This window comes from Schistocerca cancellata, chromosome 2 (genome assembly GCF_023864275.1).
Source record: "Schistocerca cancellata isolate TAMUIC-IGC-003103 chromosome 2, iqSchCanc2.1, whole genome shotgun sequence".
Classification (NCBI taxonomy): domain Eukaryota; kingdom Metazoa; phylum Arthropoda; class Insecta; order Orthoptera; family Acrididae; genus Schistocerca; species Schistocerca cancellata.
Genome location: NC_064627.1, coordinates 430,226,128 through 430,514,485, shown reverse-complemented (window position 1 = coordinate 430,514,485; position 288,358 = coordinate 430,226,128). Strand labels below are relative to the sequence as shown.

Sequence of the window (288,358 nt, the reverse complement as noted above, 5' to 3'; positions counted from 1 at the left end):
GGGAGGGTGATGAAACGGCAAACAAAAGAAGAGCTCCGTCGTCGCGTTTTTCAATAACTAAAGACGATTAAAGGTGAAAATATCTTGTGAACTAATTTGCAACTTTTATTATCATCATACCCATATATACATACAAAATAGTATTGATTTCAAACGTTCCAAATGTATATTTTTGTTTGACTTAATTGTGTCAATTTTCGCTATTACCATTTTTTATTCCGCTGTGTATCTACGAAATGTGACGTCATAGAGAAAAGTGATTTTACCAGTGTACTCGACACCCCAAAATGGGGTAAACCCACCCATTTACAAACCAGGTGCAGAAAGAAAGTTTAAATTTGTTAACTAGTGTAATAAAATGGCACTAGGAAAGGGCGCGGCTCATCGAACCTGAAAACCTACTCTTCACGCTTTGTTGGCTGCTTTGTTGGGCGATTTATTTCACTAAATGCAGTCTTGTCCTGTTATCAAGCAGAATACAACCTCACTGGATTGGTTTTGCATCTGCTGTAAGGCATATTGGACAGTCTGAATAATTTTTTCTGCTGGATAGATTTCTTGTACACGTTACAGGACAGTGAGAGAGTCACAACAGTTGAGAAACTTTCTACTGCGATGGTGTCTCACCTGATTTAGTGCCTTCAGGACTCAGCTTATCCCAGCATTACAGTTAATTGTCCGGAGGTGTACTCTCAAGACCCTAAGAATGTCTTGTGGATCTGGACGCGTAAGACCACAGAATAACGAGCTGGGGATCGAACAAACTGCCACTTTGGTGTCTTAAGAGACCCGGAGTGATTTTAAGCTTCACAGACTGCAAGAAATCTCGTACTGCGGGTTAAATGTTTAGATGTGTTTTTCCCAATGGCAACATCGGTTACCGTCAGATCACCTAATTAAGCACCGTCGGAATTGGCTAGCACTTGGACGGGTGACCGTCCGAGTGTGCCGAGCGCTGTTCGCAAGCGGGGTGCGCTTAGCCCTTGGGACGCCAATTGAAGAGCTATTGGATCGAGAAGTAACCGCTTCGGTTACGAAAATTGACAACGGCCTGGAGAGCGGTGTGCAGACCACATGACTTTCAGAATCCGCATCCAGTGATGCCTACAGGATGAGTCGGTGGCTGGTCGATACTGTTGGACCTTCAAGCTCTTTTGGGATAGAGTTTGAGTTTATTTCTTCGGTTTTAAGAGTGTACCAAGAATTTGATGTTACATATACAGATGGATGAAGTAGGGGAATACACTCTGCTGTCCAGCTGTCTTCCCTGGCTTGTAGAGTACATTGTTGATATAGGTGTTCATTCTTTCCGCACTCTATACGAGATTGGAATAATAGAGAATTGTGAAGGTGGTTCGATGAACCCTCTATCAGGCACTTAAATGTGATTTTCAGAATATGGATGTAGATGTAGACGTAGATAACAAAACACAAATGATAATAGTCATAGAACTGTGTACGATATCCGTCACTATGAGTGGAGCAGATTGTGAACCCTTAGGTGGTGCATTTATGTCCCATGTCGACCCATACGTTATTAGATTTCATCATACATTGTAGAAAGCTTAATGCTGCTGTACGTTAGCGAGCAGTTCAGATATGGGTGTTACAAACCGCGGCCCGATAAGAGGGCATCAATGCGGCCGAGAAGTGAGCATAAATCGCACGACCGGTTAAAAAAAAAAAAAAAAAAAAAAAAAATATTGTTTATCTAAAGTTAACCTAAATTGAATATTTTCAATTTGAAACTCTCGCCGTACTGTACTATTCTCTCTCTTTCTCGTTTTTTGGGCAGTGGTTGTTGCTTGTAGAGTGAAGTTTATTATGTGCGCCCCACAAATACTCGTCTGCTTCCACTGTGGCCCATGTAGGCTAAAAGGAAGGGCAGCTGTGAGTTAAAGAGATCGGTAGCAGTCCCCATCTCATAAAACGGCAGATGGTCTCGGAATGTGAGAACGGACATACAAACAGGAGTTGCGTCGTGCCGAAGTGTACAGGGAATGTAGTGATTCACTGTGTGAGGCTTGGCAGCAAACCTATAATTTCGTTTATTAATATCAACTACTTGAATGTTTACATACACCTCCAACTATCATTTATTGTAATAAATGTGAGCTTACAAGCCTTAAGGACAGTCTTATCTGTGATAAGGTGATCCCTGATATTTTTAGTATCGTGGTATTTCTTTACATCTTGAGTTATTACGATACAGAGCAGTGTTTTCTAGTGGTGACTTGTTGGAACCATTTTCAACAGTCAAACGACTGTACCAAGGAGCGATTAGAGGACCTGCTAGATAGCTGCGTTATGTGGGTTGCATGAGAATCAGGCGAAATGCAATTCAGGTCGTTCGGATACTTTTGAGTACGACTGTACATATAATACATACACAGGTAGAATACATATGCTTCAACATTCAAGTCAAGCATGCATTTGAGTCACAGTTGGCATCGAGCAGACTAAAGCTGCACTGTGCTCTGTCTGTAGAGTGATAATAGAAGGACACTATCAGAAATTAATTGGAAAAGTGCGTCCGAACCACAGTCGAGTACCGCTTCCCTCCGGGAAGTCAAGCATCTAGAGTGTTTCCAAAAGCCTTTATCTTTAGATTTGAGGTAGTTAAACCTTATTATTTACTTTCGTGACAATCATATGAACGTTATTTTATTCAGTCTTGTTTTTTTATAATTTCAAATGCACGTTTCTTCAGTGGCATAGGCAATAAATTTGTTACTCGAGGAGAATACAGATATGGGCGTCCTTCACAGAGATGTCAGTGACACAGACGTAGCCTGAAACAGTCTTCGTGTAACGTTCCGCAAAAACAGTTACTGTTTATCCTAGAGGAAAAAATAAATTGTAATATGTTTTGGAATGAACTGATGTTATTTATCACAAACGAAAATGTAGTTTAGCAATCCTTTATTAGGAACCGAATAACTGACACACATACACACGTTTTCTTCACTCTCTTTGTACATCTTGGATAAAAAACGTTGCATTGTCCATATTTAAACAACTTCATGTAAACATGCATAATGTCATCAAAATGATATACAGAATTTCATTCGAACAAGCAGTAAAATATTAAAACTACGTACTGACGTAAGGCATTAGTCTTTTTATAAGCACGCTTGTACTTCATCAATGAGAAGTCATATTTAATAACAAATATCACAAAAACACTATGAAAATTATGACATGGAGAAACAGGTTTTGCAACAATGTAACGAAACTTACAACTTAAGGGGCTTAACATTACGCTTCTTCGCCTCTCGGTACTATAATGCTAGATTTCCCAGATGTGTCTTGGTATTATAGTTTTTACCTTTAACGCACATTTTTGGGTAATTCCACTATTTTTTTTTTACATTTATTCAGTCTTATACATTCATTTGAGCAAATATATCTTCGTGAAATCATTACTGCATTACACTGGTCATTACCGATGAGAAAACAGAACAGCGATATCATCTGAATTACGTTCCACTAAATTAGTGTACTCGATTCATTTTATCGCTACCACAAAAAAAGATTTCATATCAGCAGTAGCACCAATAATCAATACACACGCTTTGAAGTGAGCACAGTGACTCTTCCTTTTTTTTAATTTCTTACAACATCTTCAGAATTAATGCTTGCCAAAACCTGGGGGAACTGTGTTGGGCTTATTTTTCGCAGCCTGTATGTAAGTGCCACGAATCAGTTCACCGATACCAAGGCCGTCGTACTTAACTCCAAACTCGGCGCAGGTCTTCTGGAACGCTGGGTAGAGCTTGTGCAGGAACCTGTGGTCAATTGTAGGGAACAGGTGGTGTAGGCCGTGATGGCCGAAGAACGTAAGAGCGAGGAGGTCCGAGCTGGATATGACTGGCCTGTCCCTCACTGCGTCCAGCTGTTGAACACCCCAGTCCATGTCAGGCCTGGAACAGCGTCATTACTTCGATACAAAAACCTGTAGGCTAAAGTCTACAAAACTCGTTGTTTAAGTTAATCAGGTTTCTGTGAACTATTCATGTATTATATAATATCCGTCTTTCTACACTACTGGCCATTAAAATTGCTACACCAAGAAGAAAACAGACGATAAACAGGTATTCATTGGACAAATATATTATACTAGAACTGATATGTGATTACATTTTCACGCAATTTGGGTGCATAGATCCTGAGAAATCAGTACCCAGAACAACCACCTCTGGCCGTAATAACGGCCTTCATACGCCTGGACATTGAGTCAAACAGAGTTTAGATGGCGTGTACAGGTACAGCTGCCCATGCAGCTTCAATACGATACCCCAGTTCATCAAAAGTAGTGACTGGCGTATTGTGACGAGCCAGTTGCTCGGCTACCATTGACCAGACGTTTTCAATTGGTGAGAGATATGGAGAATGTGCTGGCCAGGGCAGCAGTCGAACATTTTCTGTATCCAGAAAGACCCGTCAGGACCTGCAACATGCGGTCGTGCATTATCCTGCTGAAATGTAAGGTTTCGCAGGGATCGAATGAAGGGTAGAGCCACGGGTCATAACACATCTGAACTGTAACGTCCACTGTTCAAAGTGTCGTCAGTGCGAACAACAGGTGATCGAGATGTGTAACCAATGGCACCCATACCATCACGCCGGGTGATACGCCAGTATGGCGATGACGAACACACGCATCCAATGTGCGTTCACCGCGATGTCGCCAAACACGGATGCGACCATCATGATGCTGTAAACGGGACCTTGATTCATCCGAAAAAATGACGTTTTGCCATTCGTGCACCCAGGTTCGTCGTTGAGTACACTATCGCAGGCGCTCCTGTCTGTGATGCAGCGTCAAGGGTAACCGCAGCCATGGTCTCCGAGCTGATAGTCCATGCTGCTGCAAACGTCGTCGAACTGTTCGTGCAGATGGTAGTTGTCTTGCAAACGTACCCATCTGTTGACTCAGAGATCGAGACGTGGCTGCACGATCCTTTACAGTCATGCGGATAAGATGTCTATCATCTCGACTGCTAGTGATACGTGGCCGTTGGGATCCAGCACGGCGTTCCATATTAACCTCCTGAACCCACCGATTCCATATTCTGCTAACAGTCATTGAATCTCGATCAACGCGAGCAGCAATGTCGTGATAGGCTACAATCTGACCTTTATCAAAGTCGGAAATGTGATGGTACGCATTTCTCCTCCTTACACGAGGCGTCACAACACGTTTCACCACGCAATGCCGGTCAACTGCTGTTTGTGTATGAGAAATCGGTTGGAAACTTTCCCCATGTCAGCACGTTGTAGGTGTCGCCACCGGCGCCAACCTTGTGTGAATGCTCTGAAAAGCTAATCATTTGCATATCACAGCATCTTCTTCCTGTCGGTTAAATTTCGCGTCTGTAGCACGGCATCTTCGTGGTGTAGCAATTTCAATGGCCAGTAGTGTATTAAGCTTTCATCTTACTAATAACCTCGAGTCCTAAAACATATAAAAATTTGTATTTTACTCAGATAAAATACAAGTTGCAATAAAATCCGACATGATATTTAGTTTAATACAGGTTACAGGGCTATTCAAGAAGATGGGCCGAATATAATTGAATTGTATTTCATCGTCATCATATCCAGTTTTGGTTTAGGCTTCCGTGCTTAATTTCAGGTACACAGTAGTTTATCTTTCGGTCGTTTCTAAGGACTCCCAACATTTCTTTTCCCTTGATGTGTATTTTTGTACATAAAATTTTGATATTCGTTCACCTGACATCCTTCGTATACGTTCATGCAATTTCTTTCTGTACTCTTTTTATTTTGTGAAATATGCTATGATGCTTAGTTTATTTTTAATTTCACTGTTCTTTTTCTGACCTAAGCGTTTGTAAGTAGCTAGTGGCTGGAGTCTCATATTTGCTGCTTCAGTTTCCTCCGTCGTTTGATGTTTAAAGTGTAGGTCTCTGATCTATACATTAGAAATGATACTGCCATTACATTCTGAAATCTTAGTACTGCCTCCATCGTAACTTTTTTTGAGGACAGTGCGATTTATTGTATCTGCCAACTGTTGAAACTTTTACAGTTTGTATTCTTAATCATTGGAAGAAATAAATTGTATCCCACATCCCAGGTATTTAAAATTATTTATTTCTTCTAGCGCTTTATCATCAATTACTATTTTTCCTCGTAAATTCTCTTTGACAAGAAACATATTTATCTTAGTTTTATTTTTAGATACTGTCATATTGTAATAGTTTGCTATATTGTGCAAGGACCTAATTGCTCTCTGTAATTTATCTTCCGAGTCTGCTAAGATTATCTGATCATCTGCAAACAGGAGTATATTTATAACCGTATTGTTAAACGTATACTGGTGCGCTACTTTATTCTGCTATGTCTTTATGACGATGTCTACGTAGGCCTGTGTATTAAATAATATGGGTAATGTACTAAAATAATGTGGATGATAAAAAACACCCATGTATCATTCCTTGAGAGGTGGTTCTCACAAACGAACTTCCTTTTTGTACTTTGATAATGTTGTGTATGTACATACTTTGAATCACACTTATTAGAGGCAGAGGTACCTCATTCTTTTCTATCATCATAATGTAACTCTGTTAGCTTTATCAAAGGCTTTCTCAAATCCGATGAAGGCTGTGTATGTGGAATCTGTATTCTCTTTGTCTTTTAGTAATTTATCAGACTGGAAAAACAATTTCTAGGAGAGATCTTCGCATACGAAACGCATTTTATTCTTCTGCGAGAATCTTCAGTGTATCCACCTCCTGCAGCATAGCAAACATCTAAGCAGGTGTGGAACACGTGGTCAGTCTGTGGTTTATCTTTTGCGACGACATCTTGTTTGAAAAATTGATGAAATCACTGACTTATGTGTTCCCTACTTTGTCGCTCAATGCCGAATCAGAGATGAAATGCCCTCTGCTCCGGAATTGCCATATCACTTCTTGTAAGTGAGATCAAGAAAGCAGAGCACCCTATGCTGCACAGTAACCATCCTACTCACCTCACAACTTAAACTGGCTGTTTGTTGGCGCAAGCACTCTGTCGGTCGCTTACTCAACTTTCAGCGCTCTAGCGGTGGTAATCGAACCTTTAATTTCTCATCTTTCCAATGATGTGTATATTATTCACATCGAATTTGTATTTCGTGAAATAAATCTTTATTAAATTGTGTCTGTGTTTTAGAATGACCCTGTGAATTACAAACAGTTTTAGTATTTTTTAACTTTAGCGCTAGTGTCAAATATTAAAGAAACCCTTAACAAAGAAAAACGCAGGCAATATCCATATTGTAACGGAGATGGAGTAGAAAAAAAAGGCAACTATTATGGGTGATTTAAAAGGGAAGAAGTAGAAAATGAAAAACAAGAAGATGATAAACACTATATGGAAAAAAATAAGGACCTTATGCCAGAAACGGTAAAATACACATGGTACTGATTGATGATACATAAAACATAACAAAACTACAGAAGACAGTTTTTAATATTCACAGCTGGCGCTGCAGTGCTCTAAGGGTAATTTCTTACACAATAAGACAGGCCAACGAAATGCTGGAAAATGATACCGCAAACGACGAAATCATTCGAGAGAGAAAACAAACTCGAACGATGGGGAAGGAAATTGATCGCAGGGATCATTCCAGCACTCGCCTCCAACCCAAGACTTACCTTGGAGTATCTCCGTCGTGGAAAATAACTGGATGGTGGTGAGCAGCAGTGATTCCAATGAAGTTGAAAAACAGACTTGCAGAAAGTGTGATGTACAGCCACATGTAAACAGCATCTTTCACTGACGCTCCAGCAATAAAGATCATAGATGCTGGTATTATCAGAGGTATGAGTTCTGCTTTCCGTATTTCGAGCCCACTGCCAATAAATCTGTCAAGAATCCTAAAAGAAAGGAAGGACGCGTTCCATTAATACCCGACTAGTAGTAAGAAAGAGTTAGTAATCTGCAGTGTGCACGGCTGATCTTAGCACTCACCTGCGTACGAAGCTAGCGTGGAAACTAAACGTCCACACCAAAGGAGCGTAGAACCAGCTTCCGTAACGGACAATGAAATTTTTCTCTTCAAATGGGAAGAAGTTGAACAGAGGTTCGAACACAGACAGTTCCAGATCAAGGAGCGTGTTGGGGTAGAGGTGATGACTCAGAACATGACTAATACGCCAGTCTCTGGAATAAAAAACGTGCAGTAAGAAGTGAGACAAGGGATTGTCCCAAGTGTTTGAAGTATTTTATATGCAATGACCCCCCTACCTGGATGACATCATGGAGAAATCGAGGTAGTACATGCGAATGTTGTCCTTCATATGAGTGAAGTTATGCGCACAGATGACAGTGAAGCAGAGCATCAGGCCAGCCAAGGTGCCCACCAGGTAGCTCTGCGTCCACGCAGCCAACACGCTCAGCGTCAGCATCGACGTCACCAGGAAGTCTGCCAACAGCTGGACAAACAGCAGACGCATGAGATACAGTAATGTGTTCTCTGAGTTAAAGAGCTACCAGCGCAAAAACACTCCTAACGAAGCACAAAAAAGGTGAATATGTTCTTGTTTGAAAAAGACTCTGACTGAAAAGTGGGGTACCAGTTGCTCTTTTAACACGCACCTCACCTCTCACTACCATAAATTCCCCTAACTGTAACTCGCTCACATCACTGTCCCATCGTTGTAAGTCACTCACATACCAATCCACTCCCACTTACCCATTCTCACTCACTTATTCAGCCAAACTCATTGTCATCATCTCTTTGTGTCTCTCTAATCTCTAATGTCTCCTGTTCCACAGCCACAAAAAAATTGTTCAAATGTCTCGGAGCACTATGCGACTTAACTTCTGAGGTCATCAGTCGCCTAGAACTTAGAACTAATTAAACCTAACCAACCTAAGGACACCACACACATCCATGCCCGAGGCAGGATTCGAACCTGCGACCGTAGCGGTTGCTCGGCTCCAGAATGTAGCGCCTAGAACCTTCACAGCCACAGTTCCTTTCGTTCTGTCCTACTACTACTGTCTCCTTTCAATGTCATTGTTTTCCTCTTGCTTTCTCTTACTGCTACTATCACATTCATGCTTTCCCACTGCTGCGGTCTCCGCTCACTGACACTATCTCTCCCTTCCCTGTTGTCACTGTCATAGACTCTGTCTCTTATTATCACTGGCTCTCACCCACTTCCACTTCTTCCTTCTCCTTTTTCCTCCATATGTGGCACTGTGTCCTTCGCTCTTTTTCTAGCACTCTTCTGACACTGTCTACTATGTTCCACTACCACTGTGTCCCTCTCTTTCTTTCATAGTGCCATTGTATCCTCTGATCTTTCTATAGCACACCCACTGTCCAGTATCGTCCAGTATTTATTACTTTGCCGTCTCTTTCCCACTGGCATTGTCCTCTTCCCACTCAGCTTAAAAATGAGTGAAGATGTTCACATGCCAAAACTTCCAGGAAATTTTTAAACGTGCTGAGGAAGGTAGACTGAAGCAGCTGGAAACTCACTTTTCAGTCAGAATCTTTTAAACAGGAGCATATTCCCTTTCTACTGTTCCGATAGGAGAATTTTCCGCTGGTTTCCATCTTTCCTTGACTAGCAGAGCATATCACTCGTATGAAAAGAGCTTCATGGGTCAGTAAAATTGTTATAGTTTAATTACGTGATATTTAAATAACGTAAAACTAGTTTTACTACTCAGACCGGATTTTACGTGCACGAAAATTTTGTATGTGCTGCGGTACTATAACATGAGGTTTCCTACAACCCTTCTAAGGATAATGGAGCCTCTTTACACCATATTTCGCCGTGATACGTCTCTTCATAAACTACGTTTTCGTCTCATTTCAGATTTTATGTTTGTGCTTTACGTGTAGAATTAGGGTAGCTTTGAATATCTGTATCTCGCTAACGAATAAAGATACCAAGAAAATTTTCAAGGTTGTTCGACATCTGGGTCTCAGGATTACTGCGTAAAAATTACAAGCATTACCTGTGCAAAGGCATCTTGGAATCTGCAGCTTGGTTTTGGTATAAAAAGTCATGTTTTTCGCATATTTCTCGATCACGGATAAAGATTTCGAAAATGGAATGTGACACTTGTAGATAAATGCCTAGAGAATACACCGTTAAAATTTGAGAAACTCTCTGCTATTGTTCATTATTTAGATTTTGCCTCCTATCGGATTTTATGTGAGTAGTTTACGTATAGAAGTAGGGTAATTTTGAACCTCTATATTTCCGAAACTCAAAAAGATATCAATGAAATCTGAAAGGTTATCCTAAATCGGGATCTTAGGAACAATGAAAAATTTCAGCCATTTGCTGTACATAGTAGGCTATCCGCAGTTCGGTTTTCGTCCGAAAAATCGTAAAAATCCTTTTTTGAGTTTTCTGACGAAGTAAGCATTAATTACTAATGGCTCCATAAGCCCCTTAACGCCCACCACGGACCACATCAAATGCAAAAATAATCAACCGCTTTGCTACATTTGCCCAATCAGGAGGAAGTGCGTAATTATCAAACTTTGACCCTCTAGTATAGGATAGTGACGATCCTTCTATTGTGTATACAAATGGTGCCTGGCCCAAGGGCTAACCAGAACACTTGACCCTACTTTTGTCACCAATAGGACCCGAAGTATGACCCCCGGAAGAATCGCGTTTTAATGTGCGGTGTTTTTGAACATATTAGGTAGCGCATGCCGTCGCATGCGTACCGATAAGACAGTGAAATAAACGTGCAACTGTAAAATTAAGATCAGTGTATCTACATCTACGTCTATGATCTGCAAACCACCGTGAAGAGCATGGCACAGGGTACGCCCCACCGTGAGGGCCCAATCCCAGACTCTTTAACTTATACTTTGATGTGTCATTTTAAGCTTGTCAAATCCTGTCATCTGGGTGTGTAAAGTTCCTGCTGTATTGCAGTGTTCCACAAATGCTTCCTTCAAGTGGTTCGACAGAATTCAGTCGTGAAGGCACTGAATTCGCATTTGGGAGAAGTGGAGTTCAAATCTGCTTCTGTGGATCTTGACTGAGGTTTCTCATCATTTTCATAAGTCACTCAGTACGAATGTTGGCATGGTTCCTTTGAAAAGGACACCCCTGACTTTTCCCCCCGTCCTTCGCCGATTCATCGGACCGGTATGGCAAAAGTTTCTTGCTTCTTCAAATCACAACCCTGCAGCAAGCTACGAAGTTACTGTACAGTCCATTGTTTCATTTCTGACCTATGGAGCGGATGTCAGGTTAATAAACTGTTATTTTCGAAAAAATAGTGCACTTTACGTAGTTCCATGGGATGCTTTCAAATATGAAATGGACAAGTGCAATGCAAAACGAAGAATTTTTAGGCAGAATGGGAGTAAATTAAGTTTTTGAAGATACACTACTGGCCATTAAAATTGCTACATCACGAAGATGACGTGCTACAGACGCGAAATTTAACCGTCAGAAAGAAGATGCTATGATATGTAAATGATTAGCTCTTCAGAGCATTCACACACCTACATCGTGCTGACATGAGGAAAGTTTCCAACCGATTTCTCATACACAAACTGCAGTTGACCGGCGTTACCTGGTGAAACGTCGTTGTGATACCTCGTATAAGGAGGAGAAATGCGTACCATCACGTTTCCGACTTTGATAAAGGTCGGATTGTAGCCTAGCGCGATTGCGGTTTATCGTATCGCGACATTGCTGCTCGGTTTGGTCGAGATGCAATGACTGTTGGCAGGATATGGAATCGGTGGGTTCAGGAGGGTAATACGGAACGCCGTACTGGATCCCAATGCCCTCGTATCACTAGCAGTCGAGATGACAGGCATCTTATCCGCATGGCTGTATCGGATCGTGCAGCCACGTCTAGATCCCTGAGTCAACAGATGGGGACGTTTGCAAGACAACAACCACCTGTACGAACAGTTCGACGACGTTTGCAGCAACATGGACTATCAGCTCGGAGACCATGGCTGCGGTTACACTTGACGCTGCATCACAGACAGGAGCGCCTGCGATGGTGTACTCAACGACGAACCTGGGTGCACGAATGGCAAAACGTCATTTTTTCGGATGAATCAAGGTTCCGTTTACAGCATCATGATGGTCGCATCCGTGTTTGGCGACATCGCGGTGAACGCACATTGGAAGCGTGTATTCGTTATCGTCATACTGGCGTTTCAGCCGGCGTGATGGTATGGGGTGCCATTGGTTACACGTCTCTGTCAGATCTTATTCGCACTGACGCCACTTTGAACAGTGGACGTTACATTTCAGATGTGTTACGACCCGTGGCTCTACCCTTCATTCGATCCCTGCGAAACCCTACATTTCAGCAGGATAATGCTCGACCGCATGTTACAGGTCCTGTACGGGTCTTTCTGGATACAGAAAATGTTCGACTGCTGCCCTGGCCAGCACAGTCTCCACATCTCTCACCAATTGAAAACGACTGGTCAATGGTGGCCGAGCAACTGGCTCGTCACTATACGCCAGTCACTACTCTTGATGAATTGTGGTATCGTGTTGAAGCTGCATGGGCAGCTGTACCTGTAAACGCCATCCAAGCTCTGTTTGACTCAATGCCCAGGCGTATCAGGGCCATTATCACGGCCAGAGGTGGTTGTTCTGGGTACTGATTTCTCAGGATCTATGCACCCAAATTGCGTGGAAATATAATCACATGTCAGTTCTAGTATAATATATTTGTCCAATTAATACCCGTTTATCATCTGCATTTCTTCTTTGTGTAGCAATTTTAATGGCCAGTAGTCTACATTAACCGAAGAAATATCGTAGTGATCAGGTATACATTAGAACTGCAAAGCCATTTTCCGAAGCCTCAGAGGAACATTGCCGCTACGTTCAGCGGAGGTCGTCGGTTTGAGTTCCGCGTAGGGGCATATGTGAATGTGCAATTCACAGGGGATACATCTATTTCGCAAAGGGAAGGAATGGACAATATCTACAAGTAAACAAACATCACTTTCAACACAACGTTACTTTCTTTAATTGCCACATGTATGCTTTCTTTCTACAAAAAGGGAATCTAGAGATAGAATTAGTGATGGCAGACTTGGTTTCATTACTCTAAACCTTATACATTGTCGAATACTTAGACTTTAAGCAATGGCAACGGTGTTATTGTTTCTACCGTAATGCTGTAATGCCGTAATGCGGGTTGCCTGCCCGGTCTGAAGTCTGTTACAGGCAACCATTCCTCTGCATATTACGGCAGAAACCGTGGCGCCGTTGCCATCGTTTAAAGTCTACGTATTTCAGAAGCTCTGAGGTTGAGAACACCGAAAACAAATCTACCGTCACTACTTCTATCTCTAGTTTTCATTTCCGTAGGAAAAACATGTATGTGCTATTTGAAAGAACGTAACATTGTGTTGAAAGTGGTGTTTGTTTACATTTATGGATTGTGGATACCTATCGATTGTGTGAGCCCCTGACACAGATGTGTCTCTGTCATTGTATTTTTCACGTTTTGTTTCGTTTCAAAAATACATGAGATGTAGAGTTAGGTGGACACCCTGCATATTACATTATAATTCTTAACCTATTGAGACTCAAACTTCATGGGTGATGCAGAATAATAAAAATAATAGTAAAATACAATTTATGATGAATATATCTAAAGATGATAAACATTTCAACACTGGTATTTTGCCTACATTAACAAAAGCCAAGTAATTAGAAAAAGAGCAATAACAATCGTCGTATCTTATTTGAACTATACATGTTCTTCTTCAGGATGTCACAACTGGAGGTCTAACATAATCCAGCGAATAAGAAAGTTAGTAATAAATAGCCCCTGACCTACGAAGTGCTCTCTTGCAGGACGCGATTTGCTGACGTGAGAAAAAGTAGCTCTAAAAATTCTTAGTATCTGTTTCTGTATAATTGCTTCAAGACGGGTTCTTTCTGTGGCTCCTGTTTTCTCGTAAGTATCGTGAAATGGAAGTAGCAGAAATGATAACTGTAGAGAAGCAAACTGAATACGTCCAAGATAGATTTTTTTGATGTAGGTATCTCTTGAATCTTGTGAAAGAAAAATTAGGGTTTGACATACAGACAACTATAATGTGCTTATAGAGCATGATCATATTGGAAAGGGATGGAAAAGGATAACACTGTTAAGGGAAACCATGGTAAATCTAAATGCGGATGATCTGACAGAGGTTTGAAACCTGCTCCTTCAAAAAACGAGCTCAGAGCCTGAAGTCCTGGACGCTCCTTACAACACAGCACGTCCAGCCCCTTGCATCTTCAATACACCTGTCTGTGCCCAGACTGCTCACCTTGGAGTAGACGGTGCCTGTGGAGCCGACGTACTTCTCGTTCGCCAGCGCCTGGCGTGCGCGTTCCTTCAGCGTGCAGTAGAAGCCTTTCGGATCAAAGACGTACGGCGAGTTGCGCCGCGTTTTTGCGTCTCGCACGTAGAAGTCCTTCAGCTTGGTTTCCGCAAAATTGCGCACATGATGTGCTTCGAATGCTTCTGTGATGTCCGTTCCCTGCAGTCAAACGAAAGGCAGCATGAATGTACATACACCACAAACACACACACACACACACACACACACACACACACACAGTCACGAGCCCCACTAGATTAATGTACGAGGGCCGTTCAATAAGTAATGTCCCACGTTCTTTTCTCTGAACATCTTTATTGTTAAGAGTCTGAATTTGGAGAACAATAGGCAAAACATGTCTTGTCCATGTCCTATTTTTCTAAGTAGTCTGCATCACGTTCTATGGCCGCACGCCAACGTTTTGGAAGAGCATGTATTCCCTGCTGGTAAAAGCTCTTGTCCTGTAGGTGTAGCCATGCTTTCACTGTACGGCTGACTCTCTCGCCATCTTTGAAGTGTGTTCCCTGTAGAGAATGTCGAGTTGTGATCCTCCGGTCGGCACGAATAATGGCATCCGCAAGATTCAGCATGTCTGGAGCAGTGGCTGTGACGGGACGTCCCGAGCATGGTTGATCACGGAGCCCTGTTTCTGCGGTTCCTGAGGCGGTAATTTTCTTTACCCGTCGCCCAACTGTAATCCTATCCACTGCAGCATCGCCAAACACTGCACACAAACGTTTATGGATGTTTACCACGGTTTCTTATTCTGCACACAAGAATTCAGTAACAGCGTGTTGCTTGTAATGTGAGTCGTTTGTAGACGCCATTTTGACGCTGAACTACGGCACTGCCATCTGCCACAATTATTCGAAACTTCACCGGCGCACAGAACAAACATCATATGTCAAGCACCAACAACGACGTTTGCCTATGTATATTAATGGCTTTTAAAAAGAATGTGGGGCATTACTTATTGAACGTCCCTCGTGTATTTCTAGCATATATATCGTCCCAGTCAGTAAAGCAGAAAAGGCTTCTTCTCTACAAATTTCATTCAACGTTTCGGGGAGAGTCCCTGGCTTATAAAGCAAATAAACTCAGGAGCAGCAAATCATCTCCTGCATTATTCACAGTTGAGATTCCTACCACTACAGTCTCCTATTTTTAGGGAAATAATGTTAAAACGAAATTTTCCACCGTTACTAATTCTTACTAAAATAAAATTTTCCAACGTTACTAATTCTGACTGATATTTTCAGGAGGCTTATCATGGGTTCCGTACAAGCACTGGGACCGAAAATATTTACGAACTATGAACTCTTGGAACACTCACTTCTACTTCATTAACAGTTTTCCGTATGTTGTAAAGATCGAACAGTAACGTTAGCTACTAGTGCCGCTGACATTGATGAAGTAATGAACACTATTTTTATAAAATTTTGTTGTTTGTGATGATTTAAATCAGTGTTAACACTGGATGCTTTACGGTTGGTCAAAACGGGAAAATTAATGATTGCTAGGCAAAAGTTTAACAAAATGAGAGCCTTACAAAAAATCTGTTAAGTGCTTAGGCCCCTCATTTTTGTGTTTCTTTGCTTGACTTTAAGACTATAACATTAGATAAAATCATCCTCAATCTGTTAGCGTCCGCAGACGAAAACGTAAGTGTGCCAGAGGACGATGAGTTGAAGAGAACAGTATAATGGTTCGAATTCAATCAGATTGTAATGAAACAGGAGAATTGAGATAATCACTTATTATTCATAGTTAAGTTAACAATCAAAATATGCATCTTTGCCGTTTACATGGCGCGCGCAGCCACGAGTGCCCATTCACCACTGTCAAATCTCTCCTTCGCCGCGGCCATCCCTCTACAGACTCTGAGGCCCTGAGAGAATACGGTTGTTTTCAGGTGAAAATAAATCACAATAATAGAACGAAAAAGCCAAAATTGCACGTCCGCTATATAGAGCAGGGACTGAACCAATTTTAAACAAGATTTATAGAGTTATCAAGCTGCAGACGTCATTATGGATCGGATTAGGGTTTCCTAGTGTACATTTTGAAGGGGAGATATTTATCTACTGTAATATTTCTGTTGGATGTAGGTTGAAAGTTTCAGGTCAATTTAGGGTTCAGAGATCGTCTGAGGTGCCCTAGTACAAGAATTTTTGCTGAAATACGTGCTTTGAAATTCTGAAAGTAGCAGGAGTAAAATATAGATAGCAGAAGGTTATCCACAACCTGTACAGAAACTAGACTGCAGTCATAGAAACCGAAGAACTAGAAAGCACTCCGTCTTCAGGCCACAAGTGGGCCAGGGGACCATCCAACCGCCGTGTCATCCTCAGTTGAGGATGCGGATAGGAGGGGCATGTGGTCAGCACACCACTCTCCCGGTCGTTAAGATGGTTTTCTTTGACCGGAGCCGCTACTATTCGCTCGAGTAGCTCCTCAAATGGCATCACGAGGCTGAGTGCACCCCGAAAAATGGCAACAGCGCATGGCGGCCTGGATGGTCACCCATCCAAGTGCCGGCCACGCCCGACTGCGCTTAACTTCGATGATCTCACTGGAAACAGCGTATCCACTGCGGCAAGGCCGTTGCCCGAAGAAGTAGAAAGGGAAGCAGTTTTTGAGACGTTAAAGGTCTGTAGCCGATGCTCAGGGCTATTCTGTCTGTACAGTGACCAATCTGTGAAGGAAATCAAGGAGAAATTTGCAAGGAGAATTAAAGATCAGGAGAATATATTAAAAAATTCAAGGTTACAATGAATATGAACAAAAGTACAATGTAAGTAATGTATGTAGCTGCATTAAATAGGCGATTCTTAGGGATTTAGATTAGGATATGAGACACTAAAAGTAGTAGATGAGTTTTCTATCGCCGCAGCAAAATAACTGACAATGGCTGAATCATGGAGATCATAAAATGCAAACTGACAACAACATGAGAAGTGTTTATGCGAAAAATCAATTTAGTATTGTCAAATATACTATTTAAATTTATTTTTATTTTTGTGGGTGTCTATAACCTCAACGCATTTGGAAAACGAAAACATGTCCCAGGAACGCTGTATTCTTCTTATTATCTATGTGATTCGCGGATTTCAGCCTTTGGTCATTTTCAAGCACGTATCAAATATAAATGTATGTCTTAAAATCCTTTCTGAAGGTATCTGTCTGGATTATCTTCCGCTGCAGTCAGCTTTTTAAACGTGGAATTTCTCAAGGAATTTCAGTCACCAACTGCACAAACCACTGATCCAATCTGTAAGATTGTATGGTTGCAACACTAGGAGCAAACACAAAAAAGATTTAAATAGCCTTACCGTTTCCGAGCAGAAAGTCTTAAGGAAGGTTTACCGTTAGTACGGTACTAGATCATGGAGGAGGGAGGTTTCGTCGTAAGAGTGAGTCAGATGAGGTTCAGAACAGCCGACACATTGTAGGCCTGATGAGAACCAAGGCTTGTACAGGTCGGTCACCTAACTCAGATAAACAAACACCGATGGCTTTTGAAAAACATGGATTTCACTCTCCCTGGAAGAAGACCACTAGGTAGGTCAAATAAAAGATGAAGAGATGGTATCCATGAAGACTTGCTAAAAATCGCCATACACAGTATTTGGCAGCAAAAAGGAGGAAACAGAATCCAGTAAAAGAGAAGCTTTGTAGCTGCACGCTGTCCTCTAGGCCTGGTCGCACTAAGTAAGTAAGTATTTGGCCATATTGTCGTCATGTATGGGAGTCAAATGTGAACGATAAACAGTTCAGACAAGAAGACGATAGAAGCTTTTGAAATGGGTTTATAGAGGAGAATGCTGAAAAGTAGGTGTCTGTATCTGATAACCAGAGGAGGAGCACTGACCCGAACTGGGGAAAAAAGAAATTTATGTCACAGGTTGTCTAAAAGAAGAGACTGGTTTGTACGACACGGGGTTGCGACACTTGCGCGGACTGACACTTCTGTAGAGAGGCTTTTCTGTGGACCCTAGGACTCTTGTTGGGATAAGCGGCTTTTCGCAGGTAGTCTGTTCGTGAACTGACGAATCCAACGAATGTGAAGACAAAGAATCTGTTTGTGGTGACAGACTGATATGCTGCTAGCCTGAGGTCTAGGTTACCTTGGAATGTGACAGCTCGGTTGTGAGATGGTGAAGATAATGCACGTGAAAGAAAAAAACTACTTGATGTGACTTGGGCTCCGGAGAAATGTTAACACTTCCCATCTCCACACAAGTGTCACTCCAGACAGTGGTTCCTACATCGAAGGACGCACCCTGAGGCACTAAATAATCGTCGAGTTCTTAATGAAGGGGAGGTGTGTTTGGGTGGGAGAGGGGAGGAGGCATGGCTGAGGAGAGGGGAAGAGGGAGTAAAATATGTAAAGGAGGACCGAATATTGAATACAGAAGCAGGTTCAGATGAATGTTCGTAGCAGTAGATATGTGAACTGGAGAGCTGCACCAACGAGTCTTCAGACTCAAGAGCACAATAACAATCTAACTGCTGGGTGATAAATGGAAAGGTGAAAGTGATACTTCACTGTGCATTTGCGCTGTTTGAGGTAGGGAATCAAGCCATTCCAAGCTAAGGCTAGATATCGGCACCGGCTGAAGCCCAGGCGTGGGTGCCGCCGTGCATCGTACCTTGGTGAGTGTGATCCAGTCAGAGCCGCCGGGGTGCGACTTCTCCCAGCCGGCCAGGTCGTAGAGGCGGTCGTGGACGCGCCACAACCCTTCGGCGCCGTCGTCCTCGCGCCTGCCCTGCAGCCACAGTCCTCCGGAGTGCAGCGGCACATCGCGGAGCGACGGGTACTTCCACAGGCCTGGCAGCGACGACTTGGGCTTCTCTCTACGCACACAGAAAACTTTCATTGATGGCAACCGGAATAAAATGACAATTGGATCCTTTTACCGACCTCCCAATTCAGATGACACAGTTGCTGAAAGGTTCAAAGAAAACTTGAGTTTGATTTCAAACACGTACCGGTCTTTTACGATAATAGTTGGTGGTGACTTTAATTTACTCTCGATATGTTGGCGAAAATACATGTTTAATTCCAGAGGTACGCATAAAATACCATCCGAAATCGTGCTAATCGCATTCTCTGAGAATTATTTCGAGCAATTAGTTCATGAGCCCAAGCGGTTGTGAAAACACACTTGACCTCTTAGCAACAAATAACCCTGAGTTAATAACGAGCACCAAAATCGATTCAGGGATTAGTGAACACAGAGTTGTCGTATCGAGATTGAATACTGTAATCCCCAAATCCTCAAAAAATAAGAGAAAAATATACCTATTCAAAAAAGCAGATAAAAATTCACTTGACGCCTTCCTAAGAGACAATCTCCACTCATTCCAAATTAATAATATAAGTGTAGACCAGATGTGGCTTAAATTCAAAGAAATAGTATTGACAGCAATTGAGAGATTTGTACCAAATAAATTAACAAACGACGGAGCTGATCCTCCTTGAGACACAAAACGGTTTCGAACATTCGTACAAAAACAACGAAACAAACATGCCAAATTTAAACAGACGGAAAATCCTCAAGATTGGCGATCTTTTACAGAAGCTCGAAATTTGGCGCGGACTCCAATGCGAGATGCCTATAACAGTTTCCACAACGAAACTTTGTCTCGAAACCTGGCAGAAAATCCAAAGAGATTCTGGTCGTATGTGAAGTATGTTAGCGGCAAGAAACATCAATGCCTTCTCTGCGCCATAGCAATAGAGATACTCTCGAAGACAGTGCTGCCAAAGCAGAGTTCCTAAACATAGCCTTCCGAAATGCCTTCACAAAAGAAGAGAAAGTAAATATTCCAGAATTCGAATCGAGAACAGCTGCCAACATGAGTAACGTAGAAGTAAATATCCTCGGAGCAGTGAAGCAACTTAAATCACTTAATGAAAGCAAGTCTTCTGGTCCAGACTATATACCAATTAGGTTCCTTTCGGAGTATACTGATGCATTAGCTCCGTACTTAACAATCATATACAACCGTTCGCTCGACGAAAGATCCGTACCCAAAGACTGGAAAGTTGCACAGGTCACACCAATATTCAAGGAAGGTAGTAGGAGTAATCCACTAAATTACAGGTCCATATCGTTAACGTCGATATGCAGCAGGATTTTAGAATATATATTGTGTTCGAACATTATGAATTACCTCGAAGAAAACGGTCTATTGACACACAGTCGATATGGGTTTAGAAAACATCGTTCCTGTGAAACAGAACTAGCTCTTTATTCACATGAAGTGTTGAGTGCTATTGACAAGGGATTTCAGATCTATTCCGTATTTCTGGATTTCCGGAAGGCTTTTGACACTGTAGCACACAAGCGGTTCGTAGTGAAATTGCGTGCTTATGGGATATTGTCTCAGTTATGCAACTAGATTTATGATTTCCTGTCACAGACGTCATACTTCGTAGTAATTGACGGAAAGTCATCGAGTAAAACAGAAGTGATTTCTGGGGTTCCCCAAGGTAGTGTTATAGGCCCTTTGCTGTTCCTTATCTATCTAAACGATTTGGGAGCTAATCTGAGCAGCCGTCTTCGGTTGCTTGCAGATGACGCTGTCGTTTATCGACTAATAAAGTCGTCAGAATATCAAAACAAACTGTAAAACGATTTAGAAAAGATATATGAATGGAGTGAAAAGTGGCAGTTGACCCTAAATAACGAAAAGTGTGAGGTCATCCACATGAGTGCTTAATGGAACTTGTTAAACTTCGGTTACACGATAAATCAGTCTAATCTAAAAGCCGTAAATTCAACTAAATACCAGGATATTACAATTACCAACAACTTAAATTGGAAGGAACACGTAGAAAATGTTGTGGGGAAGGCTAACCAAAGACTGCGTTTCATTGGCTGGACGCTTAGAAAATGTAACAGACCTACTATGTGGACTGCCTACACTACGCTTATCCGTCCTCTTTTAGAATACTGCTGCGCGGTATGGGATCCTTACCAGATAGGACTGACGGAGTACATTGAAAATGTTCAAAGAAAGGCAGCACGTTTTGTATTATTGCGAAATAGGGGAGAGAGTGTCATTGAAATGGTACAGGATTTGGGATGGGCCTAATTAAAACCAAGACGTTTTTCGTTGCGGAGGAATCACTAAATTTCTCCTCCGAATGCGAAAATATTTTGTTGACACCGACCTACATAGGGAGGAACAATAACCACGATAAAATAAGGGAAATCAGAGCTCGTACGGAAAGATATAGGTGTTCATTCTTTCTGTACGCTATACGAGATTCGAATAATAGAGAACTGTGAAGGTGGTTCGATGAACCCTCTGCCAGGCACTTGAATGTGATTTTCAGAGTATCCATGTAGATGTAGCCTGAACCATTCGTTACAGAGTACACTGATCGACAGGACACAATTCGAAGGCCGATGTCAGTAAAGAAACGAAGGATTTCGAACCTCTAAATATTGCACACTAGAAACTTCTATGAGAAAATTTTTTGAGTAGCTCAACACCTCTGTGCGGAAGATCTCATATTGGCTGGGGCTAAGTGTTACTGCTGTGATCCGTACGGCACAGGATTGGACAACTCAATTTGCATCCAGCATGGCGCAGTGGTACATTCAGTGTGAATTGGTCATTGAACTCAGGTAATTCAGGTTCTCTGTGCTTAATGAGTCTATTGCTCCGGGGTCACAGTGTTACAGCTTGATGACCGACTTGTACTCACAGTTTGGTGACAAGAAGACTTTCAGGGTGAAGGGTATTTTCCCATTATGATAGAAGCACAATGACCTAGGGAACACTGTTTTTCCCTGGCCCCTAGCGAGCCGTTGATCCTAATCCTACGTACCCTGTATGTCTTCTTCTTGGTATGGAATCACTACTACCTAGCACTCGCCGCAGATTTAAATAGCGCTGTCGTCTAGCGGAGATTGAACCTATGACAGATAGTCTCTGTTTGTCCATCTTTTTAGATAAGGGTGAGGTACTTGTCTATTCGATACAGGATGTCAAAGACCTCCTAGCCGTCTAGTTTCCAACCTTATTTTATTTGGCAACCAGTTTCAACTTTTTCCTACACAATCTTCAGATCGCTGACCGACGTGTTGGAAGAGTCTACCTCGCTTGTGATCAAATCAGGGGCCAGCAATACGGATATCAGTAGATTTTTGCTATAGCGATCTGCCGACTCGGCATCGCTATAGCAGAAATCTACTGATATCCGTATTGCTGGCCCCTGCTTTGATTACAAGCGAGGTAGAATCTTCCAACATGTCGGTCAGGGGCCTGAAGATGGCGTAGTAAAACACTGAAACTGGTTGCCAAATAAAATAAGGTTGGAAACTAGACGGCTGGAAAGTGTTTAATTTGACATTCTGTATCACAGATAGAATGTTATGTTACAGCCCAGGATTGGTTTCAGTAACATCAGTCAGTGTATTGGCGGACTTAGATGGCAGGTAGCAAACCGACGAAACCCATATATTGTAGGGATCATCCCCTGCATTCCTCTAAAGTTATTGAGACAAAAGAAATAGGGAGTGTAAAAGGGGATGTTTAGACAAGACTATGAGACCTGATATTCTATCAATACTCGCCCAGAATCTTAACTGCTGCATCACTTCGTTCGGCGGCATAGCGTTAAGTCGTGTTTATAGTCCACATAGCAATAATTCGGCTTCCTGTCATTGAAACACCAGGTTTCACTATTCCCGTTTCTTCTCACTGGCTAAAATAGACATTATTATCACATGAAGGGGAACACCGATCAATTTATGTCTGTCACGAATCCAAATAAGCGCTTGCATCATCATTGACGAAAGACATAGTTACATTTTCTGTTGTGTAGTGGTAAGTGGTTTAAGGGTACTTAGCAAAATAAAAGTGGATGACAGAGGCGTGTACGACGCATTACACCCTGACTAACGTACTGTTCTTTCATTTGAGAGTGAGGCAGTCACTGGGTCCACTCATAATCTAAGACGAGTGTGATTTTTGGGTACATAGCATCTACAAGACAGTGCAAAAGAGCAGGAAGCCTCAAGTCGATCCACAATTGATGAGTTATTAGTAGAATGCCAACAGAAAGCTTGTATCTCACACTTATGATAATAGAAGATCGTCAACAAAAGAATAGATTGGAAGCCCGCAATACTCTGCTTCATTCTGAATACGTCTCTAAAAGAGAAATACGAGTTTCTGTTGGACTAAAAGCTTTTCTTAAATTCATGCCACCGCTGTAGTAGCATTCACTAGTGCTACAGAATCCCTAATAAATCACCTTGATAGTGTAGCTCGAAGGCCTCGCAAAACTGTACCAGCTTCCTGGAAGCTAACACCTCAGGCGTACGGCATACTCTGGTGACCCTAATACTTCCGCAGAGATATGTCACATACTGGTAGTTGCCAATAGCGCTTCAAATCCCACCAGCAAAATTGTTGTATTAACGCCTGTTTTCGTACTTTGTCACTGAATGCCCACGAGAGAAACAGAACTGTCTTTCATCTTCAAAAATTGAAAGAGAGCCACTAGCACAATCATTCGACCGTTAAATTTGTAATTGATGCTGCCCTTCGTATGTGCAATAATTATGAAGAAAGTGTCAAATACAAACTGGATTTACACCGGATATAATTATAGACATAAAAGCGGTAATTTATTCCACTTGTACACTGACCAGTCACATTAATGCGACCACCTGTCAAACGCCTGAATAACCGCCTTTTGCAGCCGAGACAAATGCGAGATTTGCAGGAAGAGTGAGTGGAAAGGTACCGTCAGGGATGCGCAACTATGCTGACTCCAGTGCCGTGGTCAGCTCCAGTAGGTTTCCCAGTTGATGATCCACGGCGCGAACAGCCAGATCTGGGTGGAGAGAACGGTAAACTCATACTGGTGCTCTTCGAACCATGCGCGCACGCTGTGACTGTGTGACACGTTGTATTGTCCTGATAATAGATGCGATTGCGCCGAGGAAAACCCAACTACAAGTGCGGGTGCACGTGGTCCCCAAGGATAGACGTGTACCTCTGTTGATCCATTGTGTCTTCCAGAATGATGAGATCACCCAGGGAAAGCCACGAAAACATTCCTCAGGCTATAACGCTCCCTCCTGCGGCCTGGACCCTTGTTGTTTCAGGGTGACAGCCTTCACACGCCAACGGCCATCTGTCAGATGGAGCATAAAAGGTGAGTCGTCACAGAAGGCCACCTGTCGCCAGTCAGTGGACGTCCAGTTGTGGAACTGGTGTGCAAATTGCAGCCTTTATCGCCGATGAACAGCAGTCAGTATGGGTGCATGAACCAGACGCCTGCTGCAGAGGCCAATACGCAGCAACTTTATCTGAGGAGACACTGTTGGTAGCCTGTTTCATTCGTTCTGGGCGGTCACTTGCACAACACTTACACGTCCATTCACCCTTACACAACTCCGCATCTGTCTTTCACCCCTGTCATCTATGGCCAGTGTTGCACCACGGATCACACGAGTACATGTATCCATGGGAAGAGGTGCTGAAGGCTTCCTTCGCATGAACGGAGGCCGTGTGGTGTGTAATGTGTTTGTCCTCAAGCATATATTTGCAATTTGGACCTCTCAAACTGTGTTATAAGGTATTCTCGTACTCAGTTGTAATACTTTGTAATGGGGAAACCATCGATTTCCGGACCTATGTTTATTGGAACCATTTTTTTGTTCCATTGTCTTCTACTCGCTCCTTCCTTTTGTACCTATGCATATTCTCACTCCCTTATCTCGCAGCCGCCACCATGTCGGTTGCGGTTTAATGTCTTAGGTTAGCAGGGGGAGATTCTATATCGCATGCTGGAAGACCCTCGTTTCTTCAGTAATCAGTTACCAGAGGACGTCACACAGTGTGATAAGACATGTGGCAGAGGTCGTGTCCTGTCTCCCTCGCTGATAACCCTCGCCGACATCCTAGCAGCTTATCGCTGGCAAAATAGTTTATGTAAACGTTCCAGAAAAGGCATGACACGTGACTGCAGCTCACGTTAGTCCCTTGTATTTGCAGTTTCATTGATTTTCAACATTTCATTCCGTGTATTCTGCGATGCACAGGAAGAAGAATCTCGAAAGCAATAATGGATTTGTGTCGCGGTAGAGAAACATTCCTGAAATGGTCCCATCAAAAATACCAGAGACGATTTGTTTCTTAGGAGAGTGACGCAGTTACACCACACATACTGAACAAGTCATCCACTTTACAATACATGCACAAACACATACATTAGTCTTTCACTTTTGTGTGGCGCGAGTTATCTCGGAAATAAATTAAAAATATTTCTCATCGCTGCTTTAGTCCAACATTTTTCAGAGGTTTCCATCGATTGCAAACAGATGCCAGTATTGGATGACTCTGCTAAAAGAGGTCCTACACTGTCACTGATGACTAGCATTTTACCGTTGTTTGATGAGAGCCTTGCAAATGAAAATCAAATTCTTGTCTAAAACTGTAAATGAAAGTGCAATACGATCCGACACTTGAGGATTTTTTAACGAATGTCGTGTTGTCTCTTTTTAATACAAGTAATCTGGATTTCAATGGTATGTGGTGCCAGTGCATGCATGTAGAATTGCCATGTACTGTAGAAGCTGGTAAACTAACTAATAAGCGACGTAACGTATTGTATTTAAGGTATTTATAAATAATTACTTGCTTTATATATCTGAATAAAATCGTAAAGCGAAGTATGAATTCCTCGTTTAGAAAAAAGTTATGGTGTCCATTTGTCTACGATTAATTGATTCTTTATGCTTTTCGTTGATAAATTTTATTGACCATAACTAAATTAAGGGGGAATTATTTTGGCATTGATGAGCATTATGGGGTGACATTAAGAGCCACATACTTACGAAAGCATTGTGTACGTGTAATGAAATATAGCTGTGACAGAGGTGATATGAGATTCCAAACCTAATTTTCATCAGTATGTTCATCACTTTGAGACAACGGGATGTCAAGTGAATAGAAAAAAGTGCGTTTAGACAAGAGGGCTTTCTGCTTAGAAATTAATATTGTCAGTGCTGTTGGAATACACGGCGCAGGAGAGCAACGACGGCATTTCTGAAGGATCCATCCTGGCAATCGCTTTAATTGATTTCGATAAACCGTGGAAGACCGAAGTTAGAATGGACAAACACAAACACCGTTCCTCCCGAGAATCGTCTAATGGCTACTGTCCTCTGACTTTTTAATCAACCAACAAGTGAAACGCCCCCTTAGAAAAATTAATGAATTACTGTGCTGATAAACCTCTTACATTATTTGACTTTCAAACAGCTGAGCAGAACTGAACGTACTCAGACATTTCGCTCTTTACCTATTCTGATCAACACTAAACTGACAGCCAATATTTTTAGCGCAACTCAATCTGACTTTCAAAAATCCCTACAAGAGAATGGCCCTGACTAACATTAACCTATACGTTTCACAAATCACTTACCTCACAAAAATCTTCGTTACTCGAACTACTGCAATATAGCGAGCGCCACTACTGCCAGCTAAATAAAAGATTCAAACTACTGAAGGCACTAACTACTGATAGGCATAGTTAGCAAATGAAAGATTTTGACAGAGAACAAGCAATATCCGTCCATGATACCCAATATTAGAAATTTATTCTTTCTGATGGGCACACGTCCAATTCGTCCGCTCTCAAAATTCCGCCATCTCTCTCCCCACATCCACCACTGCTGGCGGTTCACCTCCCATTGCGCAACTCTACGCGCTGTTTACATCCAACTGCCCAACACTATAATAGCAAATATTGCAACAATGCCGAACAGCCTCAGACCGCACACAGCACACTCAGTGATTTTCATACAGAGCGCTACGTGGCGTTACCAACATAAAAACGTAAACAGCCTACTTACACAAGAAAGTTGCGACAATCCAGCTTGATTTCTGTTGGCTATCTTTTGTGCCAGAATTAAAGGTTCTGCATTGAGTAAAGACAATATCATTTTTCCATTTCACGTAACTTAAGTCGAAGACGACGGGAAAATGGAATGTAAGAATCTGCTTAGCACTTGAGAGAGCCGTCTTGGAATTGAACACAATTGTCTATACCCAATATTAAGATTACTGATGCTATAAAACGATAAATTCGTATATATGTTGTACCACTGCTACAATAAAATTATTGAAGTGGTACGAAAAAAGACAGTTATGACTGACAGACAAGCGCCGGCACGCACCGAGAGCGCCAGTACAGTCAGTATGCGCGTTCACAATATAATCCTGTTAATCATTTGTTACAAAAGAACTGCGAGATAAAAAGTGGTTAGAAGAGAATTCGACAAAAAGCAATCAACCGCACAAGTAAAAATTTTCAGAATTAGAGGCCTAAATTAATACCGTGTAATTACGGTAACATTTTCTGATGCTACAACGAAGTGAAGTAAATATTTCTACACGCCATAACTTCAAATTAAAGAAACGTTTGATGCTTTGTGATCTGTTGGTAGCGACTGATACGATCCAGGTCCACCGTTCATTGCTACTGAGTGCGAGGGTACACAGCCATTCAGTTGCCGACTGAACACAGACAATATGTTACAAGAATTCGACGGTGGGATGCAGTATGAGGAATTCACTCATGGCATGGTATGAATTTAGATTTTGGAATTTTATGATAAAATGGCTGCAACTCAAGGTTCCTAAGATTCCTGACATTACTGAATTTCACCGGTGTGTCATGGGCTCATTCCAGTGTTACTCCAATAGGCATGCTCGAACGTGGCACTGACCCGTCGATGCCTAAAAGTGAAATAGTTGCACAAAAACTGTCATGGCGTACAGGGTTGCAAAATACCGTGACGTCCAAAAACCTATCACAAACGAAGTTATTTAAGGAAAGCAATGAAAAATCTAACCGTACGTGGTCCGACAGGATTTGAATTCTCTCCTCCTGACTGCCTTAACCGCTGCGCCACGACAGTTGTTTCTAGTAACACTGGCGGCCACGTAGGCACAGTGTTTCAACTTGGTTTCTGTGTACATTACGTAAATCCCTCGTGTCCGCCGGCGTAACGTGTTCACTGAATTCGGTCATCTGGACACTGTCTTGGAGTGTCCGCAAAACTGAACTGTAGACTCGTAGCTGGAGAGCGCGAAAGATGATGTCTCACCGATTTACTGGCTGGATACTTTATTGTGGATCAGAGTACTGTCATAAGATAAGAGAAAAAATATTTGGTTTTTACCGTAATATCGTATTTTCAGCTATGTCTGATCAGTTCATTGTTTGTGGCTTGAGACCAGTAGATTAAATATATGTTAAGCTAGCTTCAGTTTGCTGTCAACACTGTTTTCGTCTTTTTGCAAAATGTCTAATTTCTTAATATTCGATTATATACAGGGTGATTATAATTACATTTTCAAAACGCTGTATAAATAACACCACTGGTCAGAATGACGTCAAATTGCAACAGAGTATTATCGGAGAAGGGGGGGAAACGTATGGCAGAAGATAAAAAATAGTGTGAAAATTGATCAATACATAGCACTGTGTGCATCAGATTACGCAAATGAAAACACCTGTCATGCGCCGGCCGCGGTGGCCGTGCGGTTCTAGGCGCTACAGTCCGGAACCGCGTGACTGCTACAGTCGCAGGTTCTAATCCTGCCTCGGGCATGGATGTGTGTGATGTCCTTAGGTTAGTTAGGTTTAAGTAGTTCTAAGTTCTAGGGGACTGATGACCTAAGATGTTAAGTCCCATAGTGCTCAGAGCCATTTGAACCTGTCATGCGCACGCCCCATTGAAGTTAGTTTAAACACTCCAGGTACACGGCTTTTCCTCCTTTAGTGTCTGCGACGTTCGCCATGACGGTCTCAATGCAGGATCGCGCTCTGCTTGTAAAGCTGTATTACAAGAATAATAACTGTGCACACGTCGCTCTGCAGAAGTTTAGGACACTGAAGGGTTTGAAAAAAGACGTTGGTCCGATGACTGCCGTGGGTCTACAGAAAATGATTCGGAAATTAGAAAAGACTGGTTCTTTTGTTGTGCAACCTGGTAGAGGGAGGAAACGAACTGATTCGACGTCAGTGGAAGCAGTGGCCACAGCAGTGCAGGAGGAAACGAGTGGTGGTGTGCAAACGTGTAGTGCACAGAGAATTGCCCGAACATTGGACATACCCTTGAGAACGGTGCGTAAAATCCTACCAAATATCCTTCTTTGCTATCCATTCAAAATTACCCGTGTGCACGAGTTGCTTCCTGTTGACCTGCCAGCAAGAGAGACCTTTGCTTTAGAATTTCTTACTCACAGGGATGTGGATAATGATTGGCGGTAGAAGATTTTGTGAACAGACGAAGCCCACTTCCATCTGACAGGATATGTCAATACACAGAATTTTCGAATATTGGCAACGGAAAATCCACACGCAAATCAGCCAGTAGCACTTCATCCTGAAAAGGTCACTATGTGGTGCAGGTTTACGGCATCATTTATCATAGGGCCACATTTTTTCGAAGAGACAGGTTCTTCCGGTCCTGTTACATGTACCGTCACTGGCAAGTGCTATGAGTGTCTTTTGCGCAACCACGTCATTCCAGCTTTCCAAGAGCGTGGATGCGTGGATGGGATCATTTTTATGCAAGATGGCGCATCTCCGCACATTGCAAGTCCAGTAAAGTACCTGCTGAAGAGTCATTTCGGAAATGCTAGAATTACCAGAGCCATTTCCCCACATCCTGGCCGTCCCGATTACCTTATCTTAATCCGTGTGACTTCTGGCTGTGGGGCTATCTGAAAGATGTTGTGTTCACTGTTCCGATTGCAGACTTAGCTGCACTGAAGGCACGCATTGTTCAACACATTCTGAAAGTGACCCCCAAAGCACTTCGATCAGTTGTGGAACATGCTGCTTCACGATTTCAACTAATTGCAGAAAACGGTGGACAGCATATTGAACATGATTTGTGCCAGGCCCACGGAAGTTAATTGTCCGATCTGATTTTGACTGATGCTTTTTATGCGGTTTTTGGCCTCAGGACAATTAAAAACCGATTCCATATGATCTTGCCGTGGTGGATGGGCTTACGTAACTAACAGTATCACACCTGTACACCCTGTTTAACTGTACACTGTAACCAGTGTACAGTTTCTTTAACGTCAAACATACACCTTAGGCTAGGCATTGCTGTATATTTCATTTGTCATTTGTGGTCGACCACTATTAAATTATAATGTTCACAGCGCCATCTATTGCTACATTTTATAACTATTTATTTTTATCTGCCACGCGTTTTTCCGCTTCTCCGATAAGTTTCCGTTGCAGTTTGACGTCATTTTTACCAGTGGCGTTATTTCTACAGCGGTTTGAAAGTTTAATTATATTACTCGGTTTATTTTTTTATCTTGGCATCAAACCGAATGCATTCATAAGACCGCGTATGGTTTACCTACACATAAATCAAATGACAGTATATTCTATTTAGGAAACACACCGTGGAAAATTACCTCTGCACTGGCTATCGTTAATGAGACACCTGCTGACTGTGACAGAGAGGAAATTTTAAATTAACGAATTCGTTACTCTTCTGAAGCATCATAGTCCCTAACGTAACAGCTATTCACATACTACAGCTGTTTTCTACCTTAATTTTCAACCTTTCATGTTTGACAAATATCAGGTATTTTGAAAGCAAAGTAGTTCAGACTGCTGTACACACCAGTACCTCTAATACCCAGTAGCACGTCCTCTTGCATTGATGTATGCCTGTATTCGACGTGGCACACTATCCACAAGTTCATCAAGGCATTGTTGGTCAAGATTGTCCGACTCCTCAACGGCGATTCGGTGTAGATCCCTCAGAGTGGTTGGTGGGCCACGTCGTCCATAAACAGTCCTTTTCAATCTAACCCAGGCATGTTCGATAGGGTTCATGTCTGGAGAACATGCTGGCCACTCTTAGTCGAGCGATGTCGTTATCCTGAAGGAAGTCATTCACAAGATGTGCACGATGGGGGCGCGAGTTGTCGTCCATGAAGACGAATGCCTCGCCAATATGCTGCCGATATGGTTGCACTATCGGTCAGAGGATGGCATTCACGTATCGTACAGCCGTTACAGCGCCTTCCGTAACCACCAGCGGCATATGTCGGCCCCACATAAAGACACCCCAAAACAGCAGGGAACCTCCACCTAGCTGCACTCGCTGGACAGTGTGTCTAAGGCGTTCAGACTGACCGAGTTGCCTCCAAACATGTCTCCGACGATTGTCTGGTTGATCGCATATGCGACACTCATCGGTGAAGAGAACGTGATTCCAATCCTGAGCTGTCCATTCAGCATGTTGTCTGACCCATCGGTACCGCGCTGCATGGTGTCGTGGTTGCAAAGATGGACCTCGCCGTAGACGTCGGGAGTGAAGTTGCGCATCATGCAAACTATTGCGCACAGTTTGAGTCGTAACACGACGTCCTGTGGCTGCACGAAAAGCATTATTCAACATGGTGGCGTTGCTGTCAGGGTTCCTCCGAGCCATAATCCGTAGCTAGCAATCATCCACTGCAGTAGTAGCCCTTGGGCGGCCTGAGCGAGGCTTGTCAACTACAGTTCCTGTCTCTCTGTACCTCCTCAATGTCCAAACAACATCGCTTTGGTTCACTCCGAGACGCCTGGACACTTCGCTTGTTGAGAGCCCTTCCTGGCACAAAGTAACAATGCCGACGCAATCCAACCGCGGTATTGATAGTCTAGGTATGGCTGAACTACAGGCAATACGAGCAGTGTACCTCCTTCCTGGTTTGTTTCTGTTTTGTTTTGTTTTGCTTTAGGGCGCAATAAACAACTGGGGTCAAACGCGCCCAAATCAAAACTATAGAACACGAAGACAGAGAGGAGCTAAAAGACGACTATATGTCAGTCCCAATTAACATAATAGAAGACAGCTAAAAACAGGCACGTAGAAAAAGGGCTAAAAAAAGACAGCAGACAGAAGTGGAGGCCCAAAACTAAAAATTAAATGGCCTTCGCCATAATGCTTTGGCGCATAAAAGCAATATGGCGAAGGCCATTTAATGTTTATGACTGGAACTGATCGGCTGTCGGGACCCCTCCGTCTAATAGACGCTGCTCGTGCACGGTTATTCACATCTTTGAGCGAGTTTAGTAACATCTAGTTTAGTGGGCTGTTTCTGTGATACAATATCCACAGTCAACGTCTATCTCCAGGAGTTCTGGGGATCGGGGTGATTCAAAACTTTGTTTTGATGTGTGTAGAATTCTCACAGGTACCCTGCTTTAACTGCCTAAGGATGCACTTATTCTACAATTCGAGGTGCATTCAAGTTCTAAGGCCTCCGGACTAGAAAGAGATAGAAACATGCGCATTGTTTTAAAATGAGGCCGCGTTCATTGTCAATACGTCCCAGAGATGGCAGCACCGAACGGCAGATGGAATTTTACCGCCAGTGGCGAGAATGAGAACTGTTTTAAATACTTAAAATGGCGACGTTTTCCTTACTTGAACAGCATGCAATCATTCGTTTTCTGAATTTGCGTGGTGTGAAACCAATTGAAATTCATCGACAGTTGAAGGAGACATGTGGTGATGGAGTTATGGATGTGTGGAAAGTGCGTTCGTGGGTGCGACAGTTTAATGAAGGCAGAACATCGTGTGACAACAAATTGAAACAACCTCTGGCTCGCACAAGCCGGTCTGACGACATGATCGAGAAAGTGGAGAGAATTGTTTTGGGGGATCGCCGAATGACTGTTGAACAGATCACCTCCACAGTTGGCATTTCTGTGGGTTCTGTGCACACAGTCCTGCATGACGACCTGAAAATGCGAAAAGTGTCATCCAGGTGGGTGCCACGAATGCTGACGGATGACCACATGGCTGCCCGTGTGGCATGTTGCCAAGCAATGTTGACGCGCAACGATAACATGAATGGGACTTTCTTTTCGTCGGTTGTGACAATGGATGAGACGTGGATGCCATTTTTCAATCCAGAAACAAAGCACCACTCAGCTCAATGGAAGCACACAGATTCACCGGCACCACAAAATTTCGGGTAACCGCCAGTGCTGAAAAAATGATGGTGTCCATGTTCTGGGACAGCGAGGGCGTAATCCTTACCCATTGCGTTCCAAAGGCCACTATGGTAACAGTTGCATCCTACGAAAATGTTTTGAAGAACAATTTCCTTCCTGCACTGCAACAAAAACGCCCGGGAAGGGCTGCGCGTGTGCTGTTTCACCAAGACAACGCACCCACACATCGAGCTAATGTTACGCAACAGTTTCTTCGTGATAACAACTTTGAAGTGATTCCTCATGCTCCCTACTCACCTGACCTGGCTCCTAGTGACTTTTGGCTTTTTCCAACAATGAAAAACACTCTCCGTGGCCGCACATTCACCAGCCGTGCTGCTATTGCCTCAGCGATTTTCCAGTGGTCAAAACAGACTCCTAAAGAAGCCTTCGCCGCTGCCATGGAATCATGGCGTCAGCGTTGTGAAAAATGTGTACGTCTGCAGGGCGATTACGTCGAGAAGTAACGCCAGTTTCATCGATTTCGGGTTTGTAGTTAATTAGAAAAAAAATCGGAGGCCTTAGAACTTGAATGTACCTCTTTTAAGACTTGGATTACCTTTACTCCGTATTTAAAGTTTCGATCTAAGACACTAAATGACAGCAGATACTTTTTATTCGGTTCCAAAATCCAGTTTCATAGATGAAGATACGTCTTACTGTGAACGATATGACCCAATTCCATCACATCCTACGTTCAGACGAAAAGAGCTCTGGAGAAGTGACCCACCTGGACATGAATCCGACAATAACAAGGCGAAATCTGTTGCTGGCCTCGACAAGCGTTATACGACATGGAGCACTTGAGGGTCAATTCTCCTCAGTCAGCCTATAATACAAACTATTTTTACAATATTTTTGGAAAAATTAATGAAGCAATCAACGTATACCTTTATGAATGTTACTTGTTGATTCTTGGCAACATTGTGTTCAAAATAAGATGAGTCGTTGACAGAAGTCCTGCAGTCAGAAAATCTTATGTGAAATTAAAAAAAAAGAAAATGAAAAAAAAAGTTTTCTTGATCTTTAGGCTATTGCACACGTCGTAATAGCACAGTATTTTTTAAATTTGATAAAATTATAAAATGTTTGAAACGATGATGTTCTTCTGTTGGGTGCTTTTGGTGACTTTTCGTAATAACCAATGAGTACATTAAAATTTGAAAAAATGCCTATTACTCCTTGTGAACATGCCTGAGAAGTAATTCAGCCAAGTTTCAGAATGATATCTTTATAAGTCCGCCCGTAATCCATTCCTTCAGTTTGAGATGCAGGGTACACCAATAAAGATATCTTTCTGAAATGTGGCTGAATTACTCCTCGGGCATGTCCGCAACGAGTAATAGACTGATTTATTCATTAGTTACCGAGAGAAACGTGTCCAAAGCACACGACGAAACTACATCTTTGTTTCAAGCATTCGTCATTTTATTATTTTGTCAAATTCCAAAAACTGTATTATTACTCCGAGCGCATTGTCCTATAGATTTTTTTAATATCAGATACGATTTGCAGATGGCATGGCTTCCGTCATGGATTCACCTCATTTTGGATAGAGCCACTTAAATCCTTGGACAGAAGGTTTAATGATGACTGAATTACTTTTGAAAAATCAGGAAATATTGTCCAAGAGTAAACAAATAATGTGCAAAAAGATTTACGTTGATTGCTTCATTTTTTTCCAAGTTATCGTAAAAATCGCTTCTTTTAGAGACTAACTGATGAGAAAGGACCCCTAACAGCCAAGGACTGGAGTGACGTGAAGCAAGGGGAAGCAGGAGCGATGGAGTCATATATTATGAGAGATATACTCTGTGGCTGTGAGGAACTACAGGATGCCCAACTTCTTCTCATCTGCAGGAAGCTGAACAAAGTTCGAACTGTGGACGATCTGTTCAAAACTATTCAAAAAGCTAGATTTTTGGACTGCGTGGACTATCTTTTGTTAGTGATCCTGCAGTCTAATCTTTTTATTTATTCTGATTGTGTATTTGAGCTCCTTTGGTTATGTAATGCGTATGTTTTTCCTTGTGTTAGTGTTTTATTTTGTAATCTGATCTTCAAAGCACGAAAATAGCAACAATTACTATTAATGTTCTGTGACACATGTGGAATATGCGTCTGTGTTTTTCGAACTAGCAATTTTCACTGATGCGCCAAAGGAACTGGTATAGGTACGCGTATTCAAATACAGATATATGTAAATAGGAAGAATACGGCGCTGAAGTCGGAAACGCCTATATAAGACATCAAGTGTCTCGTGCATCGTGCATTTGTTAGAAAATGGTTCAAATGGCTATCAGCACTATGGGACTTAACATCTGAGGTCATCAGTCCCCTAGACTTAGAACTACTTAAACCTAACTAACCTAAGGACATCACACACATCCATGCCCGAGGGTGGATTCGAACCTGCGACCATAGCGGTCGCGCGGTTCCAGACTGAAGCGCCTAGAACCGCTCGGCCACAGCGGCCGGCAATTGTTAGATGGGTTACTTCTACTACAATTGCAGGTTATCAAGATTTAAGTGGGTTTGAACGTGGTGTTATAGTCGGCGCACGAGCGATAGGGCACAGCATCCCCGAGGCAGCGATGAAGTGGGGATTTTCCCGTACCACCATTTCAGGGAGTTACCGTGAATACCAGGAATCCAGTAAAATATCAAATCTCCGACACCATTGCGGCCGGAAGAAGATCCTGCCAGAACGGGACCAACGACGACGGAAGAGAATAATTCAACGTGACAGAAGTGCAACCATTTCACAAACTGCTGCAGATCTCAATGCTGGCCCATCAGCAAGTGTCAGCGTGCGAACCATTCAACGAAACTCGTGTGCCCTTGATGACTGCACAACTCAAAGCTTTACGTCTCGCCTGGGCTCGACAACACCGACTTTGGACTAATGATGACTGGAAACATGTTGCCTGGTCGGACGAGTCTCGTTTCAAATTGTATCGAGCGGATGGACGAGTACGGGTATGAAGACAAACTCATGAATTCATGGACTCTGCATGTCAGCAGGGGACTGTTCAAGCTGGTGGAGGATCTGTAACGGTGTGGGGCTTGTGCAGTTGGAATGATTTGGGGCTCCTGATACGTCTAGGTACGACTCTAACAGGTGACACATACCTAAGCACCCTGTCTGATCACCTGCATCCATTCATGTCCATTGTCCATTCTAACGGGGACTTATGCAATTCCAGCAGGACAATGCTATGGAGTGGCTTCAGGAACACTCTCCAGACATTAACATTGTTGAGCATATCTGGGATGCCTTGCAATGTGCTGTTCAAAAGATATCTCCACCCCTCGTAGTCTTACGGGTTTATGTACAGCCCTGCAGGATTCATGATGTCAGTTCCCTCCAGCACTACTTCAGACATTAGTCGAGTCCATGCTACGTCGTTTTGCGGCACTTCTGCACGTTCGCGGGGGCCCTATGCGATATTAGGCAGGTGTACCAGTTTCTTCAGCTCGTCAATGTATAACGGTACAATTTCTTTAGCTAGCAACATGTACACTACTTTTCGACAACCTGCTTTATTTCTGAAAGTCGCCAACTACTGTTTCATACACGAGTATATTCTGTAATAGAGAAGATTTTAGAGATACTCATCAACGCAACACAATACAATAACAATACAATGAAGCATTTGGAAGTGTGACTGACAGGTACGAGAGGAGACATGTACACATTTTCAGTTTCATTGCTGCGACCTATTCGCACAGTATAATACAGGTAAGTTTTTTCCAGCTTCCAAAGAAACATAATGCACAAATAATTACAACACAGAAACACACCGAACAGGTTATAACAATTCTCAGACGGCTGGAGTACACGATTTTATTATCCATTATATGACGAAGTGGTGACAGGAATGACATCCGACAGCAGAATACCTTGACGTAAACTGAAGGTTAAATGGTACCTTTACATCATAGTAAGGCTAATTATAGGAAAAATAATACTTGTGTTGATGAATAGGGTCCCATACAGCAGTGACAAATCACAGTCATAACCTGAAGACAATCCATGTCTCGCATTCCTTTTCACAGGTGAGTTACCAGAAATGTGAATGATAATTGCGCGTCAACACTCTTGGAGTACACGCCACTATTAACACACAAAGAGGCAAGACTAATTCTCAACTTAGTAACAGCTTCTGGGAACACATATCTCTGTTAAACAATTTACTAGTAGCTCAGTTTTTGCTTATAAAATGGAAGTACAGTTCATGTGAGCTGAGGTCGATAGCATAATTTGTGGTGCAGGACACGGGCACTTACCCTTTCTCCATGACGATTAGGGCTGGACTGACACGGGAGACGATCTGCCTCACTTTTAATAACTACTTTGACGGCCAGTCGAGGTCACCGTATCAGCTGTCCTCTAATTGGAATGTTAAGCTAGTTCGAAATTAGCCGACGCTTATCAGTCAGTGGCACCGAGTAAACACGGGCTCCCCTCCTAGGCGTATCGCACGCTCTTGCTTACAGAAACACGACCTGCTGACACTTGTCAAAAATGACGCCAGCGCTGGGTGACGCGCTAAGAGGCGGGCAAGCCAGCCACCAGAGGCTACGGACACTCTAACGATCCGTGAACTTTACGCATACAAAAAGAAATAGCTGCCTCTAATTTTTCCCTAAATACGTAACCTCCACAAGATGGCACTAGATGTCGAGGAGCTACGTAACGATAAACCGGTTCTCTCTCGCCCTGTGACGGTTTAGCTATAATTGGACAAATTTAACTTTCCACAATCTTTTTGTACGTTTTTGAGATAAGCCTCTTAGCTCTAATGTTTTAGGGCACAAAGTACCCCAGAAAGAAAGGGCATCAAGAGTCAGTTTTATGTAAATAATAAACGTGTTTTGATTCAGGAGGAGACAATTTTGAATAAAAACAGTGATTTTGTGAACATAATCAGTGACTTTTCTTTTTCATGGTCTTAATGGAACTGGGACGCACTATGTATTACTCTAACACGAAAAAGCTAAAAGTATTTATATAGCTTCTTTATACTTACATAACGCTTTGAGATGGCAATCAAGTCTACATCACTTTTAGGATTATCATCGGCTGTCTCAAGCTCAATCCACTTGAATAACTATTTCTCAGCTAGAATTGCTTCTTCAGACGGCAAAAGGAAAGTACTGATGTGGAATTTACTGAGTGCATGTAAGACAGTAAACATCCTTTGCATTGGTAGATAATTGCAACTCATGACTTGTTTCGAGAAGGAACTTTATCAAGAATGTGCAAGAGCATTCAGACTCACCATAGGCAGATTTTAAGGACTAATGGAAATTAACTTCGGGCAACATGAACGAGTAAACGAAATCTGTTTAAGAAGTTGCTCTAGGACCTCAGTATAGATGGGTTACCTCTAGAACATTTAACAGACTGAGAATTAGAGTGTACAGATCCAAAGACAACAGAGTTAAATAGTGAACGCTAGAAGACCTACATCTCTTGTGTGAATGCGAAAAAATTAACCTTCCCTCAAAGTCCGATACAAGTTAACAATGGGTTAAGTTGACAATGGGTGAAGCAGTAACATAGGCAAAATATGACTGTGAAGAAATAAATTTCTGTTAAAAATTTCTTAATGTTTGTGACTTTTAAAAGTTCATTTTCTAGTAACTTAAACACAATTGTTTCTTGGAATTTATAAAGTGTTTCGCTTCTGACACGCAATAAATAAATACAAACTTGGGAGTGATCTTGTAATAACGTTACATAGGTAACTACCATAGTCTAGCAGCTAACATCTCTACCTAAAAACTATACGTTCTGACATTTATGTGAGTCATCTGTAAGACTGAGACAATCCTTTGCTCTAGCAACAGAAGAATTCATAGCAGTAATCTTCACTCTTTCAAAACCGTTGTAACTGGGGACTGGTTTAATGGAAAAGGTATAGAGCAGCTTCTTATCACTACAGGCAGAATTCGTTCCTGGAAGAAGAAAACAAATCTTGTGTGAGCAACAGCTTGGAAAATATCAGAGGCTTGATAACCCAGTATAACTTACACAAAATACACTGACTGTGACAAACGTTTCTTAATCTTATAATCAGTAAAATCTTTTTTTAAAAAAGAAGAAAGAAAGAGATGCAAATTGATATAAAGAACGCCTGGAAAAGTTGTCCTTCCAGTGGGCAGGTCTGCTTGAGATGTGGTAGAGGTATGTCTTCTCACTGTGCACACTCATTTCAGAGTTAATAAATGTGAGGATTAAAACAATGATTAAGAGAAGGGAGTAGATGGAAATCTAAGTAGATGGAAGTGAATTTTTATTAAAGTGACGTTGGTGAAAACCACATCGTGACCTGAGCTTGGGATCACGAGATATTTGAATTTTGATTGAGCATAACTGTCAAAATTGATGGTAGATGGCAGGAGCCACGCAAAGACCTTATAGCGCAGGAAGGAGAAGGCGAGCACAAAAAGCGCAAGTCCTTATGGCAGGAGTTCGGAGTGTGGCGCCAGAAGTTGGAAGACTGTCCTAAGAATACTACTAAAGATATGGCATAATTTGTAGGGGCTGACACCCTCTTAGATGCGATATGGTGAAACAGTCCAAGGAGGAGCAGAATGGAAAGGAAAAACAGTCCGTCATATAATTATGCATGGTTACAGTAAGGAGGATGAAGTAATTGTTTCACATATCATTCTGAGAGTGTCTCCCCCAGAATCATTGAGTCAGGCCATTATATTATGAGAAGGATGAATACTACAAAAGTAGATTGCCTGACGTCACTGAAGTCCCGAAAGGTTAGTAGTGTGGGCGATGAGTCATTGTTCGTAGAGAATGTTCATGCTGTTGGAATAGATCAGATGTGTGACAAAAAGCTTACGCCGTTCGTAGAGAATGTTCATGCTGTTGGAATGGATCAGATGTGTGACAAAAAGCTTATGCCATGTGATACGTTTTCATCCCGACGCAGGTTGGTAAGTTGAAGGATGTGGTGTGTATGATTGTTTATTGTATCAGTGCTGTGACTCTATCAGCACTGGTGACCTCTTGGTCATTTTATGCTTAGATTATTTTCTGAGAATATGGTATCTTACTTACTGCATCAGATTCTAAACTATCCACGTGTTTTAGTCTTAAGTTCTGCATAGCAGAGAGCATAAATCAAATATTGCACAGAATAGCAGTGTTGTGGCAGCTTGAATTGTAAATACATACGTTAGTAACTGTTTCGTTCATGGTAGTAGTGTCGTGTTGACCGGAAGTATGTATAAGGGACAGTCACATGAAAACGAGACAGATGGGAAAAATAAGTGAACTATATAGTATTTCAAAAGTAATCACCATAACTTCACTACTGGCCATTAAAATTGCTACACCACGAAGATAACGTGCTACAGACGCGAAATTTAACCGACAGGAAGAAGATGCTGTGATATGCAAATGATTAGCTTTTCAGAGCATTCACACAAGGTTGGCGCCGGTGGCGACACCTACAACGTGCTGACATGACGAAAGTTTCCAACCGATTTCTCATACACAAACAGCAGTTGACCGGCGTTGCCTGGTGAAACGTTGTTGTGATGCCTCTTGTAAGGAGGAGAAATGCGTACCATCAAGTTTCCGACTTTGATAAAGGTCGGATTGTAGTCTATCGAGATTGCGGTTTATCGTATCGCGACATTGTTGCTCGCGTTGGTCGAGATCCAATGACTGTTAGCAGAATACTGAATCGGTGGACTCAGGAGGGTAATACGGAACGCCGTGCTGGATCCCAAAGGCCTCGTATCACTAGTCGAGATGACAGGCATCTTATCCTCATGGCTGTAACGGATCGTGCAGCCACGTCTCGATCCCTGAGTCAACAGATGGGGACGTTTGCAAGACAACAACCATCTGCACGAATAGTTCGACGACGTTTGCAGCAGCATGGACTATCAGCTTGGAGACCGTGGCTGCGGTTACCCTTGACGCTGCATCACAGACAGGATCACCTGCGATGGTGTACTCAACGACGAACCTGGGTGCACGAATGGCAAAACGTCATTTTCTCGGATGATTCCAGGTTCTGTTTACAGCATCATGATGGTCGCATCCGTGTTTGGCGACATCGTGGTGAAATCACTCTGGAAGCGTGCATTCGTCATCGCCATACTGGCGTACCACCCGGCGTGATGGCATGAGGTGCCATTGGTTACACATCTCGGTCACCTCTTGTTCGCATTGACGGCACTTTGAACAGTGGACTTTCTGTTTAGATGTGTTACGACGCGTGGCTCTACCCTTCATTCGATCCCTGCGAAACCCTACATTTCAGCAGGATAATGCACGCCCGCATGTTGCAGGTCCTGTACAGGCCTTTCTGGATACAGAAAATGTTCGACTGCTGCCCTGGCCAGCACATTCTCCAGATCTCTCACAAATTGAAAACGTCTGGTCAATGGTGGCCGAGCAACTTGCTCGTCACAATATGCCAGTCACTACTCTTGATGAACTGTGGTATCGAGTTGAAGCTGCATGGGCAGCTGTACTTGTACACGCTATCCAAGCTCTGTTTGACTCAATGCCTAGGCGTATCAGGGCCATTATTACGGCCAGAGGTGGTTGTTCTGGGTACTGATTTCTCAGGATCTATGCACCCAAATTGCGTGAAAATGTAATCACATGTCAGTTCTAGTATAATATATTTGTCCAATGAATACCCGTTTATCATCTGCATTTCTTCTTGGTGTAGCAATTTTAATGGCCAGTAGTGTATTATTAGTTTATCACACTGTGAGAGAAAACAATCACTGCCTTCATGGAAAATGACTATGATTGCCTAAGTAAGTTCATATGTTGGAGCGCAGCGTACTAGCAACTACTCAGTAGTTAGAGTGAGTAAGTTTAACTGGTAGAGAATGTGCGCCTTGACTTCGAAGGTGCAGTACCAAAGGGTAAGCCTGCGTTGCAACTAAGCCATGCATCTCAGTTAGGCTTCGGCTTCCCGGTACAGGCAATTTATCCCATAGTACGTTATACTTCAGGGGCTGCGCAGTTATTTTCTCTTGATGTAAACCGATTTTCTTTTTGTGAGAAGCGCTAATAATGCTAAATACAATTAATTTCTAATGTAAAAGTAATCAACAATGTTTCATGCTGTAGAAAGATTTATTAGGTAAACTATGGGTCAGGCAACTCTTAGTATGCAATTTTAAATTATGAGGTCTATGTAGAAAAATCAACACCGGAAGACACAGATGGGTACTCTGAAATTAGATGTGTTATACTGAGGACAAAGGCATGTTTTCATTAACACCCAGCGATAATAACCTCTTTGGGTAAAGATGTAATAGTAGATGAGTCATTGCCAGTGCAAGTGGCGTACTGAGTTACAGTCAACAATACAGTAATGTGTTACAAAACAGTAAGTCAAATATTTTGGCTTCGTTTTTCAAAAAATGAGGGGTCACAAATTTGTGTTTTGGTTAATAATTCCCGATTATATTTACAAGAATTATCACATTGTCTTACTTCATAAATAGCTACTTTAATTTCGTGATATTTTGACGTTTCGTGTGAAATTCGCAGCAAATGTCTTCTTTCAAGAGGTACCTTCTATTCATCATTTCTGTCTGTATTTCTCCTCTAAGGCTAAGAATATAATATAAAATCTGTAAACGTTTTTTATACTACTCGTAAAAGTTTTTAAACTAGCAACACTCGTTTACAGTGTCTTTATGTTAATATCATACAAATAGTGACATTTTTTATCTTTCTTTTTTCAAGCACTAATAGTTGATTCCACTTGCGAAATCTAAAGCTTCGCAGTCATGGCTAGCACAAGGAAAACAAGACTGGCAACTACCACTTAAATGATTGGTACTCATCGAGTAATGCTGCCGCCAGAGCTCCCAACACTGCATGATGTTCTAAGATGTGCTGATGAGAGAGCAGAGTGGAGAAAATGTCAAAAATTACCCAGCAGCGACTCTTACAACGGATATTTATCCAAAAGTGCTTGAAAAGTACGGGCTACAAAACAGTTGTTTTGTGGTGCCAATTTTAAATTCGAGAGCCATACTCCTGAAGTAGGTAGAAGAAAACTGGAAAAAGGCCAAAAATGTGTCACTTGCTATAGGAAAACTGGAAGTGAAAGACGCTTTCATAGCAACGTTAAACAAGCTCTTTGACATACTTGGCTGCAAGTATGAGATTAAGTTATTTCCCGGCTTTGATGGCCCATCTCCAGGTGGTGCTGACTGCAAACTTGAAGTCCACATCTCCTGTTCTTATTCCAAGGATATGAAGATTCCTGTCACAGAACTAGTGTTTATTGAAGGTCGAAGAGAGAAGGCTGGATCTTTTGGACAGCATCAGATTGGCTTACCAGACCCACATGAGCACAGAAGTAAAATTAAAAAGCAGAAGAGGCAAGATGTTGAAATAAGAATTTCTGAATACAAGTAGAAAAGGAAGGAGGAGTTAACATTACAACCAAATGAAATTATTTTCTTCAAAGAAGATAAAGGGACAACTGATTTAAAGATGAAGATTCTGAAGATCCTCTGGAGATACCATAAGTCATTATAATAGATTACGATTGCGCAGTGTTGCATTGCAAAATATTAGGTTGGTGTCGGTCTACGTGCTACAGCAGCCATTACAACAGCTGCATATTTGATGCTCGCCAAGATCCCACTAAAGATCTGTTACAAGCATGTGAAAAAAATGGAAATGAGCGTATGGCATTGTGGGCCGGGAGTCCCCCATTCAGGGAAGCTCGGCCGCCGACGGCTAGTACGTATTGCATTCAACGCCACGTTGGGCGACTTGCTCGTCGGGGATTGGGATGAAATGATGATGAGGATAACACCACAACACGCAGCCCCTGAGCGGAGAAAATCTCCTGCCCCAGCCGTGAATCGAACCCGGGCCCCTTGGCGTGGCATTCCGCCCCGCTGAGCACTCAGCTAACGGGGGCGTACACAAGTAGCATACAAGTCATCAGTTTCCAAGCTTTCTGAAAGTATACCATTACACCGTTTGCAGTGAGCCAGGCAGAAGGTACCTTTGCCATTTTAGTCCAGAGAAAGACTAAATTAATCTGCTTAAGTTATTGCTAACTATCTTATGTATTTTTTAAAGAAAAACATCACCGATAATAGTTTTCCTGCTATTGGTGGTGACTCGACGAATTTTAACGCTGGTTGAAAAGGACGAGTCATACACTGGGTGGGACAAAGCTGAGTCGTAGACTAATGTAGTTGGTGTGTGCTCTTCACACTAATGAGCTGCCTTTGAGCCACTTGGACAAACAACTAGATGGAAAAACTTTGTCTAACAAAAAGTGGAGAGGTAAGATTGGTAACATTCTGGATGGTGCAACAGAACTTGAAATCAGTCCCTCATTTGTCGGAATATCCTTTCCCGATTCTCTAGTTCCATTGGGTGACGCTGTGTTCTTATGGTTACAGGATAACTCAGGCTATAAGGATAGGTGCACTTCCAACTGATCTGGCATTATTATAAATTAGTCCTGCACGCCACTCACGGCGATGAACAACTGCAAATAGTATTTGTCGCAAATGGTTTGAAAACATGGCCTTAAGGGCAACAACTTGGAAACGTTTCGACAGCTTGTGGAACACATTATAGGCGTTTCAAAATGTTCAGATGTGTGTGAAACTTATGGGACTTAACTGCTATGGTCATCAGTGCCTAAGCTTACACACTACTTAACCTAAATTATCCTAAGGACAAACACATACACCCATGCCCGAGGGAGGACTCGAACCTCCGCCGGGACCAGCCGTACAGTCCATGACTGCAGCGCCTTAGACCGCTCGGCTAATCCCACGCGCCTATAGGCGTTTACTATCCCTACTGGTTTACAACCAAATCGAAATTCTCTTGGGTGGAAGCACCACGTCATAATTCTTTATCAACTGAAGCTCCTAAAGTCGCAGAAGAAGGCAATGCCAGACATTGTTTTGCCAACAATCCAACGTTCGTCATGCTTGGCACTTAATGAAATGGGCTTCTGGCAATTTTATGCTCGGAAGACCAAGAAGGAAGCAAAGCAATGGTTCAGAAGATAACTAGACTGAGCAACGAAGATCATGATACACTAGGAGACCTATATGGTCGGCCTAGGAAAATACTTGCAGTAAATACAAGTGTAACTTTACTTTTGAAACTGATAGACTGGTCACAAAAAAGTATATGAACCTCCCCTTAATTATGAACTCAAAATATCAGAAATACGAAAGACTGTTCAAGCGTCAATGCTAGTTCCAAAGTGACCATCTTAAGGAACTGTCCTTCGAGAGATGTATGAAACAAATAACAGGGGCTTCTGGCAAAGTGTACACAGATGAGAAACGGGAAGGATATATTAGAGACAATTAAGCAAGCAGAAGAATGGTGTCTATGAGTGAATTAAGAGAAATTTGATGAATTTTGTCGGTTGAAGCTTTTGACATTTTTTACAACTTGTTTTAATGTCTCATGATATGGACAGAATTAAATGAAAACTGTTTTACTTTATATCAATTTATGCCCTTTTGTTGGAAATATCGATAAGCATTATAATCAAGCGCAAATTTATCAACCTAAATGTTTATCAATGAAGAAAACCTTTTAAATTAGGATATTACACATCAAAAGGCAGTTTTTGGACCTCCTCATTCACAGAAATCACGAAATTTTATTGTTTCCCTCTAAAATGCCACGCGTTATTACAATAACAGCATTCTTATCATTGAAAAGAAGCTAAGCCAGCAGTAATAGCAATTACATAGGCCTACGTACTCACGTTCTGTGTTGGCAGTAACGAAACTGGGAAAATGAATGTGAAAATGGCATACGACAGGGAAATTTTAAGAAGGAATAGCTATCCCTTGCTTCTCTTTTCTAGAGATTTATATCATTGTACACATCCCGAGTTCCACATACCAACGAAATATGTGAATTCAGACTGGACTGCACGTACCCATGAGATTGTTTGGTGTTTCTAAGATTAGCTAAAGTTATTCAGCATTGGTCCCAAAATTCTAACAATGGTGGACTAATAAATTCATCATTAATGTGGAGCGGATCAAGATAACCTAAATTCTGAGCCAAACTGAGATGATTTCCAGACAAAAGTGGTTAACTGAGAATGCTTTTAAAATGGGATTAAGATAGGTTAAAATTCAATGAAGACAATGTGTTATACATGATATAAGACTGCACAATAATTTATCACCTTGTCAGCTGCTTCCTGTTCCCTCCAATATTCCAATTGTATGTCTAAGATAATGAAGAGCTAGCTCTCCTGAAGGTCTGACACAACATTCAGAAGAACTTCTCATGGTTGGGATTCACAGTCATATAATATTTCTTAAAAGACATCATAGTCGCCGTTGACTTTATGAAATATTTATTATTACGATAGCATTAGGCCCATTTTCATGTAGCACTGCAAAAGTTACATTCTGTCAGAATATAAGACTATCTGACATGAGTACATGTTGTCATCAAAATGTAACCTTTTGACTGCGAGAGTCCCACAAGATCCGATGAGTACGACACTTATTACATCGTAAAATGTTGTTAAATATGTGTTATATTGTCAGTGTTACCATCGTTCTTATAATCTATCACAAATAAAAGCACAGGTGCACTGACAACATTTGGAGCTAAATCTGTTGGCGTGGGACTCTCCCAGTCAAAAGGCTACATTTTGACGACGACATGTACTCGTGTCAGATATTCGTATATTCTGACAGAATGTAACTTTTGCAGTGTTACTTGAAAATGGCTCTAAGGCCGAAATTGCAGTCGTAGTAGTAAATATTTCATACAGTCAACGGCGACTATGATGTCTTTTAAGAAATTCAGAAGAACCTTCAGCTAGCTAATCATCGAGATATTGCACAAGTAGAACACCAACGCTTTAAATCAAGAAAACATTGATAGCGCAGAGCAAATAATCTTGTTGGACCCTCTTTCAGTAAGAACCATTCACGTAAAATTCAGTTGCATCAGCCATCAGTAGTCAACAAACATCATGGCAATACAAGGATTTGATCTGTCTAGAAGTGAATGAAGGATCATGAACCGGATTCGAATTGGACAAGACAGATGTAGTTACCTAATACCCAAGTGGGTATGAGCTAGTTCTTCAAATCTTGACTACGATGGCTCCTTTCAGTCGGTCTACCATTTCGTTATCGGCTGCCCTCTTTGAGCGTACAAGGGAACGATAATGGACATACACCGCGCATCATATAAAGTGACAGAATAGATCAGAGAACTGCATCTGGAGGTGGAAGATTGAAAGAGCTTGTGATAGTTTATATTTGTCAATTGATGTTGTATATATGTATTTCCTTTCATTACGCTATAAATAAATAAACTTTGGCCATTGAACTCTTTGATTGCTCTGTCTAAGCTCAGAACATAGGGAAGCAACGTTTTTGGCACACAATGAAGCTCACACCTCCTTACTAGGCGAGCGTACCAGAGGAAGGCGTGGACAGTGGTTCCCAATGGTGGATATAGGAAACGGAGTACAATACTGCCAAGCTTGTCGACCAGTAGACTAAAAGCCCAGCTGCAGTCTTCACGACAACATCTGAGAGCATTCTGAAGTGTGCTAAACCTGGGAGAAGATTTTTGATGAAATGGGTTTTCGCCCTGAAACACTTTTCTTAGAGGACAGAATTTTATAAATGAGTTGCGAATAGGAAGATAGCTATCGCCTAATATGCTGAGATGGTTTTTTTAAATAAAGTAATTAGTTACTTGAAACTGAAAAAAAAACGTCGAAGAAAATACAAGACAAGCCTTGCGTATGATTTGCTAAAGACACTGAACAAGGCAGACAGATATTTTTCTGCATTAAGCTTTTTGTTGAAGGTTTGTGCGTAAGACTCAGTGAAGACTTTGCCTGCGACATCTGATTTGATGGCACTGCAGATAGATTTGGCTCGAATGAGGGCTACTTGTAGCTAGCATTTGCTACGCATCACCTGCCACATGGAGCTGTCTGTATAACATGATTCAATAGTCGCCATCCGCTATGTGATAATGAAAAGCATTAGCGCAAGCGATGAGAAGTCTGCCTGCCAAAGTTCTGATTTTCTCTCAGGGCAGTAAGGATTATAACACAAGGAAAGCAACCTTGGCCTAATACCTAGAACATATTCTAACATTTATATATTATGTAAACCATGAACTCCAAAAACAAGCTAAATTTTACTATGGTTATCTGTTACAGAACAGCACAATCCTTGATACTGCACGTTCACTGTTCTTTTCCGCACATGTGTTGATATGAAATTTCTTGTTCCTTTTGCTGTCAGGAAACACTTCTGAAGTTTGTTCTCCTGCTTAAGTTCGAATTACTAAACCATCGTAAAATTTACGATTGTGATAGGGAATAAATAGGACATTTTGTACTTCATTTGGTATGTAACATACCATTGGAGGTCTAAAAATTGTACCAGTAATTAACCAGTGCATACTTATACATTAGGACAACCTATGGGATATAGGTTCCGCCTTTTTGCAAACACACTGTTTTTTCTGTTTACCCAAACATGTTTCAGCACCTTGTGCCATCATCAGTGAGTTTATCTTTATTGGAAACTGTAAAAAGTTAACATATCCCACGTTGTAACTGTTCGAACAAAGTGAAGCCTAAAGAAACTTTTTGTTCGTTTTGCTCCGAGCGGGATGGTTTTTGTTTACTTCACTTGCCGCAGCGTCGCTTGTGTGTTTTCCTCTTTAGTATTGTTCTGTCTACCGAGTGCCACCACTCCGCCTTTACTGTCTGTTTGTGTTCGTCTACTTGCTGCGGCATCGGCCGCTCCGCTATGACTACCATGGTTTCCACGAGTATTCCACGAAAAGGGACTGTGAGCTTATGGTAACGCGAAAAACGTTCGTCGTGAACACTGATCTACTCAACACAGATTACAGTGTTATAGTGGAATTCGTTCCGTGGAAATGCATGTCAAACGCAATATTCCATCACATTTTCAAGTGTGTGGTTACTGCGTCCGTGTCATGTTTGTTGGTCAAGAGGGAACCTGATCCCTATGTAATGAAAATGGACAAATGGTTCAAATGACTCTGAGCACTATGGGACTTAACATCTGAGGTCATCAGTCCCCTAGAACCTAGAACTACTTAAACATAACTATCCTAAGGACATCACACACATCCATGCCCGAGGCAGGATTCGAACCTGCGACCGTTGTGGTCGCGCAGTTTCAGACTGAATCGCCTAGAACCGCTCGGCCACAACGGCCGGCGAAAGTGTACACATTCGGTCTAATTGTCCGCGGAGGGGTTTTGTATTAAAGGCGTCATTAGAGCAGCGTCGCAAATTGACGGTTGCTGATCTTGTTCCTTCCACTCCCGCCGTCAGCCCTACTTCTGCTTCGGATTATAATGAACAAACAGTCAGTTCTGATAATCGTGTCAATGAATTTCCGCCTCTACCTCCGCGACAGGTTCAGAACCCTACTGGCCCCAGGAGAAAACTTAGAAAGGCGACAAACAAACGACGTCGCACTCAGGATGGTGGTGGTGAAGATTTGGCTGTGCCTTCTGCGCCAACGTCCTCCGCATCCATTGCGTCCCCTGCTCCTCTCGATGCTACGATACCTCCCATCCGTAGTACGGTGAGTGCAGCACCCCTCCTGCTCGCGAAGTGGCTCCTTCTGAGCTGCCTGTGTGTGAAGAGGCAGCGGAGTCTCCACCCCCTGTCTTTGTGTCCTCCGTTACAGTCTGAGACGATGCAGTGCCCTGTTCGTCTTCAGCCGCCGACGGTTACCAGCATTTCCCGACTACAGCAATTCCCGAGGAGAATAAAATTAGCGACCAAGTATCACCTGTTGTATTGGTAGTTTCACGGCATGCTTCCGCCTTAGTGACTGGAAATGCGTTACATGACCCACATGACCCTAGTTCTGTAGGAGAGGACGCTGTGCCTATGACCCCTGCCAAGCCTCCGTCTGCAGAGGCCGCAACCCCACGTAGCCGACAGAAACAGCCTATACAACCTGACCGTGTGGTGGCACGTAAGAAATCTAAGAAAAAACGTTGCGATGACGGGTGTTCTGATTGCTCTGTGGATTCCTCAATGGACCTTGACCCTTAACTGTCTACCCAGTTCCACTCGAGAGTTCCGTTACATCCCAGTCCAGCTGTGATCAATGACTCAAGCCTACACGTTCCTTTCCTTAAACGTTAATCGTCTGGAATCAGAAATGCGATTGGCTTCGCTGCGTCAATTCATTTATGATTTATGTGTGGACATCGTTTTCTTACAGGAGGTGTTATTTCGTAATTTCTCCTTACCTGGTTTTCGTATGATCTTTAATGTAGCACCCGAATATTCTACGGGGACCGCCTTATTCTTTCACAAAGGCACCCCTATTGCTGAGGTGGAAATGTTGGATTCTGGCAGGGGCATAGGTTATCAACTTTTTAATCTTACCTTGGTTATTTTATAGGCCCCTTCTCGCACTGGTCGCGCAGTGGATCGTTCGCGCTTTTATCAAGAGAATATTGTTCATCTGTTGCGTAAGAGTCCTCTGGGTATTCGTTTTGGTGGTGATTTTAACTGTGTATTGCGTCCTGCAGATCAGTCTTCAAATTTTAATTTCTGTCGTGAATTACATGAATTGGTCCGCTCCTTACGCTCAAAGACGTCTGGATATGTAAATACCCGACGTTAGTTAAATTCCCCCCCCCCCTCCCCCATGAACCATGGACCTTGCCGTTGGTGGGGAGGCTTGCGTGCCTCAACGATACAGATAGCCATACCGTAGGCGCAACCACAACAGAGGGGTATCTGTTTGTAACGCCGGAAATGCATATCCTCCTATTTCCATCTATTGTACTATAATTTTTTTCCTTATTTTGTTACCTGAAGATATGACATTTCTGTGTCTTTATATATTGTAATTGTTTTACTATTTGTATATATATATATATATATCGATGTATAATTGCTTTGTTTTGTAAATACTATTTGTATTTTTACGCTGGGTCTTGCCTCGGGAAAACTATGCTATCGAACGAATACATCGATAGGTCGTGTGGAGAACCAAAGTGTTTAGGATCTTTGGTAGTGTGAACTCGGCCGCGTGGAGGGCGGGCGGAGAGAGTCTGGCTGGAGTAGGGCGGTGGAGCAGGTGTGTTGTGTGACGCTCCCGCGAGTTGCCGCGCTTCTACATCTACATCTACATTTATACTCCGCAAGCCACCCAACGGTGTGTGGCGGAGGGCACTTTACGTGCCACTGTCATTACCTCCCTTTCCTGTTCCAGTCGCGTATGGTTCGCGGGAAGAACGACTGTCTGAAAGCCTCCGTGCACGCTCTAATCTCTCTAATTTTACATTCGTGATCTCCTCGGGAGGTATAAGCAATATATTCGATACCTCATCCAGAAACGCACCCTCTCGAAACCTGGCGAGCAAGCTACACCGCGATGCAGAGCGCCTCTCATGCAGAGTCTGCCACTTGAGTTTGTTAAACATCTCCGTAACGCTATCACGGTTACCAAATAACCCTGTGTCGAAACGCGCCGCTCTTCTTTGGATCTTCTCTATCTCCTCCGTCAACCCGATCTGGTACGGATCCCACACTGACGCGCAATACTCAAGTATAGGTCGAACGAGTGTTTTGTAAGCCACCTCCTTTGTTGATGGACTACATTTTCTAAGGACTCTCCCAATGAATCTCAACCTGGTACCCGCCTTACCAACAATTAATTTTATATGATCATTCCACTTCAAATCGTTCCGCACGCATACTCCCAGATATTTTACAGAAGTAACTGCTACCAGTGTTTGTTCTGCTATCATATAATCATACAATAAAGGATCTTTCTTTCGGGGTTTGGCAGCATGTAATTGCGCTCGACTTGCTGTGATAGTTTCTGATACGGTGTCACGGGCGGGAAGCATTAGCTGGCGCACATCAAGAGCCCATTTCGCCTGTTGACTGTGTCGAGAAGAAGGCGTGCCAACATCCAGCTTCTGCAACAGCGACGGCCGACAATGAGTGACTGTCGCCACCTCCCCGATCGACGACTGCAAACCTTCAATCACCCATCAAGGAAGACTAAAAGCACGTAAAGTTTTAGAACTGTATGGCAGCCTCAGCTTTTCAAACTGTTGCATCACAAAAATGCAGCAACTTAGCATGAACCTTTGTTGCTCTTTGTCCCAATTGCATTACCAAACAGGATCCCTTCCTTTTCCGGAATGAACCCAAGTGTCGTTGAAATTCAAACGCCAGCATTAAAGTAATATCATACGATTTCACTGCTTTAATTTCAAAGTTCAGTTAAGGTATTCATAGCTGGCTACAATATTTACATTACACAAGCAGAAATTAAGAGTGTGAGTTTTGTTAGCATAATTTAGCTTACCTGTGACTGCAGCTCAGCTTGGTACGTACTAAATTTTACTATTGTTAATTGTTCAGAATCATTTAATTCAAGTTCAAAGTTAAATCTCTTATTTCTAAATTGCGTAGATTCAAGTAGCTTTTGAAATAATTGTTGAGGTAGCCCAAGACTAACCTTATTTTATTGAATTTCGTAGTGCTTCAGAAAGAAAGCTCACTATTAACTTCAGTCACTAAATTAACTTTCGATTTTCCGGTTTTATTAATTCTTTTGCTAAATTAAGTCAGAGTGTGGCGAAATTTATTACTTATGACCAACATTCAGTTTTCACACAACACGTGTCAACCTTCAGTTGCCACGCTTTTAGTGCTAATTATATGAGCAATAACCTTTCTTTTTCAGTTATTATAGTAGTTGTCCATAGGACTGACGACTGTAATTTTCTCCAAATCACAAACATCTAATTAACGCCAGTTAATTGTTAACATAACGACCGCACATTTACTTTCTTTATTAACTTTACCACTTTTCAAAATTAATTTCCACCAGTTTCGTTTGCATTTTTCCTTTCATTTAGATGTAACCCTTTCCTCCCTCTTTACCGACAGATTAACTTCGATGACGATTGCTTTTCCCAAATTTCCATTAGGTACATGCGGTTTAATTTTCACAGTCATTAAGGTCGATAAGTGAGGGGGAGGTTACATGTTGAGAGGCCAGACAAATGTGTGGTTCTTGAAGAGGGGCAGCCGACTTTTCAGTAGTTGCGGGGGCAACACTCTGCATGATTGACTGATCTGGCCTTGTAACACTAACCAAAATGACCTTGCTGTTCTGGTACTGCAAACGGCTGAAAGCAAGGGGGAACTACAGCCGTAATTTTTCCCGAGGGTATGCAGCTATACTGTATGATTAAATGATGATGGCGTCCTCTTGGGTAAAATATTCCGGAGGTAAAATAGTCCCCAATTCGGGTCTCCGGTCGGGGACTACTCAAGAGGACATTGTTATCAGGAGAAAGAAAACTGGCGTTATACGGATCGGAGCGTGGAATGTCAGATACCTTAATTGGGCAGGTCAGTTAGAAAATGTAAAAAGGGAAATAGATAAGTTAAAGTTAGATATAGTGGGAATTAGTGAAGTTCGGTGGCAGGAGGAACAAGACTTTTGGTCAGGTGAATACAGGGTTATAAATACAAAATCAAAAAGGGATAATGCAGGAGTAGGTTTAATAACGAATAAAAAAATAGGAGTACGGGTAAGCTACTACAAACAGCATAGTGAACGCATTATTGTGGCCAAGATAGACACGAAGCCCACGCCTACTACAGTAGTACAAGTTTATATGCCAACTAGCTCTGCAGATGACGAAGAAATTGATGAAATGTATGATGAGATAAAAGATATTATTCAGGTAGTGAAAGGAGACGAAAATTTAATATCCATGGGTGACTGGAATTTAAGAGTAGGAAAAGGGAGAGAAGGAAACATAGTAGGTGAATATGGATTGGGGCTAAGAAATGAAAGAGGAAGCCGCCTGGTAGAATTTTGCGCAGAGCATAACTTAATCATAGCTAACACTTGGTTTAAGAATCATGAAAGAAGGTTGTATACATGGATGAACCCGGGAGATCCAAATAGGTATCAGGTAGATTATATAATGGCAAAACAGAGATTTAGGAACCAGGTTTTCAATTGTAAGACATTTCCAGGGTCAGATGTGGACTCTGACAACAATCTATTGGTTATGAACTGTAAATTAAAACTGAAAAAACTTCAAAAAGGTGGGAATTTAAGGAGATGGGACCTGGATAAACTGAAAGAACCAGAGGTTGTAGAGACTTTCAGGGAGAGCATAAGGGAACAATTGACAGGAATAGGGAAAAGAATTACAGTAGAAGAAGAATGGGTAGCTTTGAGCGATGAAATAGTGAAGGCAGCAGAGGATCAAATAGGTAAAAAGACGAGGGCTAGTAGAAACCCTTGGGTAACAGAAGAAATATTGAATTTAATTGATGAAAGGAGAAAATATAAAAATGCAGTAAATGAAGCAGGCAAAAAGGAATACAAACGTCTCAAAAATTATAGCGACAGGCAGTGCAAAATGGCTAAGCATGGATTACTAGAGGACAAATGTAAGGATGTAGAGACTTACCTCACTAGGGGTAAGATAAATACAGCCTACAGGAAAATTAAAGAGACCTTTGGAGAAAGGAGAACCACTTGCATTAATATCACGAGCTTTGATGGAAACCCAGTCCTAAGCAAATAAGGGAAAGCAGAAAGGTGGAAGGAGTATATAGAGGGTCTATACAAGGGCGATGTACTTGAGGACAATATTATGGAAATGGAAGAGGATGTAGATGAAGATGAAATGGGAGATATGATACTGCGTGGCAGTTTGACAGAGCACTGAAAGACCTGAGTCGAAACAAGGCCCCCGGAGTAGACAACATTCCATTAGAACTGCTGACAGCCTTGGGAGAGCCAGTCCTGACAAAACTCTACCATCTGGTGAGCAAGATTTATGAGACAGGTGAAATACCCTCAAGACTTCAAGAAGAATGTAATAATTCCAATCCCAAAGAAGGCAGGTGTTGACAGATGTGAGAATTACCGAACTATCAGTTTTATTAGTCACAGCTGCAAAATACTAACGAGAATTCTTTACAGACGAATGGAAAAAATGATAGAAGTCGACCTCGGCGAAGATCAGTTTGGATTCCGTAGAAATGTTGGAACACGTGAGGCAATACTGACCCTACGACTTATTTTAATCGAAAGATTAAGGAAAGGCAAACCTACGTTTCTAGCATTTGCAGACTTAGAGAAAGCTTTTGACAATGTTGACTGGAATACTCTCTTTCAAATTCTGAAGGTGGCAGGGGTAAAATACAGGGAGCGAAAGGCTATTTACAATTTGTACAGAAACCACATGGCAGTTATGGGAGTCGAGGGGCATGAAAGGGAAGCAGTGATTGGAAAGGGAGTGAGACAGGGTTGTAACCTAACCCAGATGTTATTCAATCTGTATATTGAGCAAGCAATAAAGGAAACAAAAGAAAAATTCGGAGTAGGTATTAAAATCCATGGAGAAGAAATAAAAACTTTGAGGTTCGCCGATGACATTGTAATTCTGTCAGAGACAGCAAAGGACTTGGGAGAGCAGTTGTACCGAATTGACAGTGAAAGAAGGGTATAAGATGAATATCAACAAAAGCAAAACGAGGATAATGGAATGTAGTCGAATTAAGTCGGGTGATGCTGAGGGACTTAAAAGACACTTAAAGTAGTAAAGGAGTTTTGCTATTAGGGTTAGCAAAAATAACTGATGATGGTCGAAGTAGAGAGGATGTAAAATGTAGACTGGCAATGGCAAGGAAAGCGTTTCTGAAGAAGACAAATTTGTTAACATCGAGTATAGATTTAAGTGTCAGGAAGTCGTTTCTGAAAGTATTTGTATGGAGTGTAGCCATGTATGGAAGTGAAACGTGGAGGAGAAATAGTTTAGACAAGAAGAGAATAGAAGGTTTCGAAATGCGGTGCTACAGAAGAATGCTGAAGATTAGATGGGTAGATCACATAACTAATGAGGAGGTATTGAATAGAATTGGGGAGAAGAGGAGCTTGTGGCACAACTTGACTAGAAGAAGGGATCGGTTGGTAGGACATCGAGGGATCACCAATTTAGTATTGGAGGGCAGCGTGGAGGGTAAAAATCGTAGATGGAGATCAAGAGATGAATACACTAAGCAGATTCAGAAGGATGTAGGCTGCAGTAGGTACTGGGAGATAAAGAAGCTTGCACAGGGTAGAGTAGCATGGAGAGCTGCATCAAACCAGTCACAGGACTGAAGACCACAACAACAACAGGTAAATTTACCCATTTTACTGCGACTTTTAGTAGCAGGTTAGATTGATTTTACTTATCGGACTGCCTAAGCGAAAGTATTCTAAATGTTGAAGTTATCCCAGCTTCCTGTACAGATCACTGTGCTGGCACCACAACTCTCAATCTTGAACGGCCACCAGTCAAATTGTTTCCCTCTCCATGGATGCTAAACGTCGCTTACGTAACTGACCCCTCTCTCGATGACGTGATGCGAATCGTGTGGACGCGTGCTTTACGGTCCACTGGGAAATACTCTTCCACCCTTGACTGGTGGACACAGCTAGCAAAATCGAGGCTCAGACAAACTTTGATACGTTTCTGTGCTGCCAAAGCACGAGACTTTCGGGGAACTTACAAATATTATTATTCCATCCTGCGTGAACTTTATGCTGCTTCGTATCACGCCCCTCTGCGAATTGCGGATGTTAGGCTTGGAAAGGCAAAACCGTTAACCTTGAAGAGAATACAAATGGAAGGTTTGAAAATCCGATCGAAGCCGCGTTCATTGGTGACAGAAGATCTGACTTCCTCACATCATTTGCTTCCGCATCAGAACCGTCGCCAACACGCTTGTATTCATTCTCTCAAGACACATGATGGACGTATCGTAATGGCGCAACCTGATACATTGCGTATCTTACACCAGTACTATGTAGAAATCTATGATTTCGATGAGTCCATTGAAACCTTTTACGACCTAATTGTCAGCATCTTCGATACGACAATTACACCCGAACATAATGATACGCTCTTAGCTGCCTTTCAGCCTGAGGAAGTTTACAAAATTATTGTGGGATCGTCTACTCAAAAGTCCCCGGGTCTAGATTGACTTCCAAAGGAATTTTACGTGCGCTTTTTGCCGTTGTTGGATGCTACCTTTAGCTCCCTTTTGAATGAAGTGTTACAGTGTAGAGTAGTCCCGCCCTCGTTCAAAGTGGGAAAAATTGTTTTGGTCCCGAAACGCACTGGACTGGCTGCCCCTGATCACTTTCGCCCACTTACTTTGTTAATCTTTGATTATAAGACTGTAGCGAGGGCAGTTAATAGTAGGATGTCGGCTCTGATGGATACGATTCTTGCAAAACCTCAAAGCTGTGTACCTGGTCGTACCGTTCTTACCCTATAGTCGAGTGCCGGTACGTGATTTCGGTTGCTGCTGTAACATCCGTCCGTTGTGCCCTTTCTTTTCTAGACTTCAATAAGGCATTTGACCGTGTTAATCATGACTTTCTGCTCCAGATTCTGGAGGCAGTTGGTTTCACTGTTGACACACTGCGAGTGCTCTCAAATCTGTTTACGGATATTTCGGCTTCGGTGGTTATTAATGGCCAACTGACGCCCCCAATTAATATCCGTAGGGGAGTGCCGCAAGGAAATCCGTTGTCAATGACTTTGTGTTGTCTCTGGAGCCCCTATTTCGGATGCCAGCATCCCAGGTGACAGGTTGGACGCTTTCCGGCGGGACTATAGCTGTTCGAGCATATGCGGATGACGTGGTGGTTCTACTTCGCAATCCTGCTGAGACACCTCGGCTGAAGGCTATCATCGACGATTTTTTTCGGAGTGCAACTTAATGAAGGTAAATGCAAGCTTCTTCCCTTGTGAGTTTTTGATGACGCGGTTGTTCCATGGGCTACTGCAGTGCATAGGCATACGTCTCTCGGTATCATCATTGATCGCTAACCACTCAAAATGGCGAAGCTCAGTTGGAAGTCTGTTACGGAAGAAATTCTGGGAGCCATATTAGAGCTTGAAAGGCGTTCTCTTACTCTGCTACAGAAAGTCCGAATACTGGATACATATGTCTTACGCAACGCTTACTACGTGGCCCAAGTTTGTCCGCTTCCCTCGATGATGGCGAAGAAACTGCAACAATTATCTGGTCGTTTCTTATGGAAAAGTCATGTCTTTCTCTTACGGTATGAGGTGATCAGGAAGCCTCGCTCCTTTGGGGGGCTGGACCTGACTGATTTACGAAGGAAGTCGCAGATGCTGTATGTACGTCGTACTATTTTGACGATGACGCAAGAAACTCACACATTCACGTCTCATTTATTTCTCTGTGTCCGTCCAGCTAGTCCAGTATTGATGTCTGTAGCATAAATTATAAGTTGAAACACATTCGTGACTTCTATCTTGCGGTGAGCTGTTTCGGGGCTGACTTCTTACGGACACCTGTCCTCACCTTGAAGTTCCCTGCGCAAACCGCGTTGAAAAAGACTCGCCGCAAACAACCTGGTCAACAGTTTGGTTCAACATCAGTCTTCCGATTTTGCCGATGTGCGTAGCGTCCTCGTGGTATAAGGTAATAAATAACTTGATTTCAACGAACGAGCGAGTTTTCCGTATTGCGCTTATTTACACGGATTTATGACGTCGTTGTACGTGTCGCGATGCGATACGACATCGCTTTACTTGTGGAGGTCATAAGGCAAACTGGTATTGGATCAGGACACAATTGACCTTCCTTACTCGATCTTCTGAGATTGCCTACACAACGGACATTATATTGCGTCCAGATTCTTCTTTCTTTCCACAGTCGAAAACCCTCACCGTTATGTGGTTGCTGGGACACTTCGTTCATTATGTTGTAGACGGCGAGGGGGACGATCACATGAACTTCGTGCAGTACATGATCACGGCCTATTGGACATGCTTGCGAATGCCTCGATATTGAGATCTCTTCGCCAACATGTTGAATCTTGTTTTCCGTCGGCAAGGTGTTGGTTAATTTAATTTAATTTATTCTGATGATGTGTGTTTTTCTTTGTTACATATGTTCCCATCTCATCTTCTTCGGCTTGTCTTGTCCTGGTTTCCCTGTTCGTTTTATTTTGTGTTTTGACTCAGCATCGCTCCATTTCTATTGTCAAATGTGTATCGATGAAGTATAGATCCACGTGAGCGTATACACTCCCTGCACTCAACTTGGAATTTTTCTCAGTTTGCATATTTGGAATGTAATCTTGTTTCGTTTTCCTTTAACTTTTAGATTCACTTACGAACTATAAAAATATATCAAAAACACAAAATTACAAAATTAATGAAAAACCATAGAAAAATAATTTTGATACATATCCTGTGAGCTTGGTCGTGGTTTGTCGGCTACGTTCTCGGTTTTTTTCTTTTATTTATTATTCTGTGATCACAATTAATTTTTTCTCCCTTTTTCAACCTAAAAAAAAAGTGACTCAACTGATAGTGTCTGCCATGTAAGCACGAGATCCTGGGTTCGGGTACCGGTCAGGGTACAAATTTTCAACTGTCCCCATTGATATTTATCAAAGCCTGTCAGCAGCTAAAGGTATGGTTTTCATTGTAATTTCGCAGTAGAATTTTGTTCAGTGATGACTTCCGTTTCGAACAGAGCCCCGTTCACCAGCGAAAACGGGTCTGGATACGACCCAGACAGCAGTGAGATGCCAGACTGACTGTAGCAACTTCTACCATGACGAGACGTATCCATCTTTTTCAATGATTCGAGCCTGTTCCTGCATCTATTCTAAGCCTTTATCCTGTGACGCCCGACGAACAGGAGTCGCATCCGGGGCGGTGACTTCATCTCATAGCAACAAGGTGGTTGCGGATGGTATGGCTGCTTACCAGTCGTTGAAGGCCATCATTCCATTCTGTCCATTCGCGAGTGATTTCCTCCTCTATGGTCCGTCTATCAGCTGCTGAAATCCACAATAATCGTCGCCAACAAGCAGCTAACTTTGGCGTCTGCATTTTCCATTTCCTCCATGATACGCGGAAAGTCCAGATACGAAACGACATCTGGAATGTAGTGTCCCGTACGTTGGGTACCCACCATCTGTCTACAAACCAATGCAAATGATGTCGCAAGTGTTCCCCTTAATGCACTTACAGCCGGCCGCGGTGGTCTAGTGGTTCTAGGCGCGCAGTCCGGAACCGCGGGACTGCTACGGTCGCAGGTTCGAATCCTGCCTCGAGCATGGATGTGTGTGATGTCCTTAGGTTAGTTAGGTTTAAGTAGTTCTAAGTTCTAGGGGACTGATGACCACAGAAGTTAAGTCCCATAGTGCTCAGAGCCATTTGAACCATTTGAATGCACTTACATGTTATGCTGTGGGCCAGAATAATGTCTGACGGCATCCCAGTTTCGTGACAGGTAGGTCCAAATATTTCGTTCGCTTGTATTTACAGGAAAACAGCTGACATGTAATTTCTCAGACACACGAAGGAGGGCATTCCATTTTCTTGCTGGTCGAAACGAAAGGCTTTCGATAGCTTTTTTTGCGAAAAGTAGGGGGCTGATCCACTACCCTTCCTGACACGGGCCGTATGCTCTACGCTTGAGAAGAATTGGTAAGAGGGCAACGACTAGCTGTGACTCTAGAGAAATTAGCACTCTAGATCGTGTCCCATGGGACGTTCCTAGTTGGAGGTACAGCAAGAACTGCTAGGCAAGCTTTAAGAGGTAAACTGTTTACAACATAACTGGGGTAAAAGAGGATTTTGATATCCTAATTCTTCTAGCTGATGCTGTCTCAGAAAAATCAAGGCGTAACTGTAGCCAACAGGCACCAGCAGACAAACAGATTTACACGACCCTAAGGAACGACAACAGAACCCGATAGCGCTACGATCATTTGGTTCAGTAACGGAAGAGCGAAGAGAGGTAGCCACAATCGTACCTGACAAGAACGAGAAGAATCAGTGAGAACCATGTGATACAGTGTGATTCGTCTCCATGCCATCTGGAGGCAGTAAGATATTACTGGATCTAACAGCGTGTCAGATCTGTAGAGAGAAACAAGACACACACCGACAATAAACTGTGTGGGCGTGCGTCCCTCATGGACCATAGTAAGGAGAAACAGTAAAGCTACATAATACCTACTAGACGAATACCAATCAGGTTTCCGTAAACATCGAAGCACAACATCCGCTCTGATAAAGGTGACAGATGACCTGAAACTTGCCATGGACAGACAAGAAGTGACTATCATTTGCTTCTTAGATTTCAGCAAAGCATTTGATACTGTCGACTTCGACATCTTACTAGCCAAACTTAGCGGTCTAAATTTTTCACCAAGCGCAGTGCAATGGTTTCGCTCATACATGACGTCTCGTCAGCAACGCGTCCTGTCTGGGAACATAAAATCACAATGGTGGCAGGTAGTGTCAGGCGTTCCCCAAGTCTCAGTATTAGGTCCTATACTCTTCTCTCTTTATGTCAATGATGTGTCATCGGTCCTGACCTATTGCAAATACCATATGTATGCTGATGACCTTCAGTTGTATCTAAGTGCGAAACCAAGCAATCTCAAGAAAGCTATTGAAAATTTCAATACTGACCTCGATGCACTGTCAAAATGGGCACAGGACTTAGGTCTAAAACTAAACCCATCTAAAACCCAAGCGGTACTTGTTGCTCACTCTAAGCTCATTAACCCAAAACATCGGGAATCTGTACCACCTCATATCCTAAATGGAACAAATATTAACTTCTCTCCCTCAGCAAAGAGTTTGGGAGTAATAATAGATGAAAATCTAAATTGGACAGAGCACGTAACTGCAGTGTGCAAAAAAGCATCAGCAACTCTTCATGTCCTACAAAAATATAAAAAACTCTTCCCTTTCGATCTGAAAAAGAAATTAGTACAAACGCTTATACTCCCAATCATTGACTACAGCGATATTATCCTACAAGGCCTCTCACAGGAAAATTCCCGACGTCTAGAACTGGTCACGAATGCCTGCCTCCGATATATCTGTGACGTTCGACTTTTTGATCACATTTCACCAGCATATGCAAAATTGTCCTGGCTGCGTGCAGACAAACGCAGAGATTTCCATACACTCTTTCTCATCTACTGCCTTATAAATGTACACTGTCCCTCATATCTCTCCTCGTCCCTAACGCTCATGTCGGAACAACATGACAGAAACACACGTTCCCATTATAATAAAATCATCTCCGTTCCACTCCATCGCTCAGTCACCTTCTCCAAGTCCTTTACAGTAGCGGGAACCCGATTCTGGAATAACCTCCCTCGTTATGTTAGAGAACTTAAAAACATGACCGGCTTCAAAAAACAGTTAATGACGTATCTACTTAAGCAACAGTAATGCCTTCCTCTGTACATGAGTGCACTTCACCTCATTACTTCCCTTTTTCCCCCTCCTTAGATCTCCCTTCCCCAAAACTCGCTATACTAGTAAACATCTACTTTACACACCAAGATATTAATGTACATCTGCACAAACCTTCATTACTATTGCCAATCTTTCTCATGTTTGTCATTATTATTTGATTTTTTTTACTGTTATTATTATTGCTTTTATTATAATCTGTATGTATAGCACCAGTTGTAAAAATACTTCCGCATTTAGTTTATTAGGTCTTAGTCACTACTCTTTATTCATAATGTCACTAGAGTAAGCTAATTTTCTCATTTGAACTATGTTCATGATGTAACTCTGATGTGTGAAATGCTGCATGTGTGGAACACTGGTCCGATGTAAGAGAGGGCCTGATGGCCCTAATCTGATCAGGTTAAATAAATAAATAAATAAAAAATAAAAATACTACACTCCTGGAAATGGAAAAAATAACACATTGACACCGGTGTGTCAGACCCACCATACTTGCTCCGGACACTGCGAGAGGGCTGTACAAGCAATGATCACACGCACGGCACAGCGGACACACCAGGAACCGCGCTGTTGGCCGTCGAATGGCGCTAGCTGCGCAGCATTTGTGCACCGCCGCCGTCAGTGTCAGCCAGTTTGCCGTGGCATACGGAGCTCCATCGCAGTCTTTAACACTGGTAGCATGCCGCGACAGCGTGGACGTGAACCGTATGTGCAGTTGACGGACTTTGAGCGAGGGCGTATAGTGGGCATGCGGGAGGCCGGGTGGACGTACCGCCGAATTGCTCAACACGTGGGGCGTGAGGTCTCCACAGTACATCGATGTTGTCGCCAGTGGTCGGCGGAAGGTGCACGTGCCCGTCGACCTGGGACCGGACCGCAGCGACGCACGGATGCACGCCAAGACCGTAGGATCCTACGCAGTGCCGTAGGGGACCGCACCGCCACTTCCCAGCAAATTAGGGACACTGTTGCTCCTGGGGTATCGGCGAGGACCATTCGCAACCGTCTCCATGAAGCTGGGCTACTGTCCCGCACACCGTTAGGCCGTCTTCCGCTCACGCCCCAACATCGTGCAGCCCGCCTCCAGTGGTGTCGCGACAGGCGTGAATGGAGGGACGAATGGAGACTTGTCGTCTTCAGCGATGAGAGTCGCTTCTGCCTTGGTGCCAATGATGGTCGTATGCGTGTTTGGCGCCGTGCAGGTGAGCGCCACAATCAGGACTGCATACGACCGAGGCACACAGGGCCAACACCCGGCATCATGGTGTGGGGAGCGATCTCCTACACTGGCCGTACACCACTGGTGATCGTCGAGGGGACACTGAATAGTGCACGGTACATCCAAACCGTCATCGAACCCATCGTTATACCATTCCTAGACCGGCAAGAAAACTTGCTGTTCCAACAGGACAATGCACGTCCGCATGTATCCCGTGCCACCCAACGTGCTCTAGAAGGTGTAAGTCAACTACCCTGGCCAGCAAGAACTCCGGATCTGTCCCCCATTGAGCATGTTTGGGACTGGATGAAGCGTCGTCTCACGCGGTCTGCACGTCCAGCACGAACGCTGGTCCAACTGAGGCGCCAGGTGGAAATGGCATGGCAAGCCGTTCCACAGGACTACATCCAGCATCTCTACGATCGTCTCCATGGGAGAATAGCAGCCTGCATTGCTGCGAAAGGTGGATATACACTGTACTAGTACCGACATTGTGCATGCTCTGTTGCCTGTGTCTATGTGCCTGTGGTTCTGTCAGTGTGATCATGTGATGTATCTGACCCCAGGAATGTGTCAATAAAGTTTCCCCTTCCTGGGACAATGAATTCACGGTGTTCTTATTTCAATTTCCAGGAGTGTACACGCTGCTTTAACTGTCACCGACCCTAACATTGGTATATGTAGTCTTAGCAGTAGTACTAGTATTTGTGTTAGTGTCAGTAACATTAAGTTACAACAATAGGATTGTGGCAGTAGTAACAAGAACTTTTTATGTTGTAATACACTAGCGTGCAAAACTTAAAGACGAAAGTAACTTTAGCATGATGTGTCACTACCAAGTAACACAGCTCGATGAAACTAGGACCATACGTAGATAGAACTGATACAGTACAGTGAAACAGGTAACTGAAAGAAATACGTAAAGGGACGAACGGAAATGACACTTTTATTGAAAGACAATAATTACACTGATATCACCGCGATTCATGGCGGGCATCTGGACATTACGAAAGGCAAGACTAAGTTCTTAACAGCACGTGCCATCACCATGAATGGTAATGCACACATTATAAAGTGCTCCGATGCTGTCCACAAGGTTGAAAAAGGTAACTCACAGAGATATCTGCTAGTCTGGAATTTGGAACTCTGGTTCTCCGAATTTCTTATGCGAGAAGGCACCTCATTGGGGAACTCGAAAAATTAATTGCTAAGTGGGGTGTTGGACCAAATTCTCTAAAAAAATTCAATTGTTAATAACTGGCTACTCATCATTCCACAAGTGAAGGATTGTTGCCGCTCACAGAACGCAGCAGACGCAGGTTCTGTCATTCTGATACGTCGATTCTGGTAGGCTGTCACGAGAGGAGAATGATTCTGTTTCTGACTGTTTCCTTTAAATCTGATTAGACAAAGCTAACTGCCATTTCGTCTTGTAGTAGAGCGGTCATCCATGGCCGAGTGGGCATAGGTAATTGCATGTCAAATCGTTTTCTCTAATGTCAACGCAGGTCCAATATATCAAAATATCGTCACGCGCTGTTGTTATAACTTGCACACTCAATCTGCAATGCAGTCCATTGGGCGGCATGGTAAACTTGAACACGACTTATCGGCACTCCGTATTTTTATAACCACTTTTAATAAAATCAGGCAGTTTGTCACTAGTCAGTACAATTTTTACATTTTGCTTGGGGTCAGTCCATGGCGATGGGGACACCATCAGCCAGTACAGTATGCCTCCTCCCGCTATGCCACTACAACGGCAACTCTACTACTCAACCGACTGACTGCAATATCACTCACTGGGCACAATCGGTACTTGACAATTGATTCTTTAACTACCCTCTACCCGTGCGAGTTAAACATGTTTATCTCTAAGGGACATTGGATCCATTACTATCCCACCGTAAATGTCTTCTTTGGAACTACAGCCGAAAAATAAAATAGAAGATGCAGAGGATTACAAAACAGCAAATAAAGAACTAGAAATTCAAGAACAAACAATAAAAATTACAGTGTATCATGGATAAATTCCCTCTGATTCTGACAGTGAATTGACTCTCCAAATATACAAAAATTCAATACTATTTATGAAAACTGGTCATTAGTTCCACAATTTTTTCCACATTTAATTACAATGAAGATTTCCTTTCAACACTTTGTGTGAGGCGTGAAATGCATAACCGTTACTGGTTACTTTTTTTATAGTACAGCAACAAAAACACTCAATTTTTCAGCTACCGTCAATAATTTTACAATACTTCCCTTGCATTCAAACAATTTTTCAGTCCTTCAAAATCAATAAGCAAACATGCTGGCAAATTTTCTGTTGCTGGCAGCTCAATCTCTACCGCTGATCTGAAAGTAAATGGAAGGTCGAGAACAGAAACGAGAGCTGTTTTCGATTAAAGATGTGTCGCACTGTGCTATTTTCGATGAGTGATGCGTGGCACTGTGCAGTAGTTGACCGTCTCATACCTCGTTGAGGAGTTTAATTTTAAAAAAGTCTGTTTCATAATCCGACAGTTATAAACATCAAAAATTAAGTGTGTACGTCCGAAAATCCGCTAAATTTTCCCCTATAGCTTAGTGAAACCTCACCTCAATAAATTTTCACGTCCTATATAAATGTGAGATAGCCATGAGTCTCTTTTTTTTTTGTAGATATTCAAAAAACAATGACCACGGATCAGATGACACCTTAAGGAGTGAATTTATCTTATAACTATGCAGATGCTCATGCTTCAGCCGTCAGGTTAAACGAAGATAAGAGACATGGAGTTTCCTTACGACCAGGCGTAGTGAAGCAACGGGGTCTTCAAACCAATCATTAAGTTGAGGACAACATTCCTTTTCATCATGTAATACCAGACGATTATTTACTCTGGCTCTTTACGTACAAAACAGTTACAGCAAAGTTTAGCTTCATGCATCCAATGCATGCTGACTGCGAATAACAGTGCACGTGGAGCTTCATCCAGCAAAATATTCGGTAGCGAAACAAATACTCCTGCGACTTTCTCTGATTAGCTGCGATAAGGCAACCTTCTCAGGCAGTGACATCTATACAACATCAGACCATTCAGTTATCATTTCTTGCAGGAATCAGTCTGCCTATGAGAAAAACACCTAAGTGATGTGCTTTATAATAACTTTAATTTGCGATAGTTTTTACGCGTTGAGTCTGTTTCCTTGTCTATTGTTTAAAAAGGAGTCCTGATACTGCTGTAAAGTTACTTAAGAAATTACCTGCAAAGGTAAGGAAAAAATCGAGAATCCTTAAAAAGGCCAAAGAAAATTAAAATCGTATCTTATTTGCTACTTGTGTAAGTTGTTTGCTTATGTATATAAGCTGTTTGCTTATGTAGATACAAAATTGTAGAGTCCCCTTAGGATCTGAGAAGTTTTGCTGTTCGTTGTTAATAATTTCTCTTCCAATTAACGAAGTACACAACCAGTCGCCGGCCGAACTGGCCGAGCGGTTCTAGGCGGTTCAGTCTGGAACCACGCGACCGCTACGGTCGCAGGTTCGACTCCTGCCTCGAGCATGGATGTGTCTGATGTCCTTAGGTTCGTTAGGCTTAAGTAGTTCTGAGTTCTAGGGGACTGATGATCTCAGATGTTAAGTCCCATAGTGCTCAGAGCCAGCCACAACCAGTCAGGTGCCGATTTTTATTTATTTTTAGACTCGTTCAGGTTTCGATACCATTAAGGATATCTTCTTCGTAAGAACAAGGAGTTACTCGGATCGCATTACGTAAAACATGTTATTTCCATCACGAGCAGAGGCGCTTAGGTGACACACAGACAATATGATTAAAATCCATTAAAAGTGTAAGATTAAAAACAAATATGGCTATTTAGCAGACAAACTAGTTAGTTTGACGTTTGTCTGCTCAATAACCCCACCTGTTCTTAACTTTACAGTTTTAATGGGTTTTAATCATATTGCCTGTATGTGACTTGAGCGCCTCAGCTCGTCATGGATGTACACGCTTTACGTAATGTAATCGAGGTAACTACTTCTGAAGAACATACCCTTAACTGTATCAAAACCTGGATCAAGCCCAAAAATAAATAAAATCGGCAACTAACTGGCTGTCTACTTTAATAATTGGAGACTTACAGTTGCTGCTAACGGCCACGTACAAGACTGACATTTCTCTTCTTACAAGATGAAGATAACTGCTTAACATGAGCGTTAATCATTGTACTGCTATGTTTCTGGTACGTATTTCCTCTAAGAGTTCTACAGATCCGAAGCATTAATACGGATGTTCTTCTTGGGTATAGCTGATTTCCCTATGATTGTTGACTGTACATAATAACTCGGTGGTAGTAGTTGGTAATTCAGATGAACTTCTGGACGCATTGGCAGCTGCTGTAAATCATGTCTCTCCCCTTGCCACTTCTGGCAGCCTCCATTTAAATTATCTTTTGTCACGAGATATGAACAACTTTGCTTACCGATAGTGTAAAAACATCACATCCACTACAAATAACATTTCTTTGTATCAAGTGTACTAATTTCCAAAAAATAAAACACTTCCCTTGAACAAATAAGTAGGTTCACCAAAGTAATGTAAACGACTTAACTGAATATTAATTTGGTTCTCTGTTTTGTACACAGATCAATTCTGGCCGTCATATTTAATGCATACTTGGAAAACCTCAACTTATCTGGCATCTCGTATTCAAAACTTTATATGATGTGACAATGTAAACAGTAAATACGTATTTCTAAGCTAACACTCTGAGACTCCGTCACAGAAACCAGCATCGTTCGTCTCGCACTCCGTCGGATTCTCGTGATAGTAACCGTAAATAACCGTAAATCTGATCATCGTGTGACGTCCCCAATTTGTAAGCTCTTGTAGGGCTACAGCCATAAACACTAAAGCACGCAGAGGAAGGACAAACAGATATGAGACTAAACAACATTAAATTAGCTGTCTCTTTCTGTCCTTTATCGTTAGGCTTTGTGAGAGCAACCAAACACATCTTGATTATCTTCACTACCCATCGTCTACCTTTCTACTCAGTTCTATCCAGCATTTATGCCAAAAAAACGTGTTTAATGACATTACTCGTGTAAATATTAATCACGTAGTGATAAATAGACATCATCCAGTACGTTTAATATAGCTGAGGAAGATATTTTCTTCCTTTTTTTAAATTTTAATCTGGCAATATTACCCTGCAGTTACGGTCCTTTTAAGAGCAAATAAATTATCGTAGTTTAATTACACCTAATTGTTAATACAGTCTACAGAATTAGTTTCACTGCCGGTATGTCTTAATGTATGTTGACTTGCCGTATATCTCCGAAGGTCTTCATTCACGATGAAATCTGCAAAAATGAATGAATTAATTAATTAAAACACAAATAAAAATCAACAAAGCTTTATTGAAATCCCAGTGACTCATTCACAGCCGCTTCCTAAGTATACGATGAAAACGTACCAGTCACTGCTCTTACTAGACACGTGAGTGGTATGATAAGAATAAATGAATAGTAAAGCTGACAAAGTAAGCATCCATTGATATTGATGAACTGCAACTAAAAGTAGGATGGCCAACTACCTATAAGGTTAGGTGTACCAATATGGATTTCCATTTTTTAAGACATGCTCGAGAACGTTACTTTACCAACACTCGAGTTGATATAGCTAGTGCTCTAGTTGACAGCACTTAACATTTTTATGTTGGTTGTAAAACATATTTACAGTTTTAACAAACGACTTGATATTTGAATCACATTATCATTACATATTTCAGTCTCACGCAATGCTTTTAGCAAATATACATTTTTTTCATTTCTCTTTCAAACCAGGATACATTTTACAGTAATAAGGAGAAGAGAAAATGCTGTATCGTGTCGTCGACTACTAACACCATCCATTTTTTCTTCGACAGTTACAGCTACGAAAACAACACAGTGTTACCCCAGGTAATAAAGGCGCTCTAGGGCTTTACTTAGACAACATCTTAGGATTTCGGTGATATTGGTGCTTCCCTGAACCAGGAGGAACTGTGTTGGGCTTTGTTCTCGCGACTTGTAAATATGCGCCTCGGACCAGTTCACTGAAGCCGATATCATTGTATTCGATGCCAAACTCGGCACACGTCTTCTGGAACGCAGGGTACAGCTTGTGCAGGATCCTGTGGTCAACTGTAGGAAACAGGTGATGTAAGCCGTGATGTCCGAAGAACGTAAGCGCTAGAATATCCGAGCTGGATATTACAGGCCGGTCTCTTACAGCATCCAGCTGCTGAATACCCCAATCCAGATCAGCCCTGAAAAAGAATAATTTGGTGATGAGTGATGCCAGAAACAAGACATATATCTGTCGTTAAGTAATATCAAAATTTTTCTTGTTTAGTTACATTTAATGTTACAAATTGCGCAAAAATATCATTACGCCTGTAAAGGCTGAAGTCGGAATTTTAATTACCACCATAAATTTCTATAGGACTACAAACTACACTTACAAAATTTCGTTGATTGCCACTACTAAAATTAATTTCGAAAAGAGATAATTCGTATTTTTTTTTCGCAACTGCCACAGCACTCCATAGATATAGATATTATTTATTCGTCTTTGTATTCGTGAATCGGATGCGTAGGTAATATTGACTCGTTTACTATATAGTGATTCATTTGAAATGCCTTCCCAGTTGTAGGAATGAATTTTCTGAGGCGTTGTCGACATAAATACCGACAGCGTGTAATTTCATGAAATAATGAAGGTGTTAAAACAAAATCATCCTCTGACAGTATTTTCCTTGTGTGTACCGTGGCTACAAGATTGTTTCATAATGCAAATGCGTTGATTATTCCGTACGTTACACCTGTTGCTTGACGTCCTTCCTCGTATTCCGTTTTCCCAATGACGGTCTTTCCTGTTCAATGACTCCAGATTATCACGACGAGAAATTGCAGAAAATCATACCAAATTACTTCATTAATGAATTTCATTTCCATCTCAAAATGGTTCAAATGGCTCCCAGCACTATGGGACTTAACTTCTGAGGTCATCAGTCCCCTAGAACTTAGAACTACTTAAACCTAACTAACCTAAGGACATCACACACATCCGTGCCCGAGGCAGGATTCGAACCTGCGACCGTAGCGGTCGCGCGGTTCCAGACTGTAGCGCTTAGAACCGCTCCGCCACTCCCGCCGGCTCACTTCCATCTCATAAGTATTCTTTAGAAAATGTTAACATCCCAAAGCGGAATGTTGTTACGCTTATTCACGGTAAGTTACTCCTAGATGACACTTCTCCACTTCTTTCGATATGTATACGAATGTTGAAGCGAATAGTGTCAAACAGCTTCAAAATGAAATTCTGCGTTCACGAACTATAATGAGGGCTACTGAACTGTAAAATGTAAAAATACTAGCGGAGAAACACGTCGTTGCCCAGGTATGTATTTATAGCTGTACGTTCACACCGGTACCCGGCTGCGTCTGGCCTTGTGCATAATGTTTATGACGTCGTATCTTCTGAACCATGTGTCTTACAGTGATATAATATTGAAGGTTCATTCATCGGCATAGTTGGTTACTGTGTGCGAAATTTATTGCGAATACAGTTAATAGCAAAGAAGTAATAAACTTAATAGTTATGCATGATGCCGCAGTTTTTCACGCATATCACTGCTTATGACGTTATGTCTCCTGGACTATATGCCGTACAATGATATAATATTGTACAATATCCGGATATTGTCTGCTTAATTTATTGCGAACAGAGTTAGTATCAAAGGAGTAATAAATTTAAACGTCATACACAATGTGATAGTTCTTCATGCATTTCACTGTTTACGACGTCATATCTCTTGAACTATGTGCGGTACAGTAACATAATTTTGCATTTATATTCAGTGCTGTATTCGCATAATGTCTGTAAATGTGTCTTGCGTACAGTTAGTAGTAAAGAAGTAACAAATTATAACGTCATGCCTCATGCGGTACTTTTACTGCATGAACAACGGAAAAATGGAAAGGGATAAATAGTTTTCCTTTCATCATTTTTCTAGAGGTTGTCATCGAGAAAAAAATTTAGTAAATATTTGAAATAATGTGTTAAGTTGCAAGGATCTAAATGCTATCATTCTCAAATACTGGATGAATCAAGTCTGGTAATTCACGCGTCGCAGGCCACGCTTCTTCTTCACCCCCTACCCCTTTGACAAGTAGTGGACCTTAACCCCTCACGGCGATTGTCGCCTGACAGTATTCGAAACACTTGTGCCATATATATATATATATATATATATATATATATATATATATATATATATATATATATATATATATATATATATATATATATATATATATGCACCAAATTTAGGCCGGCCGCGGTGGTCTAGCGGTTATGGCGCTGCAGTCCGGAACCGCGGGAATGCTACGGTCGCAGGTTCGAATCCTGCCTCGGGCATGGGTGTGTGTGATGTCCTTAGGTTAGTTAGGTTTAAGTAGTTCTAAGTTCTAGGGGACTTATGACCTAAGATGTTGAGTCCCATAGTGCTCAGAGCCATTTGAACCATTTGAACCAAGTTTAGTTGGAATCGATCCAGTGGTTTAGGAGAGAGATGGAACAATCATACAAACACACACATAAATACCATACCCATTTTTATAATATGTACGAATTCATTCGACAGTGCTTTAAGAGTACGCTCTCTTAGGTATATGAAGCTGTCCATTTGTAGGCTACACGGAGTGGTGACAACCAGTTTCAAGTCACACACAGGACACGAACTAAACTACTCGGACAGCACAGATGCAGAAATGATTAACTTTTTGTAGTTATCACTTTCTGGAGACAGTGTACTTTATTTATACACTGAAGAGAAAAAAATACGATCACCTGCTTAATAGCGCGTTGGTTCATCTTTGCACCGCAATAGCTTAGCGATTCTGCGTGGTATGGATTCGAGAACTGTTTGGTAGGTGTCCAAAGGCACCGAATGTCTACGCACAGTTCATGCAATTCCCGTAAATTACGGGCCGGTGGTTTCTGAGTACAGAGATAGCGCCTGATACGGTCCCAGCTGTGTCCCATCGGGTTCAGATCAGGTGAATTTGGTGGTCAAATCATCAATGTAAGTTCTTCAAATCAATGAAGCGCATTGCCGTTGCTGTTGGCGAGGACATCAGGAAGAAGGATGGTCCGCAGTAATGTTCACCTAGTCCACATCTGTCATGCTGCTTTCGAATACTACCACAAGTCCCACGGAATCCAAAGTGATGGTCCTCCATAGCACAATACTGTCGCCACCGACTTGTGGCCGTGGCGCGGTGCATGTTTCGCGCAGCCTTTCACCTAGATAATGGCATGTTCGGACACGGCCATTGACCCGTTGTAGCAAAAAACCCTTCCACTGATCCACGGTCCATCCTCTACGATCAAGCGCCCACTGCAGTAGTAACTGACTGTGTCGTTGGGTTAATATGGGAACACGTAGCATTCGTCTGCTGCCGAGTCCCATACTGAACAATGTGCTCCGAAACACTTGTGCTTGCACTAGAATTATACTTTCTCATCTGACCTGCAAAAGGTCGCCGCCCATTATGCTTTATACAGCGGACAAACCTCTGACCTCAATGCTCTGTGATGAGGCGTGGACGCCTAACACCTTGGCACCTGGTCGTGGTTTTAGCGTCCTTCTACCACTTTCCATAGACGCTCACGACAGTAGCAAGAAAACAGCCTACCAGCTTCGCCTTTTCCGAGACGTTCGTTCCAGGCGTCGGGCCGTAACAACTGCCCTTAAATAGATTTTTTCATTTGCGGCCAGCATCGTCGTTGGAATGGTTCCTCATTCGACTGTGCTCCGCTTGTATATAGTCCGTTAATATTGAAAAACGTACAGATTCACGGAATAATGTACGTACATACCTGAGATGACACAAGACTGCATTGAAATAAAACCGGCCAGCAGATGGCGCTGGACAGCAACACATCAGTAACTCCGCATGAGAATCGAGTATAAAATGAGCTACAGTGAGAGAGGGAGACAGATATGCCAGCAATCGCGGTATGTCGACTTTACCAGAAGAGGCACTGTTAGTGAAGCTTTACTATCAGAATGGAGAATCTGCCACTGCAGCTTTAAGATACTGTCATCGCCGTAAGAAGAGTATTCGAACAGGTAAAAGTCCTGTGACAAATGACATTGTGAGGAAAATGATAACGAAGTTCGAAGTTTGTTTAGACATACGGCCTCGCAGTCTACTGCTGCTCGAACACTTACGGAATAAATCGAGACTTTAGCGGTTTCATGTTCGTATGGTCAAATCAGCGCTCGTGAATTTGCACGTCACTCCAGTAGCCCACGCGCTAATGTTTGGAGAGCACTAACGCGTACCCTCCAATATTATAAGTAAGAAAATCCAGCGTCATTACGAACTCTTAGCCAACGATTCTGCAAGGCGGAGAGCATTTGGGTGGGGAAGATGACAACTGGTTGTCTAAAGTGTTGTGGATCGACCGAAGCCCATTTCCAAGGGTCTGTCAACATCCACAACACAGAATTTGGGCTACCAAAGTCCTGTAACTGTCGTGGAAACCCCATTGCATGACGAGAAGTTCAGTGTTTGGTGTGAATTTATCACATCAGTCGTGGTTGGACCGTTTCTCTTCGAGGAACTGTGGGTGTCTGATTCTCAAATTGTCAGTGTGACGGGTGCAAGGTACGCCGGTATGTTATAGAATCGCATCGTCCCTAGCCTGGCTGATAAACACCTGCTGGAAGATACGACTTTTATGTAGGATGGCGCTCCACGCCGTACTGATACACGTGTGAAAAATTTCTCCCGCGTATCTTTTGGTGAGGATCGCATGCTGAGCCCCCACTTCCGTCGTGCTTGGTCTCCCAGATCAGCAGACCTCAATCCGGGTGATTATTATTGGTTGCTAAAGGCCAAGTTCCGACAAAATTTCTCAACCATACTTAGTGACGTGATGTGACGTACACTGCTGTTCACAACATCATCACTCGACTACAGATGTTGTTGATGAATGGCGGCCGGTATGTTGAGTATTTGTTATAAAGAACATTGCTTTGTTAAAAATCCATCGTTGTGCTAATTACCGCTTTTGCATCATAAGAAGCGCCATCTGTCGGTCATTTTGTGCAATTTTTTGTTTCAATAAAGCCCTATGTCATTACAAGCATGTGTGTCAATTTTTACCTCTCTACCTACATATTCCGTGAAGTCACTACAGTCGACATAATCGTCCTGAGAGATTCAGCAAATGTTTGGATGATTAAGGTAATTCACATTTATTGTTCCGTCTCAGTTGTTCACTTTTTTGTTTGATTACATGTTTCGATCAATCTGGATAATCTTCAGATCTGAAACAAAGTAAAACTAAATATGTATTAACTAATATTTTACAATAAATAGACAAGACAAGATAACCCCCCCTTCCGTAATTTTACGATCTTCATTCTCCTGACTGTTTACACATCCATTGTTCTGGGCCTATACTTCTAATACTTAAGCTGAAAAAATTGTTATACAATTTTATTTTTAGATTTTCAGACCAAGAACTTGTGACTTTATAATTTTAAAGCTGCACTCTTTGGATATCTTTAAATATACATTCAGTTTTCGCTGCTTTATTTCCACTTTTATAATCTATTGTTTTATCCCTTTTTACAGTTTAATGCATCCATTCTGGCATCTTAACAGAAGGTTTTTTACGTTACTGACGTTTTGCAACTTTAGTTAAGACCCTGTCTTGTAAAACTCATAGCATCCCTGCCACTATCCCTCCCTCCCCAATTCCCCCGTCCCTCGCCATCTCAATCCCCCTTCCCTCCATTTCATAATTTCACTGGTTTATGCCATTTACATTTTACATATCCATTGTTCTGCACTATTAGTCTTTCGACGAGAATTTTCAAATAATTATAAGTTCTATAATTATAGCACGATCTTTTTTGTTAAATTCATGTCATCCCCACCACCCACCTACCCTGCTTCCTTTCCCTGCCTCAGTCAGTTTCACTCCATTTCCCCTTATCCCTAACTCCAACATATACCTGTTCAAAACACTGGCCGTAGTTGCAAAACACAGCACTTTAATGTGTGGTTCTGAGTAGACAAGACGGGTTGCTCACGCAACTACTTAGGAAAATTCTACGTTTGTGTACCATTCTTTTCTTTTCTACTTATTGCACGATATTAGACGCTACACATTTGGTTTTAAATCTGAAGATGATCCACACTGATCGAAACATGCAATCTAACTAAAAAAATGTTCAGCTGAGACGGAACAATAAATGAGAATTATCTTAATTCCGTGAAGTATTAGATTTTCAAATGTTAACGGCATTTTACGTTACCCTGCACTTTCATTAACGTGTCACTTGGTTGCAACGCCACTAGGCGTTACTGAATCTCAGGCCGAGCAATGGTTGTTAGCGTCCAAGCAACTATTCTCCGACCTATGATCAAACAATGAGCTGTTGCAAAGAATTCCAGAAATACGCTACTTACTAGTACGTATTGTTTCTCAGTCAATGCCGTTTCTCTGTCTGATACAACGAAGGTGTACAAATCTGTCTATCGAACTTAGTACATACCGCCAAAGAGATAGGTAAATGACAAAATAGAAAGGTAGCTCTAGTATTACTGTGTCTAGTTTGTCAGAAAAACGCACGCGTGTATTACAGAATTTACAGCCCGTAAACTTTCTTTTGGGCGGTCGGTTCCCTAGCTCTGATTCGCTACAGATCAGAATACTTCCGTCACTGACGTTCTGTCTCCACTTACTGCCAGTTTCAATGGTCGAACAACTCTGTATGCAGCGGCGCTGTAGTAGCCATTGTTGAAAGTCAAGCTTTTACGGGCTCATACATAATATTTAGAAACAAGTGTCATTATCTCAGCAGCTCCGTAAGCCACATTAAGATAATGTTACACGAAGAATTTAAATATTTGCTGCGTCCGTATGGCATTTCAGCTATCTTAGATCCTCGAGACGAAACACAAAGTAGAGACACAGTGGCTGCCTTGTGCGGGAGGAGAGTTTTTCCTGCGGATATTTGCGTACTATAAACTACGTATGTTGGGTCTTACTGTAGTTTATATCCTGTCTATGCTTCTCACATTTGTTCCTTTGTACTATTTTTATATATTGTATCGCTTCATTTTAATGACGTATGTGGTGTATTATATACACCCCTCTTTTTTCTCATTGTTTTTATCTTGTCTCTCTCAAATTTATATCTAGGCGTTTTTTTTTTTATTTTTACACACTATCTATTCTGAATCTTGTATACGTACATGAGTCTCCCCTTAGTTCTTTTATTTTTTTTTAGTCCTCACTCTTCTGGCTGGTCTGATGCGGCTCGCCACGAATTTCTCTCCTGTCCCAACCTCTTCGTCTCGGAGTAGCGCTTGCAACTTACTTGCTTTTTAATGTATTTATTTTATTACCTCCACACTGTAGACTAACGGACCAGTCAGCTCTTTCTTGAGTCATTTCTTGGTGGCGTCTGCGATTCCTATTGGTTCATACGTTTGGCGCATGCGCCGTCACGCCCTCCCAGATCCTCGGCAGGTCGAACTACATAGGCCACTATTGGCCTCAGTGACGCTCCGTTGGCTGCTCGTAGCGTAAGTGGTGTTTGTATTTGTTCTTTATACGGCACTTTGCCTCCCGGCATCTGGTTAGTGGACGTGTGTGGCTTTTAGTCCATATCACATGGAAGGTTACGAGCTTGATTTTCCATACTAATTGGTTCGGCCGCCATGCATGTATGATTGCTTTTAATTAAGTTACCATGACAGCTTTCAGCTGACTAACTCACTTTTCGTAACTCCTTATATAGAATTTATAACTAGCATCCCCCTCTCGTCTTTACATTTGTTAGCATCTGAGCATGGAGCTCTACTGCTCTGAAGCCCGCCATGTAGTTAGACAAATAAATTCTCATTACAACTGAAGCGGATTCTTACTTTACGAATATTCCTGTGGACCGCTTCTCTACTTGTGGCTCGTTGTATCCTACAACAAGCTCTACTGTAACCCATTAAAAAAAATTTCCGTCAGTATAAAGCGATGCACCCTGCCAGAAGACTTACCGTGGAGTATCTCCATCGTGGAAGATCAATGGATGGTGATGAGCTGCAGTAAGTCCGATAAAAACGAAAAACAGACTTCCACAAACTGTAATATACGTCCACATGTAAAGCGCTTCCAGCAATGATGCCCCAGCAATGAAAACCATTGACGCAGGTATTATCAGTGGGATAAGGTCTGATTTCCTCATTTCCAGTTTGCTGCCTCTAAATCTGTCAACCACCCTGAAAAACGATAGCATGTACCGGTGCCTATAGTACTAGAGTACACTTCATATACAGTAAATATGTAGTTTGCTGTCATGTTCATTCTCATGGCTCACCTGGATATACAGCAAACATGGAAACTAATCGCCCCCACGATAGGAGAATAAATCCAACTGACATAACGAGTAAAAAAGTTCTTCTCTTCAAATGGTAAGAATTTGAACCATGGTTCAAACATGGATACCTCGAGATCGAGAAGAGTGTTGGTGTACAAATGGTGGCTCAGTACGTGACTGATACGCCAATCTCTGAAAAACACAGAAGCAGAAGTTGAGATGTATTGATTAAGATACTGGGTTTATTCGATGCACAGGTGGCCCTAGTACCTGGATGACATCATCGAGAAGTCGAAGTAGTACATTCGCAGGTTGTCCTTGAGATGCGTGAAGTTGTGGGCGCAGATGGCGGTGAAGGCGAGCAGCAGGCCCGCCAACATGGCCACCGCGAAACTGTGTGTCCAGGCGGCCACGACGCTCAGCGCCAGCATTGACGTCACCAGCGAGTCGGCCAATATCTGAGAAACAAGCAGCCGTGTTAGCCTATGAAACAACTCGTATTTGCTGGCTAGCAAACAGACGAACACGGAGACCTCATCCACAGTTGCAAATCCACCCTAATGTCAAAAAGTTGTAACTGCAAAAGTTATCTAACAAAATACACTACTGGCCATTAAAATTGCTACACCAAGAAGAAATGCACATGATAAACGGGTATTCATTGGACATATATATTATACTAGAACTGACATGTGATTACATTTTCACACAATTTGGGTGCATAGATCCTGAGAAATCATAGATCCTTACACGAGGCATCACAACAACGTTTCACCAGGCAACGCCGGTCAACTGCCGTTTGTGTATGAGAAATCGGTTGGAAACTTTCCTCATGTCAGCACGTTGTAGGTGTCGCCACCGGCACCAACCTTGTGTGAATGCTCTGAAAAGCTAATCGTTTGCATATTACAGCATCTTCTTCCTGTCGGTTAAATTTCGTGTCTGTAGCACGTCATCTTCGTGGTGTAGCAATTTTAATGGCCAGTAGTGTATCACAGCCTTCTAGATGCATCCAGACATGTTTTCTTGAAAGTAATCGACGGAAAGTAATTCAACGAGCTAGTATTGAAGTGTTGCTTAAAAAAGTGGGCGTGGCAGGAATATCGCGTCACACATTTAATTATTTTTCAACCACTTTGGATGTGATTCATAATTGAAACTTTGGGAACTTATTGTCCATAAGTTCCACTAATGAATAAAAAAATGAAAACTAACGTTTTCGGTTAATTTCATGAACGTTCCCCCTTAAAATTAGTCGAGTATGTATCGATATTTTTACATGCTACCGGGTTCTGCCACGAAAATTAGTCTCTCTATAAGTGTCACAACAAAATATAAAATACAGTCTTATTCTCACTTTTGTTTTCATTAAATCAATGTAACATCACTTATGAGAGAAGCCCCTTATATTTATTTAATTTACTAACCTGTATTATGTTGAATTTATGACTTGGAATAATATCCGTACGCCCATAATATTTTCAAAGTATTTTTTCGTGAAAAACATGGTCTAATTTTGATTGTTAAATATTAAAAGCGGAAGTTTAGCCATTCAACAGAAGTTCTGGATGCTTCTAGAACAATATGTAATTGATATACACTGTAATTCTGGAAACAAAATCCAGGACCAATTTTTACTTTCGTTAAGCTTATCAACTCAAGCTGCCGCCCAGATGTTGATGCCAACCGCAAGATAAGTAACCTATTCTTCGTTATACAGTTTTCCTCATAGATTTTCTCTATATATATTGCCAAATAGTGTTGGTCACTAACATGCAATAAATTTAGACTTCTAATATACACCAATAAACACTAACTGGGAACCTCATAAAGGAAGACCCAGAAAAGTCTCATCTGTGTACCTCTGGGCGTTAACATCATTATTGCGATCAAGGACGTAGATGTGGCTATCTTTTGCTAAACATGAAACATTAAAGCAGCATATGAAAATATACAGACTATGCTGATGTTACTTAAAGAAAACAGAAAACCCTCACCATAGATGGATACAACAAAAACTGAAACAAATCTACTCTCAGAGTTGTTGCTGTTATGGTCTTCAGTCCAGAGACTGGTTTGATGCAGCTCTCCATGCCACTCTAACTTGTGCAAGTCTCTTCATTTCTGAGTAAATACTGCAACCTACATCCTTCTGAATCTGCTTAGTGTATTCATTTCTTGGTCTCCCCCTATGATTTTTACCCTCCACGCTTCCCTCCAATACTAAATTAGTGATTCCTTGATGCCTCAGAACGTGTCCTACCAACCGATCCCTCCTTCTTGTCAACTTGTGCCACCAATACCTCTTCTCCCCAATTCTATTCAGTACCTCCTCATTAGTTACGTGATCTACCCATCTAATCATCAGCATTCTTCTGTAGCACCACATTCCGAAAGCTTCTATTCTCTTCTTGTCTAAATTATTTATCGTCCATGTTTCACTACCATACATGGCTACACTCCATATAAATACTTTCAGGAAAGACTTCCCCACACTTAAATCTATACTCGATGTTAACAAATTTATCTTCTTCAGAAACGCTTTCCTTGCCATTGCCGGTCTACATTTTATATCCTCTCTACTTCGACCATCATCAGTTACTTTGCTCCCCAAATAGCAAAACTCATCTACTACTTTAAGTGTCTCATTTCCTAATATAATTCCGTCAGAATCACCTGATTTAATGCGATTACATTCCATTATCCTCGTTTTGTTTTTGTTGATGTTCATCTTATAGCCTCCTTTCAAGACAATGTCCATTCCGTTCAACTGCTCTTCCAGGTCATCGGCAAACATCGAAGTTTTTGTTTCTTCTCCATATATATTAATTCGTACTCCAAATTTTTCTTTTGTTTCCTTTACTGCTTGCTCAGTATGCATATTGAATAACATCGGAGATAGGTTACAACTTGCCCAGTATGCAGATTGAATAACATCGGGGATAGGCTACAACTCTGTCTCACTCCCTTCTCAACCACTGCTTCCCTTTCGTGCCTCTCGGCTCTTATAACTGCCATCTGGTTTCTGTACAACCTTCTTTCATGATTCTTAAACCAAGTGTTAGCTATGATTAACTTATGCTCTGTACAAAATCCTATCAGGCGGCAACCTCTTTCATTCCTTATCCCATTCCATATTCACCTACTACTTTTCCTTCTCTTCCTTTTCCTACTATCGAATTCCAGTCCCCCATTACTATTAAATTTTCGTTTCCCTTCACTATCTGAATAATTTCTTTAACCGCATTATAGATTTCTTCAATCTCTTCATCATCTGCGGAGGTAGCTCGCATAAAAACTTGTACTACTGTGGTAGGCGTGGGCTTCGTATCTATCTTGACTACAAAAATGCGTTCACTTTATTGTTTCTAGTATCTTACCCGCGCTCCTATTTTTTATTCATTATTAAACCTACTCCTGCATTTACCCCTATTCGATTTTGTATTTATAACCCAGTACTCACCTGACCAGAAGTCTTGTTCCTCCTGCCACCGACCTTCACTAATTCCCACTATTTCCAACTTCAACCCATCCATTTCCCTTTTTAAATTTTCTAAACTACCTGCCCGATTAAGGGGTCTGACATTTCACACTCCGATCCATACAATCCCAGTTTTCTTTCTCCTGATAACAACGTCCTCCTGTGTAGCCTTCGCCCGGAAATCCGAATGGAGGACTATTTTACCTCCGGAATATTTTACCCAAGAGGATGCCATCATCATTTTAACCATACAGTAAAGTTGCATGCCCTCGGGAAAAATTATGGCTGTAGTTTCCCCTTGCTTTCAGCCATCCGCAGTACCAGCACAGTAAGGCCATTTTGGTTAATGTTAGAAGGCCAAATCAGTCAGTCATCCATACTGTTGCCCCTTCAACTACTGAAAAGGTTGCTGCCCCCCGTTTGTCTGGCCTCTCAACAGATACCCCTCCGTTGTGGTTGCACCTACGTTACGGCTTTCTGTATCGCCGAGGCACGCAAGCCTCCCCAGCAAACGACAAGGTCCATGGTTCATGGGGGGGGGGGGGAGGCCCTCAACGACATATGGTGAAACTACATGATCTGTTATTACCCCACCCATCCCTCAAAACAGTGGGGCGTCTGCAGGACATCCAGTTTCTCCGTCAATGCGGTTTGCAGGTCCGAAAGTGTCCGAGGTAGAAGTATCCCCTGTCCAACAGGACTTGCAGGTGCTCCAATCGCGTAATGCCCCCCTTCTTCAGTCTCTCAGCACTTGGCTAAGAACGCTGTCGCACACATAAATGAAAGCTGCCACTCCACCGTGGAAGAGTCCAACGTATCCCTCCTCAGTTTCGGGAGAATGTCATTCTTCTGTGATCGACCCCGCTTACAAGAAACGCGGTGATGTACTTACAGTGATCATTATACCCTCTTACAGCATGAATCTACAACCATAGTAATTGACACATAATGTTACATTTAGGCAAGACCCTCTGGTAACTCCAAGCACGGATCAATCGGAGGACAGTATCCCTGCCCTTTCCCATTGATCCTAATCGCAATCAATGCTGCATTATGGCACATCGGTGGGTGAGAAGCATTGGATTGGCGCACACTGCATGCGCTTTCTAGCTTGTAGAACGGCATCGTGCAGTTTTCACTAGGTACTTCTGAAAAAATGGGAGCGCCTGAAGTCTGGAGCAGTCTGTACAAAAGAAGCGGATTTGTTCCTTTACGCCAAATATGTAATTAATTATCCCCTGTTTCTTTCAAACCCTTCGCGACCTCCAATATACTGGGTGAGTCACCTAACGTTACCGCTGGATATATTTCGTAAACCACATCAAATAATGACGAACCGAGTCCACAGACCGAACGTGAGGAGAGGGGCTAGTGTAATTGTTTAATACAAACCATACAAAAATGCACGGAAGTATGTTTCTTAACGCAAACCTACGTTTTTTTAAATGGAACCCCGTTAGTTTTGTTAGCACATCTGAACATATAAGCAAATACGTAATCAGTGCCGTTTGTTGCATTGTAAAATGTTAATTACATCCGGAGATATTGTAACCTAAAGTTGACGCTTGAGTACCACTCCTCCGCTGTTCGATCGTGTGTATCGGAGAGCACCGAATTACGTAGGGATCCAAAGGGAACGGTGATGGACCTTAGGTACAGAAGAGACTGGAACAGCACATTACGTCCACATGCTAACATCTTTTTATTGGTCTTTTTCACTGATCCACATGTACATTACCATGAGGGGTGAGGTACACGTACACACGTGGTTTCCGTTTTCAATTACGCAGTGGAATAGAGTGTGTCCCGACATGTCAGGCCAATAGATGTTCAATGTGGTGGCCATCAGTTGCTGCACACAATTGCAATCTCTGGCGTAATGAATGTCGTACACGCCGCAGTACATCTGGTGTAATGTCGCCGCAGGCTGCCACAATACGTTGTTTCATACCCTCTGGGGTTGTAGGCACATCACGGTACACATTCTCCTTTAACATACCCCACAGAAAGAAGTCCAGAGGTGTAAGATCAGGAGAACGGGCTGGTCAATTTATGCGTCCTCCACGTCCTATGAAACGCCCGTCGAACATCCTGTCAAAGGTCAGCCTAGTGTTAATTGCGGAATGTGCAGGTGCACCATCATGCTGATACCACATACGTCGACGCGTTTCCAGTGGGACATTTTCGAGCAACGTTGGCAGATCATTCTGTAGAAACGCGATGTATGTTGCAGTGCTCTCCGATACACACGATCGAACAGTGGAGGAGTGGTACTCAAGCGTCAACTTTAGGTTACAATATCTCCGGATGTAATTAACATTTTACAATGCAACAAACGGCACTGATTACGTATTTGTTTATATGTTCAGATGTGCTAACAAAACTAACGGGGTTCCATTTAAAAAAAACGTAGGTTTGTGTTAAAAAACATACTTCCGTGCATTTTTGTATGGTTTGTATTAAACAATTACACTAGCCCCTCTCCTCACGTTCGGTCTGTGGAATCGGTTCGTCAATATTTGATGTGGTTTACGAAATATATCCAGCGGTAACGTTAGGTGACTCACCCTGTATACATGCACAGTTGTTCCTCCAGTAGCAAAAACAGCAAGCAGAGAAATTTCTCCCCACACATGTTTCTTATTATCAACTATCGAAAAGAATAATGACTGGGAAACTCTACAGTGATTGATTAATCTACATAGAGAATTGATTGCCTTGTGGTCCTGCTAGGTCACTGTGTATGTTGATCAATGTAGTTCGCGACGACTACAATGAAAATTGTTCCTCAAATTTTAAATGTTATTTTATGGGTTCTTCCCGATCACTCGTTATCGTTAAAATTTAATCTGTCCAGTTATACTCAGTGTTTGTATTTTGCTGAGTATTTTAAAGTTCAAAAGACTGAGACTGCCTCTTGCAAAGTATAGTTAAATGGAAAATAAGATAGAGACTGTACGAAATAATATAAGAGATAGTAAAAGGCAGTACAGATGGGCTCTTATTTGAGAGCTTCACAACAAACAAAAAGTGATTTTGGTATCCGGATGCATCCAAGTTTTGCTAAACGATCCAGTAGAACAGGTCCTATCGTACTTTTTGTGTCGTAGTTTGTTCACCCCTTCAAATGTGATAAAGTTTCGAGAACTAATAACTTCTTCTTTCAAGCTCTTTCAAGCGTGTCTAAATAAATAACCCAGATGTTCCGATGAGTTGAACATGGAGGCCATAACATTGCACCATATGGATCGTTCCATTTTACTGGAAATATTGTTACTTAAATACTACTTTCTGCATTTTCCAGAATGTTCTGGAAACGCAATCAGCACCAAACATGGAGTGAAGAGACATATTGGCTGTTGTCTTCTGTCTCGGGTTCTTCGGCCGAAATTTGTTTGACGATTTTTCTGATGGCATCGTCAAAGCTTCACCCTTCATTGCTAGTGGTTTTTTCTGTGGTGGTTTCTTCGTTATCTAGTATCTACATTAGAAATGAGAGATCAATTAAAGAAGAAAACTTGACGCAACACCGGAAAGCAATGCTCCAGAAGTGGAAAAATGTTATTATGTGAATGGTGTGACCCAGCTCGTCGCAGTAAGCTTACTAGCAATTGCTGTCACACGATCATATACATAGCTTTGCAGTAATCAAGGAAAAATTTGAAAATCAATGTTTGTACTGTTCTTCAGAGGCAGAATTTGAAATACTGAACACAAGACGGAGACTTCTGGTGCAGCTCAGGGAAATATGTTTGGTTGTTTAGTTGGGGGGAGGGGATCAAACAGCGAGGTCATCGGTCCCATCGGGTTAGGGAAGGAAGTCGGCAGTGCCCTTTCAAAGGAACCATCCCAGTATTTGCTTGAACTGATTTGGTGAAATCACGGAAAACCTAAATCAGGATGGTCGAACGCGGGTTTGAACCGTCGTCCTCCCGAATACGAGTCCAGTGTAAGTAAGTTTGGACTGCTGCTGCCTACACTTACGTTTGTGATGAGTGAACCCACGTCTGATGTGCGCTGGGAACGACAGCGTGCACCACAGTACACGCCATATCTCCCATCTTCTTGACAACATTTAAGTTTGTCAACGCTCTATACTCACGCACTATTCTTAGATATCAGCATAACCATAAGAAAGAGCAGAATTTTAAAGAAATAGAGGACGCAGAATATTATCTTGGACGAAGAGAGTTAACGACAGCCGCAGAAGTAACTTTAGGAATGTCCCCCGGGAAATATATCGAGATTGTTTCTGTTCATCTTGCCAGATAATGTTAACAGTAACCTCAGTTTTTTTGCAGACGATGCAGTTATCTGTATTGGATTACCATCTGAAAAAGCTGCAGAAATATTCAGTCAGATTTTGACAACATTTCCAATTGCCCTTCTCCACCATCCCTGAAAGTTTGTAACATCATTACGCAATCGCCCTGTATATTTGTACTGTTAATCAAAAAATAAACAACAGTGTTTCCAAATATTAACCCTTCAATTAATTGGTTTCCACTGTGAGCTTGTTTGCGTAATCATATTAATATACAGGGTGATCAAAAAGTCAGTATAAATTTGAAAACTGAATAAATCATGGAATATTGTAGATAGAGAGGTACCAATTGACACACATGCTTGGAATGACATGGGGTTTTATTAGAACCAAAAAAATACAAATGTTCAAAAAATGTCCGACAGATGGCGCTTCATCTGATCAGAATAGCAATAATTAGTATAACAAAGTAAGACAAAGTAGAGATGATGTTCTTTACAGGAAATGCTCAATATGTCCACCATCATTCCTCAACAATAGCTGTAGTCGAGGAACAATGTTGTGAACAGCACTGTAAAGCATGTCCGGAGTTATGGTGAGGCATTGGCGTCGGATGTTGTCTTTCAGCACCCCTAGAGATGTCGGTCGATCACGATACACTTGCGACTTCAGGTAACCCCAAAGACAATAATCGCGCGGACTGAGGTCTGGGGACCTGGGAGGCCAAGCATGACGAAAGTGGCGGCTTAGCACACGATCATCACGAAACGACGCACGCAAGAGATCTTTCACGCGTCTAACAATATGGGGTGGAGCGCCATCCTGCATAAACGTCGTACGTTCCAGCAGGTGTTTCTCAGCCAGGCTGGGGATGATGCGATTCTGTAACATATCGGCGTACCTCTCACCCGTCATTGTAGCAGTTTTGCTGTCCAGCGCCATCTGTCGGACATTTTGTGAACTTTCTTTTTTTTTGTTCTAATAAAACCCCATGTCATTCCATGCATGTGTGTCAATTTTTACCTCTCTATCTACATTATTCCGTGGTTTATTAAGTTTTCAAATTTATACTGAATTTTTGATCACCCGGTATGTACAAAGATTAATTTATACATTTTGGCGCCTACCTTGGGGCAGTTAGCATTTCATTAACTCAAACCTTACTCTGGCAAAATCTTGGGGCGTTTTCCAAGTATGGTCTTGGATTAAATAAGACACTATGGTTTCGTTACAAATCAATATGGAAACCACAAAAAACATAACACTGGATATAACAAAATAACTAAAAAAATACCCTTTGGAGAACAGAGCTGAAAAAACATAACACTGGATATAACAAAATAACTAAAAACATACCCTGTGGAGAACAGAACCGATAATACTGTATGGATTACTCCAAAGTAACGCAGCGTAATTTTCTCATGAAACTTTTTGACAAATTAAAACTGTGCGCCAGGCCGGGACACAAACACACAAACTGGGGCCCTTCCGTTTCATGGGCAATGCTTTTACAAGCTGATGTGTCCAGAAAGAAACAGAAAATGATAGTCACAATTTCATTTACGCCAGTACCTCCCTCCTAACGTAGCTACAGGTTTAAATTATTATTGCTCATATACATTTAATTTTTAAATGTTTTATGTGATCCAATTAGACTTCCAACAATCTGAGTTTAAGTTCAGCTTTCCCGAGGTCAAATGGCAAACGAATACAGCTAATTAACTTTTCTGTTTACGGCAGACATGAAATTTGAGTCCGTAAATGTAGAATAAGCAAAAAAGAATTTGGCCACTGTGTTTTTTTAATTGGTTGGAGCATGTACCTTGTTACACTTAAATTTATCCACCTTATTTGGATTAGGTGACGTTGGTGGCTTTGTTGAGAATTTTATAAACAACACGATTTGCTACTTTAATTATGTTTAATACCAATATTTTCTTTAGAACGACTCGTTTCGGCAGCAATATCAGATACATCTCGGGTAATTATGCATTATTTTGTTTGACAACATGCACCGTAAGTGCAACATTTTTGTTAGTGTGTGTGCGAGTGGAATTAAATACCGAAGTTTTTCTATTTAACAGTTGTATTTGGATCGTATCCCCCTGTAAATTACTTGGCAGAATTTAGCAGCTAATCTCACCGGCACACTCACCAACAAAACTATCGTACCTCTGGCATATGCAGACATAAAAAACATATAAATGGTGTCCTATGAAGAACACAACCACTGAGTGCATAATAACATATAAATTTATTGACGAAATTAAGTAATTCACATAATATTGCAGTGTATGCCACCTGCGTGGTGTATGAAATATGTTGTAACTCCAAGGCTCTGCAGGTGCACTCTCGTTCTTTCGATGAAATTTTCCATAATTTTTCAACGTACTTACACCTATAGTTCTGAAATCAAACTCTGAATTTGACCTTGAGCTCTCGAAGAGGTCGTGGTTTCTTCGTGTGCATATAAGACTTCAAAAATAATCCACAGAAAGGAATCACATGGTGTCAAATCATAAGATTTTGGTGGCCAGTTCACGTCATCATTGCGAGAAATCACCCGGCCAGGGAATCTCTCGTCACAAGTCCATTGTTCCAATCGACACCCGGCTGTCTTGTTGAAGCCAAACTACTTCAGCATTCACTCGGTCCAGCTCAGACCATGAAATCTCTCTCTTGCGGTTGGTTCGCCGACTACTGTTAACCCTAGGATGCATGGTGCCGAAAACACACATGAATGCATATGCAGGGCCTCCAAGGCCCTGCCCTAATTTAAAATTTTCCTATTTACATATAATCATTCTTTGGAGTTAAATTTATTTCTGTCAAATTTGTCATATTGAATGATTCCTAAGATACAGTAACAGGATCTGGTGGGACTGATTAACATTTTATTAATTTTTTAAAGAAACTCTAAGAGTGAATTTTTATTAGTTACATCCATTTACATACAACATATACAAATAATTTTATTAATTCACTTATAAGTTGCAGTTTACATTTTATAACATTTATTACAACCAATTTCTTCAATTAAAACACTCATTATTCACAATATTATGTATATAGGCAATATTTCGACAAAAAGTAATTCATTTTTCACATAAAATTGCATTTTTCTTAGTTTTCGACAAGTGACAAACAAGAAGCACAAAGAACGCCACTATGTTCCTTACAAATGTTGGTTTTACACTTAATGCATGCCATAGCACCTTCACTCTGTTTATTATATGGAGAACAATTGCATCTTCTTCCTTTTCCTGAAACAGGTAGTTGGTTCAGCAGTATGACATCTTTTTGAACACCACATCTTCCCATAGCATCAACGATTTTCTTTGGAAGATTAGGGATTTGAATACGAATTTCCATTAGTGGTCTTACCATTTCCTCTGCTAAATCTCTTAAGAACAAACGCCTTTTATCACTTCTTCCACTATGGTGTGTCAGATGTTGGGCGGAAAATAAAATTTCACTGTTCATTGCTGCGACGTCCACCATATTCATCCATAATGCAAATGGCCATCTTCTTGTTTGTCTCTTGCAAGTGTAATAACGAATTTTCTGGTCCATTTGATCTACTCCCCCTTCTTAGAGTTAAAGAACTTTATTATATCTGGTTTCTTTTTTGCATGAGTGTCATCAATGTTTCTGTCGTGAAGCATTGTGCTAATGAGAACTACAGACTTTTTCTTTTTGGGAACATAACTCACCATTGTAATGTCACCTCTAAATGCAAACAAAGAGGAATGAATCGCTCTTGAGGCAGATGGTTTCATCTCATTAGGAATTTCTGGTTTATTTTGTTTGATTGTTCCCACCACTGTAATTTGCTTCTGAAGCATCTCTTCTGCCAGCTGCACACTAGTATAGAAGTTGTCAACAGTAATATTTTTCGGTGATCGTTCAATGCTTTTAGCAACATCTTTCACCACATTCAATCAAATATCTTTCTGAATAGGTTCATGGGGCTTCCTTCCAGTGCAAACAGTTCCGACTAAAGCATTTGCAGATGTAGCATCACATAACCAAAATATTTTTATGGCATACTTGGCTGGTTTAGAGGACATATACTGGGTGAAGCTGCATCTTCCACGGAATGGGACTAGCTGTTCGTCAACTGTGAGCGAATCATTGGGAATCATTCCATTTCTACACTTGTCAAGAAATAGTTCCCATACATAGCGAACAGCTGCAAGTTTGTCATCTGCAGATCGAGCTTCACGGGTACACCTGTCACCAAATCTAATCATTCTCCTTATGTCCTCGAATCTATTTACTGACCTGGTGGCCTTTTGTGTAGGATTTGCCTTTTCATCCAAGAATAATTATGTAATAGTGACATCCTAACTCTTCTCAACACCAGAAAGCAGTAAAAGACCAAGAAAACCCTCCATTTCAGCAAGCGAAACGTTTTTCCACGTTTTACCACGTAAAGCAGCCACTCTTCTGCCTTCAGTACTTGTGCAGTTGATGATTTCCTCTAGTATTTCCTTGGAGATGAAATAGTCCCAGGCATCCTTAGGTTTACAGGTTTTCAAACCACGGGCTGGACCAGGTGTCTTCTTTACGATATTATGGACAGGCGTACGAAAAGTTGCAGGATGATCTAATTTCCAAATCGTTCCATTGCGACTAACGTATGTGTGGTCTTCTATACCTTTTTGTGGTGTTTCTTCATTTTCATACTCTGATGAAGTAATATTATCGGAAGGACTCTCATCTGCCTCAGTATTCACATCTGCAGGTTCATTGGCTGATTCTTCACTACTTGCATCTTCAAAAATATTCACTTCCTCGCAAGAATCATCATCTTCAAACCACTGAGCCACAACACTTTCAAAATTAGTTGCATTCGCACGTACTGACTATCTTGCTCTGCGTGTCGAAGCCATAGCAAAAGGCGTGTCTCTCGAACAGCAGCTTGTGCACCACTAAACGAGTCATACTCGTAACAATATGGGCCTTGCAGCAACAAACAAACTACAGCAACAATGAGGCTGACAAGAGCAGCACAGGATAACAATTCTATGCAATAATAAAACATTTGATAGCAAAAAGATTAATAATACACCGACATCGCCAATATGTGAAAGTAGTGTGTGTTATTTTTTAGCTATACTATTACTACTACAGCTACTACTGCTGTTGGCACTCTTGTTACTGGAAATACTACTAAGTTATTGTTGAATTAACTGCTCCCAAACAAATGTTGAAGACAATATCGGCTAAAGAACATTTATAAATGTGTGAGGGCTTCTGAAGCCCTGCTTATGCATTCACGGCGTATGGGTAAACGTATTTAATTATACAAAAAAACTTAAAAAGGTATCTCGTTCAGACTTGATAGGAGGAATGTAGCGGTGTTAGTGAAAGAGGACTGGAAAGCAGTTTGAAATCAAACAAAAAATAACAGAATTTTTAAAAAAATGAAGACATAGAAAGACCTCGGAGGCCCTGTATATGCATCCCAGGGTTAATGCGCTTCCACCATCATCTTTGAAGAATTGCGGCCCAGCTATTTCCCCGGCCCAAATGCCACACCACATAGTCATTCGTTGTGGATGTGATGGCATCTCCACAATTACTCGAAAGTTTTCTGTGCCGTAAGTCCTAAAATTTTGCTTGTTCGCGAGGTCATTCAGCACAGAGTGCGTCTCATCAGTGAACATTATTTTCAATATGACGTTGTTGTCCCCTCTTTGTTTCGCAAGCACCCAATGGGCAAATGCTCGACGCTTGAGTTGAAACTAGCTATCTGCACAATATTAGTCACCTTCGTAATACGTATTCACTACAACAGCATGCTGTCCTATCGTGAAGCACTCTATTGCTAACTACAAAGGAAACAGATCTCCCAACTTGTGGAACAAGAATGGCAGGCATTTCAAAAGTTGCGTTCTTTATGGGACGCTCTTTATAATTAATAGATGGGCACTCGATGACAGCAGCATGTTTCCACAACGCTTCGTACAGAAGTAAATATTGATATTAAATGAGACTGAAATAGCAAATTGTGTTGATTATAAAATATACCTCTTACCTCGATATACTTTGCATGCTGTTCAGTGAGGACAGAGTTGTCCGCTAAGTCCAATAGCAGCTACGTGTCTTACCTTAGAGTACATGGTACCTGTTGATCCGACGTATTTTTCATTCGCTAATGCTTCACGTGCTCGAGCCTTGAGCGTGCGATAAAAACCGTTCTCCTTAAAAGTGTACGGTGAGTTTCGTCGTGTCCTCGCATCTCTGACGTAGAACTGCTTCAACATGGCGTCCGCGACGTTACGGATGTGGTGTACTTCGAAAGCCTCGGTGATGTCTGTTCCCTGCGAGTAGGCGATAGGGGCGTTATGATTGTGTGCTTTCATGTCCACATCATTTGTTACATAGAAGCTAGCAAAACAAGAAATCATCATAATGAGTATGTAAATACACTACACAAGAGAATATGTCTTTTAGTGGATGTGCCCAGTAATGTTACAAGTTTACTTCTTTATCAACGTTATCAATTCATTTTAAAGGATGTAAAAAAATAGTTATTGTGGTGAGGAAATTAATTTTATCGAATACAGTCTACTTGGAGTACAGATTTTTGAACACAGTTTTCGGAATATAACAGATCTAATAATCCGTAATTTTAAATGAACTGCCATCCACAACAAAATCCCTCGCATTTTTAAGCCATCGTAAATGATATTCGGCAGACGCATGGCCAGTACTTTCTAAACCTGACAATAATGTCCCCTCAACATTGATTCGATGGCAACTGGTAACATTGATATTTTCTTTATTTTGACAATACCAGCTTTATCCATTACGCCATGTTTTTTGAAGAGTTAAGAATTGTATTTAGGGTTCAGTTACTCGTGACTGACACAGACTTGAAATTCCATCATTCTTATTCAGCAATATTCCCAACAAAAGCAAACTATAATCTGTGAGCTACACTATGTGATCAGAAGTATGCGGACAACTGTTATTGGACATTAATATGGGTTGTGTCCACTCTTCACCTTTATGACTGCTTGAACTTCGCTGAGAACATTTTCAGTGTTGTGTCTGAATCTCCGTGAAGGAATGGCAGCCTATTATTCCTCAAGAGCCGAAACAAAAGAAGTTAGTGATGGGCGCTGGGGCCTGGAGCGAATTAGACGTTTTGATTCATTCCAAAGATGTTCAGGTAAGGACTTTCGCAGGCCAGTCCATTTCACAAATTCCAATGCACACAAACCATTGCCCCACAGATGCTGCTTTATGACAGGGTGCACTCTCATGGCGATACATACTGTGACGAAAGAGAAGGTGGAAGGGCTGCGTTGAGTGGTGAGTGATCATAATTTTAAAACTTTTACACTGACGGAAAAAAATCGCAACACCAAAAAAATAGCTAATGTAGAGTAATGAAATTTCGGGAATACATATGTCTAGGCAACACATTTAAGTGATTAATACACTAAGATCACAGATTAATGTAAGCGCGAGATAACCCATTGCAAGTGTGAAATGCTGGTAAATTAACAACAGGTGTGACCGCCAGAATGTTGAACACAAGCATGCAAACGTGCCTGAATTGTGTCGTACAAGTGCCGATGTTAAATATAAACGTAGGCTTCCGCGGCTGTTGTCACAGTCAATAAAATTCTTCTGGGTTTGAGGCCGCATTGTCATCTGTAAAATTCCGACGTTTCGGCGACTGTTGCAAGGCACCTTCCTCAGGGTGTATTGCTAACTGCTGAATGAGGACTAGTTTGGATACTCATATACTATGGAGGAGTGCTGTCATTGGATGTGACGGCGAGGAGGAAGGGCATTAGGAGTTCATTTTATTGGTCTTTGCATTGCTTGCTGTCACTGGCGGAAATAGGCGTTTTCCAGTGGAGTTTCCTTTACTGCTTGCCATTGGTGGAAATCGGCGAATAGGAGACTGAGTGGAGACTACAGATGACAATACGGCCTCAAACCCAGAAGATTTTATTGACTGTGCCAGATGTTAGTTTGTGAGATGGAGTTCCATGACTGTTGTGCTTGGCTGCTCACTACAGGGATGATTAATGCCATTTGTAGATGACGCTGGAATCGTCCTCCGGTTACGTCCCATATGTGCTCGATTGGAGACACATCTGGTGATCGAGTAGGCCAAGGTAACATGTCGACACTCTGTACGGCATGTTGGGTTACAATAGCGGTATGTGGGCGGGCGTTATCCTGTTGAAAAGCATCCCATCGAATGCTGTTACGAATAGTAGCATAACAGGTCGAATCACCAGACTGACGTACAAATGTGCAGTCAGGATGCTTGGGGTAACCACGAGAGTGCTCTTGCTGTCATACGAAATCGCGCCCCAGACCATAATCCCACTGTAGTTTCAGTGTACCTAGCACGCAGACAGGCTTGTTGCAGCCCCTCAGCTGGCCTGCTGCTAACAAACACACGGCCATCACCGACACCGAGATAGAAAAAGCTTTCATCAATAAACACAACAGACCTCCACATTTCCCTCCAATGAGTCTCACTTGACGCCAATGATGTCGCAAATGCTGGTGGTTTGGCGTCAGTGGAATACACGCTACAGAGCGTCTGGCTCAAAGCTGTCCTGGAAACAGTTCGTTGTGCCACTATGGTGCGAATTGCTGCTGCAGATGCAGTACGATGCGCCAGAGTCATACGCCGAACGCGATGGCCTTCCCTCTCGGTAGTGCCACGTGGCAACCCGGGGCCCTTTCTTCTTGTAACCGTGCATTTTTGTGACCGCCGCTGCCAGCAACTATGTACAGTGGCTACATTCCTGCCACGCCTTTCTGCAGTATCGCAGAAGGAACATCCAGCTTCTTATAGCTCTATTATACGATCTCGTTCAAATTCAATGAGGTTTTGATAATGGTGTCATTCTTGACTATCAACGCACCACGCTCAATCTCAAAGGTAACTAACGCTCACGACCGTTGCTGCGTGTATTTAAAGCAAACCTGATTTGCAGCCGCATAGTGGCACTACTAACGCCACTCTTATACTATTAGTGCAAAATTCTAATAGTCGTCATCTTTCAGTGTAGAATCACGCCTACCAACTTTAGTTTATGTCGCACAAACCCTTCTTAGTGTTACGACTTTTTTCCGTCAGTATATTTAACAACATGGCAGAAATTTTCTTTCATAATTACTATTAAAAACTTATAAGAACAATGCCTTAAAACCCAACAACAAATGTCTAACAAGAAATATTCAATAATAGAAAAATGACCTTTAAATTGAGGCAAAATGCAACAACTACTACAATTACTTAAATCCAAATCCATGTAATACGCCATAAGGATAGTAACCATAATATCGAAAGCTAATAACATGATAAAGCTATACTGGGGCCATTCACAGAATGAGAACAATTTGAAAACAGATATCGCGTTCAAAAATTAATTGACTGCACACAGGCCAGAGCACCAAATATAATTTTGTTATAACAGTGAGAACATATATGTGAAAGTTTGCTCTGAATAATCGTGCCCACAGTCTCTGCCAAATAACACAAAGACAAGAAATTTGAAATATAACAAGGTGCGAGGAATTTCGTTACAGTTCAAAATTAGAACAGGATGAGAGAGCGTTTTCAAATAACTTCCCAAAATAGCTTTAAGGCCTTGTACACGAAACTGGCAATATGAGCAACAACATTAACAAGAATACGCAAGGTTCATGACTCGCTCATTGCCTAAGGAACCAGAGCGTACTACAACAGCACTAGACCGAAGGCACCAAAATATGCCAATGGTTTACTTTACCTAACTGTGTTAAAAAGATATGGTAAAATAACCCAATGGTTTACTGAGTACTATTGCACAATTGGCTGGAATGGTTATGATACAAGTAGGGATACTCTATTATACTGTAAAACAAACACCCAATAATAAATAATCACCTCAGTACAGTCTAAGAACCTGTGTATTCACCAATAAGACAATCTGCTCATTCGTATAAGGACTGCACCGGTCGTATAAAGAACACAGTGCACAACAACTTGAGCCAAAAGTGAGGGAAGCGCTGTAAGACAACACACTCGCATAGCTCAAGACGCTACCCCAATTCGCGCTTTCCTGAAACCACCAGGAACAGACTGCTCTATAGGAAACAGCACCGGGCTTGCCATACTTCCGCTGTTCGGAAAGCACACTCAGCTTATCGGCCGCCGACTAGACCACGGCCACTCCGCTGTCCGATGAAATCCGCCCTGGTCGGCTGCTCGGTGGCACTCAGGGTTGCCTCTCATGTTGCTTGCTTAGTCGTGCCCCCCATTCTCCCAATGCGTCCAGCCGGTCTCACACGCTGACTCGCCAGCTCTGGTGCCGCCGTGGCGCTCTCGCTGGCAGCGCCCTCGTGGAGTCGCACTGCTGCAATCACAACTCTACATTTGCTGCTTTTCAATCTGCCGTGGCTGAGTGATGTCTTGTGATGGAACACATACAATCATCGTCTGCCAACTCTTTCTCAACTGTACAACTGTACTGAATGTTGTAAAATTTGTTCATGTCCTTCCACATTTAGCATTTTCTTAAACGCAATAAGGGGACCACACACAAACTACAAAAAGACGCCCACACCCAACACCACCTCCTGTTTACTTCTCCGTTCACACTACACACGATGGCAGGTAACGTCCTCCAGTTATTCGCCAACCCAAACCCTTCCACAAGGTATAGCGTGATTCATCGTTCCAAATCTCTCGTTTCCATCCACCAACTCACCAGTGACTTCGCTCTCTACGCCATCTCAAGTGTCATTTCTCATTGACTACAGAGCTCTGTAGCTTGCGAGGCACTGCTCGACCATTGTGCTCCAATCTTTGTAACGTTCTCCACAGAGTCATTGTGCAAGGTGGACTGCTGGTAGCACTTTCGAATTTACGAATGATTCCTTCCGCTGATTTCAGGCGATTTTCTACAATCACCCTCTGCAGTCCTTCGATGGAAAGGTTTGCTATTGAGATTCTGAGAGATTACGTTCCAGGAAGGGTCGGACAACATTTTACTTCATCCCACACATAGCAAAATGATCACAATGAGAAAATTCAATAAATTAAAGTTAACAGAGAGGTTTTCCGGTAATCATTCTTCCCACGCATCATTCGCGAATGGAACAAGACATAAAGCATCAGTTAATGCTACCAGAAAAAATAGCCTCTGATACACGCCGTCTGGTGGCTTGCCGAGTATTGTTGCAGAAGTAGATGTAGGCGGTCACTGTCCGTCAGTATATAATAACTGCGTGGTGTTGATTTAGGTGGGGTTGTTTGTTCCCGTTTCCACTTCACAGTCACATCGCCAACGGTCGATTTGGGCAGCTCTAGAAGGGTTGAAATTTCCCTAATGGATTTATTATTCAGCTAGCCTTTACCCCGCGGCTTCACGCGCGTACATGTTCGATACATACATATTGTACATATCCCTTCTTCTCCCCTCCCTACTACCAGCTTTTTCTCCTGCCACCTCTCTGTGTGCCTCTTCTTCCCGCCTCTGCCTGTCCACCTCCTCCTCCCCAGTCTCTCTGTCTCTCCATCTTCTCAAACCCCCTTCTCTTTGTCCATCTTCTCCATCCCATCACTCAGCACATATCTTCCTCTCCTTTTCTCTGTCCATACCCTCATCTACCTCTCTCTGTCCATCTCGTCACCACTCTTCTTTTTTCACCTGTTATCTATGTCTTCCACCTGCCTCCTGCATGTTCCTCTCTTTTTCTCTTTCTCTGTCTACTTCCTTCTCTCCCTCTCTGACCATTTGCCCCACTCCCCTCTTCTGTACATCTCCTCTCCCTCTCTCTCTGTAATCCCATGCTCCTTCACACACACTCTGTCCGTCTCATCCTCCTTTACACTCTGTGTATTTCCTTCTCCCCTCTCTCTACGTCTCATCCTCCTTTCCACTCCCACTGCCAGCTCATCCCCTCCTCTCTCACTATCTTCTCCCACCTATTTCTCTAATGAGCTTTGATCGTCTATATGTGGTGCTCCTGTAAAGTATGCCAATACTAGTTACACAAAATGCCTCCTCTCCAACTCTCTGACCATCTCCTCTTCCCACTCTCCCTGTACATCCCCTCTCCTTTCCCTTCTCGCCCCTCTCTATGTACATCTGTCACTTCTCTATCTCTCTCCATCCCATCCATGCACCTCTCTCTGTACATATCCTCCACCCCCTTTCATGTCCATATCGCCTCCTTCACACTCTATCCAACTCCTCCTCCCCTCTCTCTACATCCACCATCCACCTCCACCTTCCCCCTTTCTCTGTCCACCTGATCCCCACCCCCTCTCTCACTATCCTCTCCCCCCCCCCTGCACTCTTGTTCAGCAGTTCAAAACAGATCAATAAAACATGCTGATACTACTCTCACAACATGTGTGTTATGTCAGACAGCCAACATGTCAGAGGCATGATTACCATTTCTTGCCACTGATGTGAACACTGTCCTACAAATCAAGTCGATAAGGCAGGCAATACCATTGCAACACAAGCCTGTTGTGCAGGGCAGCCTATACATCAGGGTCTGTATATATACACACACATACATACACACACACACACACACACACACACACACACACACACACACACACACACATGCACGCACATACCTCATGGATCTGCTCACGTACACATTTGATACTTATATTGCACACTTCACCTCCTCTCCCTTTCGGTGTTCAGCTTTTCCTTCCCCAGTCTATCTGGCTGCCCCTCCTCGACTGCCTCAGTGTCCCTCTCCACTGCCCACCTTTCTCTGTCTATCCCATCTTTCTCCCCTGTCAATCTTCTCCTACCCTCTGTCCATGTCCCCTTCCCCACTCACTCTGTCCATCCCATCCTCCTCCACATATTCTCGGTCCACCTCATCCTCTCCTGTCCCACAATATTCATCTATTCCCGCCACTTCTCTTTGCTCAGCCAAGTCCATCTGTACATGTAGTCCCTACAAGTTATGCCAATACTACTTGCACAGCTCACCACCTCCCGTCACCTCCCTATCTCTCTGTCCGTCAACTCCTCCCCCTTCTCTATCTGTCCACCTCCTTCTCCACCCCTTTCTCTGAACACTTCATCCTCCTCGCTCTCTCACTATTCAACTCCTCTCTCCCTCTCTCTGCTCATATCTACATATCTGCATTTCTTGGCACTATAAAACGAATCGGTAGAGTAGGTCAATACTATTCCCAAAACATGCTGGACATGCAGAGCAACCTGTATGTCAACAGCTGGAAAATCGTTAGCTGCCCTGCAAAGCAGATTGATAAAGCAGGCTGATACTATTCCCACAGAACAAGTCTGTCATGCAGGGCAGCCTATATTGCAGGTGCTGAAAAAAGACATGTTTGCCTGTGTCTCTGCGTCTATTGGAGCTAGACTGTTAGAAACCCCACACTGCTCATATCTGTGAAGTTTGTTGTTTGTGTGCCAAATTTGGTTGAAATCTATAAAAGGGCTTGGGAGCAGATCTGGGAGATACATACTTAATGTCTGCTATATATATTTTACAATTTGCCCTGTAACAACTCAATTGAAGTCTATTCTTTCTTTATCAATATATATAGAGAATAGATTTCAATTGATCTGTTACAGGTAAATTATAAAAGTCAGAAACACTCGATGGAGGAAACTTCGATGTTCTTATCGAGATGTGGTGGTGTTTGCTTGTAGAAACATCACGACTACACCATAAGACCATCAGAAAGACTCTCATATGGACAATGTAGTAACAAGCATCACTAACATAGAGAAACAATTGAAAGATTAGAAAGCAAGTAAGTCACCAGATGGAATCACAATTCGGTTTTACCAAGAGTACTCCAAGGCACTGGCCCCTTACTGTGGTGTGCATACTGTAAAAGACCTTCAGTATGCACACGATCAGATTATTTGACTTGTCGCTCTAACGAAGTAGGCGAGTGTCAGCAATATGTCTCGTGGTCTTATCATGGCATGTTTATCTTCTGCCGTTAGGTCAGACGATAGAAATGCCACTTGCACACTTAGAGTAGCAGATTGACAGTGACCAAAATTGACAATCTGAAGTTCCTTTGCTATTGGTACGTTAATCTTATCTTCACATATATCTCTGATACTTGACAAAAGTGTCTATACATTTATCTTCACGGCTATGTACAGGAATATGGTAATCTTATTAGGCGCAGACTGAAACTTGACTATAGACTGGTACAGACAAATGTAGAACTCGTACAGACTGGTACAGACTAATGCAGACTGGTGCAGACAAATGCAGACTGACTAATCGGAGGTCTGTACACTCGTTATAATACCTCGCGCGTTCATGTATCACTGCGTGAGTGTGATCCGCGAGGAAAACAGGTTCTACGTTAGCAGCAATCTCATTGGCTGCGTTACATATTAATACGCGGATCGGCGGAAGCAGAATTTGGTCCGTCTCTATGGCAGCGCCATCTCGTAGTGCGGAGACAGACGAGCGCTGCGCCTGCACTGTTGTGCTTAGCAGGGCGCGCTCTAGTGGCAAAGTTGTGAACGCGCTGACTACGTGGAACTATGTACACAACAGTTACCTAGCTTGAATTTATCGTGAATCTCTCGCCCAGCACAAATCCCAGGCGACCGGAAAATAGTGCAGGTGACTCCTATATACAGGAAGGATAAAAGAACGGACCCGCATAAGTACACACCAGTACCCCTAACCTGGGTTTGCTGCAGAATCCTTGAACATATTCTCAATACGAATACAATAAATTTTCTTGTGATTGAGAAGCTTATGTCCACGAATTGCTCGTGTGAAACTCAGGTTGCCCTTTCTCACATGATATACTGCGAACTATGGATGAAGGACAACAGGCAGATTCCATATTTTTAGATTTCCAGGAAGCACTTGACACGGTGTCTCATTACAGTATACGGAATAAGTTCACAGTTACGTGTGTGCCTCTAAGACTTTGTAAGTAATAGGACCCAGCATGCTGTTCTCAACGGTGAGTATTCATCAGAGACCAGGGTATTGTCAGGAGCGCCCCAGGGAAGTGTGATAGGACCGCTGTTGTTCTGTATACACATAAATGATTTGGTGGACGGGGTGACAGCAATCTGCAGTTGTTTGCTGATGGTGCTGTGGTGTATGGCAATATGTCGAATCTGAGTGACCGTAGGAAGATACAAAACGACTTAGACAAAATTTCTAGAGGTGTGATGAATGACAGCTAGATCTGAATATGGGGAAATGTAAGTTAACGCGGGTTAGTAGGAAAAACTAACCTGTAATGTTCGGATACAGTACTAGCCACGTACTGCTTGACACAGTCAAATCGTGGAAATATCTGGGCGTAACGTTACAAAGCGCTATGAAATGGAACGAACATGTGAGAACTGTGGTGGAGAAGCGAATGGTCGACTACAGTCCATTGGGAGAATTTGGGAAACAATGTTTCATCTGTGAAGGAGATCGCATATGTAACGGTGGTGCGACCTATTCTTGAATACAGCTCGAGTGTTTGAGATCCGTACCAGGTCGGATTGAAGGAGGACATCGAAGCAATTCAGAGGCGGGCTGCTAGATTTATTACCGGTAGGTTCGAACAACACGTAAGTTTTAAGAAGATGCTTCGGGAACACAAATGGGAATCCCTGGAGCGAAGGCGACGTTCTTCTCGAAGAACACGGTTGAGAAAATTTAGAAAACCGGCATTTGAAGCTGACTGCCGAATGATTCTACTGCCGCCAACATACATTGCGCTTAAGGACCACGGAGATAAGATACGAGAGATTAGGGCTCATAAGCAGGTATATAGATAGTCGTTTTTCCCTCGTTCTGCTTGCGAGCTTACTAGCAGTGGTAGAGGGAATACTCCGCCACGCACCGTACGACGGCTTGCGGAGTATCGATGTAGTTCTAAGAGAAATAATTTTGTGGGCTGGAATTTGCGCGAAGTCAGTCCATTGCTCAAGTGTAACATGTACTCTGCCATCGATTTTGCAGCAGCCGCCAATGAACAAGTAGATTTATAGCTGGCATGGAAAATTCTTGGAAGTCGGTTGCATACACAAAGGGAAGTGGTCGGCTACACACGTCAGATGAAAATGTCGAGCGCATCCGAGATGCATTCACACGGAGCCCTCGGAAGTCTACAACATGGGCTGGCCAGGAACTTCAGTTTCCTAAAACAACAATTTGGCTTGTTCTTTAACGACGCCTGGATATGAATCCTTACAAGTTGGAGTTACTGCAGCACTTGTATCCCGGTGACCATAACAGATTTCAAAGGACAATTTTTCCGAAGGACTCATCTTTTCGGATGAATCGACGCTTTATCTATTGGGTAAAGTAAACAACCAAAATGTAAGAATTTTGGGATCACAAAATTCTGGCGTCGTCGTTGAACATAAAAGAGACTCACCGATACTGAATGTGTCATGTGCCGTTTCTGTTCACAAAGTTTATGGACCTTTCTGGAAATGCCGCAAAAATGTTTGTTTCCTCAACTTCACAAAGATTCTAATGATTTCATTTTTATGTGTGATAGCGCCTAACTTTCACCTTGACATGCGGCGTTATGTAAACAACAGCATCCCACAATGTTGGGTTGGAAGAGATGGACAAGATGATGTTCTTCATTGCTTTTGGCCTCCCAGGTCGCCAGACCTCTGACCTCTGACCTGAAGCGGTAGATAAAAGACAAAGTATTTGTCCCCCCCCCCCCCCCCATTTCCCCTGTGGCAGCTACTCAGCAAGAGCTGAGAAATCGAATTGTTGAAACTACCGATTCGACTACGTAGACAAGCAGCTGGAAGGTTTAGCTAAATTTTGAAAATAAAACGTTTTTAATTGTCACTGTGGTTTCCATTTCGCGACCAATAGGACCTTGAAAGAAAAACATCCCTCGTAAAATGACGTATCGTACGGTAATTCGTCTTCTCCATTTAAAAGGGAAAAACATTACCACTATCCAAGCTGAGTTTGTAGAACTATACAGCAACAATGCGTCATCATTTTATCCAGTGATTAGATGGCGCAGACCCTTCCAGCGCGATTGAACAAGTCAGAACGACGAGAAAGATGTGGCAGATCATCTCTGTGGAGAACCAGCGATCGCTAACGAAGTCGAGACTATATGCTCAAGACTGGTAGACTGGTGTATCACAATCCAGGAAATAGTGAAAAAACTTAAAATCAAATATTAATCAGTTTTCAGTGTACTGCACGATATTTTGGATATGACATAGGTCGTGGATTTCGTGACTGCTCTCGCCCATTCAAAAAGTTCGTCAAACCGAGGCAGCAGTAAATGTGTTACATATGTGTCAGGACATTTCAAAATGGTTCAAATGGCTCTGAGCACTATGGGACTTAACTGCTGTGGCCATCAGCCCCCTAGAACTTAGAACTACTTAAACCTAACTAATCTAAGGACATCACACACATCCATGCCCGAGGCAGGATTCGAACCTGTGACCGTTGCGGTCGTGCGGTTCCAGACTGTAGCGCCTAGAACCGCTCGGCCACTCAGACCGGCGTCAGCACAGTGACTGGACATTCTCTGTTAATTCTGTAGCTAGGTGATCGATGCTACTATTAGTGATTTTGCAAGGCTGCAGCCACTATGCATTTACGAGTGCTTTATTTCCTTTTAATGCGTTGCTTAAATTACGTATCTGAATAAATGGAGAGCGTTCTGATTGCCAGGTAGTCGGGCCCGCATGGGACATTAAACAGACAAGTTATGTTTTCTGCTCACGCCTGGCGCCTTGTAATAGTTGCAACTTAGTGACTGATTCTCATAGTTACTTGTGCTTGCAGCGCTCTGTAGTAGAACCGAAGAAAGAGATTCCCTGATAGTTGCAGTACTCTTGGCGCGGCTATCTCGCGCGGTCATTAATGTGATTTTGCGTGTTTCTCTACGTGCTGCCAACTGCGAAGGATCAATTCTCACCGACTGTACTATAGTCACGCGGGAAATAAAAACAGACTCATACGGCAAACGTATAATCCCGTGTCTATTGTGTCCACAAGCTACTGCTGACGACATTGCACTGCATGGTCGTATTTCATAGGAAAATGAAGCCCTTGTAAATGAGTTAGATCACGAGTCAAGGCGTGTGCGGTTGGTGGAGACTGTTGGGTATACCTTGGTGAGAGTGATCCAGTCCGCGCCACCAGGGTGGGACTTTTCCCAGCCGGACAGATCGTAGAGGCGGTCGTGGACGCGCCACAGGCCCTCGGCGCCGTCGTCCTCCCGCCGGCCCTGCAGCCACATGCCTGCCGTGTGGAGAGGCCCATCGCGGAGGGACGGGTACTTCCAAAGGCCCGGCAGCGACGACCTGCACTTTTCCCTGCGGACACAGAAACAGTTTTCCGTATTCGACATATCACGGCTGCGTCCTTTGTTTTGGAATATGTTAATCCTCAGACTACAGAACGCTATAAGAGTGAACCAGAAAAACCTCACGTTATCAGGAACGGCGATAAAGCAATATTATATGGATTCCGTAGAAATATTGGAACACGTGAGGCAATGCTGACCCTATGACTTATCTTAGAAGCTAAGTTAAGGAAAGGCAAACCTACGTTTCTAGCATTTGTAGCCTTAGAGAAAGCTTTTGACAATGTTGACTGGAATACTCTCTTTCAAATTCTGAAGGTGGCAAGGGTAAAATACAGGGAGCGAAAGGCTATTTACAATTTGTACAGAAACCAGATGGCAGTTATAAGAGTCGAGGGGCATGAAAGGGAAGCAGCGGTTGGGAAGGGAGTGAGACAGGGTTGTAGCCTGCCCCCGATGTCATTCGATCTGTATATTGAGCAAGCAGTGAAGGAAACAAAAGAAAAATTCGGAGTAGGTATTAAAATCCATGGAGAAGAAATAAAAATTTTGAGGTTCGCTGATGACATTGTAATTCTGTCAGAGACAGCAAAGGACTTGGAAGAGCAGTTGAACGGAATGGACAGTGTCTTGAAAGGAGGGTATAAGATGAGCATCAACAAAAGCAAAACGAGGATAATGGTATGTAGTCGAATTAAGTCGGGTGACGCTGAGGGAATTAGATTAGGTAATGAGACACTTATAGTAGTAAAGGAGTTTTGCTATTTGGGGAGCAAAATAACTGATGATGGTCGAAGTAGAGAGGATATAAAATGTAGACTGGCAATGGCAAGGAAAACGTTTCTGAAGAAGAGAAATTTGTTAACATCGAGTATAGATTTAAGTGTCAGGAAGTCGTTTCTGAAAGTATTTGTATGGAGTGTAGCCATTTATGTAAGTGAAACATGGACGATAGCTAGTTTGGACAAGAAGAGAATAGAAGCTTTCGAAATGTGGTGCTACAGAAGAATGCTAAAGATTAGCTGGGTAGATTATATAACTAATGAGGAGGTATTGAATAGGATTGGGGAGAAGAGAAGTTTGTGGCACAACTTGACTAGAAGAAGGGATCGGTTGGTCGGACATGTTCTGAGGCATCAAGGGATCACCAATTTAGCTTTGGAGGGCAGCATGGAGGGTAATAATCGTAGAGGGAGACCAAGAGACGAATACACTAAACAGAGTCAGAAGGATGTAGGTTGCAGTAGGTACTGGGAGATGAAGAAGCTTGCACAGGATAGAGTAGCATGGAGAGCTGCATCAAACCAGTCTTAGGACTGAATTCCACAACAACAACAACAACAACAACAACAACATGGCATTTAAAAAAATTAAATATATTAGATAATTTTGTTAAATTGTCTAGATCACAAATACGATGGGCGTCCAGTAAGGAATGCAACACTTTTTTCCTTGGTAAATTTCAGGTGGAAAAATGCGGAATTTGTTGTATGACATCGTGGAATATTCCCGCTTCAGCCACTATAGTTTCACGAAGTTCCCATGGGTGGCGGAGCTATGCCTAGCCTTTACAAGCAGACAGCTGTCATTGAGTTTCTTTTGGCGAAAAGCCAGAGCATCACAGGTATAATAGGGGCTTGCAAAACGTTTAGGGAGACCTGATGGTGAACAAAAGCACAGTGAGTCATGGGCGAGGCGTCTGTCATAATCGCAACAAGGTCGCGTAAACTGTCCGATCTCCCGTGTGCCAGCCGGTTGCACACACCTATGATCCCTGCATTGTTGGAACATGCCGACACCCTTATTCGAGGAGATCAACGGATCACAAACACCTCACTGCACAACTGGACGTCTCTGTTGGTAGTGTTGTCTGATGTCCCCCCTTGGGCTGCAACGATCAACTCCGAAGTGTATTTTGCTACTCGCAGGAAACTTCAACGTGTTCGTCACCACAAAAGTGCAAACGAAAAATCTTTCTCCATGACACCGTACGGCGTCACAGAAGTCTGTGCAGCCGAGTAGAGCTCACAAAACTTCATTTGACTGTTCTTCCTTAACCACTTTACAGCCCGGATCTCGCACCTTCCGACTTCCATCTGTTTGCCCGAATGAAGTATGCACTCCACGATAAGCAGTCCGTGGATGACAAGGTGGTTATTGATGCAACAAGACGTTGGCTCCGATGTCGACCAGTACAGTGGTACCTTGTGGGCGTACACAGCCTTCCAATAACGTAGATTAAGGCCGTCGCACTGATCTGAGATTGTGTTGATAAACAGTTCATTGCAGCCACAAGAGTGGGGAATAATATGAGGTACTGACATCGTGAATAAAACCGACCTGCTTTTAGAAAAAAGAGTGTTGCATTACTTATACAAGGGCCCTCTTAATATACGATGTTAAAATTTGATAACTGCAAGGTTGAAACAAAACGTGCAATAACTACCAACACATTACATGTGGCAGCACTAGCAATGGAGGGTATATAAAGCATGTGGGGAGGGGGGAGGAGGGGACGTGGAAAACAGTGCAGTCGTTGTCGTAATGCGGAAACAGAGCAATTTATCTGATGTCCAAAAGGGCTTGAGCATTGGCTCTCGAGCCGAGAGTGGAAGCAAGTGCGAAACGGCTAAGTCTGTAAACTGTTCGCGTGCCGCCGTGGTTAAACTACACTCCTGGAAATGGAAAAAAGAACACATTGACACCGGTGTGTCAGACCCACCATACTTGCTCCGGACACTGCGAGAGGGCTGTACAAGCAATGATCACACGCACGGCACAGCGGACACACCAGGAACCGCGGTGTTGGCCGTCGAATGGCGCTAGCTGCGCAGCATTTGTGCACCGCCGCCGTCAGTGTCAGCCAGTTTGCCGTGGCATACGGAGCTCCATCGCAGTCTTTAACACTGGTAGCATGCCGCGACAGCGTGGACGTGAACCGTATGTGCAGTTGACGGACTTTGAGCGAGGGCGTATAGTGGGCATGCGGGAGGCCGGGTGGACGTACCGCCGAATTGCTCAACACGTGGGGCGTGAGGTCTCCACAGTACATCGATGTTGTCGCCAGTGGTCGGCGGAAGGTGCACGTGCCCGTCGACCTGGGACCGGACCGCAGCGACGCACGAATGCACGCCAAGACCGTAGGATCCTACACAGTGCCGTAGGGGACCGCACCGCCACTTCCCAGCAAATTAGGGACACTGTTGCTCCTGGGGTATCGGCGAGGACCATTCGCAACCGTCTCCATGAAGCTGGGCTATGGTCCCGCACACCGTTAGGCCGTCTTCCGCTCACGCCCCAACACCGTGCAGCCCGCCTCCAGTGGTGTCGCGACAGGCGTGAATGGAGGGACGAATGGAGACGTGTCGTCTTCAGCGATGAGAGTCGCTTCTGCCTTGGTGCCAATGATGGTCGTATGCGTGTTTGGCGCCGTGCAGGTGAGCGCCACAATCAGGACTGCATACGACCGAGGCACACAGGGCCAACACCCGGCATCATGGTGTGGGGAGCGATCTCCTACACTGGCCGTACACCACTGGTGATCGTCGAGGGAACACTGAATAGTGCACGGTACATCCAAACCGTCATCGAACCCATCGTTCTACCATTCCTAGACCGGCAAGGGAACTTGCTGTTCCAACAGGACAATGCACGTCCGCATGTATCCCGTGCCACCCAACGTGCTCTAGAAGGTGTAAGTCAACTACCCTGGCCAGCAAGATCTCCGGATCTGTCCCCCATTGAGCATGTTTGGAACTGGATGAAGCGTCGTCTCACGCGGTTTGCACGTCCAGCACGAACGCTGGTCCAACTGAGGCGCCAGGTGGAAATGGCATGGCAAGCCGTTCCACAGGACTACATCCAGCATCTCTACGATCGTCTCCATGGGAGAATAGCAGCCTGCATTGCTGCGAAAGGTGGATATACACTGTACTAGTGCCGACATTGTGCATGCTCTGTTGCCTGTGTCTATGTGCCTGTGGTTCTGTCAGTGTGATCATGTGATGTATCTGACCCCAGGAATGTGTCAATAAAGTTTCCCCTTCCTGGGACAATGAATTCACGGTGTTCTTATTTCAATTTCCAGGAGTGTATATGGCTACAGAGATGTGGATGGGCGAACAGACGTGCAGCCGTTGAGCAACTGACCGCTCAAACGAACTAAGGAGCTACCCACAGTGTCTCCTCAAAGACCAGTCAGCGAACTTTGCTGGGTATGGCCCTCCACAGCAGGCGCCTGGTTCACGTACCCATGCTGGCTGTGTTGCTCATCAGTGACGAAGGTTGGGATTCGCACGCCAGTATCCAACTGGACGTCCACTGTGTGGCGAAAAGTGGCCTTTCAGATGAATCATGTTTTTTGTTCCATAGAACATATGGCCGTTGACGGGTACGGCGTATAACGCATGAAAGCAAAGAGTCCAGGCTGGAGGAGGGAGCGTTATAGTCTGAGGAATGTTTTCTGTGACATTCCCTGGGTGATCTCGTCATTCTGGAAGGCACAATGGATCGACACAAGCATGCATCTATCCTTGCGGAGCATGTCCAACCCCACCTGCAGTTTTTTTTTCCTCGGCATGATGCCATCTACCAGTAGGGCAATACAACGTGTCCCACAGCTCGGAGTGTGCGCCCGTGGCTCTAAGAGCACCAGGTTGAGTTTACCGTATTGCCCTGGCCAACAAAATCGCCGGATTTACACCCAATCGAGAGACTTTGGGACCATCATGATCGGGCTGTTTGCGCCATGGTTCCTCAACAGAGGAACCTAACGCAGCTGGCCACAACACTGCAATCGGAATAGCGCCACATTCCTATCGATATCTTCCAGAACCTCTTTAACTCTGTTCCTGCACGCCTCCCAGCCGTCCGCGCTGCAAAATATGGTTATTCAGCCTTTTGAAAGGTGGTCACGTTAATATGACTGGACAGTGTAGTTTCGGCTGTTCATACAACCATCTTCAGATCAGTCATGTTAAAGTATTACGTCAGCGTATAGAATAACTTGTGAAAACCAAAGAAATAAAATGTAAGTAGATCATGCTGCTCAAACTTGAATATCACCTACACAAAACCATAACAAGTCTTGTTTTTGTTTTGTGCTGATAAGTTATATTTTGTAACGACGAAGTATAAATATTTTATAGTTGACTGAAATTTTATTAAGCACGGTTTAGGATCAGCCTTTTATTACGTTGGTATAGCCAGCATCTTATTGACGCTGTCTCTTATATGAGCATCTAACACTTAGAGAGACCATTCGGTCAATCCATATTCTATACACAGATATAATACTTTACCGTGATTGATCTGAAGATGATTATCTGAACAACCGAAACTAGTTATCAAATTTTAATAAACATATTATTTGTCATCCAAATAAACTTAAAAATTTTATAGTTAGTTTTTATTTTTTTATTTTAATTTCATAGATTCTTAAGGAGTTTTTTCTGAGTACCTTGGTAAAAGGCAAACGTAGTCTTCTGTGGCTCGTTAAAGTCCAACTGCAGTTCGTTTGATTTCTTACCTGCATATACATTTTTATTGCTCTGAAAATATATGCACAACAGTGCAAACATCGACGGTCTTTTTGGAAACAAACTCGTTTCATGCAATAACGGTATTTGTCGCTGACAACAGTTATGCCCACATTATTCTTCTCCCTCAAGCTTGCACTCAGAACTAGTTAGTTCTCTCTCTCTCTCTCTCTCTTTCTCTCTCCTTCTCTCTCTTTCTCCGTTCTTTCTTTCTTTCTTTCTTCTAACAGGGGAAACTGTCCATCGCGAGCCCCTCAGGTTTAATGGTAAGAGGGCCCAGTGCACAGCTCTTCAAAAGTTGAACACAGATCAACACCAGGAAGAAGGTGTACGGAACAATGAAAAAAAAGTAAAATTGAAACAGGAGAAGAAGTGGAATTATAGGGTAGCTCGAAACAGTAACGGCGTCTTGGTGAAGTAGTCATGGTGTTGGACTGACAAGTAGGCGAGTCCTGTTCAAACCTCCCTGGTATCATTTTTTTTTTCAAATTTGTGTCTGTGTCTTGGTGTAAAGTACGTTTGCTACAGCGGGGAGTAAAGAAGAAACCTTTAATGTCAGTTGATTCTGCACAACTACTCTGTTAGCAGCCGAAAGGAATTGGCATTCGAATGGGAACCGCAAACGTTCGATGACAAGGCGACAGGTCAACCGAACCCTCCATCGGAAAACACGTCTGGTGTGTCATAGACGGCATTAATGTCAGTACGTGTGTCGTATGATAGGAATCTCTTATCAACGCACGTAATTTGTACCCCTGGTAAGTGACTGAGATATACCTCCTTGCCCAATTTAGGTGTTCGAATGAATGTGAATGTGATCACTCCCAAGGAAATGAGTAAAACACAGCAGTTTGTCACATAAGGTGCAAAAAATGAACGCAACGGTTTCAAAGTCACACAGTTTCTCTGTGCTCTGTCAAAACAAATGTTTTTAACCTTTTTAAGTTGCATTCCGTTTTAGGAGTTTTGACTGTTGAATTCCTTTGTTGTATTGTAGTTCACACCCGTTTATTTATTGTTTTCGTTTCTGTGAGACGTCTATGCAGCATCTCGGCTGCTCTCACTATTCATCACGTGATTCACATTCTGTAACCAATGTATAGTATGATAACTGCTAAGACTACAGAGAGAGAACAAACATTTCAATTACCATACGGACAATTCATAATGTTGTGAAAAAAAGAAAAGAAAATTTATGGCGCGAGGGAGTTCTGAGCAGGGCTCGTCTACTTCACAGTACAACACTTTGACCGCTTAACCACGACACCACGGCTGATCACTTTCGTTCAATATTGCACTTCTTAGCTTGGACCGTTCAGTGCTTTTATTTAGTTTTTTTTTCACAGTTCAGTATAATTTCTTCCTGTTTTTGTGCTTGATCTGCGGTCAGGTTTATACGAGCTATCCACTCGCCCATCTTACCAGTAAATCAGAGGGGTGTGCGGTGGAGAGTTTCCCTTCTAAGCAATGTTAGTTGTATGTCAAATGTGGTATACAGGCCAGCACGAGCCTTGTATTACATTGAGGAGTTAAGAGTTAGCTGGGGGAGGTGCTGATCGATCAAATGGAGTTATCTAGAGTCATGCAATGCAGTCACTTCGATTTTCCGAGGTTACTGGTAACATGGGTATCGAAATAAGCTGAAGTATTCATATCCTTGGTCACATTTTGATTTATTTAAACCGATAACTGGTTTCGGTTTTACATCCATCATCAAGTCTTAGAAAGTACTGAGGCGCATAGGATACGAAGTTGTAACAGCAAAGGGAGCCTGGTAGAGCTATACAGGTTTTAACGAAGCGGTATGGCCAAACTTACAGGAAACATTCCTCACACATAGACAAAGAAAATATGTTACATGGATATGATCCGAAAATGCTTTATTTCCATATTAGGTCTCATTTTCTACTTCTCTTCACAGTCACATTAATCGTGGGAAACACACAGAAACATAACGTACCAGCACTGCATGAAACATTTTATTACATGAAATGTTCAAAACAGGCCCTACCCTCTTGCTTATATTATAGAACACTTTCCTAAATGAAATGTTCAAAATGCACTCTGTTGTACACTAAGGTAACAAAGTCACCGGATACCTCCTAATATACCTCCTTTTTCCCGGCTTAGTGCAGCAATTCGACATGGCTTGGACTCAACAAGTCGTTGGAAGTCCCCGGAAGAAATATTGAACCATGCTACCTGTACAACCGTCAATAGTTGTGGAAATGTTGCCGATGCAGGATTTTTTTCACGAATTGAACTCTCGATTATGTCCCCTAAATGTTCAATGGGATTCATGTCTGGCGTTCCGGGTGGCCAAATCATTCGTCCCAATCACCAGAATGTTCTTCAAACCAGTCGCGAATAACTGTGGCCAGTGACGTGGCGTATTGTCATCCATAAAAATTCCTTCATTGTTTGGGAACATAAAGTCCATGAATGGGTGCAATGGTCTCTAAGTAGCGAAACATAACCAGGATACAGTCCGAGCCGGCCGGAGTGGTCGTGCTGTTCTAGGCGCTACAGTCTGGAACCGCGTGACTGCTACGGTCGCAGGTTCGAATCCGCCTCGGGCATGGATGTGCGTGATGTCAGTAGGTTAGTTACGTTTAATTAGTTCTAAGTTATAGGCGACTGATGACCTCAGAAGTTAAGACGCATAGTGCTCAGAGCCATTTGAACCATTTGATACAGTCCGTTCCACGTAAACACACCCCCCACCATTATGGAGTCATCGCCAGCTTGCAGAGTGCCTTGTTGACAACTTTGGTCCATGGCTTCGTGGGGACTGTGCCACAATCTTACCAACTGAAATGGGGACTCGTCTGACCAGGCCACCGTTTTCCAGTCGTCTAGGCTCCAAATGATATGGTCACGAGCCCAGGAGAGGGGCTGCAGTCCCTGTTGTGCTGTTAGCAAAGGCACACAGGTCGGTCGTCTACTGCCATAGCCCATTAATGCCACATTTCGCCGCACTGTCCTGAAGAATACGTTTATCGTATGTCCCACATTGAATCCTGTGGTTATTTCACCTAGTGTTACTTGTCTGTTAGCACCTACAACTCTACGCCGCCTCTCTAGGTCGTCAAGTGTAGGCCATCGGCCACTGCGTTCTCCGTGGTGAGAGTAATGCCTGAAATTTGCTGTTCTAGGCACACTCTTGACATTGAGGATTTCGGAATACTGAATTCCTAACGATTTCCGAAATGATCTCTCCTTTGCGTCTACCTCCAACTACGATTCAACATTCAAAGTCTGTTAATTCCTGTCGTGCGGTCATAATCACGAATGAAACCTTTTCACATAAACCAGTGGGGTACAAATGACAGCTCCGCCAATGCACTGCCTTTTTGTGCCTCGTGTACGCGATACTACCGCCATCTGTATAGGTGCATACCGCTACCCCATGACTTCTGTCACCTCAGTGTACATGCATCAACTCGTCGTCGCATGAATCCTCATGGGCTGATGTATCCCTGGAGAACCACATCATCAACAAAGATTTTCTGTCATCGTTTGGGACGGCATTATCGGTGACAGTTAGAGCCTTGTGATCTTCCACCCAGGCACGACGTAGTAACTTACCAGATTTTTCTAAAGAATACTCTACCTGTTCTGATACAACATGTCCCTTTACGAGTGCGAGAAAACATGTGCTTCATGCATGATGGAGCCCCTCTTCATTTCAGTGTTAAGGTTCGTAGACTTCCAAATAGCGCCTTCGGTAACACCTTGTATGATGATGATGGTATGGCATTGAAGGCGAGGAGCAGCCTTCCTCTCCGACTCCATGTGGGTGAACCAGTTTCTTGGCCTCCACGCTCTCCGGACCTAAGCCCACAGTACTTCCATTCGTGCGGGAATTAGAAAGCTCTTGTGTACAGAATCACAGTGCGGATGTACAGAGCTCTCGTGCCCGTCCTGTGGAAGGCTGTAAAACAATACGCAGTTCTCCAGGCGTACGTCAATGAATTAGATATTCACTGTGACGTCTGGCTGATGCATGCATCCTTGCTAATGAAGGGTATTTTGAACAATTCATTTAGGAAAGCGTTTCATACTGTAACCTAGAGGGTAGGACCTATTTTGAACATTTCATGTAACGCTGCTACGATCTATTTCTGTTTGTTTTCCACGAGAAAAGTGATTATGAAGAGCAGAAGAAAGGGGGCCCTAACGAGGAAATAAAACGATATTTTATTTTCTATGTATGAGCAATGTTTCCTGAAAGTTTGGGTACACCTGTTTGTCACACCTTGTATGATGATGATGGTATGGCATTGAAGGCGAGGAGCAGCCTTCCTCTCCGCCTCCAGTCGCCGAGTTGCGCAGATGCAAGTCTTCGCAGCTGACACCACATAGAGTAACTTGCATGTCCATCATGATGAGGACAACACAACACAATGTCTTCGAGCGGAGAAAATCTCCGACCCGGCATTGAATCGAGCCTGGACCTGCTGCATGGCAATGCGATGCGATGAGTACTCATCTAAGGATGTGGACTACATCTTTATGATTCCACCCCACAGATCGTATCTTCGAATTTCTGTTAAAGCAATCGAACTGTTACACTGCCGAAATCAGCGGTGTAATAGTTGTACTTTTTAATTTTATCTCGTGGGTTAAATCCTTATAAACATGACAGATTGTAAGGCAAAGTACTGATCGCTATCAGTATTGCAGTTATTTCGGTATCACGATTATGTCAGTCATGAAAGTCTGGACATCATTGCTAGCATCTCAAACGTGGTATCGTGACGTGGTGAGACTTACAAGGCAAGCAAGGGATTGTTACATTTGATGAATCTGTCACTATTGAAATTACAACATGGGACCTCCGCACCACAAACCGGAAACATCAATCATTGGCTGCAGAGAAATGAAAACTCTGCAAGTTAAGTGCGACGGTCTGGCATGGTTCACCACGACTTTATGAGTGGTGAGAGTGCCTGGTTGCGTTTATGTGCAAGCTGTTGGCCAAAAGTGCTGCGATCTCCAGAAATTTGTGCATGACCTCATCGGCCTACAGAGGTAATGTGCCGTAGTGTAGTTGGGGCATCTCTAAACTGTTGTTTACTGTCGAGCGTATGGTGACGGTAAATAAGTGATCACTGAAGAAAAAAGGGATGAAAGGATGTACTCAGCACCTAGAGACGAGAAAATGCCGGAAATTATGAAAGTAGAATATGAAGCTAGGAAAATGGAGAAATAACTTCTTTGAGGCATGGCGCTGCGAAAGCGTATCCATGCTACGGTCCACGAACTCTACGTCGTTGCAAGCACGCAATCCCGCTATACAATATATCTGCACTACCATCAACGAAGGAAATGTTAATCGGCAAACATGGATCAACTTTCCGCAGTGCTAGTTACATAGTTCTTAAAAAGTCATCGGCCTCACTTTAACCCGCTAGAGAAAGTTAAAAAATCACAGCCCTGATACTATTGATCGCAAACTTGTAGCAATCCAATTGCACTCAGATAAATATCAAGATCCTACCTCTGGACCTGAAATATAAGATACTGACAGTCTCCGTTTAACCTATAGGTAACTCCTTCCAACATCGCTGCAACGTTAGCAGTTAAAAAATCTTGGGAAAATATGAAGTACGACAAACCACATCAAAACCCGACACTTCAGTGTTCGCTGTAACAAAACAATTTACTTATACTTCAACAAACTTTTTCGAGTTCGTTTCTTCGACGAGCACCACCTCCACCAAACTATTAGCTCCGCAACCTAACCACAAGGCTGCCGCTCTATAATGATTCCCATTTGCACTAAATAAAAGTACATTCGACTGTGAAAGTCAAAATTGTCGATCATCAAAGTTGTTACCATAAAATTACGTTCGCCTGCACTAAAATGACAACGTCCATACACAAAACTTGCAATCCCTGCTAACACTACAACTCCTAGTATTGACCTCGCTGGCGCTGCTTCTTCCCTTCATGAGGCTCCATAACCAACTCTTCAACTTTCCGAGTTCCAAGCAAGTCTCGAAAATTCGTTAAATATGTAAGGCCTTTTAACAAATCAGCGCTGTGGCTACAGAATATTACTTACGGACGTTCTCGCTGACTAAGTCTCTCGTCAACTATAATCTATTTCGTTCTGTCGCCCGACAGAACGGCAAAACAAATCGTAATGTAATTTTCCTAACTAACGAATAGAAACGATCGTGTGATGTCATGGCTCAACATACTGATCGTATCACGGAATGTATATCGGAGGCACGCCAATGTCTGGATCCTGAACAGAAATTGGACTCGAATTATTCGAAATAATATAGACGACACGTAAAATTATTATCCAACAGTTTTCATATTGTTTGAGGTAAAGCGATGTTTATGATACAACAGTATTACATTTACAATCGGACAGTGTGCTTTCTATGATATTTCAAGCCAGAATCCTTTATTCTACATTAATAGCCTTCTGTTTCTTCGCTTCTTTCAACGATACAGACGACAAAATAGGAGAGCGAACACAAGAAACTTCTCTGCTTCGTCACCTGCAAAAATAACAAGCTGGACAAACTGAAACGCTCAGAACCTTTCACTATGGCAAAAGTATTCCCGCCGCTGATGGAAATGGTATGATGATACGGAGTCCTTACAGAGGCAAACATCAGTCTAGTAGATTTATTGTTGGCGCAATTTACGCCTCTGTCATCGATAAACTGCCAATATTGTGCCTGCGTTTTATACAGACACCATTGACTGAAGCATGCTTTAGCTATGCAATAATGGCATATAAGCAAAAACTGCACCTCTTGAGTGGATTGACAGACAAGCCAATTGAACATCATACGCAATAATAACCATCTCCAAGCTACTAAAAGTAATTCACAAAACAACATTCATCAGCAAATTTTTGATCAACCCTAAAATGATAACATACATCAAACAATTGTATAGAAAACATAATTTTTTTCAGATACGTAAAACGTAGTTACAAATTTCTTTCACGTGTCCTTGATTTATATTTAAATATGTGTAAAATTGGAAAACTGTGTCTCGCCCTATCATAAGTGAAGTTAAATGATAACGTCTTAAGTAGTGAACACTGATATAAATATTGTCTTAGCTAACGTAAGTAACTTTTGTAATAGTGTGTCATATATGGGAATTTTACCAAGGTTACTAATAAGGCACCGTTTGTCAGTCTGTTATGTATATTAAGGGTGTAATGGAATGTAGTCGAATTAAATCGGGTGATGCTGAGGGAATTAGATTAGGAAATGAGACGCATGAAATAGTAAATGAGTTTTACTATTTGGGGAGCAAAATAACTCATGATAGTCGAAGTAGAGAGGATATAAAATGTAGACCGGCAATGGCAAGGAAAGCATTTCTGAAGAAGAGAAATTTATTAACATCAAGTATAGATTCAAGTGTCAGGAAGTCGTTTCTGAAAGTATTTGTATGGAGTGTAGCCATGTATGGATGTGAAACATGGACGATAAATAGTTTAGACAAGAAGCTTTCGAAATGTGGTGCTACAGAAGAATGCTGAAGATTAGATGTGTAGATCACATAACTAATGAGGAGGTATTGAATAGAATTGGGGAGAAGAGGAGTTTGTGGCACAGCTTGACTAGAAGAAGGGATCGCTTGGTAGGACGTATTCTGAGGCATCAAGGGATCACCACTTTAGTATTGCAGGGAAGCCTTGAGGGTGGAAATCGTAGAGGGAGACCAAGAGATGAATACACTAAACAGAGTCAGAAGGATGTAGGTTGCAGTAGGTACTGGGAGATAAAGAAGCTTGCACAGGATAGAGTAGCATGGAGAGCTGCATCAAACCAGTCTCAGACCACAACAACAACGCTACGCAGAGCGTCCTCAAGGTCTCTGCCGACACTGTTCAGTGTCCGCATACAGTCGGTTACGTCACACACTCCACAACCAAGTTCGACGCTAGGTCATTGTCCTCAGCTACTTCAAAGTATGCCATTCATTCTCACTGTTTACACACAGTCTGAGATCATAGCGCCGCGCGTAGGGACCGAACGGTTAGAGGCGCCCTACCACAGATTGCGCGGCCCCTCCCGCCGGAGGTTCGAGTCCTCCCTCTGGCATGTGTCTGTTTGTGTGTGTGTGTGTGTGTGTGTGTGTGTGTGTGTGTGTGTGTGTATTGTTCTTAGCATAAGTTAGTTTAAGTAATATGTAAGACTAGGGACCGATGACCTCAGCAGTTTGGTCCCTTAGGAATTCACACACATTTGAACATTTGGGGTCATAGCCTTGGATGTCGGCTACAGGTTGTCTCGATACATTGTCAGTTCCTCGACGTCCTTGCTGTGTCACTACTCACGCGTAGGTTGAAGCAAATGTATTGAGACTCAAGTTGACCACCATGGCTCTCAAGAGTCACTACTTTAGTTTACTGTACTTGGTACTAAATGTTCCGCGCTGTGCCGTTGGATTGTGCTCACAACACACTCACAGTTTTGCACATACTAGCACGCTTCCATCAAACGCTGACTCAGTTTCGTTCGTGCTATATAAAACAATGCTGATTTGGGCAAGCTTCCCCGCTTCTGTCAGATTGTGCTGAAGGCATGACATAACGCCGACCCTCAGTTGTACAGTGGTAAGCTCCGTAGGTTCAAATAGTTCCCTGGATTACTCTGAGGAAATGACTGTATTCAGCACTTCCTAATACTAACCTGCAATAATTTCGAACAGCAAAAATAAATCTAAGTATCTACCCACTTCGAAAATCCTAAACTCGTACCTCAGTCACCTTTATTATGCCCATTAAAGGACCCACTTTATCTCGTTAAACTAGTACACGTCCATACATTACACGCTCCTTACAATTCCCGATGGCAGATAACGAATAAGACTATCATCAGGTATATGTCTGATTAACGCACTCGTCTGTGTCCTGGAGAGATGAGAAACGATAGTAACTTCCAACCGAAATGTAGGTTAACATGTTTCTTATCATTCTGCTAACTAAATTCGTACATCCGGTCTAAACCTCAGTAAATTCTGCTAACTAAATTCCTAAGTCCGGTCTAAACGTCAGTAAAGTTAATGCCTGAATAGCACGACGCATCAATCCCGCATTAACCTACGAACATAAACTTATTTCTAAGCAAACACGTGAATGCAGGTAAACCTGAAGCAAAAGGTATTCCTACATCTAAGACAAGTATACATAACATGAATGTAGCACTTACTCCTAACTTCTAACATGTGAGACATGTGTGACGTGGGATACACACACATCGTATATGTATGATTGGTGATACAAGAACTCCACCGACCCAAACTATCAGGTGTTGTTTAGAGACACCTTCTGGGAATTTTGGTACAAGGGACCCACGGAATCCAGCGGCTCGTTACAGAGCAACAACTTAGTAGTGATTTATTCGGTTTATTACCACAATCACCCTTGTTTGTGTGAAAATGCCTTAACAACAGTGAAGAGGCCTGCAATATCCAATAACCAAAAGGTACACCACACAACACAGAATAACCCAACAACCCGCAGACGAAACGCTGTAATTTGATGTTACCGTCATACCGGGGACAGCTTAACATAGCGTCGTTGTATCGCTCGTCTATTGCGTACAGTGAACCCATACACGAGGTGCATATCGACCAACTCTTCAGCAGTAAATCTATTCACATACTGTGTCTCTATTAACGTACAACTAACACTGCGGTAAACACAAACCCAAGACAAAACAGGACAACGCTGAAGGCAAGCTTGAAGGCGAAGAGTGCTGTTGTCGACAGCAGCTACCATGAGAGAGTGGAAATAAGACGCACTGTGCATACCGTCGACATTTGCACTGTTGTGCACTGTTTTCTGTGCAGCACAGGTTCGAAGTTAACTGGGGCAAGAAACCAAACTATTTGCAGCAACTCGGCAACGAGCCGCCGGAGACCACGAGTCCCTCATACGAAAACGCTAAGCTATCCCTGAACAAGCTCTGAGTGTTTGTAGCTAAGCTCTGATTCACCCTGTGCATACAGTGAGTTTCAAAGTTTTTGCGATAACCGTCTAGGGGTGATAAACCACGTCATGATGAACAACTTTTGTTAGAGACAAAATGTTCACTGAGGCTTCAGGGCGACATCTGCATACTACCTACCCCAGTTAACTGATAGAGCCATTTTCAACAAGAAAACCTTAAGAATGAGTGTATCTAAGAGGAAAAAGATATTCGAGACGCTCAGCCTAACCCCACTCATGGAGAGCAGGTAATTCGCTTGTAAGTAACAACACATTGCACACATGGAGCTCATAGTGCCTATGTCTTGCCACCTGTCAAGGGCATAATCAATTATGAAAGACGCCTAGTGTCGCCGAGAGGCTTCAGCGAAAATTTTTTCGCTAACAAAAGCTGTTCCCTGTGACGTGATCTAACCTCCCCTAGACGTTTGATGCAAAGATTTTGAAACACACAGTATATTTTTGCAGGTACATTAAGTGACGTATATAGATATTGCATGCAAAACGTATAATAAAGAAGTAAAAAATTAAAACACGAATTACAGACAATGGCTGCGAGTGGCGTTGACCTAAATCAATGGGGGAAGTTGAAACTTTGTGCCAGACTAGGTTTCGAACCCATGTCTCCTCCTTACTACGCAGATGTGCAGACCACTGCGCCGTCTGGACACTATGGTCATCACATCTGTACGGGCTATCCTGTCCCGTCAGATCCAAATTCTCAACTTATCCGCACACTACTAATTTAGTGCCCCTTGTCCATTATAGTCATTAGTCGCTGCATTTCGCCGATTCCCGTAAGAGTTTGAGCCTGGGGTACATCTCCACTGAAGAGATCATTGGCCGTCCTCGCCTTATATATATGTGATGACTGGGCATGTCAGAAAGAGGGTTAAGGCGTCATACCTGCTGCTGAAGTTTTGCTGCATCAACAGCGAAAATGTAGTAAACGATAAACTTTTTTTCATTTCATCACTTTTGGGGGGGGGGGGGGTGTCAGCGAAAACAAGTTTCGTAAAAGTTTGAAATTTTCTTTAAACTTCTTTGGACGTCGCTAAGTGTACTCATTCTCAATTATGGATGAATATAATGTGGGTAATTTCCGCGCCATGAGTTTGGCTGCCTCCAGATATACCCACAGTTTCTAAGTGCAAGTATTGCTGAGTTAGACCTTTAACGTAATATTATATGTCATAATAAGTAGATTATGACAGCATTTTCAGTCTGAAAATTCGGTCAATAACTACACGAAATACTGAAAATCGAATTTTTACGACCCCTACGCTGCAACTGGTAGCGAATTCCGGGACAGCGCGTTGAAAAGGAAAGATGACTGATTGACTGAAAGGCCAAGTGTTAAGGAATTTTCTGGAGTTGTTACAGAATATTGAGCATCCGATGACGGACCGTCACTATGTGTGAAGGCAGGCATTGGCGTTTTGTGGTATGTGGGCCGAAATTATAGTTTTTGTCAGTTTTTCTCTTTATAAAGTTAGATTTTAGTGTCCACAGAGTGGGATCTTTTAGCCGCAGACTTGTGTTTAGTTGTTAGACTAACAACTATCTGAACGTGCTCCTGTCGTATCAATGGACTCGATGACATTCATTAGCAAGTTAGAGCACAAAATACACTGAAGAACCAAACAGATTGGTGCATCTGCCTAATATCGTATAGGACCCCCGCGAGTACGCAGAAGTGCCGCAACACGATGTGGCTTGGACTCGACAAATGTCTGAAGTAGTGCTGCAGGGAGCTGACACCATGAATCCTGCAGGGCTGTCCATAAATCCGTAAGAATACGAGAGAGTGGAGATCTCTTCTGAACAGCACGTTGCAAGGCATCCCAGAATCCCAGATACGCTCAATAGTGTCCATGTCTGGGGAGTTTGGTGCTCCTGGGGCTACTCTGCAGCAATTCTGGACGTGTGGGGTGACGCATTGTCTTACTGGAACTGCCCAAGTCCGTCGGAATGCACAATGAACATTAATGGATCGCTGGTGATGAGACAGTATGCTTACGTACGTGTCTCCTCTCAGAGTCGTGTCTAGATGTATCAAGGGGTCCCACATCACTCCAACTACACGCGCCCCACACCATTACAGAACCTCCGCCAGCCTGAACAATCCCCTGCTGAAATTCAGGGTCCATGGATTCATGAGGTTGTCTCCATACCCGTACACGTCCATCCGCTCGATACAATTTGAAGCGAGACTCGTCCGACCAGGCAACATGTTTCCAGTCGTCAACAGTCCAATGTAAGTGTTGACAGGCCTAGGCGAGGCGTAAAGCTTTGTGTCGTGCAGTCATCAAGTGTACACGAGTGGACCTTCGGCTCCGAAAGCCCATATAGATGATGTTTCGTTGAATTGTTCGCATGCTGATACTTGTTGATGGCCCAGCATTGAAACCTGCAGCTATTTGCTGGATAGTTGTACTTCTGTCACGTTGAACGATTCTCTTCAGTCGTCGTTGGTCCCGTTCTTGCAGGGTCTTTCTCCTGCTGCAGCGATGACGGAGTTCTGATGTTTTACCGGATTTCTGATATTCACTGTATACTCATGAAATGGTTGTACGGGAAAATCCCCACTTCATCGGTACCTCGGAGGTTCTGTGTCCCCTCGCTCGTGAGCCGAATGTAACACCGCTTTCAAACTCACTTAAATCTTGATAAGCTTCCATTGCTGCAGCAGTAACCGATCTAACAACTGCGCCAGACACTTGTTGTCCTATATAGACGCTGCCGATCGCAGCGCCGTATTCTGCCTGTTTACATATCTCTGTATTTGTATACGCGTGCCGACACCAATTTCTTTGGCGCTTCAGTGTAGAATGTTTGATATTTAGTGACATCTTTACGCGTATAGTTTTTTAACTGCTATCGAGAGATTGAACTTTTCTGATATTCCAGGTACATTATGAGGAACTAACTGCGAGGTTAGCTGAAAATTATTTTCAGCATATACTATCCAGTCCAGTGGTTGGATCAGCTGTTGCTCTGATCCAAGCAGATACTGAAATGACTTAAAATCTGCAAGGCTGATGACGATTATTAAAAGTGTTTTACACGTATAGGAGTGCAAGCGGGTCATCCATGTCTGCAAGTAAAACGCTACCTACATAAGTAGACACGTAATTACGCCACGCAATAGAGTCATGTGCGTCCCATATCACGTGTCCACATGGACAATGGCAGTGGACTTTTCTACTAGACTTCGCGAGATGAATGGGATACGGAATATTAAAAATGTTATGCTTGATCTCGAAAAATGGAGGTGGGTAAGGTCCAAAAGATGCTCATTTAGATAGCAGCCAAAAATAGAAAAGTTTATGAAGGCTATACTTGATCAAAAATTATTGGATATTAAGAAACAAGTTAGTAGGTTCTAAAAAATTCTACTTCTGGCTAAACAAATGGAACAGCATGAAAAAGTCACGAGAAGACGATGAAAAATGGTGTATGTTGTATAAGCAAACTAATGATGTTTCAGTCCCAAGCTTTATCAAGAACACATACTATGTTGAGAATCTACCGAAAGCTGAAATAAGAACTTCTAACCGTCAAAACCGTCTACAGCTCAGAAGAGTGCATGCGGGTGGTGAATCGAGGTGTGAGGAAAATGACCTTCCAATCTCTCTCTTCTTCCCCGCAGCCGCCTATGGACAGCTGTATTAGTCGGACGAAAAGTTTTGCCCAATTAACCAAGTTCATAATCAACCTTACTCTGTCGTGTTTTGTTGTTACGTTCATCCTGCATACGCATAAAATGGCAGTGTATCGTGCACACTGACTGATGTGAATACTGTTTTCGTAGTAATGACTGTGTATACAACTACACCTCCTACAATGCGTTGATTCGGTACAATACTCGTCACATCTTATTCACTTAAAACTTGTTAATGCACGTGTTCTTCCATCTGTTTGTCGCTTAAGAAGGCATGTGTTGTCTGCTTGCCGGTTTCACACGAATTTTACCTTTCCCACTGGTTTTCTTCTCATTTTTTTTATTTACAGCGCCAGTGTGAAAGGTGACAATTCTTGTGAAACGTGCATACAAACATCATAACTTCATTGTAAGCAAGAAACAGATGACAACCACCTTCCCCCTCCAAAGATCTTTTAACTAAATAAGATGAAACTTATGTCGTAACAGCAAAACGAATTCATGTGTACATGCACATTACCAACATTAATAAACTATTTATCCAACAGCTACCAATACCATTGCAACACAAGAGAAGAAGCTGATCGTTATTATGTGGAAGTATTAGATGTTCTAAATGTATGATGACTTAACACATTTACGTCACCTGTATGAAAGGAAGTAAGTCACGTTATGTTGATGCAATTTCATCCAGATGATGTTTTTAGAACGGCGCTTGCTACTCTGCTCCAGACTACGTCACAATGTACGCTCACTGGCAGCCACATTCCTGCCATAGGCATTCTCCTCATCTGCAGACAGCACATAAAGAAGCATCTAATGTGTTTCTGAAGTAATATTTACAGGTCATTTCCAGATCGCTGTTAATTGCTACCCCCTCCAGAAAACGGGCGATGTAATGACTTGCTCTCATAAAAGATAAATGTCAAATCTATGACAGTCATGGTGCGGTCTACGCAAATGATTTTCCGTCCTGCTGCGAAGAGCGGAAAATCATGAAATCATTTTACTCCGTTGTAATGTGCTAACTGGGACGTTTCATTCTCGCCTTTACATAATCCGCGAAGTAACAGCTGGAAACGGGAAATAATGGAATAGATTTATAAAATCTATTGCAACATAAAAAGTGTCGTTAAATTCCGTTTCAGCTCCATAATAGAATTATTTTCTGATCAAAATAGTAGCAAGAGATCACTCCACAGGGTAGTCCTGTTACACAAACGTCTGCACAAAACGCCAGCATCCCCAGGAACAGGGAAACTGACATGCAGAAAAGCTGTCAGACCAGGATGAACGTGGGAGGGCAACTGACCAGTTACAGAGAAATGCCAAAAGGCAAGGACTGACCAGCAACTACCATTCCTATGGGATTTGCTTATGTGAGAGCAGGTGCTTGAGGCTTCAGGCGAATAGACAGGGACCGACCGCAGCAAGCTGTACGAGAGAAGAGGCCATTCAACCTGTAGGAGCAGGAGGATACGTGAATGATGTTGAGAGATCCTTTATGCAGTTTCATTCTCTAAAATGTAAGTTAACTGCCAGTAGCGCAATTATTCCACGCCCACACGCATTGTCATCATGCCCAGGAGCTATAACCTGCAAAATATAACGACACATGGCACAAGAGGAAACATCCAACAAGTGCCAGACGTAGTGCAGTGATAAATGCAAGGGAAGAAAGGAATTTCAAAGTTTAATGTAAAGTCGAAAACCAGAACATTAAGGCGGAGCACAAGCTCAATTTTCGGAAGGATGGGGAGGGAATTATGCTGTACCTTTCAAAGGGACGATCCCGACAGTTAAGTTAAACGATTTAGTGAAAGCGTGGAAAAGTTCAACCTGCATTATTGGGCATCTAAACCGCCCCCCGCCAACCATCACCAGGTATTGGCGGAAAGCGGTTCAAAGCCCCGTCCGATAACTCAGGTTAAGTCTAGTGTCTTACCACTGTATCACACTGTTCGCTACTGCGGTGATTAAAGGGTGCTTTCTATAAACGAAAGAGGTCCGCCCATATACACTGGTGTCCAAAATTAAAGCAACAAACTGCTATTTCCACGTCAACAGATGCGTTCGTGTTCTGCACGGGAGATGGCATTCGGATCAACGGACAACCACGCCAGCAATGACGTCAGGACACCTATCAAGCGGGGTAGTGTTTGCAGGGTAGTCCCACATCCAGAATCACTGTGTACACTGTCACAGACGGTGCAGCATGGTACAGAGAAGACGCCTATAGATTCTGTGCCGTAGTGGGCCACAGGAAGAATGGAAGCAGTAGAGTCGCACACTGATGTGGCCGATGGCTTAATGTGAATCGTTCTGCTGTTTCTCAGATGAGGCGACAGTTTATAGAGACAACAACTGTATGCCGGAGACCAGGAGGACAGGGCCGACCACGAAAGAATGGACCGTTATTTGGCTGTAAGGGCACGGTGGTACGGCCTTAATACTGCACTGCAACTGACATCTGACCACGCAGCATCGCGAGGACGTGTTGTATCGGGCAAACGGTGTACAGAGGGCTTCAGCAGAGTGGCCTTTATTGTTGGAGAACTGCTGTCTGTTTATCTCTGGCGTGTCTTCACAGAAGGGATCGTCTAAAGTGGAGTCGTGACATGCCACGAGGACGGTCGAATAGTGGGCCAATGTTCGTTTCACAGATGAGTCCAGATTTGGTCTGGAGAGTATTGCTGGACGGATTCGCATCTGGAGGGCACGTAGAACACGATTTCGGGACCCACACAATATGGAAAGAGACCGATATAGAGGAGGATCCCTAATGGTGTGGACGGGGATTATGTTCACGACTTGGACATCTCAGCCGGCCGAAGTGGCCGAGCGGTTCTGGACGCTACAGTCTGGAGCCGCGCGACCGCTACGGTCGCAGGTTCGAATCCTGCCTCGGGCATGGATGTGTGTGATGTCCTTAGGTTAGTTAGGTTTAATTAGTTCTAAGTTCTAGGGGACTTATGACCTCAGCAGTTGAATCCCATAGTGCTCAGAGCCATTTGAACCATTTTTTTGGACAACTCATCATCAAAACTATACGGGTGAATCAGCAAGATTTAACTAATGGCATGTACCGTGAGGAGCTCTTGGGTCTCAAGCGCGGTTGCCGCGAGGTGCTTTGCGCCGAGACTTCGTACTGATGGACGACAGTGTTCGACCTCAAACAGCACGGGTAGTTGACATTTTCTTTCTTTTTTTGAAACGGAAGGTATCGCACGCATGCCGTGGCCTGCTCGTTCTCACGATTTGAATCCCATAGCTGGTCTGCATTATGAAGACGGGTTACATCACGTCAGCTTCCACCTACCACTCTCCAAGACTTGCGAGAAGCTCTGCAAGAAGAATGGGCGTTATTGTCTCAACATGAGATTGATGACATCATTCACAGCATGTCCCGCAGTTGTCAGACCTGTATTGCAACCAGACGTGGTGTCACACACCATACTGACCACATTAATCGGTTGTCAGAATGTGTGTGCAAATCCGTTAAGTTGAAAAAAAAACGAAGAACATTTTTGTCTGCCATTATGCATGTTGCAGTTGATTTCGTTTACTATCACCTGTTTATACTGTTTTGTGACAAAATAAACGCAACCTTGTAAAATTCCGTTTGTTGGTTTAATTTTGGACACCAGTGTGTGATATCCGGGACGTTGAATTGTGAGCACTGAGAGATGAGAACAACATCTGCCATCATGTCCATGACTGGTCAGACCTGAAAATGCAATAATAACCGCCGCCAACTGCCAAGGGAGCACATCAGAGCAGCGTACACTCGTGCCAGAAAGCGCGACGATGCTTGCACGTCAATGACTGCCACCGACGCATCACTGAGCAGTTGCAGCCGGCCCGAATGCCCCCGAAAACGTCTGTTTCGACAATGACATCACGACTTACGTATCTAGAGACCTGCACAGCGCAGCAGAACCGATATCTCTTTCTACGGAAAAGGACAAACATGCAAAACGCCTAAAGTAATATGGACTAGCGCCTGAAAAAGTATAAAAACGCTTGCTAATAGGACATGTTGTAGTCACCAACAGCAGCACTTTATTAGTTATTTATTCTCCTATACATATTTTTAGTATTTCCCAGTTTTTCATGGGAGACATAAAACAGTGCATGCTTACAGTGATGCTTTTACTCAGTGCCCAAAACACGTCCGGATGAATAAATAAATAATAAAATAAGTGAGGCATAAAATACAGAAAACAAAATGATATCTACAACTTGTACAGAAGCTAGATTACAGTTACAAGAGTCGAAGGACATTAAAAGGTGACAGAAGTTGAGAAGGGAGTGTTATTGAGTCTGTTCATTGAGTAAGTAGTAAAGGAAGTTAAGAGGAAATTTCGAAAGGGAGTCGAGGGGGAAGAAATATAAAACTTATGTTTGCCGACAACATTCTAATTCTGGCATAGACGGCACAGCACTTGGAGGAGCAGTTGAACGGTACGGATAGTGTCTTGAAAAGAGGTTATAAGATGAACACCAATAAAAGTAAAACAAGGATAATGGAATGCAGTCGCGCGAAGCGATGTTGAGGGAATTAGAGTAGGAAATGAGACACTAATAGAAGAGTTGTAGTGTTTGGGCAGCAAAATAACTGACGATGGCCGTTGTAGAAAGGGTACAAAACTCAGAATAGGTGTAGCAAGAAAAGCATTTCTGAAAAAGTGGTGCCAAAAATCGTGGTTTTTCGGATATATCTTGACAATTGATAAGGATTTTCGAAAATGAGAAAATATCGTATTTAGAAGAATATCTAAAGAATCTACCGTGAAAAATTAGAGCCATTTGCTATGGTTTGTTATTTAGATAATTGCGGGCCACTGTGCAAAAACGGTTAAAAACCGGTTTTGATGTTTTCTGAAAAGTACGGTAACTTTGAATCTCAGTATTCGGCAACGGATTATAATACTGAAAAAACTTTCGACGTTCTTCGAGAACATTCGGTTAAGAACATACGCTAAACATTTCGACGATCTGCTATGAATAGAAATTATAGAAGGTGCCATCTCCACAATTCGTACTTCTCGTACCCAAAACGCATAGATTTTCGGGGTTTTCTCAGGAACCACCGACGAGCAAATGGTGATTTTACAAGCTGCCTAAGGTCCACCCTAGACCACACCTAATGCAAAAGAACCAAGCGATTTACTCCATTTGCATCGCGGTGGACTGGTTATCTGACCGGTGTACCACGCCAATAGTTTGACTATGGGCGAATTGGAATCCTTGACTTCATCAAGACGTAGGGAGAGTTTGATTGGCGAAGGTCAATCCAGACAGAACGAGAGTTATCTCATTTGTCAGCAGCGAGCGGCGCAGACCGCAGTCATCGCAGCTTACGGTATTGTGCGCTACAGCTATTGCGAGCCCCATATTTCTTCCACAACGGTACACTTCACACGCGACAGCCTCGACCATACCTAGCAACATTCTAAAGGATAATTATTCAAGTTGAGTAGGCGCGCCTCTCAGCCGTTCTGCCAAGTCAATAACAATCTTAAACTTTGTATAGAAATTTCATTAGTGAATCCTATCCCTGAGAAGTAACTTCACATTCCGAAAAGAACCAGGATATAACTTGTTCAATTCATAACTAAAAGTGCCATTGTGATTTCTCAGAATTTTTGCAAAATAAATAATAATTTTCATTAGTTTCGTGTTTTTCTTACACTAACTAGCACTACTCCAGTACCCAAGTATCCCACTAGTTACGTAAGAAATTTTGTGAATTTTTGTGTCATTTTCTTACAGCGGACGACTCCAGAAGATATTTATTGCTGAAAGTTTTTCAATCATTTCTCTTTTGAACATTAGGAGCGTCTGTCTGATTCCTGTAGTAGTGTGGGGGGGGGGGGGGGGGTGGAAATTGCATCTTGCAGGAGCCACAGGGTAAGGGGTACATCTCAGATTAATCCGTTACGCAGAATAACAGATCAACCCCACACACACCACAATGTGATCTACCCATCTAATCTACAGCACTCTTCTGTAGCACCACATTTCAAAAGCTTCTATTCTCTACTTGTCTAAACTATTTATCGTTTACGTTTCACTTCCATACAAATACTTTCAGAAACGACTTCCTGACATTTAAACCTATACTCGATGTTAACAAATTTCTCTTCTTCAGAAACGCTTTCCTTGCCATTGCCAGCCTACATTTTATATCCTCTCTACTTCGACCATCATCAGTTATTTTGCTCCCCAAATAGCAAAACTCCTTTACTACTTTAAGTGTCTCATTTCCTAATCTAATACCCTCAGCATCACCCGAGTTAAATCGACTACATTCCATTTCCTCGTTTTGCTTTTGTTGATGTTCATCTTATATCCTCCCTTCAAGATATTGTCCATTCCATTCAGCTGCTCTTCCAGGTCCTTTGCTGTCTCTGACAGAATTACAATGTCATCGGCGAACCTCAAAGTTTTTATTTCTTCTCCATGGATTTTAATTCCTACTCCGAATTTTTCTTTTGTTTCCTTTACTGCTTGCTCAATGTACAGATTGAATAACATCGGGGATAGGCTACAACCTTGTCTCACTCCCTTCCCAACCGCTGCTTCCCTTTCATACCCCTCAATTCTTATAACTGCCATCTGGTTTCTGTACAAATTGTAAATAGCCTTTCGCTCTCTGTATTTTACCCCTGCCACCTTCAGAATTTGAAAGAGAGTTTCCAGTCAACGTTGTCAAAAGCTTTCTCTAAGTCTAAAAAATGCTTAAACGTAGATTTGCCTTTCCTTAATGTATTTTCTAAGATAAGTCGTAGGGTCAGTACGGCCTCACGTGTTCCAACATTTCTACGGAATCCAAATTGATCTTCCCCGAGGTCAGCTTCTACCAGTTCTACCATTCGTCTGTAAAGAATTCGTGCTAGTATTTTGCAGCCGTGGCTTATTAAACTGATAGTTCGGTAATTTTCACATCTGTCAACACTTGCTTTCTTTGGGATTGGAATTATTATATTCTTCTTGAAGTCTGAGGGTATTTCGCCTGTCTCATACATCTTGCTAACTAGATGGTAGAGTTTTGTTAGGCCTGGCTCTCCCAAAGTTGTCAGTAGTTATAATGGTATGTTGTCTACTCCCGGGGCCTTGTTTCGACTTATGTCTTTCAGTGCTCTGTCAAACTCTTCACGCAGTATCATATCTCCTATTTCTATAATATTATCCTCAAGAACATTGCCCTTGTATAGCGATGTATATGTATATGCGATATATCACTGGTATTCGACTTGCCACGCAAAACATGGTCAGTGCTAAATGGAATTAGAACCCATCACGACAGATGTGTGTATTTTTTACACGAATGGGGTAAATAACGATCCCCACTTTATGACTGCGGAGAACCACAGACTATCAGACACATCACAGAAGAATGCCCCACAAGATCATATAATGTTAGACCAGAAGAGTTCCTTCTGGTGAATCCAATTAATTATATGTGTGGTCTCTGTTCACTAGGGCGCATCCGAAAAACAGACACCACACATACAATTGTATAGACACACTCTACCGATATAAGACTATTTCAGTGTGGACGCATACCCTCGTTCGTCCCCTGCAGTGAGGCTGCAAGGAATGGGGAAAATGAACGGGGACACAACATCTGTGGTGAGCAGCACTTGAGAATTTGGATCGGGTGGGAAGCGCGTCCGGTTGGCCGAAGCGCTTAAGGCAACGGTTCTAAAGAAATGGAGCAATCGGGTTCGAGAAATTTTCAGTTGCAGCTGTTGAATTATTTCAACGTCCCAATTAGGTATGTCATACAGATTTCCCTTTCGTTAGACTCCGAAGTCGATAGATTATGTAAATACTCTAAATATTTCTTTAAAAGATTTTATATCGTAAATATTGTGCTCTACACACTATGTATTTTTTCAGTATGTTAAAAAGCCATACGATAAATAAATAAATAAATCTATAAATTTAATCGGGTATTCTTCCTACTATACTGAATATGCCCAATAAGGGAAATTTCATTATTTGGTATCCATTGTTTTTTTAATGTTAACAGACACCATTGCAAATCGATTAAGCTAAGCTCACCTTCAGTCAACTGTATTTACTTCCGAGCATACAGAGCAAAACAGATAATTATTGCCTAGCAAATGGAAAAGCTCAGCGAAGACGCGTACCTGCACAAGCACTTCAAGGATTGTCGGAACTGCTTCGTGAGATGACTGTAATCACGAAGAAGCGTTGCAAAGACGGAATACCAGTTCCCCACCGATGACATTCATTCGATGCTGTTGCGCAAGAAGTAAGTCAGCACGCATCCTCGTGGAGGGAAACTCGTGTTACGTAATGCGTATTGTAATGGGAATAGCATACGAGCCAACAAAATGTTAGCTATACATGCAAAAATTTCTGTGTCAGAAAACCGGAAACCATTTGTAGACAAAGTAGGGCGCAGAGGGTGGGAAGAAACCGAGAATTAACATAATAATTCACTTATTTAAAGGAGTACCTATCAAAAGTTTAATACCAACATGGGTAAAAGGCGGGTGAAATTTCTCTCAGCAAATTATGCATGCAGCAGGTAAGCTAGAGGGTAGAAATTCGTGTGTAAGATATCGAGGGAGGTAGCACCATGGCTAGGCACGGGACTCGCGGTAAGGCAGAGTGGCGTTCTAATTCCTGTGTGCTCATCCAAATTAAAGTTATCTTTGCATTATCCAAATCGCTTTATGCATATTTCGGAAAGATTCCTGTCAAAAATCATAGCATTTTTCTCTAGCTGAGTTTGTGCTCTGGTTGTAAGACTATCCCTGCCGTTGACACGGCATACTCTATACTCTCCTTCTTTTACTACCTAAAATAGTAAGGTATACTTCTCTTCGCCTACAGCGGCTAATACCATAAAGAAGTCTATTATCTGAGCGAGTATAGAAGAGAAAAATCATGGACTGTGGGAAATCCTCAAATGAAGAGAATTGAGGTGTTTCATTGTGTTATTACAAAGGATACCAAAAATTAAACGAAATGATAAGAAATAACGTCATCAATAAGATCGACGAGGAAAGGCATGTGTAGGAAATGCTGACTAGAAGAAAGGACGGGATGACAAAAGATGTGTTAAGGGTGTAGTTCTCTATGAAAACTTCAAAAAATCGACTTTTTCGGCTTAAAATGTTCTCCGGAACGCCTATTGTATTGTAGTCTTCATTCCAAGTTCGCCAGAAACTTCGTTATCGAGTTTAAACGTGATTTGTGAAAAAGAGTTTCCGACAATCAATCACAGCGGGGGGAAAAACAGCGACATAGCGACAAATATGGCAGCATGTAATTCAAACGATGACCTAAAGAGAATTATGGAAATTATAAATGTGCTCCAACTTGAGATCTGATCAACCTTCTACAACTATTGCACAAAAGCGGACGAAAAGCGCATCGAACAAGCAGAGCAGCGGATAACAGAAGCTACCAAAGAGGCCCACAGGACTACCATGGCCATGAAGAAAATGGAGGAGGACCTCCTTCTGGGCCTGGAAGGATTGCTGTATGGTCCAGGTATCGCTGACTAGAGTTATGTGTAAGTTAACTGAAAAAAATGTAACCCAAAACTTTCAACGTGTTCTCGAAACCGTATTTTTCAAATTAGCCGACAGCATAACTCTAAAACGGTACGTGTCTCAACACGTTACATATCACGACTTAGCATTTTACAATTATCCGATTTATGCTAATTGAAAGTGTATTAAAACGAATAATACTAAATTATTTTGTTACATGTTCAATACGACGATTTCGGGAATTCCAGCCGACAACCAATGTTCCATCTGCAAGAGGTCCTTCCATCTGGTGCAGCGGTTACAGAGAGCATCCGATATGAACACAAAAAAGATTTCTTACAGGCAAAAGTGTAAGGAATAAAACTATGTCATAAGATTTAGAACTACTTCTTATTTAACTTGAAAAATGCAAAAATAATCTTTTTCCATGCGTTGAAAGAAGACTACCCCTTTAAGGCATGAAGAATAACTTCTATGATACTAGAGGAAGTCGTAGAGGGAAAAAACTGCAGAGCAAGTTGAAGACTGGAATGCATCCAATAAATAATTGAGGACGTTATTATTACACTCTGAGACGAAGAAGTTGGCGCAGTAAAGGAAGTCGTAACTGGCCGCATCAAGCCCGACAGAAGACTGAAAAAAGATCGAAATTTGATTACCAGTGATTTCCTATGTACTTATGACATCACTATGTGCTTATACCATCTAGAAATGGCCCTTTGTACGCCGCCAAGACAGATAGTAGGCTCCCATAATTGCTGACGACGTGGCTACGTTGAGATACAACAGCGTGGGGTAGTCTAGCGGTCGAGGGCGCCTTGTCAGAGTCCGCGCGGCTCCCCCCCCCCCCCCCCCCCCCCCCCCCCCCCCCCCCACGGAGGTTCGGTCCTCCCTCGGGTATGGGTGTGTGTGTTGTTCTTAGCATAAGTTAGTTTAAGTTACATTAAGTAGTGTGTATAGAGTAGCATGGAGAGCTGCATCAAACCAGTCTCAGGACTGAAGACCACAACAACAACAACAACAAAGTAGTTTGTAAGCTTAGGGACCGATGACCTAAGGAGTTTGGTTCCATAAGACCTTACCACAAATTTCCAAATTTTTGAGACACAAAATCGGAATGGTTGGTACGGTGATACATGCCCACCGGCGGTCGTCGACTTGGACGTACTTACAGTTATCTGTAGTACTTGTGAAGGATCGTATAACGTAACATAAAATAAAACAGATATGTATCAAAAGGAGATAGGCTTGCGAATTAGAAGTGTTCAAAAAATGGTTCAAATGGCTCTGAGCACTATGGGACTTAACTTCTGAGGTCATCAGTCCCCTAGAACTTAGGAACTACTTAAACCTAAATAACCTAAGGACATCACATACATCCATGCCCAAGGCAAGATTCGAACCTGCGACTGTAGCGGTCGCGCGGTTCCAGACAGTAGCGCCTAGAAATGTTCAACTGGTTAATAAGACGAAGATATTGGTTTAATAAAATCATGAATAAACAAAATTTGTCATCAAAAATGGTTCAAATGGCTCTGAGCACTATGGGACTTAACAGCTATGGTCATCAGTCCCCTAGAATTTAGAACTACTTAAACCTAACTAACCTAAGGACATCACAGATCACCCAGTCATCACGAGACAGAGAAAATCCCTGACCCCGCCAGGAATCGAACCCGGGAACAATTTGTCATCGATAAGATATTATATCTATTTACAACAACGAGTGTAATACCTAAATACAAGCTGCAAGATGAATTTCCACGAGCAGCATAAATTGCAAATCGAGAAGGCACAGCCACCGACTGAACATCAGTAACATGTCAGTGGAAAGCGATGCAGCAAGTATGAGAGTCACGATGGTCGGATATTATCCTCAGAGATCAGAGCAGTCACCCAGAGGAACAAAGCATAAATAATTACACGATAACGCGCCGGTATTTGAAAGGTGCATGCACGATACCTGATAACGTGGTCCGTATCTGACATCTCTACAGCTCACACTATCGTAACTCACTCCAGAAATCCGTAGCAGAGAAGTGATTGTAGAGCTGATTGTAAAGATAGCGGAGTCAATTCGATTAGATATCAGAAGGATGACAATGGAAAAATTGAGAGTATGCATACTCTCGGTGATGCACACAACTTACAGTATATTACGGCAGAACGTAAAATCGCATGGGACGGCGAAACAATCTTACACTTGTCACGTAAAACCGTGTGCAACTGATAGAAATACTTCAGCAACGATAGCATTAAAACATATTACCAGATTCGGAATGGTGGCCATTATGCTGGCACGATCATCGTAAGGACTTAGAAGAGAACAGTAAACAACACAGATATGAGTGCTATAGAAACACACAGTTCTCGATTTCCTTAGAGTACAAAGTACCCATGCATAAGATATAGAAGCAAGTAAGGACGAGAACTAGTATTACCTTACATGCACTGTAAGACCTGTGAATGTAGAGAAGAAAGGCAGAGGCCATATGATACCTGTGAAAGCAAAGTAAACTGAAACGAGACATTACCAGATGATGATTTCACTATAAGAATTTAAAAGCCGTTACCTTAAACTCGAGAGATTATTTAACAGTCGCATCGGTAAATTCGGTGGTAAGCACGCGACAAGAAGTTCAAGAGAACTCCACATGGGCGGATAATCCGCGGTACTGTTCCTAAATCTTCATCTACATCTGTACTCTGCGAATTACTGTGCAGTGCGTGACTGGGGGCACGTTTTCATTGTTCCATATCTTAAGGTTAGGAATTATAGTATTTACAGAAGAATGGAAAATCTGTAGAGCGCAGACCCAGGAGAGGTCAGATTGCATTCTGGTGAAATGTAGGAATACATGAGGTAATACTGACCCTGCGATGGATATTAGAAGATAAAGTGATGAAAATCAAAACTACGTTCATAAAATTTGTAGATTTAGAGAAAAATTTTGATAATGTTGACTGGAATACATTCTTGGAAATTGTGGAGGTAACGGATATAAAATACAGGGAGAGAATAACTATCTACAGCTTGTACAGAAACTAGATTCCAGTTATAAGAGTCTAAGGACATGAAATGGACGTAAGAGTTCAGAAGGGAATGGGACAGGATTGTAGGCTATCACAGATGTTATTCGATCTATATACAGAGCAAGCAGTAAAGGAAGCCAAGAGAAATGTTGAATAGGAAAGAAAGTTCAGGGGCAATAAATAAAAACTTTGACATTTGCTGATTACATTGTAAAGACTTGGAAAAGAAGTTGAACGGAGCGGATAGCGTCTTGGGAAATCATAAACAGAAGTAAAACAAGGATAATGCAATGCAGTAAATTAAATAAAGTGAGACTGAGGGAAATAGTCTGGGGGATGAAACATGGTATTAAGGTCGAAATACAGAGTATATAAAAAGCAGATATGCAAATAGCAAGAAAAACATAACTGAAAGAGAGTTACCTGCTGACATCAAAAATAAATTTAAATGTGAGGAAGTCATTCTTGAACGTTTATGTGTGGAGTATAGCCTTGTATGGAACTGAAACGTGGGCGATAAACAGTTCATACAAGAAGAGCATACAATTTTTTGCAGTCTACATCTACGCCGGCCGATGTGACCGAGCGGTTCTAGGCGATTTAGTCTGGAACCGTGCGACCGCTACGGTCGCAGGTTCGAATCCTGCCTCGGCCGTGGATGTGTGTGATGTCCCTAGGTTAGTTAGGTTTAAGTAGTTCTAAGTTCTATGGGACTGATGACCTCAGATGTTAAGTCCCATAGTGCTCAGAGCCATTCTACATCCATGTGATTACTCTGCTATTCACAATAAAGTGCCTGGCAGAGGGTTCAAGGAACCACCTTCAAGCTGTCTCTCTACCGTTCCACTCTCGAACGGCGCGCGGAAAAAACAAGCACTTAAATTTTTCTGTCCAAGCCCTGATTTCTCTTATTTTATCGTGATGATCATTTCTCCCTATGTAGGTGGGTGGCAACACAATATTTTGCTACAGGGGAATGTTGACGAGATACCTACAATAGAATGCCATCTCCCATGCCAACCAGTATGGTCATATGACATTCAACCCGCACTTTTTTTTTATGTGTACTGAAAGCCATGGATCCAGGCAAGCAAGAGAATGCAGCACTTCTCGATTTCCGAAGAGCGTAAATGTATCGCTGACATCATGAGGCCTACAATGAATCGTCAGTTCGATACTCTACGGAAGCTTAGGTTGAGACTACGGCTTAAGTAGAATAAGCAGATCAAATGGATGTAAATTGGAATAGTTATGCAGAGATGGAGAGATCTGTACAGAATAGGCTAGCATGAACAATTGCTGCAAAACATGATTGATCAGAAACGATGATGGAACCCACTTTTAATTTAATGATACGTCCAAATAAAAAATGCGAAAGCCTAATGTGACATGTGAGTGTGTTTGTTTATGTGCACACAAAGTAAAATCGATGGCTAGTTCGACATGTGCTGTGCAGCTTGCAGCTGTGTCGCTGCCGATCGCAGGTGGTGAGACCGACGGCCAGTGTGTGCTGGTCGCTTTCAGTCCCTATTAGCTACACGAAACTCTAGGAATTCACAGTCAATCTAAAACAAAACCAAGGTAAGAGGGAAAATATTAGTACTGTCATCTATCACAAAAAAGTGTCTTTTCGCAGGTTGTTCATCACGGATTTTTGGCTACTCAGTTTTAATATGACTCTGGTTCCCAGTCGTTAGATGCACTGCTACGCTCACACATACACTACTGGTCATTAAAATTGCTACACCAAGAAGAAATACAGATGATAAACGGGTATTCATTGGACAAATATATTATACTAGAACTGATATGTGATCACATTTTCACGCAATTTGGGTGCATAGATCCTGACAAATCAGTACCCAGAACAACCATCTCTGGCCGTAATAACGGCCTTGATACGCCTGGCCATTGAGTCAAATAGAGCTTGGATGGCGGGTACAGGTACAACTGCCCATGCAGCTTCAACACGATATCACAGTTGATCAAGAGTAGTGACTGGCGTATTGTGACGAGCCAGTTGCTCGGCTCCCATTGAGCAGACATTTTCAATTGGTGAGAGATCTGGAGAATGTGCTGGCCAGGGCAGCAGTCGAACATTTTCTGTGTCCAGAAAGGCTCGTACAGGACCTGCAACATGCGGTCGTGCATTATCCTGCTGAAATGTAGAATTTCACAGGGATCGAATGAAGGGTAGAGACACGGGTCGTAACACATCTGAAATGTAACGTCCACTGTTCAAAGTGCCGTCAATGCGAAAAAGAGGTGACCGAGACGTGTAACCAATGGCACTCCATTCCATCACTCCGGTGATACGCCAGTATGGCGATGACGAATATACGCTTCTAATGTGCGTTCACCGTGATGTCGCCAAACACGGATGCGACCATCATGATGCTGTAAACAGAACCTGGATTCATCCGAAAAAAATGGCGTTTTGCCATTTGTGCACCCAGGTTCGTCCTTGAGTACACCATCGCAGGCGCTCCTGTCTGTGATGCAGCGTCAAGGGTAACCGCAGCCATGGTCTCCGAGCTGATAGTCCATGCTGCTGCAAACGTCGTCGAACTGTTCGTGCAGATGATTGTTGTCTTGCAAACGTCGCCATGTGTTGACTCAGGGATCGAGACGAGTCCGCACGATGTGTTACAGCCATGCGGATAAGATGCCTGTCATCTAGACTGCTAGTGATACGAGGCCGTTGGGATCCAGCACGGAGTTTCGTATTACCCTCCTGAACCCACCGATTCCATATTCTGCTAACAGTCATTCGATCTCGACCAACACGAGCAGCAATGTCGCGATACGATAAACTGCAATCGCGATAGGCTACAATCCGACCTTTATCAAAGTCGGAAACGTGATGGTACGCATTTCTCCTCCTTACGCAAGGATTTACAACAACGTTTCACCGGGCAACGCCGGTCAACTGCTGTTTGTGTATGAGAAATCGGTTGGAAACTTTCCTCATGTCAGTACGTTGTAGGTGTCGCCACCGGCGCCAACCTTGTGTGGATGCTCTGAAAAGCTAATCATTTGCATATCACAGCATCTTTTTCCTGTCGGTTAAATTTCGCGTCTGTAGCACGTCATCCTCCTGTTCCTGTACGACATGTACGACATCGCAATTCGGGGGTAGGGGGGGGGGGGGGGAACTTGATAGCTGATGCTGTGTGCACGTGCGTCCAAAAAGTTGCGAGACTGATTTTATTCCCGGCATATAAGTAACGGCAGCCCAGTGACTACGGTGGCAGCTTGAACTAACATCTGTAAACAACAGATGTGCATTCCACCAGATAGTTGTGAGTAGACAGCGTTAAGCAGTGGACGTGCGAACGTATTGCGTCAACGTTGTGTCACAAATCACAATGGAGCAACATCTCTAAATCGAGTGTACAAGGCGCTCTCCAAAAAGTTTTGCAGAAGAGAAAAGTGCGTGAGAAGTTCGTTCCGCACATCGTGATTCGCTAGCAAAAACAACGATACGTGCACGCCTGCTGCGACTTGACTGAAATGCAAAACGCAGACAATTATTTTCTAGAAAAAAATCATCACGGGTGACGAGACTTAGTGTTATCAGTACGAAACTACCACAAAACGACGACGTGCAGAAATTCACGAGAAACATCAACGCTTTGACCACAGTATCTGCGTTCAAGCCAGTGTGACGCGCGAGTTGAACAACATCCCAAAGAGAGACTTTTCTGTGAGTTTCAGGTAGTTGTATGAACGTTCTGCGTGTTTGAAGTTCATAGGCTTCTGTGCGTTTTACTGAAGTGGAGAGAGCCTATGTAGAATACCTGAAGCATTAAAACAACCATCTTAACGTTTCTCTGTTTTTCCTCAATACAGTCTCGAAATTGTTTGCACTGACAGGATGCAAAGATATTTTAAAAAATTGGAATTATGTGACAATTTAAGAAACATACAATAAAGAGTGGATCAGCACTGCAGTGTTGTAGTAGCCGGTATAACGTCATTCTTCCAAGGCCAGAAATTAGGTGAAACACAAACTGCTCGAGCATTTTAGAAGTGAACATGTGCACTTCAGCCCCAGTGAGGAAAGGCCACAGCAAAAATCATATATATTCACGTCACACAAACAGCGAATACAATGGCTGAGATTGTACGTTTAACTCTGTTGATATGAGCTATTAACTGCCAAAGGAAGTGCACACTATGACAGAAAAGCCAGTAACGAGAACTGAGATAGTGAAATCCACAGGATTATGTTTTGAATACATTGCCGTTGACAATATTGAAGCACTAGCCATTGCGTAGTGGTGTAAGGCGAAGTGCACTCAGTTCACGTGTTGTTATCGAAAATAATGTATCTACAAGGGTCTAAGTAACTGATCTGCAGTCTTCATGCAAATAAGGGCGGATGACATGAGAAAAAAAGATTTTAACTTTTTTTGTAGGAGATCGCTAACAGCTGGTATATATTTTAGCAAGTGCATGACACACAGCTACGTGTTGTGTTGTGTTGTGGGTGTTGTGTGCTGTCCTTAGGTTAGTTAGATTTAAGTAGTTCTAAGTTCTAGGGGACTTATGACCACAGCAGTTGAGTCCCATAGTGCTCAGAGCCATTTGAACCATAGTTACAGAATGCGTGCAGTGCCTGTACTAAATAATCAGAATCTACCAAAGACAGTGGGAGTAATAAAATCAGAGTTCTTCCCTTTGTCCTTTCGCAACAATGACACAACGAGCAGTAACGTGATCCAGGTGCAGAAAGAAAAGCTACTGCACCACTGACGATTCAAGTATGTTTATGAACACGGTACAGCGAACGCTATAAACATTGAAAATTCTACAAAATATGATGCATCCTTCGTACCTTAATGTACGCGAGAATTGTGCCTTTTATTTACGAATATCCCAATAATGATTAAAACAAATGTCACATAAATAAAATTTATTTGGAAGGTAGAGCTATGAATCTTCTGTTGGTGTCTATGGGCGCCAAGTAACGGTTTACAAAACCATCCACAGGGAACGCCTACGTTGAATCAGCGATAGAATTCATTAATAATACGAAACAAAACAAAAAATTATCCTATAATACTTGCTTCTCACCTGTCAGGTCAGTGTTTTAAATTACAGGGCACACTTACCAGCATAATGCTTTCTCTCATTACAGTCACTAGCTTAATTCGACCTAAAATACACGCCAGTAGTTACTAAACACAAACTGCTCCACTATCAAGTGATGTTACTACAGTGGAAGTATTCCTGAAATGATACTGGTAGTACTTACTTCATCCGGTCGCAGTTTATTTTCGCCAATAGAAAACAAATATCTTCCTGCGGCGCAGCCAAAGTTCACACTAAAACAACGCACCGACTGACCAGCTGTATCAACAAGATAAGGCGCCCTATCTAAGAACAGCTCTCAGACAGGCGGCTGAAAATTATAGCAGTTCAGTGCAGACAGCAGGCATCTCGTCTCTGCTTAGACTAACTAAGCCTGAGTCACATTCTGGCGCAGCTCCTGTAGCAGTCTGAAATAAACTGTCATCGACATACAGGATTAATCCGTGATGATGTTACGAACCTTTAGGGATGATGAAGAAGCGTCAGTGTATCAGTTTGAGGTAATGGCCCCTCGTCCGCAAACGAATGAGTCGAAAGCTACATGCGAAAATCTTTCTGATACCTCTGACAGAGGACGTCTTCTGTGCAAGCTCTTTGCTTTCTATATTGCATTAGAACGTAGTATGGACCAAAACAAGAAAAAATGTCCAGTAACCATGCCTCTAAAGTGTATAAATTAAGAGCTGTGAGTACTTGATCATCTTCGCTACTCTGAAACACATCTTTTCTACTGAACTAGTGCTGCTAGCTCTGAACAACTGCTTATAGCTCTTAGGTTATACATTGTAGAGCCCTTGTTTACAACATTTTTTTCTTGTTTTGATCCACACTACCTCCTGCCAAAATATGGAGAGCAACAAACCTGCAGTAGTAGAAGTCCACTGCCAAGTAGATAAAAACGATTTTCGCTTATAACTTTCTATTCGGTCGTCGCCGGACCAGGGATCCTTACCTCAGATTGCTACATTTACCCTTCTCCCCATCACTGGAAGTTCGTAACATCATTACGGAATCACTTTGTACAAAAAGCGCCACCGCAAAAGAATGCAGTAGATGGTTATGCATAACAGGCCTGCGCGGATAAAAAACTGAGATCCACATCCGCACAGCATCCGAAATTAGTTTATCGATATCAACATCCGCAGATATTAAACTTTTTCTAGACCCCTTTAACCTGTTCGGTACAGCGGATGTCTTACAGTGGAGTGCCCTAAGTTTTCGTCTGATGAGGAACTTGAAGGCCGAATACGACCGACTTTCAACACAGCACAGCCTATCATATGTTTGATACGTTCTCTAAGTTGCTACTAACTGTCGTGATCAATTAAAAGAATTTTGTGAAATTTTTTGCTGAAAATTTCTGGAACATTAGGAAGACAAGAAATATCGAGTTACAAGCTGTCTCACACTGCATGCTGTTTAAAGTTATTATCAAATTCAAAGAAACAGTGAACCAGGTTAACTCGTTACTGGTGGTGTAGTGGTTTTCTGCCGGCTCGGTAACCCATCGTGTTCGGTCAGGGAATTGGCAACTCTCTGCAATTAAAAAAAATTAAAAAAACTGAGCAAAGTTCTCATCGATAGAATCTGAGAGATGTCATGCGACAGCCGCATAGAAACGCAGAAGAAAAACTATGAAAAAGAAATAGAAGCAAAATACAAAAATAAAGTAGTAAAATGTATGACTGGAAGCCGAAATGACACGGGATCGAATCCCGGTCGACCACAAATTTTTTCAGTCTCACTTCCACGTAACCTTCACCTCTCAGTGATGTCAAGATCACCAGAAACGACACATGAATGTGATTCTGCGTTAAACAATAGGCCGCCTTTCGCTGGTTGTATAACTGGGGTAGGTTAGGGGCTCGCAAGTCGCCGAAGTATCGTGCGATTGAAAGACATGAACCAGGCCACTGAGCCACTCTAAACTATTGTTATACTTTTCAACGTTATAAATGCTATGTTGTGTACTTTTAAATATATTTAAAAATAACTCTGGCAGATTCAGTGACATTACTCAGAAGATTATTTAAGACGTGTATGTGACACACGAAGAAACAGCATTCAGAGCGTCAAGATGGTGTGGATTCAAACAGTGAGGCGAAGATTCTGATAGATTATGTATATTAACCTACTATATTGCAGTGCCTATGTTTTTATGACGTACTCCGCAACGTCCTTCAGACATGAAGAAATGTAATCGCAGTTGCGAATGTGATCAAACTCCAGCTGCACAGTGTATTGGTGACAATGAAAATTCTGCGTGTGCCAGACCGGGACTCAGATCCCGATTTGCCGCTTTACGCGAGCGGTCACCTCAACAGCCATCCGAGGGCGCCTCCAGGAGTGACCCAGACTTCCATACTCTTATGTCACCGTGTGTCTACGTCCTGTACTCGCAAAATTGCCCCGATTCCAGCATTCACGTCTGAAGTACATAGTAAAAACACAGGCACTAGAATGAGATTTTCACTCTGCAGCGGAGCGTGCGCTGATGGGAAACTTCCTGGCAGATCAAAACTGTGTGCCGGGCCGAGACTCGAACTCACATCAGCGCACGCTCCGCTGCAGAGTGAAAATCTCATTCTGGAAACATCCCCCAGGCTGTGGCTAAGCCATGTCTCCGCAGTATACTTTCTTTCAGGAGTTCTAGTTCTGCAACGTTCGCAGGAGAGCTTCTGTAAAGTCTGGAGGGTAGGAGACGAGGTACTGGCAGAAGTAAAGCTGTGAGGACGGGGTGTGAGTCGTGCTTGGGTAGCTCAGTTGGTAGAGCACTTGCCCGCGGAAGGCAAAGGTCCCGAGTTCGAGTCTCGGCCCGGCACACAGTTTTAATCTGCCAGGAAGTTTCAACACAGGCACTGCAATATAGTATTTCATGCCACGACAAGGCCGCTACGATAACCGTAAGTCTCTCCATGTACGGGAATCACAGCAGTTACATTCTCTGCCTCGTGATGACTGGGTGTTGTGTGGTGTCCTTAGGCTAGTTAGGTTTAAGTAGTTCTAAGTTCTAGGGGACTGATGACCATAGATGTTAAGTCCCATAGTGCTCAGAGCCATTTGAACCATTTTTGAACAGCAGCTACAGGAGTACGGAACGTAGACACGCGGTGGCATACGTAAGTTTGGGACAGTATTGGAGGAGTGCTCGTGTGGTCGAGGTGTGCCCGCTTCAGCGGTACGTATTCAAAAATTAGAACGATGCAGAGAAGATTAACATGGCCCCTGCGCAAGGATTGCACTCAAAATAATAAATAATAATAACAAAAAAGGCGATTAAGGAGACCGCTCGCTTGAAGTGCGAAATCCGGGTTCGAATCCCAGTCCGGAAAAGATTTCCATTGTCATCAGTACATTGTGCAGCTGAAGTCTGATCACAATTCATAACTGCGAATACATTTCTTGTATATTAAAAGGGGCTTCAAGTAGCTCTGTGGCAGCTTTCGGTAATTGCGTAACTGACCTCTGTTATTGCAAGCGAAACATGAATGATTCAAGAGTGAAGCAGCTGCTGGTACGTTGGAAACTGGATGCACGTGTTATTGTGCAGAAAATCAGGAAGAAGGACCTTGTAGGTGTCTACCCCATCTATGTCACTGTACATTGAAACCAATACAGCGGTAACAATATTGGCTTAAAACAATAATAAAAGTTATTATCGTAATACTCGCACTTTCCTCTAATTTTTAGCAGCAAAGTAATTATTAATATGGTTATCCGCAGATGTACCTGCGGATGTCCGAATCGGATCAGGCTTTTATTCTCAAACTCCTCATTACCGTCTGCGAATATCTACACAGTGTTAGAACCAATCGTGACGATACGGGTTGCAGCTTAGGCGGTGGCCAAGAGGAGATCCTCTTGTTATTTATTTATTCTGATATTTTTCCGCGATGTGGAGTGCTTGCTGTGTCGCCTTGACTGAAAGTAGAACACCAAGGGAAGTTTTACACCCCTACGTTGGCTTAGGGCTAGCAGTGATTAGTGAAGCATGGAATGGCTTTTTCTGTTGGAATATATTTTTCCGTCCGGTATTGGTGCTGACTGGAGGTGTTCGTCAGCTATAAGAATACTGTGTGGTTGAATATTCTCGTCTTTTAGAAAGTAATCATGATTAACTTCGGAGGCATAAAGACGTGTATGAACATGAGGTACTTCATTCCCATAGGCCCACAAAGGGTTGACACGGAAATACGCAGAGATGTGCGATTCCACTAAAACATATACTGGTACAAAAGGCAGTGAAATGGAAACGGTACAGATGGAAAACAGTAAGTAAACTGTTTGTTTATTCAAAAACAGTTCAAATGGTTCAAATGTCTCTGAGCACTATGGGACTTAACATCTGAGGTCATCAGTCCCCTAGAACTTAGGACTACTTAAACCTAACTAACCTAAGGACATCACACACATCCACACCCGAGGCAGGATTCGAACCAACCGTAGCGGTCGTGCGGTTCCAAACTGTAGCACCTAGAACCGCTCGGCCACTCCAGCCGGCTCAAAAATAGTTGCCATAACTGTTAATACATATATCCCACTGTGAGATAAGACGGCCAAGGCCTTCATGGAAAAATGTTTTGCGATTGCCTACGAAATAATGATCGTATCCAGGCATGCACCTCTTCGTCGAAACAAATCGACGGCCACTAATGTCTTTCTTCCGGGCTCCGAAAATATGAGAATGGCGGTGTGAGAGATGGGGACTGTATGGAGGATGGGCAAGGGCTTCCCAACGAAACTGGAACACGGCGCCACAGTCAACGCACAGGGGTACGCGGACACTTCGCAAAATTGAAGCGCGCCATCACGTCGAAACGCCCAGGATTGTTGACGGATGGCATCATTCTGTTGCGGGGTAACGCCTGCTCACACGTTGTCAGGTTGTTTTGACTGCGCCGGCCTCTGTGGCCGAGTGGTTCTAGGCGCTTCAGTCCGGAACCGCGCTGCTGCTACGATCGCAGGTTCGAATCCTACCTCGGGCATGGATGTGTGTGATGTCAAGTTAGTTAGGTTTCAGTAGCTCTAAGTCTACGGGACTGATGACCTCAAATGTTAAGTCCCATATTGCTTAGAGCCATTTGAACCAATTTGTTTTGACTGCGCTACGGAACTTTCGCTGGGAAGACCTTACACATCCTCCATACAGTCCCGACCTCTCCCCATGCGATTTCCATATTTTTGGAGCCCAGAAGATAGATATTCGATTTGCTTTTGACAAAGTGATGGATACCTGGGTTCAAACATGGCTCCGTAGGCAGCCCCAAACTTTTTATATGAAGGCACTAACCGTGTTGTCTCACAATGGGTTAAACATGTTAACAGTTGTGGCCATTACCTTTGAAATTATAAACAGTTTACTTACTTTTTCCGTAGGTACTATATTGCTCAACCTGTGTTGTTCTAATGTACCTTGCAATGTCCTTCAGATATGCATGCATTTCTGAAGGACATTGCGAACTACCTTAGAACATCATAGGCACTACAATATAGTGTTTCACACATAATGACTGGGCTTTCACATGTGGAATTTGGGTCGGTCCTGAGAGCGTGCTCGTGTGACCGATGCGCTCCAGACGAGTCCCGGTCCGTGAACAAATTTTCATTGTCATCAGTGCATAGAGCAGCCAAAGTTTAGCAATATTCGCAAATGCGAATAAGGCTCTCGTACTCCATCTGTCTCGTTTTCATTGACTGCGTCTTATATCATTCGACGTACAGAAACTCCCTCGACCGAAGATAACCCTTGCATGGATTTTTTAATGATGATACCGTTCAGCATCTCGCTCATTCATAACCGTCTGCTGTCGCCTTCGAAACCAGCTGGTGCTCATCTTTAAAAGGGACAAGTGTCCAGTGATCACTTGCTCAGCAAGGCGTTGGTCGCCACCTGTAAGTGCTCCCTCATCTTACGTGTTGTGACTTTTTTACTCGAAGAAGGTCACCTCACTTTCATATAACGTCTCTTGCGTAGTTGGTCAACGTGTACACTTTCGGTGGATGCACCAACAACAGGTGATATTTTTCGAGTGTCCGACTTCACAATTCATAATCGGCATCTGTTTGCGAACTCTTGCGTTTCGTCTCTGGACCTCGTAGTCACAATACCCTGGCACAACATACAGGTTGTCCGAGAAGGAATGGTCAGTGTTCAGATATATGACACAAAAGATCACTCGAACCAAGAAAGTCTAGTAAATATGGACTCTAAAAAGCATACCTTAAGAGTTCAGTAGTACATATGTGTTTCGTAGTAGCGAAGATGAACAACTGCTCATAGCTCTTAAGGTATGCACTTTAGAGCCCATGTCCACCGGAAATTTTTTTCTTGTTTTGATCCATACTACCGCCTCTCAAAGTACAGCAAGGAGAGAACCCGCAGTAGAAGAAAGCTGTTTCAAGCTATCGAATATGAAGAAGCTCTCGTAGTTCTTGAGGCATATATTTTTGAGCCCTTGTTTACTAGATTTTTTGCTTCGAATTATCGTTCCTGTCATATTCATGAATATTGACCATACCTCCTGGGACACCCTGTATTCGCAAAATGTAGCCAAGTATTTAACCAACTAGCAATCTCTGTGTTATTTTGACCTGTCCCTGCAGTCTGTCCGTGGTTCTCTGTAGCAGTTCATACCCGACCGAATACTTAAGACACTGGATTTGTTTTCCGCGGTACGGAGATTCAGATGCCTGTCAGGACAGGTAGATTTTGGTTTTCTGTAGTTTCCCTAAATCGCTTAAGGAGACTACCAGGACGGTTGGTGTGTGAACGGGCACTGTCCGTATTTCACGCCCAATTCGAAGTTAGAGCTTGTGCTCCATCTGTAAGGACTCCGTCGTCTACAGAACGTTAAACCCTCATCTCGAAAGGAGATTGTAAGGTGCCTCTCACGTGAGGAAGACATTTTTACCAGTTTTAATAAATTATTGTCTCTTATCGATGTATTCACGATAGTTAGGAAGTGCTGTAGTCCGTAGCCGGCCAGGAATCGGAGAGCATTTCCCACGCTGGCTGGCTAAGTGACGAAGCGCCCATATGTCGCGCGTAGTGGGGTGGGGCTCGGCGCTGGACCGTAGCAACAAGCGTTAGCCTGGGAAATATATCTCGGGAAGTACCGCCATCTTGGCGCCAAAGTCATCGATTTTGTTTATTTATATTTAATAATTAAAGTCATTTATGACAACATGTACACTAGGAGGAGCGTCTGGATGTTTAAAACTACTTATTATAATTTTGCCTCGTTAAAATTCACACCAGTTCATTAACAAATGCATATCTTAGTAAGTACGAACTTGATCGGAAATCCACGAACGGTGACGAAACTAGTAAGAGATACGGACTGCGCACCAAAGTCGGCAGTCGGTGTTAAGAGCGGTTCCTGTCTTCTTCAATGGTAGCCATGCTCTCGGTTACGAGTAGTTTGTGACATGAGTGTTTCATTATTGATCTAATGGGAATAAAAGTCATATTACGGCATTCTGAATGTTAATTTCGAGTAAATAGATACCCCAAAGTTGACCGACAGCAATTTCAGATAATTAGCTTCCACCGATCGAGACATCCAATGCGCCAATGAAGAATCTGCACGGGACGACATTTACGAGAGCTGCACCCCGCCCAGGTAGGAGTAAATCCGACGACACGACCCACCAAGGCGGATCAAGGAAGGTCCGACTTACACTCGCAAATTCCGAGTGGAAATGCTGACCAGTCATACTGTACGTCACATATACCACCCTCTACGGACTCGCGGCTAAGCTGAGTAATAACAGTATCAGTTTAGAAGCGAGGGGATCTTGCATTTGGCATCCCTGGTGGGGAAATAAAACTGCCTGGGAGGAAGAGCATTAAGAAGGCAGTTACCAAATCTTGCATTTGGCATCCATTTCGGTGGAATAAAGCTGTGTGAGAGGAAGAGCATTAAGAAGACAGATGGCAAGTTTGCACTTGGCGTCCATGACGTCGGATAAAACGGCGCGGGCGGAGGAATGCTATCAAGAAGATTATTATTGAAGATACCAAATTTGCATTCGAGAATGGCGACTTGTAAAAAGTGTTACGAACAGCAAGTAATAGTGATTTAAAGTGACTGAAACGGAAGCAGAAAGTGAATAGTGAACGTACAACGGGTAGAGGGTAGCAACATTAAAAGTGAACGGTACGCGTCGCTGAGTGCGTAATTGGTGTCGCGAAACGCAATAAAGTCGTGTTGTGAAAAAATCGCGTCTAAGGATTACGAACATTTCGCGGTCGCCAGTGGAACGATCGATCGTCGGGAAGATATCGAGGAAAAGGAGGCGGCAGCAACGGACGTGGCAAGGACCGCCACAGATACAGCGGAGGCAGCATCGCGCGTCAGGCAGATCGAAGGAGCGGCATAACAGGGGTGCACCGGAGGCGCGCTCGCGGCAGTTCAGAGTTCGACGCTCGGGCGCAGCGGTCGAGCCAGCCTCAAATTAATGCCACGGCTAGAGAACAACGAAATTTACCTAACGTAAGTCGAACTTTAAACATTCTAGGGGTGATAGATTCGAGATTCTGGTGCAGAAGGGTATGTTGTTGAGAAACGAGAAAACGTTAAAATGAGTGACTTAACGGAAAATATAGAGCAAAATATCGCCCAAGCCAACGCAAATTTAGTGGAGAGTAGCAATGAATTGTTAACACTTGCTAGGTCATAGAGCGACCGGAAATTGAAATGGTTGATGTAGTTGAGAATGATGAGCAGGGAAAGATGGTAGAAAGTTTAGAAACGGCAGAAACAGGGGCTTTGTCTGCCACTGGAAACGTTGTTAGAGAGGATGCAAACACAGTACCGGAGGCTATACAGAGCAGGGGTGAAGAAATGGGCATCAGGGAACTGTTGATAGCTATAATGAATGGTAACAAAGCGTTGAGTAAGAAAATAGAGGAAATTAAGAAAAATACTAATAGGCTAGATGAGTATATCAAAAAAGCTGACAATAAATTCACCGACATAGAGGGAAGAATATCAACAATAGTATAAGAGTAGAAAACGGTAGCGAGTGATTTGTCAAAGAGGATAACCACAAGTGAGACTGCAATAGTGCATCACAGTAGAGATATCAGTGAACTTAAAGTACCACAACTTTCGATAAGTATGTTACTAAGGAGATTAAAAAGCAAGAAGGGGAAATATCCAAAGTAAACGATAGAGTGGAGGAAGTAAAGTCAGAATTGTCGGATTTGGTAGAGAATAATACTAAAGAGATATCTGACAGGGTAGCTAGTATTCAGCAAGAAGTCAGTGATTTTAAAAACAGTGAGACATATCTTTGCTGAAAAGGTAGAAAAGGCTCTGAGCACTATGGGACTTAACATCTATGGTCATCAGTCCCCTAGAACTTAGAACTACTTAAACCTAACTAACCTAAGGACAGCACACAACACCCAGCCAGCACGGGGCAGAGAAAATCCCTGACCCCGCCGGGAATCGAACCCGGGAACCCGGGCGTGGGAAGCGAGAACGCTACCGCACGACCACGAGATGCGGGCAGGTAGAAAAGAAATTAGATGCTAAATTTAAAAAATCTAAGGAAACAGGTAATAATATGGGAAAAATTAATAATGAGGACCACTATCTCAGTGTGTGTACTTTCCATAATTTCGATACGAGAGGGAAGTTACATCCCAAAGCGTTTATAAAGCAATTTAAAGGGGTTTTGTCAGAAAATCGGGACGACAGAAGAAAAATAGGTTGTGTCACAAGCAGAATGGAAGCGGACGCTTGTCGTGGGGAATGAGAGCAGGAGAAGCATGCCAAAGTTATGACGAATTTATTAAGAAATTTTTGGACAAATATTGGTCTAATGGTACACAAGGTAATGAACGTAATAGTATCTTTCAAGGGAGAAATTTTCTTTGGAGTGGGTACGATAGTTACAAAGATTATTTCCAGAGTTTATGAAAAAAAAATTGTATTTAGATTATCCAGTGAGTGAGGAGGATCTTATTGAAGTAGTGTTGGTGAAACTGCCGATATCTGTTCAAGAAAAGCTGATAGGCATACCTAAAAAGAAAGCTGAGGACATATTACAAGCACTTGATCAGTTAGATGCTTTATCAGCGGAGGAAACATCCAGTAACGGCTGGAGAGGTGTAAATTGGAGGCCAAGGGAAAATGAGAACTGGAGAGAGCGTAACAGGAATCACAATAACATGAGGGATAACGAGATGCGTGATAACGGGCATAACAGACGTGGTAGAAGAGGCTGGAACCGAGGAGGTTCGAACAGCCATGGTAATAGACGGTACGAAGAACAGGGAGAGAGATATGAGGGTGGCAGGACCGCAAGAGGTCCCGAAAGAGAAATTACCGAGCTGAAAAACTAGAGTGGAGTTCGTGTGGGGTCCGAGCACGAACTCAAATGAACAGTGGACCAATACAGATCAAAAGGGTAATAAAAGAGGATTGGTGCGGTATTAAAGAAACTCTTTTAGAGGAAGATGAAATGGTGAGTAAGGAGGAGTATCAACCGATAATAGATGTGGATATTAATGGTATCGAAGCAGTAGCACTCATTGATACAGGTAGTGAGTTGTGCGCCATAGCAGAGAGGCTTTATGACCAAATAAGAGATCAGGAAGAGGTACCTATGTTACCGTTACAAGGTGTTAGAGTCGTGGGTGCAGTATGATGAAAAAGTAAGGTAATAACAAACCAAGTGTTATTGGAAGTGAGATTTCAAGGAATTGTATTGGAAGTTAATGCTATAATGGTACCTGACCTTTGCGTAGGGCTTATATTAGGGATGGATTTATTGGTATACCGTGGTATACCATGCAGCTGTTGTAGACTTAAAAAGGGGTAGTGTGATCCTGACGGTAAATGGTACTAGAAACGAGTTTAAATTTAGCAGGGCCATTCAAGCTAAAGAGAAGGCGCAGGGAAAATTCTACCTGAAAATAATGCGTGAGTGTTTCCAATGGGAAGCAGATTCGAAGGGGAGTGACTGTAGGAAAGAGAGACGAGAGCCAGTTGAGGCAGAATGGTCAGTAGAAGATACCAAAGCTAAACTAAATAATATCGATGATACGGACCAAGGTGCAAAAAAAGAACTAGGAGAGTTGGTGGTAAAGTATCAGAAAGTATTTTCAAATAGACCTGTGTTAATGAAAGGAGAACCTTATGAGTTGAAAGTCAAACCGCACCAACCATTCAAACTGAGATCCCCATGTGATACCTTTGGCAGGAAGGGAGGCAATATAAAAAGAGTTACAAAGGATGATAAAATTGCAAATTATCGAAAGATCGACGAGTCAATATTGCAATCCGTTAGTGTATGTGACAAAGAAAGATGGTTCAGTGAGAGTAACCTTGAATGCTAGGATATTGAATAACATAATAGAGCCTTAGAATGATAGGCCAGAATCTCTTGAAGAATTGTTCCAAAGTTCGAAGGGGCCAGCAAATTATCTAGCCTCGATATGACTGCCGGGTACTGGCAAATAAAATTGGCTGAGAAATGTAAACAGTACACAGCTTTTGTATATAGAGGCAGGTGTTATCATTTCAAAGTTCTCCCATTCCGATTGAATATATCGGTAGCAGCGTTCATAAGGGTGTTGGATAACATACTGGGAGAAGAATTATTGTCTATAATCACCGTTTATGTGGACGACATTCTGATTACTGCCAGTATTAGCAAGTGCACAACAGGATTCTGGAAGACGTGTTGAAAGCGTTTCAAGAGGGCAATGTTACCGTGAAATTTAACTAAGTCCGTATTCGGAAAGAGCGAAATACAATTTTTAGGGCATATTATATCAGCAGAGGGTATTAAGCCGAATCCTAAGAAATTGGAGTCTATCAAAGAATTCCCACAGCCAAGAAACAAGAAACAAATAAAGTCGTTTCTCGGTTTGCGTAATTTTTACCGAAAATTCGTGGATAAACAGGTATTAGATGCAAAATCACTGCATAATTTAACCGGAAAGAATGTATCTTGCGTGTGGACAGAGTAGTGTCAGAAAGAGTTCGATAACATAAAAGAAGCTCTACCACCCTAAACTGGACACAGAATTTTGTCTGTCAGCAGATAGTTCAGACTTTGGAATTGGTGCCCACCTATTCCAAATGATAGAGACGGAAGAGGGAGTATAACATCGAACTATCGGTTTCGCGAGTAGATTGTTGACAAAATGCGAGCGTAACCATACCGTTACTGAAAAGGAGGCATTGGCCATAGTATGGGCCTTCAAAAAGTTCAGATACTATTTAATGGGTAGAAAAGTAAAAGTATACACAGACCACAAGGCTTTATCTTTTATGAAAAGCTGCAGATTAACACACGGCAGACTCACTCGTTGGACTATAGCTCTCCAGGAATACCAATATGAGATACATTACAGACCTGGTAAAGACAACGTAGTAGCGGACGCGCTGCCCAGATTGCCATTGGGGATGAACCAGGAGAATCAAGATTTGTCGGATTCTCGAGAAATCCATTTGTTATATATGAAAGGGGTGGAATATGAGGATAAGATTAAAGGGTATCTGAGGAATATATCACAGGAACAAGAGAACGACGAAAGGTTGCGTAAGGCAAAGGAGAAATGGGAAGAAAATCAAGAACCACAAGTGAGGGAATATTACCTAGTAGAAAATGGAATACTATATCGCAGGACTAACCTGGTATGGGGTAACTGGAAGTTGTGTTTGCCTGAACATACCATAAATGAGTTTCTCTGGTATATTCACATGAGCTATGGTCCTAAAAAGTGTTCTGAAAAATTGACAGAAACATGTATTTCCAGTAATATGGTGAAGAGGGCCTGAAAGGTACTGGAAAGATGCGAGAAGTGTCAGAAAACGAAGACACCTACAACTAGTAGCAAGGGTCGGATGTATTGTGTTATACCGGAAGAAATAGGAGAGATGGCATCGGAGGATGTATTCGGGCCACTACCGATCTCAAGATGAGGGTTTAAATACGTTTTAGTGATAATGGATGTATTTTCGAAATTTTTGAGGCTGTATCCCTTAAGGAAATGTACAGGGAAAGTAATGGCAAATAAGTTAGAACAGGATTAGGTTCGCACCGTGGATAAACCAAAAAAAATGCTCAGTGATAATGGGTCTCAATTCGTATCCAGAGTACGGAAGAAGATGTTGGAGAAGCTAGACATCAAAACCATATATATAACAAGGTTTCACCCAGCTTCGAACCCGGTAGACGGAGTGATGAAAGAGCTGGGACGGCTTTGTAGGGCTTACTGCCACGACCATCACACTGCTTGGGGAATGTATATTAAAGAGTTTGAGGAGGTACTGAACAAACTGCCACATTCGACAACTGAGGTATCTCCATATGAGTTGTTAACGGGCAAAAAGCCTAGAAACATGATTGAGAATGTAGTGAAATTCCCAAAGAGATCAAACATGACTGTAGAAGAAAAACGGGAATTGGTGTTAAGCAGGATGAAAGAAAAAGGGGCTTATCGGAAGGCAAGGCATGATAGGAATATTATACCCAAGGAATATGTAGCGGGAGACGTAATACTGGTTAGAGCTCACAGGAAATCGTCCAAAATTGACGCCGAAATAAAGAAATTTTATGAGATTTTTGAAGGTCCTTATGTGGTAAGTAGGGTACCACACCCTAATGTCGTGGAAGTGGCTCACCCTGAGTCGAAAGTAGTCAGAGGAATTCACAATGTAGTGGATGTAAAACGATATCGTGGTATTTACGAGGAAGCCTCTTAAGTTGACGAGCATGAATAGTAGCTGCCAGGCAGATATCTCTTTAGCGTAAAAAGAAAAAAAAAAATGAAAAACACCCTAATCTGGCGTAGCAACTAACTTATTTGTGTATTAAATATAGAAAGACATGATAATATGGAAAGAATCTGTAATAAACATAAGGGGAATGAAGAAATCATAATATTTACTTTGAGAGTAGGTCAGTAGGTGAATGACCCAGTGTCGATGAATGAGAGGCGGGGTGTTACGTCATGCGAGGCACCTGTTGGTCTTAATGAGCATTTCTCTTACCGGCCCAGCTGACGGGTCGGTGCCCTAGCGTCTGAGAGTGACGTCATGAGGGTGTGTCTACGACTTTGTTTACAAACGAAGGCTTACATACTGACACAGTGGTGTTTAGCAGGATGAACTGTAATGAAGTGGTGGTGGATAGTGTTTAACGTCCCATTAGAGACGGAGCGCAAGCTCGGGTTAGGGAAGGAGTGGGAAGGAAATCGGCCGTGCCCTTTCAAAGGAACCATCCCGGCATTTGCCTGAAACGATTTAGGAAAATCACGGAAAACCCAAATCAGGATGGCTGGAGACGGGATTGAACCGTCGTCCTCCCGAATGCGAGTCCAGTGTGAACTGTAATGAAATGTAGTACATAAATCTTAGTATTATTATTGCTTTATAGCTTTGTTATTTGATTCCCCAGGGACTGTTGTAAAATATTATTGTATTCTTCTTTCTAAAGTAGTCTTTTTCTGTTTCAAGTACCATTGTAATGTATCTGATGAATGATGAGACGTAATGTGGACGCTCTGGTAAGCTGACCAAGGAATCCGGGAAACCTATCCAAAGCAATATCAATTAAAAGGGAAGAACTGATAATGGCTGTTGCTTCCGGATCCCAGCGAAACCAGCGAACAGAAGAACCCTAACTTCGGGATTACAGTGAATATTGGTTCGAAAGAAAGTGTTGTCAGTGGCGTACGAAAAAAAGAAATACATAAAATTGTCTTGAGCCATCAGTGTTCAGTGGTGTAGTGGACGGTGTGGTGCTGTAAAATAGGGCAGATAAATTTGCTGTGTCTCTAAGTGTGATGAAGATATAGTTTATTATCAATGTATATAGTGGTCTGTTTGAATGAAAGAAAGAACGCTCTTGGTAACTTTTTGAAAAACGGCTATAGAGCCGATACGAAAGTCGAGCGTCTTGTTTAGTGTTGAGGTGACGTATTCTTCGAAAGGCGTCACGAATTATTGAAAAAGTCTCTACATAAAATGTATATCTAATGTTTTGTAAACTGTATTGTATAACATATTGTCTTGTATCTTGGTTATTCATTTTGTATTGGTGTTATTTGGGGAATGTTTATACTCTTTCACTATTTCAATTATTCATTTATATATTGTGCTTTATCTGAAAGCATGGGTGTTCATAACAAGAGCATGGGAATTAACATTCTAATAATATGGTGACATAGAAGAGCAATAATACAGAACGATTAATAATCTTGTAATGAAAATTTTAAAAAAAGTTTTGTTTACGTCCAATTAAAAGAAAAAAGAAATACTGAGTTAAAAGAAAAGTTAAAGATCTCAATGGAAAGCAATTGACCAAAATGTAAAGGCTACTCCCAGAATTTTGCAATACCGCGATTTTGTTATTTCCAAAATTGCGATTTTGTCTCACGAAAAAAGCACAATTTTGGAAAGAAACAACGGAGGGAATATGTAAGGTGCCTCTTACGTGAGGAAGACATTTTTACCAGTTTTAATAAATTATTGTCTCTCATTGATGCATACACGATAGTTAGGAAGTGCTGTATAATTAAAGAGGCCGTAGCTCGTGGTCGTGCGGTAGCGTTCTCGCTTCCCACGCCCGGGTTCCCGGGTTCGATTCCCGGCGGGGTTAGGGATTTTCTCTGCCTCGTGATGCCTGGGTGTTGTGTGATGTCCTTAGGTTAGTTAGGTTTAAGTAGTTCTAAGTTCTAGGGGACTGATGACCATAGCTGTTAAGTCCCATAGTGCTCAGAGCCATTTGAACCATATAATTAAAGTCATTTATGACAACATGAACACTAGGAGGAGCCTCTGGATGTTTAAAACTATTTATCATAATTTTGCCTCGTTAAAATTCACACCCGTTCATTAACAAATGCATATCTTAGTAAGTACAAACTTGATCGGAAATCCACGAACGGTGACGAAACTAGTAAGAGATACAGACTGCGCACCAAAGTCGGCAGTCGGCGTTAAGAGCTCTTCCTGTCTTGTTCGATGGTAGCCATGCTCCCGGTTACGAGTAGTTTGTGACATAAATGTTTCATTATTGATCTAATAGGTCCGCAGCTCGTAGTCGTGCGGTAGCGTTCTCGCTTCCCCCGCCCGGGTTCCCGGGTTCGATTCCCGGCGGGGTCAGGGATTTTCTCTGTCTCGTGATGACTGGGTGTTGTGTGCTGTCCTTAGGTTAGTTAGGTTTAAGTAGTTCTAAGTTCTAGGGGACTGATGACCATAAATGTTAAGTCCCATAGTGCTCAGAGCCATTTGAACCATTTGATCTAATAGGAATAAAAGTGATATTACGGTATTCTGAATGTTAATTTCGAGTAAATAGATACCCCAAAGTTGACCGACAGCAGTTTCAGATAATTAGCTTCCACCGATCGAGACATCCAATGTGCCAATGAAGAATCTGCTCGGGACGACATTTACGAGAGCTGCACCGCGCACAGGTAGGAGGAAATCCGACGACACGACCTACCAAGACGGATCAAGGAAGGTCCGACTTACACTCGCAAATTCCGAGTGGAAATCCTGACCAGTCATACTGTACGTCACGTATACCAACCTCTACGGACTCGCGGCTAAGCTGAGTAATAACAGTATCAGCTTAGAAGCGAGGGGATCTTGCAAGATTGCTTAGAGAACTGTGCAACTTATTTTTTCAGTACAGCACGCGTGCTGGTTTCCCCAATAGGTAGGATTAAAGGAAGACATCGAAGTAATTTAGAGGCTTGTTGCTAGATTTGTTATCGGTAGGTTGTATCAACTCGCACACGCCCGCAAAGCCGATCGCATTGACTGCACCAACCGTAATGCCACATTATTGTGACAGTGCACTTGAGCGGTAGAAATGGCGAAGTTCTCGGACGACGATCTCATGCTGTTTGCTGTGATTCTGGATGAATAAGAGGAAAAACAGATGAAAAACGGAAGTGGGTTCATCAGGCGTTGAAAAAAAAAGTAACAGAAGGGGAATTAGCGAATCTGTTGCAGTATGAGGCGAAGTATTATGAATATTTAAAGACGTCAGAAAATTCGTTCAACTCTGATCAAGTTGTAAGTTCATCTGAGGAAGCGAACACACAATGAAGAAAATGCATTACACCAAGAGAACGACTCGCCATTTGTTTTATGTTTGTTAGTGTATAATATAATTATCACATTGAAATAAATCAGTGGTGAAGGTTGAATATTGTGCCAGGCCTTTTTTTAACGGATTGATCTTTTTTTCAGTTGAGTTCATTTGTGGCACGAAATATCTATTGTTTTACATGTTTCAGTTTCTTATATATTCTTGTCTTTCGATATTGATTTAAATATGAGTGTCATGTTTTTGGGATGTATTTTTTAACACAGTGACATACATAATAACAAAAACATATATTTACATACAAAAATACATGCACATTACAATATACACACGATATATTGATCTAGGGGCAAAAATAGAATGTGATACCTAAGAAATTAGGGACACGCATACGAATAATAATAAAGATGAGCAAATTACATTTAGGTACATTATAGATTTTTGAAGAAGCAAAGAACAGATGGAAAAGACACAGCGCACTTTAACAAAGTATACTTTTGCTTAAGAAAGATGGTTCAAATGGCTCTGAGCACTATGCGACTTAACTTCTGAGGTCATCAGTCCCCTAGAACTTAGAACTAATTAAACCTAACTAACCTAAGAACATCACACACATCCATGCCCGAGGCAGGATTCGAACCTGCGACTGTAGCGGTCGCTCGGTTCCAGACTGTAGCGCCTGGAACCGCACGGCCACTTCGGCCGGCGCTTAAGAAAGAAAGAAAGAAGGAGAGTGCGAGGAAGAGGAATGGGATGGAGAGAGAGGGGGGAGGGAGGGTTGAGGGAGAGATGTAAAACATTTCCTTCTAAAGACCTTATTTACAATATGTGGCACAAAATTAATTTATATTGCTTCTCTGTAAAGAGAGCATTTTGTTTTTGCGTATTTTGCCTGCATACGGTAAACTGAAACACATGAAACAAAAACAAACTGGAAACACATAAATATTAAACACTGTTTCACAATAAATTTATACACGAAAAAATAAAGCACATAATGTTTAAACTGATTCGAAATGCTGTAGAATGGTCTTTGGTGGCACGTAGCACCTACGTATCGGGACTCGAACCCAGATGCCCCGCTATGTCCTTAACGGTATCAGCCATCTGCACACGCTTCTCGTCCATTCCAAATTCTCAACCTGTCGCGCGCTACTAGCGCTCCCATCCATTAGCCTCGCTGCTCGTACCATTTGCCAAGTTCCACCGTGGGCCGGAAGATATGGTGCACCCGCACTGAAAGTACCTGAAGCCGTCCTCTCTAATACAAAGGATGTCTCTCCTACGCGTCGTCAGGCGCATTTTTTCTGTTGTTTTGGCAGATATTGGCAATTTCGATTTGCGACGTGTAGCTGAAGTCTGTCCCAACAAATGCTGCAAATCACGTCTTTCATGTGTCGATTTGTTTCCCGTTACATACAAAATAATTTTTAAAGTGTAATTTTACCTGTCCATTCGACGGAGCGGCCCCAAATTATCCCAGTGCGATATTCGTTTTACCGGTGTTTATTAACAGGGACAGTAAAACACGAGGAACAACCAGTCCTGCAACAGCGACAGCTCCGACCTTGACCGCTCTGACTCTTCCGCACTGGTCAGTGGCTGCTGGAGTACCGGTTATTCCTCGTGGTTTACCGTCCCTGTTAATACACATCGGTGAAACGAATATCGCACTGGGCTAATCTGGGACCGCTCTGTCGAATGTAATTCCGATTCAAAACTCATTTCGTTTGAAACGGGAAACTAACCGACACATTCCGTTGTCGCTAGCATCGCATGAAGTATATGATGAGCAGTATTTGTCTGGGCTGACGCCAGCTACACGTCGCATAACGGTAATTACAGATACTGCCGAAGCACCATACAAAATGCGCCTAACGACTCTTCAGAGAGATACCCGATATATATCGACATGTGGTGTCTGAGCTGTCGGACATGTCCGTCAGAACAGATACCACATATCAGCATCATAAACCATTACTCAAAAAGTGATAAAAAGTTTTGCATTGTTAACATGAAGATGGGTCCTTTTATCAACTACAGTTCCTTCTGGCTTATATTCCATAAAAGAACCTGCCTGAGCGATGATTCTTACGGTACAGTCGTTCATAGACACTTGAAACGGCTTCTCACTACTTCAAAATACCATGAGATGACGTTTCCAGCTGAAAATCTTCATAGTTTTACGTGCAACAGAACACCGCTGGCCTTTAGGCTGAGGAAAGCTGTACAACCTTAGGAGCTCCCTTCAAATGAAGCCTATATATCGGTAATGTCCATAAATAACAACAAAATGGATGACACTAAGAAATCTTTTGTACGTATCCCACAACACAAGATCCACTTTTCGAATTCAGTTACAGCGTGGCCGACAACAACGGCATCTCGTTATGTAGAAGAAAATAACTATTGTGAGTAGTACAACCTTGCAAAAATTCAAAAATTATTCAGAAATACGTAACACAAAACAAAAATATGGCATGATGTGCAATTCTATTTAAAACAAGTATTTAACCGTAAAATTAAATTGATAGTTCAGCGCACTGCAGAAAGGGAACAAAAAAAATGGTTCAAATGGCTCTGAGCACTATCAGATTTAACATCTGAGGTCATCAGTCCCCTAGAACTTAGAACTACTTAAACTTAACTAACCTAAGGACACCACACCATCTATTCCCAAGGCAGGATTCGAGCCTGCGACCGTAAGAGCAGCGCGGTTCCGGACTGAAGAGCCGGCCGGAGTGGCCGAGCGGTTCCAAGCGCTACAGTCTGGACCCGCGCGACTGTTACGGTCGCAGGTTCGAATCCTGCCTCGGGCATGGATGTGTGTGATGTCCTTAGGTTAGTTAGGTTTAAGTAGTTCTAAGTTCTAGGCGACTGATGAGCTCAGAAGTTAAGTCCCATAGTGCTCAGAGCCAGCCGGACTGAAGCGCCTACAACCGCTCGGCCACAACGGCCGGCAGAAAGGGTACATTTCCAGCAGCATAAAGTTGTCCTCCTCTTTCACCGTACATCATATTTACTTTTATATTTATAAAGTAAGCAATTATACCCACATCAAGAAACAAGAAATGCAAATCAGGAGATAAGTCGCATTAAACCGGTTTTATTCAGGTTTTCGTCTCTACTATAAAAGCTGGAAATGTGGACATTTGCCTTTATGTAGTAAGCGGTTCATCTACATTATGAGATCAAAAGTATCCGTACACCCCCAAAAACATACGATTTCATATTAGGTGCATTGTGCTGCCACCTACTGCCAACTACTCCACATCAGCGACCATAGTAGTCATTAGAAATCGTGAGGTAGCAGAATGGAGCGCTCCGCGGAACTCACGGACTTCGAACGTGGTCAGGTGATTAGGTGTTACTCGTATCATACACCTGTACACGAGATTTCCACACTCCTAAACATTCCTAGGTCCACTGTTTCCGATGTTATAGTGAAGTGGAAACGTGAAGGGACACGCACAGTACAAAAGTGTAAAGGCCGACCTCGTCTGTTGACTGACAAGAGACCGCCGACAGTTGAAGAGGGTCGTAATGTGTAATAGGCAGACATCCATCCAGGCCATCACAAAGGAATTCCAAACTTCATCAGGATCCACTGCAAGTACTATGACAGTTAGGCGGGAGGTGAGAAAACTCGGATTTCACGGTCGAGCAGCTGCTCATAAGCCTCACATCACACCGGTAAATGCCAAACGACGCCTCGCTTGGTGTAACGAGCGTAAACATCGGACGATTGAACAGTGCAAAAACGTTGAGTCGAGAGACGAATCACGGGACACAATATCGCGATCCAATGGCAGGGTATGTATATGGCGAATGACCGGCAAACGTCATCTGCCAGCGTGTGTAGTGCCAACAGTAAAATTCGGAGGCGGTTGTGTGATGATGTGGTCGCGTTTTTCATGGAGGAGGCTTGCACCCCTTCTTGTTTTATGTGGCACTATCACAGCACAGGCCTACATAGGTGTTTTATGCACCTTCTTGCTTCCCACCGTTGAAGAGCATTTCGGGGATGGCGATTGCATATTTCAACACGATCGGGCACCTGTTGACAATGCACGGACTGTGGCGGAGTGGTTACACGACAATAACATCCCTATAATGGACTGGCCTGCACAGAGTCCTGACCTCAATCCTATAGAACACCTTTGGGATGTTTTGGAGAGCCGACTTCGTGCCAGACCTCACCGACCAACATTGATACCTCTCCTCAGTGCAGCACTCCGTGAAGAATGAGCTACCATTTCCCAAGAAACCTTCCAGCACCTGATTGAACGTATGCCTGCGAGAGTGGAAGCTGTCATTATGGTTACGGGTGGGCCAACGCCATATTGAATTCCAGCATTACCGATAGAGGGCGCCTCGAACTTGTAAATCACTTTCAGCCAGGCGTCAGGATACTTTTGATCACATAGTGTCTATGTAGATACATATGAACCTTAATCCTTCCTTCTAATTCGTCCAGGAAATGATGCTCGACATTATCGCCCGCATACAGACATGCTAGCAGAATGTACTGTCACATGTTTGCATGAGATTTTCACGCAGTTCTGCCGTCAAAACAACATAGTCCACCGTACTGAAAGGAGATGAAAGGAAAGAGGACCAAGGCAACGTTCTGTCGACGAGGCTGTCATAAAGATATGGCACTTGCTCGCATTGGGGGAAGATGGGAGAAGAAAATCTACAGTTTCCTACTCACAATAACGATTCCAGCATTTCCCTTAAGCGATTTATAGAAACCGCAGGAAACATTAATTTGGATGATCGAACGTAGACTTCAAGTGCCACCTTCCCTTCTAAGACTCCAGCGCCCCTACCACTGTGCCACCTGGGTAGGCTCCACCATCCAGCTCTCCTGTGTTAATCGCTTTACATTTCCCGGGCTGTTACTGTTATTGTTTTTTTTTTTCCTGCGTTTGCGGAAATAACATTATTTTTGGATAATGCAAAGTAAAACCACTGTTAGACAAATTGCTGAGTTATCTCAGCACATGTTAAGCAAATTATGATTACGAGTGCTTCAAAAGGAATATTACGTTAGGGGAAGTGCCGAGTTCTACTTTCCGCTAGCATCAAAGTCATTAGAAAAAAATAGTTCAAATAGCTCTGAGGTCATCAATCCCCCTAGAACTTAGAACTACTTATACCTAACTAACCTAATGACATCACACACATCCATGCCCAAGGTAGGATTCGAACCTGCGACCGTAGCGGTCGCGCGGTTCCAGACTGAACCGCTCGGTCACACCGGCAGGCCGAGGTCATTAGAAGCGGTGCCAAATACAGACGGGAAGGAAACTCGCCCGTCACTTGGAGATACCACACGGACATTTACGTGACTTAGCGGCATCACTGTGCCCAGGCAGAGGTTTAAGTCCCGCTCCATCCGAGTATGAGACCAGTATTTGGAGAGTGTCGTAAGTACCGTGGTTCCTTCTCGGTACCCAGATATTTCATAAAAGAACTACTGGAGTGTTGTCGTCCTGTTTGTTTCTCCACAAGTGACCAGCCCCATTTGTAATAAAAAGAACTCGTATTTAAGATTGAGGTGGTTAAAAGAGATTTTTCCTGAAGCATTTTTGTAGTGTTAACTGTAACTTATAGTGAGAAGCTAAGTGGAAAGTATGGGTAGTCGCAACCCTCTGCGATTGGTCTGCTCGAGTTATCCTACTATGCGAGAGTAAACACCAGATAGGAACATCGTTTTACAGTGCGTTCTTGGGAACATACGCGTGGGCGGGGGATACGGAGTTGTAACGTCCGTCTGTGGGGTGAATATCGCTTTTTCTGAAATATGTCAAGCCACTGACGAATACTGAGATTTATCTGAAAATTTAAAATAACTGAAATGTTGAAATTCGAAGATTTTAATTTTTTATGCAGTTTCAGAAAGAAAATCCATCAGTCTCAAACGAAGTTTTAGCAGTCTTGTACAATATTTTAGTTATACAGAAATAACGAATATAGTCACTTCGACAGTCGTGAGATAAACTAAAAGAGGAATTTGGAACATATGGTTAATCTGGAGTGTCACATTCTGTGTTTATCATATCTGAAACGGCTCTGAGCACTATGGGGCTTAACATCTGAGGTCATCAGTCTCCTAGAACTTAGAACTACTTAAACCTAACTAACGTAAGGACATCACACACATCTATGCCTGAGGCAGGATTCGAACCTGCGACCGTAGCGGTTGCGCGGTTCCAGACTGAAGCGCCTAGAACCGGACGGCCACAACGGCCGGCCATATCATATCTGACACATTAACATCAGAATCCCCCCCATGAACCATGGACCTTGCCGTTGGTGGGGAGGCTTGCGTGCCTCAACGATACAAATAGCCGTACCATAGGTGCAACCACAACGGAGGGTTATCTGTTGAGAGGCCAAACAAACGTGTGGTTCCTGAAGAGGGGTAGCAGCCTTTTCAGTAGTTGCAGGGGCAACAGACTGGATGATTTGACTGATCTGGCCTTGTAACAGCAACCAAAATGGCCTTGCTGTGCTGGTACTGCAACGGCTGAAAGCAAGGGGAAATTACAGCCGTAATTTTTCCCGGGGGCATGCAGCTTTACTGTATGGTTAACTGATGATGACGTCCTCTTGGGTAAAATATTCCGGAGGTAAAATAGTCCCCCATTCGGATCTCCGGTCGGGGACTACTCAGGAGGACGTCGTTATCAGGAGAAATAAAACTGGCTGGCGTTCTACGGATCGGAGCGTGGAATGTCAGATCCCTTAATCGAGCAGGTAGGTTAAAAAATTTAAAAAGGGAAATGGATAGGTTAAAGTTAGATATAGTAGGAATTAGTGAAGTTTGCTGGCAGGAGGAACAAGACTTTTGGTCAGGCGAATACAGGGTTATAAATACAAAATCAAAAAGGGGTAATGCAGGAGTAGGTTTAATAATGAATAGGAAAATAGGAGTGCGGGTAAGCTACTACAAACAGCATAGTGAACGCATTATTGTGGCCAAGATAGACACGAAGCCCACGCCTACTACAGTAGTACAAGTTTATATGCCAACTAGCTCTGTAGATGACGAAGAAATTGAAGAAATGTATAATAAAATAAAAGAAATTATTCAGATAGTGAAGGGAGACGAAAATTTAATAGTCATGGGTGACTGGAATTCGAGAGTAGGAAAAGGGAGAGAAGGAAACGTAGTAGGTGAATATGGATTGGGGATAAGAAATGAAAGAGGAAGCCGCCTGATAGAATTTTGCACAGGGCACAACTTAATCATTGCTAACACTTGGTTTAAGAATCATAAAAGAAGGTTGTATACATGGAAGAAGCCTGGAGATACTGACGGGTTTCAGATAGGTTATATAATGGTAAGACAGAGATTTAGGAACCAGGTCTTATATTGTAAAACACTTCCAGGGGCAGATGTGGACTCTGACCACAATCTATTGGTTATAAACTGTAGATTAAAACTGAAGAAACTCCAAAAACGTGGGAATTTAAGGAGATGGGACCTGGATAAACTGAAAGAACCAGATGTTGTACAGAGTTTCAGGGAGAGCATAAGGGAACAATTGACAGGAATGGGGGAAACAGATACAGTAGAAGAAGAATGGGTAGCTTTGAGGAATGAAATAGTGAAGGCAGCAGAGGATCAAGTAGGTAAAAAGACGACGGCTAGTAGAAATCCTTGGGTAACAGAAAAGATACTGAATTTAATTGATTAAAGGAGAAAATATAAACATGCAGTAAGTGAAGCAGGCAAAAAGGAATTCAAACGCCTCAGAAATGAGATCGAGAGGAAGTGCAAAATGGCTAAGCAGGAATGGCTAGAGGACAAATGTAAGGATGTAGAGGCTTATCTCACTAGGGGTAAGGTAGATACTGCCTACAGGAAAATTAAAGAGACCTTTGGAGAAAAGAGAACCACTTGCATGAATATCAAGAGCTCAGATGGAAACCCAGTTCTAAGCAAAGAAGGGAAAGCAAAAGGTGAAAGGAGTATATAGAGGGGCGATGTTCGTGAGGACAATATTATGGAAACGGTACAGGAGGTAGATGAAGATGAAATGGGAGATATGATACTGTACGACGTATGCATTGCCGCCGGCCGCGGTGGTCTCGCGGTTAAGGCGCTCAGTCCGGAACCGCGAGACTGCTACGGTCGCAGGTTCAAATCCTGCCTCGGGCATGGATGTGTGTGATGTCCTTAGGTTAGTTAGGTTTAAGTAGTTCTATGTTCTAGGGGACTGATGACCACAGATGTTAAGTCCCATTGTGCTCAGAGCCTTTTTTTTTTTTATGCATTGCCGGCGATGGGCGAGGCATGGCAGAGTCTCTGACCAGAGAGTAGTATGTAGTTAGTTGTTACTTGTCGCTAGTCGGTGTGAGTCGGTAGTAGTCGTCAGTCCGTGCTAGTAAGTAGTAGTCTTCAGTAGTAGTTTTCAGTCCGTGCTAGTCTGTTGTAGTCGACAGTAGTCGGCGCGTGCCTGCGCGTGTCGGCAGTCTGCTCTGGTCGAGACTCTGGAGGATGAGTATTATTGTAGAAGGTAAAGAAGCAGCCTTGCGCATATCTAGTAAAGTATATCAGCTGTAATTAATTTCTTTTTTTTTTTATAAAAGTCCCCCAATAATAATTTTTATAATATAAAGTAATTTTTTTTAAAGAAAAGCATTCATTTCAATTTAAAGAAAATTTCCACTGCATGATCATTCCTTCCAAATATCAGAAAAAAAATATACGCCAGCATTGCACGAAGCTGTGCCAAAAACTTCTACATAAGAGCAGATATATATTCGCAGTTTTTATTGAGGTAAGAATTTTTGCTTTTTTATTCAGAATGCAGGGCCGAGGCGCAGCACTGCTGTCGCCATAAAATTTACCAGGTTACTGAATTTTTTTTATTAATTCCGGATTTAGGAATTGAATTTTGTGGTTACATTAAATGTGGATGCATTTCAGCATAGAGATCATAAATAGGAGCCAATTTTGTTCTGTGGTTACATTAAAATCAATTTTGTTCAGAGGTTACAATATTTAAAATTCATTTAATTATAATTTCTGTGGGGAGGTTACACTGGGTTCATATTTTTATTTATTAATTTTGTGGGGAGGTTACACTTGGTTCATCATTTAATTATTATTTTATGGGGATTTTACACATGGTTCATTTTTATTACTTCTGTGGGGAGTTTACACTTGGTTCGTGGTTTATTATTATTTTTCGTAATATTTTGTGGGGAGGTTACACTTGGCGACCCTGCCAGGATAGTATTTCTTTGTGAATCTTCTGAGAAGTAGTCATACACTCCTGGAAATGGAAAAAAGAACACATTGACACCCGTGTGTCAGACCGACCATACTTGCTCCGGACACTGCGAGAGGGCTGTACAAGCAATGATCACACGCACGGCACAGCGGACACACCAGGAACCGCGGTGTTGGCCGTCGAATGGCGCTAGCTGCGCAGCATTTGTGCACCGCCGCCGTCAGTGTCAGCCAGTTTGCCGTGGCATACGGAGCTCCATCGCAGTCTTTAACACTGGTAGCATGCCGCGACAGCGTGGACGTGAACCGTATGTGCAGTTGACGGACTTTGAGCGAGGGCGTATAGTGGGCATGCGGGAGGCCGGGTGGACGTACCGCCGAATTGCTCAACACGTGGGGCGTGAGGTCTCCACAGTACATCGATGTTGTCGCCAGTGGTCGGCGGAAGGTGCACGTGCCCGTCGACCTGGGACCGAACCGCAGCGACGCACGGATGCATGCCAAGACCGTAGGATCCTACGCAGTGCCGTAGGGGACCGCACCGCCACTTCCCAGCAAATTAGGGACACTGTTGCACCTGGGGTACCGGCGAGGACCATTCGCAACCGTCTCCATGAAGCTGCGCTACGGTCCTGCACACCGTTAGGCCGTCTTCCGCTCACGCCACAACATCGTGCAGCCCGCCTCCAGTGGTGTCGCGACAGGCATGAATGGAGGGACGAATGGAGACGTGTCGTCTTCAGCGATGAGAGTCGCTTCTGCCTTGGTGCCAATGATGGTCGTATGCTTGTTTGGCGCCGTGCAGGTGAGCGCCACAATCAGGACTGCATACGACCGAGGCACACAGGGCCAACACCCGGCATCATGGTGTGGGGAGCGATCTCCTACACTGGCCGTACACCACTGGTGATCGTCGAGGGGACACTGAATAGTGCACGGTACATCCAAACCGTCATCGAACCCATCGTTCTACCATTCCTAGACCGGCAAGGGAACTTGCTGTTCCAACAGGACAATGCACGTCCGCATGTATCCCGTGCCACCCAACGTGCTCTAGAAGGTGTAAGTCAACTACCCTGGCCAGCAAGATCTCCGGATCTGTCCCCCATTGAGCATGTTTGGGACTGGATGAAGCGTCGTCTCACGCGGTCTGCACGTCCAGCACGAACGCTGGTCCAACTGAGGCGCCAGGTGGAAATGCCATGGCAAGCCGTTCCACAGGACTACATCCAGCATCTCTTCGATCGTCTCCATGGGAGAATAGCAGCCTGCATTGCTGCGAAAGGTGGATATACACTGTACTAGTGCCGACATTGTGCATGCTCTGTTCCCTGTGTCTATGTGCCTGTGGTTCTGTCAGTGTGATCATGTGATGTATCTGACCCCAGGAATGTGTCAATAAAGTTTCCCCTTCCTGGGACAATGAATTCACGGTGTTCTTATTTCAATTTCCAGGAGTGTATATCTGCTCTTATTTACTTAAATGTAGTTTGCATCTGGCGCAATGGTTCAAATGGCTCTGAGCACTATGGGACTTATCATCTATGGTTATCAGTCCCCTAGAACTTAGAACTACTTAAACCTAACTAACCTAAGGACAGCACACAACACCCAGCCATCACGAGGCAGAGAAAATCCCTGACCCCGCCGGGGATCGAACCCACGAACCCGGGCGTGGGAAGCGAGAACGCTACCGCACGACCACGAGATGCGGGCCTGGCGCAATGCATTTACTAATTTGTCGCTCTTTCTTTCACAGATCATCGGCAATTTGTTGCTCTTTCTTGTGACTGTGTTTGTTGCATTTTGCATTGTCCTTGTTTCGTTTTGAGCTTAATTTCGATTTGTGTAAAAATGCCGCGAAAAACTGTTAACAATACATCGCGATGTACAATGAGTGAAATAGCCGACTCGACTAGTTTGACCGACGATACTTGCGACACTCAGTGTAATGATGATAATCCCCTAATTGTAGACAATCAGTGCTTACCGACCACTAGTAATGATTTTAATGCTAATGATGAGCAAACAAATTCAATTGTGTCCTCTGTTAATTTAACGACAATTGATAACGCGGGACGTTCTGTTACAATGAACGCTGCCCAGTTTAACACACCCGGTTTGCAAAATTTGCGTAGTGAACACATGAATTTTTCTAACGAAAATGAACAATGTACTGAAAATACGACAGATTAATTTGATTCCGAGGTAGTGACTAACAGTGCACATACGATTGGAAAACCTTTTCGACAATCACAGAATGACCAAATGGTTACTCAAAACGTGATAATTGCAGGGACGCCATCAAACAGCACAGAGAATATAGTAGGTAATATTGGCATGGATCAAATTATGGCATTATTGCTACAAATTAATGAAAGTTTCAAACAACGTAATGAAAAATTCGACAACTATTTCAAACAACTTAATGAACAATACGACAAACTTAATGAATCGTGCAAACAACTCAATGAAAAATATGACAGGTCGATCAAACAATTTAATGAAAGTTTTAAACAGCCGAACGAAAAACACGACAACCTTAATGAACAGAACGGACAACTTAGTGAACAGATTACAGCCGTTTCCGTACGTTATGACACTAAAGAACAATTACGTGACGAAATTAAGGCTTGTCCTAGTAACAGTAGTGAAGAAATTAGATCTGTTGCACAAGAATTAAATAATACACAAGCAGCCACAACAGAATCACTTGTAGATGAAATTAATGCAGTCACTGAACAATGTTCAGAAAACACAACACAGTTACACGACGAGTTTAATTTAAAGTCACCAGAACTTTCACACGCTCTGGATACGGAAGTCGATAAGAAATTTGAGCAACAGTATAGCCAAATTGACGAATGTTTTAAAGTGACAGAAATGAAAATTGGTTCACTCACTAACACGTCACTGCATACGCCACGTTGCGAACATTTGTCACACTCACACATCCAGTGTAACTTAGGTAATTTACAGAGACCACGCAACTTAGAATCCGATGTGACACAGACAAATAGATTCTCATGCAATCCTAAATCTGTTTACACATTCAGAGACGATGACGTTGATTATAAGCAATTTTTATCCGTAAAAAAATCTAAGGTATTTAAAAATGACAGAGCACAGGTACACGCTTTCGAGTGGATACGACAATCTGCTTTTGTATTTTCATCAGTATGGCCTGAATAACGCAGAAACTAGCTTTGGACTTGATACAACAACTAGCTTTTGAATTTTAACTGGCATTGCCTGTAACGCAAAACCTAAAATTTATTTGCAGCGCGTGTAATTGACCTCAGGGGATTCATTACGCTTTAATGAATATTGCACAGGGCCCCGAGCCGTAGTAGTGCTATTTCATCTTTAGTTTTCTGCACTGCTGCCTTCTCTTTTACTATCCTTTATATCTATCACAACAGCTCTTTAACTATCGATCTATCTAGAATTAGGAATGAGTAAAGAAAACCTGATATGACAGTTTTTACCGAAAGTGACAATTTTTCTTTATACGCTTCAGAAATGACAACCACGAGAACTTTAATATCAGACAAAATTTTTATCATCAGTATGTACAAAATTTTCAGCAGTCGCAAACACATTTTGGTAACAATAGAGGTTTTTCCCAACAACAGTAACAACACCAGCCGGTTAGCATACCTAACCAACAATGTAATGTACAAGGTCAACCAAGCTTTAATGTTTCGCCGCCTACGCGTATAGCATCAGCTCCAACAAATAGTAACGCACAGCAACAAGGAAATCAGTACGTACAGAAAACACAAATTTCAATTCCTATCGCAATGCACCGTATAGAAATGACTATCATGACAGACGTAAAAGTAATGAGCACAATTTTCAGCGTACGTTTAATAACAGTCGGTCTTACCAACAGCAAAATCATCCGCAACAACATATTATCATGAATGAACCAGACAGCAGATATCATCCCGAACGTAATACGTCAGGAAGAAATAACAGAACCGTACAAATAGTTGAAATGCCACAGCATCCTCCTGAAAATAATAGCACGTCAGATAGAATTTGACTAATTACAGTACAGGTTGCATCTTCCAGCAATGCAAGCAATGCTTCAGATACGCAGAATCTTGTTCACGAAAATGTTATTACTTTTGACGACATCAGAGACACTCTTTTGCAGGAAAGACCAGTTATTCAAAAAACCATTTCACACCCAGTCATCGAAGTAAAAATTGGATCATCGAAATTTTCAGCAGTAATCGATTCTGGATCTCCTATGTCAGTCATAAATGAGAAAACTTTCAACGAGTGTTTTATTTACAAGAATTTACTTTTACAATTGTTCACATTCCCGGCACACAAATTATTGTAGCAGACGCAATATCACGTTCTCTCAGCAACAATCAGCAATACATCGCAACCAACTTCTGCAAAGCAAATTTCAGCGTCATGTACATTCAACAAATTGCATTTGAAAATTTCATTTCGTCGTCATTACGAGACATAGCACAGGAACAGAGTAAAGACAATGTATGGAAAGAGATTAAACACCTTTGGCAAGATAGGAATAATGTTACCATTAGAAACCATTACACTGTACGCAATAATATTCTGTTTCGCCGCTTTCACCCTGACAGCAACAATTGGTTATTATGCATTCCCGACGAACATGTTAACAAATTAATTTGGTATACTCATTTAAGTTACGCACATTACGGAGCCAGAAAATGTTTTCTTATACTGAGACAGAACTGTTATTTTGCGAACATGGAGAAACGTATTCGACGAGTTTTAGCGTCATGCAAAATCTGCCAGAAAGCTAAATCAGATACGACTTCACATATTCCTCCATTACATCCCACTGTACCTGTTAAATTGAGACACATGGCCGCTGTAGACATTTTTGGTCCGATTCCCAGAACTAATAGAGGTTTTTGCTACATCTTTGTCACTGTTGAACTCACTTCAAAATTTGTTACCTTCACTCCGCTACGCAAAGCTACTGCTAAAACTGTTTCGAAAGCATTTGTAAAACATTTTCTATTTCAAGTAGGACATGTGTTGAAAGTAATTTCCGACAATGGACCACAGTTTCGATCTGCTATATGGACACGTATGTTACGAGCTAGAAACATTTCTCCGATCTATATATCCAGGTACCATGCTTCTTCGAACCCTTGTGAACGATTAATGAAAGAAATTGGTAATCTGTGTAGAATATACTGCCATAAAAGACATATTGATTGGGACACACACATACTCTCATTCCAGGATGTAATTAATTCCATACCAAATGAATCTACTATGCTATCTCCGTCTGTTATACTGAAAAATGTTGAACCACCTAACAAAATTAAAGAATTAGTAACCTTTCCTTCATCGCGTCGACTACGCCACCAAGAAATAATTGACATTGCGCTGAGCGCCGGAGAAGACAGCAAAAACAGGTTTGTACACGTCGTGACTTTCACATTGGACAGAAGATATTAGTACGTACACACTACTTATCCAACAGAGGAAAGAATGGATGCAGTAAATCTGATCTTCTATGCGCAGGTCCATATCGAATTCGCAGCATTCCTCACCCCAATGTAGTACACGTCGAAACTTTGAGAACCAGAAAAACCAAAGGCAATCACCATGTCTCCAACATCAAACCCTTTATTGAATGAACATACTTTATGATTTATCACACTGTAATGCCATTTCCTAATTTTTTTTATGACCACTTATGCAATTATATTCACATGAACACTTACTGATGATTACCGTATTTTTTCTTGGCAAGTGCCCAGCAAGGTAAGGTTAGCAGGTCGCTCTTCTTGTCGTTACACATCAGACCGTGCATATTTTTCCAGATGAACTTACACATTTTATGACCACTTATGCAATTATATTTAGGTGATTACTTACTGATGATTATCGTATTTTTGTTGGCAAGTGCCCGACAAGGTAAGGTTAGCAGGTCGCTTTTCTTGTTGTTACACATCAGACTGTGCACATTTTCCATTTTTTCATATATGTATGATTGTTTTCCTGTTTTGTTTGTATGTACTATGAAATATTTAAGATATAACAAACACCAGTTGACTTTGACATTTTGCCTTATGATATCTCAACATCGTGACTATTTTACTTTTTTTGCTGCTACATTGTAATACTCTGTGTACATTTTTGCACCTGTACACTGTCTGTGTTTTTTACATATTACGTTTTCTGTCATGCTATGCTCAATTATATCACTAGAAACCAGTTTCTATTTAATGGGTATATGATTTAAATGCAAGACATTAATCTTTGTTCATAATTTTCAGAAAGAAATCACGTGTAAAAGAAATAAATTAAACAGAATTGGGAACTTGACCTTCGGAATGAACGAAAGAAGATACAATACCTCATCACGAAGAGTAAATGGATCAGAATTAACAAGCATTAACGAGAATATACTATACACATCGTATGATAGCAGTCTTAACTAATTTTTTTTCTTTCAGAATACAAGGCGATTGATGCAGGCTGTCAGACAGAACTACACATCTTAGTTTTAGTGATGAAATATGCTAGAAATAAGGAATAGTTGTATAATGAATAATGAAGTGACTTTTTTGCAGATGATAATGAATGGTGATGAATAATGATGAAGAATATGTTAATATGGACAATGAAGTTTTTCTTTACAGGTGATGATAATAATGGAGTTATGATGATATGGATAATGAAGTTTTCTTTGCAGATGAGGATAATGTTGAAGTTTATATATTTATGCTATGTAGTTATTTAAGTATTTGTTGCAGTTCGTTTTGACAGTATGTCTTCTGTCGCATGGTATGATGACTGAAGGTTTTGGAAAAGACAGCTAGAGAACATATATATTTTATACACATTTCACTACCTGTTAATTCGAAGTTCACTACTTTTCAGCATAATATGCGTTTCTTCTTTCAGTTTAATAATCCATTTTGTATTTTTTGCAGGAGAAATTATTCATGAAATTAATGTACTATAAGCAGTTGGTCATTAAACGTGTGTCATTCATGAATGTGATCACATATACTCTACTTGTTTCATAACCTTGCTACAGCTGACTCATGACAAATGACGTTACACATCTTCATTTGCAGCAATAAATCAAATGCAAATATTGTTATGCCCCTGTAATTAACTATCGATCCCAACGCAATGCATTGCTAGCACAAAAAAAAATGTGTTACCTGTCCCAAATAATGCTACCAGTTTAAGAGATATTCTGAGTAATACTGAATGATGCTTTGTAATAATGCATACATGCTATGCCAATAATTTCTGTAAATAATATTTTGTTATACTCTATAAATGCTATGCCAATAATTGACTCTCATTTTCAATGATGACTTCTGATGTTTTGTAACTGGCCAATGAGTGCCAATAATTATTTTAAAGATGTTGTATGTCACTTGAATGATGAAAAATGTTTTTTACTATTCAATACCTGCTATATGTTTTGTAATTGGCCAGTGAGTCCCAATAATTATTTTAAATATGTGGTATGTCACTTGAATGATGAAAAATGTTTTGTACTATTCAATACTTGCTATATGTTTTGTAACTGACCAATGAGCGCCAATGATTAGTATAACTAAATGAATTATGTTAATACTATGCCATTCATTAGCTCCTGTTTTCAATGATGACTTCTGATGTTTTGTAACTGGCCAATGAGTGCCAATAATTATTTTAAATATGTTGTATGTCACTTGAATGAGGAAAAATGTTTTTTACTATTCAATACTTGCTATATGTTTTGTAACTGGCCACTGAGTGCCAATGTTCACTGTAATCAGATGATTTATGAACATTATTCTGTAATACTTCATACATGGTACAGCAATGTTCAGTAACTGGGCGATGAATGCCACCAATTACTTAAATCAGTTGTTAGACTAGTGTAATTCTCAATGAAGACTAGTATGTGACTTAATGTCCTTCACCTTCTGACCTAATTACCAGAAATTACTCCAATATCCGTTTGTCCTGTATCCTCATGATCATGTAGCACTATATTTGGTTTTTGCACTAATTCTACGTTGGTGTACCGTACAAGAACGTGGTGTTGACACGACATGCTGTCCACCACCTTGAGCGATGGAGATGTTATTATGGTTCCACTGTTTGGTGTACCTAATGTACTACCGAAATGATAACATGGAATATTACTATGACATTTCAGTGTCTTGGCTACACTGATTAATACTTCAAGGAAAACTTCAGATTGTCTCACTTTGTGTTGTGCTTCTGTAAAAAAATATGGACTTTCAGTGCAGCTGCGTGCAACCTAAAGTGCTACAACCATGATGCAATCCTTCCCTTTCCTATCCTAGTTCTTGTAAAATAGTAAAAAAAAAAGTATATACAATGCGTGTGCACTTTTTTCATTTTGTTAACATGATTTGTATTCATTGCGTATACATTTTGTGATTTGCTAATATGTTCTGAACTACAGTGCATGTGCACTTTTGTCATTTGTTAATATGATTTGTATTCATTGCATATACATTTTATGTATACTTCATATGTTCTGTACTCAGTGCATGTGCACTATATTTTATTTCATGTTCTGCACTTATATATGTGTGATTATAAACTTAGTTAATTAAGAAAAATTTGTTGCTCATGGCAAGTTCAATTGACTCACCATCGCTGCCAAATTTTTGCCCCCCCCCCGCCCCCCCAGTGGAGGGTTATGTAAGATGTATGCATTGCCGGCGATGGGCGAGGCATGGCAGAATCTCTGACCAGAGAGTAGTATGTAGTTAGTTGTTGCTTGTCGCTAGTCGGCTTGAGTCGGTAGTAGTCGTCAGTCCATGCTAGTAAGTAGTAGTCTTTAGTAGTAGTTTTCAGTCCGTGCTAGTCTGCTGTAGTCGACAGTAGTCAGCGCGTGCCTGTGCATGTCGGCAGTCTGCTCTGGTCGGGACTCTGGAGGATGAGTATTATTGTAGAAGGTAAAGAAGCAGCCTTGCGCATATCTAGTAAAGTATATCAGCTGTAATTAATTTCTTTTTTTAAAAAAAAAGTCCCCCAATAATAATTTTCATAATATAAAGTAATTTTTTTTAAAGAAAAGCATTCATTTCAATTTAAAGAAAATTTCCATTGCATGATCATTCCTTCCAAAAATCAGAAAAAAATATACACCAGCATTGCACGAAGCTGTGCCAAAAACTTCTACATAAGAGCAGATATATATTCACAGTTTTTAATGAGGTAAGAATTTTTGGTTTTTTATTCAGAATGCAGGGCCAAGGCGCAGAGCTGCTGTCGCCATAAAATTTACCAGGTTACTGAATTTTTTTATTAATTCCGGATTTAGGAATTGAATTTTGTGGTTACATTAAATGTGAATGCAATTCAGCAAAAAGATCATAAATAGGAGCCAATTTTGTTCTGTGGTTACATTAAAATAAATTTTGTTCAGAGGTTACAATATTTAAAATTCATTTAATTATAATTTCTGTGGGGAGGTTACACTGGGTTCATATTTTTATTTATTAATTTTGTGGGGAGGTTACACTTGGTTCATCATTTAATTATTATTTTATGGGGAGTTTACTCGTGGTTCATTTTTATTATTTCTGTGGGGAGTTTACACTTGGTTCGTGGTTTATTATTATTTTTCATAATATTTTGTGGGGAGGCTACAATACTGCGTGAAGATTTTGATAGAGCACTGAAAGACCTAAGTCGAAACAAGGCCCCGGGAGTAGACAACATTCCATTAGAACTACTGACAGCCTTGGGAGAGCCAGTCCTGACAAAACTCTACCATCTGGTGAGCAAGAAGTATGAGACAGGCGAAATACCCTCAGATTTCAAGAAGAATATAATAATTCCAATCCCAAAGAGAGTAGGTGTTGACAGATGTGAAAATTACCAAACTATCAGTTTAATAAACCACGGCTGCAAAATAGTAACACGAATTCTTTACAGACGAATGGAAAAACTGGTAGAAGCCGACCTCGGGGAAGATCAGTTTGGATTCTGTAGAAATGTTTGAACACGTGAGTCAATACTGGCCCTACGACTTATCTTAGAAAATAGATTAAGGAAAGGCAAACCTACGTTTCTAGCAGTTGTAGACGTAGAGAAAGCTTTTGACAACGTTGACTAGAATACTCTCTTTCAAATTCTGAAGGTGGCAGAGGTAAAATACAGGGATAGAAAGGCTATTTACAATTTGTACAGAAACCAGATGGTAGTTATAAGAGTCGAGGGACATGAAAGGGAAGCAATGGTTGGGAAGGGAGTGAGACAGGGTTGTAGCCTCTCCCCGATGCTATTCAATCAGTATATTGAGCAAGCAGTAAAGGAAACAAAAGAAAAGTTCGGAGTAGGTATTAAAATCCATGGAGAAGAAATAAAAACTTTGAGGTTCGCCGATGACATTGTAGTTCTGTCAGAGACAGCAAAGGCCTTGGAAGAGCAGTTGAACGGAATGGACAGTGTCTTGAAAGGAGGATATAAGATGAACATCAACAAAAGCAAAACGAGGATAATGGAATGTAGTCGAATTAAGTCGGGTGATGCTGAGGGAATTAGATTAGGAAATGAGACACTTAAAGTAGTAAAGGAGTTTTGCTATTTGGGGAGCAAAATAACTGATGATGGTCGACGTAGAGAGGATATAAAATGTAGACTGGCAATGGCAAGGAAATCGTTTCTGAAGAAGAGGAATTTGTTAACATCGAGTATAGATTTAAGTGTCAGGAAGTCGTTTCTGAAAGTATTTGTGTGCAGTGTAGCCATGTATGGAAGTGAAACATGGACGATAAATAGCCTGCCGAGGTGGCCGAGCGGCTCTAGGCTCTTCCGTCTGGAACCGCGCGACCACTACGGTCGTAGGTTCGAATCCTGCCTCGGGCATAGATGTGTGTGATGTCCTTAGGTTAGTTAGGTTTAAGTAGTTCTAGGTTCTAGGGGACTGATGCTCTCAGAAGTTAAGTCCCATAGTGCTCAGAGCAATTTTTTTAATGGATTGAATTGAACAACCTTGAAGGGAAAGCAATGGAAGCAAGACTCGCGTAGCCGGCTAGAACCGAAGGCCGATTTTTAGCGCCTCTAGCGGAACAACGGTAAATATATCCACGTGTGAGACGGATGTTCCGTTCTAAGCGTAACGGCACTTACTATATGTTATTATTTTATCCCTATTCGCAACTATGACTAAGTTGTGTGTTTTTCTTTCTCTCTTTTGTGTTTCTCTCTCTCTCTCTCTCTCTCTCTCTCTCTCTCTTTCTCTCGATTTCGAAGCATATTTATTCCCTAGTACGGGATCAGCTGTTTTAATGATTAGGCAAATTTATTTTATTTCAGATTTGTCGCCGGTCGGCCAACTTAAGAGAGGCTAAAGCTCTGATAGAGCTTGTAAGTAGGCTGTTTATGTTTTCTTTATGTAAGTAGGCTGTTTATGTTTTCTTATTGGCAACGTTACGTAGCGCTCTGTATGAAAATCACTGGCTGTGCTGTGTGCAGCCTGTGGCTAGTTTGCATTGTTGTCTGCCATTGTAGTGTTGGGCAGCGGCAGCTGGATGTGAACAGCGCGTAGCGTTGTGCAGTTGGAGGTGAGCCGCCAGCAGTGGTGGATATGGGGAGAGAGATGGCGGAAGTTTTGAAATTGAACTGCTATATATATTAGGATTATTAAGGTAAATACAGTGTTTGTTCTCTATTAAAATCTTTCATTTGCTAACTATCCCTATCAGTAGTTAGTGACTTCCGTAGTTTGAATCTTTTATTTAGCTGGCAGTAGTGGCGCTCGCTGTATTGCAGTAGTTCGAGTAATGAAGATTTTTGTGAGGTAAGTTATTTGTGAAAGGGATAGTTTAATGTTACTCAGGGCCATTCTTTTGCAGGGATCTTTGATAGTCAGATTGTGTTGCGCTAAAAACATTGTGTGTCAGTTTAAGCACAGTCTTGTATAAATTGTTCTTATGGGACGTTACATATGTCGACCCTTAGCCGAGGATACCTCACTGGAATCTTCTGATTTTTTCTTGTAGTTTGTGTAATTAGTGTAGATTTTGTTTATTGCTAGCGCGTAATTGTAGAGAGAATCTCCTTTGTATTTGCAGCCTTTCATTGTTGTACAGTAAAACAGTTGTGGCATGCATGTAGATTTGCACCAAGTATTTCGCAGCTGCAATTAACTAGATATTATTTTCAGTACTATGTTAATGTGTTCTCTTATTTTTGCTCTTCAAATTGTGCTTTTCTGTGTTATCGTGTGAAATATTGTGACAATAATGACGTGTGAAAAACGTAACACTAGGCTTCAAAGTAAACTGAGAAATAATAGTGACGACGAGCGTAGCTTATCAGCACCACTGGGTAGTGAATTAACAGACATTCGAAGTAGTAATTTGGTAATTGTGCATAGGGAAATGGAGCGGGCGGCAAATAATGTTGTAGACAGTCAAACAGGTAGTGAACAGGGAAGCATTATCGAGCGATCGGTCGGCAACAGCTCGCCTCAGGAATCCGAAATGATAGGACACAATTTTGCAAATTCAGGTTTTGCGTCCTCACCGTTTTCTCAAATGAGTCAAGACACATTTTCTGCTTGTCAAAATGTGAATGTTGCCGGTGAAAATGCACTGCCAAAAAGCATAGAGAAACAGATTCCAGACACTAATACATTATTATTGCAATTAATGCAACAAATGGAACAAAATCAGAGACAAATGGGACAAAATCTTCAAAAGTTATACACAATGGAACAAAATCTTAAAAAGTTAGACACAATGGAACAAAATCAGAGACAAACACAGCAAAAGCTTCAAAAGTTAGACACAATGGAACAAAATCTTCGGAAGTTAGATACCACACTTGAACAAACACGTGAAGATTTAACTACTGAGTTACATAACATTGAATCGAAATGTCAAAAAGTCTGTAATGACGTAAAAACACAAATTTGTGAGCATTTTCAACCTATTTTTTCGCGGCATGAAAATGCATTACAGAATCACGAAGCAGCCATAAAAGAACTGCAAACCATTGTTCATGAAAATCATGAGACCTTGTGGGCTAAAATTGACGCAGTTGCAGCTACCGATTCGGTTACGCAACTTGCAAAAACTCAGGAAAACTTAAAGGACACAGTAGATTCCATTTCAACACAAATGGACACTCTGAAACTTGGTTCAGAAAAACACACTGAGGAAATGTGTTCACTATCGGAGAAAGTAGCCGAACTTTCGGATCAGGTCACTACCTTATCTGCAAAGGTAGATGATGATCTGAATGACACAAGACCTGTAGCCATCACTGACACAGAAGAGTATGAACAAATTAAGAAATTCAAACAAAATCAGAATCAAATTAATACGCAATACAAAAGAGAAAGAAACTGACAACGCAGCTGCCGTAGCTAGTAATTACGTAAAAATGGAAGACATTAGGGACATCTTACTTCAGGAACACGACGTAACACGTAACAACATTGCATATCCTGTGATTCACATTACAGTAAATGACGTAAATTTTACGGCAGTACTTGACTCTGGCAGTCCCATTTCAGTAATTAGTGAAACAGCTTTTAGCAAGTGCAACAAATCGAACGATTGCCCCACACTTCCGTTACGTAAGATTAAATTACAAGGTGCAATCTTTGGAAAAGGTGTAGATGTACGCCAACAAACCAACTTAGAATTCTTTTGTCAAAGCCACAGCTTCTCTATGAACTTTCTTATTGTTCCATTATTGTCGACGGAAATTATACTGGGAGTAGACTCTTTGAATGAATACAAAGCAATCTTAAGCTTTCACGATGCTGAAATAAGTTTAGAGAAAGAAGGTAAGTCAATAGCTTTGAAATTTGAAGACTGGCTCTCAAACCATGATGAGGAAATTAATCAGCTTTACGTTCTGTTAGACAACAGTTCGGAATTTTCTACGGAACTAGACACTAACAATCACTCTGCAAGTACTGACAGGGATGATATCGACGGCATATTTGAAATTAATGAGTTAATTCAGAATAAAATTCAAACAATTGAGAATTGTAATGACACTGATAGGCAGGACCTTTTTGAGATTTTACAAGCACATTCCACAGTTTTTACTCACAAAACAGGAACAATCAAGGGATTTCAATACCAATTTCGTGTTCGTGAGCATACTAAATTTTGTGTTAGACCATACGTAATTCCGGCGCATTATAGGGACCGTGTTAGAACAGAAATACAATCTATGCTTAATGAGGGCATTATTGAGCCTGCAGTAAGCTCATACAACAACCCATTACATGTTGTTGAGAAGAAAAATGGATCGATCAGGCTTGTTTTAGATTCGAGACAAATCAATACTATCATCATTCCTGAAACAGACAGGCTGCAGACGATGGAAGAACTTCTTCAAAATTTTAATGGTGTAAAAGTGTTGTCTTCCAATGATCTCAGATCCAGCTTTTATCAGATCGAACTTCATCCAGAATGCAGAAAATACACAGCTTTCCTTTGTTTCGGCGTTTGTTATCAGTTTCGGAAACTTCCTTTTGGTTTGAACATTTCTTCGGCAGCATTCATTCGTGGGTTAAATTCCATATTACCTGAGTTCTTAAAACGTCACATCACCTTATATGTGGACGATATTCTGATAGCAGAAGATTCATGGGAACAACACAATCGCATCCTCAACAGTTTGTTACGTATTTTTGCAGAATCTGAAATTACAGTTAACTTGGAAAAGTCTGAATTCGGTAGGTCAAAGGTGAGGTTTTTGGGACATATTATTTCTTCTGAAGGCATTCAGCCGGATCCTGAAAAGTTAGAAGCAATAGGAGCCATTCCAGTTCCATCCACAAAAAAACAAGTCCGCAGTTTTCTAGGTCTCGTAAATTTTTACCGTCGTTTTCTGAATATGCAAATTCTTGTTACACCAAAACTTTGTTCTCTCACTGGAAAAAATACTATCTGGAACTGGGACGAACAAGCACAGTTGGAATTCAATTCTTTGAAAGAATCGCTACTTCACGCGCCAATACTAGCTCATCCAGATCTGTCACAAGATTTCTGCCTTAGCACGGATTCTTCTAAAGTCGGTCTTGGTGCCCATTTATTTCAAGAAGCCATAGAAAATGACACTACCATTCAGAAAACCATTGCTTTTGCTAGCCGAGTGCTAACAAAATATGAAAAAAATTATTCCGTTACTGAATTAGAAGCTTTAGCTATCGTTTGGGCATTTAACAAATTCCGTTTCTTTCTTTCTGGTAAGCACGTAAAAGTATACAGTGATCATCGTGCATTACAATTTCTTATGTCTTCAAAATTAAATCATGATAGGTTAAAACGTTGGGCATTGTTTCTGCAAGAATTCCGCTTCACAATAGTCTACATTCCCGGCAAGGAGAACATTGTTGCGGACGCGCTGTCACGCGCACCGGCTGGGCTTGAGAAAAGTAACACAGAAGGCAACCTCGAGAAAAATTTCAGTATTCTTTACATTCAGAAAGTCGCCTTTGAAAACTTCATCACCACATCTTTAAAGGACATTGCTCATGAACAAGATAAAGATCCGATTTGGAAAGACATCAAAAGTAAATGGCATGAAAAGACACACACTCAGATTCGGCATTATTACCTGGTTAGAAACAACATACTCTTCAAACGCTGCACTTTTGATGACAAGCTATGGGTACTTTGCATTCCAGACGATTTTGTTAATAAGCTCATTTGGTACATTCATTTCAGCTACGCACATTTTGGCCCACGAAAATGTTATCGTATTCTTCGAACGACTTGTTATTTTAAAAATATGGAAAAGCGAATTCGAAGAGTCTTGTCTATTTGTAAACTTTGTCAAAAGGCGAAACCATCTACTATCTCTCATCGTGCTCCGTTGTTTCCTATTATTCCTTCTAAATTAAAAGAATTTGCAGCTGTTGATCTCTTGGGACCCCTTGTCAGAACATCGAATGGATTTTCGTACGTTCTAGTCGCTGTTGAACTTACTTCAAAATTTGTTTCTTTCACTCCGTTACGTAAAGCCACTGGACGGTCTGTATCCAACGCCTTTGTTAAAAATTTCTTACGTGAAGTTGGACACGTTAGTAAAGTCATTTCAGATAACGGACCGCAATTCAGATCTGCTGTTTGGTCACGCATGCTTCGGAATCATAAAATCAAACCTGTTTTTATTTCATTGTATTCACCACATTGTAACCCGTCTGAAAGGATTATGAAAGAAATCAATAAGCTTTGCAGACTTTATTGTCACAGAAAGCATCAGAATTGGGACAAATATTTACACTTATTTCAAAATGTGCTGAATGAAATGCCTCATGATTCCACTGCTTTACCACCTACTCTTGTACTGAAGAATGAAGAACCACCGAACAGAATCAGAGAGCTTGTACCTTTCCCGAATACACGTAAACTTCGACACAAAGACATAATTGATTTGGCTCTTAAAAATATAAAATCTGCAGCAGACAAAAGGAGAAAACTACACGGTAAAGCAAATGCAAAGAAATTATATATTGGTCAGAAAATTCTCATTAAAGCTCATTCATTGTCACATAAGAAGAAACATTTGAGTCACAAATTCTTTCTAGTTTACAATGGACCTTACAGAATCCGACGTATACCACATGATAATTGCGTTGAAGTTGAAACTCTGCGTACTAGGAAGAGTAAAGGTTTACACCACATTTCACATGTAAAACCGTTTATTGAAAAATAATCTGCTTTTTAACTTTGTCTTTGCCATAAAACGTTTCACTTCACATTACTAGTATGCTTTAGAAACTGTTACCATGCAACAATGTTTAAAGTTAAATATCCAGTCAAGAACCAAGAGAACTTATTCAAACAGAAATTACGAATGCATTGTTATTGCGAACAGACGACACAGTGTTATTGTGTGTGTACATTCTTGCTTGTTAGTTGGACGATTACGTAACGATTATCAGGCTTACATACTTAGGACATATACCAGCACTGCTAATGAGATTTTCATGCAACATTTTGGTTTGCTTGAGAGTGGATTCTGGATTTGAGGTGCTTTCTGTGAAATGCCAGACGACACAGTGGTTAGTTTATGTGACAGCTACACGATTTTATCATGACGCTGCTAATGCGTGACAATTTACAATGTTGCTTTTGCGGTGTATCTGTTTTATATCTGCACAGTTTTTTCTGAATTCTTCTATAAAGTGAGACATGTTTTAGTGGTGACTTTTGTGGTATAGCTACAAGGAGACAGCCTTTTCCATAGGACAACAATACGTTACAGCACAGTACTTTCCTCATCACGGCAATAAGCGTAATAACTAAGTTATCTATACGCAAAGCATTTCACTTTTGTGTATCATGAGGTAAGTACATTGACTTCTGCAGAACTTAGCTTTCGGAGGACAATAACTACGACACTTCCACAGAGATTATCTTACAGCAAGACGCACATTTAGCGCTACAGGACACGTATTTGAGTGATTAATTTTGTACTTAATTTTTAAAGATTTTTGAATTACAAAGAAAGTTTTCCGTGATACATTTCATTCCATTGCTGTAATCTGTAACAACTGAGGGTATAATTACAATAATCCTCGGGGGGGGTACACGCTTACTTTGTGTACCATGTGTTTGGCAAGCACAAGGAGCCCTAGCTAATATGGTATCTGCTTATACAACTTTACACATCGGTACCATATTTCTCTAATACAAATTACACTGCTATCTGATCATTTAACTGAGAGAGACAAACTTTTTTTTTACATCAGTGACACACGTTTACGCAATTACACAGTTGGATAACTTCACACTTACGAAATTGTATTTTGTCTGTACTTTGTGAACTGTTCATATTTTTTTGGTACCATTGTGATACTATGAGAGCTTTGAATGATGTATTTGGTAAGGGAGCATGATTTTAAAGTACGTTTGAGGCAGATGACACTTTTGACATGAGCAGAGAATTTTGTTAGGTTTTGAAATTATTGGAGGAAGCTACGACGATTTTGAGATTTGAATGAGGTGTTATGATGTTATTATTACGATGACGATGTGTATTATGCTGCTGAGGTATGTTTATGATTAATAGGCTGATGCTATATGAGTTATTTGATTATGCTACTTATCTGTTATGATGCAATATTGAAGAAGTGTCGACGAATAAGGTAAGTAGTAATGAATAGTGGGTAGGGACTCTTGACTTGTGAAAAAGGATGTTGGAAACCAAGAATCGTACTTTAAGAGTTATGAAATGTGTGTAAATGCGTGAATGTATCACAATGCCGACGAAAATTTTTTGGACACTGTTACATCAATAGGATTTTGTTTCTACACATTTGCAACGCAAATTCTCGACCCGTGAAATTTTGTATATGAGACTGTCACTGTAGCGGAAACTGCTGTCGTAAATATTTCCGTAAGAAAGTTAAGTGACCACCTGCACATAATGCGTCGTGGGCACCCAGGTGTGTCAGACGCCTGGAGAACAAGCCATTAGTGTGAGTGCCTCGACAGAAGCACACGTAGAAAAAAAGAAAGGGGAGGCCATTGTCCTCGCTATTGACATTTCCTTGTTGAAAGCATACTGTGGAGCTCGTAATTTATGATATTTACTGAAATGCCTAATGAAACGATGAGAAACATTTCACGGCTATTGTCTTGCTAGTTGAGGAAAATGCCATATGGCTTGCTTTATGTATTGATTTACACATTTTGTTTAATATCAAGTTTCTAGCTGCACTGCAGCATTGGTTAAAATAAAATTTAATATATGTACTAATATAGTTATTTTATGCCTACAGATCCAGTCAATAAGAAATTTATGATCTACTTCCAAGAAAACGAGGGCACATAAATAGACATTTCCCTTCACAGGAATTGCATAAATAATTTCTTTACGATTTGGTAACTTATCTGCTAGTGTAAGTTCTCGTGATGCATCACTCTAGTGTTAAGATGTGACATAGGTATTAGACATGGCCATTTTACTGTAATATTTTTTTCTGCTTGAGCTATGTCATGTTTAGGTATAAGTTACTGCTGTTTGCCAGGCATAGTGCTACTAAATTTCACTTTGTATTACTCTGTTAAGCTAGTTTTACTACTGATTTATTTTTATTGTTGCTGCACATTGGCTCATACTAGGTGTAATTTTGCATTTTATCTGTTAATTTAGATTTACTGCTGCTTGCTTTGCAAATTGGCATTGTTTTGTCATTGCTGTTTGTGTTAATTTGTTATGTACTGCTGCATTGCCTCGTCCCTTAGTTTAGCATCTGAGCTCAGTAGATTTAAGTTAGCTTATTATTTTATCCCTATTCGCAACTATGACTAAGTTGTGTGTTTTTCTTTCTCTCTTTTGTGTTTCTCTCTCTCTCTCTCTCTCTCTCTCTCTCTCTCTCTCTCTCTCTTTCTCTCGATTTCGAAGCGTATTTATTCCCTAGTACGGGATCAGCTGTTTTAATGATTAGGCAAATTTATTTTATTTCAGATTTGTCGCCGGTCGGCCAACTTAAGAGAGGCTAAAGCTCTGATAGAGCTTGTAAGTAGGCTGTTTATGTTTTCTTTATGTAAGTAGGCTGTTTATGTTTTCTTATTGGCAACGTTACGTAGCGCTCTGTATGAAAATCACTGGCTGTGCTGTGTGCAGCCTGTGGCTAGTTTGCATTGTTGTCTGCCATTGTAGTGTTGGGCAGCGGCAGCTGGATGTGAACAGCGCGTAGTGTTGCGCAGTTGGAGGTGAGCCGCCAGCAGTGGTGGATGTGGGGAGAGAGATGGCGGAAGTTTTGAAATTGAACTGCTATATATATTAGGATTATTAAGGTAAATACAGTGTTTGTTCTCTATTAAAATCTTTCATTTGCTAACTATCCCTATCAGTAGTTAGTGACTTCCGTAGTTTGAATCTTTTATTTAGCTGGCAGTAGTGGCGCTCGCTGTATTGCAGTAGTTCGAGTAATGAAGATTTTTGTGAGGTAAGTTATTTGTGAAAGGGATAGTTTAATGTTACTCAGGGCCATTCTATTGCAGGGATCTTTGATAGATTGCGTTGCGCTAAAAATATTGTGTGTCAGTTTAAGCACAGTTGTGTATAAATTGTTCTTAGGGGACGTTACCAGCTGTAAGGGAATGAAGTCTTGCGCGACATATGCCTATCAATCGCGGAAAACCTGGGCGGGCCATGGCGTGCCAGACTTGACGCGTGCAAGGTGTGCGGGCCGCCGTCCTGCCAAGGCTCGGCCACCTCGGCTTTGCTCGTTCCTTCCCAGAAGTACCCGGTAAAGCGCAACATTTCGTTTAATGTTGCGGTGTGGCATTTTTCAGTCGGCAAAACTCTCTCTAGTTCGGCAAAATCGTGATGTCAGCGCTGTTTACCCTTCGTTATTTGTTCGTGATATGAAGGACGTTCACACGACCAGAGGCTGTTTGCACAGAATGAGGCAATCTAGCATTCTATTTTCATAAGCTTTTAAGAAGATTGGGAATGGGAAGGATAGAAGAGACGGATGAGAATTCTAGATATATATTTTGCAGTCACATAAGAAACGGGTACTCCGAATTTGCTATGAAACGACATTAGCACACCATGGAGAAAGAATTTGAAGATTTAGTTGGCGATGAAAGACAAAAGTACTAGAACGATCGACAGACAGGATTCATTGTTCTATACATAAAGAAGCATTTTGAGCTAAGTTAGCAGGCACGGAGCACGAGAAAAAATTGAGGCGAAACGTCTTTTCTACATCTACATCTACATCCATACTCCGCAAGCCACCTGACGGTGTGTGGCGGAGGGTACCTTGAGTACCTCTATCGGTTCTCCCTTCTATTTCAGTCTCGTATTGTTTGTGGAAAGAAGGATTGTCGGTATGCCTCTGTGTGGGCTCTAATCTCTCTGATTTTATCCTCATGGTCTCTTCGCGAGATATACATAGGAGGGAGCAATATACTGCTTGACTCTTCGGTGAAGGTATGTTCTCGAAACTTTGACAAAAGCCCGTACCGAGCTACTGAGCGCCTCTCCTGCAGAGTCTTCCACTGGAGTTTATCTATCATCTCCGTAACGCTTTCGCGATTACTAAATGATCCTGTAACGAAGCGCGCTGCTCTCCGTTGGATCTTCTCTATATCTTCTATCAACCCTATCTGGTACGGATCCCACACTGCTGAGCAGTATTCAAGCAGTGGGCGAACAAGCGTACTGTAACCTACTTCCTTTGTTTTCGGATTGCATTTCCTTAGGATTCTTCCAATGAATCTCAGTCTGGCATCTGCTTTACCGACGATCAACATTATATGATCATTCCATTTTAAATCACTCCTAATGCGTACTCCCAGCGCAGAACTGACTCGTCAAGCCAGTTATTTCAGGTGGAATTCAGACTATGGAGGACCGCAGTATTTTTTTAATCCTTAAAAGGAAAAGAGCCGTGTCAGGAGTGAAAGTCGTGTTAATAGACAGAAAAGAGTCGAGCGACTGACCGGAAGCCCACCTCCAAATGGCCAGACCTCGGCCATTGAGCTAACTCGTAACATATAAAAGGAGGGAGGGGAGGGGTCAAATGAAAACCAAACATCCAGACAATGGCCAAATTGCATTCAAAAGTAATCGCTACACATGTTAAGACATTCATCCCACTGGGAGGCAAGATGACCAATTCCGGTTTTGTACCATGCGGGCGGCCGCTGACAAGTCCACTGCCGCACTAACTCTTCCACTTCCTCGTCCGGCTGATACCGACGTCCGAGCATGTCTTCTTCAGGACACCAAAGACGTAAAAATCACACAGTGAAAGTGCCAGGCTGAACGGAAGATGCTGCATTGTTTCCAACCAAATCGTTGAAGCTTAGCCTTCGCCCGATTGGCAGTGCGAGAGCGTGCGTTGTAGTTAACAGAATGATCCCGTCCGACAGCATTCCTGTCGCAGTTTCCGCAAATTGTCTTCATACCGCTGCGCACTGATAGTGATTCAAAGCTCGTGGAAACGAGCGAGTAGGGAGCCCTCTGCAATCGGAGAAGATGGTCATAACGACCTTGTGTGAACAGCTTTGGATTTCTTGGTGGGGAGATGTGGGATGTTTCCAATGTTGCCTTTGCCGTTTGCCTTCGGGCTGTCGGTATGCTGTCGGTGGGAAATATTCTGTTGTACATCACGATCACGCCTGCCCCCACACTGCCCATCGGACGGATGCTACGCTTCAGGGATTTGGTTGTTAATCGCAGCAACATCTCCATACAGCGAGATTCTTTCATCCTTTGATTTTCACATCTTTGATGACCTGAAGAAAGACATGCGAGGATGTCGGTTTCTGTCGGACGAGGAAGTGCTGGTGCGCGTTCGATTGAGGACCCACCAGCGGCGGACCGCATACTACGAATCAGGAATTAATCTTGTCGCCTCCAAGTGGGATAAATGTCTTAACGCGTGTGGTGATTACTTTTGAATGGAACCAGTCTACGTTTCCGCTGTGGAGGGTGCTCGGTTTTCATTTGACTGCATTTCATGCGTTCATTTAGAAATTCAAAGATTTTCTAAGCCAAGTACGCAAGTCTCAGACAGGTAGATGAAACAAACTTCTTGCACATAACTTGGTTCTTTGCTTTTGATGGTTAGGATAGATGTATTCAGACGCAAAAATTTCTCTTATTACGAGGGTATGCTGAAAAGTAATGCCTCCGAATTTTTCACGAGAAAATTGTTAAAAGCTCTCTACGCATCTGAGACACTAAACCTTCAACACAGAACACTAAAAGAGGAATTAGAAGTGAAAGAACGTAAGATAATGAGGAAAATCCTAGGACCAAGAACTAAAGATGAGGTACATTATCCAAAACCCAATGCAGAAATATATAAAAATATCTCCAAAATAACAGACACAATGCGCATGAGAAGAATCCAATTCATGGGGCACTTAGAAAGAATGGACTCAAACAGGTTAACGCACAAAATCCATACATTTTTAAAGAACAAAACTACAAGACCGAACTGGTACAAACAGACGGAAAAAGACCTGGGAGAATTATGGTCTCCAAATTTACATGATAGAAATGAAATCAGAAAAATCACAAACACACGGGGTTTTGAGGAAGAAGAGAGAAAAACTAACCGACATACATGGTCTACGCAACGAAAGCTAGCCCATTCGTTGTTTATGAAGGAATACTGGGCGAAAAGGAAGGCCAACAAAGGATTACGTGTGGTCCTAAGTGATCCATCCGCGAAGAAGAAGAAAGAAAAAAAATAACCTTTTGAGATCAGAAAAGGGGTCCGACAAGGGGATGGTCTTTCACCGCTGCTGTTTAGCTGTGCACTCGAAAAAGTTGTGAGGGAGTGGAATGCAAGAACGAGAGGGAAAATAAGACTTGGAACAAAAAACAAAGGAATCGCGATTAAGTGTTAAGCATTTGCTGACGACATGGGGCTGCTCGCGGAAACGTGGGAGGAAGCTAAAGAACAAATCGTCGAGGTACAAGAGCAGGCAGGGAAGATAGGACTTAAGATTTCTTACGAAAAAACTAAGATTATGACGAGTATACTAGATACTCCTAAGATAATTAAAGTAGGAGCTCAAGAAGTAGAAGTGCTAAGGAGTTTTAAGTACCTAGGGGACTGGATTGAATGGAACAGCCTTGAAGGGAAAGCAATGGAAGCAAGAAGGACCAAAATGGAACTAGCTTTCCACAAAACTAAAAAAACGTACAATAAGAAATCCCTCTCTTGGAACATCAAAATAAGGCATTATAACACAGTAATTAAGCCGGAAGCACTCTATGCGCCCGAGACACTAGTCATGGGGACGAAAGGGCAAATGGAGAAATTGGAAATCGAGGAGAGGAAAATTTTGAGGAAGATCATGGTTCCTAAATTCCGAAATAACAAAAAAGTTTTCTTTAGAAACGAAGCCGTCTATGTAAAGTCGGAGAGACTCTCGGAAACCATGAGGAAAAGGAGCATCGATTTCTATGGACACGTACTCCAAATGAATTTCAACACAGTAACTAAACAAATCTTTGACTTCAGTTACAAAAAAGACTAAACTCAATTGGTTTAAGGAAATGTAAAGGGATTTGAGAGAACTCCAGATTACCGAAGTCATGTTAAAGAATGGGACAGCCAGACTAAGGTCTTCCAAGTTAAGATCAACACCAGGAAACCGATTCAGGTACCAGAGGACGAAAGAAAGAAGAGATTAGATAGAATGAAGAACTATTGGGAGAAAAAGAGAGCACAAGCATCTAAGACGTAATGGATATGACGTGCCCCAAAGATGGGTGATTCGAAGTGAAAAAAAAAAATAAATAAACGGTATTTACATTCTATATCTTTATTCTTCGCACCTACATATTTGCAGCCCTCTGGCGCTAGATGGCTCAGAACTGTAGTGTGCAACACAGAGGTGTGTAACGTGACTTTGTCGGTGCGTGAGAAACAGCGTGCTGCAATCGAGTCTCCAATTGGAAGAGTTCGTCCACACAAGGAGCACCCTCTCCTTCAGCACGACAACGACAGACCACACACGAGCGCTGCGACAGCTGCAGCAGTCCGACGTCTTGGGTTTCATTGTCATCGGTCATTCTCTATACAGTCCCAAAGCGATTTACATCTGTCTCCAAAACTTAAACAACACCTTCGTGCACTTCACTTCGACAGTGATGAAGCGATACAAGAGGAGGTGACATTGTGGCTCCGTCAACAAATTCAAACATTCTAGACTGACGGTATCAACAAACTGGTCTCTTGTTGGGAAATGTGTGCGTCACCGGGGTGAATGCAATGTGAAATAAATTTGTAGACATGAAGAATAAAGACTGTTAATAACATCTGTTTTATTTAAAAAGCTTTAGGAGTTTTCACATAAAACATTCGGAAGAACCACTTTTCAGCAAACCCTCACATTTACTATCAGCAGTCACTTTCAACAGAACATTATTTTCATGCGGAAACGTTTATTTTATTCTCCACCTTCCATCTTCAGCAAAATATAACTCGCCTCTTCCTAATTTCACCAATGCTTGGCAAATGAAGTAATAAAACTTCGGTTTCTCGGCCGAGGTGATGTGTACAACGGAATGAAAAACACCAGCACTTCAACTCAACAGTCAACTCTAAATCGTTTTTATTGATCTCATTCTTTCTGACTTGTGACATGTTGAAAATACCGAGTACCTGTGTACGGTAGTGTAGAATTAGGCAGCCACAGAACAGCAAGATATTTACAACTTCGGGTCTGGCTAATTAGCCTCTGTGTCTCGTATACTAACGCACTGCTAATTACGCGAAATCGGCTGCTTTTAACTGAATGATGCGAAATTTTGTATTTGCGCAATTCTTGAGTGAAAACATCTAGAATTTGGAATATATATATATATATATATATATATATATATATATATATATATATATATATATATATTGTTGTGGTCTTCAGTCCAGAGACTGGTTTGATGCAGCTCTCCAGGCTACTCTATCCTGTGCAGGCTTTTTCATCTCCTAGTAAATACTGCAACCTACGTCCTTCTGAATCTGCTTAGTGTATTCATCTCTTGGTCTCCCTCTACGATTTTTACCCTCCACGCTGCCCTCCAGTACTAAATTTGTGATCCCTTGATGCCTCAGAACATCTCGTACCAACCGATCACTTCTTCTAGTCAAGTTGTGCCAAAAATTTCTCTTCTCCCCAATTCTGTTCATTGCCTCCTCATTAGCTATCTGATCTACCCATCTAATCTTCAGCATTCTTCTGTAGCACCACATTTCGAAAGTTTCTATTCTCTTCTTGTCTAAACTATTTACCGTCCATGTTTCACTTCCATACATGGCTACACTCCATACAAATACTTTCAGAAACGACTTCCTGACACTTAAATCTATAATCGTTGTTAACAAATCTCTCTTATTCAGACACGCATTCCTTGCCATTGCCAGTCAACATTTTATATCCTCTCTACTTCGACCATCATCAATTATTTTGCTTTTCAAATAGTAAAACTCATTTACTACTTTAAGTGTCTCATTGCCTAATCTAATTCCCTCAGCATCACCCGATTCCATTATCCTCGTTTTGCTTTTGTTGGTGTTTGTCTTATATCTTCCTTTCAAGACACTGTCCATTTCGTTCAATTGCTCTTCCAGGTCCTTTGCTGTCTCTGACATAATTACAATGTTATCGGAAAACCTCAAAGTTTTTATTTCTTCTCCATGGATTTTAATTCCTACTCCGAAATTTTCTTTTGTTTCCTTTACTGCTTGCCAAACATACAGATTGAATAACACCGGGGAGAGGCTACAACCCTGTCTCACTCCCTTCCCAACCACTGCTTCCCTTTTCTGCCCCTCTACTCTTATAACTGCCATCTGGTTTCTGTACAAATTGTAAATAGCCTTTCGCTCCCTGCCACCTTCAGAATTTGAAAGAGAGTATTCCAATCAACATTGTCAAAAGCTTTCTCTAATTCTACAAATGCTAGAAACGTAAGTTTGCGTTTCCTTAAGCTATCTTCTAAGATAAGTAGTAGGGTCAGTATTGCCTCACGTGTTCCAACATTATCTCGTAATCCAAACTGATCTTCCCCGAGGTCGTCTTCTACCAGTTTTTCCATTCGTCTGCACAGAATTCGTGTCAGTACTTTGCAGCCATGACATAGTAAACTGATAGTTCCGTAATTTTCACACCTATGAACACCTGCTTTCTTTGGGATTGGAATTATTATATTCTTATTGAAGTCTGAAGGTATTTCGCCTGTCTCGTACATCTTGCTCACCAGATGGTACAGTTTTGTGATGGTTGGCTCTCCCAAGGCTAACAGTAGTTCTAATGCAATGTTGTCTTGTTTCGACTTAGTGTCTCTCAGTGTTCTGTCAAATTTTTCACGCAGTATCATATCTCCCATTTCTTCTTCATCCCCGTCCTCTTCCATTCCCATAATATTACTCTGAAGTAAATTGCCCCTGGATAGACCCTCTATATACTCCTTCCACCTTTCTGATTTCCCTTCTTTGCTTATAACCGGTTTTCCACATGAGCTCTTGATATTCACACAGGGAGTTCTCTTTTCTCCAAAGGTCTCTTTAATTTTCCTATAGTATGTATCTATCTTACCACTAGTGAGATATGCCTCTACATCCTTACATTTGTCCTCTAGCCATTCCTGCTTAGCCATTTGCACTTCCTGTCGATTTCATTTTTGAGACGTTTGTATTCCTTTTTCACTGCTGCATTTACTGCACTTTTATATTTTCTCCTTTCATCAATTAAATTCAATATCTCCTCTGCTACCGAAGGATTTCTACTAGCCCTCGTCTTTTTACCTACTTGATCTTATGCAGCCTTCACTATTTCATCTCTCAAAGCTACCCGTTCTTCTTCTACTGTATTTCTTTCGCCCGTTCTCGTCAATCGTTCCCTAATGCTCTCCCTGAAACTCTCTACAACCTCTCGCTCTTTCAGTTTATCCAGGTTCCATCTCCTTAAATTCCCACCTTTTTGCAGTTTCTTCAGATTTACTCTACAGCTCATAACCAACAGATTGTGGTCAGAGTCCACATCTGCCCCTGGAAATGTCTTACAATTTAAGATCTGGTTCCTAAATCTCAGTCTTACCATTATATAATCTATCTGAAATTTTCCAGTATCTCCAGGCCTCTTCCATCTATACAAGAATAATTTCTTTTATATCATCATACATTTCATCAATCTCTTCGTCATCTGCGGAGCTAGTTGGCATATAAACTTATCCTACTGTGGTAGGCATGGGCTTCATGTCTATCTTGGCTACAATAATGCGATCACTATGTTGTTCGTAGTAGATTACCCACACTCCCATTTTTTTATTCATTATTAAACTTACTCCTGCATTACCGTATTTGATTTTGTATTTATGGCCCTGCATTCACCTGACCAGAAGTCTTGTTGCTCCCGCCACTGAACTTCACTAATTCCCACTATATCTAACTTTAACCTATCCATTTCCCTTTTTAAATTTTTTAACCTACCTGCCCGAGTAAGGGATCTAACATTCCACGCTCTGGTCCATAGAACGCCAGTTTTCTTTCTCCTGCTAACTACGCCCTCCTAAGTAGTCCCCGACCGGAGATCCGAGTGGGGGACTATTTTACCTCCGGAATATTGTACCCAAGAGAACGCCATCATCATTTAACCATATAGTAAAGCTGCATGCCCTCGGGAAAAATTACGGTGTAGTTTCCCCAAGCTTTCAGCCGTTCGCAGTACCAGCACAGCAAGGCCGTTTTAGTTAGTGTTACAAGGCCAGATCGGTCAATCATCCAGACTGTTGCCCCTGCAACTACTGAAAAGGCTGCTGCCCCTCTTCAAGAACCACACGTTTGTCTGTCCACTCAACAGATACCCCTCCGTTGTGGTTGCACCTACGGTACTGCTATCTGTATCGCTGAGGCACGCAAGCCTCCCCACCAATGGCAAGGTCCCTGGTTCATATTTGTGTGTGTGTTCTACATCTCGTCCTAAACCACTGGAGCGATTTCAACTGAACTTGGTATACACATCCTTTACTGTCAAGCAACAATCGCTGTGGGGGCAAAAACCGCCTGCCTAACACAGTTCAGGATATATGACGTCATAAACAATGAGATGGTTGGGAAAACTACAGCGTTGTGCATGACGTTTGAATTTATTATTCCTTTGGTACTAACTCTTTTAGAAACGTATTTCGCAGACAGTATCCACATACGCCGCTGAATGTTCCAACACAAATACATCATTGTACAACACATAGTTCAAGAGGTATTACGACATAAACACTGAGACGCGTAATCAATTGCCATACCTTGCATGAAGTTTTAATACCTTTATTCTTTACTGCTAAGACACTCGTAAGAACGAGTTAAATAAAGGAAATCCCTGACACGTGGCAGCGCTTGTGACAACGTTCAACTGTGAAGCGCAAACAGCTGTAGGCGAAAACAGCAACCGCCCATAGACCTATGAAGAAGCGTTGCCATAGAGTCGTTCACAAAATCTCGTTGTAGATATGCGAAGCTACTGCCCCCAGCGAGCAGAAACTGTTCGGAATCTAGTTTCTTAATTTAGATACTTTACCTCTACATTTGTACATTATACAGGTTGCTATGAGCGATCGTTCTATAATTTCAGAAATTACATTGAAATGAAATTTTTACGATACTGCACTGCAAACATTGTTCATTTTTTGTTTCCGTTTCTAATAGAAAAATGGCCAGACGAATACAAATGCAACGCCGCTTTTGTCAGCTAATATGTATATGGAACGTAAATACATTCGACTATTATGGAAGTCAAGTGTGATCTGTCATCAGTCATTTGTTGCAAATTTTGGAAATTTGTGGTGAAGTTCTTATGGTACCAAACTGCTGAGGTCCTCGGTCCCTAAGCTTACACACTACTTAATCTAACTTAAACTAACTTACGCTATGGACAACACACACACCCATGCCCGAGGGTGGACTCGAACCTCCGATGAGGGGAGCCGCGCGGACCGTGACAAAACGCCCCAGACCGCGCGGCTATCCCGCGCTGCTGTCATTTATTGCGATCGACTCAGTAAAGTATTGACAAATAAACGACACAGTCTATTATAAATTACGACCCTGGCGATATTTGAATAACTGTTTGCAAAATTCTGTTAAAAATGTCACTAGTCTTGAAACCCTTTTTTCTGTTTAACACATTTTTGTGCTGAGTGAAATTTATATATTCCACGTCACCCTCTCTTCATGGCAAGTACGTACGGGAATATATATTTGACCCCTATATTAACACTTTTGTCTTCTTCTGACAAGCAGTGTAACGTATACGATGGTGTAATTAATACAGTGTTACTGAAGGTATACTTTCTTTTTCAACATAACACAGGTAAAGCAAGAAGACTAAAAGGTGAGAAGGAGTCTGAGTATAACACCTAAACTGCCATAAAATAGCATGGAAATCGGCAAAAAATAGTAACGAATTTTATCATTAGATTCCGCGCAGATTTGCCAAAACTTCATCGTATAGGGAAAACAGCCCCTCTATCTGGGTTCGAAAAAATAAGCCACACCGCCTTCATTGGGATAATAGTAAGCAGGAGGTTAAATTCTTTTATCATCTTTTGACATTTGACGGTGTCACCAATTTGTAACTAAGGTACACAGTCTACAATGTACGGCGTGGCAGAGGCGATTTACCTGCTTTCAGGAAATTACAAAATGAAGAGGAGCGTCGGTTACCACACCACTTTGGACTCGTTTAAGGAGGATCATAGTTCATATTCTGGTCAGGTCAGTTATGATTAACCGCCTAGTACGGCGGTGGCGTGGTTGCACTGGAGTCGCATTGCGAAGGAATGTGGTTCAAATTCCTATTCAGCCATCCAGGCTTAGCTTCTCCATGGCAATTTACTTTAGATGAAAGCTGTAATACTTCCTTTGAAAATAAGGTTTCCTTCTTGAATTTCGTCCAGTCCACGTTTGTGTTCCGTTTCTTATGACCTCGACGTCCACAATGGCACTAAAACTTAATCTTCCATCATGTTGATTTACATTATCCGAGATTTTTTGAAGACTTCTGGAGATACTAACATGATACTTGAAGAGGAAAAGCAATTGTCAGCTGAATCATAACTGCTTTAAATACTATTCAAAAACGTATACGTTTTCAATAACCACCGATGAAACTGAAAGTTGCAAGCAACAAACTTCGGATGCTTGGACCTACAAACATGGATGTACGTGCGTACGTTTCGTCATAGTTGTAGGAGAAAGAAAGTCGTCACGTGTAAAACATAACTCTGGAATGCCTGGAGCAACTTTAGCAGAACTTGGCTACATACACGACTTACTGTCTGGGAAAAGTACTGTCGAGATAAAACACCCGAACTCTGATCTTCACATACAGAGTTGTAGGGTTGTGTCATCCCTAAGGTAATTGTGTCCTGGTACTGAATGACACCTGTGTCAATTGTGTTCTGGTACTGAATGACATCTGTGTCAAATTTAGCTGGATGTTGGAAGTGCTCCAAAACTATTCTGGATATTACACTCATACTTTCGTGTTTACATGAGGTGTATGAGAGGATGAGTTTGGGATGAGAAGGTAAAACCGAAAACAATCTACAGTGTATTAGGCCCCAAACGCAGTTTTCTGAGTTGCTGGGCTGAATGGCGAAAGTCGCGATAACATAACCGTGACACTGGAACGCTTGGAGCTATTTCAACCAAATTTTGGACACATGTGCCTTGCAACCTGGAGAAATAGTTCTGTGGAATTAAAATATTGCTAGGGATTGGATTAGGAAAAAGGAGAGAAGCATAGATTTGGAGCGTGAAGAGATATTTCAACGAAACTTACTACCCGGACGGCTCACTACCTCAAAAAAAAAAAAAAAAAAAAAAAAAAAAAAAAAAAAAAAAAAAAAAAAAAACTACGGAAGTAAGACTAGCACATCTAGGAGTGGTGCGGGGTGGAAGCGGGTAACATGTAAACGTAACCTAAAATCATCGGTATGTATGGAATATATAGTTTCGTTTTTTGCCAGTTGACTAATGACAGTCGCGAAAACATTTCCCCCTTGGTGGTGTGGTTACAGGTTGAAAGACAGTGAGGTGTAAAAATCATAAGAACATCCTTCAAAAATAGTTTCATGTAAAAATTATTTGTTCTTGCGCTTCGAGGGGGAGATAAAGGACCCTTTTTTTTAAGTCATCAGTCTTCTTACTGATTTGATGCGGGACGCTACGAATTCCTCTCCTGTGTCAACCCCTTCATCTCAGATTAGCACCCACATCCTCAATTATTTTCTGGATGTATTCCAAACCCCGCTTTCTCCTACAATGTTTCCCTCGAAGCTAATCCATGATGTCTTAACAGATGTCCTAGCATCCTGTCTTCTGTATAAGCAAATTTCCTGGCCCTCCTGGATATCTCGGGGTGTTAAAACGCTGCTTCCGGGACTGAGGTGCGCCGGCCCTGGATCGAATCCTCCCGGCGGATTAACGACGAGAGTCAGTGTGTCGGCCAAACTGGATGTGGTTTATAAGCGGTTTCCCACATCCCACCAGGTAAATACTGGGACTGTACCCAAGTCCTGCCTCAGTTACACGATTCACGAACATTTAGAACACTTTCCAGTACTTTCTTATCAATCACAGTACACGCAGACAGCTGGGGTGAACACATTTCGTCCGTGCACGTAACGGGGTGACGACAGGAAGAGCATCACGCCACCCCTTAAACTAACTACGCCATATCCGTTCATAACCATGCCGATCCAGCATCAATGTGGGACAAGGGCACAAGAAAAAAAGAAGAATATAATGAAATTTCGTATTAAACGAATATTACAATGACTTTCTAAAAGATTTTGCTTTATAATTTGCCTTTTATATGTAGACTTTTAAAAACGTTTAAATAAACTAAGTTTGTTAATATGTTTCTTTGCATGGCCACCTTCCGCACCAGCTGTTAAGATCAGTTATTATTGGTTTCTCCGTCTTCTATATACATATAAACTGATCAGGCAGAACATTATGACCGCTTACCCAGGCAGAACATTATGACCGCTTACCCAATAGCCCACCAATCTTTGGCACGGATAACAGTGGGTACGTGCCGTGGCATGGAAACAATGAAGCCTTCGTAGGGGGCTGGAAAGCATTGACACCACATCTGCACACACAAGTCACCTAATTCCCGTAAATTCCGGGGAGGGAGGAGACGAGCTCCGCCGCCACGTTCAATCACATCCCGGATGTGTTCCATTGGGTCCAAATCTGGCTTGTCGTGGAGGGAGGGAGGGGCAGCACATCAATTGGAGCTCGCCACTGTGTTCCTCGACGCAGTCCATGACACTCTTGGCCGTGTGACGTGGCGCATTATCTTGCTGAAAAATGACACTGCCGTTGTGAAACATGATCACCATGAAGGGATGTACGTGGCCTGCAACCAGTGTACGATACTCTTTGGCCGTCACGGTGTCATGCACGAACTGCACTGCGCCCTTGAATGCCAGCGTGAAATGTTCCCCAGAGCATAATGGAGCCGTCGCCAGCTTGTCTCCGTCCGGCAGTACAGGTGTCAAGGAGCTGCTCCCTAGGAAGGTGACAGATTCGCGCCCTCCCATCGGCATGATGAAGAAGGAGTCGAGATTCATGACACCATGCAATGCTCTGTCACTGCGCCAACGTCCAGTGTCGATGGCCACGTCAATTTCAGTCGTAATTGCCGATGTGGTGGTGAAAACATTGACACATGCATGGGTCGTCTGCTGCGGAGGCCTATCGTTAGGAATGTTCGGTGCACTGCATGTTCAGATACACTTGTACTCTGCCCAGTATTAAAGTTTGATGTTAGTTTCGCCACAGTTCGCCCCCTGTCCTATTTTACCAGTCTGCCCAGCCTACGACGTCCGACGTCTGTAACCGAGCGAGGTGGCGCAGTGGTTAGCACACTGGACTCGCATTCGGGAGGACCACGGTTCAATCCCGCGTCCGGCCATCCTGATTTAGGTTTTCCGTGATTTCCCTAAATCTCTCCAGGCAAATGCCGGGATGGTTCCTTTGAAAGGGCACGGCCGACTTCCTTTCCCATCCTTCCCCAATCCGATGAGACCGATGACCTCGCAGTTTGGTCTCTTCCCCCAAACAACCAACCAACCGACGTCTGTAATGAAGGGGGTCGCCCAACCCCGCGAGGCCTGCGCGTGATTTAACCTCGGTTTCGTCACGTGTTGAAGGCGAACACCACATAATTCCTCGAACACACAAATTGTACACCTTCGGAAACCCACGTGCCGGGCCACCGGACCATAACTCAGATAGATCACGCGCTTTCCCCATTCTACACATGGACAGCACGCTCACTTATACTACGTGCAGCGTGCGCGTGTCTGACTAGCAGTTATTCCTCGCCAGGTGACGCTGCTATTGCCTGGACGGGTTTAGATCGATAGTAGGTCGCTGGTCATAATGTTCTGGCTCAGCAGTATATATAAGAGACATAACACAGTGAGTAAAGAGCACATCAGTTTTATAAACGAAAATGCTAATTTTAATCTAAAACAACCAAAATGCACAAACATAAGTATCCAATTTTCAGAGTAACCACAGCAGACGCTTTATAAATAAAAGCCAAACGCGTCTGATGTAAAAGTCTCTTTAATTCAATTGCGATAAGCTTAAGACGGAGAAACCAACACCAACTGAAACTGCGTTCGTTCTCACACTATAGACAGATCTATTTTTCTATCTAATAGGAGTGTGAGATAAACATGTTGCCGGCATCACCGAGTAGTCAGCCCCTACGTTATCGAAGGACTAAACCGGTTGATATTTCATGGTGCAGTCTTGCAGTTGCAGGATGCCAGTCTAACGGCTCCCACGAGAAAAAAAAAAGTATTTTCAGTTTTTCTTCTAATTACCACCCAAATATAAAAATTTAAAATCGTGTCATAATGGCAGGTGAATAAGGCGGACAACCAGTTGTAATATTTTTATTGCAACTGGTTGACTGTCTTATTTACCTGTTATTCCGTAACCGTTACTGAAATACAGCCATGCTCAAAATATTCCGTCATAATCTACTTATTATGAGGTACAATCTTATGTTAAAGTTTTAACACATCAGGGGAAGTATTGCACTTGAAATTTTGTGTATTTCTGGAGGCAACCTAACTCAGTTACCCAGATTATTTTCACCCAGATTTGAGAATGCGAGCACGTAGCGATTTCCAACAAACTTTTGCACAGTTCCAAACCTTTCTCTCGCTGACAGCCCTCTCGCAACGACGAAAGGAAAAAAGGGTTATTGCTTATTATATTTTTACTATTCATGTAGTAAATTTTTCAGCATCTAGCATGACGTTCTAATGTATATTACTTCGTTATTACTAATTCTAATCGTAACATATTTTGCAGACAGTATCAACATATACCACTCAATCGTATTATTCTGTGGCACATAGTTCAGGAGTTATGACGTCATAAACAGTGAGCTACGTGAAAAACTAGCTTTTACTTCAGACGGAGCGCGTATTACCCGAACTACACTCATCCGATGCTTGATAAAGAGAGCACTTAGTGCCTTTCAACAAACTTTACACATGATTTCAAACTTATTTCGAATTATCGCTTACATGCTTAATGTCAAATATTTAACACATTATCTCATTTGTTAAGTAATCAGTCATGGGACATCGATTCTTCTAAGAAATCGGTATTAGGGTTTACTGCTTCATACTAAAAACCTGTCACGCTCATCGCAGAACTACACGAATGTTTCCTACAACATACATACTTGAAATTTTTGTCTTGACTACGTTCCTATGAGCTTACTCACTGAGCGTTTATACACTGACACGTTCCTCGACTGCCACCAGCAATCTCGCTATAGAATTACAAATAACAATAACATCTAGTGCTACTCACAGTGTGAAGAATAAACTACGCACCAAAGTGAATTCAACGTTTTATTCGGTAAGCTGTATGGAAAGAACTACTTCAATGCCTTGTCTTATTTGGCGGCAACTTTGTTGCAGGCGGCTACGAAACCAGATTTTAAATTCCTGTTGACGAGATCACATATTCTAAAAGTCCGTAGACACTTACCGAATCTCCACGATTGGTCCCATAGAACTCGCGTGCCAAACTCTTGGGTTCGCTTCGGAACTACCTCTTCTAGGTCATTGCGTAAGCGTTACGTGTTGTCAAGGCTTGAGAACGAACCAGCCGCCGCGCAAAGCGGAAGCAAAGCCCACAGTCTGCTGTGTCATGCTACCTTAGTTAAGCGCCATCGTTAATTATTTGTCAACAAAAATCACCGAAAATGACGATGATAACGCTACATGTAAAGAGAAATATTAGTCGATTCTCTTGCACATTTGCAGAAATATGATAGGATTAAGTATAAAATTTTGTTGTTTATTCAGTTCACTTTATGTAGTTGGCAACGTGAGTTAGTTAATGTCAAGGACGTCATCTGAAGATCTGGTTCTCGGTCTCTCGTAGCTGGCTCACCTAACTCATATACGGGCCTCCACACAATTCTCGCAGTTTGTAATTGTAATGTACGTCCTGACCGCGTATGTCTACATTTCGTTCTTATCATAAAGTTTTCGCTTCATTTCCAAAAAAATTTTAGCAGAAAAAATTCTTATTCAGTCTGCAGACCCAATGCTTCTCGCAAAACCAAAAGAAAGTCGTATTACCCGCATGGATATTTTAGCGAATGGTTTTGTTTTTGCGTTCTAATGAGTAGAGAATATGTAACGATATAGAACCAAAGGAACATCTCACGTTCACGAAGTTATGTGTGCCAAACAGTGCTAGGAAAAAAAAAGTGAGAAAATATTTCACTTATCAAAATTTCGATATATATTGAGCGAGCATTGATTTAGAATTTAGAACAAATTACAGTCTGAAAACCTGTTCCAGTTATCGAAGTACAGTCTATCTTCCTCTTCTTCTTGTCTGCATTCCACTAGAGCCTGAAACGATCTAGAACAGTTACAGAACAAAGTAATTTATACTCAGAAGTGGCCAACACAGAAAGCACCACGTCCTACGTTTAAAAAAAACACGGTTAAGAATGGAAACTAAAATGTGAAATCAAAATGTTCTACTCAATATTTGAATCAATTTTTTAATCCATTTGCAGATTTTGATCCTTTTGCAGATACGAATGCATTACCTTAGATCGCAAAACTGCTACCCGTTCTTTACTTCTTCCCAGATTTATTTCTCTTCATTTTTAACGAACTACACCTCTACCACATAATCTCTGTTTGTCCATCATGGACAGGGAACATCGGCTGGTTAAGTAATTGCCAATGTCAATGAAATTCTCCAACAGCCATGTAAGTTAAGACGTTAAAATATGTGAAATCGTATGGGACTTAACTGCTAAGGTCATCAGTCCCTAAACTTATACACTACTTAACCTAAATTATCCTAAGGACAAACACACACACACCCATGCCCGAGGGACGACTCGAACCTCCGCCGGGATCAGCCGCACAGTCCAGGACTGCAGCGTCTGAGACCGCTCGGCTAATCCCGCGCGGCTAAGATGTTATTTTATTTCATTTTACTGCCATAAATACCTGGATGTTGTGAATTCAATCGTTTCACTAGTGCTTCATTCGAAGTTATATGACATTTTCGTTTATTTGGAGAGATGCATACGGGCGTGAAGATGGCATAGTGAAATGCTGAAACTGGTAGCCTTTAAAATAAAATAAAATAACACCTAAAGTTACACGCCTGTTGGAGAACTTCATTGACATTGATGTCTACCACATCAAGTCTGTTGCTGTAACTTACCGCTCATTTTGTATGATGGCCAACACAACCACACTTCACTGACTCTCGGAAACTGAATGAAGAAGTACGAAAGCATCTCCCAATAACTGCAGACAAACAACAATTTGAGTACCGGCATTAGTATCCCCCCCCCCTCTCCCCGTTGTGTAACAAGTACTCATCTATACTTCAGTTACATTACTATACAAAACGACACTTCCTTATAAATCTAACTTATACTAGACAGTTGAACAATAAAAGTCTGCTGAAAACGAATGTGTTGGGGAGGTAGAGTGAATACAGGAAGTACACAGAGTACCACCCCCTTGCATAAAACGACAATTCAGTTCACACTGTGCGTGCATACACATACTGTGCGTGAAGAAAGCTTTGGCATCCTGTCTGAAGCTCATCACAAATTTAAACCATACTTCTGCAAGGAATATCGTTGCAATGCACGGTGCAGAGCATCAAGGTATCTAATGAAATTTCCTGGCAAATTAAATCTTTGTTTCGGACCGGATCTTTGCCTCGCGAGTTCAAATGCTGTACGGACTGAGTTGCTCAAGCCACAGTCAGGACCCACCACCCCTCCTTTACTTACGCCAGTACCCCACGTGTACCTTCCAGACTTCACAAATACAAATGTTCTGCACATCTCGCGGAACTAGCACTCCTGGAAGAAAGGACTCTGTGGAGACATGGCTTAGCCACAGCCTAGGAGATTGCGTTCGGAATGGATTTTCACTCTGCAGCGGAGCGTGCGCTGGTTTGGAACTTCTAGACACACAAGCCTTGTGTTGAACCGTTTGTATCGAGGTCGATGAGAGGGGAGGGGGGAGGAGGGGAGAGCCGTGAGTCCTGCTTGGGTAGCTCTGTCAGCTGAACACTTGCCCGCGAAAGGTGAAGGTTCGAGTTTCGCGTACCAGTCCGGGACACAATTTCAGTCTGCACAGAAATTTCAGAACAGCGCACAGTTCGCTGTAGAGCGCAAATTCATTCTGAAAACGGTATTTCACGAACGTTATCCAGCAGCAGGTTCTTATTTCGCATATTTGCATAGATCTGCACTTTCCAACCGATCTATTTTATTTAGTTATCCTTTTTTTCTGTATTTTACTATTATTTTTTTAATTTCTTAAGGCTTATTCTTTCATTCTCTGCTTCCCTTGAGTATAAGCCCACACAGATTCACAGATATGCAAGTGCAAAATCTAACGAAATTTCCAGTTCCTTTTTTTTTGCCAGTTTTGAGCAAGAAATTTTCATTAAGAGAGCCTGCAAAGAATCTCTTCACACATTTGAGACTGGAAGGATTCTAAATATCCTCCGATTCTCATTGGGACTCATCAGAACTTAGTTAGTTCTTCAAGACTTACGGGAAGATTACTTACCAAGCCAACTTCGATTAACAACTTCTGATGACCAGGAGGCAAGACTCAAATACCGGTAACTGAGTGGTAAAATTTTCGAACACCGTTTTTTTTTTCTTTTACTGCGACAACAAGCTCTTCACTGTTCTAACATCTAGAAAAACTGACTACGGACGTGAAGAGTTACAACATCCATCGATGATTGATATTTGTTATTAGGCACTGGAAATAACGAGATTTTAAACCCGAGTCAACTATGTTCTGCTGTTATTGCAGCCACCAAAAGACAGAGTCATAGTCTACTTGGCGCAGCTGGAATCATTAAGATGATACAGTGTGCATGACAGGCGACGAGCAACACGTGTTCCGCTCAATGCTAGCCACGGAAGAAAGCTTTGCCAGTGGAAACGCGTTATACCAAAGGAGGTGCGTGGCTCCCTTGGCAATCCTGCTTACCGCTGCTGAGGGAGGGAGAGTTTGCAGTGCGTCCTCCAACATGTAACATCAATTTACAGGTAATTAGAGGGCATTATTCTTCCAGGACGAGTTCCTTAGTAGCTTGCAAGATAACAGTGCATTTATTTTTATTAAGAGTTAGAACACGATATAACTCCTCATCATCAAGTTCTGTCGCTGCAACCATTCTCCACTATTTTGTGCTGTTCTATTCGCTTCTTGATAATTTTTGGAAATTTGTTACACACCATACATCTTCCACAGTTTTCCTTCTTCGCCTCCCCTGTATTTCTTTCCCAATCTTTTCCTTCTCGTATCCTTCAAAAACTTATTGTGTCTTAATACATGCCCGAAGAGTTATGTTTTCCTCTTTGGGCTATTGCTATGAGATTTCTCTTCTCAATGCCGTGTTTCAGAACAACTTAATCGGGTTTTCTTACTGTACAGCTGTTGATTTTCATTACCCTTCTACAAAGTCATGTTCCATCGCTTCCAAGCGCTTTCTGTTTGTCTTCAACAGTGTCCAGATTTCACAGGCATACAGTGGAACACTCGAGATGAATGTCTTGAGAAATTGTTTCTCTTTCTATGTGCTGAACGACTTGTTCACCAGTAGTTGACTTTGTTTATTGAAAGTACGTTTAGATATTGTAGTTTATAGTATCCGAATTGTGTGTGTATCTGATCATTCGGCATAACTTAAAACTACAGCGATAATATTTTGTGGAAGAGTTAACGACGTTCGTTAATTGAGATGTATCTAATCAGAGGCAACACTATCTATGAAGCTCTACTGTATCTTACTCTTTGTAATCAAATCATTTTAAATAGTCGTGATGCCGACTTTACATTGTTTTTTCTCATCTACTGGTAACAGTGTAATCACGTGAGTTTCGTTTGCGCATGTTGGTGCCATTTGTTATTTTCACTGTCCCATCATTCGTAATTTTAATAATAATTCAGGGTCCATAAATTTGTTTTCCTTGTTTGTAGTAGCTCCTTCCTTTCACCATCTGGCTTGATTTAAAAATGCAGTTCACTGACGTGTTAATAACGATTCGTTTATTGATTTATCTGATAACGCAGCGATCGAGCGATAATTGCTATACTGCAAATCAGTTTAATGTTAAAATCGAGCCTGCATCTTTTGGTAAAGTTGTCCACTTTTCATATTAATGTGAACGCTACGTGTGGGTTGGACAGTTAATTTTCATATTTTCACTCGTCATCAGAAAGGTCATCTAAATGAGATCGCGATCAAGGACAATGGTTTCACTTTCTGATTTTAACAAACAATTTAAATGCTAATGGCAAAATGCAATAAGTTCAGAGTTTTTTATGCTTTTTTTGTTAAAATGGCCATCTCTCTCAATAAATTACAAAGGAATATTAATTAAAATAAATCATACAACTTTCACGAGAGTATGGTACAAATTCTTTTCCTGATCTCCATCATATATTACAGTCTTATGTTATAAACGTGCCTAAACAATGTGATTTGTCAAATTTTTCTATTTTATTTCTTTAAATTTTGATGACGAGTTCCTCCCTCATTATTGGTTTGCTACCACAAATTTCGATTTTTGCAGATTTATTTTAAGTTCACAGTTTTTTCTTTATTGCTTAAAATTTAGCAAGTATAATCTGCACTTTTCCAGTACCAGCTATCAAGGTAACATCATTAGAAAATCTAGCGCGTCACATGGGAATTCCGATCGCTTTAACCCCAGATGATTTTCCTTTGAAGATCCTGATAGCGTTTTCGATGAAAAGCCTAAACAAATGAGGGGATAATAAGCATCCTTCACTTCCTGCTTTTCTAATTATGACTTCAGAGTGTTCTCTGTTATTCTCTGTACTTACATCTGAATTTGTTTAATACTGTTTTTCTACCTTTCCAGTCTAAGAGTGTATCATCCATCAAGCGCCGATTACTCGGTAGGATCGAGGTTCAAATATCTCGTTGATTCAGGTTTTCTGCACAGTCTTTCTAAAAGGTTACGCCCAGTTTCCTGTCTAATACTTGACCAATCTGTGGTAAGGCTTTGTGTCCAACAACCGTGTTATCGAAGGAATATTCATTTCTAACAGTGTTCTTCATTTCTTCGAATTAACAGGAAGGGCAGGAATTCTAGTTACGCAAGGTCTGCATTTGCTGCAGCATATCTTTCTGTGGGCATACAGAGCTCCCCATTTATTACTTTAAGACCACAGATCTACAGATACGACAACCTCGACGGTTGTGGACATCATTGCGCTCGTGCAGTAAGTTATTATTTCAACCTACAAATTATGCTCTGACTTGGAAACGATATCTTCTACGTCAAAATGTTCGCGCATGGACTGACCAACTCATTCTTCCAACCCGGATCCCACAGTGTTCTTCGGATTATACATGACACTTAGTTCTATGTTATATGTACTATTGCTCAGAGTGGAGCCACTGCGAAATGACATTATCAAACGTACACACAATGACACTAATTTGAACATAAATTCTTTCTCTGTAATTGTATTTCGTTCTTCATTACCGAGCGAGATGGCGCTGTAGTTGGCACACTGAACTCGCATTCGGGAGGACGATGGTTCAAACACGCGCCCGACCATCCAGATTAAAGTTTTCCGTGATTTCACTAAATCTCTCCAGGCAGATGCCGGGATGGTTCCATCGAAAGGGCTCGGCCGATTTCCTTCCCCATCCTTGAAACATTTAAAGTTTGTGCTCTTTCTCTCATGCCCTCGATGTCGACAGGGCGTTAAACCCAAATTTTTCTTCCTTCCTTCTTCGTGCTTTATTCACACTATTACACATTCTAAAGTGCAATAAACATACATTGTTACACAGTAAAGATGGGCGCACAGCTGTCACTTGACAGTTCATTAAACTAGTCTGCGCTGGTTCGTCGTAAAAATTGTAACATACATCAGCAAAAGATAGTCCGTGATCACGTAACTCCGTCAGCATCCGTTTATTCGCAATCCAGAGAGTTGTCCAAGCGAGATCAAATAAGCAGCCCGATCACGCATGCACAGTGTCAGCAACGAAGATGCTAGAGCACAGCATGATACGAAGAGAAGTTCATGCTGGCAAGGCGGCTGGTTTTATTTCCTGCATGACGCCAGAGACCAGGTTCACTTGATTGCTCACGGGCGCATTTTATCGGCCCAGATGAAGTCTTTGCCAGTGTATATCACATCTGTGTCTAGGAACACAGATGTAGCACATACTTTGTCATGCGCCGTTGCCAGTTTGTTTTCCGTCCTGTTTATATGCTGGACATCGAGGTTTTGCTATCGTCGAACTTCGATCGTAACTCATTTAGAATGGATAGTGTACTGGCTGATTACGAGGGCAAGCTGAAAACTAATGCCTCCTTATTTTTTATGTGAAAACTCGTAAAGTTGTTCATAGAAAACATACTTTATTGACATTCCAACTCTTTCTTTTTCATGTCTACGGATTTATTTCCCAACATTGGTGTCACCTTGGCGACGGACAAATTTCTCTCTAGGAGACAGGAGTTTGTTGATACCGTTTTTGTAGAATGTTTGACTTTGTTAGCAGGATGAGGCCAAGTCAAGACTGTATGATCGATGACAATGAACTCAAGGTATCGGAGTATTGCAGATGACGCAGCACTCGAATATGTTCTGGTACTGTCAGAGGGTGCTCCAAATGTGGACGAATACTTCGAATTCAAAAGATGATTACAGAAGCTGTTTCTCACGCACTGACATAGTACGTTACACACCGCCACGCTACACACTACAATTCGGAGCCTTCTAGCGGCAGAGTGTTCCAACTTACGTCACGGAAGCGAAAGCCTCGACAGAATAATATGCAAGATATCTAATACCTCAACGGGTGTTGAGAACAGAATAAAAAATTCGGAGGTATTACTTTTGAGCACGCCCTCGCACTTACCTCAGCTCGGCTAATACACTTCATTGGGCTCCTATCTGGCTAGATTCGCTATTGGCACACAACAGCTGATTAAGCGTCGATTATTGTGACCATACTGTAATTTTTTGTACATTCCAACATTTAACAAACATTGGCTCGATTTCAACAGAAATCGACACCCGCAAAGGGAAAATTCGTTTACAACATGGATCCTACATTCGTCAGGTTGTGGCAGCAACAGTTGCTTACACGATTGTAGACCAAGCACTAAGAACTACAAGAATACCGCATGGGCAAGATGTCGCAGTCACTTCCGCGACAGCTACAAGAACTGTCGGTCCTCAACTGTAGCGGTCCATTCACCAGAGCCCACAGCACTGCGTCCGCCATTCCTAGGCTTCCCAGAATTTCGACTATCCAAATAGGACTAGCGCTCATCCATTAGACAATTCATTCAGTATCTACGAGCACGTGAACGAACTGAGTAAGTGTGCAGTCTCTCACTCGTGGTCTGATTGAAAAGTGTGTCAACTGTTTAGAAATCTTGAACCATTGGCTGACCCAATACCACTAAAACTTAAACATACGTGTTACTTGTCACGGTCGTATCTCTGAAGCAGCATTCCATGCCTGTATCCTGTAAGTTTTTAGCAGTCTCATAAGAGGTCTGATGCATTTTATAAGGCATCTACACAACATCAGCCGCAAATGTGCTTTTAAATGTTAGTAACATTATTTTTTCTATGCAGACTCATCGATTCGTGTTGTCCATCTCCCGTTCATAAATTCCGACATTAACAGTAGTAATTAAGAGAATCAGTATTAGAAGAAGTGCTTAAAATAGCTCAACCGTCTGAATAACTATAGGCATCCGATAATTACTAACGAAGAAAAATACACTCCTGGAAATGGAAAAAAGAACACATTGACACCGGTGTGTCAGACCCACCATACTTGCTCCGGACACTGCGAGAGGGCTGTACAAGCAATGATCACACGCACGGCACAGCGGACACACCAGGAACCGCGGTGTTGGCCGTCGAATGGCGCTAGCTGCGCAGCATTTGTGCACCGCCGCCGTCAGTGTCAGCCAGTTTGCCGTGGCATACGGAGCTCCATCGCAGTCTTTAACACTGGTAGCATGCCGCGACAGCGTGGACGTGAACCGGCATCATGGTGTACTAGTGCCGACATTGTGCATGCTCTGTTGCCTGTGTCTATGTGCCTGTGGTTCTGTCAGTGTGATCATGTGATGTATCTGACCCCAGGAATGTGTCAATAAAGTTTCCCCTTCCTGGGACAATGAATTCACGGTGTTCTTATTTCAATTTCCAGGAGTGTAGAAATTCTGTATTGCATTCAGTACGAACAGCCAAAGCTTAATTGCCATCAGAATCATCCGCCGACAAGCCTGTATCAGATATCCTTCAACGTCGTATCTTCAGCACTTTCATTCGTTTCAGAGTCAGCGATGCTCAAAGCAGCGCCCCAGTGTTTAAGAAGTCGAATCCGCCGAAGCCGGAAACAAGGACGAGCTCCGAGGTGCCCACAGTTCTGCTCTAGCACGCAGACTGTTTCTGAAGTCACGACAGACAGCACTGTTCGTGACAGTCTGTGACTTGTTGCATAAGTGGCCACATTCCCAGTGGCTGTAATACACTGGTGACCAATAAAATTGTAACGTCATCCACGTGGCATGCCACAAACGCCAAATTGGTATGAAGTGTACTATATGCTTGGTTTTGCACACGATTAGCTTTTCAGTGCTTTGATCTGATATTAAAATCCTATCGTTATAATTCTTTGTCTTCCCAAACATTAAAGGTTTATTTGCCCCTGAGACACAAGGGATGGGATTGACTTTTTGAAACCACCCATACAGTGGTGTAGGATTAATTTCCACGTGGTAGACCATCGTTTCTTAAAATATGACGAAAATTATTTCTCTTGGGAAATTAAGCTATTAAAAGTAATATGAATTTACCCACTATCTCCTTAGTATACTGGCTAACGGTCTAGGCTCTTAGGGCCGAAAACAAAGGAAGTAGGTTACAGTACGCTTGTTCGCCCACTGCTTGAATACTGCTCAGCAGTGTGGGATCCGTACCAGATAGGGTTGATAGAAGAGATAGAGAAGATCCAACGGAGAGCAGCGTGCTTCGTTACAGGATCATTTAGTAATCGCGAAAGCGTTACGGAGATGATAGATAAACTCCAGTGGCAGACTCTGCAGGAGAGACGCTCAGTAGCTCGGTACGGGCTTTTGTTAAAGTTTCGAGAACATACCTTCACCGAAGAGTCAAGCAATATATTGCTCCCTCCTACGTATATCACGCGAAGAGACCATGAGGATAAAATCAGAGAGATTAGAGCCCACACAGAAGCATACCGACAATGCTTCTTTCCACGAACAATACGACACTGAAATAGAAGGGAGAAACGGTAGAGGTACTCAAGGTACCCTCCGCCACACATCGTCGGGTGGCTTGCGTAGTATGGATGTAGATGTAGATGTAGCTGTAAGCTAAAGGTCACTTGTTCAATACTTACAGAACAGTAATTTTTTGAAATCCTTATCAAAATGATTATTGGCCTTTATATTTATTTGCTTAATTCGGTTTTAAATATAATTCTCTTATTAAATTTAATTTCTAATCCTCGAATGCCTCGTTTCAATCATTGCGTTAACTTTATCATTTTGTATACACTTTGAAGTGGATTTGTGATTGTAGTAAAGTGCTGTTTATATTCTTCATAGTGAGGAAAGAACTGTACGACAATGACCATCCAAGAAATATACATAGCGGTTTGGGACCAAAGTAAAGTTGTTTTATTTTATGTCCTAAACTTTGAGACGTAAAACAAACCGAGGGCCTCTTCTTAGCATTTGCTGCAGGCCCCACGCTGGCTCAGTCCGCCACTGGCAATCTCGAGGAACGATAAACCGCAGTCGCAGTAATCCACGATGCTTCCGCTGTCGAATTCCGTCACTTTCTGGTAGGCATTTCTCCTTCTTACATGAGGCATACGTGAAAACAGGTTCGATTAAGGAAATTCGAAAAATTTTCGCGGTCAAGTATCCGGATAGAGGACTACCAGTAAAGAGAGCAGTTCAGAGCAGTTATAAAAACAGGCACACCTACGGATCTGTGCAAAATGTAAAACGACCAAGAATTCTTTCAGTTCGCTCACCAGAAGTTATTGCAGACATTCGCCGAAGAATTATTTATAGCCCAAAGAAGTATACACGTAAATTGGCCCAACAGGCGCATTTAAGTAGAAGGAGTTGCCAGTGGATATTGAAAAGCCTTAATTTGAAGCTATATCGTGTGATGATTGTGCAGCAATTTCGGGAGGATACAAGTCAGAAGCATATAGATTACTGAACGCGGCGTTTGGATAACCTCAAAGATCGCTTGTTAGGTCCCTTGCCATTACGTCATGAGTCATGAAGTATGGTTTCATCTTTTCGGTCACGTGAATTCGAAAAATGGTTCAAATGGCTCTGAGCACTATGGGACTTAACTTCTGAGGTCATCGGTCTCCTAGAACTTAGAACTATTTAAACCTAACTAACCTAAGGACATCACACACATCCATGCCCGAGGCAGGATTCGAACCTGCGCGGTCGCGCGGTTCCAGACTGTAGTGCCTAGAACCGCTCGGCCACTTCGGCCGGCCACGTGAATTCACAGAAGACGAGAACCCTAACATTGTGCTTTAGATGTATTCGCAGTTGTGACTATGGACAACCCTCAGCTGTAGAATGGAATGACGACAGTGAAGATTTGTGCCGGACCGGGACTCGAACCCTCATTTCCCACTTATCGCGAGCGGTCGCCTTACCATTTGGCTATCCGTGCACGACTCACGGCCAGAACCTCCATATGTCGTTGACCATGCGTCTAGAACCTGTACATCCATGATGTATATTTCATTATTTTCATCAAGATCACGCACCCGTAAGGCTAAGACATGTTTCATTTATAAAAGTTCATGTAAGTAATATGTTATCACATACGTAGTTTTTGAAGTTTATGTATAGATTGTATTACTGGTCTAGATGTTATTTTGATCACTTTATAGAACTTCTGGAGATTATTATAGCAGAAACCATGGTCAAGGTTTAAAATAAACATAATTAGTGCAACTGTGGGCTGTTTTTCATTCGAGACAATCATGTATATTCCCGCACATGTGCGATATTTTACTTGAAGTCGTTTGCCCGGTGTCGGCGGATAAATACGGTATTGCAGCGCTTGCAACATTGTACCTAATATTGTTATCAGCAACCACTCCACGGTGAAAAGTCGGAGTTTGGTGCGGTGAACAGGAACGCACATCATTGGACTGATACTTCTTGACACTACCCTCAACACAGCTGCATATACGGAAATGTTTGATACATTTTGTGATCAACTCATCGAATATGAAAGACAATAGTGCTTCTTCCAGCAAGATGGGGCAACGTGCCACCTGTCTAAGGTATCCCTGGAACGAGTCCATGAAGTCTTCACTGAGGAACGAATTGTCAGCAAACATTTATGGTCACTACGTTCGACGGATCTAACAACATGTGATTTTTCCGCTGGGGAGACTTGAAGATCAAGGTCAATGAAACAAATCCACACACAGTACAACAACTGAAAGACACATCAGCCGTAAAGTTGCCGCCATCAATATCCGAACTTTATGCCGGGCGTATCTGAATGTGCTTAGACGTGTACAGCAATGTACTTATATCGCAGGAGACCACTTTCAGCGTCTGCTCTAATTGTATCTTTTACTGTCTATAAATGGTAAATCCATTTCAGCCCTTCATTTCTGTAATTTCACTGCATTTCCATTATACTTACACGGGCTACTTTTATCTGCGATACTCTGTAGATAGTATTACTCCTACTTAATCTGTGTGGTTGAACTGAAAACACCTATAATTGATACCGATATTGTTATATACGTCGCACATGCCAATCTATTTTTTTTAAGTTGGTAGCGTATATAAACAAAACAAATAAACCAATCTTCTTCTTTAGTGCTTCGCTTTTCCCAGTCGACAAATTTCACTAGCACTAGATAAAATATTTTACTCTCTCAATATTTTCTACTGTTGTTAAACAGTACTGTTGTACCCTGTCAGTCCACAGCGATCGGCAAAGCAACAACGCCATAAAAGAAACACAGTAAACGAGAAACTACAAAACGTTATACAACAATAGTCCGCCAGTAAGGAAGTGACCTTCACTCTAGATAGCTCGTGTCAAAAGTACTGAAAAAAACGTAAATGTACTGAGGTGACAAAAGTCATGAGATACCTCCTAATACCGTGTCGGACCTCTTTTTCCCCGGCTTAGTGCAGCAGCTCGACTTGGTATGGAATCAACAGGTCGTTGGAAGCCCCCTGCAGAAATATTGAGCCACGTTGCCTCTATAGCCGTCCATTAATTGCGAAAGCGTTGCGTCGCAGAATTTATTTGCACGAACTGACCTGTCGATTATGTCTCGCTAATATTCGATTGACTTGGTATCGTCCAATTTGGGTGGCCAAATCATTCACTCGAACTGTCCAGAATAATCTTCAAACCAATCGCGAACAATTGTGGCCTGATGATATGGTGCATTGACATATATAAAAATTCCATCGTTGTTTTGGAACATGAAGTCCACGAATGGCTGCATATAGTCTCCAAGTAGCGAAAGATAACCATTTCCAGTCAGTGATAGGTTCAGCTGGGCCAGAAGATCCAATCCATTCCATGTAAACACAGCCAACACCCCACACCATTAGGAAGCCACCACCAGCTTGCACAGTGCTTTGTTGACAACTTGGGCCCATGGCTTCGTGGTGGTTTGCGCCGCTCTCGGACCCTACCACCAGCTGTTACCAACTGAAATAGGGACTCATCTGAATAGGCCATGGTTTTCCCGTAGTCTAAAGAGTGAGGTGGCGCAGTGGTTAGCACACTGACCTGCATTCGGGATAACGATAGTTCAAACTCGCGTCCCACCATCCTAATTGAGGTATTCCGTGATTTCCCTAAATCACTTCAGGCAAATGCCAGGATGGTTCCTTTGGAAAGTCAAGGCCGACTTCCTGTCCCATCCTTCTCTTATCCGATGGGATTGATGACCTCGCTGTTCGGTCCGCTCCCCCAAATCAACCAACGAAACAATTCAGTAGTCTAGGGTCCAACCGGTATTGTCACATGCCCCGCAGCCTCTCCTCCGATGTCGTTCTTTTAGCAAGGGCACTCGCGTCGGTCGTCTACTTCTATAGCTAGTTAAAGCCAAATTTCGTCGCAATGTTGTAACGTATACGTTCGTCGTACCTCCCGCACTGATTTCTGCGGTTATTTCGCGCGGTGTTGGTTGTCTATTAGGAATAACAACTCTTGATCGTTAAGTGAAAGCTGTCGGTCACTGCGTTGTCCGTGGTGAGAGGTAACGCCTGAAATTTGGTATTCTCGACACTTGCTTTACACTATGGTTCTCGGAATGTTGAATTCCCTAACTATTTCCGAAATGGAATGTCCCATGCGCCTAGTTCTGACTACCACTCCATGTTCAAAATTCTGGTAATCCTCATCGTGCGTCCATAATCACGTCGTAAACGTTTTCACGTAAATCATCTGAGTACAAATAACAGCTCCTCGCCGGCCGCTGTGGCCGAGAGGTTCTAGGCGCTTCAGTCTGGAACCGCGTGACTGCTACGGTCGCAGGTTTGAATCCTGCCTCGGGCATGGATGTGTGTGATGTCCTTAGGTTAGTTAGGTTTAAGTAGTTCTAAGTTCCAGGGGACTGATGACCTCAGATGTTAAGTCCCCTAGTGCTCAGAGCCATTTGAACCATTTTGAACAGCTCCGCGAATGCACTTTCCTTTTACACCTAGTGCGCGCCATACTACCGCCATCTGCAGATCGCTATCCCATGACGTTTGTCGCCTCAGTGTACACTGTAGAACGAATGAACGACTCTACTAGAAGGCTTATAAAAATAAATACGGTATCGTTATTTACTTCCCTGTTGTAATTGATTGGGTTGTAACGACTATTCCTGACAACAGTAGGGAATTCCTCTGTAAGTACTGCGTTGTTCCAACCTTCAACACACAATGCATGATGTGGCCAGCGTTCACTTTTAGAAATGAGGTAAAATTGTTACTGCTCATTCTAGATTTGGACACCACCGTGTTTCCATTTGACGGCACCTAGAATACCATTCACATCTAGCTCGATAGTTTTTCCTTTTTTTAACCCAGGCGAGGGCCCTTTTAACGAGCGGGGCCTGTAGCGTTTGCTAACGCTTCCAACGTTGCTAATCTGGCACTGAATCCCACACCTCCTATGCTAATATAGAATCGATAGCTTCATATGCTATGCTCCGTTTTTACTGCCCACGGCTTATTGATCGCTCGGTCGTGTAGCAAGCTACGGCCACGTCAGTTAGCTTGTGTCAGGAAAGGGGCTTGTTTGTAGAAAGACAGCACGACGGCACCTGTTTGGCTCCCCTTGCTTCAGCAGAATCACGCCGACAGTGCTGCACCCAGCGGCGACAATGGGCACAGGAGTGGCACCACGGCGTCTTTCAGACGACTCTCGGTTCTGCCTACATCACTATCGACGTATCCTCGTATAGGATTTCCTCGTGTGGATTTCATTCCTCATCGCCATTTGGACGCAACATAGGGTGCCAATGGGAACACAGCACTAGCACCTCCGGTACAAACAGCTAAAAATTTTAATACCGTTCGTTACGTTTCCGTTGTGTTAAATACGTTGGGATGTATCTGTGACGTTATGCGAGGGCTGTTCGGAAAGTAAGGAACGATTGTTCGCGAAACCGAAACCACAGTGTAAATCGAATGAAACTTTGCACAGAAGTGTTTTCCAGTATCTCTAGTATGCGCATAGATACTGCCACCACGCTCTTCTCAGTTTTGAGCACAAAGTGAGCGCGTAAAGGTGCCGATATAAATTAGTGTCTCCCGCTATGCATGGGTGCCTGTGGTGAGATTTCGCCTGACTTTATGCCATTCCACATATCGTAACTGTCATGCTTTCCTTCTTCATGACGTTCTCGATGGGAAGTGTTCGATCACACAGCATACAGCCTGGATTTGGCTTCTTCTGATTTTTCACCTCTCCTCAAATGAACTGCCTGCTCCGAAGACAACGTTTTGGCACAAATAACAAGCTGCAGTCCAGCGTAGAAAATTGTAGGAAAGCAAAGGAGGCTGCTTTCTATGAGGAGGGCATTGGAAAGTTATAACAACGCTATGACAGGTGTCGGAGTGGCGACTATGTAGAGAAGTAGCTGGAAGGGGTAGCTAACTGATTCAAATAAAACGGTTTAGATTTTCACTGTGGTTTCCATTTCGCGATCGATCGTTCCTTACTTTCCGAATAGCCCTCATATTTCAATAAGATAGCATGTAGCCTGTATGCTGTGACCTACTTCGATACATAGGGTGTTAGTTCGTTGCCTCGGCAAATATATTCTCCATATTATGGGGCCCACTTAAAATATCTGGTCACAGGCTGCCGATAAATTGGCCGCAACCACTCGTCAGAGTCGAAGCACAGAGGTGAAGCCGTGTGGAATGACGTGACCCTACCTGACACCCATGCCCAGTCCCACTCGACGCCCAACCGGGTTAGAGTCACTGTTGCAACCATAAATGACAACAATCAAATATCCTTTGTGCTGTGCTCTACAAGCACAACGAATAAAGTTTCGTCAGTTGCTATTCTGCCTTAATTTTGATTTTTAATGTCCTGTAACGTAATAATCCATTCAACGGGCCATCGGCTGAGTTCCCTTCATATATATCAAGATAACTTCATGAAAATGTATTATTATCCTTGTAAAGGTAGTTATCGCAGGCAGTCTATAAAAATCACCATTACACAATTCCCAGTAGACATAGAAGAGCAATTTCACACACTTTCAATCGGCGATCCTCTATGACCATTTTTCGCACTTTTGCAATGATTTCTGGAGTAGTAACACATCTTGGCCGACCACTGCACGGATCATCATCCAAGCTCTCCAGACCAAATTTAAATTCATTTGTCCACTTGGCAACTGTTGAATATGAAGGAGCAGAGTCCCCCAGTGTATTCTGGAATGTCCTTTGCTTTCATACCTTTCTTTGCGAAGTACTTAATCACTGCTCGAATGTCGATTTTTTTCCATCTTCACAAATCACTACGCAGGAACAACTACAGAGCCATGTCACCGCCACAGTTCTCTTCCAAGAGCACTGACGTGGTACGTGCTTACAGGCAACAGTCCAATGAATGTCACGTGAACAACTCGTTGCGATAGCGCTGACCTCTCGTGGTGATGCCGAGAACTTTTCAAACCACCGTCGTATAACATTCTTGCTTACATTTCGTGGTAAATTTCGTTTAATTCAGTCACAGTAAATCAAGTCTTACAATTACAATATTATAAACAGTTAACTTCACCCAGGACAGAGTTCTGAGAACAGAAAACTCATATGAGCTCTAAAAAGCAGAAAACACTAAAGATAGTTTAGTATTCACCTTTGATATTTTTTCTCACACCAATTCACTGCTATACGACTTTAAGCGATAATCCCTCTATGACATTTATATTATTACTATAAATTGCGCAGGTATTCATTCTGCCAATTTTCTATTACAAACGAAAACAAATAATTGACTGTGTTTCTTGCGAAAATCTATTTTCCACGTATCCGTGAAAACACTTTCGAAATTATGAAACAGTCGTACAAAGAAATATATGCATAATGTACAAACGCATAAGCATAGTATCCAAATTAAGCAACATGCTAAATACAAATTCCCTGAAATGTTTATTTAACTCCGAACTTGATTATAAACAACATTTCCAGTTACATGTCCAGGAGCTACAGTTAATAAATTCTTGAGCAAGTCCACCCTTGAGCAAACAACATAAAGTTGTCCGTGAGAAGAACCTGAAGATGTCAAACCCATTCCGCAGTATTTAGGCAATAGCGCACAAATGCGGCCACGGCCACGACCAGACTTGTGGCTGGTCAGATGCAGCCAGGTTTCTGTTGGCACAGTAGCTCAGTCGCCGGCACGGTAGCTTAGTGTGTTCGGTCAGAGGGTCTAGCTACCCTCTGTAATAAAAAACTGAGTGAACGGATCAACGAACAACCTGAACGAGTGTCATCGGACTCCGCCACGAACAAAGTCAACGAACAATATAGGAGAAAATGGAGAAGAAAATAGAATGAAAAAAGCGTGTACGGCCAGAGGGTTACCTGCCCTATGCAATAAAAACATTGAGTTAATCGATCAGCAACGGACTTAAACGGATGTCTAACGACGACCGCCACCAACCAGATGCAGCGAGCACAATGTAAAAGAAGGTGCGCGCAGCTAAATGGGGCAGCGCGCACGTTGCACTGCCAGTATGGGGGCAGCTGTCAATGCGGCTCTAGCTGTGGAGATATTTTACATTTTATTATTTGTTTGCTGCTGCGTGTCTGCAGAAGGATCTTTCTGTCATCATGGACTTTGATACGGAGAAATTTATTATAAACATAAGGGAGAGACCTGCTTTATGGGACTTGGCATCTGAAGAATATGCAGACAAAAACGTGAAAAAGAGAATGTGTGAGGAAGTGATGATGTCCTGGGACAGAGAATGTGCAACACCGCAGGAACAAAACACGCTGTGTAAGTTCTATTACTTTTCTTTATCTTTATTAACATGTACGTATAATTCAGACTTCAGTGAATGTAATTCAACTGATATGGCAGAGTGCCTTCATATACAAAGTTATCGGCAAAAACGTTTCTGTAGTGTGAACTGGATGCACCTCTACGTACTCGTTGTGGAATATCCTCATGAACTGAAGGATATCCATACAGTGTATCTGAATATTGAACAGCATCACTCTTTCGTACATAGTTATGTAAAACACAACATGCCTTAACTTTGTCTATGGCGAAATCGACGTCCGCATTCAGGGGTCTATAAAAGATCCTCTACTTATTTGCCATTATCCCGAACGAGCACCCTACGAAACGTCTTGCTCGAGAATGACGATAGTTGAATACTTTTTTTTTTTTTATCAAGTCGCAGACCTACGTATGGACATATAACAGTGTGTGACAGCGAAAATGCGTCGTCAGCAAGAAACACATAAGGCACAGGTGTTTTGTTTATGTCTGAAATGTGTTTGTCTTCCAGAATGTCCAACTTATTAGACAGTATTCGCTTGTAGAACACTGATTGTTGCAATACCGCTGAGTCAGTACATTTACCATACGACCCGACACCTACAGCGACAAATTTATAGTTTCACCAGTCGCACATACTTTCCATCAACGGCGCCGAGACAGTTTGGGAACTTGGCCTTGGTTTCAAATTCTTTTGTTATTTGCAGCCAGTCATTTTCGTCGGCTCTGACAAACATTCTTCTTTTAAGATAATCCAGATGGATGAACATACTATTCTTACAGTTTCCCTGATTGTTGTTACTCCAAGTCGGAAAGCATGATGCAAATCAACGAACGAATTTCCAGTTGCTAGATATCTGAAAGGGAGAAATTTCTAAATTATTTCACACTTTTTCGAGATAGATGAGTTTTAAGGCAACCGTTTTCTGAACAAAATGTCTTGAAATATTTTTCTAAGACAGTCTAAGCAAAGAAGGGAAAGCAGAAAGGTGGAAGGAGTATATAGAGGGTCTATACAAGGGCGATGTACTTGAGGACAATATTATGGAAATGGAAGAGGATGTAGATGAAGATGAAATGGGAGATACGATACTGCGTGAAGAGTTTGACAGAGCACTGAAAGACCTGAGTCGAAACAAGGCCCCCGGAGTAGACAACATTCCATTGGAACTACTGACGGCCCTGGGAGAGCCAGTCCTGACAAAACTCTACCATCTGGTGAGCAAGATGTATGAAACAGGCGAAATACCCTCAGACTTCAAGAAGAATATAATAATTCCAATTCCAAAGAAAGCAGGTGTTGACAGATGTGAAAATTACCGAACAATCAGTTTAATAAGCCACAGCTGCAAAATACTAACACGAATTCTTTGCAGACGAACGGAAAACTAGTAGAAGCCGACCTCGGGGAAGATCAGTTTGGATTCCGTAGAAATACTGGAACACGTGAGGCAATACTGACCTTACGACTTATCTTAGAAGAAAGATTAAGGAAAGGCAAAACTACGTTTCTAGCATTTGTAGACTTAGAGAAAGCTTTTGACAATGTTGACTGGAATACTCTCTTTCAAATTGTAAAGGTGGCAGGGGTAAAATACAGGGAGCGAAAGGCTATTTACAATTTGTACAGAAACCAGATGGCAGTTATAAGAATCGAGGGGCATGAAAGGGAAGCAGTGGTTGGGAAGGGAGTGAGACAGGGTTGTAGCCTCTCCCCGATGTTATTCAATCTGTATATTGAGCAAGCAGTAAAGGAAAGAAAAGAAAAATTCGGAGTAGGTATTAAAATCCATGGAGAAGAAATAAAAACTTTGAGGTTCGCCGATGACATTGTAAGCAGCAGAGACAGCAAAGGACTTGGAAGAGCAGTTGAACGGAATGGACAGTGTCTTGAAAGGAGGATATAAGATGAACATCAACAAAAGCAAAACGAGGATAATGGAATGTAGTCGAATTAAGTCGGGTGATGTTGAGGGTATTAGATTAGGAAATGAGACACTTAAAGTAGTAAAGGAGTTTTGCTGTTTGGGGAGCAAAATAACTGATGATGGTCGAAGTAGAGAGGATATAAAATGTAGACTGGCAATGGCAAGGAAAGCGTTTTTGAAGAAGAGAAATTTGTTATCATCGAGTATAGATTTAAGTGTCAGGAAGTCATTTCTGAAACTATTTGTATGGAGTGTAGCCATGTATGGAAGTGAAACATGGACGGTAAATAGTTTAGATAAGAAGAGAATAGAAGCTTTCGAAATGTGGTGCTACAGAAGAATGCTGAAGATTAGATGGGTAGATCACATAACTAATGAGGAAGTATTGAATAGGATTGGGGAGAAGAGAAGTTTGTGGCACAACTTGACCAGAAGAAGGGATCGGTTGGTAGGACATGTTCTGAGGCATCAAGGGCTCACCAATTTAGTATTGGAGGGCAGCGTGGAGGGTAAAAATCGTAGGGGGAGACCAATAGATGAATACACTAAGCAGATTCAGAAGGATGTAGGTTGCAGTAGGTACTGAGAGATGAAGAAGCTTGCACAGGATAGAGTAGCATGGAGAGCTGCATCAAACCAGTCTCAGGACTGAAGACAACAACAACAACAACAGTCTAATAAACAGAATTGTTCTAATCATTTTCTTAACCGGTAAAAGTGGTTCTGCAGCTGCGAGAAAGACACCATATCTTTATTTTAATCTCCTATCATTTCTGAATATTACCAATCCACCGTCGCATACACATAGCAGCGTGTCACCTGAGAATGCTGAGAATAAGGCCACAGCAGAAAGTGAAGTTCAAAGTGGACCATACCAGGCTAAGGTGCTCGCTAAGAAAAGGAAAGCAGAAGACGAAATTGAAATACAACTAATCTGCAAAAACCTGTGGAAGTCACACAACAATTTGGACACACAAATGATGACAGATGAGGATAGGCTTTTTTTCTTGTCAATGGTAAGCGACTTCAAACAAATACCTCAGCATCAGAAGCTGTCTGTAAAACGACGAATCTTAAGTATTATTGAAGAAGCTCAACTGCATCCTAACTGTCCAAACACGTCTTCCTACGAACATTATCCAGCGTACATTTTTCACCGTCCACAATCATCAGCCGGATATTCGTCACAACACAAGCCCCTATCTACATCGTTATCTTGTGATGGAACAGGATATTATCAGGATACTTATCCCACGCAGTCTTCTTCTACTTCTTCTTCACAAAATAATAATTCACCACAGTCTCCACCAGAAACCACCGATGACGGCAGTATTGATAATCGTGTTACTTAACCACTACTTACATGTTTCAGTGAATCATCAAGTTAATTTTACTTACTACATAATGTAACAATTGGTAAAAATTTTCTTTAGTAAAACTTACCTTAATGTGATTAGCAGTTTCTCTTCAATGCCTATGCATTGTCGCATTGCTGTGTCTGTGCCTCTTATGCTGTATCCAATTTTCTTTAATATTTCATAAAAAGTGAAATTGAAGAATTTATCCCCGACTTCACGAAGTTCACAAAAAAGTAAGAAACATTCAGTTTGTACAGCGTGATTGCAACGTAGGATGTACCCAGTATCTTTACTTCTTTCGTTTCTCCTGACGACGCCAGAGGTACAGAGCCGTTGCTACCTCCGTAATGTCCATCGTGCGACTCGGCTGCGGCCAACCGACTGCCAGCTGCAGTTCTGGTCGCAGTCCGGCCAGCCGTTGGTCGTGGCTGTTGCCCTTTAATTGACTGTCCCTGTGACTTGTTAATTATAACTGACAAATGCAAGTCTCACTGGAAACTGTAGTCTTTTGAAGTGGAAGGGGTGCGGCTGCTTCACGTGTCTACAGTGATGTTTTGTAAACGTCTCTATGGCATCGCCTCTTCATAGGTCAATAGGCGGCTATTGTTTTCTCCTACAGCCGTTTGTGCTTCGCAGTTGAAAGCTGTCAAAAGCGCTGCCAGGTGGCAAGGATTTCCTTAAGCTGACTTGATGTAGGAGTGTCTTAGTAGAATTTTTCACTTGTCTCAGTGTTTATGACGTCATATCTCCTGATCTATGACAGGCAGGTGGCTCTGACCCTTCAAGGCGATTTTTAACTGACAGTAAGGGATATGCGTACCAAGTTTGATTGAAATCTGTCCAGTAGCTTAGCAGGATATGTGGAACGTAAACACATAGACATTTACATTCATCCATTTTTATAATAAGTAGGGATTTCACATGCCGCTTATCTATAGACTTGCTTGTAATGGCGAATCAAACAAATCAAACTACGGTTAATGATGGACTAGAAAGGGAATATGTCTGAACTAGGATGAGATTTTCACTCTGCAGCGGAGTGTGCGCTGATATGGAACTTACTGGCAGATTAAAACTGTGGGCCGGACCGAGACTCGAACGCCGGACCTTTGCCGTTCGCGGACAAGTGCTCTACCATCTGAGCTACCCAAGAACGACTCACGACCCGTCCTCACAGCTTTACTTCTGCCAGTATCTCGTCTCCTACCTTCCAGACTTAACAGAAGCTCTCCTGCGAACCTAGCACACCTGAAAGAAAGGATACTGCGAAGACATGGCTTAGTCACAGCCTGGGGGATGTTTCCAGAATGAGATTTTCACTCTGCAGCGGAGTGTGCGCTGATATGAAACTTCCTGGCAGATTAAAACTGTGTGGCGGACCGAGACTCGAACTCGGGACCTTTGCCTTTCGCGGGTAAGTGCTCTACCATCCTTTCTCTCAGGAGTGCTAGTTCTGCTAGGTTCGCAGGAGAGCTTCTGTAAAGTTTGGAAGGTAGGAGACGACATACTGGCAGAAGTAAAGCTGTGAGGACGGGTCGTGAGTCGTGCTTAGGTAGCTCAGATGGTAGAGCACTTGCCCGCGAACGGCAAAGGTCCGGAGTTCGAGTCTCGGTCCGGCACACAGCTTTAATCTGCCAGGAAGTTTCATGTCTGAACTACTTCACAAGCGTATGAGGACTCAGTTCTGTCCTAATCGTCTTCTACATAAAGAGGGAGAGACAGGTGCAGATGAGCTATAGCTGTCATCTATGGTCTAAGTAGCGTTAGGTTGACGGTACTCATTGGTATGCTCTTTAATATCTATTACAAAAGTATCACTCTAATTCCTAGCTGCGATGTAGGCAGAAAATGAAGAAATATTACAAAACTGAAGATATGAGGTGGAGGCGAAGGCATACCACGATGTGGAAGTTATGTGTCACGGGCGAAAGATTAGCATGATACGATTCGCTGATGATGTATACAGTAGAAGTGGTCGTCGAAAGTGGACCGGAATTGAGACCGGTGTATAATGAAGTAGAGCGTGTGCCAGCTGATGGCTAACATACGCATAAATAGAGAGGAAACTAACTAGTGAACTGTCCAATCCGACATGTCGAAAACTATCCTGAAAATTTTTATGCAGGAAGAATACACCGAAATGGAAATGAGCGTTTGGCGTCATTGGACGAGAGGCCTCTTGCGGGGCAGGTCCGGCCGCCTTGGTGCAGGTCTTATTACGTTCGACGCCACATTGGGCGACCAGCGCGCCGGATGGGGATGAAATGATGATAAGACAGCTCAACACCCAGTCCCTGAGCGGAGAAAATCCCCGGGCCGGTAGGACAGCAATCCGTCTCGCTGACCACTCAGCTATCGGGGCGGACAATACACGGAAAGAAACAAAATGAAAAAAAAAATGTTAGCTCCTAAGGCTCACTGCAACTATTTAAAAAAAAAAGTTGAAAACTGTCAAATTCGTAGCTTACCAAGTGGCTGGAGGATTGTGCACCCCTGCCGTAGCCGTGGCAAACAACGCATGCGCAGTACGGCGGATGCATGACCTTGGTTGATGGCACAGCAATAAGCAGATCACATGGCACATCGCGATCGTAATTTGTAAGGTGAATTTCAGCTTCCTTTGGTAGTTTCTCTGACACAATTGTTCACAGTTACTCAGTCGTTTCAATTTGCAACTGCATAATAACTAGCAGTTGCCTCTGCATCTACATCTACACTCTGCAAACCACCGTAAGGTGTATGGCAGTGGGTACGTCCCATTGTACCAGTTATTAGGGTTTCATCCCGTTCCATTCGTGTATGGAGTGCTATAAAAATGATTGTTTGAATGCCTCTATGCGTGTAGTAATTATTTTAATCTTATCATCAGGTTCACTATGTGAGCGATACGTAGGAGATAGTAGTATATTCCTAGAGTCATCATTTAAAGCCGGTTCTTGAAACCTTGTTAACGGGCTTTCTCGGGATAATTTACGTCTGCCTTCAAGAGTCTGCCAGTTCAATTCCTTCAGTATCTCTGTGACACTCTCCCATAGATTAAACAGACCTGTGACAATTCGTGGTGCCCTTCTTTGTATACGTTTAATATCCTCTGTTAGGTCTATCTGGTATGGGTACCATACATTTGAGCAATATTCTAGGACGGATCACACGAGTAATTTGTAAGCAACCTTCTTTGTAGACAGATTGCATTTCCCCAGTATTGTACCAATAAACAGAAGCCTACCACCTGCTTTACCCACAAATGAGCCTATGTGATCACTTCATACTCCTACAAAGTGTTACGGCCAGATATTTGTATGAGTTGGCTGATTCCAACAGTGACTCACTGGTATTATAGTCATAGGATACTACGTTTTTTTTCGTTTTGTGAAGTGTACAATTTTACATTTCTCAACATTGAGAGCAAGTTGCCAATCCTTGCACCACTTCACAATCTTATCTAGATCTGACTGAATGTTTATGCAGCTTCTTTCAGATAGTATTTCATTATAGATAACTGCATCCTCTGCAAAAAGTCAGATGTTACTATTCATATTATCTGAAATGAAATTAAGTCCCATGCTTCTTTACAGAGCGTAGGGGAACGATGCGGGAGACCCGCACCGCCTTACTAGGCAGGGTCCTAATGGAGGTGGTTTGCCGTTGCCTTCCTCCGACCGTAATGGGGATGAGTGATGATGATGAAGACGACACAACAACATCCAGTCATCTCGAGGCAGGAAAAATCCCTATTATTAATATTATCTACAAGCTCATTAATATACAGCATGAACAGCAAGGGTCCCAACACACTTCCCTGCGTCACACCTGAAGTTACTTCTACATCTGACGATGACTTTCCATCCAAGATAACATGCTGCGTCGTCCCTACCGAAAAGTCCTCAATCCAGTCACAAATTTCACTTGTTACCCCATATGATCGTACTTTTCATAATAAGCGTTGGTGTAGTAATGAGTCAAATACTTTTCGACCCGATTGCCTTGAACCAAAGTTTTCAGTATGACGTGTGAGAAAAGTGCAATTTGGGTTTTACATGGTCGATGTTTTCGGAATCCATGGTGGCTGGCATCGAGGGGATCATTCTGTTCAAGATACCTCATTATGTTTGAGTGCAGAACATGTTCTAAGATTATATAACAAATCAATCCCAAGTATATTGGACGGTAGTTTTGTGGCTCACTTCTTATACCTTTCTTGTAGACAAGTGTGACCTGTGCTTTTCTCTGAGAACTGGGCATGGTTTTTTGTTCGAGGGATCTACGATAGAGTATAGTTACAGGAGAGGCTAACGCACGCGTAAATTCAGTATAGAATCTGACAGGGATTCCATTTGGCCCTGGAGCTTTGTTCAATTTTAACAATTTCAGCTGTTTCTCAACACAACTGACAGTAATACTTACTACATTTATCTTTTCAGTGGTACGAGGATTCAACTGGGGCGATTCTCCTGGGTTTTACTTTGTAAAGGAACATTTGAAAACTGAGTTAAACATCTCAGCTTCCGTTTTGCTACCCTCAATTTCAGTTCTTGTCTCATTTGCTAGGGACTGGACACTACCTTTGATGCACTATGAGGCTTTATATACGACCAGAATTTCTTTGGGTTCTGTAACAAATCATTTGATAGTATTCTGCTACGGTAGTCATTGAAGGTACCACACATTGCTCTCTTGACAGCCAAAAGCATTTCATTCAGCGTTTCTCTGTCTACAGCCTACGCTTTGTTTTACATGTATTATGCAGTAACCACTGTCTCTTTATAAGTTGCTTTGCATTTACTGTATACCATGGTGATTCCCTTGCATTAGGGATTGTTCTACTGGGTACTATCTATCCAGTGCGTAAACCTGAGCCATACTTCCTCTATGTGCTCCTGCCCTTTCCTGAAAGTTTCAAGTTCCTCATTGAGTTTTGACACTATTGATTTTTTATCTAGTTTATTGAATATATATATATATATATATATATATATATATATATATATATATATATATATATATTTGTTTTAGTTGTGCTTTGCACTTTGGTAATCAATGTTGCCACAACCGTGTCACGATCACTGAAACCAGTTTCGATGTGGACATCCTCAAAGAGGTGAAATCTATTCATTGCCATGAGATCCAATATATTTATAGCATGAGTGGGATTCCTAACTATCTGTTCGAGGTAGTGTTTAAAGAAGTTATTTAGTAATGTTTCACAGGATGTCTTATCACACCCACGCCTAACAAAACAGTCATTTCCCAGTTAATTATTGGATGACTAAAGTCTCCACCAATGATTACAGCATGATCGGGGAACTTAAGTACAAGTGAACTGAGTTTTTTATAAAGTTTTCGGTTATATCAGGAGATTAGTCTGGTGAGCAATAGAAAGATCCAATTATCATTTCATGCCCACCCCTGATACTGAGTTCAGCCCAAACAGTCTAACACGCAATTTCAGTTACTATCTCGCTGGATTTAAATTTCTTGCCTACTGTGACAATACACCACCTCCATTTCCCATTTGCCCATCCTTTCAAAATACACCTAAATTTTCCCCACTGCTATAAATTTCAGGTTTCATGCATCTTTCTGTACCTTGTATTATGTGAGCTTCATTGCTTTTCTCGAGTGCTTCTAATTCTGGCACTTTGTTGCGAATCCTTCGGGAGCTTACCATTAGCATTTTAATACCCTCACCTGTGGGAGGCATTTCTTTCGATCTTACACTGATACTTCTGGGTTTCCAACAGCTTTCGTTGTCTTGATTGAATGGAGAGTGGCTTAATCTAGAAAACCCTTGTGTGCACCCTACAGACAATCAGCTATCTGAGTAACAGACTCCGATGTGTAGTGCACACCTGACCCATTGAGGGAGACTCTACAATTCTCAACCGTATGGCACAAGTCCAGGAAGTCACAGCCTAGTTTGTGAAAGAACCTTTGAAGTACTTCCACTCGACACAGAACCAAAAGACCATGATCAGTTCTGAGGTGCGTTGTGAGCTTCGTTGAAACTCCATGCATAAGCTGGTCTTCTCAATCTTCTCTTCCAGTTCCTGGAACGACCCAAGTAAAACCTTGGAGTCCAGACAACAGGCATCATTTATTTCACTGTGTGCCACAATCTGCAGTTGGTTGCACCCTGTTGCCTCAATGGCTGCTGGAACAGCCTCTTCAGCATGCTGTATGAGACCCCCAGGCATACACACCGGGTGCACCTGGGGTCCTTTCATGTCACTTGTTGCTATTTCCCTAAGGGGTACCATCATTCGCTGTACGTTTGAACTGCCGGTGGTTAAGAACACCTACCCTTTCGTATTTGCCTTCTCCTTCACACCGGACAAAACAGGTTTCCCCAAAATAGGTGAAGTGAGTCCCACTGGCTAACTTACAGTTTCAGCGAGAGACAGCACCTCAAACTTGTTGGTTATGGAGATCGGCACAACACACGAGACCTCCCTGGTCCTCACCCACTCTGTACAGGACAGCTAGATCTACCATTGACACACCACTTACAGTCAAGTGGACGAGTAATGACACATCCTGTCCTTTCTGCAGAGGAGATAGGATCCACAGGACAGGGTAGTCCTTGAGATACCTCTGGTAGCGGTATCACAGGTACACAACTCTCGGGAGCTCTTCCAACACACCAATTCACAACAGTTGTCAATAGTTTGACAGCAGTCAGGGCGATTTCCAGCTCGTTACCAACGTCAGCCAGTTCAGCCTGTGTTCGAGAGAAGCATTCACAGTGGGACTGCATGCTGGCTAGTGCAATGTATTATAAGGCAGTGAACAAATAACTTTAAACTAAGCCTGCTGATTATCTTTTAATTTGTTGAGCTAAAAACTTGCTAATTTCCTATAGTAATTGAATCAAATACACTAAATTAGATTTCTATTAAGGCAACACAAAATTATTAATTTCCTAAAACGTTTTGAGGTTAATTGTAGTTGTTATCAAACTCGAAAACAGTGTTAATTCAGCGTAAATGCAGATAATACATAGGGCTGCTCCTCTTTAAGGGAAAACTCGATGCAACACAATGTGTTACCTAGAATATCTGCTACAGTGACTAAATCACAAACGCTGATTTGCTACAAATTGCTTGTCAGTTATGCAAAGGACAACGGTAGCTTCCGACAGTTCCCAAAAACGCACGTTTATTTGCGTTGATATGCAGTGAAACTCAGGGGTGATGTATTCCTTGGAACAATTGTGAACCACAAATGCTGATTTGCTACGAGATAAATTACGTATCCAAAACACTCGTAACTTACGAAAATACAGTTTTGTAAGTGTCAGAAAATACTCAAAAATGATCTATTTTTCACGTAATTGTACAACGAAATTAGAGACCGATTGTTTTGAACGAAAATAGGTCTACTGTCCTAATGTTCTCAAAAATTTTTTAAAAGCACAATTAAGTTTAAGTCTATAATTGACGTTTACAGCACGAATCTGTCGCGGCACTCGCGAATATTGGAAATTTCGCATTGTACCAGAAACAATCGGGTATTCATTCAATCAATGAAAGATTATGCAGAAGCGACGCGAACAGTAAAATATGCGAATTTAGAGCTTCAACACACGAATTTTTTAAACGCGGTCTCACACAAAACAAAATTCCGAAAACGACCTTTATATATAAATAAACGTGCGTATTGCACGGATTTTTCACTTTGCTGATTCTGTGCACACTTCTATACTAGCCGCGCAGGGTAGCCTTGCGTTCTAAGGCGTCTTGTCACGGTCCGCGCGGCTCCCTCCGTAGGAGGTTCGAGTCTTCCCTCGGGCATGGGTATATGTGTGTGTGTGTGTGTGTGTGTGTGTGTGTGTGTGTGTGTGTGTTGTCCTTAAAGTAAGTTAGTTTATGTTAGATTAAGTAGTGCGTAACCTTAGGGACCGATGACCTCAGCAGTTTGGTCCCATAAGACCTTACTACAAATTTCCCAACTTCTACACTGGCCTGCCGAAGAGCACTGCAGTGCGTATTTACCTCGATCAAAATATCTAAAATGTGCACCACCAACAAAGCATGTCTTCTGCCTGTTGTAGCTAACAATGCCTCTGCAGCATCACTAGCTATTAACAAGGGAGATGGATCTCAATTAATTTTATTTGCTTTTTCTTCAGATGTGCTAGCTAATATCATTTGTCTTTGTGAAGGTTCCAGACTTTCACATTAATGTGGACTCCAATTAATGGCTTCAACCTTGCAAAGATGAAACGCGAAGAACATAGCAGGTAGTCGAAATCATCTACTGCTTCTGGAGACCTAGATAAGTTTTATTTATTATACTGGTGTCCAAAATTAAAGGAACAAACCACTGTTTCCCCGTCCTATGTCTAATTCACGATATAATCATACAAACTCAACATATGTACGTAAGATGGTGTTCTGCACTAAATATAGCATTCCAGACAATACTACGCCAATGATGACGTCAGGGCATCTATCAAACGGGATAGTATTTGCCGGGTAGTCCAAACTTACAATCGCTGTGTACGCAGTCATAGACGATGCCATATTGCTCAGTGAAGACGCCTACCAAACTCTCTGCGGTAGAGGGACATAAGAAGAATGAAAGCAGAACAATCGCAAATTGAAATGATCCGATAGCTTAACGTGAGTCGTTCAGTTATTTTACGGATGTGACGACGGTTTATAGAGATCGGAACTGTATCCCAACACCAGAGCAGGGCCGAGCGCGTGTGTCATTAGAAAGAGAGGACCGTTATTTGGCTGTAATGGAAAGATGGTACCGCCTTACACTGCACGCCAACTGGCATCTGACCTCGCAGCACCCAGTAGACGAGTTGTACCCAGGAAAACGGTGCACAGAAGGCTTGTGCAGAGTGCCCTTTATTGCCGGAGACCTGCTGTATGTGCACCTCTGATGCGTCTTCACATAAGGGAACTTCTAGAGTGGAGTCGTCAACATGCCACCTGGTCGGTCGAACAGTAGGCCAATGTTCTTTCCACAGATGAGTCCCGATTTGGTCTGAAGAGTGATTCTCGATGGATTCGCATCTGGAGGGAACGAGGAACACGACTTCGGGAACCAAACATGGTGGAAAGAGATCGGCATCAAGGAGGGTCCCTGATGATGTGAGCGGTGATTATGTTGATCACCTCTTCACGAACTTATACGGTTGAATCAGCAGGCTGTGAGGTATCGTGACGAGATCTTGGGACCTCAAGTGAGGTTGTTGCGAGGTCCTATGGGCCCAGACTTCGTACTTATGGACGATAATGCTAAACCTCATAGAGCACAGCTGGTTGATATTTTCTTGGAAACGGAAGAATTTGCACGCATGGCGTGGCCTGCTCACTCTCCCGCTTTGAATTCCATAGAGCAAGTCAGGGATGCAATAGGGACATGGATTGCATCACATTTGCTCCACCAACCACTCTGCAAGACTTGCGCGCAACTCTGCAGGAAGAATGGGCATTATTGCCTTGCCATGAGATTGATGGCATCATTTACCGCATTCCTCATAATTGTCAGGCCTCTACTGATGCCAGAGGTGGTCACACACCATACTGAGCACATTAACCAGCTGTCAGAATGTGTGTTAAGGTGGAATAAACGAAGAACTTGTTTGTCCACCGTTACGCATGTTGCATTTGTTTGCGTTCTGTATCCATTGTTTCTACTTTACTATCACCTGTTCATACTGCTTTGGGGCAAAATAAATCAACTTTGCAAATTTCTGTATGTTGCTTTAATTTTGGACACCAGTGTAGTTAATTTCTAGGACATTCATTCGAATCATCTCGACACTTCGTTAAAAATTATGGAAACAGAAAATTACTGACATAACAATTTTGTGCTAATTAAAGTCCAGAACAAATACTTAGTACCTTCATAGCCCGAAGGAAACATTATACGGTAACAGACTTCAGTGTCAAACAAAAGGCCGTAAACGTTTTGGCCAATGAAGGATGGAGAAAACGCTTATAGTTAAGCAATGTACAAAGCCGGTTCCATTTCGCAAAATCTGAACATGAACTGTATATGTGACTTTTCAGGCTTTTCCGACGGATCTGTTGCAAATACACTACTCGGGTTTGCCGCCGGATCGAATTGTGTAAATCCCATAATATTTCATCGATGTAACTGCTCGACATATTCAGGTAGCGGTAGTAGCTACTGTCACAGCTACAAGATCATCCCAGCATTTGCCGTGAGTGATCTAGGGAAATCACGGAAACCTAAATCTGGATGGCCAAACGCGGGTTTGAACCTTCATCCTCCCGAATGCGAGTTCAGTGTGCTAACCACTGCCCCACCTCGCCCGGTGTAATTAATAGGTAATACTATAGAGAAATTCGTAGCTGACATAAAGACGAAGCTTCTTGTTATCCCGCAAAACCAATCAATCAAATGTCGTCGATAAACTGCATGCAAACTGCACTTTATACATAGTTTCAAGTGAAAGAAAGGCGAAGTTGCCTGTGCAGTCAACGAATGCTATGACAAATTCGTATAGAACAATGCCAGTGATAAATATTAGTGTCCGCAGCTCGTGGTCGTGCGGTAGCGTTCTCGCTTCCCGCGCCCGGGTTCCCGGGTTCGATTCCCAGCGGGGTCAGGGATTTTCTCTGCCTCGCGATGACTGGGTGTTGTGTGATGTCCTTAGGTTAGTTAGGTTTAAGTAGTTCTAAGTTCTAGAGGACTGATGACCATAGATGTTAAGTCCCATAGTGCTCAGAGCCATTTGAACCATTTGATAAATATTAGTGAATTACTGTTTCCAGGGCTTTATGCCTGTCTTTGGAAATCTAAAGGCAAATTGGGACCAAAAATATATCAAAAGGACTATTTGGTTGCAAAAATCTTGTATCGACGTAGTAAAATCTGGAAATATGGAAGAAAATAATTTTCAGTATTACATCCGAAATCTCTTCTCACCAGTTGAAGCAAATGTTTTTGTTGGACTCTTGGCCTGGTCGTAACATCACATCTGTCTTAAGGAGGTACCAGTACGAAAACATTCAGCCACTCGATAAATAAATTTTCCGACACCATAAAGCATTTTTCAGAAAATTATCGGACAATTAAAGTTCCTATTCGTCATTTCAGGTTTATCAGCGGAATAGTATCGTTAAACTTCAATCACTTGTGCATTGTCACATTGTATCACCAGGCTTTACAGATTCGGTCAAGCAGTACAATATGCAGAACAATGCCCAAGACCATTTCATATTTCATCCCAGTTCTGTTTGAATAAAACTAGTAATTACTGTGATGTGCCTAAATGAATTAATTTTTCTGTTCTCAGGTGTGCCTGCTTCCAACAAACACTTCGCATTTGTGTGACACCTTCTGGAAATAATCAAGGAACTCTTTCACTGTTAATAAAATATACATTATTCAAAAATTATCATAAACGCTGAGCTACAGAAATTGTTATAAAATATTTCATCAATGTAAAAAAAAATCATGGAAGTCGTCTGTAATGTAACATCACACACTGCCTTGATTTTCTTTCCTCTACTAGTCACGTGTGTAACAATTATTACATCAGGAACAAATCTTCAGGCTTTCCGAACGATCTAATGACATCTTGGGTTGTCGGGTGTTCTGCCGGATATCAGCGTCGTACTTGCACGATATTTCGGCAACGTAGCTCGTTACCTTCATTAGGTGAGACCTGAGACTACTCCTCGAGTTGTTTTGTGTAACATAGTTGAAGATCAGTCCCACCGGCTTCACCAGTTTGACATGTTTTGGTATGGTGTTTTGTTTGACTTTAGTGCTGTGGTGGCACCGTTTATTTAAGCTTTTTGGGACAGGATCGTGAATTATCGAACTTATAAGTTCGCCAATTCGCCGCCATAGGTGGGGTTCTGTGCCTCATTGGGTTGAAGCTTTGGTTTTCTAACTTTGTTGTCACTAGGTCAATATTCCTATGTTGTCTTGGTTTGACTTAATCTAAGATTTCTTATTTAGAGGTCCTAGACTTCTGGTTTTCCTTTGTGGATAGCCTATTTTACTTGGTTGGACACCATGAATTTATCCTACATCTTACTGGTCTAATATGGTTCTGGTTAGCCTATTCTGACTGGTTTTTCACCGTGTCATGAATTCATCCTACATCTTACTGATCTAACGGTTTTGGCTGGCCTATTCTAATTGGTTTATCACCATGCCATGTGTGGTGTCACCGCCAGACACCACACTTGCTAGGTGGTAGCCTTTAAATCGGCCGCGGTCCGTTAGTATACGTCGGACCCGCGTGTCGCCACTATCAGTGATTGCAGACCAAGCGCCGCCACACGGCAGGTCTAGAGACACTTCCTAGCACTCGCCCCAGTTGTACAGCCGACTTTGCTAGCGATGGTTCACTGACAAATTACGCTCTCATTTGCCGAGACGATAGTTAGCATAGCCTTCAGCTACGTCATTTGCTACGACCTAGCAAGGCGCCATTACCAGTTACTATTGATGCTGTAAAACATGTACCGTCAAGAGCGATGTTCACCATTTATGAATTAAAGTTAAGTATTCCACAGCTACGTCCTTTTTTTGCTAGTCTCATTTCCTTGACCTGTTCCAGACCTCACGCCAGCCTGCGTGACCTAAAACGCGTGCCTTTCGGCTTCCTCTCATAGTGGGTTGGCTCTCTTGCCAATCCACAACACCATGCATTTATCCTATGTCTATCTGATCTAATGAGTGGACCTGGTCCAGTATTTATGCCTGTGGCCTTCCCCCTTCCCCAGGCGCTTCTTCTGCGGTCGGCGCCCGCTCGCTGCGATCTTCTGGAGCACTGCCGTTCCCTTCACATCAACTCCAGGGCGGCGGACAAGATAAAACGCAGAGCGCGCATGGCACTGGTGAGAGAAAGGATTCGTGATTTGAGGCACAGATTGGACGTGGTAGCCAGGGAGCTGTTACGCCTTCATCTGTACATGGCAGCCTTCTTAACAGAGGAAGACTGGGACTGGGTAGACCATGCCTCTGGTCTTTGTCAGAGTGTGCCAGAAGGAATGCCTCATCTTCCCAGTCTGCAAAGTTTGACTGCATGAGTAAGAAAGTCCAGCAGATGGAGGAGACTCGTACTGTGACGAGTGTAAGTGGCACACAGTTTGATGTTATAACCATAAAGGTACTCAGCAAGGGTCTCAGCTTCGCCACGACCCCCAAAAATTTGCCTACTTCAGATTTTGTCAGTGCAGTAGATCAAGTTTCAGCCACACTTCCACCCAATGTGGCAGAGGAAGTCCGCCGTGAGACTTGCAGAGCACTCACCAACGCCAGGCCTCCAAAATCGAATATCACATCTGAGGAGAGGCTTACACTGAAGACGCTCCGGGAAGACAACATTATTGTAGCACTGCCAGCAGACAAAGGGAACTCTACAGTCATCTTACAGCGGGTGGATTATGATGAGAAAGTACGTCAACTTCTAGAGGACCCAGCATATAGAACTTTGGAGTGTGACCCCACTGACAAGTTGGAGAAGACCAGGGCTCTCCTGAAGGAGACAGGGATGCCTGAGAAGATCATCAGACAACTTTGGGCAAAAGCACCAGTGCCACCTAGACTGTATGGTCTACCTAAAATACACAAGGAGGGTGTGCCTCTACGCCCAGTTGTCAGTAATATTGGGGCACCTACGTATGCAACAGCGAAGTATTTGAAAACTCTGCCGTCTCCGTATGTGGGCAAATGTGCTCACCACATCCAAAACTCGGAAGACTTCCTGCAACGCTTCAAGCAACTACGCATCACAGATTCGGATATCATGGTTAGTTTTGATGCAGTATCACTGTTCACTAGGGTCCTACTAAGAGACTCACTAGAACAGATTGCAGAAAAATTTGACAGTGCTCTGTTGGACCTGTTCAGGCATACACTAACATCCACTTATTTCCTGTATGGGAACCAATATTACAAGCAAACTGAAGGTGTAGCTATGGGTAGCCCACTGTCTCCTGTGGTTGCCAACATGTTCATCGAGAGAATTGAGGAGAGGGCATTAGAGACAGCCAGATATAAACCAACATGCTTCTTCGGGTATGTGGATGACACCTTCGTGATCTGGCCTCATGGGAAGGACAGGCTCAGTGTCTTTCTGGAACATCTTAACTCATGCCACCCAAATATATGGTCTACCTAAAATACACAAGGTGGGTGTGCCTCTACGCCCAGTTGTCAGTAATATTGTGGCACCTACGTATGCAACAGCGAAGTATTTGAAAAATCTGCCGTCTCCGTATGTGGGCAAATGTGCTCACCACATCCAAAACTCGGAAGACTTCCTGCAACGCCTCAAGGAACTACGCATCACAGATTCGGATATCATGGTTAGTTTTGATGCAGTATCACTGTTCACTAGGGTCCTACTAAGAGACTCACTAGAACAGATTGCAGAAAAATTTGACAGTGCTCTGTTGGACCTGTTCAGGCATACACTGACATCCACTTATTTCCTGTATGGGAACCAATATTACAAGCAAACTGAAGGTGTAGCTATGGGTAGCCCACTGTCTCCTGTGGTTGCCAACATGTTCATCGAGAGAATTGAGGAGAGGGCATTAGAGACAGCCAGATATAAACCAACATGCTTCTTCGGGTATGTGGATGACACCTTCGTGATCTGGCCTCATGGGAAGGACAGGCTCAGTGTCTTTCTGGAACATCTTAACTCATGCCACCCAAATATCAAGTTCACCATAGAACAGGAGAAGAATGGCCAGCTGCCGTTTCTGGATATACTAGTAAAAAGGAAAGCAAATGGTTCAATTGGCCACAGTGTGAATCGAAAACCCACACACACTAATTTATATCTGCAGGCCAGCAGCTGTCACCACCCTGCACAGAAGAACGGTGTTCTTAAGACATTGGTCCACAGAGCACGTGCCCTGTCAGACCAAGAAAGTCTACCGACAGAAATAGAGCAATTAAAAAAAAACTTTGAACATAGCTGCTAAGGTTCAGTGACCGTGTCAGAATTATATTGGAACAAATAAGCCCTCGGTCACAAATATTAAGTCAAAATTGACCAGGTTTCGACGCTACTGTGAGCGTCGTCTTCAGAATTAGACCAACTGTTCTAAAACATATTAAGTATTTAATACATTAATAAAAGTAAAGTTTGTACTGACTGGAAAAAGATGCAGTACTTACAAGTCACATATTAAAAAAGATCTAAGCCGGAAAGGCGACGTCATGAATAGTTGTAAGATGGAAAGCCGCTAAGGGCTGCTCGTACTTTAGTGCACAAGGGTTGCAATAATGTATTATGTGTCTCCTCGTGTTAAAAATAAGATACATAGATAGGATAACGACTCACGTATAAATCGTCTTCCTTACACTGCCTTGCGTTTGTAAACTGCATACATTAAATGCATGCCTACCATTAAGGTCGGTTTGAAAGTAGAACAGGGCCCAGAACACTTGAAGCCAATAAAGATGCTATGCACCATATTACTCAAGACACTAAAACTACTTGTCACATTTGTCTCTGATCAGCTCCATTCACATAGCAAGGAAAAGTCTGTCCATCATAAAACCGAATTAAAATTTTTGGACCGCTACCTACACTGAAATTATTTAGCTGGCCAGGGAGCTGTTACTGTCTGCCATTGCAGGGCTGACTTGTACGGGTGTCTAAGAATTGATTATAAAATATTACAGTTCGCGTTAAAAAGTAAAATGCGCTGTATTAAAATCTTGCTAACTTATTGACAGAAGAAAATTTCGTGCCGCACTCCACAGGGCCATTGCCACACAGTAAAACGCCATGCCACGCCGATTCAGAAAGCGTGATTTAGATTGTGCTTAGTGATGGAAGGAAGAAAAGGAGGAATGGGCAGGGTTTGACATCCCGCCGACTTAATGGTGGAAGCTGGAAGTCTAACATTGTAAAATTCTGCTGGTAAGTATGAATACTGTGATGATACAGTGATTTGTAGACCGTAATATTCGCGCAAACAAAGTTGACATTCGTGGTGTGGCTAATGGGAACGACTAAATGGGAAATGCCTTTACAGTCGCTAAATCAGCCAGTGCACTGAGTGTCAACTTTGTTTGTACTTGTAGTACCATCGACCAGTCTCCACCACTCGATACATGGACCTTAAGTAGTTGTTAAGTTTTATAACGTTATTGAAAAATAAAGTTAGTGTATATTTTGATTGTAAAGTGCTACTGTAAGAAATATGTTTTTTCTTTTGTTTCGTGGAACTAGCGTAGGGCTTGGTAGTTGCAGCAGGACCAGTCTCCTTGTAGTTATGCAGCCACACAGCTGGTCCACAATGGCGTAAAACCGACGGTCGTTTTCCAAAAGACCTCACGAGGCGACTCACCTGACCCTACATTAATAATGAAGACTAACAGAGATCTCCCTGGAAGAGGTTGTATATTACGTTTATGGCAAAGTTGGGTTTTCACTGGAATAAGGTGGCACACCACATGAGACGTGCTACCATAGCAATGGATGTCTTTTTTTTCTGTTTACAAGTTGAGCTATTTGTAGTTGTAAAATTGACCATCCTGGAAGAACCTTGTATAAATTAAAATGGCGGATATACCAGATGTAAGTTTCACTCCAAAGGGTATTGTACTCTTAGATAAAAGGGCAGAAAGGAAAATAGATACATAAAATTCGAAACAGAACATCAAGAGAAGTTAGAGGAAAAGTGGAAAATCTTATATTTCTACGGCTGATAAATACAAGCCGCAAAAAACTACATCAAAAGTGGTACATACATGAACATTATATATCATTATAATATAAAAATTGTACACTAGAGCAATCTACTTGGTCTGGCTGTTGGTTTGGGCAAAACAAAAACTGGACAATGATACTTTTGTGCAACTTTCTTTGTTTTGACAGGATATTTTACAATAGTAGAGCATAAAATTATTTTTTGGGGCGTAGCATGCTGTCTTGAGATCATACTTTTGCATTGGTCAGGAAAAAAGAAGAGAAATGTATATCATGGTTACCTATGAATGGAAATACATAAAATCTGAAGCTTATTTAAGAACACCTTTCATGAAATGAGCCACAGTGATTTAGCTGCTGCCAATGTTCTCGAAGGAATAATGAAGTATGACCCAAACTTGAAAATTACGAGTTGTATGGTTGACTGTCAATGCAGATGTAGATGAGTCTTAGTCATAATGTCATTCGACCTTGACTACGCCATTCTCTGCTAAAAATAAAATAGAAAATCACTCTCAAGTTAAAATCCCTGTATGCACTGGTTATCCTTGTACATCCTTCTTCCCAGACATATCTTCCTCTTTTCCTGGTTTCTTAGCTGGTGGAGTCTTCTTAAATTTCCTTTCTAGCAAACTCGCTTTTTCACAAAACATCTCTCTTGTACAGTGATACGTAAATTCTTGTTATTTCTGCAACTATCATTATTATTATTATTATTACTATTATTATTACCTGTTTGCAATATTAGTGGCAGTAGCTGTGGTAGTACAAGCACTGCCAACGTTAACTTTAACAGCTGATAATATTATTTATTCACATTGCCACTTCAGATGCTTAGATCATTTTAATACTGTCATATTAAAACTTATTTCTTAGGAATCTATGATGTAAAAAAGATATGGCATGAGGGAAACTCTGGTCTGATGTAAAGTAGGGCCTGATGATCCTAATCAGATAAGGTTAAATAAATATATCTTTTATGAATTTCCTTTTGTTGTATAAAGAACTTCTAAATCTGTCAGTAAAGAAAATGAGAGACTTGTTGGCCATGTGAAATTTTATAAGAAATTACCTTCTGAATGAACAGTCCAGTTCATTTTTCCACTGTTTAATTTTTTCTTTGTTAATGTTTCTTGTCCTATGTACAATTAGTTTTTTAGTTTGAATCAAATTAAATAAATATAGTGTATGATTTTGGTATATCAGCCAATACTTTCTGTTAATACTTTCCATAATTTTTGCCATTTTAACATAAACACAAGATTTTTTGATTTGCAACATTATTTCACAATGTACTTTTACAGACTATACAACATTCTTACACAGAAAGCTACATAAAAATCGAGATAACTTTCTAAATATTGTAAAATATGCTAAATACATGTTGCTGGTCTATAATACATACTATATCACACAATCATACGTAATATAACATTTATAACTAGTATCAAAAAACAACAATTACTTTTAATTCCCAAATGATTATGAAATTGTGATATACAACATGGTCTTCAAATGAACTGGATAGTTCTTAACCATAATGAATTAAAATATGATCCAGTTCTTGTTCAGATTTAGCCACAAGCATGTGAAATTTGTTTATATAAATTATTAATATTTGAGATGAGAACCTATTACTCATGTTTGGATGAGTGATCTATTCCAGTTAAGTCAAGTGAAGTTTTCTTGACAGTGATGTCTCATTCATTTCATACTGCATGAAGTAGTATGAGATAGTAAGATTTCTGGATAATTGAAATTATGCAGTTATGCTAGTGGGATCTGGTCATTTTATTTCGTGACTGTTTCAACGAAAATTTTTTTTGAGATCTTTATATGCCTTTTGGAAAGAATAAATATAAGGTTAACTGTAAAATATGTTTTAAGCAACAGTTCATAATAACAAGACATATATCTTCTTAATGACGGAAGTGAGACTTATGCCAGGAACCATGCTAGAATCGCTGGATGTTATAAATTATGCAGTATTAATATGGAAGGTCATTGTACCTACAAAAGAATTCTAGTATCTCAAATCCAAAGCATTCATTACGACTGTTAGAGCACAGTAATTGAGTTCATGTTTCACAGATTAATTGCAGCCTATTTCTGAACTGAACACATAAGGGTTCAGTAAAATGTAGACCTTCTTTGACAGTGTGACAGTTAACGTAGTGTTACAATTCTTGCATGAGGGGAAGGTTATTTTATATATTCAAATTAAGCTCCATTAGCAGTCAAACAATGTCAGTGCCACTGAACTGTTGACTGAACTATGGCTGTCAGTGTTTCCAGTGTCATAATTGCACAGGATGCCTTAAAGGTTTCTTGTAGCTCATTCAGTGTAGCTGGCTTCTGTAGATAAACTTCATTTTTTAAAGTTTCCCATAGGTATAAGTCAAGAGGCGTGAGGTCTGGAGGCTGGGGTGGGTACTCAACAGCTCCTCTTCTACCTATCCACCATCCATGTAAATTTTAATCCAAATAGGATCTGATGTCTTTGTGGTAGTGAGGCAGAGCGCCATCTTGTTGCAGGTAAAATCTTTCAGTTCCATACACCTCTCAGTTGCCAGGTAAAATCGACGTTTGCTGTACATGAAGATATACCTCACCAGTTACAGTACCTCCCTTTCAGAGAAGAACGGACCAAACAAACTGCACAATGTAAGAAACATACTATGCATTTGCAAATACATAAAGTGTTACATTTCACATATGAAACGAAAAACTATGATGGACATATGTCATTTATGGTTGAAAAATATAGATATCATAAACTCATTTTTTGTATCATAAACACATTTTTTGCTATGATACATTCATAAGTATAAAAATGTACCAGAAACATACAAAAATGATATTGCATTTAGAGTGTTTATTATATGTACCCCTCTGTGAGACAATAAGACTGCACAGTCTTAACCAAGGAATCTCTAATACCATTTTGGTGAACTGAACCTGCAATACACACAGTTTACATTTATAGAACAGCTGCTGTCAGCTGCTCCTTCATCACACCCACTGCTGTGGTCTTCACAGTCAGTCAGATTCTTCATTGTTGCCTTCAGGTGCCATACAAATTTTGTTACAAAATGCTCTGTTGTCACGCTTGCTCAAATATTGCATCAAGTTTTGCAGGTCCGCTACCTCGTCTGATGCCACTGATAACCTTGCGCTATGTGCTGGGTATATTTCAATTTCCTGTGAAACTGGAATGCTATTGTGAATATATCCCTGAGTTTTACAGCTGAATGTCTCTGCTCTATCATGAACATTTCCTGTTCTAATTTGCATCTGAGACTTGTGACAGTTCAAAAAGAATGGGGTCAAAGTTGCTCTGAAATCAGAGAAATCACTGTATTGCATTTCTCGTATATTTAATGGTGGTGGATTTTGTCGTTATATTGATATTACTTCCATCCCGTGTGGAGTTGCTAGTCTCCCATTGGGCGCCTCCCTGGGTGGTGGATAGGGGAATGCTCACCAGATATGGTGGGTACCGGGGATAATAAAATACCCAGGGTGGACCAAAACTAGCAAGCCTCCGCCCCTCTAACAAAGAAAGGGGGTTGGCGGCAGGAAGGGCATCCGGCTGTAAAAACATTGCCAAAACAGGAAGAATGATGGATGCTTCTCAAGATAAATGTTCCACAGTAATAGCCTCCCATTCAGATCTCCAGGGGAGGCATTTTGCGAAGGATCCATAGGTGTTCAAGATCAGAGTGGGAACTCTATAAACATGGGAACGATGACGGGAAAGGGAAGAGGGATAGTAGACATGATGCAGAGGAGGAAGATAAAGGTTTTGTGTGTGCAAGAGACAAGGTGGAAGGGCAATAAGGCAAAGATCTTAGCTGAAGGTATAAGCTCTTTATAGTAGTGCAAGCCCAGAATCAAGAAATGGAGTTGGAGTTATTTTTCACAGAGAGCTTCAGGAAGAGGTATGTGAAGTCAGCAGAGTAAATGATAGGATCATGTATGTTAAGATGATGTTTGGCAGAGAAATGGTAACAGTGCTGTCATCCTATGCACCCCAAGTGGGATGTTTGGAGGACAAGAAGGAAAAATTTTGGAGAGATTTGGATGGAGTAATGGTCGGAATACCAGAGAATGAAAGAGTGATAGTCAGAGGGGATCTAAATGGTCATGTTGGCGGAAGGAAAGGTGGGGAAGAGAGGTGGCATGGAGGATGGGGGTATGGCGAGAGAAATGAGGAAGGAAAAAAGATAGTGGAGTTTGCAGTGGCTTTTGATCTAGTGATACGAATACCTACTTCCAAAGAAAAAGAGAAAAACTAATAACATACAGGAGTGGCGCAAATAAAAGCCAAATTGATTACATATTATGTACAAGGAAAAATAGTGGGGAGGTGCGAAATACTAAGGTCATATATGGTGAAGGAATAGCAACACAACATAAGTTGATTGTAGCGGATTGTGAGATGAAAATATGTAAAAGACCGAGGCACATAAATCAATGTGAAAGGAAAATTAATTGGTGGACATTAAAGGATAAAAACTTGAGAGAGGAGTTTAGTAAAAAAGTACTGGGAAAGGTAAAATTGGCAGAGAGTGTGCAGGAGTGGTGGAAAATAAATAGTGCTGTCATAAGGAAGACCGGGGAGGAAGTGTTTGGGTTAACATATGGGAGAGGGGTGCCAAAAGATAAGTGCAGAAGATTGTGAAGGAAAAGAAAGACGCTAAGAGAAAGTGGGATATGTCCAGAAATGCTGAGGATGGGCAAGCATACAAAATTGCAAAGAAGGAGGCAAAACGAGCCGTGGCTAAAGCTAAAGCTGAATCAGTAAGGGAGGCATACGAACAACTACAGAAAAATCAGGATATGAGATAACTGTTATGGATAGGCAAATCAAGAGATAAAGCTTTCTAAGGATCTAACAGCAATAAAACAAATGAAAGATGAAACAGGAATAATTCTGCATGACCATGGAAAAATAATCCAAAGGTGGTTGAATTATTTTGAGAAATTGCTGAATGAAGAAAACGTAAGAGTGAAAACTGAGGAAGGAGGGGCAAACGAAGGATTAACGATGGATCTAAGTAAAGATGAATTCGAATGGGCAGTTGAAAAAATGAAAAATGGGAAGGCAGTTGGCCCAGACCAGATCCCCGTTGAGGTATGGAGGTGTCTCAGTAAAAAGGGAATTGAGCTCGTTTGGGATTTAATGAAGAAGATTTAGCAACAGAAGGACATGCCAGATGAGTGGAGAACTAGTGTACTGATCCCAATATTAAGGGGAAAGGTGATGTGCAGGACAGCAGTAACTATAGAGGTATTAAACTGATGGCACACACAATGAAAATTTGGGAAAGAGTTATAGAAGCAAGACTACGCAAGGAGAGAGTGGTGTGTGAAGAACAGTTTGGGTTCTTGCCTGGAAGAGGAACGACTGATGCGATACATGCTTTAAAGCAGATAGTGGAGAGACACAGGGAGCTACAAGCCGATCTACATATGGCTTTCATTGATTTGGAGAAAGCATATGACAGAGTCTCAGAGGACGAAATATGGAGAAGCATGAGAGAGCAGTGCGTGCCAGAGAAGTATGTGAGGTTAGTGAAGGAAATGTACAGAGGAGCAATGACACAGGTGAGAAGTAGTGTGGGCATGACAAAGGAGTTTCCAGTAAAAGTAGGGTTACATCAAGGGTCTGCGCTTAGTCCCTACCTCTTTGACCTGATTATGGATGTGCTGGTTAAAGATGTTAAGAAGGAAGCGTCGTGGAATATGTTGTTTGCAGATGATGTGGTTCTTTGTGAGCAGAGCATCGACAGACTTGAGGAAAAGCTGGAAGATTGGAGGAAGGCACTAGAAGAAAGAGGGATGAAAATTAGCAGGACAGAATATTAGCACTGAAGAAGATGCACATGAGGTCTTGCAAGATCCAGGATGATGAGCTGAAATCGGTCTGCAAATTTAGATACCTGGGGTCGTCCATACAGAGGGACAGTGGACTGGAAAGTGAGATACAACACTGAATAAATTGCGGTTGGAACAACTGGAGGAAAATGAGTGGAGTGTTGTGTGACAAGAAGGTGAGCATTGGGTTGAAAGGGAAAGTGTACAAGTCGGTGGTAAGGCCTGCTATGATATACAGGGCAGAGACATGGCCAATCACAGTAGCCCAGGAAAGGAAGATGGAAATGGCGGAAATGAGGATGCTGAGGTGGATGTGTGGGGTAACAAGGAAGAACAAGATTAGAAATGATTTTGTTAGAGAAGCTGTGAAAGTTGGATCCATGGGGAAAAAGATACAAGAGAGCAGACTAAGGTGGTACAGACACATACAGAGAAAAGGGGAAGAGTATATTGGAAACAGAGTTGAAGATATAAAGATTAAAGGAGCGAGAAAGAGAGGAAGTCTGAAGATGAGGTGGAAGGATAAGATACCCGGAGACCTAAGGGAGAAAGGACGGAAGAAGGAAGAGGCAAAGGATAGAGTACTATGGAGGAGAAGTATCCAGAAGAGCAATGTTAACCCTACGTGAGGTGGGACAAGGCGATGATAAAAAGGAAGAAGACTGATATTACTTCCATCCAGTCATTAGAAGATTTCTCTGCATTCAGTTTTCTTTACTGTTTTTCTATGAGGGCAAAGTCTTGATCATTTGGGAGGTAGCTGTGACCCCAAACTGAAAAATGTACTTTATGGCATGCAACATTTTCAAGGCATGCAATAGAAAATACAAGAAATACACCAGTACATGGTTTTTGTTCTGTCCAGATGCACAATCACGTGTTAGAACCAGATGTTTGGTATTACAATTCAAATGTTTTAGGAAGGTAAACAGAAGTGATGTGACATCATTAGCTCTCTTTTTCCTGTCGACCTCATGATAAGTAAACGTAGTCACTCGATGATCAACATCAAAAACATACCAGAGCTGCCTAGGATAAAAGACAACGTTGGATTTATTCTGTGGCAGTGAAAGGTTTTGCATATAATCAATCCTAATGCATGTAACCTCATTAGTTTGGGCTTTTGCCTTCAACATTCTCTTTTGTTGTCTGGATGCTTCTACTTTGTGCTACTGAAGTTCCTTCTCTGTTCTCAAGCTCTCTTTGTCTTCCAGGGTCAACTCTGGATTGTTCAATGTCTGTAGCAGTGAATCATAAAACGTGCATATGTCTGACTGTAGAACGTAAACTTGATGTTATGTTTGGAAAAGATGTGCCAGTACAGTTTGTAAGGAATGTTCAGTTGATACTATGCTAGAAACATTCTATGCAACCTTTTCCCTGACATATCTACTGATAGATATTTCACATTGGGATTGTGTATGAATGAGGCTGCCAGACAGGAAATGGTTTGATGTGGATTGTGATAAGATCTGTCACTGCTGATGGGTTGCATTATGTTGGTTGTCATGCTTGCCACCCACCCATATCTTTGGGGGATGTGCTGTGAATTACCAAAGACATTTGAATTCTGTGCACATGCAAACGAGTAATGTCATGAAGGCTTATAAATGCTTTCAGACAAATTGGCATACCCTTATCATCCAATCTTTTTTTGTATGTATAAGCAGCACGGTTATCTTAAATTTTTCTGTATAAGCCCTGATTTCTCTTGTTTTATCTTGATAATCATTTCTCCCAATGTAGGTGGGTGCCAACAGAACATTTTCGCAATCTGCAGAGAAAACTGGTGATTGAAATTTCATGAGAAGATCCTCTCGCAACGAAAACTGCCTTTGTTTCGATGACTGCCACTCCAATTCACATATCATGTCTGTGGCACTATCCCTCCCATTTCGCGATAATACAAAACAAACCACTTTTCTTTGAACTTTTTTTATGTCATCTGTCAGTCCCGCCTGATGCAGATCCCACACCACATAGCAATACTTCAGAATAGGGTGGACAAGCGCGTTGTAAGCAGTCTCTTTAGTAGACCTGTTACACCTTATAAGGGTTCTCCCAATGAATCGCAGTCTTTGGTTTGCTGTACCCACAACATCATCTATGTGATCGTTCCAATTTAGGTTATTTGTAATTGTAATTCCTAAGTATTTAGTCGAATTCAAAGCATTCAGATTTGTGTGACTTATCGCATAATCGGAATTTAGTGGATTTTTTTGTAGCACTCATGTGAATAACTTCACACTTTTCTTTATTGAGGCCCAATTGCCACTTTTCGCACCATACATATATCTTATCTAAAGCATTCTGCATTTCGTTTTGGTCATCTGATGACTTTATAAGACAGTAAATGACAGCATCATCTGCAAACAATCTAGTAGGGCTACTCAGATTGTCTCCTATGTCATTAATACAGACCAGAAACAATAGAGGACCTGTAACACTTCCTTGAGGAACATCGGATATTACTTCTGTAGAGTTTCCGTCTATTACTACGAACTGTGTCCTTTCTAAAAGGTAATCACGAATCAAGTCGCACAACTGAGGCGATATTCCACAAGAATGCAGTTTGATTGCGTCTTGCCACTGGTGTGCTTTATGTATGACCAGAATTTCTTTGGGTTTTCTGCCAGATTCTGAGACAGAGTTTCGTTGTGAAAATTATTAAAAGCATCTCGCATTTAATATGCACTATACAGTAGAGCGTCGATTATCCGAAGTAATTGAGGGACATGGGTGTTCGGAAATCTGGTTTGTTCGGATAATCGAACTGTACATGTTTATTTGCCAAAAAGAAGTACTGTACAGTACATTTATTCATAAAAACAGGCATCTCATTTAGTATTACAAAGTAACATACAAAGGCAACTTCAGTAGGAATATATAGTATGTGGCATAGTTTATTAAACAAAAATATATACATATTACATACGCATTGTGCATGAACAATACACACAGTACACAAAATTAATGTTTAAAAAAATCCTTTGTTTTGGTCTGTCTAAGCAAGCCTACACGCTTACGAGCAGCTAAGTCACGTACTTTTTTCATTACAGATATCTGAAACTGGTCACTTTCATCTTGGGCTTCAAACCATCGCAAGGTTTGGCAGTGAGGGGGATGATGAACGGTAGGGTGGGAGAGTAACAGGTGCGAGCGAGTACACAGTTCGGCTAAGCGGTCGTTCGGTTTAGTTTAGTTTGACCGACGTTCGGATAATCGACGCTCTACTGTATTTCGAACTTCTGAAAAACTTAGCCAATCTTGGGAATTTTGCGTTCTTTTAAATTTGGCATGCCTTTTCGTTGCTTCTGCAACAGCAATCTGACCCGTTTTGTGCACTATGGGAGATCAGTACCATGACTTGAGTACCATCAAATGAGAATCTTGATCATTTTTGTTTTCCAGTGTATTAAACGTTCGAAGCTTATACTCACTTTCTTCATGTCCTAGCTTCTGAAAACAGTGAAAGCACACACACTTGAAAATGAAATCACATTCAATGTGAGGTTATGTGATACTAATACTATTGTGAAGTACAACACACCATACAAATTTTCCAAATAAAGCAGTATGAAAACACAAATAATAGGATGTAAATTATACAATAAACATGTGGGAAATCATCTTATTTCTTACCTGCAGTAAATTCCTATTACTCAATTTGGTACAACATGGCCCACATGGTGAAAAGTGTCAGTTTAACTTATGATGTTCCACATCATTACGAAATGCCATATTCATGATCTATGGAATAAGTATTAATGTAATGAAATGTTCTATCCTAGCCACTTCCTTCTGACGTATCAACTCTCAAGTATCTTGCTCTTCTTACTTAAAGGCCAGTCATAACCTTCAGGTTCTCCATTTGCGTACATGATTACACACTAGACTTGGCCACTGTTTCTATGTTTCGATACAGTGTATCGATACGTGGAACTGTTTCAGTGTTTCGGAACGGCTGTGGTTCACTGTTTCGAAACACCACTGTTTCATTCCGCCCCTGTCCCGGATAACCGCACCAGATTCGATCTCGAGCCAGACACAGAAACTGTATCGTTGTTTCAAAATAAGGCTGTTTCAGTCCACCTGCGCTTGGAACTGACTAATTGTATCGAAACAGTGATGTTTCATTCCGCTCTGTGTCGTACGAGATTCGGGCTCGGCACAGATACTGAAACACAACATAACACTTCATGAAACACTTTCAAGAGTGTCGAAATCTTTTTGACAAGCAATACAATGAAGCTTAAGATATCCGAAAGTGAAGCTTCGTTTCTAGCTGACTGTCCTATTACGAAATGGCGTAACATCTGCTTTATAAACACTAACTAAACAATAAAACAACGCATTACTATTCACATTCAAAATAATAAATATGTGAAAATCATTCGATTAAATTACACTTTTTTTATAACATACGCTTCTCTTTTCATGTACAGTAATCGTATTAAGAAACGCAAGTAAGCCTACAACATTTTGAATAAAGAAAGGCGTAGAGTGACAGTTATTAGATATATACATAAATTTGATCTAGGTATAATTGCAAGCAATCTGTTTGACGTATCACTGATAGTGTAATGGTGAATGGGAAGGGCTGGGAAGCATGGTGACTTTATAGTAACGGTTCGAAACACCTTGAAAGACAAAATTTTTTCTGTTATATTTTGTTATTTATTCGAATTAATTGGCGTTATTTGTGAGTCTATAGTCACTTTGCCTATTATCCACAATGATTCCCTTTGTGTACATGGAAATTAGCAGGATGGGTATATTACCCATACTAACGGAATGTGGGAATCCCAGTAGCATATCCGTTGTTTCTGCAGTTTGCTCCTCCTTCCAGTTCCGTTCGTGGTGGTTCTGTCTTCAGCTATGGCTGTCCTCAGCAAATTGAAAAGTATTAAAGTCACACAACACGAAAGCAGCGCATTTGCTGCAGGAAATACGAAACTGCCACGACGCCCAAGTGATAGTTTCATACTTTCTGCGAAATGATTAGCGCTCTCGCACCTCATTTGTGTTTATATGGACATACTTATACAGTAGACATTCGAGATGATAAAATGTGTAGGTTTATTAGATTACAAAACACAAACTGTTTCACTGTTTCGAAACAGCGTATCGAAACATCACATTGTACTGTTTCATTTGTTTCGAAACAGTTAAGTGTTTCAGTTTGCCCATTTCTATTACACACCCTCTCACAAGTGATGTAACTTCGAAGGCAGTACCTCTTTAAGGTAAATACAACGTCTCTTTCAACAAGATTAGCTTCAGGGCCTGCCACTGTACTGCAGCACCATTCACCGCTCTTAATGCAAAAGCAGCAATCGTCCATGACTAGTGCTGTTTTTCCCGAAATCACGTTAGACTTATGCTGTTGCTCTAGAACCTACTGTATAATAACCCGCGTTTTCTGTGGGACTAATGCCATTTTAGCTGACGCAGTATTATCATCAGATGCATTCATACACACACATCAAAATGGCAGCACTAACTCAATTTATGCAATTTTGGACTAATGCTGGTTTTCCGAGAACCCCTTAATTTTTTTGGAGATCTTTCCAAGACTAAACAAACACTCTGGAAAGAATAAATATAAAGTTAACGGTTAAATAAGTTTTCAGGAGACAATTCGTAATAATCAGAGATCTTCTTAGCCACTGGTGTGCTTTGTCTACATGTTTGTGTACAACCAGAATTTCTCTGGGTTTTCTGCCAGATTCCGAGACAGAGTTTCGTTGTGGAAGTTATTAAAAGCATCTTGCATTGAAGCAAAAATTATACCAGCAACCATATTAGCATCATGCAATATTAATGTGGAAGATCACTATACTCATGTAAGAGTTCTGTTGTCTCAAAGCCAAAGCATTCGTTAAGACAGAACAAATTACCTGTAATTGAGTTCATGCCCTGTGGATTAATTAGAGACTATTTCAATAGTGAACATTGATGGGACAGAAATAATTTACGGCACCGATTTCGCAAGAAATTAACATCTTTGAGTTACTATTCAATGAAATAAACAAGAGAGTGATAAGGCACTATTCACATCTCAAATATTAAAATTGCTATTAATAATAAAAAAGACTTTCACGATCGACCATAAAGACAGAACCTGCAGACTGATTAAACATTATGTTCAGAACTGTGCAGTGGTACGAATTGCACATTACCGAAGCAGCATCTCGTCACTGACAGGTAACACATTCCGTCTTGGTAAAAGAAAGGCGTACTGGACATCTGTAACGTGCATATACTTTATGAATTGGTTACATATTAAAACCTGTATGAAAATTATCCAACGGCTGAACTTAATATTACTAATAAAAGGGACGCAAAACAGGATCGCAAAAATCGAATTTGTGTTTTTCTCACGCGATACCATGAACGTCATGGATCTAGCCAATCAGGTGGGTCCAGTATTTCTTGATTTCCGAAAGGCATTCGTCTCAGTACAACACCAATGCTTATTAACTAAATTACAAAAAATCGGGGATCATTCGAAATTTGCGATTTATTGGCAGGCTGGACATAGTATGTTATCTTGGAAAAGAGTTATTAACAGACACAGAAGTAACTTTAGACGTGCCCCAGTGTAGTGTGTTGGGCCCCTCACTTTTCGTACAGTATATTAATGTCCTGGCAGACAATATTAATAGTAACCTCAGAATATGTGCAGATGTTGTAGTTATCTATAATGAATAACTGTATGAAAAAAGCTGCAGAATTCAATGAGATCTTGATAAATTTTCAAGCTGGTGCAAAATAATTTTACATCTTCGGAAATGAAAACTTAGGCTCTGAACATAACGCAGGCAAGTAGTATCCCATGACTGCAATATCAGGGAGTCACAACTGGAGGCAGTGATCTCATATAAATACCTAGATGCAACAGTTTGCGTATACATAAAATGGAATGATTATGGAAGCCCAATACCATTTAAAGCAGGGTGCAGGGTACTGGTCAAATGGAATCTATCAACAAAGGAGACAGCTAATGTAACACTGGTGTGTGGGACCTACACCATACAGGACCAACAAGGGATGCTGAAAGTATACTTAGAAAGTGCAGGAATGGTCACAAGTTTGTTCGACCAACGGGAGAGCATCGAGGAATGTCCAAAAACATTAAATGTCAGATGCTGGAAGATACACGCCAACTAACCCGCAAATGCTTACTTACACAGTTTCAAGAACCAGTATTAAGCGAGGAATCTAGGCAACACAGAGCAAAGATTGGGGCAATAACAGCGCACTTGAGTCATTTAAATAGCAATTGCCCGCTGTAATGGGAAGTACTCTTTGCCACTCACTTCGTAGTGCTTTGAAGAGAATGGAAGCAGATGTGCATGTATCTTACTTACTACTACTCACTGTCTTTCATCTGAAAGTCCAACAATAGTGTAAAACAACATGACACGCTATTCTGTAGTGTACTCTGCGATGAAAATGACTTTGAATATAAAATGTGAGCAGCGTAGCTTGAATTAACCGCGACCATTTATGATGTGTCCCATAGCAAAAGGTATTGAGAGTAAGAAAATCTGGTATCTGGCTCCGCGGAAGTTTAATGCCCACTAGAAGTAATGGATCCTGATAGCCTTTGGAGGGCACAGTCTCGCCACAATGCTGCGTTCGCAGGGTGAGCACACCACTCGTCTCACCACATGAGTACATCAGCCAATAGTGTTCCTCGCAGCTAATATAGATATGGCCGCCCAGCGATCGGTCAGTCAGTTTCGTACTTGCATCTGGTATTGTTGGTTATACTATCATTGTTGTACTATGAAGCATTCGATAACAACCTTGTTTGGCACTTGGTCTTTCTCTCTGGTCGTGATTCAGAGAGTCTTCCTCTTTGCTCTTGGCCTGTTGACGTCATTTTGTCGAAGGTTTCCGCTTTGTATTTTGTCTAAGTAGACTGCTTCAGTCTTGATTTTGTCTGTCTCCTGTCCACTGTCAGCTACTGCTTGGTGTCGTGTACCCTGCAGACAGTCCTTCCACATTGCGGTGTCAATTGTTTTCCTCCTGGGTACTGATGCATGTGGTGATATCTTGCTACTCCTGGATATAGCTTTGGCAATGAGTAAGAAGGAATTTGCACAATTGCAGGTAGAAGCTTATCCTACCCCCAGTTGGAGGTCCACATCATCAAACTTGTTGGAGAGGAATACTACACGAAGACCAACCTTGCCGATGCTTGCCTCCACTTACACTTAGACAAGACATCACAGAACATCATTGTCATTAACATGCCTTTGGTTTGTGCAAAAACTAGAGGCTCCCATTTAGCATAGTGTCAGCGCCCACAAATTTCCAAATGTTTCTGGAACAGGTGACACAACATATTCCAGCTTGCGTAAATTAGCTAGCAATGACAACACCCCATTGCCACAGGGGTGTTGTCATTAACATGCCTTTGGTTTGTGCACGTGCTAGACACTCACATTTAACGTTGCCTCAGCTGCCACAAATTTCCAAAGGTTTCTGGAACAGGTGACACGAAATATTCCAATTTGTGTGAATTACCTGGATGATCCCATTGTCACAGGGCTCCCCCTCCAAGGAGCATTTACAAAATCTCTGTATCTTTTTTACCATCCTGTGGGACACAGCCCACTGTGTCACTTAGAAAAGTGCAGGGTTTTTCAGCCAGAAGTGAAATATCTGGGACACTGGCTCACCAATGAGGGAACCAAGGCAACTGATCGGATTGATGCCACAATAGACTCCTAATCCCACCTAACAAACTTACCTGAGTTGTAGGTGTTTTTGGGAAAAATCAACTATTATTCCAAGTTCTTACCCCACATGGGCCACACTGTGCATCCCTGAATGAGCTGCATAGAAAAGGGCGTGTCTTACAATTGGACTCTTGCCTGTGACCAGGCTTTTATCCAATTGAAATTCATGTTGAATTCCACCCTTCGTCTCATGCCATTTTCTCCCGGTTACCCACTGGATGTGGCAGCTGGTGCAGTAGCCTCTGGCATTGCTGCGGTCTTGGTGTACAGGAATGGGGATGACTCCAAACAGCCTACAGCATATGGGTCGAAGACATTGACCCCTGCACTGCACAACTATTCCCAGATCAAAAAGGAGCCATTGATGGTAGTGTTTGCCACTAAACAATTTGATATCTTTCTGTGAAAAAGTTTTCCCTAATTACAAATCACAAGCCACTGGTGGCATTCTTTGGACCGCACTCCATACTTCCAGTGTGAACAGCCGGATGCACAGTGCAGCCCATCGTTCCTGAGTGCATCAGTTATACAACACAGCATTCTTATGTGTTGTTGCATCTTCCTGCTCCTCCAGACCCTGATTCTGACCAACAGGAGGCCTCTGTTTCCACATCAGTACTGAGCAGCAACATAAGTTGGATGGTTTTCCCATTACGGCTGCTTGTGTTTCCACTGCCATGCACTGGGACTCCACCTTCTGGCAGGCCCTCTGCTACATGACCCATGGCTGGCCAACTTACCACACCCACTGGTTGGTGACTGAGTTCAGCTCCCGGTAACATATTTCTCACACTCTCGGTTGTTGATGATGTCACCTCTCTTGGACGCTGAGATGGATGCACATCGGTTGGTCATCCTGGTAGACTTGCACCAACAGTTGTTAAGCTTGCTGCACTGAGGATATTGGGGGATATCTGACATGAAGAAGCAAGCCAGCTGACACATGAACTGGCCTGGAATCAGTGGTGACATCGAAGCAATGGTCCATGACTTCACAGCATGTGCACGTAACCCGGCAGTACCCCCACAATCTTTTGCCCCCTGGCCTACCCATGCCTCCCCTATGGCTGCATCCATCTGTATTTTGCAAGCCCATTTTTGGGATCATTGTGGTTGCTCATTGTCGATGCTTACTCTTAGTACCCATACATTGTACAAGTGTCAGCCATTGCGACTGATGCCATTCTCGCTGACTTGGCTCAGGTTTTGGCCATCGAAGGGCTGTCTCGCACATGGTCTGTGATAATCGTCTGCAGTTTATAGTATGTGCCTTCATAGAGTTCTGTGAGACCATTGGCATAAAAATATTTGCAACCTTCAGAATGAAATTTTCACTCTGCAGTAGAGTGTACGCTGATATGAAACTTCCTGGCAGATTAAAACTGTGTGTTGGTACGAGACTCAAACTCGCGACCTTTGCCTTTTGCAGGCAAGTGCTATACCATCTGAGCTACCCAAGCACGACTCATGACCCATCCTCACAGCTTTAATTCCGCCAGTACCTTGTCTCCTATCTACCAAACTTCACAGAAGCTCTCCTGCGAACCCGGCAGAACTAGCACTCTCGTAAGAAAGGATATTAAAGAGACATGGCTTTGCCACAGCCTAGGGAATGTTTCCAGAATGAAAGTTTCACTCTGCAGTGGAGAGTGCACTAATATGAAATTTCTTGGCAGATTAAAACTGTGTGCTGTACTGAGACTCATACTTGGTACCTTTGTCTTTCGCTGCCAAGTGCTCTACCATCTGAGCTATCCAAGCACAACTCACGACCCGTCCTGACAGCTTTTAATTCCACCAGTACCTCGTCTGGCAGAAGTGTGTTTGTGTGTCTGTGTGTGTGCAGGGTGTTCAAAACAAAGTGTAAAATACTTTGAGAGGTGGTAGTACTCATATAAACAAGAAAAATAAGTCCAATAAACATACTCTCTGTGATAAATACATCTTTACAGGAGGTGTTCAAAGTGGCATTCATTCGTGACAATTCACTCCTCTGTCCTCCGGCATAAGGAATAATGCACCCTTTGAAGTATACCTGGTTGTTGTTGTATCTTGTGGTACACATTGAAGACATGACCCTGTAATGTCCACACAGCATTGATTGGTGGGGCATGGACCAATTCCTTCGGGTTTTCCCATAACCAAAATTATAGGGGACTGAAGTCTAGGGAAAGAGTAGAAGTGTGGGGCCACCATGAACAACCCAACAGTCCTGAAATACCTGTGTTTTAGGTGTTAGTGCACATTGTAACAAAAGTGTGCTGGTGCGCCATCATGCATGAGCCACATTCGTATTCATTGCTGCAATGGGACAGCCTCCAGCAAGGGAGGCAATACGTTAATGAGAAAGTCCAGGTAATGTGCCCCAATTAACATTTGCGGTAGCATGTATGGCCCTATTAATCTATCACCAAGAACTGTGGAAAAACTGGAACAGTAGACAATCAAAGCAGTTGAGATGAGGTGACATAGACAAATGTTGAAAATTAGGTGGACTTCTAAGGTGAGGAATGAGGAGGTTCTGCGCAGAATTGGAGAAGAAAGGAATAAGTGGAAAACACTGACAAAAAGAAGGGACAGGATGATAGGACATTTGTTAAGACATCAGAGAATGACTTTCATGGTACTAGAGGGAGCTGCAGAAGGCCAAAGACTGGAATACATCCAGCAAATAATTGAGGACACAGGCTGCAAGTGCTACTCTCGTATGAAAAGTCTGGCATAGGAGAGAAATTCGTGGCAGGCCGCATCAGACCAGTCACATGACTGAAGACCCCCCCCCCCCCCAAAAAAAGGGTAGACTTCACAGGTGTTGGTGAAACCTATGTAGCACCACTTCTCCATGCATGTGTATGATGAATATGTCATCCACATGTAGAAACTAACAGCATGGGCACAGCAGTTTTCAACTTAATGGTTTGTCTTTTTTTTTTTTTTTTTTTTTTTTTTTTTTTTTTTTTTTTAAAAAAAAAGCTTCACTGACCACATTTGCCACTACTGGTGAGAGGGGTGGGTCCATTGCCATTACACTTGCCTCCTCATAATATTTGTCCTGCTAACTGAAATATATTTATGACAGGCACAACTGCACTTCGTCACAAATATATAATGGCATTCGCTGCTGTAAGATATTAATTGTCTGTTCCTTTGGCATGCTGGACAATATGGACTTTGTCATAAGTGACAATTAAATTTGTAACTTGGTTATAAAGTGTGTAGAAACCTTAGGCAAGATGTCTTGTTGCAGGTCAGTTGGCTTATTGTGTAAGCCAGTTGTTTCGTCTGATAGCTGGTGGGTGAATGGATCCCATTGTCACTGGTCAGCAATTCTCACTACTGACAGGTAGCAAAATGTGCTAGCTGCTCTACAGATGGCTTGATCCTTTAACAGAGTGATCTTTCTGGAGTAGCTTCTGATACTGTGGAGCTGAAGCTAGACAGTCCCAGATTTGCTAATTTACGTTTGGAACTTCATGTAGTCCCTGAGGTACTGGAGCTTCTGAGATTAGCCTTTTGGCTGGGCCAGCATTTACAGTATAATCTTAATTAGGTTCTGCACATTTCATCTAAATTTTACTGTGGGCTCTCTCTTTAGATCTTTATCAGTGTGTTCACTCAGCAATTCATTAGTTTTCACTTCATATTGTGATGTAATTATTAAAACTATATCATTTCATTTTTTCATCCTTTGAATCACAATATTCTTGTTCTTCTTCTGTCTATAGATGATAACTCTTCCTAAGTGTAATATTTTCTGCTATGATGACCTCACGTGATATGACAAAGAATGTAAAGAACTCTGTCTTCAGAATCCAGCAGTTGCATTCGACTGAAGAGCACAATTGCCAAGTCACTTAAAACATTGTATTTTGTAGTGACTATCTGGTTTTACAAAAGTATTTTGTTCAGATTGACACTAAGCACTGAAGCTTATATAATTATATTGACAGTAAGATCAATGACAATTACCACCCAAAGAAAAATTCTTGAGTACGTCCATTTTACATGATGTATTACACCTGAGGAGTCTGTACACAATTAAATAGCTGTTGTTTTGTACCTAGTTTGAATAATGGGTATATTAAAATCTGGTGCATAACATAATACATAACCAGCAGGGACTGAATACGAATTCAGAAGATTGGGAGACAGAAGCCTAATATTTGTAAGATCCCCAATCAGTAATATCTGAGAAGGTGTTTCCATCTACAACCAAGGGAAAACTTCCCAGAAAATAACCATAGAATTTAGTTCCAAACCCTAAATTCAGTACAAATAAATTGTGCCCTATTGTAACACAAATTTCATGATTACTTATGTGACACAATATTCCATTTCACAACAAATCAAATTCTTGTTGCCTTTTTGGTCCTCTATAGGATGGGTATATCATTTGTCGGTAAGAGATAGTGCAGAGGCTATAAAGGTGGGAACTTTTTCTTAGTACATTCAACAGTGAAATCCCTTTCCAAACCAAAATCAATGCACATGCCATCTCAAGACTTTCAATAGGGCCAGACTCAGAATTTGAGCCCTAAGAAGTCATGTGTTTCCAATCAGACACAGACATTCAACAAAATCTGCACGCACTCCCAATAACAGTTGAAATAAGTAGTCCAAGCTGCCAAGCTGTGTTAAACCAAGTCAATGAGTTTCAAACAATGATAAAAGTCAAGCAAATAAATGCCACTGGCAGTAACACTGAACTTTCTTGAAAGTGGTCGATCCTTCACAACAAACAACAGCCATCCCATGGCATGCAAATGTGAGACAACACATTCCAGCACCATTCAGGATGAACAACCATATGAGCAGACAAATGAATATTGTTAATGGCAAGTATAGATATTTGAAATGACACATGATTCAGATGTGTCCTTGCTATCCAGGAGACCAGCACCTGTCAACTCTACCACTGCTACACGATACATCTATGTATGATAACTGCACCTACTGCCATGACCAACACCTCGCTATAATGTTGACAGGAGGGGGGGGGGGGGCGGGGGTGACATTGAATTCACCCTACAGACAGCACTACAAAAACACACTCTTCCACTCATCACATGTCGTGGGGCAACTACTCAAAGACCACCACTTGAGCAAGCCCTGTAATACATTAGCTGTAATAAAGAGATCACCTGGCACTGTGTAACCCTTCAACCAAAGCTTCACAAACTGCAGGAACTATTTGAGAAATGGCTGGCTTTGAAATGTGAAATAAATGTGCAAGGCTTTGATAAGAATCTACAATTTCCAAAAAAAATGAAGAATAATGACAAGTCTTTGCTTTACAGAAATTGCTTTTGTGAAATTTGTGTCTGGATGTCCACGTGAAATCAACCAATGATCCTGTTTTTGACATCTCACAGTTTGATACATTTTGTACATTTGTAGTAGTAGTTGTATGCATGAAAAATCCCAAATTAAAATTTCTTTGGAAGTTTCATTTTTGGATTTTTAGTTTTTAAAATTTCCAAAATTAGGCAATTTTTGTTTTGCTTTGAAACCTTAAAATAACCATATCTCAAAAAGTACTTGTCTTACAGATCTACAGTTTGTACCATTTTTAGAGAGAGAGAGAGAGAGAGAGAGATGCATTTTACTTTTGAATTAGTTGTCAATGTGTGTGCCATATTTCATGATAGTATTCCACATTAAAATTAATTTCATTTTACTGGTTGCCACAGGACCTAGTGCTTAGTCTGTAGGATTTTCAGTTCATTACCAAGTTGTAATGCAAACCTTAAATGTCAATAACCAAATAGACCATCAAATAATCATCATTATTATTATTATTGGTGACAATCAATGTATCAGATTATTAGAATTAGACACTTAAATTTAAATTCAGATTTGGGTTTCCTGTATTAACTGTAAAAATATCTTGACACACACCATATCAACACATACCCAATATGACTACAAATAATTTACTTAATTATGCCTTTGCTTTACAAATACATTACTATTAATCAATACTATTAATTAAACAATGATGTTATTATTGAAGAATCTGTTATTTGTGTCCCTAACAATGAGAAACTTTTTACTCATCTTCATCAAGAAAGACATTACGGTGATCTGATAACAATCTTACTTGAATCTATGATTATGTATTGCAGATTTTTTAATCACATAATGCAGTTCTCCCCAGTGATAGTGAGAGATTATTAGTGTAACAACACAGTCTCTTTCGATATAATGTGAGAGGCATTTTGCAGCTCTTCATCTGATAGTCTACATGTTCTTCCAGTATGGTTGTGGGATTTAATTTACAAAGTATGAAGTTTCTTAGTGCAATCAATTAATCTTGTCTTGATTATAAAAAAGAAAGATCTGATCCAAGAGGATGCATAAATAAAAGGTTTATTTCTCATCTCTTGAAAGTCCACATGGCATCCGCTATAGGTACAAGCAAGTACTATAATCCATTCAAAAGCATGCTGTCTGCATATGGACCCACTTGAATTTTAGGAACATTAGCATCTTTAACGCCAGAAACAATATCTGCTTTACTTTTGGCATTGCCAATAAGAATAAATGTTTGATACTTCTGAGTCCCTATGACTACTATGGCTTTATAAAATCTTTTGATCATGCTCCTTTTTATGCTTGCATACTCATCATTTGTCACATGGAAAACAGTGACTAATGGCATGTACACTTTACTTCTCTCAAACTGTTGTAACCCTAAACAGTGACACAGATAATTAAATGTGTGCTGCTCCATGGCTGGCCTAAAAGGACTGTCTCACATCGCATAGACAGCGCTGCACCATGTACAAAAAGCCTTCTATAAGATAGCATGTCAGGCCCTTGGCCACTCTAATGTTTATGTGACAAATTTATACTTCACACTTAGACTATGCCTTAGTGTACTCCTTGGTTTCATGTATTTGTACTGATTAGTATGTCATTCAGTATCTTGATATATTCCTTCATGCAGAAGGGGCTTAAAAGTGGGAATTCCAATATTTTGTTTGCACATTGTTACAATATTTTTGGCAACAATACTCTGCATGTTAATTTTGTTGCTCACTATGGCCAATATGTCAGTGGAAGAAATTCTCCAATCCCATTTTGAACAGTTGTGAGTTCTCACCAACCAGCAGAATGATCTCTCCATGGCTCTAAACAATTTGGCAGCATCATTGATAAGCCAGGGTTCATCACCACTAATGCGACCCCTACTGTTCTTGTGTATGATGACTCTGCAGAAGATCAGGATGCATATGAAAAATGCATTTGGCAACATTTCCGTACTTTTGGTGTCACCAAACACAACATGTGAGGGATTTCTTCCTGTCAAGGATTTCTCCTTGTGTTTATCGCCTTTTGTGTCAGCTAGCTCCTTTACAGGTACATGCCAGTTGATGAAATGTGTCAGCTGCTCTCTACTTATCACTGAAAACATACTCATGTTACTGCTGCTTGCATTGAGCTCTGCCATTGTCAAAAGTGGCCGCAACTGTCATACAGAGCTTGAGCAACAGAATTTCATGGGCTTAACTGTAATTGCCAGTTTGTTACTGGAGCTCACAGGGACTCATATGCTGATTTAACGGTTCATGATGTTGTAATGCACTTGGGCCCTGATAGAGAAGTTTGTGACCACACTTTATAATGTGAAAATCCCACTCTAACTTGGGTTTTGAACATTGCCCAGTCTAGAGCAGGAAATCAGACAGAAGCTTGGTGTGAAGTAGCCTTCATTGCTTCTTCTCCTCAACTGCCATTGATTAGCTCATGGGGGAGAAGATGATGTTGCGGCCATGCAACTTGGTCTCCGCGACACATGGGGCAGTGTCGTTTCTGTGTTTCTGATGAAATGCATCTAATAATGCCACATTCTGTACCAACAACTGGACATGCTCTGCTCAAAATTTTTCTCACTGTTCTTGGAAGGTTTAGGGTGTGCTACAGATTTCAGTGCTCACATCACAATGAAACTGATGGAATGGCCCTGTTTTTTTCATGCCTACCTAGTCCCAGTACCCTTATGGGATCAAGTCAAGTCAGAACTTGATTGACTTATGTCCTTGGGTGTTTTCATGCCTGTCTCCTCTAGTGAATGGTCTACTACCTAATAGCAACCTTCAGCTCTGTGGTGATTTGAAGTCTAAATTTACAGTCTATGTTTCATACCTATCCCTTAGTATGGCTTTCTGGGGTCAATATTTTTCAAAACAGACTTGTCAGAAGCCTACTTCCAACTGCTTGTGGATGATTATTCCAAAGATATCCTTGTAGTGAACACCACCTTTGGGTTATACCAATACCAACATGTGCCACTCAGCGTAGCTAGTGCCACATCTATAGTCCAATGATTATTGGAGCAACTCATGGCCTCAGTACCAGGGGCATTAACTGCCAAATGATATTGTGGTCTCTTGTTCCTTGACAGATTATCACATGCGGAACATTCGTGCCTTGCTCAGAGTGCTGCAGGCAATCAGGTTGAAATTTAACTTGTTATAACTTGAAAAAATCATAATTTTTCAGCTGTCTATCAGCTATCTTGGTTTTTAAGTCTTGCCTGCTGGTGTCAAGCCTTTATGCCAACATGTCAATGCCATCATGGATTTTGCTGCACCCTACCAATGTCAAAAAATTGCAGGCCTTTCATGGCAAGATTGCATGCTACCATAAATTACTTCCTACTGCAGCCACAGTGGCTCAGCCCTTTCATGTTAACTTACATAAAGGTGTTCCTTTTCACTTGTTGCCCACCTGTGAATGTGCTTTTACCCTGTTAAGGTCAAAATTACATTCAGCACCTTGCTTGGTTACCTTGCAACCAGGCCAACATCTTGTTTTGGCCACAGACACATCCCAATGCAGCCTTGGGGCCATTTGCATGCACAAATATGTGAACACTATGTTGCATATGCTTTTAGAACTCTGAATTAGGTGCAACAGCATTACTCACAGACAGAAAAACAGCCCTTGCTATTGTGTACACACTAAAAAATTTCATGTTTTGCTATAAGGTTCTAAATTTCACTTGATTAGTGATCATAAATCTCTTGTTTTTCTTTTCCATCCTTCAGCATCTCTTCTGGAGAAAGTGGCCCATCATCTGAACCACTGGGCTCTGCTATTGTTACACTATAACTACAAAGATTCATTCCTGTTCCACTTCTCAACACACTAATGTAGACGATCTTTCTCAGTTGTCAGTTGGCCCCAATCCAACATCATTTGATCAGGATGAACTGCTGTGTTTACATTTTGACGTAAAAGCCCAGAACACCATGAATGGTTTCCCCATTACCAGTTCTTAGATTTCGGTACCTGTTGTGGTCGATCCTATCTTACATCAGGTTGTTCAGATTGTCCACCACAGCTGGCCAAATAAATCACCGAGCTGGTCGTTGAATCCCTTGTGTAATTATTATGCTAGGCACCCCTGCCCCTCCCCCCACTGCCTCCCCATTCTTGATGGGGTGTTAGTGTTGGTTACTGAAGAGTCAGTGCCCATGGTTGTGACCCCATCCACATTGTGGCAGGAATGTCATGCGCCTTCCCCACCTGGAGCATTAGGTGTTTCTCATACAAAATTGCTAGCCCACCATCACATGTTTTGGCTTCTAATGACCCTCCCTTGGCCACTAGAAAAATTAGTAAGTGTTCTTGATAAGAACAAAAAGAACAAACAGACAGGCAGCCTTGAAACTTTCCTCTAGAGAATTAATTGTAACTACTGTTCCCTACTCTCACTAGGTCCTCTTTCCATTCTAGAATTAAATGATTTAAATAAATCTGTCCTTTCGTGTTACTTTTGAATATGAAAATTGAAATTGACCTTTTCATCAAAAATAAATTATTTAGTGCTATGGATCTTAATTACTGTCTTCTTGCTGAAAAAGAGTAGATTATTAATTTTGCAGTAATGTGTGGTGTTTCCGGAGTGCAATCAAGCAAACACAAGGTTAAAGTTCATTTTAGCAGCCAGCATAAGAAACAGTTTTTCAAGATCTGCATTGTAATGTAGCTTTGAAAAATTCTTGATGTTGCAAATGAAGAGCGAGTCAGATGGATATGATTCTGAACAACTGTGGTAGTCTGTGTTGATAGGACAAGTTCCACAAATTTTTGCTTTTCACAAAAGAGAATCTGTTCATTCCAAAAGACCGTGTTATTAAACCATTAAAAATCATAAGGTCTTCTCTTTGCTTCCACTTTGTATTGTAATTACTAGGAGAGGGAAGATGAGCATAATATTCACTTTGAAATGAGAAAAATTTTACATTTTAAGATAACAATTATTACTTCATAAAAATTTTCTTCTGAGTGCTCAACTATTACAGTATCGATTCAGCTTCTAACAAGAGCATATGTTGTTGTTGTTGTAGTCTTCAGTGCAGAGACTGGTTTGATGCAGCTCTCCATGCTATTCTATCCTGTGCAAACTTCTTCATCTCCCAGTACCTACTGCAACCTACATCCTTCTGAATCTGTTTATTGTATTCATCTCTTGGTCTCCCTCTACGATTTTTACCCTCCACGCTGCCCTCCAATGCTAAATTGGTGATCAGTTGATGTCTCAGAATATGCCCTACCAACCCACCCTTCTCCTAGTCAAGTTGTGCCACAAATTTCTCTTCTCTCAAATTCTATTCAAAATCTCTTCATTAGTTATGTGATCTACCCATCTAATCTTCAGTATTCTTCTGTAGCACCACATTTTGAAAGCTTCTATTCTCTTCTTGACCAAACTATTTATCATCCATGTTTCACTTCCATACATGGCTACACTCCATACAAATACTTTCAGAAACGACTTCCTGACACTTAAATCTATGCTCGATGTTAACAAATTTCTCTTCTTCAGAAACGCTTTTCTTGCCATTGCAAGTCTGCATTTTATATCCTCTCTACTTCGACCATCATCAGTTATTTTGCTCCCCAAATGGCAAAACTCCTTTACTACTTTAAGTCTCTCATTTCCTAATCTAATTCCCTCAGCATCACCCGACTTAATTCAACTACATTCCATTATCCTCATTTTGCTTTTGTTGATGTTCATCTTATATCCTCATTTCAAGACGCTGTCCATTCCGTTCAACTGCTCTTCCAAGTCGTTTGCAGTCTCTGACAGAATTACAATGTCATCGGCAAACCTCAATGTTTTTATTTCTTCTCCATGGATTTTAATACCTACTCCGAATTTTTCTTTTGTTTCCTTTACTGCTTGTTCAATATGCAGATTGAATAACATCGGGGAGAGGCTACAACCCTGTCTCACTCCCTTCCCAACCGCTGCTTCCCTTTCGTGCCCCTCGACTCTTATAACTGCCATCTGATTTCTGTACAAATTGTAAATAGCCATTTGCGCCCTGTATTTTACCCCTGCCACCTTTAGAATTTGAAAGAGAGTATGCCAGTCAACATTTTCAAAAACTTTCTCTAAGTCTACAAATGGTAGAAATGTAGGTTTGCCTTTCCTTAATCTATTTTTTAAGATAAGTCGTAGGGTCAGTACTGACTCACGTGCTCCAACATTTCTGCTGAATCCAAACTGATCTTCGCCGAGGTTGGCTTCTACCAGTTTTTCCATTCGTCTGTAAAGAATTCGCATTAGTATTTTGCATCTGTGACTTATTAAACTGATAGTTCGGTAATTTTCACATCTGTCAACACCTGCTTTCTTTGGGATTGGAATTATTATATTCTTCTTGAAGTCTGAGGGTATTTCGCCTGTCTCGTACATCTTGCTCACCAGATGGTAGAGTTTTGTCAGGACTGGCTCTCACAAGGCCGTCAGTAGTTCCAATGGAATGTCGTCTACTCCCGGGGCCTTGTTTTGAATTAGGTATTTCAGTGCTCTGTCAAACTCTTCCGCAGTATCATATCTCCTATTTCATCTTCATCTACATACTCTTCCATTTCTATAATATTGTCCTTAAGAACATCGCCCTTTTATAGAACCTCTGTATACTCCTTCCACCTTTCTGCTTTCCCTTCTCTGCTTAGAACTAGGTTTCCATCTGAGCTCTTGATATTCATGCAAGTGGTTCTCTTTTCTTGAAAGGTCTCTTTAATTCTCCTGTAGGCAGTATCTATGTTACCCCTAGTGATATGCATCTCTACATCCTTACATTTGTCCTCTTGCCATCCCTGCTTAACCATTTTGCACTTCCTGTCGATCTCATTTTTGAGATGTTTGTATTCCTTTTTGCCTGCTTCATTTACTGCATTTTTATATTTTCTCCTTTCATCAATTAAATTCAATATCTCTTCTGTCACCCAAGGATTTCTGTTAGCCCTCGTCTTTTTACCTACTTGATCCTCTGCTACCTTCACTATTTCATCTCTGAAAGCTACCCATTCTTCTGCTACTGTATTTCTTTCCCCCATTCTTGTCAATTGTTCCCTCGTGCTCTCTCTGAAGCTCTCTACAACCTCTGGTTCTTTCAGCTTGTCCCATCTCCTCAAATTCCCAGCTTTTTGCAGATTCTTCAGTTTCAATCTACAGTTCATAACCAATAGATTGTGGTCAGAGTCCAAATCTGCCCCTGGAAATGTCTTACAATTTAAAACCTGGTTCCTGAATCTCTGTCTTACCATTATATAATCTATCTGAGACCTTCCAGTATCTCCAGGCTTCTTCCATGTGTACAACCTTCTTTTATGATTCTTGAACCAAATGCTAGCTATAATGAAGTTATGCTCTGTGCAAAATTCTACCAGGCAGCTTCCTCTTTCGTTTCTTCCCCCCAATCCATATTCACCTACTACATTTCCTTCTCTCCCTTTTCCTACTATCAAATTACAGTCACCCATGACTATTAAATTTTCGTCTCCCTTCACTATCTGAATAATTTCTTTTATCTCGTCATACATTTCATCAATCTCTTCGTCATATGTGGAGCTAGTTGGCATATAAACTTGTACTACTGTGGTAGGTGTGGGTTTCGTATCTATCTTGGCCACAATAATGCGTTCACTATGCTGTTTGTAGTAGCTTACCCACATTCCTATTTTCCTATTCATTTTTAAACCTACTCCTGCGTTACCTATATTTGATTTTGTATTTATAACCCTGTATTCACCTGACCAGAAGTCTTGTTCCTCCTGCCACCAAACTTCACTAATTCCCACTATATCTAAATTTAACCTATCCATTTCCCTTTTTAAATTTTCTTACCTACCCTCCGATTAAGTGATGTGACATTCCACTTTACGATCCATAGAATGCCAGTTTTCTTTCTCCTGATAACAATGTCCTCGTGAGTAGTCCCCACCCGGAGATCCAAATGGGGGACTATTTTACCTCCGGAATATTTTACCCAAGAGGACGCCATCATCATTTAACCATACAGTAAAGCTGCACGCCCTCGGGAAAAATTATGGCTGTAGTTTCCCCTTGCTTTCAGCCATTCGCACTACCAGCACAGCAAGGCAGTTTTGGTTAGTGTTACAAGGCCAGATCAGTCAATTGTCCAGACTGTTGCCCCTGCAACTACTGAAAAGGCTGCTGCCCGTCTTCAGGAACCACACGTTTGTCTGGCCTCTCAACAGATACCCATCCATTGTGGTTGTACCTACGGTACAGCTATCTGTAGCGCTGAGGCACGCAAGCCTCCCCACCAATGGCAAGGTCCATGGTTCATGGGGGCATATATTGATAAAAATTAATATTTTCTGTTATCTCACAGCAATGGCGGCTGTTCTTCCTTTTTTTAACAGTAGAAGCACACCTCCACTGAAAATGCATCCTTCCTTAGTCAAGTGTACTATCAGGGAAAGAAAACTCCTTAAGAAAGTCATGGTATACACAAGTGTGTTAAAATCACAGAATGCTAACAAGCCAATGATGTTATTTACAATGCTACACTCTCGCAGGCGAAAATGATAATTCAGGCTTTTTACAACTGACAGTTTCTCTGTTGCTTCTGCCTCACAATGTTCCACCAAAGAATTAAAATGCAGACTTGCTCCACCAAATAGACCCTCTTACAGTATTTTACCAGTAAATAAACAGAACATTATTATCATAAAATGTCCCTTGGGCTGTCGCAGCACTGAGTATTTAGATTTATGTCACAGTATGCATTACCCATTATGAAGTGATACTATAGGCTGAATATCAACACTGAGTTCATGAGTGTTGTGGTAGCCTGCCCACAGTGTGCCACCTGTCAAGCTGTGCCGTGGGCCTCTTTCTTCCGGTGGCTCACCCCCCAGTGCCCTGATTTTGCTGGTCCCTTTCCTAACTCTTTATAGCTTGTAGTAGTTCATGCTTTCTCAAAATTTTCTTATGTGGTTCTTTGCCCATCCTCATCCACAGCACCTACGGCCACAGCCCTTGCAAAGATTTTTTCCTTGGAAGGGTTACCGTACACAATTGTGACAGAGAACAGTGTACAGTTTGTGTCTCAGTATTTTGATTATTCTTGTACAAAGAATGGCATCTGCCGTGTTATGGCCACTCCATTTCATCTTCAGTCCAGTGGTGAGGTGGAGCAGCTGGTCCATACTTTCAAACCTCAGATGAAGAAATACATCATGCGATCTTCTCCCGAGGAAGCCCTCGATAGGCTCTTGAGTTCATATAGATTATCTCTAGCTGGCAACCGTAGCCCAGTGGAGCTACTCCGGGCTCTGGCGCCTGAACCCATGAGTTTGGTTGCCACCAAAAGTGGATATCACCAGTCATTCATCACTGCTCATGCCTCTGCCTCTACATCATGCACACCTCTGATGGCTTGGTATCATGACAGTATGACCAGCTCTGCCTATGCATGACTGACCATGAGCCAGAGACCCTGTCGCCTTCATGACTGCCTCCACTGTCTACACTGGCCCCCACAGCATGGTCTATGCCCCCTTCAGCTCCTTTGCCATCTTAGTTCTGAGTGCTGCTGCCACCATGTGGGGTCATTAGCAGTGGGCCACTTTCACCTCCACACCACCTGCCACTGCCGCTGCTGCCTTTGTCTTCTCTGCAGCCTCTGTCACCAAGAGTCTGCCCAGATTTGGACATGGATATGGTATCTCCATCACTGGGGCTCCCTTATGGTTTCTCATGGGGGAGAGGGCAGCATTCCTGTCCATGGCTGCAAGTTTTCACACCCACGCTTGTCCACACCCATGCCATTTCAGACCCTATTCTCCTGCGATGGCATGATGCCTGCTGCAGCAGTCATCCCTTCCTGATGAAGACATGGACATCTCTACAGTGAACATTTTTCCACAAGGGGGAAGGAGTGTTGAAACCCTATACAATGAGCATGCATAATTAAATAGAGTATGCCTCCATAGCCAGCCTAAAGAGGCTGCCTCATATTGGCACAGTGAACATTGTGCCATCTGTAAAACAGTCTTATACAAGCTGGTGCACCAGGCTCTCAGCCACTCTAAAACTTATGTGACAAATGTATGCTTCACTGTTAGACTGTGCCTCAATGTACTCCTCGATTGGACCGAGCAAGGTGGCGCAGTGGTTAGACACTGGACTCGCATTCGGGAGGACGACGGTTCAATCCCGCGTCCGGCCATCCTGATTTAGGTTTTCCGTGCTTTCCCTAAATCACTCCAGGCAAATGCTGGGATGGTTCCTCTCAAAGGGCACGGCCAACTTCCTTCCCCATCCTTCCCTAATCCGATGAGACCGATGACCTCGCTGTCTGGTCTCCTTCCCCAAACAACCCAAACCCAACCCAAACTCCTCAATCTTGTGTGTTTGTACTAATTACTATGTCATTCTTTGTGTTAGCATTGTCCATCATGTGGAAATGAATTAAAAGTTGGTTGGTGGGAATTCTGACATTGTGTTTGTACAATGTTACAATATAAACAATTAGAGGCAAGTTAGTGCTTAATCACTTGTTTCCATGGCTGATTAATATGGATGTTAAGATAAAAATGAGACTTTTATTTTATGTGCATTTATTAAGCCACTGGTTTCATTATAAATGCACATCCTCAAATGACAAAGTGGCAAGACTTAACTAGTGCAATGATTCAAAATGCTCAGTTGTCCAGGCACTTGTTGGAATACAACAAGTACAATATTTCACTTTGTTGGCTGCGCTTCATACTTGTCATAATGCAAGATGTGCATTTCAACATTTCATTGGGCAATTAAGCATTTTAAATCATTACATTGCCACTTCTCTCACACTTTAAACCCAGAGTAAATGTGCTTAATGAGTTATACATACATGCAGCAACCTGCTACTCTTTCACTCATCAGTGCTTAATTTATATCAGCAATTCATGACTACTGAAGTGAATTACTGTCAACAGAAGTGAATGTTTTTGTTTTATTGTATATTGGTAACATATGTAGTTTCTACTGTTCTATAAATATGAACTACAGCTAAATTAAAAGTCATGTAAAATGGAAAAAGGCATACTATCCCTCATATTATTTATGTTAATTGGTACATGGCACAGTTTAGCAAAATTTTAAAATGATAAACTGAAGTGTGCTTGATTAGTACTCAATAATTTCATTTTAACAATTCTTTTATTAACCAGCTAGTGAACCATGTACAGTTGAGATACAGTCGGCAATGAAAACTGCAGTAAAATAACATTTATTTCAATATGTTCCCTTTGGAATACTCATGAAATCTGGCACACACATTAACACATATTTTAAGACACAATTGATATTTTTTTAAAAGAAGACAGCCCATTTTGTAATTTTCAAAATTACAAAAAAATCGGTTTGGAAAAATTCAGCATTTAATTTAATTTGGTCACGTAGCACATATTTTTAAAGCCTATAATAAACTGAACAAGATAAAATAAATTTCATGTCTGTACATCAAATAGTTTTTGAGATATGATTTCAAAATGTGACTAAAATTGCACTATTTCAGAAACTTCGCAAGTTAATAATTCTAAAACAAAATGCTGAAAAAAACTTTAATTTTGGACTTAATCTTATTTTCACAAAAAAATAGGAAATTCTAAATCACCAAGGTTCAAATTCATTTTCAATTTATCAGTTTCACATGGAAAGATTCATATAATATTCAGTGGAATATCAAAATTGGAAAGCAACATCCTAGTGAAATTATTAAAACCAGTCCCACTTCCAAATTCAACTCAGACAGCATGTGTTTCCCACCACATCTTCTTTCTATGTTTTTGTCCACCAGAGATGAATATTATTAATGCAGCAATGCATATTTTAAATTCATTCTACTCACTTGTCATGGCATAGCTCTTGGAGTGAAATGTTCACTGCAACTTCAGTATAGCAGGCAATGTGAGTACATATGTAGAAATTCTTGTCACAAGTGTAGACAGGGACATGAACAATGAACATTTTTGCTAATATGTTTTTGTAAACTTTGGATAAACTCTGTTGAGGACAGAAGTGTGCTCTTAAACTCAATGAAAACATGGCTTAACAATATGTTTATATACTGTGTTTGAGCTTGCAGCCATGAACTCACTTGGAACTGTGCTGTATTCATCAACATAACAAACTGCATCCCAACCCACACTCAAATAAATAGGAAGAATTTATGGACCTTGTGCTCCATTGTTAATGATGTTGTTGTCAATGATGTGGTAAACCCTAATCTTCCTTTTCCTTTTTGGTGGCAGTTCTGAAAACATTCATCCACTCTACGTAGCATGCTCTTCTCTGAGTGAGGTAGCACGATGTTTAGTGCATGGACTTCCATTCAGGAGGATGGTGATATAATCCCCATCCAACTATTCAGAGTTAGGTTTTCAGATGTTTCCCTACATTAGTTATGCTAATTGCTGGGATCCCAAACTGCAAAGCTGTCTGTAGTTGGCTAACATTTGGACATATACAGTGCCACCATTTGAGCCCAGATAATCAAACAGCTGGTTTTTATGCACCAGTAGACTACATTCTCAGGTGGCCAGAAGAATGTGAGACAGGTACTCCAGTGGCATGACTGGTAATATTCTTTGATACTGTTTGAAAATTGTAAGTTGGCTGTTCAAGATACAGTGTATTTGCAACTTTATTTTTGACAATGGCATGTCTGCCAAATGAATTCAGATCATTAAGTGGTCATTGGTATGCAAGTCTTTGACTATTTCCCCCTATGAGCACTCTGAGCAAAGGCAGCTGTAGCATAATGAGAAATTGATGGTGGAAGATGCTGCAGTGCTTAACGAAGCCATGTTCAGTGGATATGCTACATCTGTGATGCTGATATGGATTTCTTGCTCAGGAGAACATGGGCATGTCATTGTATAGGAGAACATGGGCATGTCAGTGTATAGCTGCAAAATACAATGCACGTATTAAGATCCACAGAGATGAGGAGTGGTTGGAGGAGCTGTGTGGTGAACTGAATAAGAGAATCTCAGTATTTCAAAAACTGTGATATCTACTTTGTGATACACATATAAGCCTACTTTTAAAACATGCATCCACGTCCATACTAGAGACACATAATGGAACAGACTTACAAGTGGTTCACAGCCAACAATAAAACTCATAATCTTAAAATATCTCACACTTAATAATTCCACAGAAATAAAAATATCTATTTGTGTTAGAATTGAAACCCATTAGCAGAAACTAAGGAAATTCTGAAGCTTTTTCACAGAACTTGTGATTCTTACTCTTATATGTCAGTAGATTTGCTCTCTAATCATATTTGTGAATAACAATAAGAATAAATTTATGATGAACGGTAATTCCACAATCACAATACTAGAAGTGAAAGTAATACATTCTTATGTTAGCTGCAGAATGTACCTTTATATTCTGATGCAAAACTCTTCAACAGACTGCCAGTAGACATTTGGCAGGAAACTATAAATCCTCTGACATTCAAAAACAAAGTAAAAGAGCACTTCATTAGTCAGTGTGAAAGGATACAATATTTTCTGCTATTTTATTGGTAAGAATTTCAATTTTAAAAAATTCATTAATAGAAAAATCCTGTACTAGCTTGATGTACAAATGAACAAGCATACACAGTTTGTATGTTTACATAAAGTTATGCAGGAAGCTTATTTAAAGGGTTTGAATTACCTTTATTACATATGAAGATTTATTATGTGGCACATTCTGTTGTGACTGTTCTATTTATACATCTCAGGTATTCCAAATGGGCTTTGTATAGTAATGAGAGCTGTATCACTGTCTGACATCATTGCAAGTACAGCAAAGATACTTCCGCACCGTATGCTGCTCCAGAGAATGTCAACAACTTGGACATGATATATTCCTATAATATCTATCAGTACTGAATCTTTTTGGAATAGTATTTTGCTCACTTGGTTGAATATCAGAGTCTGAATTGAATGACAGCCTCACATAAAGACACAGGTAAATGATTCATCTCTTGTCTGGTGTATAGTCCATGTTTTTCAGAATACTGAAGTAGCAGACGTTGCTGTTACATCAAGATTTGATGAAATTTCATGTAGTCGGGAGTTCGGTGACAACTACAGAATGGATGTGAGGTTTATTTGTAACACACATAGTGACTGAACTTTCACAATCCCCTCCATAATTCATCACAATATTTGGAATAACATGTGTAAATTCTGGTCAACATGTATTTTCATATTAAACAGGCTTTAAGTTTTACAGTGTATAGACAGATGATGTTGTTCACTGAAATCAATTAAGTTACACAGATGCTTAGTGTGAAGTGGTAGATAAAATAACAGTTGAGTAGTCAAGAAAAAGAACAGTGGCTTTGCTCTTTATGTAATCTAAAAGTAATTACCATAATTATTACACACAATATGTGAATGAATTAATGAGCAGTCATTAGTAGCAATATGTAGTTAAATTAACATTAAAAAACTGTATAAAAATGTACCTCCAAAAAATAGGTTTGGCGCTTTCAACACAATAATAAGCTACAATCTTATCCCTAAAATATTAAGTGTAAGATTACAACTTGAACAGAAATTTATAACCCTTTTGATAAGATTAGGGGTAAGTCCATCATTGACTACCCTCTCAACTGTAAATATTTTGCCTGACATCTGTCAGTATGCGGCATACTCACATCAATGATCCACAAGCACCTCAGACTGGTGGGTCCCAAATGATAGATAATGAGGTGGTTGAAGGAGTACAGGTAACAATTCACTATGTATCAGATGTTGGATGGTCAATAGGCACATAAACAAAATTGAAAACATTGCTAAGCTTTTGGATGATGTCCTTCTTCAGAGCTAATGCATACAGAATACACACACATTTACACCCTTGAATAGCAGCATTGTTCCAGCACCTACACTGTATTGCCACTGCAGCTCAGCTGGGGTGAGTCATTGTATCTAGTAATCTCTAGAATACCTGAATGAAGAACTCTTGTCGCTGAACATAGAACCTCAGGATGTCTGTGGATTACTGTCATCTGAATCACCTGCCATACTGTAGTTAAACAAAGTGTTTTCATTTATCTGCGTGTGATTAAGAGTAATCTACTTATTTCTGATTGTAAACCTTATGTCATTTACTGTAACCATGTCTGAAGTGGGGAATTATAACATCAGCAAAAAGGCTCTACCACGGTATTTCATTAGAAGGTGCCCACTAACCAAAATTATTCCTTATTTTACATCAGCTACAAAGTTTACAGTCTTCTCTTGTGGTTTTGTTCCTGCGTATGGTGAAAATAAATTTAGTTCTTCAAAAGTAATTTGGGTCTATTGTATTTTCACACCATTTAATTCTGCAGGAAATACACAAGTATTTGCAACATTATTCCCACAATCCATTGTCAGTTACCTTGCACAGGTATTCTGTTGTTAAAATAGACCTCAAATAGTACTCAGAATTGTAAATATTTTACATGGAAATTCAGTTAATGCCCTGTTGAAAAACATACATTGTCTCATTCGTAATGTGTGTCCCCCTGACATTGTGTGGCAACAGAAATGCTGATAGGCAGCGCATCATTTCAGATACCAAATATGTAAAAATGTATTTCACTTTAGACTGAGAAGGAGGTACCCTAACAATTAACTAGTTTATAACTAACTTAGCCTCAGTCAGTACTTGCTTAGTTCATTCATATTTTTTTGCTTCCATCGGTAGTGGCGTGTCTGAGAAAACAATGTCAATTTTCTTCATGAAACATCTTAATTTTACAAATTTCACCTACTAACAGGATTTACCAATGCAGTATCTGATTTTTCAATCTCTGCTGCATATTATGGTGTCATTTTGCATGACAACAGAATGTATGACTAAAGCATAAGTGAAACAAAGTAAATTAATATCAGGAACAGACTAGAGTTTTGAAATAATACAATATGATACCATTCTTGCACTATTTTTAAAACAATTCATTTTGCTATTCCTTAAACATATGGAACATTAGATGCACTACACTCATCTCAACACAGAATCAAAATTGTTTCTTTTGCATTCCAGTAACACCTCATAGTAGTCGTATAGTAATTACTAGTGATAGTGGTGGTGACGGTAGTGACAGTATGTGCAAGGTGTTCAACAGCATGGTCATCAGCACCCTTACTCAACAAATTGGTTTGTTTTTGTGAACATTTTGCACCAAGAGGTGAAATATAAAATGTGATCCCCAGCTACACACTCCCTCTCACTCCCACTATAAAATGCGATCCTCAGCTACACACTCCCTCTCACTCCCACTCACTCTTTTACATAGAAGATGAAAAGTCATATATCTCAAGTCAGTTTCTGATTAAAATACCCAGACTACAACTACGCAACAGCTAAAATAATGTCACAGAGAATTGTGTCTGTTTGATCAATGATAAAATAAAAGATGAAGCAATCATGTTATAAACACATTAAAATTGTCTATCTAAGAAACTAATGAGGAGGTCAGACATCACACAGAACTTTAAAAAACAAACCACATTCATTTCATCATCTCCTACAATGTAGGGCAGATCAGCTGGTAAGTCAGTTGCAGCTCTCATGTTTTGATATAAGATGCAGTCAGTTAAAATGTAGATAGCAGATACCTGTACATGACAAGCACTGCATACAGGTGGATCCTCCTGCCAGAGAAGGAATCCGTGCATCATAGGACAGTGCCTCAGAGGCATATTAAAAAGTGTTTCCTCCTGCTGCAGTGGACATGAAAAAATAACCCATATAGAAGGTAGACGAGAAACAAAGCATTATTAGGATCTTTTGCCAGCATGTTTAAATAGCAGCTGTTGATCATCAAGTTAAGATAACCACTGGATGTATTGGCTGAAGTGAGTGAGGGAAGAAACGTGGTAAGAAGGGGTGCAGATGGTTGGAGGGAAGGGTGGCTTGTGGTTGGAAGAGAGGCAGCAAGTGCATGAAAATACTGTGCCAGTGAGCTCTCTCTTGGACAGGTGTGTGGCGTATAAAGACTTTGGGAGCAGGATGCAGAACAAAGATTGAGGAAGACTGAGCCGAGGAGTGTTTGAGTGTAGAGTTGGTGCAGTGGGGGGGCAGGGGATAGGGACGGATGTGGCTGTGGGGCAGGAGGATTTGGGAACTAAGGATATACTGGAAATGCAGTTCCCATATACATCATTCAGAGAAGCATGTATTTGAGGGAAGGATCCAGTGGGCATAGCTTGTGAAACAGCCATTGTGTTTCTTTCAGAGAGATAAATTTGGACCACTTTGTGGCATTTACTATTACACCATAAACTAAACTCCTCCCAAACGGTCCATGAAGGCCCAATGGTACTGACCAGCCGCCATGTCATCCTCAGCTCATAGGCATCACTGGGTGTGGATATGGAGGGGCATGTGGTCGGAACACCGCTCTCCCGGCCAAATGTCAGTTTCCGAGACTGCTATTACATGATAATATACTAATTTACTTAAAAGGGTCTTGTGATTTACGAAGTCAGACAAATCATGGAACAAACAAACAGCCCTGTGGTAATATACTGTCTAACAAATAAAGTACACTATTACAATATTTTCAAATAGTCTCATCAATATTGGAACCCTTTAAAAATCCAAACTATGTTTTATATGAATACAAAGAATCAATTTTTGAAAATAAGATATAACTGGATACATAAAAAATCTACATGCCAACTATCAAAAGGAGAAAACACATAAAAAGTTACTGAAATTTGCACGCTTTTGAAGCCAGTGGCCTCTTCTTCTGGCAGTGGAGTTGAAGGGGAAAGAAGAGCAGTGGATGAAAAGGACTAGTGAGGTTTAGAAAATGGGGATAGTTTGGAAAAGTCAACCAGAACCCTGGATGAAGGGACACTTACTGGACATGATGAGAAGGAAGGACTGATTGTTGGGGACTGCACATGACTAGATTTGGAAATCTGAAAGCTTAGAGGTGCAAGATAGGATAAAAAGCAAGACAGAGATTATTGACAAAACATCATGCAAGAGTTACTAAGAGCACAAAGCTAAGGGCATTGTGTATGGTAGAGGTGGGGAGGGCAGCCAGCAAAAAATAAACAGGTCCGAAAACAAAAAATAAAAGATATAGGCAACTAAATGCGATAAGAAGGGAATAGTTACTGCAAAGATACGCAGAGACTGAAGAAATTAATGTAAATTCAGGCCAAGCATGTGGTGAGAACCAAGGACATGTTGTAACACCAGTTCCCACCTGTAGAGTTCGGAGAAACTGGAGTCGGGAGGAAGAATCCAGATGGCACATGTGGTGAAACAGGGATGGAAATCACAAATGTCATGTTGAACAGCATACCCTGCGACAGGATATTGTGTGTTGGCAGTATATACACTCTGCCTACACCCATTCATCCTAAATGAGAACTTGGTGTAGTCATGCCAAAGTAAAAGGCCTAACATTACATGTCCTTGGTTCTCACCACCCAACTAACCTTAAGTTATAATTTCTTCAGTTTTAGCATTTGTTATCAGTAACTATTCCATTTTCACTCCCTTATATTTTCTACATCTTTTATTTTCTGACATGTCTCTTCCCTCCCCTCCTCCCCCCCCCCCCCCCCCTTCTAGCCTTCCTCCATCCCTTCCATACAATGCATATATTTTTCCACTCTTATTAACTCATCCATGATGTTTTGTCAGTAATCTCTGCCTTTTGTTTTACCATACCGTCCATCTTCACAATCTCAGGTTCTCAAATTTCATCCAGTGCAGTCCTCAACAATCGGTCTTTCCTTCTCATCACATACAGTAAGTCTCTCCTGACCTGGGGTTCTGGACGACTTTTCCAAACTCTCCCCATTTCCTAAACCTCACCAGTCCTTTTCCTTCACCCTTCTTCCTTCTCCTTCAATCCTTCTGCCAGAAGAAGGAGCCACTGGCTGTGAAAGCTTGCAGTTATGAATACCTTTATTTGTTTTTTCTCCTTCTGCCATTTGGTGAATTGCTGTTTTATCGATCCAATTAAACAATGAATATAATAGAGGGAAACATTCCACGTGGGAAAAATATACCTAAAAAGAAAGATGATGAGACTTACCAAACAAAAGCGCTGGTAGGTCGATAGACACACAAACATACACACAAAATTCTAGCTTTCGCAACCAACGGTTGCCTCGTCAGGAAAGAGGGAAGGAGAGGGAAAGACAAAAGGATTTGGGTTTTAGGGGAGAGGGTAAGGAGTCATTCCAATCCCGGGAGCGGAAAGACTTACCTTAGGGGGAAAAAAGGACAGGTATACACTCGCACACACAAATCCATCCGCATATACACAGACACTAGCAGACATTTGTAAAGGCAAAGAGTTTGGGCAGAGATGTCAGTCGGGGCGGAAGTACAGAGGCAAAGATGATGTTGAAAGACAGGTGAGGTATGAGCGGCGGCAAATTGAAATTAGAAATTAGCGGAGATTGAGGCCTGGCGGATAGCGAGAAGAGAGGATATGCTGAAGGGTAAGTTCCCATCTCCGGAGTTCTGACAGGTTGGTGTTAGTGGGAAGTATCCAGATAACCCGGACGGTGTAACACTGTGCCAAGATGTGCTGGCCATGCACCAAGGCATGTTTAGCCACAGGGTGATCCTCATTACCAACAAACACTGTCTGCCTGTGTCCATTCATGCGAATGGACAGTTTGTTGCTGGTCATTCCCACATAGAACGCTTCACAGTGTAGGCAGGTCAGTTGGTAAATCACGTGGGTGCTTTCACACGTGGCTCTGCCTTTGATTGTGTACACCTTCCGGGTTACAGGACTGGAATAGGTGGTGGTGGGATGATGCATGGGACAAACCGCCCCCAGTGTAAAACCTGTCCCATGCACCCTCCCACCACCACCTATTCCAGTCCTGTAACCCGGAAGGTATGGATTTTGATATATTCTTTATCCCCTTTCTCATATGGGGGTTTAACTTCATATTTCAGCCAGTTGGTAAATTTTCCACTGATAAAATGGTGTGGTGCACCAAAAACTCAATATGCAACTAAATTCGGAGCACATTTTAAGTTCTTTATTCATATTTTATTGTAACCACTAGAATTTTCTTTGATTTAAATATTTCTTGGTGGATACTGCTTCTGATGTAGAGAGGGTTATAGAAATATTACTGAAGTTATTTGTAGTGGTTGCTGTGAGACATTCAACGGCATCTACTGAACCTAAGGATGTCATCTTTTCAGTAACAGTTAGGAAATGCCTGTTAAAATGTTTTCCAACAGTGAAAACATCTGTTATACCAGTGTATCAGTGTATCACTTCCTCTTAAAGCTATCTACACTTTCTCATCTTTGGTTCTACCAGTCTCCTCCTTCACTGTATCTGATATTGTTTTTTTTTTCATAACCTGATATGGCTATCTCTTTCTCATAATGTGTTTGCTTTGCTGCCTTTCTTACTATCTTCAACATCTTGCCTTGGGATGAACCATAACATCTACATCAGAGCTGTTTCTGAAAGATATATACAATTTCCTTTTTGTCCTTAAAGATATCTTTCTTCCTTGAGTAATCCCTGGCCTTTTCTAGATTTTGGTGTAATCTGGGTTACTTTTGTGGGAAGTCAGTTTTCGAATAAAGTAAGAAATGTGTCATATTTCTCATTCATGACCGTTGTACACATCACTTCAGTTCATGCCTTAGAAGAGTTTCCTATAATAATTAATTATCTTTTACTTACTGGCTACTCTGCTGAACGCAGATCTAGTGGCTTTTATATTCTGATCAGCATTAACTTTTAACATAAGAATTATATGTTGTGGTCTGAGAGGCCATCGACTATTGGTTTTATAACACAGTTTTGTTCCTTTCACCAGTTTATAAAGATACTATCAGTGTCTATGTTTGAACCATGAACAATTAGCTACCTTATTTGGAAAGTTTACTAAGGGAATTAAGTTGTATAATTATCTCACCTACTGTAGTAAAATCCTACTAACATAATCTATGTGGAAATATGAAAATAAACACAAGTGTTATGGATGGAATTAGTAAAAACTTCCTAACACATTATGGTGAGGCACAAATGACAAAAACTGCCTCATGGGTAACCAAAAATTCAGCAACAATCTTGGTCCATGTACTTACAGATATCAGCTGTGAAACTTGCTGTGTGCATAAAAGATCTTAGCATCTCAGATCATTATTACCAGATAATAAAGCTATGTCAAGCTTGGAAAAACTCACAAAACTACAAGCCTTTAAAAGAATCTTCTCCCATCCTAAAATACATATTCCATTTGTCATTAAAACTGCAACACAAGGAAGGATAGCAAACAATGAAGCTTTACTTACTGTGCACATACAGTACACCAGGAAGCATACATGATTAAATTTGTAAAAGATTTGGGGTATACAAGGTGTGACTTGAGTTGCCACTTTTGGCAGCTACAATATCTCTAAACTGGTTAGCATTAAATCAAACTGAGATTAGGTGGCAGACATAGGTGTGCCATTCAATGCTGCTTTAACTCTATGATCAGGTTCATCAATTTGGTGGTTAGCAAGTGTTGTGCCAGTCTCCCAGGACCCATGACCAGATGTTTTCAAAGGGTGAGATATCAGTCCAACAGACAGACACCATCTGAAGGTTAGCATTACAGAATGGACAACATGTTCTCTATGTTATCTTGCTCACAGATAACATCACAGAAACCTGAAAGAAAGGGCACAGTTGCCTGTCTTAACATGTCAGTAATCTAGTGGCTTGAGTCCAGTTTACCAGGTATATGAACCAGAGGCAGTCGTGTTGTGTACTAAATGGCACTTCACACCACTACACTAGATGCTGGGACATTATGGTGATAATGAATACATTCTGTTAGTGCTTTTGCACTTCAGAGTCTCCAAACACATATACATAAATTGTGATGCTACATGCAAAACCAGAACTCATCTGGAAGTACAACATGGTGTCAAGTATATAGCATACTTCATGTCAGTTTAAAATTTATTGCATTTTGTCTTCACGGTGTTAAGTTGTAATGTTCAGCATACTGTTTCAAGTGTGTCATCTAACTAGAGCTGGTATGAAGTGTATACTGAAAACAATGTAGATGTCAAATTCTCTAAATCCGGCGCATTGCTCAAAGTCATTTCTGAGGAGTCATTTCCAAAATACCTTAACAGCAGCAATTAAGGAAAATAAATGGATAACAGTGTGTATTAGATAGTCCTCAAAGACTCTTTAACCCTCAACCAGTCACGTCAGTTTTTGTAACATCAGTGGTCACATGGTTGCCTCTGCCAACCAGCCATTGTGCTCTTTAAAGGAACGAAAAATGCTGCCTTAATATGCTTGGTATTGAAAAAACTTAGCTTTATTTTGTTTTTTAGATATGTAAACATATACTTTAATGTTTAAGCTTTATTTTTTCTTAATAGGTAGTAACAAAATCTTAATAGGTAATTACAAAATCTAGTATAAGTATCCTACTCTTTTATTTAACAATAAATTTCTAACAAACATCATATCCTCACATCACACTAGGCCTACATTTACTTCACAGAGCACATTAATTCTGCAGCACTTATTGTATCATATTCAGGTTATTTATTAGATATGTTGTTATTGTTATTATGTATGAAATGTGTGTTCCTCACAGTTTGATTCCTCTCCCTCTTTAATGTTGCTTGCAGTGTTAATTTCAATTCCCACCACATGCCATCTTTTGTTTGCTAGTGATTCCAAGGGGATGCTGTGTGCTCTGCACAGAGCGGTTCCTTGTTGCACGCGCAGCAAGGGCTGATGGGAAGGCCGGCAGTGGGGAGTGATCATGAGTAGTGCGACCATTGTCGACACTCTATGCCTAGTGTGGACGTGGCCTTGATAAGGTTACTGACATCGGGACGTAATAGTGGTGTCTGATTCAAGCCGTTATGGAAATTCTATCAGTTCTGTTTCCTTTATGTTGTCAGTATGAAAGCAAGACTATGTCACGCTACTGGTATTCTCTTCTGTTTCTTCCGCTGTATGCTGTTGGGTTCATTTTAGTGTGAATATTCAGCCCAATGTATTAGAAATGAATTCTTGTTGTCTTGTGGTTGAGACCTGGGTTTGTTTCAATCGATAACCTGGACGTCCAATACCACTCATGACGCATGTCAAGCAACCAATATAAATGTGACTTAAATTTGCATTTGTGTAACTTGTTTACTCAGTTTTCCATGAGATTTTAGTTACTTAGTTAAATAACTATTTTATACTTAAAATTATTTAAAACTTGTTCCACTCATGAAATGGGGTTTTGACGTGCAATGTTTTATTTTTTTGGATACTGGTAAAGTCCATATTATGTCATCTTAATTATCTGTTAAGTGCTTCAGCACTCGCAACAGTCATAGGGGGTATATCTAATTTATTACTTAGGTTAATTAATAGTGATTTTATTTAGTTCATTCTAGTCCTCTCATTTCTTGAGCGACTACAAGGTCTTCTATTTTCTACCCTTATTCTGGATGTGTGAATGACCATAATCTGCAAAGATTTATTGGCGGGGCTCTTTCTATATGCTGTTACACTTGCCTGGCTCCTGGTGGCTGTTACGATTTCTATCATGAATTGTTTGTTCTTCAGCCAATCGCTTCAATTAATGAGTTTAGCACTTTGTGGAGGTCAATCTTACCCTTTGTTTACCTGCCTCAGCCTTAGGGAGTGGCTTAATTCCTCAAGCTAGCTTTATGCCAGTGCTGGTCCATTAGGATTCCTTTGATCTTATGATAGTTTTATATAGCTCTAGAGAGGAACTTATTGTGGTCAAGTTTATTAAGTTGATTTTACACGGTCAATGTGATTCCAAAGTGATGGTTTTAAGAATAATTTGTAACCCCTTTTATAATTTGTAACCCCTTTTATAAGCTGAATTGTTCAGGGTGAAACAGAGTTGTGTTAGAAGCCTGTTTATATATATTTATGGTATCTTTAAATTTATTGTGCTATTTACATGATTTAATGTATATGCCCCTTTTAATGGGTGCTAGATTTATCCTGTCTTATTTAGTGTTTAAGTAAGTCCACTGAAATATCACTCTCAAATTAAACTAACTGATCCGGTTTCCTGTAACACGTGAATTTGCTTAGTTCTCCGTGTTCTACCATTTATCTCGTCAAAAAGTGTTTCAGTGCTATAATGTATACCAGTCAAATCTGAACCAAGTTGTTCTCTAATTTAACTGTTTATTGCAACATGTAATTGTTGGTGTTTTAACTGGTTGTGTTGCAATAAATGCCAACTTAAAGTGAAGCTTGTGGGTGATTCATAATCCCCGGTTCCTCATCCTCAGTAATGCTAGAGTTAAAATTTTTTAATTAAAGCTTGTGTTAAGGTTTTTTGGTGAGTTACTGGGGGAAAAGAAAAGGAGGTGCTACAAATGGTAGCACAGTGTGGTTATTGTCCTTTCTGATCAGTGGGAGGATAGTTAGTATTTTGCTTCACTGCTTGCATTTGCTGTATAGCAATCTTGGATAAGTGTTTATTAATTTTGATTTTTGTTTTATATTGTATTTCAATTGACTTGCATCATGATGGGGCAGCACAACTGTCCTGGTCTCGCCCTTTTAAAGAAGGAACAATTGGTCAAAGAGTTGAGTATTTAGCAACAGCACACGCATGGAGGGGGCAGTGGGGGGGGGGGGGGGCGGGTGAGGGGGGGGGGGGGACAGTTCTGTCACTGGTACTCAAACATTAACGATTTGGAATTGTTGTCGTTAAATAGAGAACAGCAGGACTTGGTTGGCCAACTTGTCCAGAAAGTAAGCGGCTCGCAGGTTAAGGCCAGTGTGTTCGGGTTGGGCATACTCATGATAATGATGAAGAAAGTTTGAGTTCCTGAACCCATAACAATCAAAGTTTGCAGGTTCAAGAGTTTAAGGGGGAAGTGATGGAAATGTTTGCCAAATTGCATAATCCCATTATGTACCTTCTGCAGGAAATTTCCCAGTTGATGAATGACAATTTAGATTGAGTTCAGAAGGTATTATGGTTAACCATTAATCTTGAGATACATGCTGGGTTCCCCAGATAATTATTTTTCAGCTTTTGTATCCATTATCTAATGGTGTTCATATTAAAATTTTTTTGGGAGTCTTGCACAGGCAGGCTACCTTGTGTGAGTTGAGAGATTCACGCACTTGATATGTCTGTAAGTGAACGTGGTGCTGTTCTAGTTATAGTGCAGGGAATGAGACCCGAGGACCGGTTGCGGGCCCAGTTTGTTTGGGAGCCACTTTCGTACACCGATTTGACGAGTATGATTGATTCTATTGAAGCATTTAGTTTTGCTGATGAATGTCATCAGGAAACATCCGCCGGTCAAGATCAAATGTCACTTGTCAAACAGACTAAGGTGTCACTTCTCTCATCAGAGATACAGCGTAGATGTTTCAGGTGTGGGGCTGTGGATCATTTAGTTTGCAATTGCCATCTGCAGCAAACGGCTCGTGCGAGCAAATGATGTCAGAAGGGGAGCAGGCGGGGTTTTCAATTTCGTCCTACTAAATGAGGCGCCCACATTAAATTAGTGTCAGGAGCTTGGCTTCCCCGCAACTGCTCCATGATTAATCATGAACCTGTTTGTGTCCTGCTAGATTCGGGTAGTGCAGTTTCTATACGAGATTATGCGTGGTACATGGAGTTTTGTGCCTTATGCAAATTCCCTTATTTGTCTCCCTTCATGCAGGGATCTCGTGCAGTAAATGGCTAGAGGTTGCCCCTGGTAGGGGAGATTAGGGGAAACATTGTGACAGGCGGCTTTTCCTGGCCAGTCCATCTGTTGGTCGTTAAGAATTTGTCCATCAGTCTGTTGTTGGGATGTGATTTCATTCGCAAGGTTGGGTTGATTCTTGATTTTGCTGGTGGTACCTTTAGTTTTGCCTTTCACCCGAGTGAGAAATTTGCCTTTTGTTCTTGTCGTGGGTCTATTGGGTTAAAAACAATTAATAAAGTGGTTTCCCAGTTCAATGTTGGTCATTTGTCTTGGCTTGAGGGATCCCGTTTGCTTCAGTTATTACAACTTTATCCTCAGGTTCCTACTAATCGGTTGGGGGTCACCAGTCATATTCATTATAAAATCTGTCTGGTTGTTGATATTCCTGTATGTCACGCTCCTTACCATGTGTCATGCCTGAAGATGCGGGTGTTATGCCAAAAGATTGATGAGATGCTAACCAACGGTGTCATCAGGCCATCTACATCTCCTAATGTGTTGCCAATATTTTTGGTGTCTAAGGAACATGGTAAGGACTATCGTCCAGTTGTTGATTATTGTTAGCTCAATCAGAAGGTTATATTAGAATTGGTCCCCTTGCCTGATCTTCATAACTGCTTTACGTGGTTTGTTGGAGCACATTGGTTTCCTGTGCTTGATTTAAATCAAGCTTATTATCAAGTACTGCTTACCAAGGATTCTAAGCCCGCTCCCACTTTTGTAACTGATTGGAATTTATTTGAATTCAATCATGTTCCTTTTGGGCTTGCTACCGGGGCATCAGTTCTCTCACAGCTATTAGATTATGTTTTGGGTGATCTTAAGTTTAGCTGTGTCTACAATTATTTAGATGATGTTGTAGTATATAGTGCCAATTTTGATGAACATCTTCAGCATTTGGGGTTGGTTTTGGATCGTTTGGGACAGGCTGGGATAACTGTTAAACCTGACAAAATTAAGTTTTGTCGTGGTGAAATTTCTTTTTTGGGACACTTGGTTTTGGCCAATGGGATCAGGGTTCATCAAGAACGTATTGTCAATTTAAAGCGGTTCTGTCCTCCTCATAATAAGAAGGAGATTGCCAGATTTATAGGCACGGTAAACTATTTTCGCAAGTTTGTTCCCAATTTTGCTCAGTTAGCCACTCCTCTTAATAGTTTGCATAGTAAGAACAGTGAGTTTCAGTGGGGAGAGAGCCAGGAAGTGGCTTTTGAGGCACTTAAAACTGCCCTTACTAATCCTCCCAGTTTAGTAGTACCTGACTCAGTAAAACCTTTATTCTTCAAATGGATGCCTCAAGGGGTGGTCTTGCAGCTGTTCTTA

At 41.8% G+C, this 288,358-nt stretch overlaps 2 protein-coding genes and 2 non-coding genes across 5 annotated transcripts; 2 read left to right on the top strand and 2 right to left on the bottom strand.

Annotated features, from left to right (window-relative positions):
* Nucleotides 1-2,905: 2,905 nt before the first annotated feature.
* LOC126161904 (cytochrome b5-related protein-like) lies at nucleotides 2,906-37,833 on the bottom strand. The gene is made up of 7 exons (XM_049918066.1): nucleotides 37,713-37,833; nucleotides 19,009-19,213; nucleotides 14,303-14,515; nucleotides 8,257-8,444; nucleotides 7,981-8,172; nucleotides 7,665-7,886; nucleotides 2,906-3,923 (listed from the first exon to the last, which is right to left on the bottom strand). Exons 1-7 carry the CDS (start codon nucleotides 37,721-37,723, stop codon nucleotides 3,632-3,634), a joined length of 1,323 nt encoding a protein of 440 aa, XP_049774023.1. The 5' UTR covers nucleotides 37,724-37,833; the 3' UTR covers nucleotides 2,906-3,631.
* A 31,587-nt stretch (nucleotides 37,834-69,420) lies between these two features.
* LOC126161903 (cytochrome b5-related protein-like) lies at nucleotides 69,421-203,401 on the bottom strand. Of its 2 annotated transcripts, none has more exons than XM_049918063.1 (7): nucleotides 203,281-203,401; nucleotides 104,339-104,543; nucleotides 92,328-92,540; nucleotides 78,737-78,924; nucleotides 78,467-78,658; nucleotides 78,147-78,368; nucleotides 69,421-70,330 (listed from the first exon to the last, which is right to left on the bottom strand). In XM_049918063.1, exons 1-7 carry the CDS (start codon nucleotides 203,301-203,303, stop codon nucleotides 70,006-70,008), a joined length of 1,368 nt encoding a protein of 455 aa, XP_049774020.1. In that variant the 5' UTR covers nucleotides 203,304-203,401; the 3' UTR covers nucleotides 69,421-70,005. The 2 variants fall into 2 exon arrangements, with proteins under 2 accessions (XP_049774020.1, XP_049774022.1); XM_049918065.1 differs by lacking the exon at nucleotides 203,281-203,401 and adding an exon at nucleotides 141,546-141,625.
* On the top strand, nucleotides 144,130-144,204 carry Trnap-cgg (transfer RNA proline (anticodon CGG)). Its single transcript has one exon. It is a non-coding gene; the product is annotated as a tRNA-Pro (tRNA).
* LOC126163354 (U6 spliceosomal RNA) lies at nucleotides 144,546-144,652 on the top strand. The gene has a single exon (XR_007535240.1). It is a non-coding gene; the product is annotated as a U6 spliceosomal RNA (small nuclear RNA).
* Nucleotides 203,402-288,358: the final 84,957 nt, after the last annotated feature.

Bases quoted from the DNA above. Each gene is read 5' to 3' on its own strand.
- LOC126161904 (XM_049918066.1), bottom strand. The intron at 14,516-19,008 runs GTACGATGCACG...GTTTGACTGCAG, and splicing joins ACTGGATCACACTCACCAAG to GGAACGGACATCACAGAAGC. The intron at 8,173-8,256 runs GTAGGGGGGTCA...TTTTTATTCCAG, and splicing joins TTCTCCATGATGTCATCCAG to AGACTGGCGTATTAGTCATG.
- LOC126161903 (XM_049918063.1), bottom strand. From the start codon at position 203,303: ATGGGACCAATCGTGGAGATTCG. The intron at 78,925-92,327 runs GTAAGACACGTA...CTTGTTTCTCAG, and splicing joins CAGGTACCATGTACTCTAAG to ATATTGGCCGACTCGCTGGT. The intron at 78,369-78,466 runs GTGAGCCATGAG...ATCGTTTTTCAG, and splicing joins CATGTTTGCTGTATATCCAG to GGTGGTTGACAGATTTAGAG.